Raw genomic sequence first — 288,358 nt, 5'->3', positions numbered from 1 at the left:
GAAATTTGAGCATTTGTTTAGTTCATGGTCGTGTATGGGAGATAACTTACGACGACAGTTTGGGAATGTTGTTTAACTTTACACAAATTGTTTGGAATTGTGAATTCAAGGAGGTAATTAGTCCGGCTATTTCAACCTTTTCGACGCAGAACGTTATTCTAGGCAAAAAGTTCTTCAAGAGTATCATACTCTGAGTATGTCTCTGAAATATGTAGATTTGTTATGAAGCTAATTTTGTTATCATAATTTTCTTTTTAACATGTTTGCTAGGGCTTTTTCCTATGCTTTTCATGCTAACGGAGTTTAGGTTCCATTTTACCAACTTTCGTTTCTCTTATTAATTTGAGCTCTTAGAACCGACTGCGGAGTTAGTTAGTTACACATTTAATAAAAGAAAGAATATGAGCGAATGGCATTCGAATGCAAATGGTGGAACATGATGTTCCGTTGTTGTTTCCCCTCGACCAATTAACAATTATATTTCTTGACTAACTCACAGTATTTTCATTCATCAGAGTGCCTTGAAATTTATTTTTTAATTCATTGGTTGATCCACTGATTCACCCAAACTTCAAATTCTGAAACGCACTTACGTTCATCAGAATCTCAACGTCATCAGTTGATCAATGCAAAAAATCATTATGAAGGAATGATCAAGTGTGTTTTGGTTTGTCCGAAATGGATCTTCTTGATTGAACGTTTGTCTTTTCAAATCCGAACGTTTGCTCCCTCTTTTAAGTTACAAAGTTCTTTTATACAGAAACTTTCTTTTTGTTAAGTCCTTCTTGACGGAAATAGTAAGGTGTGTAGTATTTCAGGTCAGGTATTTTCAGAAAACAAACGTGACCTGACCTGAACCTGGTTTCTTTCAAACGTGTCAGGTTTCAGGTAACCTGAATTCATCATATAAAATTTCAGGTCAACCTCTCAGGTTCCAGGTCAGGTGTTCACTGGATCACTATATTCAGGTTTCAAGGTAAATTCAGGTTGGTTCAAAATTGATTTAATCAGGTTCTGATGAAGAAAGGTATTTTCTGGTTAGGTTCATAAAAACCTGACCTGTTTCGAAACTTAATAACTCATGGTGTTGGTGTTAAACGGTGTTGGTATTAAATGGTTTTGTTTTACGCATCTGTTAGAGACACTATCAAAAATAATTGACAAGCTGTGACAAGATAACTCTTATGTAGCAAATCGAATGTTTAAAAAAAATGAAGTAAAAGATTTTCGCATCGATGTTTTAAATGTTGTTAAATCATGAAAAGTAATAGATGCGATAATATTAGTGCTACTATTCAAGCCGTGGATTCTACGAAATAACACATGTTAACATGTTTGATTAGAACCAGGGACTATTTTTGGTAAAACTATTTCCAATATTTTTCTAAATTATCCATATTTTCCCGAATTTTTGTTTGTTTTTTTTTTCGTTTTATTTTTCTATGTAATTGATTGATTTATAATGGATTTAATTCTAGTTGATTGAAAGTAGCATTTAAATGATTTAAAAGTAAACATGTACAGGCTCTGAGCCTTCAATGTTTTTGAATGGAGAATAATAATAATAATAATAATTTTCTAAAATATTTTTTGAGGAAATTAAAAGAAATATGAGAAAATGTTTACCCCATAAATTATCCCTGATCAAATCTGAAAATTTTTACCTGACATGAATTTACCTGAAATCTGAATATCGGTAAATGTTCTGGTAAATCATGTCAAAAAAATCGTAGATATACCGGAAATCTGGAATGATTTAGCTGAACGTTTACTGATTTTCAGATTTCAAGTAAATTCGGGTCAGTTCAGATTTGAATATTCTCAGGTCGGTCTGAAATTCAGGTCGGTCTGACCTGTTCCGAGTTGTATGTGTCTGTTTCGCTTTGCGACTTCCATACGACCCTCTTGTTGAAGCACTCTTTCAACACAAGTGAAATAGTGTATATGGAAACACAATCAAAACTCACCTTGCTTTGGCAGGAGACTTCATTCTTGTTGAAATTCAATATGATTGTGACAGGATAACATTGCTCTGGTTGAAAATTATCTATTTTCTTTCACGGCTAGCGAAGGCTGACACCAGTGCCTATATTCGTGAAAATATTTTCACGAATTTTCTCCAATTTTCACGATTTTCTCAAATTTTCGTGAATTTTCCCAAAAGTTTTTTTTTTTAATTTAAGAAAATGGCGAAAATTTGAGAAAATTCGTAAAAATATTCTCGCGAATATAAGCACTGGTTGACGCAATTCTACTTGGTTTGCGGACCAGGGCCTATTATGTAGAATTAATTTGCAAAATTTGCAAAAATTCACAGAAATTCACAAAAATTTGCACAAATTTACACTTCATTTTCAGCACATTTTGCAAGTCTTTGCGTTCTTTTGTCTGTTTTAGTACAATTTAAAGTGAATAAAGCAATTAATTTGACTTTGAAGGTGTGTAGAAGTTATTTTTTGAAAAATTTTGCAAATTTGTGGAGAATTTTGTGTGAATTTTTGCAAATTTAATTATACATAATAGGCCCTGTTGCGGACTGGCATCCCTTAATGGGATTTATCAATTTTTCGAGTCTTTTGCTTTATTTTCGGCATGCATCGTCTGTTGGGCCTTTTGGTAGCCAGTGTGGCCCTGTCCTGGACTTAAGTTCCAGAAATCCGTAGCAAATGAATCACTTTCTGTGCGGGACGAATGTATATAATTCAGACCAAAACGAGTGTTTAACTTTGGACTCAGCATTTATTTTGTTCGATTTTTGCTTGTAATTTTTGTCGTACATAATAATAATTAAATGTTTTTTTTTGTAATTTATTTTTTATTTAGATTTTCTTAGGGGTTGGGTATTATTATAAACATAGTGTGTGTGTTTCTTGTGATGTTTCGAGTGAATATTATGTTTTAAATTGTGAATTTAAGTACATGCGCCGTTCAATTCTTATTTAAAAAAAAATGTTATTTGCCTTCACTGGTGACTATGAAATACATTCTTAAAATTTTGTTTTTTGGTTTTTCTTTTGCTTCGTTTAAAGGTTTTGTTTTAAGATTGAAGTGTAATTGCGTGGAAAGAAAATATTTTGTTTAATGAATTTGAAGTATAACAGATGCGTTGTTCTTAATATTGCTAACAATTGAAATTGATTAGTTATGTTCTTCATTCCCTTTAGCTTCCGTTCGTCTTCCACTACACCAGTGGTAGTGAAAAATATTTCCCATCACTTTGCCTCTTTCTTTAACAATTTTCAAGATAGTTATTTCGTTTTATTCTTTGAATTGAATATTGAGCTAGAATAAGTATAAGAATTTTAAATGATTTCTTTTCTTTTCTTTATTTTATTCAAGTGGTTAATTCATCAATTATATGCTAAAAATCTTATCGATTACAAATACTGTACAACTGGTTGCGTATCCATTTGTTAACCCATTAGGGAAAAACAAATCCACTTTGCAATTTCTCTTACTTTTTATCATTTTTGTTTCATTGTTTTTTTTTAAATATAATTTTTACATAAAATAGTTTACTTCTTCCACTTATGATTCTAAAAAAAATTTTCCTATGAAATTTTCAATTTTCTTTTTTTTTTAACTTAGAAAAAAACATCCCTTTGGTTTGAAGCCATCAGATAATTCATTTTTTGTTTATCACCGGAAAAAAAACTATTTAAATTTACACAAATTTGCTTAAAACGAAAAATAAAAATTATTTTAACAAATTTCGATATATATAGATGACGAAAGAAAAAAATTCATAAATTAAAAAACCAAAACAAAATTCCTAAAATTAAAACAAAAGGTAAAATATAACACTGGACTCAAAATGACAAAAAATATAATTTTCGATTTCGTAGTGAATTGCATTGAAGACCAACCTGTTACACGATAACAATGTGTGTGGTGTTAACTCGTTTGTCACGTTTCAATTTGTGCACTGAAATGAATTGCTACACTCTACAAAGAAAGATTATTTTTTTTCGTCTCGAATTCATTCTACGCATTTAATTGCCTGTTTTAGGGTTTTTCATTTCTTTCGCTGTTTCACAGTTTGTTGTCAGTGAAAGTCTCACTTCGTTTTCTTATTGCGGTGTTCTTTCACCAACTTTAACTCAGTACTTGTTTACAGCACCGAACTTATGCAAAAGCAGTAGAAAATTGAGTGGCTGGGTTCACTTTTAGCCGTGAATTGTACTGCGGAAATGTTAATGTGAAGATGTTAATGCAGAGATTGCAAAAGTGAAATTCTATAGTGAAAATACAACTCAGTGCTGCACTAATAAACTCCGCAGTACAAAATTAAGTGGCTGCGTTCACTTTTAGTCGTGAATGGAGATCGCAAAATTAAAATGACAATAACAAAAATATTTCATTGATCGAAAAGTTGTAAGGCCCTTTAAATACTACGCTCAACGTAGCCTTTTTAGGAATTATTTTCTTAAAAAATTCATAAAATTCTTACAGAAATAAATGTTTTGAATAAATGTACTGAATTTGGAACAAATTAGTTCCTAAAATATTTATTTTCTTTCACTATTTATTGAGGATTTGGCCTACAGAAATTTACCGAAATTTTGATATTTTTTGGGTAAATTTCGATAATTTTCAGTAATTTCGATAAACCAAATTTCTAACTTTGGACCAACTCCATCCTCAATGCAGACATTCCTCTCGAATCCTCTACTGCATACAATATTTTCGAAATTTATCTATCTTTTCACTTCTTAAGATATCAGATACTTAGCACCTTTCCTACATTTGAAAACATTTTCACGAATTTTCATGAATTTTCGCGACTTTTTAGATTAACTAAAATTGTGAAAATTCACGAAAATATTTTCAAAGTTTACAGTAAAGGTCTTAAACGTTTTCACGATTACATTCCCTGCTCTACAGTTGTTAAAGAAACGGTGATAGAGGTGAGAGGTGATAAAACATCAAATAATTGTAAACCTTTCTCGGCCAAAATGTATGGCAAATTTTACACTGTGCCAGTGAGGACCTACTTTGATTTGGGCATAAGCCCAGCCTTTTACAGATGCTTTCCTTTCTATATACTTTGTCATTTTCCCCTTCCGATTTTTCAAGAACTCTTCTACGAATGATGAATATACACACGTGCAGCTTCACAATCATCTGTTATCGACGACGACGTTGACAAAAATGAGCGACGAGCCGTCGTTTATGAGGTATTTCATAGCAAATGTCAAAACTAATGAAGTAAAAGATTTTGCTTGAACACGTCCATCAAAGGAACAGATTCATTAACTATACCGGTCTGCTGTCTGTAAATAGTTAGACACACGTTAAATCCTCATAAAAAATGGTCCCAATTCAACAACGGAAGAGGTGCATTTATTCAGTTAGTGTGAGTGGCGAACATGGCAAACGTTAAAAAAAAAGATTGGCTTCAAGCTTCATTACAACACAAAATAATATTTTACATTCGTGAATTGGGGGTGGGGGAACTTATTTTCTAGTATTTTCAATTGGAATCTTCATTTTTAAAGTAGTTCTCAAGATCTTCTACTTCTCCCCGACTTCATCTTCCACGACGATTTTTTGGTTACACACTCCTCACCTTCGATTGTTTTACGTGGCAACTTCGATGGTTTCATTGTTGTTCAACGGCTCTTTATCAATAATTATCTCATTATCCACATCACTGCCATCTTCTGTTTCACCTTCAACCGTTGCAATGCTGTTCGCTGTGTACAAGCCTTCCGAATACGTCACCTTACCGAAAAATGATCGAAATTCGTCGTAGTAACTGTCTTCCCGATCGGCCTCATTTGACGACGGCGAATCGCCCACACCAATACCCAAACCGGAAGCGTCCGCTTCATGTTTCTTCAAATGGCGATCCAAATTGGTCTGTTGACCGAAACAACGTTCGCACAAATTGCATTTGAATGGTCGCTCTTTGTTGTGGATGTTTCGCACGTGTCGCTGTAAATTGCTCGATATGCTAAACGATCGTTCGCAGTATTTACATTTGTACGGTTGTTCGCCGGTATGCGTCCGTAAGTGACGCGTTAGATTCGCCGATCGTGGGAACACTTTACCGCAAAATTTGCAGGCGTATCTGTCCTTTAGTTTACCATTTCCTAAGCCGGAATTAAGGCCGCCGGCTGCCATCAATGCCTCATGAAATGGTTTCGACGGAAATTGTCCATTTCGATTAAGCATGTCGAAGCCCGGACGGCCCATATGGCCTAAAAAAGGAAATGGCCGTTGAAATGCTCCCAGATTCGTAGGACGATAGATGGCTTCCAATAACATTGGATGAATTGGTCGTGGGTAAGCCATCGGTGGACCTGGAGGTGATGGTGATGTTGGAACCGGTGACACGGATGGTGTACGACTTTCAAAAAATGAATTGGGTTCCGATTTGATTGGTTCCGGTTCTGGGTCGGGACTATGATGATACTTCTTTGGAATGTCAACCTCCATGGGCGAGCAACTTCGCTGTTTTGTAACTTTTTTATTTACAGTCAAATCCAGAGGCTGTTCCCCATTGTTATGTGATGTTCCATTGGTATCAGTAGGTGTCTGTGAAAATGAACTTTTGTTAGAAACATTGGACTTCCGCATGACATCAGCCAATAAAATTTACCTTTCTTTCCCTTCGCTCTTCGCTTCTCTTCAACTCATTGGGAATTTTCGGTTCAGGATTGGGCACCGGCTCTACGTGTCGATGTTCCACTTCCTTCTTCTTTCTGAGCGAAAAGTCCTCTATGCTCAAAAACGATGACTTCGAGTCATTGTATTTCCGTTTCTTCATGTCGCCGCTGCGTGGCAAGGCATTATTATTGTTGATACTTTGCTGGTGCAAACTGATAGGAATTGGTCGTGCAGGTGATGGTCTCAAATGGCTGGATGCTTCTTCAGCGGCCGATGGTGATATTTTAATACTTTGCTGTGATGTCATATGTCGTGGCGGAGTATTCCGATCATTATTCATATCCAGATTGGGTTGTGGAAATAACAATGGAAATGCAGGCGCTTGAGCCGGACTGGATGGAAACATTCCCTGTAGTCCATGGAAAGCTCCATAACTGGGTGGGAAAAATGGCGGAGGTCCACGGAACATCAGAAATGGATTCGGCGGTGTCGTCATTGCTTGCGGTATCTGTGCACCACTTGAAATCGACGATTGTGAATGATGTGGCGTACAATTGGTTGAATCGCAGAAGCGCTTATGCTTGGACAACGACGTTACCGTACTAAAGCTTTGACCACACTTTGTGCACTTAATTTGCATGCGACAACCTTCATGCATACGCTTGTGCCGGCACAGATTCGAGAATTGCGTGTATGCCTTAAAGCACACTTCACATTGAAATGGTTTCACCGATGAATGGATGTGAGTGTGTTGTTTCAGGCCAGACGATGTCGCAAACGTCTTACCGCATTCGGGACAAGCGTGACTACGCGCACCAACGTGATGGGTTCGAATATGTCGCTGGAGATTTGATGGATCGGTAAATACCTGAAAAGAGAGTAGCAAACATTTAAGTAAAATGTTTACGGTTTCGTTCGTACATTATTATGGCTTTGTGTGTTACGAACGGTTACTAAATAATAAAAATTAAAAGCAACAGACAGACACACAACATACGAACGAGAAAAAAAAACAAACTCTAATTGCACGTTCATTGTTCAATGGTGTGTATAATTTAATCAAGATCATCTCTTGTTGGTGGGTATATTAGCCGAAAAGAAAAATAATAATCAGATTCTGTATGTGAGTAAGAGTCAAACTCAAACAATATAAGCAATTTAAAAAAAATCAATAGGCTAGGTATGGAGTGAAGAGAATATATCTGAGCCGAAAAAAAAGCTCAGATTTAGTTTTATGATTAACGTTTTGACATAAATGATTTCATTTTTTAAAATAATTGCGTGCGCGGTCGTTTCAGACTTATGTAACGCAAAATGTGTATCGAAAGTGTAATAACGCATATTTCTTTTTTTTAGAGACTATGACATAATAAATAATTAATTTCTGGTAATGAAGGCAGACAAACGATGTGTATGCACAACTGAAGAGCTCGAAGGTAATTTAATTTCGGTTTTATTGAGTGAAAACCGTTTTTTTGACGATTTTTCTAAGGAATTTCCAAGAGAAACTCAATTTTTCACACCTGTCCTTTCATCCTTTTTTGCAAGGGGCCATACTGTATACCAAAGTTCGTACCACCTTTAGTTACTAATCTGATCTGATCCAGTTAAATTTCCCTTTTATTTAAATCAGGGCCGAACTAGATACTAAAATGCGTTTATGTGAAACGTATGAAAAATTTGCTGAAGGAGATTTGCTCAAATTTTCTCAAATTTTAACAAAATTTCAAAAATCTGGATGAAACGGCGCTTGAAAAGCTTGACCGAAAAGCGTCAATATAGAAAATAGATTTGAATCACAAAAACGCACTGGTGACTTTCCATGTTACCATATCTTGTTCGGGCCTGTACATAATAATACTTAGATGACAAAACCGATGTGTACTGTCATTTACTGATCATGTAATTGACTCTGTGAAGTGGAACGTTTTTTGTGGTTCTCATTAAAGGTAAGACATATGTCCAAAGTTAGCCAATTCAAAAGAGAAATAGAAAACTAGACCATAGAATATGACAGAGTCAGGTAAATACAATTTGTGTGCTGAAAATCGAAACGTTTATGGTGGTCATTAGGCGCTCAAATTAATTTTGACAAATTCTTCTGATCCATATACAACACACAAATCAATTAAACTTTTAAAACCGCAGAGAGATGTAGCGCGATCTAATCACTTAATCTGTTACTTCTTTTGTTGAAAGTATCGCTTAATGTTTGAAACAAAATCTTTTACTTCGTTAGTGTTGACATACATTTTGCAGTATAAGACCGCAATTACAGAAGGACATTGCTAATCATTGTCTTTTCTGTCGATAACAAATGATCGCTTCAAAAAGGTTGGTGAGTCCTCTATGTATCCTTTTGGTATCATTAAAAATTTCAAATTTAAGACACCCGAATACCTTTTACTATAGAATAAGATAGGATAAGCAAATGGGCCTGTTGTATACATTATAGTCAACAGTAATGATATCACTTTCATCAGCAGCCTAACTATTTCTTTTGTTGTTTGAAAAAATTTATGAAAAGTATTTCTTTCGGATTGGACTCGTTTTTGTAAATAATTTTTGGGATATTGTAAACAAATAGGAAATGGGATGCTGATAAAAGTGATACATACCCTGGTTTGTAAGTGCTCTAAGTTCAGATGATCACATTCACGTTCATCCTTAAATAAATAGAAAATATTTTTTTTGTAAATTCAGCATGTAATAACGAAAATTTTATGAAGGGTGTTGGATGAAACTCGAAATGGGACATATCAACGACCTATCGTAGTCTTGCATTATTTAAATTTTGATAAATTGAAGCACAAGGAACATGAGAGTAAGAAAACCTAATCATTGGAATACGAGCGTTGCATTTATAAATTAAATGCCCTCCCACCTCTCTTAAACCCTGAGAACTTAATGGATTATTAACTTGAGTTTCCGGAACTATGTTGGAGTAATAGTATTAAAATTGCGCTGCTTTCTTCTTTACTACGTTACAAATCCTTCTTTAAATAGAGTTTTGGAAGGTTTCTTCTAGAGAAGGAAAGCCCCAGATCGGAGATCCATTTTTCACTACATCTTGACCTTAATTCCTCCAGGTTTAGTTACTAGTCTCTTCTGCAGTCCTGCACGTTTTTCACACTTAAACATTGCCACTTTTGTATCTCATCTGTTCTTACTGTTATTCTACGTGCAACTGGATTCGCTCGTTTCGCATTTAGAAGAAATCAGAGCAACGGACGAAAGTGGAACTTAACGTGTGCCATATAGTATTTGATCTAAATCAACAAGAACCTGGAAACTACACAGAGAGGGGTGGATGTGTGCGCATCCAAATTGTATTGGTCATGTATTAGAGTGCTCACCTGTTAACATTTTTCAATGAAGCAGATGTGTTACGAAGCTTTTCTCACTCCATAGCTTACAACAAATCTTAGTTGTCCGCTATTGAAGCCTAACGGTTAAGGGTGCGAAATATTTTCGGAAATTTAGAAAATGCGCAGACGGCTGACCATAAAACGACCGAAAAGATGAAGCAAGAAAATGTTCGGAACATCGAACAAATGAAGTTCCGGCCCATTAAAATTTGTCTTTATGAATACGGCAGACATAAACTCTAAGATCTGAGTCTTTCAGATCTGAGTCTTTCAGCACAGTGTTTTGCGGAATCAGAATTCATTTGCTCCGTAGGTACACTAACAATTGACAAATCCTATATCATTTGTTCAGGTCCAATACATTTCCATTTCGCTAATTTATCTGACCACGATCGTAATTGTCTATTTTGTATAACTTTTTGTCTGCAGAAATGTCTCAATTAAAAGGAAACAAAAAACATTCAGCCCATTTAACAACTTCAACATCAAATAAATTCATTAAAAAATTGATATCGCGCAATTGTAACAAAATTTAAAGAAAGAAACGAAGAAAAAAAAACTTTGAGCGAATAAAGCACATTAACAGAAAGCGAACAAAAAAATCAAAACAAAAATGATATTCAGTGGTATGAATGCTGTGTTAAAGATTCGTACACATGCAATCTGGCATAAGGCAATTTTGCAGTCAATTCAAAAGTGTATAAACGGTAGAAAAATTAATATCTCATGCTGTGAAATAACCTCAGAGCGTTACATAATTTACATAATACCACTGTGCTGACAATTTTGACAACAGGATCAAAGGTTTTGAGTTACTACCAAACCAATATACCATAAAAATTTCTGCCTTCTTATAACCGATCTCTCGGCGCATACATAATCACACAATATAATGGGCATTATGAATGACAGTTTTGTTTAGATTATTATTTCTTCATATCCCAAACATGAAATGTAACGATGGCATTTTGGTATAATAAATATTGGAATGGTCATTATTATTACTCTGATTTAATTATGTGGAATTTTAATCATTTCTTGTTGCGCCCAGATGAATGGTATATAATGTATGCGTTGGTTTTTTGTGTATGCGCGCGATTTATCAAATCAAACAGCAACAACAATTTAATCAATCAAATTATTGTTTGTTCGGTTTGTGTACGGATCATATGGTTCAATTGGTTTGGGTTAGAAGCCAAAACCATCACATTTTTATTGAGTGTATTGGCGCAAGTCAATGGTACGAACAATGTTTTTATTGAATCTTTGTCTGGTATTTTGGTAAAGAAGCTTGTAGAAATACGAAAACACCGTGTAATCGATTCGGTAATAGCTAGTCATCTCTTGTCGACAATTGCTCCACAAATAAGCAATGACTAGTGGCTAGTCGCTAGTGGTATCGTAACGGAGTAAAATACATAATAAAGTAATAGATTCCATATCAAACCCTATGCAATAAAACAAAAGAAGTAACTGATTTAGGATTTTTTTCACTCCGACACCAAGCATACGATCAGCAAATATTTATCGTAGCTCTCACTCATGATTCGTATAAGAAAAGTTGTAGGAGTGAAATTTTGGAATTTTGGAGCGGAAAAGTGAAATCCGACATATTTTCTGATTTGGGAGATGCTGTTCTTTACAATTGTTTTCCGACATAAATTTCGTTTAACAAATGAACCTCTAGATTTCTTTTTTCGAACGTTTTGCTAGATACGTGTATTCGACTTGCAAAGAAACACAGTAGATAATGGGTCCTGCCACTTTTTCGATCTGTGAGAGAAGTATTAAACACGTCTTTCGACGGTTTGCATTAATTAGCATTTCAAAAGTACCCCTTTCTCATCACGCCATGGTGAAACTGGCAAAGGGATGGACCAATTTGTACGACGTATGTCATACATTTTTGCATGAACATATCTAGCGAATCATAAATAAAATGAAATAAAAGAAATACTAAAACACTGATTCTACATCTTCATTTGTTATCAATTTATGTGGGGAAACAATTGCAAACACAAACACTCTTAAATCATCAAATTTGTCAGATTACAAATTAGGAGAAGGTGGACGTGGTCCTTCGTGAAAATAATCAAAACGTAAATAGAAAATCACTAACAATTTCTGAATATCCTTTGAAATTACGGCAAAAACTGATAAGAAAATCATCTTATTACTGAAATTGTTTGAGAAAATTGTTGAAAATTTATCGGAGGATTTTTTGTTGTTTCGTCAACTTTTACAAATATCTTCACTGAAAACCTTTTTTCGTACCACGTACCAATTTTACCGTTGATTTGGAATGAATTCTTGTTAATTGCTTATTTTGTAAAAGCCGCTAATCTGAAGTCAAAATCTTAAATCGATTGCGTTTCGCTAGTTCCACCATAATGCACCACATCGATAAAGTGAGATACCTAGGTGGAAGCAAGTTGGAAGGAACATGTTGCAAAGGTCAGACTAAATCACCAAAATTGAAATTTCGATAAGAATCAATGCCTACGAGAATATAACTGATCAGATTAATAAAGACTTCCTACTAAGAGTTTTTTTTCTTCTTCTCTGAACTAATTTTTGGTCATACTATCCTTCATCTAAAACAATTCGGATTTCGTTTTTTTAAGGTTAACAGAATTACTTAAGATTTAACTACTTTTATCAATTAAATGTTGAACTGGCATATAAACGAAGACAGAAACCAAACAGAGAAAAACAATTGTGTAACAAAGTCGTAAGAATGCGTCACAACTTGATCGATCTTCGTGCTACGATCTGTTGTAAACCAGGATCAATCACACATAACATTTTGGAAGAAAAAAAAATCCAAACTTTGGACAATTAATTAATCATTCGGACGTTAACTTTAAGACAATCAAACTTAAAGATCAGAAAACGATTTTTTTTTCTCGGCTACTGTTATGTAAATATAAGAAATAAATAGATTTGTAGGCGTTGCTTTACACAACAAAATAATCGTTGAATAACGCCAGTTAACACATCATGAAAATCAAGTTCGTTTGCGGACATTACTGTTGACAATAAACTTATTCTGATTACGGATTTACATTTAGAATTGTTGTCGTCATTAAGTTTAAAAAAAGACAAGCATTAGAATGCCGATTCCAGTCATGACGTTTTTTCCAGCGCGTTATCCTCCTTCAAGAGTCTGTTCGTGTTGTTTGGTTTCAAGTAGATTTTTTGCTTCTTCTTCATCTCGAAAATATTTTGATTCTTTTTTCTTTTGTAAGGTAATTTGAGTGTACATGAGTTCATAATACAAAAATAATTATATTTATGCTCAGCATGAGACCAGCTCACCGTGTTTTTATGTGTATGGATTGGCAGCATGTCTTCGCATTTCATGTACCATAATATATGAAAATATGCATATCCCCCCATCAGGCTATTAAGCATAATTTTCATACATAATAATAACGCACTAAATGACCGCATATAATTCGTTTGACTTTCAATTATATGATAATCGTCTGCGTTCGGTTAATTAAATTTTTTAAATTTTAATTTGTACGTACACAACAACAGCAACAACAAAAGAATGGTACACATATCTGATAAGAGCAGCGGTGATGTGTTTTCTGCTGCAAGTAAAAATTACTTCACATACGGAAAGATGTGAAATGCGCTACTTTTCTGGTACGTGACTGTTGGTACTTCAGTATTTTACCTTCCAGGAGGTATTTAAATTCATGTATTGATATGCGGATGTGAGGTGTTTGGATGCCAATAGGTTAACTCGGTCGGAATGGGTGACGAATTTGAAATATTGATGCACATAGACATGCGCCTATCACATCTTCTCATCACGTTGAAGCTATGAATGAGCATTTTTGTTGATGAGAAAGCCAGAGATAGGTTCAGATAGTAAGAAGTGGTTATAGTGTTTCGAATGCAAAATTGTTGAATCGTCAGCTTAACGGTGATACACAGACAGTGGCAGCATTGACATTATCGAGGATCGTGATGATTTTATTGAATGCGCTGGGCGTACGAGCCCACAATCATCAAATCTATTACTTGGATTGTTTAAAGTAACTAAACAAAATCTATTACTTCATTAATTTTAACATAAAGATTTTTTGCCTGGGACAGGTAAATATGTTACCTGTTGCGGGTAACTTTAACATGCAAAATAAATCTTTGGCCAGTGCAAGATTTGTAGTCGATAGCAGAAAATGACTATCAACAGGGTTGCAGGAAGCAGGAATAATGCGCATTACGTTTTTGTACACTAAATGAAAGATGACCAAGCATCGAACTGATCAGCATTATATAACTTATTGTGTACAACTTATATTTTGACTGAACTATCAAATTATTTAGATCAGGAAGCCGGCATCTTTTTATTGCAGTTTTTTTTGCATAAATTAAACTTAGTCCCCTTGAAGTCATGAGCACAAGTAATTTGGATTATTAAAATTCAAAACAAACTTTCCATATACCAGCAACTTCTGTCGGATCTTTTAACATTCAATGAGTGACGAAACATCAATGACAAAGCGATCATACCATAAATTCAAACTTGGATCTGCTCTATTTTCCAAGACGAAAAATTCACAGCCAAATTATCAATTGGATCACATCCCACCACAAATTTTAATTCGCATTATAATGCGACGACATGTCAATATTCAAGTTTAGGAGTTTAGCGGCATTTTAGTATGCACAGAGGAAAAAAAAGAGACCAACTAGCAACAACAAATATTTAACATCAACAACAATAATAATTGATTTCTGAAACTCGTAGCCTTTTTCTTGTAATATCCATCAAGACTACCTTGAAAGACCTTCCACATGATTGAAAGTTATATTAGATATTTATAGATTATACTCGGTTGGTTTATGATCAAATTTTTTCAATAATGTTGAGTAAGAACTGGAACTCTTCTCGTTTTAATAAACCCATCTACCTACTGCTATAATTCGAAATGATTCAACACATGAATGGTTATTTAATCGATGTGTTGGATTTTTTTCTGCTCCAAATTCATTACATTGAAACCAGTTTTTAAAATTGAAAATTCATAAAATTTCATCTTTTTTGATTTATGAACTTATAAACGCAAAACGAAACGATTTCATTCAGTTATGTGACAAATATTGAATAAAAAATGTCGCCACACAACCAACGGTTTTACTAATTGAATTAAATTAAAAAAACTCTTTTTTTTCTATCGACTCTGAAAGCACACACAGATTTTTAAATTATAATTTATTTTTACCTTTGTACAATTTTCGCACGGATATTTTCTCAGTTCGCCATGGATAAGTGCTCGATGACGCAATAATGATGGTCGATAGCAGTAACTTTTCGGACAAATATCACACCGAAATGCATCCTTCGGATAATGATGTGTTGATACTAAATGGTCGTCAAGTCTGCAAAAAGAAGAGGAAGACAAAGTGTTAAAGAATGGTTACAGCTTCACTTTTTTAAGCTTCCACAGCTAATATGACTCAACATGCGGTTTCTTCTACAAATACTTGTTCATCAACCATGCATATTGGGGTAATGTTTCACTATAACATTTCATAGATACAGATGATACACCTGTTTAGTTATCGAATCTATTACGTCTTATGAACTAAACGTTTCGAACTAATTAACAGAAAATCTTTTACTTCATTAAGTTTAACATACATTTTGGTTATACAACAAAAATTAGAAAGGGCTTATCACTTGGTAACTTAAACAACGACAAGTTGTCAACAGAAGATTAGATATAAAAGTAATTTGTCTGAGTTCAATCTGTGGTACATTGTTTTGTAAATCTTCAACATCCGGTCAGAGGGTGAGCTTATCTTCAGAAAACATTTTTTGTGCTGTATTCGCACTGTACACACTTTGCTAAATTGACCAATTTGACTAAATCAGAATCCCCAGGTACGCTTACTGCTATGTAAGAAATGACAACAATCAAAATACTTCTGTTGATAGAATTTTAAAATCTCGAATCAAAGTGGAGTTTATGGTCCGTGATGAATCGAGAAAGCATGTTACAATGTTTCATGTAGCATAAATAGATGTATGTACCGATTGTCAAAAAATCGTCGAACAATACAGTCAGGCACATTTTACACAAAATGACACATAAACGCTTTTCAAACGATTTTTCCTAATCGTTTTACCTTGCGGTGAATTTTGTTGTCGTCGATTTACCCAAGCAAATAGGACATAATATGTTGACAAATGACCAAACAGCAAACATATTCGACCCATCCCCTACACCATCATCATCATAATACCATACCAAATAACTTCATTGATGATATACAATTAAATCGGTCATTTAATATTAATCATCTTTATCTTTAAATCGAAAAAAAGGGAATCGCAGCAAAACTAGTAAATTAAAAACAAAAACCACCAGCAAGGCTTTTATCGTTATTAATAACGTTAGTCTTCCAAAAATACGCGTTAATGTCCTCCTCTCGTGTCAAAGCCGTAAATTGAGCACGCAGTTTTCATGTCAACAGGCCATCAAGTAGATTCAACTATTGTTTTTACCCGGTACATAAATTTATCATTATTACAATGGCATGTGATAATTTCAATCAATTTCTGTATGTTTACTCCACGAAGAGCATTTTCCAAATCAAGATGAACACAACCACTTAAACAAAACACTTTATTTAAAGTGGCTATTTCGGACAAGGTGATTACGAAGATATGTTAATATAAACGTTATATAGACGGCAAACATATTACTAACGCAGTTTTCGAGTCTGTTACTTCCTTTACTTATAGAAACCAACTAATGCAAAATCTTTTACTTCATTTGTTTTAGCACACATTTTGCTTTATTAGGACAAGCAAATTACAGCACATTGCTTATGGTATTAGCGATGTCGATAGCAGATGACATATATCAGTGACGTATGAACGAGCATTGTGAACCACTCGTTCGATACACTAATTTGAAAAATTTTAATTTTGATAATTATAATGCGGTGGTGTCCTACCATAGTGCAATGCTTCGCATTTTGCATTCCAAAGGAAAATGCATACCTAAGGAAATGCTCAGATTCGTTAAAAATCCCTAAAACTGCTGTGGAAATGCTTGAAAATCAGTTCAAAATGTCAACTAAAATCCGTGAAAATAAAAAAAAATCCTTGAAAATCGAAGGAAATTCTTTTACAGATTTTCTTTGTGATCATCCATAAATGACGTCCACTTTTTTCAGTGCTGTCAGCAGTTTTCATTCATTAATAACTCCATGAAGATTCATTTTGTTGAGTCAAATGTGTGTTCTACCCTCCAATTAGGGTTTATATTTTGCAGGCAGAAAAAAATGTTCACGAAAAGGAATATTTATCAAGTTATTAGCTGGCAGCACTGGAAAAAGTAGACGTCGTTTATCAATCCCATTATTAAAAAAGGTGCACCCGAAATATATGGACATTGCTAAGACTCGGTTACACTGTGCTCCATTTATTCATAAAGGTTCCGTGCAAGGAGTAAGTTTCACCCTGTGACCAATTCCCGATGATGATACTTCTGTATAAACAAATACTAATCTCCATTGCTATGGAAAAAAATCAAAATTCCGTTCATATTAAATGAGGACACAACATAAAATATAATCCACGTGTAATGTGTATGCAACACGCAAGTTGCAAGCGGTTAATGTTATGTTTTTGAAGATGAACGTCACACGATTTCATTAAATATTTAAACGACGGAACACTTGCTGTCATTAAAATCATTTCAAATCATCTCCCTTCCATCCATGCATTTAAAATGCGAACTCGATGTGTGTGTTTTTTTATAATTTCAGAGTGGAAATGAAAGAGATGGAGAAATTAATTTTTTTTTAAATAATTAGTTGTATTCGATTAAATACAACAATCATGGTAAAAAAGACATTGTTCGTATCACACACACACATAGGTGATATTGATTGATTTAATTATAAAAGTAAATAATTAGTTGGTCGAATACTATTTCAGTTTAAATGTACGTACAGTGTAAGATAGTAATCACTCATACCTTTATGCAATCGGGAAAAAAAAACATAATTAATGGTTTTCTCTCTCACTTTTACGCGTTTTAATAGTTGTTTCAGTGGCAGAGGCTAAAAAAAATTGGTTAAATTGTCTATCGATAAAAATGGGAAGGAAATTGAATCTATAAATGAAAATAACGCAAGTTAGAGGTCGAACAAATGTACAAACAGTTTTTATTGATGAAAAATTAAATTAGAATTTGTTTTTTTTCACTCCACCGAACCACTCTACCACGGATGGCCAGTGAATAAAAGACGGAAAAAAAATAACAAAAACAACACCTATGAGAATTAGACATATGGGCTGTGTATAGCGGCTGTATACATTATAAAACAAATATTTTTTTTATGTGACACCTAAGTCGATTTATTGACGATATGACATGATGAATTATCAATCATTTTTATTTTAATAAATATATTTAGTCAGACGATACACAGAACCATTCACATAACAAATTTTAATGAATTGATGATACCAAAAATGTTTCAACGATATGTGTGAGTTGTGTGGTTGTTGGTTTTTGTTTAATTAAATTTGCGACAATCTCACAATAGATATACGAGAGGAGTATTTTATAACTAATCGTTTCAATCAGCATTGAGTTCATCTTGTTGATGTGTGGGAAGTTATTGATGAAGATCTTGAGTAAGCGGAAAAAAAATTGACTCAAAAGAGTGACAGAACTGATTTAATGAATTGAAATTACAATTCGATAATTATTTAGTGAACACAATGTAAATGCGAATGTAATGACTCTGGATGAATTGTCTTTATGAGCTGATTCAGTGAAAACGTAGATCTATTGGTCCTACGATCGGGGTGACAGTGATACTAAGGAAATGTTGGGACGCATTACTTTCTTGTTCAAGAAGCGTCGGCGTCGAAATGTACCAAATAGAATAGTTCTTCTTCTAACTCAATGCACAGACATAAGTAGATATAAATTAGGTAAGTGGCAGAGGAAAAAAAGATTTAGAATAGCTTAGTCATCTGTTCTTGCCAACGACAACAAAAATAATCACCTAGCTCTGACTGCATGTTCTCTTCTATAGCAAAGTGTATGTTAAAACAAATGAAGTAAAAGATTGTTTATGTCAAGTGATACCTTTAACAAAAGAAGTATTAGATTCAATTAAAAGATTGAAATATGTCAAGGCATTTCTAAATTTTACTCTGACTCCAAAATTTAGGAGCAAATAATATTCCTCACTACTTGCTAAGAGCTAGAAAATTAAATTCAGTCAACGGGAATCGTCAACATTTCTGGAACAAAATTACATCTCGTTCGTTTGAGAAGTGGAATTGTTACGACAGACGGTTAATCAACAACCTTAGTATTGTATGTAGCAAAAAAAGGAACAAAATGTTCGTGACTTTGTCCACTCCTAGAAATCTTTTAATTTTTTTAACGAACATGGAATACCAGGAAAAACTTTCGCTTCCATTAATTTAATTCGGTTCATCATTCCTGAATGACTATCACAAATATTTGTTGTGTTATGAATATAGGAAGTGGGAAATTAATCCACTTAATATTTGACCTAATCAATACGAAACTATAATTTTCCATCGATGAAATGACACCCAACGGTATAAATAAACAACAAATAAATAAAAAAAAAAATTCTATGCCTGATAATACAACAAAACGCACTGGAAATGAATTAACCACACGTTTCATCGTTTTTATCATCGTTCAATTTACGATATCATTTATTAAAGATTCAAATAACTACCAACCCTTCGGTTGGAGAGAGGAAAAAAAAGCCCAGTAATTATCATTATTTGTACAAAGTGTATAGTTTCCGAATAAGTAAGCTTGTTTTCATCGACAATTATGGACAAACGATTATCTTCGAAATTATGATGGGTAGTCGCGTCATGAACACGTTTACTTTATAAATATAAACGTTAATATCCTTGGGTATATAATTTGGGTCTTCGATAGACAAATTATCGCCGTTCCAAATATGTCGTTTTAGTTTCCGAAAATATTACAGCAATTAATTAACTCGGACATTTTCAATTCGACTTTGTTGTAAACGATTTTCTCTTGTACGGTTTCTACGTTCATTGAAGTTATATTCCACGCGGTTTTATGGTAGAAATTGGGTGGTTCATTTTAAAAATGATGAATCCTTAGCTTGAGGATTTTTTGTGTGCTAAAACAGCAGGTAGGATGAAGAATCGTCTATGGTTTGTAAACTTCATATTCACAGAATTATACAAATTCATGCAGAATTTTATGAGACAGCCAAAGCAATTCTGTTCAAAATTCAAGATTCTGAGTATTGAAGTGTCAAAAAGACTTGACTGGAAGATCAGGGTAGAAGAAAGTTCAATTTTACACAATGAAAACTAAATTGAGCATTCATTGTTACTGTCCAATGAAATGAAAATGGCCTAAACTGTTGTTTTTTCTCAGTGTAAAATAGAACTACGAACTCAGGTTACTCTAAGATTAATGCTAAGTCAACTATGAAAACAATAACGAAATCATAAAATAAACAAAGGTTCAATACAGTACTCACTGGTCTATATCTTGGCATTGACGATCACATACGACGCATTTGCACTCTAGTCCTTCTTCGTCTTCGGTGTCTTGTTCTTTATCGGTGTGTTCCTGCTTACTATTTTCTAGATCATTCGATGTAAAATCCTCCTCGTTGGTGCCACTATGTTGAGACCCTGAAATAATGGTTGTGTGGAATTAATAACAGTTTACTTCAATTTCAATTAGCGAAAGGAAATGTATGTGGTGCGAGAACCTTAATGTATTGTGCTGAAATTGCGGATATGCAGAATAGTTTGGAGAATTTTGAACTGTCCTTAGGGCAGTTTTGGTATATATTTAATGGATTGAACAAGTCTGTACTGGATGCAACCAAAAACGAATAACCTTATCGTTAAGCTGTAAACATTCAATAACTAGGACAATTTAGTCACTAACAGGACTGAGTATGTTGTACACTGTATAATAATGTAGTCTTCTGACTCTGGTTTCTTTTTTAAATGTAGAAGTGGAGAAACTACTAGTAGTAGTCTAGAAATTAACGACCAACGTTTACAACTTAATTTTTTACTTTACTCATTCGTAAACTTATTGTACAATGTGCTATAAGGGGAGCTTTATTCCTTATTGACTAACAACTAAAGCTCCCCTTAAAGCGCGTTGAACAATTAGTTTGTGAATGAGAAAAATCAAAAACGAAGTTGTAAACGTTGGTCGTTAACTTCTACACTATAGTCATCTGTTATCTACAACGATGTCAAAAATAAGCGATGAGCTCTGGCTAGTTTCTTCTTATATCGACGAATGTTTGTTTCAACTATTCAACTGCAGTAGCAGGTTTAGTATCAAGCACTTGGAAATACTTTAAACAAATGAAGTACCAGATTCAATCATTATATGAAAAACGCTTGCCATTTATAAAACGATTATGCTTTGGTTCTAGTATCGTACATCAGTGTACCGGTGATATTTCATATTAGAATTAGAAAGTGTTTTAAATTACCAACGGAAATGACCAAGGTTCTCCTGGCATATTTTGCAAGTATATCCAATACCGAAGGTATAGTTAGTCTTTACATATCAGAACATGAAAATGAAACCAGTATAATTTCTCATCAATTGAATTGAATTCGCCAATAAAACGACCGTTGATTACATTTTATGATTCTATTTTGATTAGCCGTTAGCCAGAAGGTAAATGAATGAGTGTATATCGTTGCTATGAAAGTCGGTTCTATATATCAATCCGAAAAATATAATAAAAATCCAATTGCGATCACTGGTGGGCATTACAAAATCATTTCGTTATTCATTAAAGGTGATCGCGCGAAAAATAATTAGAGGTGGTGTGCGGTGTAGTATATGTAATGTGTATTGTATTGCATTGGTAAGAATTTATATATATACATCGACTCGACATTTCGTGATAAGCATTCTCAATATAATATGAAAATTATTATGTTCCGATATTCGACAATAACATTAGCCAATCTACAATATATATAAACGAAATTAAAGTAATCAAAAGTTGAAATGAAAATAATATAATCAATTATTTATTGATAATAAAGTGGATAATTTAATTTTTCAATCGTTACCGGGGTTTTTATTCATATATTGGCACAAGGTTGATTATATTTCAATTTCGATATTTTTTTTCTGACTCTGAAATGAATATCATTACTTCTCTCTTTGCATTGGTTATTATGTGCCTAAAGAATTATTTGTTTATTTAGATTAAAAGGTGATAGCGCTGAATACTTTTGTTGCCACTTAAATTCTTTGGCAACTTAAAAACTCGCTGAGCCCAGTTGGGTTTAATGGTTTTAATGATAATTTGCTCATTTGTTTGGAAACAACTTTTAATTTTTACTTTTTGATAAATCGGTATCAATTTACTATAATGTTAAGTGATTAAAATTCACACTTACATTTTGAAAGGAAAGTGCTTTATAGGATATGACCGTAAAAAAGTGGTCGTGATTGTTGACAATTTAATAATTTTGTCCCCTCAAGCAATTGAAATCAATTTTGATAAAAAACCAATTAATTTCGCACATTAAGTCGTCAAATTAAACCATAAAATTGGCCATAATTACCAAGCAAAACCAATAAAAACAACACTTCTCCATACGTCTGGCTATGTTTAAATATTTAAATTGTTTTGACGTCAGCGCCAACGCAACAAGGATATTTGACGGGGGTCAAGATTCAATTGAGGTATAGGAAATGAGACTAAATCGTTACGATCACATTAAGAACTGTAGATGTGGACACAAAATTTGTTGTGATTTTCCTGGCAAATGTTTCTATTCTACTAAGCAATTACTATCATGACCATAGTGAAAGCATTATGAAAACTACTATAATAGCCCTTCATCTGTTAACGACAGCAACGACAAAAATAAGCGATGACATACGGTTATGTGGTATTTTATAGCAACATAAATGTTAAAACAAATGAAGTAAAAGATTTTGTATAAAACGCTAGACGACGAGTCTAACAACAGAAGTAGTAGATTCAATGAATATGAATGTATTGGTAAACGTTACATCAACGTGACTCATTGCATTAGTTCACACGAAGTCAACTTGTTATTTCCACCCTCTTTCATTTCAAAGAATTGATTTTTATTCCCTGAGTTTATATAAAATGAACACAAATTTGGTCTGCCTTCACTCTGAGGTTTGAGTTCATAGCATTTTTGATAATGTTGCGAGGACAGATGACACTGATCTATAAAAGTCCTTTGCTCTCTAGAAGACTCTAGAAACATAATATACATTTTTTTAATCACATTTTTATCAGACTATAAAGAAAGCATCGTCGGATCCAATATAGATCAAGTTCATGGGACAATTAACAACGAGAAAAACTAAAAACAAAAATAATCTCAAGAGAAAAGCTAACTCTTAATACCTTTTATTGGCAAAATATCAAATTGTAGGCGTTTAAAAAACAATTAGCCGCGACCGAAAATGATTAATTATAGTCGGTAGGTGTGTTCCTGATCGGTTTGATCTAATTTGAATAAAATATTAACTCAAAAATCATGTACAAAGAATACTGTAACGTAGTTTTGTAAGTTGTAATACGATTTTTTTTGTCTCCTTCTCTTCTCATTCACTTAAAATAATTTTTCTTTTAAGTTCAACGAGTGGTATTAATAACAACGAAAAATTGTAATTTCGTTTTTGTTGAGCATTAATAGCTGTCCACGACGTTTGCAAGGTTCATATAATTGAAAAAGGTGGCTTATTGATGATGATAAATAGACATAGCCCGACACCAAAACGTTTATGAAATATCAATTTACTGTTCGTTAAGGAAAAAAAAAATCGATTTCAGATTGAAAAAAAGTTTAGAGGAGAAAAAACGAATGCAAAAAAAATACTTTGATTCCGCTGATTGATATCGACGTCGGATTGAGTACATTTTTATAATAAAAATTAGTAACAAGGATATTTGCAGCAAATTAAATGACACGACGTACAACAGAGATTTTAAAACGATAGTTCGATTGCACAATTTAATTTTTTTGAATGAACGCCCGAGGTTATTTTAATTACAAGAGAAAAAAATTATTGTCACAATGATTAATTGAATGAATCGGATGAAAAATGTTGAATTAAAAGTCGTGTTTAGAAACTCGAATTACCTCAATATTACACTTGACACAAGACAAAAAAAAAACTTTGAAAAACAATTTTCTATACTCAAAACTGAACAAACAAACAAGGATCTTCTTTACGGAACATCCGTACCCTTCTTCTACTATCAAACTATTGCCGGTATTCTCGTCAACTATCATCGCATTAAGGTAAATTCGGATTCATATTCAAATAAATAATTACAATTTACTACTACCCCACCACCACCACCACATCACCACCTTCTACATACGGACAATATGTGTGGACTTTTTTTTCAAATATATTTAAATAAAACGTCTCCCATACACACCAATCGCCACACATAATAATATTGCACCAGTTATAATGAGGGTGAAAGAGCATTTATATGAAACCTCCAGGTAATACGGTTGTCGTGGTCAATGATTTTGAATATAAAAAAATGAATTCAAAAACAAAACCATCAACGTGGATTGTTGTTCGAGTCATATAGCACCTTAGTGGTAATTTTACAGGTGTATGCAGTCATTTCTTTTTGAGGGAATCGAGGGTTGTTTTACATATTTTATTGTGTGCTATCCTCATATGTTATGGTCAATTCGTATGATGCATTGCTTGCATATAGTAAATATTTTGTAGATTTCGTGCAAACTCGTTTTGGACTGACTATTCAGTAGTATTAATCGACTACTTAAAATGGCACAGTATCAATCTAGGCTCAGTAGTGGAGTTCCAATATTATTAACCTTTTTCACAAGGCAAGCGTATTACTATGTAATCATTAAGTTTACGTCTGCTTTTGTTTAACGTAACCACAAATAGTGCTAAATACGAAAATCTTTTACTTAAACGACATAAGCTTACATATTGCGATATAAGAAACGACTGGCATGTGGTATGATCTCATCGTTTAAATTTGTCGTTGTTGTCGATAGAAGATGATTAGCCGGTCCTAAAAGAATCTGTCGATACTTATACGACTGTTACATTCTGAGTAAATATTAAAGACGAAAAAGAAGAAGAAGATAAAAAAACATGCAACAGTTCACTGCATTCGATAATCCAACCCTTAGCCGTTTTCTTCTTCAAGCATAACATTTCCCACGCATAATACCATATCGCACAATGTCTCTACCATTTCGTGAAAAAAAAAAATTGAAAGGAAACCATCCTTGACTTATTTAAATAAATTGAATAAATTTCTAACGGACTATCCATATGTCGTCAATTTTTGCGCGAGTTTATGTCTTATGTGAATAAAATATTGTGGGAAATATTTCCTTTTGGAACAGTTGTTCAGGTGATGTATGGATTTGGACAGTTTTTTTTAAATGTTAATTTTGATTGTTCTTGTTCAATTTTCTTCGTTACATCAGTAAATGTCCATTTGTAAAGTTGCTTGTTTGTATTTACAACCAATTTCCATAAGTTACTCGACTGAGACTTCTTATTTAGGATATTCGAGAACGGCATTTTCACACGGGAACACATCAAACTGAATATTTGAATTTTGTAAGTAAGAAGATGGTGTAGTCATACATATTTTGCAAGGCTAAGTACTATGAAATGAACGCATAGCTGAAACTCTTCCTAAACACATGAAAATCTTAAAATTAAACAAAATTCTCCTCTTAAAACACCTTTCGAATCTCTCAAAATAGCATGTGTGATCGTTCTAAAAAATTTACATTTTGATTTAATGACTTTTGGACGTTATGTGCCAAACTGAATGTGTTACGATTCAAAGTAAAACCAGTTTTCTTCACAAAGCTAATACTGAGTAGACTGTAGGCAGACATCTGTGGTCGACACCTCCGACAAAAGTAAGCAGTGATCTCTACGTATTATCTTCTTATATAGCAAAATTGATGCTACAACAAACGAAGTAAAAGATTTTGTAACAAACAACACAGGTTGGTTTAATCAAAAGAAGTAAAAGATTAAGTGATAAAATGGATGCTGTTTCAGAAGAAAGTAACTACGACATTATCTTTTCGGATGTATTGATCGAATCACGTTAGAAAATCAGGATCGAACACAAGTCTTCTCTCATCAACGTTTCTTTGTGTTCAGGATCGCTAGTCCACCCTAATGAGTTAACAATAGACATTTTTCTATGTAAAGCTTTAACCTATTGCACAGCTCTTTAATAACTATTTTTTCCAACGTCAAATTCTTGATTTAGTTAATGAGATGAGATCGGCCGAGGACTTGACATTTCTACCGTGTGATTATCGTCCAAAAAATTGATAATGTCCGGGCAATTAAATAGCCTAGAATGTGATATTATCTCTTTCTGGGCGATATTATCGTGTTCTAGGCGACAATGATCGCTTTTTCGATCTAAGTGATAATATTGCCCAAAACTAGACATTTCTGTTTTCTGGGTAGAAATGTCCCATCACCGGTGAACCATCTGAGCCATTTCTTTCTTTATTTCTTCTTTTAAGTTAATTTTTCTGAAAATTTCATTGTGTCATTGTGAATTCACAATGACATTATCTGAAAAAAATGACAGTGAGGCATTTGAAACGACGTTGCAGACCAGGGCCTACTTTTTAGAAACTTTTAGAGAAAATCGAGAAGATAAAGAAACTTTGAGAAATTCAAATATTTCTTGAATTTCTCAAAGTTTCTTGATTTTCTCGAATTAGAGAAATTTTAAGAAATTCCAGAAAATTCAAGAAATTCGAGAAACTTCGAGAAATTCAAGAAATTTCAAGAAACTAATTTCTCGAAGTTTCTCGAATTTCTCGAATTCGAGAAATTTTAAGAAATTCGAGAAATTTCGAGAAATTCAAGAAATTATTTTCCAAAAAGTAGGCCCTGTTGCAGACTGTAAGGAACAATTAGTAATTAGTCATATGTTATAGACAGCGGTGACACAAATAAACGATAAGTTCTGGTTCATGAAGTTTTAAATAGCAAAATTTATGTTTAACTAACGAAGTAAAAGATGTGTTATCAAACGTAGGGCAATTTTTCACAAAATTACAGGACTTTTTTTTGTCCCATACGTTCTTTAAGTAATGGTTCGATATTATGACAACCTGTGATAAATTGTAGAATTCGAACATCCGTAGTTCTTTGATAAAATTATAGTCCACAAACCGTCGAAATGATCGTTAAAGATACGAAATAAAAACTGAGAGACTTTCACTACACCACCCAAAGCTATAGTAGTATACTACAAATTAACCGCATCGCCAGTTAATTCACAACAAAAACTAATTAGGCAAAATTTAGCGAACATTTTAACAACAATGTTGTTACATATTATGCCAGATCGATGAGTTTAGTCGAGAGTCAACTAACAAACGGGCAAAATTGCCGCATACAACAACTTTATCTTTTTAATCCGATTAACTCATTTCACCGCATACCAACCATACTAAACATTTTTATTTTTTAAAAGGCTGTGTGCTCAAGTACGTATATGGAGAACGTTTTATGCATTTTTCAGCTCACCGTAATCTGATACGATTTTTTATTTGTAAAAAAATTAATTGAGTAGAAAGATTAATCCCCAATTCAAATGAGAAAGGGTGATGTGATTAAAATTGCTTAATGTTGGCACAAGTAACGAATAAAATGAATTTAAAAAAAAAACATATTTCGATAAATAAAAACGATGTCAGCATGTGTACGAAGTCATACAATACATAACTTGATTGTGCACCGATTATGCACAAGTCCTGTTTATTGAAATCATGCGACCATTTGACTTTCGAACCGGAAACAAAATTCATTTATATGGACATGTAAACTACCCTCTCTATGGCTCTCCTGTGTGCAACCGTATACTCTACTACACATCCGGCGGTTAGATAATTTTTTCAAACAATATTTAACCTGCCATTGATTCGGGTTGTGTACCGGTCATTTGTTGAAATCATGATAAACAAAAGAACGATTTATTTGCGCCACATATGTGTGGATATAATTTCCGATTTCGGAACGCTATTTATATACACAACCGACCAACATTGATAAATTCCGTTTTTAATTTTGTGGTTTTCGGAAAGGTCACCCTCACCAACATTCAATGAGATTTTTCCTTCATACACCTGTTTACTGTTGGATATGATTAGCATTAATTTCAATTTTAACGTCCACTTTATTATGTTTGTTAACGTGTCGGCACAGCAGGATATCGGTGAAGATAAAATAATTTGAATTTTACTTCTGTTGAACATGACAAGCACATTCGAATGACAATTTTATTGAGGCAAGGGATTCAGTTTGAACATTTTTTTTCTTCACAAAATTTATTTCGTGCTCCTAGTTAAAAGCTGCATCAGCACATCGCGTACATTTAGCGTGACTAATGAATCGAAAAACCCCGAAAAAAACCTTTGATTTCTTTAACACGCCATCCCATTACAAAAAAAAACAGCAACCCCGATCCATCGTCAGACCAATAAAACACGTATTAAGTAGCAACATTTTCATTGATGTCTCTATTAAACAATAAACAATGTGCGATGCTGATGCATCCCTTATTCAATTCTGCTCAATTTATCACACATTTCACAGTATCAACCCTGGAAAAATACGCACGCATCGAAAAGCGTTATGTCATTGCTGTGTGTTATGCAATCAATGTCGCATACATGAAGGTACATTACATACAGCGACCAATGCACAATCACCCCTATTATTCCGAATAATATCTCGTCATACAATGGTGATAAAATTGAAAGTGTAGCACAGAGAAGGGTACAAAGTTTAGATTTAAATTAATGGCATATGCGCACAGGATCATGTCAATTTAGGATCATTTTAATCCTTTTATATGCAAACAAAAGTGTGGCCAATTCATTTATTATTTGCTTTTTTTTGGATGTTACTGAGGATGAACCAACCCTTATTCTGACTACGGTTTTTATTTATGATCTGATAATAGCAAACGAATAAAATGGAAATAAATCAAACTTTTCAACGAATTGTGTTGGTTCATCAAATTTATTAACTGACGACAAGCATACGTAGTAGAATTGTTGCAAAATCTTTTACTTCATTAGTTTGGGCGACCATAAAAAAGACATTAGACAGAGCTCATCGCTTAGTTTTGTAGCCGTTGTCGATAACAGACGGCATAGCAGGTTATAAGGTTATTTTTCAATAGCATGTTGTGGAGACTAGGTTTGAGGTGTACATGATGTTGTTGAGCTTTAAGCCACAGGCATTTAGATATTGAATATTGCTAACATATTTTCAGGTTTTCTTTGATCGGATCAGTACAAAATAAAAAGTTATAGCTCGAATAAAGCACGGCTGGTACACTTTCTATTACGCGTATGACTAATACTCAAAAAACAATATATTCTAAAACGATCCCTTCGCGATGCCATTCACACCCCCCCTGAACAAAAATAAAGTTTTACCGAAAATGTTAGTTGTATGGGTGTGGGGAAGCATCTGGTCCAGCTTAACGGACCATCGTTTTGAACTCCTCTAGGGTCCCTCTATTGAGAACAGCAATCAATTTTTGGGTGCATTTTCGGTAAAACTTTATTTTTGTTCAGGGGGGGTGTGCATTATTCAGAAAGAAGGACATTAAAATTTGTCGTTTCGCATAACTTTTGACGTTTCGTTTTCACTGTTTTCGTACATTTTTAACGTAACCCTGCGAAGATATTCCAAGAACGTTCAACTTTGTAGATATTCAGAGCCGGAATGACTCTGACCTTTTGGGAGTTGCATGACGAAAATCGGTGAAAAGCTTTTATTGCACAGGACAATTTGCTCTTTATTCATACAAAAAATTAAAAAGCCCTCCGAGCACTGCCCGGACATAGGGCCAGTCCAAGCCGGGTCTGAAGATGCTGTTTTTTTTGCGCCACCAAACAAATCGGCTATAAAGAACCGAATTTTTAAAACGGTCGCAGACGGTCAAACAAACTCGTTGTTCTAATTGTAGCTAAATTTCTCTTGAGTTCAATATTCTAGATCAACAACGGTCGCTCTAACATCATAAAAGTTACGCCATAAAACGGTAGTTGATGTCTGTTAGCCGAAGGTCGTTTCGTACAGACCTTGACTGACAATTTTCGAGCATTATGCACACAGTCGTATAACAATGACAATCCAAACATAACAATAAATCAACAATTCCACGTTTCTACATTTTAAAAACTTTATTAAATAATCTTTTTTCCCAACACAAAAGGGTAAATTACCCTCATACATATTTCGCCTATCATCATTCAACCGAACAAGAAAACTGAAACATCGAAATCATTACGAAACGTTGTATTCTCAGTGACACAATATAATAATCCCTCATACATCCAATATCACACATATCACACCATATCAGATACAGAAATTAATACGAGAGAAAAAAAAATGTTTTTTTTTTCAATCTATCCTCCACACTTCGACATCATAAAAATAATATCTCTGTTCGCATGTCAGACACGATATGGTGGGTTAACATTATAAAAATCAACAGAAGATTATTATTCGCTTCCATCCGAATCGAAGAGTCCTATATTTTTGCTGGCTTTCGAAAGGAGAGAACCAACAGCAAAACTAACAAACAAAACAGCAAAAAAAATTGTTTTCGTGGACGTGTTAAACACTGCATGTTTGGGTGTTGGACAGATGCTTCGATAGAGATATCTTGCACAATCAGAATTTATAAGCATTGTTGTTTTGTGGCTATGGTACATAATCCCACGTTTGATTTTATATTTCACGACGAGTGTACACATTACAGTCTCTCTCCGGCTGGATCAGCAAAATGTGGACTACATGTAGTTTGGATTATTTATTGCATTACATTTGGTAATGTCTATTGACAATGGCTAGATGATAATTTACATTATCGCAATGTTAAGTTCAAACACAGAGAGCAGAAAGTTAAATAAAGCAGAAGAAAAAACTCGCAGAAAAGATTGTACGAATGTTTGCCTCATCACATTGCTTGAACGATATGAGTCTACGAAAATGATTTCTGTCTTGGCGAGTAGAATGTTATACCTACAATTTATACAACCAATCCACTTCTTTACACATTTTTTTTGCATTCGTCTTGCTTCGTTGACTTTATACCCTTTATACAGTCGCATTTAAAACAAAATTTAATTTCGTCCTTACCTGTTTCTCTATCACTTCTGTCGTCCTGCGGACCATTACTAAATATATCTCTAAGTTGTAAAGGAACTTTAGGAGCTGCTACCAATTCAGTACCAGCTGGTATGTCTCTGGTTACTTCATACCATATCTAAAACAATTATAATTCCAATTAACAAATGAATCAAACCAATCTATTGGCACTAGGAACATACATAACCAGCAACAATGAAACTGTAAATATTAGCTTCAATATTTGAATAAACTGTACGGATGTGCTTTAACCACATCGCTGACTCAGGTATCGGTTCCAGCCATCCTCGTATCGTTGAACCAGCAACCACCTGCGAATGTAAATATGGGTTAAGTTAAATGAATAGAAAGTAATTTCATACGCGCCATCTATGCGCAATGTTTGCAAACCCAGTAAATTGGTTTGAGTATCGGATAAAATGTTAACGTTTTGGTGAATTCAGTAAACGATGAAACGATAATGGTGTGTGTCGCGGATGCAGAAACGTACGAATCAATAAAGTAGTTGAGTTATAACAAAGTAGATACCGTCGAATGTTCACATCGTTATCCATTTACGATCGAAGATAATCTAAGGTTAATTAGTGTTGGATAAAAAACAGAGGATGGACAAAGATTTCGTCTTGTTCTACAGTGAATCTAACAAACATGAGCGAGACATTTCACTTTAAAAATATTGAATTCATTCCGATTGATTGCAGATACATCTTGTCTGTAATCAAACGGTAATCGTTCAACCCACATCTTTTCCCAACATCCGAAATCATATGTACAAAGTGGTACTCCCTCCAAACAACCGACTTCCCTAAAACAACACATCGTTGAGGGTGTGTATATGATATGTATTTACAAGTTTCGGTTTCCTTTAGCCGAGAGCACACAACTTGCCAACCAACATTTTCAATTATTAGTTGTAACGACTTAACAGTAAGGAGGATAACATAACAATGTAAAACGTTCTTCGTGAATTGTTTTTTGGGGGGACCGATCTAACATCAAACTTATGTTTTGTTATGGCACATATAACATCACTTACTGCTGTGTATTAGATTTTTGTGTCATAAATTTCAAGTTGATTTCATGAGGGATGCATTTTATATACAGAGCATAATACAAATCTAATAGAATGCCGATGTTCGGGTAATACGCTTCAATAATCATAAAATTTACGAAGGGTCAAGTAGAAGTGTGTGAATCCGTCTGATTTTGACTAAATTGATGATTTATGGCTTTATTATCAGTGGTTTATTACACAATTTACGGTAATGACTTTGAATATTCCTATGAACGGTCCTGATGACTGACTGATCTAGACATTCGAGATTTCCAATTATAATTCTTTATCAAGATTGAGCAAATGTTGAAACTCATTAAGAATATGTTTCAATCGCAATTAATGCTTGGGACATGAACATGAACATGAACACTGTTAGCAAAGGTGAAAGTAATGTCTCGTCGATATCAATTTATTCTTGAAAGTTGAATCAACTCATCGACCGGACGTACGATTTTCAAGATGAATATTAACTAATGACAAAACCTGCTGTTGATCGCCTGATACCTATAATCAGAAAGTCAGTGGAGAACATTGGTGTTATAATATTGCGTGCTGACCTTCAATAACTGTATATTGGTTTAATCAATTTTCTCAACAAAAACAATCTTTTCATTTTGTCGTGCTGCTCGTAACGATACCATGGCATTTAAGTTTGTAGCTTTTTGCGCCTTACAAATTTTAGTAACCTTAGAAATCATGGAATGGGTGTGTAGTGTATGTACGGAGGTGCTTCAATGACATTATTGGGAAACAAGCAAGAGCTAAGGCTACTTCCAGCAGGTGCACCACTCGGTGCACCACCACATCAAAGTGTGTCCAATAATGACGTTAATATATTTGTTAGTACACTCAAGGTAAATAATTTCAAACTTTGGTTGACATGACCTGTGTCAATTGTACCGGAATGATGTTATTATTGCACGACCCATGTAAAATCTGTTACTACAACTGCTTAAAGTTTAGTCTTGTTTTAGGTAAAGATCTAGTACTTCATTCGTTTTACTATCCATTTTGCTCGACGAATAGTCAAGTTCAGAAACAGGATGTGTGAAACTGAAATGGATAACAATAACGTTTCATTTTCCTTATAATTCGCTAATATGACACGTCCCATTTATGTACTTAACTATTCGCAACATTTGATAGAGCACTTCACTCAATTTTGTCGTCGTTGTCGAAAACATACGGCTTAGCCTTACGAATCGTATTATATCAGACCGCACAGATTGATCAAACAGCTTGCAATATTTCATTCCCGTAAAAGGCTTTGCTATCAATAATGTTCCCTTTTCATCGTAATAGATAAGAATTGGCAAAACATGTTGTTACGAACGCATTACACATTGACACAAAACGGAGAGGAATTAAGCCATCTTTTGTCTCGTCACGTACAGGTATCTTACCAAAAAAGTATCAAACAAAACAAGATTGTTACATAAAAACCAAATTTTCGTTCCAACAAACTTTTTTTTTGTCGAACGTGCTAAACTACATTTTGTACGCATAGATTTGTGTTAATACCGTTTTGCTGCACCAAACAAATAACATTTCGTTCCAATAGCATAAAGGACTTCATAGATGATCTTATTGTTAAATTTAAATCGCCTGTATGTCCTCCTATATCCTGGCTCTACGATAATAATAGTAATATGTGATCTACAAAAATATCGTCTGAGCTCGTCTCTGTTGTCAATGTTTGAAAAAAAAGAGACAATTCATCGAGGTTTTTTTTCTTCGTCTTCATTCTATTTCTGTATAACATGCGGCGGTTTAATAGGGATAAGGGATCTGTGAATGTGTAAAGTGTGAAAATGCAATCTTTTCAATTTTCTAGTGAAAGCAAAACATATTTTACTTAAGTTCTTAGTTTGGTTGAGCGTGTAAATTTATTTGACTAACACAAAAATGTAGATTAAAAATTTGATTTTTTTTGATTGTCAATTTTTTTTGGGTCGAAATGAATGAAATTGTTGTAAACTGGTGACAATGGCCGAAGTGATTGTGAGATGAGAACGATGGATTTATGACAGCAATTTGATGTGTGTTTGACGAGAAGATAGATTTTGTGTGTTATAAAAGTGGACTTGGGACGATAGGACATCCCAATCAGCGTAATTTTGTTTGAATAGACATAATTGCCTTCAACAAAAAAGTCGGGTAGTTTCTGTAATAATTGGCAGTAACAGTCTATTGTTCTGACCGTTAATTGGTTTTCTTCAAAAAGTAACTTTGGCAAACGTTACAAGTGTTTCTATATGAAAAGTTTAAAATGCAGAAAGAGTACGTGTCATATTAGCGAATTATAAGAAAAATGAAATTACTTCTATTGACATCGCAAAACTCATCAAAATCAACTTAAACAAACGAAATTTAATTTTTCATATAATTCGCTAATACGACATGTCCCTTTTCTGCATTTAACTACGCACAAAGCTCTTCAACACAAGTTTCCTTATCGATTCATTCACAATTAAAGATACCGAACGATGAAAACATTCACACTTAGTCGGCTTCTACTTTTCCATTATTTTCATCAACGCTTTACCGTTCACCAACAACGTGCCAACTTTTATTTTCCAATGTAAACTCACTCCTCAACCCACTATATCATTCAATTAGATACAATTAGATCATCCTTTGTTATTCTAAGTCATCATCGAACGTAAGTCCGTGGATAATTATATTCAATTAAAGATACACCCTTGTAGCATATAAATTATGCAGACCACTTAAATGGGGTAGATAGTTGAGTTGGAACTCCCTGTGTAGTGTAATCTAACAGCGAACGTATTCGTATATTGTATAGAATAGGGGACCGAGTGTGTGTTTGTTACATATACAATAAATGTAAATATTAAAAATTTGACAATGTGAGATAGAGAGTGTTGTGCGTGTTCTCTATATTATTGTTAAGAGTTGTCGGGAGTCAATTTTGAACGATTTTCATTAAACCATGAAGATGTCATATCATTCATGAATGGAGGAAAAATTTATTTATTTTTATGAAATTCTAAAATCATGAACACCGTCCCCCTTTTCTATCTGTCCCAGTGAAAATGGAGTATTACTAAAAGCTCACAAGTGTCTGTCACATTTTCAATGTATTTTGCAATTTTTCCTGCTAAAGTGATTACACACAAAAACACTATAAAAGCAGCGTGAAACAACTTAAGGCAATTTTCATGTAATATTCAACGATGCTGGCCTTTTTCGGATGAGAAAAAAATAATAAATAAAAAGAGGAGGGTCGATTGGGATGATGATGATGATTATGTTGTTATGTTATGTTTGCACCACATAAGCGGAGGTGCTATTGGAAAAACAAATCCATCGAATCATAAAAGCACCGAAGATGTCCTTGATTGTATCAATCAATAGATTGGGATCACTTTCATCAAGAAGATGACTCTTTATGTCTATGATAAAAAGTCTCAAAGGCTTCTAAGCCTCTACGCTAGTCATACTTTCCCGTACCGAATAGAATTGAAACTCGATCTGTTAGAAACTACCGATTATCTGTTACCGACAACAAATACAAAAATAAACGGTGGGCTGCGGCTTGTCTACTCTTATATATACGTTTGAACAAATGAAGTAAACGTTTTTGCATCGAACAGTCTGCGACACTTTAAACAAAAGAAGTAACAGATTTGATGATTATGTGTGGGATTGGGGAATATAGGTCTGTCGTTTGTAAATAAAAATAGTGAAAACAGGAGCACAAATCTATCTCACTACAAATAAGTTACCGATAACCCTTTAAATCTAAAATTGCAAAAATATGCTGATTCCTATAATAGCCTGCCTTTATGAATACTAAATGTACCAAATGTAGACCTTGAAGTGGCTCTTGCGAAAATGTTTATGAGGTACTCATCCTCATCAACTTATTCATGTGGAAAAACGACTTTTAAATTAGATGAAAAAGTATATTTTAAGAAGTCAAGAGTATCACCCTTTGTATCTTTGTTTGGTAAATTACCAATGGATTACCAACATTTTTATTGAATTTAAAATCTCGAGTTTTTTTTCCTATTCGTTAAATTAGGATGCTTCTCTCAGTTGGTATTAGAGAGGGTTGAATAAATTTTCTCCTTTTTTCGTATCTTAAGTGTATAAATTTATACGAATGATTGAATTAATCCAATATGTTGCTTATGTTCGACAATGAGTTTATTTGTTGGAGAAGGACCGTTTAAAATATCAGCCAAGTGAGAGTAAATACAATCTTAGAACGTCAGGTCGAATGGTTGAGGGAAGTAAAGTTTTTGTTGATTTGATAAATAATCGAACGAAAAGTCAAATTGTTGCTTCAACCGAATTAACATCCTGTAAACTAATCCAATTGTCAGATAGAATTTTAGAATTCATTTTTGATTTGTTTGACATCCGTGAATCGTGTGTAAATTCAATTTACTAAATTGACTTCAGCTTCGGCTAGGATCAACGAAACTCACACTAAAACTGATCTTTTCACCATTTCACAGTACTTTTTCTATTGATAAAACCACTACAAACAAAATGGAAAATCAACTATTCGTTCACTACTGTTTTGGGCAGGGACTGACTATTTTTGGGAAATCGTTTTGCCATATTTTCCTACATTTTCTCGAATTTTCCTAAATTTTCTCAAATTTTCACAAAAATGTTTTTTAAGGAAAATTAAGGAAAATATAGGAAAATTCACGAAAATGTTTTCCCTCCGTGGCTTCAAATATTTTCGCATGTTCTACCCGTTATTTCTCATTTGACTGTTTTCCTCACTAATGCAGAAAAATGTAATCTTTTTCCTACAAAATGTCTATCAAAATCTTTTGCATTGTCATTGTAAATTGCATAAACTCATTACACTCCCACTCTCCTGTATTCATTGTCGGTTGTATCGAAAAACGGGAAAGGTTTACGAGGAAAATCATGCATTCAAAATAGCAAAGTTCTGCCATTATTATCATTTTCAATTAAATAATAATTTATTTTCTGCAGCCATTCAATGTTCAATCAATTCTAATTTGATAAACAAGTACAAGGTTAGAGTTTTTGTGAAAGTTTTTCGCAAATTAAGCATAAACAAAACTACCCACCCACGTGTGTTCGACGTCACTATAAATATTTAGCATTCAATTTTAGACAGCTAAAAATACACACAAAAGAACGTAAATTATTATCGTCCTGACCGAAAGCGTAACACTTGCTTTCCGTTTAGTTGCAAAAATTAATAGATTGTGGGAGTAACATCGCTGCCATATAAATGAGTTGAAATTAATCTCGAACACGGGTGGTCATTTTCGGAATATTGTCCACGAGGATTCACATCATCATCACATGTACCATCCGACATATAACAGGTTTAAAATGTTATGAAAGGCTTGGTGATTTCCATAACAAATTAGCGGCGATTAATTTGAACATTTTAGAGAAGCGTATTGAACAAAACAGATTAGATAATGGACTGGGGATATTCATCATTGTTGTAGATATGGGTTGAGAGTAATGAGTCCAAGCACCAAGTTGTAGCGTTTGTTATACCGTTCGTATTAACACATTATGCAAATGGTTGCATATATATAATGAAAGGCGTGTGTACCCCACATGGCTGAGTGCTTAGGAAAAATCATTAAAAGTAAAATATTAAAAAAAAATTGAATAAATTTATAAACCAGCGCGCACTCATGCAAATGTAAACGAAGCATTTTCATAAACTGCGTTTTCATTTCAGGATTTTAATTGTAAATAAAAATTTTATTTATTCATATTTTCCACACGTATAAAATGTTTATGATACCTCCGAGCCAAGTTGCTATACGTTTAGTTTTCCCAGAGTTTTCCAGAAAGACTTATGCACAGCACATAAATTCAGTTTACCATAGTCAGCTATCGTAATACATATATTATACAACGAACTGATATTAATAATTAAATTCAAATATCCTTATAAGCAAATGTGTGCATAATAATGTGCTCATTGCATAAATTCATTAAATTCTGATGGGATACAAAGAATATGCATGTAAAATACAATGTTTGGGAAGGTCAAAGGGAATTATTATTTTTTTCTTTCTTTCATTGCTCACACGCTCCGCCACTATAATGACATATGGTTCATAAAACTACAAGGTAGGCAAAAAAAAACAAGAACGACGTCGAGTTACAAACGCGAAAGAAATTATAATTTGACTTTCATATAAACATAGATTTGGTTAGTTGAATCTACAACCATTCATTATATAATCATTGAATCTTGTACTTCCTTTGTTTAAAGTATATCCCACTCGATAGCGAGCAAATCTTTTACTTCATTAGTTTAATTATGTGTTTTCCTGTATATACTAGAAGCAAGAGTCACATCGAAGTTCTATTGCCGTTGTCGATAACAGATGATTTGTTCCTATAGGTGCATACACGAGTGGAATTGAGACCCAACCAAAATTGGCGGAGCCATCTCGTCGTCTAACCGAGAAAAAATTGCCGGCGAGGAAAATAATTTCTCATTCAAAAGTTTTTTTTGAATCGAGGAAATTACTATCAGAGGCAGCAAAATTTAAGCATGAATTTGCCTCAGCTGTTTTTCAGCTGATCCACACAAACAATGAAAACTGTTTGGTATAAGTTATCCCAGCAATATCTCCTGCATAACAGCGTGACACTGTGTCAGGGGCGGATCCAGCTTTTGTTCTGACTCGGGCGGTTAGAAGACAATAAATTTTTGCCCGGGCGATTTTCGTTTTGAAAAAAAAAATTACATAAAAAAATCATCTTCTGACCCCCGGCTACCGCCTCGACCGCACATAGGTGGATCCGCGCCTGCACTGTGTATGATGAAAGCCCTCAAGGTCTTGATCTGGAACATTATATTACCCAATACGAGACACAATGTCACTCGAAGAATGGAAATTGAAAATAAAATCTTTTACTTCCTGTTGTAACCTGACAATTGAAAAGTCGAAAATTTATGTGGTCAACGAGCATGTGGCCCATAAAAATTTAATTTCATTCCTCGCGTGACACTGTCTCATATCAATTTGGTTTCTTTATGATGTAAGCTGCTGAGAGATACAGTGGAAAGGAAATTACGCTTATAACTTCGTAAGTGTCAACCTAGCCCCCAAAACTAAAAGCGTCCATTGCGGTATGAGCGACTGATAAACATACTTGATCTAATGCTCAATGGCACACGTGATACTGGTTAAAGGAAGTTATATCCGAAGCTGATCAATAGTTTATCGATCTTGTTATGCTTTATTGACCATCTCTGCCTTAATTTGCATAAGAAACTGAGGGAAAATTTAAACAAAAGAATTCTTTTGTTCAAGTTTGTCGCTAAGATTCTTCTGCAAATTACGGCAGATCTTTCTTTCTACTCTAAAGGTCCTTATTTGCTCGCGTGAGAGGTTGCTACCCCAAAAGTCTACAATTTGAATAAATGTAAAAACCTCAAATTGATGGTAAAGAAATCATTATTCGGCATAACGGAAATATTTTAGCATACCCAGCAGTAACCACAGCCGATTATCAAAATATTGAATTTATTCCCAAATTGTCACATATCGATGAATGCATCGAGAAAAAAAAGCTCAAACTGATTATCTACGAGATTAATTCGAACCTATTCAATTACGGTCTATTGTCCTTCAATCTTCCGAGTAAAAAATATCATTGATCGCAACAGCAGCAACAACAACAACAACAAAAAAAGAATTTCATGTCCGTCCACTCTTCAAAACTGGGATGAAGAAAAAATTGACAACAAACAAAAATGTTGTGTGCATTGAATGGAAAACCGTATACCCAGCATAGATACAGTAGTTGTGAACATAAGTACATAAAACTATTGTCATTTTAAACGAGATGGACCTTCCTCCTTTTTTTTTCAAGCAAAATTTTTGCACACAATATAATCTATTCAAATTCAAACTGCATATGCAAACCATTGGCTTGACACACATGTGTGAATTGAATGTTCGATAAAATTTACAACCGAAGATGTACATACCCTTGTAGCATGTAATAAAAACATCGAGATTCCGATTTAGATTATGATGTGATGCTTGGATGAGGATGAAGTTTGCATGCACGCATAATACAAAACAGAAAAACTTAAAATTCCCTTTACATTGACCCTCTAAACTACAGTCAACACGAACTTTATTTATTACACTTTTTGGAATGCAGATGAGTATTTACGGCACATAAATCATTATCAAAAATTGTGTTTTGATTTCCTTAACGTTTATTTTGATTAAGAGATGATGAACGGGCAGTCGTTCATATATAATATTGTCAGTGTAAGGTCAGTTGGGTAGGAATAGATTTTAAAATTCAAGTAGTTTAAGGTTTAAGGAAGTAACATTCGTTAGAGTACTACAGTTGTTGTGGTAAGTTTTTATGGACGATAAAATCTGACGTTCCCTAAAATGTGACGTTCACCAGGCAGCCAGTCATTCAGGCGTTTCCCGAAGAGGATTTTTGCATGAAAATTGTTATTTTTGGGGCCTTATACAAATTAGTTGTGTGTACCTCCGAAAGACGTTTTCAAGCCAGTCCGACTCTGACGTTCACTATTAAAACAGTTCGGACGATGTTAATGACTAATGCACTGCATAATCTGCTACTTCTTTTGTGGTTATTTTGTTCTAATACTTCATTAGTTTAAGACATGTATTCTAGTATATAAGAAAGAACTGGTCATTGGTCACGGTTTATTTTTGTTATCGTTATCGACAACAGATGATTATACGTATACGCTATGTCCTGTACATGTTAACTATGTATTGGAATTGTACTTTGTCCCGCGACCTACGTAAGTTTTTAGTTTTCTTCAAAATACGTAAATGTGAAGAAACTTAATGATAATGTAAAGTGTAAGCCCAAATCATGTAAACTATTTCATCAAAAGTTATAGAAAAATTAGCAGCTATGATTTTTGGAACCAGTTGAATGTCCTCTGAATTCCTCCGGACAATTTACATCTGTTACACACCTTCCCTTAAAAAAAAAAACAGAATCATCGCGAAAACGACCCAAAGTCCGTAAAAAACAATTATCATGGTTAGGGTCGAACGGTCAAAGAATCCATCACAGCTTTATCTATCCGAACGGATGCTCGATGACAGTTTCATTAAGATACAAATCAGAAGACATCATTTGTATTTTCACAAAATATCGAAACGAAATGAGGCGTAATTCCCATGGGAGTAAAGAAAGGAAAACCATGATCATACGAGAGAAAAAAAAAACCAATTCTCGTTCTCCGAAATTTTCTGCATCAAGACAACACATACAGTGTCGATGAAGTCATTCACACTCGAGTCAGACAGTTTTAATAACCATATAATTTGACGCATTATCCATAACGTCCTCACATAATCATTAACACATTCTGACATTACGCTCACACTGTAAAATACACAGAGGAAAGCAATCGAATTCCACCAAAGTAATTAAAAATATTTTAACAACTTTCGGGTCCACATAGAAGCGGAGAATTTAAGTGTTTCCAGTAGTAAAATAAAAAATTTTAATTTAAAATTTTGTCATGCTCTTGTCCTGTAGTTGTCACTGTCTCTTGTTCCTTTATTCATCTTTATTTCCATTTTTTTCTTCTCTACAATCATGAAAATATGCCGCATTCGCTTTGTTAACTTGTTAAGGTTTGTGTGTTACTTTTTTTGCCTTGATTTATTTGACTGTGTACAGAAGATAAAAGGACCAATATTTGATATTTTTCTTAGAAAATTTTATCTACCGCTCTATTCAGTGTGGTGATAAAGATGTTGACGTGATCATACAAAACAATCATCTTCTTTCCGAGGTTTTTTTTTTCTATTTAATAAATTTTTGGCAGACATCCTCTCTCTGTGTTTGTCAGGCTGTTAATAAAAAAGATAAATCGACCGATTGTTTTGATGAGACATCAACCGCAAAAATTAAGCCATTTACCTCATTCGAACATACATATATTTCTCTCGGGTAAGTGCAACAATCTGTAACATTAATTATTAATCTGAACTATCCGGGAATGAACCGAAATGAAATCATAATATCTGCGTTTATGACAGCTTCAGGAATCAATTTGTCTAAATTTCACAGAACGTTAGATACAACATACGAAGCCATAAGGCATGATCATAAAGCAATTTAATAATAACCAAGAGAATGTGTGTACCGAACATACATAAAAAAATAACTCGGCACAACGGTTCTTAGATATAATATTTTATGAAAAACTCAATTCACCACCCAATGCTATATACGTAGAGTGTACCGAGTATTAAAAGTGGTATTATGTATACACAAAGCGATAGAAATTATAATGGTTTTCGTTGTGCATCAACCCACTATTACATAATATTTTTACCATTGCTGTTTGGTAAAACGAAAATATTGTTAAATGGAACATAGAGAAAAGATTGAAACATCTGTTTGTAAGTAGCCGTATCATAAAAATCTGAACACAGAATTTTTAGAACTGAAAATAATATGAAAAATTGTTTTACACATCATTTGACGCATACATATCTACCACGAGTGTTTGAAATAGAATGTGGGAAATTGTTTCCTTTTTCGCTGTTATCATTGGTTTATCATTAATGACTGGGTTAATGAAACAATAAATTAGAAGAGAAATTGAAAATCGTTAAAAAGGTTTTGGGACAAATGGTGAGAGCATTTAACAGACAGATCAGTAATCTTGGATGCTGTCACTTTACGCTGTCTGTAGTGAAATCAGAATGTTTCAAACTGATATGAAGTTTAGTTTTGTGGAATTTTAATTATTAAAGCAGAAAATACATTCATGAAGCAGATATTAAGGGATTTCTAATGTGCACTAGCTCTCTGTCTCTTAATACATTTTCTCCCGAGAATATTCTCTTGTTAGACTATAAGATTCACAATATACAGAATACAAAAGAAAGAGGACAATAGAAAACTTACGCCGAGTCCAGAAAAATGTTTTTGGTTCGATGGGTTGCTATCGGACAGAGTTGCGCAAAAATTGTTGACATCCAAGAGAAATTCTGAGGAAATCCCATTAACATGAAGCTTACGTCACATCTTATTAGAGAAAAACCTGAGGTCATTTTCATCATTAGTTTTGGCTGATTTACTTGGTTGATCTATATGAGCTTTCTAACGAGTGGAATGTACTTCGAAAAACATTTCGACTTTTAGTTCTTTGACTTACGCGTAAATAAAATCGAAATTATAATGAGGATGACTTCGTGGCCTTTTTAACCTGTCACAGACGGCAAGCATATTAATAGTTTTACTATCTGATCTATTACTTCATTTCACCGAAGATTTTCAGAGATTGATTTCAGAAATCTTTTACTTTATTTGTTTTGAACATCCTTTTTGCTATATAAGACCTCACTAATCAGAGCTTTTCGTTTATTCTTACTGTTGTTGTCGATAACATATGACAGCCGTCTGTAACAGGTTAATTTTTGAATCGATAGTAATATTTCGGTTGATAAAAAATATAAAAAAGGAGATATAAGTGGAGATAAAAAAGTGTGATGTGGAGATATGAAACTCCAAAATGGAGATAAATCCCATAGAAAATTGGAGATAATAAAATCTAATTTCGGAGATAATAAAATCAGTTTTGGAGATAATATAACTAGAAATGGAGATAAGAAATGTATGGAATGGAGATAAAATAAATTAAAAAGTGAAGATAATAATTTCAGAAAAGGAGATAACATCAGAGATAAAAAATTTAAAAACGGAGATACCAAGTGGAGATAAAAAAAACTAAAAACAGAGATAACAAATTTAAAAAAGGAGATACTATAACTCCGTTTTCAATCAAATTATCTCCAGTTGTTAATTTTTTATCTCCGTTCCTTGTTATTTAATCTCAAGTTTTAGTTAATTTATCGGCATTTTTCGATTGTTTATCTCCATTTTTCGATTGTTTATCTCCACTTTTACTATTTTTTATCTCCGTTTTTCAATTTTTTATCTGCCGTTTATTACGATCCATTTTTGAATGACTATACTTCCTGTTCCTATAAAACCCCATTAGGAGAAAATGAGAAATTTCGAGCAAATCTGTTTTAGAACCCGACAATATTCTAATCGCGTCGGTAAAATTGAAAATTTAGAAAATTTTTGCTCACCTTCAAGGAGCTTAAATTCAGGTTGGAATTTGACATATGACTGACTTCAGTTGTTCAACCAATCTGTTTGCAATTCGATGCAATAATTATTTGTTCACCGAGGGGGAAAATGAGAAATTCCAATTCGCTCGACCTAAAATGTCCTATTTCTACCAGAAATGAAAATGAACACAACGTTTTTTATGTCTTCATGGTGTGTCCACGACAGTAAAATCTATTGCTTCGTTTTTTAACAAACATTTTACAATATAGTACCACAATATCCAGCAGCAACCGCTTCTTCTCAATCTTGACGATAGCAGATCGATTCTAAAAGGACAGGTCAGATTTTAAATTTGCCTAAATTTTATAGATTTTTTATTAAATCTTATGAAAACGATTTTTTTCAAATTGTCATTCTGTCTCTGCCACCAAGGAATACGGAAGTTCGTTAAAACGAAATATTGATGTGACACATTCACAATCAAATAACAATCGAATATTAATCATAGCCGATCGAACACCGGCACAATTTTCCTTCGAATATTGCCCTGAAATTATGCTTCCTCTAACCGCATCTGTCAATCAAATGCCACGTAAATTTATTTATTTTTTATGTGTTGTACAAATTCATCAATAATATAAATCGAGTAATAATTTGCATATTAAAAAAAATAATTTCAAGTGTTCCTTCATTTGTAGAAAATGATTGCTAAACAATAAAAATGGTATACGGTTTTCATTTCGGTATACAATAATCGAAGTGAGTTTTTCCATTTGAACTTTGTATCGATTGGAAAATTGTGGGATTTTTCGATGAGAATTTTATTTTCATTTTTTTTTATTTGTAGCCTCCGTTTATTTGCCAGGGAATATAACTCGAGGATAATTTACATAGGCCATCGAAACCGTTTGGTGAATGGTGATTGAACTTATATGTTTATTCGGTTTGAAATTCGAGAGTTTGTTTTTAATTGATATTTAAATAATATTAAAAAAAAAGTTTTGTACCAAGTGTACAATGAGGCTCGATGCACAATGAAGGGGGTTTTCCATTCATAATCGAAAATCATTTCAACCGCGCAATGATCATTGAAGTTATATAAGTGGTAAGTGAAACTTTATATGCAAATTTATAGAAACTTATACACATCTTATGATTTGTTGAATCATATCTCACAGGGATGGGAAACGAAATGCGATATATTTTCTATGTGCGGTCAGTTTGATCGATGGTTTGTGTGTGGATTTAACGGTCAAGCTATGTGAATGTGATTCGACTATTTCTCCAAGGAAAAAAATCGCCGGCGATTGTTGCACTTTAAAGTTATTTATACCTTCAAACGGTTGTACGAAGGTAGCAAAGAAAGTTTATGGAAATGATTTTTATTTTATCATTGACCGGTCAGTGCAGACAATGCCCAGTTGAACGAAAGGTTGTGAGGCGACAGATGTTACGTTTGAAAATTTATAGCTGATTTTTTATAAAGCCATCGATTTACAAGGATGTCTCAAATCTTTGTCAATTTTCAGCAGTTTTTTGGTAACTAAACGGACAGAAAATTGCATTTAAAGTTGGGATAGGAAGTAGACCTCCCTGTCTCAAATTGAGACTCTCAATCAGTAGACGATAGCTCTGTTTAATAATTATGTGACGCTCCAAGTCGGTAGGAGGGAAACTGACATGGCATGGTAATCCATACATTTTCTTAACATTTTCTATGAACGATACGAGTCCTTGAAAATTTTGATAATTGATAAAAGCTGGGCTCTTATAACCTTCTCGAAACAGATAGCGTATCGCAAAAATCAATAAATCTGTTACTTCATTAGTGTAAAGTATCTCCGGGTGTTTTGATGCAAAATCTATTACTTCAATATTTTTATCATAATTTTCGTAATAGAAGAGAACAGTAGCCATAGTTCATCGCTTATTCTTTACATCGATGTCGATAGCAGATGACTAGTTGTTTCTATCAGGACGTATTTAAAAAAATTCAAAGAGGTTCGGTACTCAAGTTCCCTTAGTAATCAGATATGACGAGCAGATTTTAAAGGATTAAGTTTTTTCTTGCAATTTCTTTTTATTCAACGAAATATTCATGCCCTACACAAACTACTGCCGGTTTTTTTTAAGGCAACAACCGTAACCATATTGCCATTGAAAGATTAATTTAAACGACACCGTTAAAATTGACAACTTTCACACAATGTGTCACTTTCAGTTGGATTTCCAAAAATTTGATTAAAAAACATGAAAAAAGTTCGTATGGGTACCCTCAACAAAATATCAGTACAAAATCAGTAGCCGAAATCCACAAATGTGTACACAAATGAGGCTTAAACCGAAACCCAGAATATAAATTGGATAAGTACAAATTACCCCTATGAATATAAATAGAAATATCGGAAGATATTAAGCTGCGTACATTTATGTAGTATACGCAATGCCATCAAATCCGAGGCAGTATAATGTAATGTCTCTCCCCTAGATTAGTCATATACCATGGTCGCATTTTTTTTCATATTGTTATTATTTGCCTTCTCCAGAGGTATTGAATCCTGTAGATAACGTGTTACAAATAACAATCTCTTTTTTCCATTCGTTATAACATCTCAATTTCTATGTTTAAATACAAATATATCTATTGCAGGTAATAAAATATTTATTTTCAACAAAAATATTAGAAAAAAATTTTTTGCCATCATCATAGATGCTATTGACCAGGTGTAAATGTATGTATTTTTGATTGACATCACAAAGGGTTCCGATGTGTGACTGACGAATGTATACATTTTACTTTTCGAGCGCTACACTCAATTTCTTTGGCGCAATTTGTAAGAATTTTACCTGTGTGTTTTGGCACCTATAGAGACATCTTCCTTGATAAATTGCTAACCGATTTATGCGATTATTAATGATAGTTGTTTACATTGTTCAATTTCAAGCGATGAATAGGGCATTGGGAATTGAAATTCCCTCCAGCCAGTAGGGGTAGTGGTAAAACGAGGATGACATTGTCACTCTCAGAACATTTTCTGTGTGCCTTTGTTGTTTTGGAAATACAGTGGGCCTAGGCATGGTTGTCGTTTTTGGTATAAACTTTTTTAGAAGACAACTGACCAATGCATACATTGTTGATGACACAGCAAAAAAATTAATTTTTTGTTTGCGAAGTTACAGCGAGTATTTCGCAGAAATTGAACCATGTAAATTAGTACTCTAACGAATAGGTATTATAATGATGACATTTTTAACATTACAAAAAAATCAAACGTATCGACATGACCATAGCATTTTAACATTTCACATTCCTTGTTATCTTCCAATCTACTACTTCTTTTGCTTAACGTATTGACTCATATTTAATGCAAAATCTTGTACTTCATTAATTTTAACATTTACTTTGCTATATAAGAGACCATTAGCTAGAGCTAGTAATTTTCTCTAGCGCCATTGTCGATAGCAAATGCATAGAATTGAAGTTGAACGCAAAATGTAGCTTTGGCTCAGTGCGTGAATGTCTTAATTACTAGTACAAAAATCACGAGTTTGAGTTGTCATAATCTTCTGTGTGAGCTGTCCTAAAAATGTTTTCTTATTCTAACCAAATACCCGCCGGAAAGCCCTAATTATTTTCAAAAAAGAAACTCCTCACCAGACAACCCCTAAATGATCCGACCAAGTGCAAATAATGGTAACGATTATTGCGAATACTGAAATGAACAACAATTTGCATGGTAACGAGCTGATCTGAAATGCAAACACGATGCGCTGTGTAACTTTAATGCAAGTTCATTATTTCTGTCGGAAACAAATCTCATGATCAAATACAAGAGATTAGGTTTGGTTAATCTCGCTAAGTAAATATAATGTGGTTTTCGGTTGTAATGGAAATTTCGGTGTCAATCTATTCATTTGTGCTACATATCAATTGCAGAATAACAGTTGGTTAAGTCATTTAGCTATTCCGGACGCTATTAGGATTATTTGCACCTATTTGCGCAACGATGATAAATGATAAGGGTGACGTTACATATGTGCAAACTGGGATAACACTTCGTTTGTTTATTTTAACCTTTCACAGCCGGCATGCCTATATCACCAGTGCAATTATATAGTCCATTACCTTCGGTTACAGTATTTTTAACAGATTTGTACAAAATCTTTTACTTCATTAGTTAAAGCATACAATGTTGTCATATCATATATACCAAGCAAGTTAAAGTTCATCGTCTCTGTCTACAACATATATTGTATCATATTGTCGTGTATGTGATTCAAATGAATCTTTGAGGATGTCTTGTTTCAATTGTTGCACTGTACCATTGAATTGTAGTAAAAGAACAAGAATCGTAACAAAGACTAGGTTCGCCAAGGCATTCAATTTAATTTCTAAAAAATGTCTGTTTCTATTCAAACCTGTAAGTGCCACCAAAGAAAATGTGCACTCGACGCACATTTAACCAAGCGAACGGAATCGTGATCCCTTATAACAGAAAATAAGTGAACAAATGCCTTTGAGATGAAATTCACTGTATTGCTTGCTCCAATTAAGCACCGCAACAATCTTTTAAACGTCACAAATAAAACCTATCTTCACCACATCCGAAGAAACAATTACACATGGCATAAACGGCGACAGTCCTCTTCCGAATGTATAGTGTACATGAATTCTAACTTTATTTTTCCGTGTGAGTTTTTTTTCCTTCTTCTGCAAAGCTTTGATCTTTTTCCGTGTCGTGCCGTACAGAATGACATAATGATGGATGTTTATCAAAGCGTAAATATTGTTTAATGACGATATGATATGATGTTTAAAGGGAAAATGGGAAAGTCTAATTGTTCAGTTTTCATATAATTTTATGGGTTAAGTGGATGATAATATTTTAATGGTGTGTACGAGTGTGTGTACGGAACACACACAAAATTGACTTACCTCCCATGCGAATTGTCTATCTACCGGTTGATCTGTGTATTTAACTGTATATGGACCGTATTTCGTTCCACGATGTAAAAATTTATGTGTGAACACAGAGCCATCCTTGACTTCCAGCTCTGGCGGAGGTCCTTGCATTTTTGCTATTTCCGATAGAAGTTGTTCGGTGGAACGAACCTGCAAAAAGAAATTACAATTTTTGATTAGAAGTTTCGGTGAGTTTCACTACGGTGAGTGTGTCTCAAGTGAAATTATCGAATCTGTTACTTCTGTTGATCGAAGTACCCAAAACCTTTTACTTCTTCACTTTTAACAACTTGCTATATAAGCTCACATTGTAGAGCTCATCGTTTAGTTTAGTCGTCGCTGTCGACAACAAATGACACAGCCGTCCGTAGAAGCATTAAAAGTGTTGGACCATATTTGTGATAATTCTGTTGCAATAATTTATAACATAAATTGCTACTGACCTTTATTCGATCCAAATAATGATCCTGCATATTTAGTGGGATTACTTCTAGTCCATTCGGAACTTCGGCGCTATTTTGAAGTTCCTGCGTTGAATCCATTTCATCGCCACTACTACCTAAAAAAAATTAAATTGAATTCGATTACCAAACATTATTCAAGTCTAATCAATTTCACGGGATAATTCAAAACGATCAAAGGTTTTTCTTAGGGTAGAACAACACTTTCGACTTCTGTCTAGGCTTCATAGGAGACATTTTGAACCTTTAACACTGATCTCTTCCATTGTATTTTTGTTGAAAATATAATCAAAGGAACTCATTCAATCATTCAAACCGAATCTAGGCAGTCGTTTGAGCTGCATTAATTGAAAAATTAACTTCAGCTGTGAAAGACGTCTTGAACATTATCAGTAACATAGTCTTCTATCCAAGCTCCACGTATAATTTTTAATACAAAAACAACATGAGCAAACAAGAGACAAATAAGATCCCGACTCCAGATGAAAGCACAACCTCGGACAGTGAGAGTGATAGTGAAAGCAGTGACTTGGCTGAAGACACAAGTGATACTGACCGTGAAGTGGACGCCAATGAACCGTTCCGTTTTATATTGGGCGATGAGGCACAAGCACGGTCGTTGGATTGCATTGCGTACGGTATCGATAAGACGGGACACTATTTTTTGATTTGTAAGGATGGCGACAAAGTTAGTGGATTGATGGTTCATGCTTTAATTGAACGTAATGTCAAAGATGGAATTTTGTTGCCGATAAGTATACCAGGGAAGAAAGCCACTGCAGATTCGAAGGATGTGTAGTAATAATTATGAAATTTGCATTGTTTAAGGCAAATGATTTTTTCTGCAATAAAAATGTGATCTCAGAAGATGTGATGTGTCACCCAAATTTTTTTTTTATCCCGTGTTCCGCAAATAGAACTTTAAATTAAACTTTTACGACAACAGGTTCTTACAAGAACAAAATCAGAAAATATCTGCAATTTGTGGTTTGAATTTCCTCGAAAGAGTTTAAATGATAATTATTGTGCTGAAAATGACTAAATCTTTAGCCACAAAACAATTGCAGAATTTTTATCAATCTGAATTGTTTTGTGGTTTTTAAAACAACTGTAAATAGCCCCGACCACTAAAAGTAAGTACCGCACAAAAAATAGAATCCAAAGACTATTAATCACTGTTGTTATCATATTTGAAATAAATTGTACCAACAAAATCTGCAACAGAAATGAGAATCGCGTATGTAGTGACTATCCACAAAATTACAAAACTATCGAGTGATGACGATTAGCAAAGTAATCTAAAATTAATTGTGCATTTAGAAGCTAGAAACAGTTATCTTTTCCCATAATTCTTTAGAGACCACTTCATCCTCTGAATCACATATCACTCATATAGTCATTATAGTCAGTGAACAGAACTGATAACTTCCTGATTGAACCATAGCGACGAGTCACAAGAGATATGTAAATGACTCCAGTGACACTTTTATCTAGACCAGAAGCGAGTCCGATTACAATTAATGTTAAATTTTATAATTCAATTTGATAAAATAATTAATCGTTTGACTGTGAACATAAGTGAGAACAGGAGTAGAAAATCTATAATTTATTTTCCGGCAAGAAAAATGTTCAGAACTTATAACTACCAAAGAAAAATGTTATACAGCTAAAAATACCGTATGGAGACATCATGAGCAGTATCAATATGGGAAATAATGGTTATACTAATCTAGTTTTTTCAAACAGATTGATGCAAAATCTTTTGCTTCAGTTGTTTTAACATAAATGTTTCTTTATAAGATCGCATCAGGCAGATCACATCTCTTATTTTTTACGTCTGCGTTGATAACAGATGACATATCCGATGAACTCGCTGCTATGATAGTAAAAATTACGCTATTTTCGAAGAGAGGTATCTTTTTGATGAAATGACCGATATAGTTAGTTAATGATAATTCTAGGTGAGGTCATGGCGTCCTTTCGAATGTGAAAAACAGCAGTGAAAATGTTTCTAATTACACTAGGCAACACAGGTCATGTACAGGGACAGTGACATAGTGCGTTGGATAGGTCTTGGTGCCCTGAATATGGAACACACCTCCATTCGTCCCAGTCACGTCTGTGTGAAGAGGTGACCCACTCGAATATATGAAAAAGAAAGTGCACCGATCCGGTCGGCGGTTGGTGTGGTAAGGCATTCGGACCTTCTGAGTTCAAATAACAACTTCATTGGTCTCGATCGCCTATCTGTAGTACAGACCAGAAAAAATTTCACTCACACAGTCAAAAAAATTATCTGGTCTGAACCACAGGTAGGCAGGGAGTATTTTTGAGAAATTCTTTGAGAAATCTTTGAGAAATTTTTGAGAAATTTTTTATATTTTTGAGAAATTTGAGAAATTTGAGAAATTCTTGAGAAATTCTTTGAGAAATAATTGAGAAATAATTGAGAAATTTTGAGAAATTCGATTTCTCAAAATAGTCCCTGCAGGTAGGTGATTGAGACCAATGGAGTTGTTATTTGAACTTAGGAGGTCTGAATACCTTATCGCACCAACCACCGACCGGATCGGTGCCCTTTCTTTTTCATATATTCGAGTGGGTCACCTCTTTACACAGACGTGACTGGGACGAACGGAGGTGTGTTCCATATTCAGGGCACCAAGACCTATCCAACGCACTATATCACTATCCCTGTACATGACCTGTGTTGCCTAGTGTTATGTCAATCAATCGATTTATCGATTTGGTTGAGTATTTAAATCTCTTTACTTTTCCATTCAAAATCTCTATTATGTGAAATTTTCATCCCTAATTATGTTAATGACTATAACGATGACTGCTTCAAAGACGAAAGTGGTTTTCACGGTTGCGATTTTTTACTTGTTGAAATGTAAATTAAAGTTAAGTCTAAAAGTCTAAAAAATGTTAAGGGCACCTCCCTTAAAAGGGACATATTTTCGATGCAAAACTTTTACTTATCTCAAGTAAAGGCGATTAGAAATTTCCTAATTTTACCAATCAAAACAATTTCTTTCCGAAATTGAAAGGTAATTTTTTCCGAATGAAAGTCAAACTTTTTCTTGTTTACGTATCACCTCACCACAATATTTCAATAATAATTTATGCTAAATTGTTCCCATTCTTTAGATTGACAACATTAAGATTGATTCGCATTGTACCAGAGCATTATTTTATGCTCCTATGCTGTACAGTACATAATAATATTAAATTACACGCGTGTCCCAAACAATAAATAACTCGACGACTAACAATACCTAAAACACTCTTCATGTCATTGTGTAAACATTGTAATTGTAGCACTAAAAAATTTAGAAATAAAAACTAAACAAAGAATTTGTTTGTTTAGACTTTGATTGTGAATGTGCATTATTTTGTTGTAAATTTATAGTAAATGAATTTATTTATTGTATATACATTATGTTCAAGTATATACTATGAGAAACATGAGCGTATGACAACATATCTTGTAAACAAAAATAATTTTTGTGAAATTTATTACAATTCGAAATGTAAAGTTAAAGATATTTGTGCCTTCTTTAAGTAATTTCATTCTAACCATCATTATTCACGCTAAAAGAAATTATCTGCTGAATTGGGATGCTGATCGTTTCGTAACTGTTTGAGACGTTAGCAAGGAAATTTAGAAATTTTAAATGCTCACAAAGTCAACTGGATTTTTTCTATGTTCTTTCAAGAAAGGACATGTGGTTCCCCTACTTTACTACCATTTGTCAATTTTCCGGACGAGCATGGAAGGAATAATGTATCAACACTCTGGATACCCTGGCTGGATTTTAACTCATAATTCAGTTTTCCAAAAATGTGTTTTTAAATGTCGATGATACGCACGTCTATTAAATCTAAATTACTTTAAAGTCCAGTCTATTGAGGTCGACGTATTATTTACAAGATGTGTTGTTGACATCGATGATAAAAATAAGCAATGTGCTCTGACCAATGTCTTCCTATATATATATCAAAATGTATGTTCTTATAAACTTATAAAGTTCCCAAGACCTTACGATATATAACTCTAAGCAAAAGAAGTAACAGATTTACTGAAAAAGATTTTTCGTACTGAATCGTTCCATTTTCTATATATTTTAATGCTGACTCAAGTCTATGGCTCTCTATAGAGATTTAAGGTGATCTAAAATGATCCTGTCAACAGATGAAACTGAGTTTATTACAGGTCAGATCAGAAAACTATCTTGAATCAAATAATGTGAGACTGAATCACTGAATTAGGGACAGGTCTGTCAAATTAAAGTGATGTTTACTAAACACAACCGTTTGTCACTTTTGAAACCATCTGAACGTTACGGTCAACAAGTACTAAAGAATACACATCGATGGACCACAACATCTTAAATGTTTAATATGAATTGTCTTTGCATACAAATTTCTGAAAAGACAATTTTCCCCAGAATATCCAAACTCATCACAACAAAATAAATAAAATGCAAACCGAAATTACTATTGTCATACCTTGCATTTCATAAGATGACAACCTCATCAAATCAAATATGCCACTATCCATACACCAATTGAAAATTACACAATATGATGTTCGTTATCTGTTCACAATGGTAGAAAAGCTAACATTCATTTTCATATCATCGCATAGCGATCTTCTGTATTTTCCTTATTTTTCTTTCTGTTTACGATATCTTCTCAATCACTGCACTGTTCGTGGTTCGATTTTATATTGCTTCTCTATTTTCAATTAGAACCAACACGAAACATAAACAATATCATCCTTCGTCGAGAAGAAAAGATTCTTTTTTTTTCGAATTTCTTGCAATCCACTTAAAATAAAACACAATTCACGTAATCTATACACACAATATATTATATACCGACACGTCGAATTGCATCCACAATAAATTAATATCAAAAATCTCGAAACAAATTCCGCGAATGTACGTAACACCAAAAAACCACCAACATCAACATCCAAATACCAAAAATATCTTTCGATTCAACTAAAATGCAATGATACCGTTTTGTTGTAATAATTGTCTGTCTACTGGATGCTAAAGCTAAGGGTAGACTGAAAATTGTTTTGATTTAATTGTCAAATGCCAAGGGGCAGATATAACCCCCTACCCAAAAACACAGATATTATATTGAATGGATATTTAAAAGGGAGGAGCAATATGGGCGGGATTTAAGGGATGGTTATAGCATCGTTGTTGCATCTTCGTTTGTGTACCACAAAAATTCTCATATATATACACACACCAAAAATAGCACACGGATGAGAGAGAACATTGAATGATATTTAAAAAAAAATCTTTTTTTGGATTATATTTTCTATATATGTGCGGTTGTTGTTGGTGATGCTGTTGTGGATTTTAATGTGACTATATGCACAGATTTAAAGGCGTGGGCACAGAATGAATATCATCGGTAGATAAACAAGAAGAGAGTAGAATTGATATTATAGAAATTCTCATTGCTGTATTGTCCTGATGCTGCGTTCGAGTGTATTAGTGTCGGTTGAAGTATATATATATATATATATACATGTCGTCGAATCGATACAATATGAGTGTTTCATTGAGGTGAAAAAATTGCGGTTTATCACGAACGCGTATGTGTAAGTGTTACGGTTGCTTTAAAATAGCAAACCACTAGACAACTCTCAAAATCTTCTATGATTGTCTAATCATCTGTTAGCGACAGCAACCGACCAGAATAAAAGATGACCATGTTGTCTTACATTATATAGTAAGATGTTTGTTAAAACTATTGAAGTAAAAGATTTTAAATCGAACATTGGTCGATAGTTTAAACAAATGAAGTAGCAAAATTAATAATTGTGGAGATTATAGGCATATTTCTGACAGGCTAGTCATTTATGAGAAGAAGTGACTCGACTTGGAGACTACATGGGAATGAAGAATTTAAAGTTTGAAGAATAAAGTGATTCTAAATCAATTAATTTCAAAATTTGTAGACTCTCGTACACCTTGATTGAGCCATTGTGGTATCCGTATTGTTCGCGTCAACAGACTATATTTTTAAATTTAATTCCAATTGAAATCATCTAAAATCAGTCTCTTTCTATCTAACCTCCATAAATCCCTTCGCCCAATAATTTCTCAAACCCCTTTAACAAATTCAACAAAAACATTTAAAACTCAATTCAGGAAATAAATTTTTTGCCTGAAAATTAAAATAAACCAAAAAAAAAACGAAGAAAAATAAATAAATCGAACTTTTTGGCATAGACATTTTCTTACGGTTTTTTGTTTTGTATAAAAATACAATTTCCGCGCTTGTGTAAATTTTTATCGGAAATAAAAAGGGGTTACTGTAAGATCCAGGACCATTATTATACATTCCTTACCAGATAATTGAATAAAAGAGTTGAATTTGTGGTTCTTTTTATTGTTGTTGCTTTATTAACCTTTTACTGGGATGTCTAAACTGTAGGTAGAATGGTGTCTAATAAATAACGAATTAATCTGATGGAAAATTCTCACGATTTCACAGAAATATATCTTGTTAGTCTTCAAAATCCTTTTAAAAAATGTAAAATTAAGAGCTATTCAGTTCAGTTCTTTTGATTGGTTCATCCTAATTTTGGTGAGCGTTATTCTTCTTTCTAATCGAAAGGATAAAAAATATCTTTGAGGCAATCTTCACCTGAGAACAAAACGACGATCAATTAGGTTAGGGTGACTTTGCCATTACTTATTGCATTGAACTATTGACTACCTATTGTATTGATTGGCCGAAATTTAATTGAAAATTTTCAACCGATGCGATGGGTTTGCAATGAAACGCTTCACATAGTAAGTAAAATTTGAAATTTAAATTGTCAATTAAATCGCGGTCAATTATTTGATGTAGTTTTATGAGAAATCGTGATTTTGTTGAGTTCTTTTTTCAAACCTCTGATCACAATTAGATATTCATATATTGTTATAAGGTACTTAACCGGTACCAGAAGCGGAACCTTTCGAAGAAGACAATTCATTTGTTATCGAAAACAGAGGTGCCAACCCCGCCCACCCCGGCGTAACCGTACACTCTTTAAGAGCGCTCATCCCTTGGCAATTTTCTAGCCTACATTTGTGCGCAAAAATATTCGTTTTTTGATAATTTCTCTGAACAAAAATCTTTTTTTGAAAAAGTAAAACCATTAAAGCATAAAAATATGTTACTTTTAAGGGAAAAATTGGTTTGTGGTAGATAACTTAACCCACTTGGAGAAACCTTTGCAAAACACTTAAATTTACACATTTGCAAAGGTTTCTCCAAGTGCAATAAGTTGTCATCCTCAAACCAATTTTTCCCTTAAAAGTAACATATTTTTGCATGATTTAATGGTTTTACTTTTTCAAAATAGATTTTGGTTACAGTGAACAACATCTCAAATGTCTCACTGTCATTTTTTTCAGAGAATGTCATTGTGAATTTGCAATGACACAATAAAATTCTCAGAAAAATTTGACAGTGAGACATTTGAGATGTCATTCGCTGTAAGAGAAAACATCAAAAAACGAATATTTTTGCACACAAATGTAGGCTACTAGAAAATTGCCAAGGGGTGAGCGCTCTTAATAAGGCCACAGTCTGAAACCTATACGTCAAAATGTTACATTTTCCGATACGAAAACATTTTTTCTTCGACTTTTATTTACTAGCCCTAGGATTCTAAATTGGGGTCCAAATGAATGTATTGGAGCCAAATGAAGAATGCAACTGTAAAATAAAATCTTAGTTGGTGGGACGTGACTGACAAGTCAAATTTTCGAGTTTTCAACTTGTCTGGTCCCATACCTGCACTTTGATCCCCACTTGAATTTTCAACGATACGTAGTTGCTGAGATACACATTAGCGCTTCCTCATTTTATACATGAGAATACATGAAAGACGAAATTTTATCTGTGGCAACGCAGTACAAGCATGAGTGGTACTCTACATATAGTACTGACAGTGGACAGTGTATCGAACAAATTTTGACACTGCAAAGAATTGGGAACGTTTCTTCATATCAAATAGCTCTCGCTTGCAGTTGTCCGTGCCTATAATATTTCCTTGACAAATTAAACAAACAGGGGGTATCGAACAACGATCGGAATAATTTTCTCCAGCTCTTCCAACTAGCTGGACTTTCACTGCCTGACACAGACTATTGATGATGAATCTACGTCTACGTATGAGACCATAAATAAACAATGAACGTGTCACGCATTACATGCAAAAATGTAATGTCATTTCACGCAAATTTCTCGACAACAATTATTTGTTTTGTTCCCTCCAAAACTACTTCATAAAAATGATAATCGTTAAAAATGAATGTTTCCTTAAGGGATATGCAATGGAATACCCCTAAACATTCACACATTATAAGGATACACGTATGTGTATAGTCTAGTCAAATATAAATAACTGCAGTATAATACCCAAATCATATAACCTCAGTCGGTGATAAAGTTATTCGCACAATATCTGACTTGGCAGAGAGAGAGACACGGCGTGATGATTGTCATATCTGCAGGGGGTCCATTGTTCTGTCCCTACGAAACATGCGTGCACGTATTAGATTATGTGTACTTTCGTAGTGTTTTGTGTTTGAAAATACATATGCCTTTTAATAAACATAATATTTGGTGGAAAATATACTTATATGAAAAATTATGGTTTAAGATTGGATTTACAATGTGTGTACTATGGGCACCGTGTATACCCCTGACCCCCCATACAGACATTGGAATCAATGATATTTATATTATTCAATCAAATTGATTTTTAAAAGAAAACTACCCGAGTGGCAGCATTTTAACTTTTGCTTCACATAACTACCGGAAGATAATGTTTTTAAAATCAGAAGTGAGAAGTAAAATTTTTTTTTTTTTAAATCTGAAATTTTATTCTCACAATAAATTATTTATTCCAAATATTTGTTGTCAAACGATTCGCAATTTCAATATCATTGCAATGCCAATCGTTGTATTTATATCGTTGTATAACCTAGCATGACATTATTTTCGTCCGTATTTAATGGTTAATGTTTATGAAATATGCGTTTTTCGAGGGATGGCACACATTTAAATACATAAAATAATATTCATAATCAACCGTGACCCCCTTGTATAATATTTATGTATTTGTTATTCATATTCAGTTCTTTTGAAGACATGTGTGTCTATTTTACACCTTTCGTATTTTTATAATTTATAATTTAGAGTAATAGGAGGGTAAATGGTTGTGTTTTTAAAATGCAGAAATATTGAAAACATTGCTGGATATGTGGAATTAGTGTAACGCATGATTGTGTTTTTGTGGACAGAGATTTCACAGTTTTAATTAAAACAAATGTTCAAATTTGAATCTTCCGGGTAATGGAGGAAGTAACGGATAGTAATGCACATTTGAAAATGTTGAAAAATAAGGACAAATTTGGAGGGATGGATTTTTTAACGAAAGAGATTTGTAACAGAATGTTAAAAATGAAGTAGTTAGTGGTGAGGTCCTACCGTCCTACACCCACAAAAAGGTTCTTGTCTCTATGAAACACCAGAACTTTTCCGATACCAAAATATTTAAGATTATTTCCATCAGTTCTATTCTGTTAATATTATGATTTGGTAGACAGGGATAATATCAGTTCCCATCCAATATGCGAAATCTTTGATAACATAAGCAAGAATATATTTATTGTTTTCATAAAATAGAGAAATACTATCCTCTCCTTGAAGGTCATCAAAAAGCTTTTGGACGACTGAAAATTGAGTTTTTTATGATTTGCTAAAGAATGTTGAATAGTTTAAAACTATCTTCCCATTGCAATGTATTGGCCTGTTATATCTGTTATACATTTTATTACTTGCCCCATTTGAAAGCTGACCATTTTATAGCAGTTTTCCCCTGCGAAAATGATCAATTACATGAAGAATATAATTGGTTCATTTTACGTGAACTCATTTGTGATAATTTGGAGCACGGAGCAGACAATAAGCTAGAATTCGTTGTATGCTGCTACGTAATTCATTGATTCGGAAAAAACCATTAGATAAAACTCGCTCGTGTGTTTTTCAGGAACTTGTTTCTACAACTACTTATCGACAAGTGTATCTTTAGCCTTCTTTATACAAACTCTACACTCGTAGAAACGATAAGTACTGAAGTTTGTTGCGCGTTTGTTTTCATCACATTACCTCGGGTAATGAATTACTTTATCTCCTGCAAGTCTTACATTACGCGTTTCTGCATATAAACACAAACACATACATAACCACAGCCTATACGATTGGATAATTCACACATAATTCACCTAGGGTAAATTTACTTTCCATCTACATATTTGAAACCAAACATGCTGACCACTACGCCAACAAATCACATAACGCGATGCAATTGGTGTCGGTAGTGGTTCGTTAGTCACTTCTACATCGATCAAATAATCAGAGTAGTCGGAATGATGTGATTTGAACGAAATGTTGAAGTAAATAAAGGATTCTCTGTATGACGTTTTTTTTGTTGTGAATGCGTTTTAAAACAACATGCTTAATTAATTAATTTTAAATCCAAATTTTTGTGGTTATTTCGCTAATGTATGAAATATCAGCTTGCAGGAGATAAAACATTGTTCTACCTTGGTGTATATTTCTCGAATCACTTCTTATGTACAATTGTATATAACGAGCGCCAGCGAAGTTATTCTCGAAATATACACCAAGGTAGAAAATGTACTATTATCAGCATCTAATATAATCCAGCATTCGAAGTGTTAGATAAAGACGACGAAAATAAACGGTTACCTCTAGTTAGTGGTTTTTCTTTTAGCAAAACTGATATTAAAACTTATGAAGTACAAGATTTCGCTTCAAAACTAGAACAAACTACAAACAAAAGAAGTAACAGTGACGAAAACGTTACGTACTTTCAATACAAAGTTACGGTTCCAGTGTGTAATTACAATTTTGTGATGTGTCCAGACTCATGGCCAAAGGATGTCCGAGTTCGTAATTTCGTACATAAGCGTAAGGCTAACTGTGGTGTGCAGATGCAGCATTTTATGCGGAAAACGAATGAGCGCATCATGGTCGATTCGTTTTCCTAACGGCTGTCGTATTTCGTTGATTTTTTTTACGTTTGTAACTCATATTCTACATTGACTTGTGATTCTTCTTTTTGCTGTAAAAATCAGGATTTTACTCTTTTGCTTTGTTAGTTAGGAATAGCAGTAATAACTTTGCGCCTTTGCCGATTTTGTTCGAATTCAGTTGCACTCTTTGTCTACATGAAATTTGTAAATGCTTTTGTCGCGAGCTTCATGTTTTAAGTGGAAAGAACTTTTTCAGTTGAACTTTTTATAAGTCTTGTTTTATTAATTTTCGCTTCTAGCTTATGTGTTTGATTAGATTTATTGTTCAATGTAATTGATGAAAATGTTAAGGTAGCAAATTGTTCTTGGATTCGCCAGTAGGGTTCTACCCGTTGGTGTAAATGAATAAATAAATGAATAAACAGATTCAAATCCTTTAAATTTAAATCTACGAGACCATTCTACGAGAAATCAAGCTTCATTGATATATTTTCTAACTAATTGCAAAGGTCAAGTTTAAGCTGAATCAGTTTTATATTGAAGTCGTATAAAGGCCGGAACTTCCATGAACGCTTAATTTCAACAAAACAATAGCTTTGGTCGACCAACTTTTTTTTTGTATCGCTTCGTCTCCTCTATCACAGACGTATTATATAAGCAATACATACAACAGCGCGAATAAAAAATAATTTTGATTCCATTAAACGAGAACCGTATTCGGTTGTGATTGTCATGTAAACAAATTTAAATGTCAATAAAAAAGCACCCATAAATAAATCCTTTTCCACAAAAGAATTGCTGCTAATAGGTTACACGGATGGTAATGTTAGATGCAAAAGGAGGATATTTAAAAAAAATGAAATTTATATATGTGCGATGATGGGATGTTCATTTTATATTTATTGTTGGATGATATGATATTTATTGTTATATTAAATATGTATGACATTGTAACCATTCTATCAATTTTTTCTTCTTCTGTTGTCGCTGCATAATTTGCATAATCTCTTTTCTCATAAATATAAATAAAAAAAAGAGTATCACGATGCGACCATTCAAATGAAGTGACGCAGAAGAAGTTATCACTGTAACATATTTATTATATGTATAGGATGTATAGGCAATGAATTAAATTCGGAATTATGATAGAAGAGTACACGAAAGAACAACTTTCCGATTTTTCTACCTGGTTTCAATCAGTTTTTTTATGCATCGCATTTTTGGTTGTCTTTTAACTTGGGAATTAAAAGTTATTAAAATGAAGCAAAAATGTTTTTGAGACGACTGATGGTAGAAGTTTTCTCAAATAATCTTGAAACGAATGTGAAGGAAAACTAGTTGAATGATCTGATACTTGTTTTGTTTCTAATATTGCTTACGAGTCAATTTGCCAAAACTTCGAACAAGTTATATGAAACAGAAGAACAAGCCATCGGAGATTTTTGGAGAGTATACAGTAATTGAATCAAGGATCCTGAATCATTTGCAACAAATCATATTTTCACGTAAGTTCAACACCTCTACCAATGACCATAATTTCAGAGAAATGCGTTACGTATTGTGGATGATATGCAACAAAAACTATTTTGGTTACACTAGTGCAGACCATTTTTTCATGATTTCTGGCGTGAAAACATAATTACTTCGAGGATTTTTTTTGTTGCAAATGACTCAGGAGGGTCCCATGTTTCAATTACTGTATACCCTCCAAAAATCGCGAATGGCTTGTTTTTAAGTTGTTCGAAGTTTTGGCATATTGACTCGTAATGTTAGATATCAAATCTTTTACTTCAATAGTTAGAGTAGTCGGAAACGTTTTAAAGGTTCTGCCATTTATAAAATGGAACAATTAACAAATACCATCAGGTTTCCGACTACTCATACATGCCCAGAGACTGGTATCATCGATTGGCTATGTATCAGATTGCGTTGAAACGGCACTCTGAGTATCTTCTTAGTAATCTTCAACTGCAAGGCCATCTTCAAGGCCATCTGGTCAGATGTTGGTGTTGTTGAGAATTTTTATGTTATCCTCTGTTAGGTAGGTTTTCTTACGTTCAGTCTTGTTTTTCTTTTCCAGTGGAAGGGAAATTAAATTTAGTCTTTAATTTTTGTTTTTTCAAGGCATTGACAAAATCAATAGGTTGATAGCCTACCGATATCAGGAACTGAAACAGATTTTTGTCTTTAGAATATGTAGAACATTAAGAACTTGAATTTTGAAACCTCTGACGATGCTTTCAACATAATATTTACAAGCACATGCACAATGCTATCTATCTTGCAATGCGCAATACAGTAAATACACCTGTTATCGACAACAATTACAAAAGCAAGAGTTGTAACCTCGTTAATGTTATCTTTTATATTAAAATACACTTCTAAACTAAATAAGTAACAGATTTTCATCAAAATAACTACCAGATTCAGAATCTGGATTACGCTTGTTGTTTCTAAATTTTAGTAAAGGGTTCGTTTTGTCAGTCTTCTCGACAAACTATAATAATAACAACCTTCTCAAATTAAAGAAAAACTCTCAAGTAAGTTTTTCATGTTAATTTCAGCTATTTTCTTGTCAGTTTCAAATAATGGTCGGACATTTGTTTTGATTATGGAATTGATTTAAAATTGCAATGAAAAATAAACTACCAGACATGGTCTAATGCAATGAAAGTGTAAAACAGGTATGGTCTATTGTCCGCCCCGGAGGACATAAAAATTTGATTTTCGTACTTAAACGCACTCATTTTCATATTATTTTGACATAAAATGTGAGTGCGTTTAAGACGAATTCGGCGATCGACCATACCTGTTCTATACTTTCATTGGTCTAATGCATCGCGATGGACATAACGATTTTAAAAACGGATTCAAACGCACTCACTTTCATATTATTTTGGCATGGAAAATGAATGCGTTCAAGACAAATCGATCGATTTTGAAGAATAGACCGTACCTGGTACGTACATTCATTGTGAAATTAAGCCACCAATAATTGATATAATACCATCACAGGACGAAACATCAAAGATCACAGGAATCAAACGACCTCGTTCTCAATTTTTCCTGAATTATTAACGAAATTCCAATTTTCCTCATTTCCATTCATGCACCAGCATATTCTCCAACCAATCGACTACATTATAATACGTTCACTCAATTATAATTGAACAAATATTTGATGATAATATCCAACAATGTTTGTTGAAATAGTTAGCATCTAATTAAAATGTTATACTTTTATCGTGCCACATAATATTAATATTTCTACCCTGCGCGCGTAGAAAGGGATGCGGTTCATAAAAAATGCATGCAATTTCAACCGCGTATGTGGTAGCATATTTGTTTAAATTCAATGCTTCTGGGAACATTTGGAAATTATTGCAGTTTCTCGTATAAAAATAAATAAATTCTGTCGGGCTGACTATCTTGCTAACGACACAATATAATTACGAAAAAGAAAACATTTAAATTAAAAACAGATTGTAGCGTAAACAATGATGTGATTATTTGTTGAGTAACTTTACAAACTTAAAACCAAGTTACATCATCTCATTATCCCACTTCATAACCTTTAGCATTTCGATGTTCAGCAAGTCATAATGTGATTATAGTGATGTGTATTAGTTGTACATTATATACACACACCTCTCTCCGTATCCTGCCTGTGTATAATATGAACTACTACGGATAACTTTGTTTAAACCATCCATCGCTGGCAACAGCACCGTGCCACATTAATGAATTTTGGGTGCCTGGAGGTTGTTGAACGGATAAAATGAACAATCAAAATGACTATTGCCACAGAAATTGAGATTTGAGACTGAACGCTGTATGTATACAACATACAACATGTATACATGAATGTTACGAACATAAGTTTCGAGGAAATGTTTACACAACTTTTGGTTTGGGGTTATAATGTCAGTTGGGCGGATTGTTTGATCTATTCATCGTGAAAAACCACCAGACAATATGGTCTTGTGTCAAAATTATGATCAACAATAATGTTTGTTGGGAAAATTGAAATTTTGCATAATTAATCATCTATGGGGGTGAATCTGTTTCGGCCATATAGATTCGTTCATGGATGGAGGGAGGTTGAATTTGTTTTTTTTTTAATATAAAATCTTTTTTGTGGAATGTCTGATTAGCTTAGCTAATGTATTTCTGCGAGGCTAGTCGCTGATAAATTTAAGATAATTAAATTTTAGAAGTGGGCCACTCATCTACATGATCTTTTTTTAAAGTATTTTCTGACGCTTTGTCGAAAATCTTGTACTTCTTTAATTCGAACAGAGGTGATCGCTTGCCTAGAGTGTTGTATAAGTAGGTATTGACTATACCAATCCAGGGATTTTTTTTAGGAACGGATCAGTGGATCGTGAGTTAGTGTCATCCTATAAAGAAGATTGCTCGGCTCTAATTGGTTTTTCACAAAAATTGAGCAGAAACGGCTAATCATCTGTTGTCGATAGTAGTGATAAAAATGAGCGAAAACCTCCGCAAAATGTGGCTTTATATAGCAAAATGAATGTTAAAACAAATGAAGTAAAAGATTTTTGTATCTAACGTTAGGTGGTAGCATTAACAAAAGAAGTAGCAGATTTAATGATTTTATCGCGATGCGTCTGCCGGTTCTAAAATGTTAAAGGAAACGGATAAGGAGAGAAGATGTGCAAGTTATTAGATTGAGGAAAGAGACGATGACGAATGAAGAAGCCTGGACCTAAACTTACTTCTGGTTTCTTTCTATCTATCAAAATTTCATATAAAACCAAGAGTTTAGTTGCTTCATAAGTTTAACGTGGAAATTTCTGCTTTCTTTCTTCTAAAAGTGCAGTTGGTGCACCCTCTTAGTGAATCCATAGAATTCATCATAAACCCCAATTCAGTCCTCACGATTTTATGCTATATTTGCACCGAATAAGATACACAATGAGAGAGTATAATTTCCCGTAACAATAATTATCGAATGAGTCTAGTAATTTGTTAGACATCGCACCCTCGTGAATCAATTCAGCCTTGTTCATTCTTAGATTGAGATGTTGTCAAGGTTGTCGTGCTCAAACAACGAACCCGACCAAAAACATTCCATGATTTGCTTTTGTTCTTCCATGTTCTTTCAAATGCAACTCTTAGAAACGGAAAATGTTTTCATTGTAAGACATTACAAATTGATATGAACTGTTAATACCAAGCCAAAAATCACACTCTTCACTTTCCGTATGAGATACACGGTAAATATTTCCCACCTTGACGTGGAGTATATCACATTAAAATTCAATTCAATATCAAAAGTAATACAAAAGCAAAATGATGTCAGGCCCTGTAGGGACAATTTTCAATATTTTCTAACATCTAATGACTGTTATTAACTCAGTTGGACTCCAATGGCATTTTCTTTCACATTGTACCAGCCAGTGATGGAATTAAAAAATTTTTAAACGATTTCTTTTGAATCGAAATGTTCTTCCTGATGTTATGACACAAATAATAGAGACTCATTTCAAGGACGAATTGCAGACGTGAATTCACATGGATATATTCCGGACTCGAGAGAAAAGTCAAACAAATTTATAACGAACTTTCAATTGTATTCTGTAATATAATGAACTTCGCTCGCATAATGTACTTCTCCGTAGTGATTGACTATATGACCTATTGAATTGTTTCTTCAAAATGTGTATTCAATGCGAGATTCGACGCTCCCTAATATATCCACTCCACATATTATACACACACGGTTATGAAAAATAAACATATCTTCAACCATCATTTATACATGTACATAAAACATGCAGCTGATTCTCATTGAATTCACGAACGTTTTCTGCATTGAACAATCTGATTTTCGATTCCTGACCTTAAAGAAAGATTGTCTTCAGCATTGCAATTACACGTTTTATATTAAGGTAAAAAGAATGGGAATAATAGCGAAGTACCGTAATCTAATATCATACCGCTGCATCTTAAAAACTGACATATAAAAATGTATAAAAGTTCGATGTGTTGTACATTCGTTAAATGTGTACTTTTAATATATTGCTGGGCGTATTAACACACAGCCCTTGCGAAAAGGTGAACGGAAGTCTATTGGAATTTCTTAACAATTGTTTGAATAGCAAACTACTCACCGGAAGCTAACTGGCGTGCGCCATGTCATTTCGTTCTTTTTTTGTTCGATATAGAAATGCAGAGATATGTTCAAGTTCTGTACTTAATAAGACATTAACAATCGGAGTGTGTTTTGTTAACACAATCATCGTTTCTATCGTCATCATCATACACGCTCATAATGCAATAATTCATATGCATTTGCGGATTTGATGGAAATGTGTTTGGTGGGCCATATGCACATGTCTTTGAGGCTATAAGACGCTATACTTATATGATACCTTGGATTCCCCCTTCGGTTAAATCGTCGCTGTCGTTATGTGATTATCATGAAATCTAATATTAAAAAGGAAGACGACCAGAAACAAGACATGAACATTCGGTATTTAGCTGATGGCATGACTCACGTCGCATGAGTAACATGTTTTGTTGTGTTACACCTTTACAGTGAAAGTTGACTTGACAGCGAGAAAGGATTAGGTCAATATGAGCTCATTAATCTGCGGGAATCCGGGTGCGCAAACGTCGTTTGCCAAACGAGTAAATTCGTATTGCCACATATGAGTAGAATGGTATTTACAAAGACCTTTCGAAAGATAGACCACGACTTTGCCCCATAGGGTAAATGTTTTAAAAAACAAATATCTAAAGTGACCACAATATCTAGCCAGTCAGCCGAAACCATTTTATGTCGAGATGGGGGATGATAGTAGAATTCACCATATTAGTCGGTTTAGGAACTTATAATACAGGTGGTACCTGGCAAAAATTTTAATCTGCTGGAAATGTGGAGACTGAAAATATTCTCTATGACTCAAGAAAGGGTAACGACGAATAAATAAATAAGGGCAACGGCTAAGGTGAATTCTGTTATAGAGAATCCAGTGGAAGTAGTGATAAATGCCGAAGAAGAAATTTCTATAACTCTAAGTCTTAAGAGCCAAGTACATGCGAAGTAAACTCCAGGCAAGAGTTTAGAGAAAATACCAGTGTGTATTGCATGGTCCATTTTTAGGAAGTCATTTTCCTAAACTGACCCATTTTTCCCAAATTTTCCCGCATTTTCTTTTGGAAAATATGGCAAAATTAAGAGAAATATTGGAAAATATTGTCCCAAAAATAGTCACCGGTAGTTTTATCACCCTCAATTAGTGACTTAAAAATGTCTTCTCAGGCTAGTATTCCATAGATAGATATCCATCGGTTCTAACAAAGTGAAGAGGTTGAAAATACAGTATGATCTAGTACAATAGTCACAAAGAACACTTCGTCGTGTAAGAGTATGTCATCAAGCCTATTCAAACATTCTGGAATTCTATTGAATTCGTTATTGACGAGGCCGTTATTGAAGCAAACCATTCCAACTACTGTTCTCTTTCCGTAAAACTCAACAATGCTAACTCTTTCTGTGATTGCAATTTAAATTCAATTCAGCATCTAGCCAAACACCCAATAACAAACAAAGAAACCCATCATCCACCTATATGTATAAGACATCAAAACCATATCTGATTCAAATTTCCATTGTTATGTCGAACGTTACCATTTCTCATTCTCGGACAACACAAAAGTTCGAAATGGCTTCGATCTATTGAAAAACGTCCGTATTTTTATTTATTTTTAGTGTCGAAGAATCGTTTCAATTTAAAATTTTCCAACTATTCTCTTATCAAATGCAGTAAATCCGATATCAATTGGAAATCCCAATCACGTACACTCGTATAGCCGCCATATAATCGCTAAAGTATTGGATGGTGGAAACATTTTTTTTTTCTCTTCCAGCGTAGTATATAACATACAATTTCGGTTCGTGTGCTTTTTCGTTTATACATGTAACTGTAATGTACATTATACACAGAGCTATATTCAGCTTAATGTACTGTAGAATCCATCGTTGGGAGAATGTTATCGATTGAGCCGTTGCGCTTTTATCCCATTTTTTACATTCAATACATTTTCTATAAATAAAGTGGAAAATCAAGTACATCCGTTCGCTTCGTTTGAATGGATTTTCATAAAATGCGGACAACAGAAAGTCTGCAAATTGATAAGATTGAATGTGTTTGTATAAAATAGAGTTCTTCATTTCGAACTTTCGGTATAGAATGAACGAACATGAAGAAATACTTAGATTTATTGACTTCAGCTGGATATTGAACGGAATGGTTCATATGAGTGTAATAAAACGGGGTACCAAAGAAGGAGTCTGCGATCCCCATGGAATTTTCAAATGAGTGAAATTATCACCTATACCAAAATAATTTAACATTTTACAAACGGTAAGTGTATCGACATACAATCATTACATGTGTCACTTCTTGTTTACTTTTATCTTCCTGTTTGTTTTATGCATAATCTTGTACTTTAATAGTTTTAACATACATTCTGCTATATAAGAAGCCACAGCTGAGAATAATTGCTCATTTATATCGTCGTTGTCGATAACAGATATCATCGTAGATGTCTTGCCTATTATGTGGTTTTTTTGAAGTTCGTTTTGAGCACATGTTGACTCAAGCAAGAATAAACTTTTGAAGACAAACAGTCTACATCTACGATACAAACGGTAAGCATATCGTCATTATAATCTGTCATTTCTTTTGTTTACTGTTTGCAAGTGTTTGTTTGATGCATAATCTTGTACTTCATTAGTATGAACATGGATTTTGTTGTTATATAAGAGGCCTACAGTCAGGTAAGATCACTCATTTATTTCGTCGTTGTCGATAACAGATGTCCAGTTATTTGGTTGTTTGGTTGAAACTTCTTGTTCTTGTCCGTACAATGACTCAAGCAAGAATGAACTTTTATTTTATATCAATATGAATGACAACATGTACGAAAGGTGCCATAAGACGTGGTAACGATATATAATTTAAAATCTGACGGTTCGCGGAGTTGTTCCCAGTTGTTACGTTGAGGCATAGAAAGTAGTGGCCCTTGACCGTACACCATTTTGACTTCAATAGTTGTAATTTAGCGACAGTTATTGGTAGAATGTGTACTGAACGTTTGAGATTGTGTGTAGTCGGCATACATTTTTATCACACGAAATCATTTTTGATAATAGCTTCTAATCCTTTCTGATGTAAGCCAATCCCTGCCAACAAAAGGCAATTTAAAGAACACATTGAAATCGAAACTCATGAATATACCAGACATAGCTTCTGGTAATGCTTAACTATTTGTTCGAAGTATGCAAATCAAAGAGGTTCATTGAAAGAACTGTACATGGAATACAACTGGAGAAACCAATAACTTCGTGTGTTTTCCTTTCAAAATAACAAATTCATTGCGCTCCATTTCGATTATTAAACATTATACGAAAAAAAAGGTGCGCGCACAGATTTGCATTGAAAATAAGATTCCCTATTACTATGCACACGAACAAGAAAGAAGTTCCTTTAATTATATACTTTCATGTACAAAAATATATTATGTAAAATCTCTACATGATCATAAAATCGATTCATTCATCCTATTGAATGGAGAAATCGAATTGAGGATAATACAAAGATTACAATTTTTTTTATTATTCTTACTTAACGTCAATTTTGAAGTCACAGACTATATTATGCATATTTATTAGAGGTTACGACTGGGTACACTCAGCGAAAATATTGTATTCAATACGAAAAATAGTCTTCTTACCGAGTCTAACAGTCAACAATTTTTACGAATGAACAAAAGAATTTTAAAATTCAATGGAAAAATTGAAGAATATTTCGTACAATGCAGGCAATATTTTATGAGATGAACTCTCGAGAACGGATTCTTTAGAATGAATATATATACCTCCTTGTGCATATACTTTATATTCAAGTAAATTGAATGTATGGAACGGTTATAGGAATATAACAAAAATAATTATAATAACGGCTTCAGGGAGTGAACATCAGTTTTAATTTAAAACAAAAAAAAACTTTTTTTTTTCATGTTATACAGCAAGTATACTTGAAAGCTTTTACACTCACAAAGTTGAGAAATAGTTAGTCCCATAGTAGTAATGACGACATACTAAGTTTGTAAATTTAAAAATTATAATCCTTTAATCAATATATTGAAGTAAAATTCTATGAAATTTACGTCATTACCATCTACTAGATCTACTACTTCGCATGTTTAAACTAATTTGTAGCGCTCACTACAAAATCTTCTACATCATTAGTCTTAACAATGATTTTGCAATATAAAAGGATACTAGCGTGAGTTCATCGAACAGTTTTGTCACCGTTGTCGATAACGGATGAATTTAAAATAGCTACAGAGGTTATTAGAATTCGCTTTGCATACTAACAGTGCAAGTTGCCAGTGTTACTTTAAAACGAGTTTGACGCCCAGTAAGCATCGTGTTGTTTGATCAGATTTGAGAGTGAATTCGTAACCACAATCACTTGATAAACTGGCATTTGACCAATGAAAAGACTCAGAGAAATGTCATATTGTGCCTGATATGCCATTATTTTTATCAGACTGTCATGGACTATTTTCAGGATTTATTTTTCGAGAATTTTTAAGAATATCACGATTGAGAAATTCTCTCGGAAATTCTTAAATTTTAAAATTTCAAGCAAGATTTAAATTCTTGAAAAGTAATTTCAAAGATTTTCAAAAATAAATTTTGCAAGAAATAGCGCGTAAATTCAAGAAAAAATTTCCTCAAAATAATGAGATGTCAAACTCATATCATCATATGCTTCTTACAACGACGTTTAAGACAAATTGTTGTAAATTTAGAATGCATTAAATTTATGAAACGCATCTGGCCAATTCCACAAACCCTCTATGACATGGACGCATAATAACAACGAATGCTACTAAAAAATTATAAACCTAATTTCCCGAAAAACACCAATTGGGTGCTAGGCGCCAATTTTGACTTAAAAATATTGATAATCCAAAAAAAAATTCAAAGGAAAATTCAATTTCACTCAACAATACACCCACTGTGACACTTTCAAATTATGACAATGAATGGACATATCAAAATGCCGTATATTCCTTTGATATAATGTTGCACATTAGCTGTGATATTTATGTGTCGCACCTCGTATGTCGAAACCACGTTAAAGGAAAACTGAGATTCGAAAAATGAATTCAATTTATTGAATTGAAAAAAAAAAAGTTACTTTGAAGTTGAAAATCGGTACAATGCTCTTGACAGCAATTCGATTATCAAATGACCAGTTGGTGACCGAAACGAAGATTTGCTATGAAACGGGCGACAGTATGGAAATTATGTTACATCAAAAGCGCCAGAAAAATTGATAAAATGTTCAAATCACCACAAACGACAAATTGTAAGGAAATATTTCGTGTAACAATGCGACTGTTATCATTAGAATTACACCCTCGCCTATTCAACATCTCCACAGTTTCTAACAATACCGAACATAAAGTAAGTCTGTTCGTAGTACCAACCACTTATAAAATACAGAAATTATGACAAATAAAATGTAAAATGTAATCACATTCTCGTCTAATAGAAAATGGCTTTTGTTGTAAAAAGACGGTGAATATACCTCGCCAGTCTGACGAGAAAACCTGCTAAAGGAAAATTCAATTAGTGATGAACAATGTTGTTATATTCAAACGACGGAAACTGAGAGGTTTCCCTATGAATAAACGTTGTTCGTCGTAACAACAGTGTCAACGGTACATGGTTTATTGTTCATAAAATTCGAAGTGATAAACACATTTTCATTTCTGCGGTTTCTTCAATGGAAAATTGCCATTTTTTGTCCTAGTGAACGATAAACGATAAAAACACATATTTCGGAAACGATCTACTAACCTACATATACCTGTAATATGTAAAAAAAAAGTGCTGGTAGATACCAGAGCGAACGGATGAAAATGAAAATTCATTCATTCGTTTGTGAAAACCGCCGTCAACCTTAAATGTAACATGGAAATTTCTCAAGCCAGAGCTAATTAATTTTCGCTACAGGTGGTCAATTCTTCCTTACACGTATACAACAACACCAAAAAAATTGGTACGAAACATTTTGCACACAAGTGAGAGATTGTGTGTCATCCACAATCAAAAGCAGACTTCACATGAAATTCTCTTGACTTCTGAACACATAACTATGTGAAATGTGTTCAACCCCTTGTTTTATTAAATACACTTTTTAGTGGAGATATCGGCAGACACCCTCTCTACAGTTGTAATACACAAATTCTTGTCTGGCACCTTCCACACACCGTCGCATGTTAAAATATTAATTTTCAATTTTAGAGATGTTTCTATCCATTTTCGGGAAAAGATTTCCATCATGCTCTTTGAATGTGGATGTACGAATCACATCATCATCGTACGTACATTTTCCCGAAAAATACGAACTCATGTATTCCAACATAACTAATAACATCAGACACACAAAGTCATAATGTTAAACGACATGTTGTTTCCTGGTATTTTGTGTAACACTTGCCAGAAAGTGTTGTCAAATGTCAGCAACACACTTCCCAGAAGAGGAAAATTTTTCGCATAATATATTTTTGAAAGATCAGATAGATTGTAATCTAATGTAAAGTCAATGGGGTTGATGCTTTTCGCTTTTGTTAAAGACGAGATTAACAGCGATAAAGGATGAGTTTATTGTCGAGTCGATGAAAAATGTTTTTTAATATAAAATTGCGATGTGACAATGGAAGGGTGTGAGATGGAGAGAGCGAGAGTTCTTTTTTAGTTCGAACAGGGAACGGAAACGAGACCGGTTTTTTTTACGTAAACGGATGGGTGAAAATTGAAAAATTCGTGGAAGATTGCGATTTGATTAATTGAAAAAGAGGATTTATTGTTTTTGGTTATTGAAAGCTAATTGCTTCTTTTTGGGATGCTGTGCATAAAACAAGAATATAATTTAAATATTGGCCATAAAAAGGTGGAGAATTTTAAAAACGGCTCATCACCGACAACAATGACAATAGTAAAGGACTGGTTAACCTCCACTGGACAAAGGAGGTTTTGTATTAAAATACTCCAAGTAAGTGAAGTAGTAGATTTCACACGCTTTCCGTTTCTAATATTTTTGTTTTTAAGGACAAGTCATTATGAGTAATTCTATATCGACGTAGTGCGGTCGAAATAGGCAACGTATCAGGTTACATAATCTTCCTTTATATTTTCTCGAACGACACTAGCTCTTAGTATCACACAACTAAATTGAAAAAGTGAAGCATTTGACTGCAAATATAGCAGCATTCGTGCTATTGCACAATCTTGATGTTGCTTCAAGTGACGAACCTAGATTTGCCTCAAATAAAGAGATAGGCAATAGATAAAAACCTTATAGTAACCTAGTCATCTGTTATCGATAACGACAGCAAGAACAAGCGAATAACTCTGGCTAGGGTTCACACAAATATTTAAGTGATAGATCTCGTACTTTACCCAAATCAAGTAATAGATTTAATGATTTTTATGATATGATTGGTATTTGTAGAATGTTAACATATTACAAATGGAAAGCATGTGCAACCAGCAAAATCTGTTAGTTCGATTGTTTAAATTATGAATTGGTGTTTTATGTGAAATCTTTACGTTATTAGTCTAAACATACATTTTGCTTTATAGAACGAGGCTCAGTTTTTTTTTGTATTTGGCGATGTCGATACCAGCAGATTATATAGCGTTTTTATAGCGGTTTAAAATATGATTGCAAGCTAATTCTTATTGTTGTAAGTTTTCGTTAAAATGTATATTGTAATAAAACACAGAGACTGACATCTTATCGCAACTACTTTCTATTTAGTTGATCTAAAGTTCATTCATTTCCACAATTTCACGATGCCCTGTAACATTTAAAATACTAAACCATTTTACCACTGCAACAAAAAAAAAACAACAACAACCGCAACCATTAACGTAAAACAACATAAATAACTTAATTTGTTACTGGTCATATTTACAATTTCCTAGCATCAATGAGGCATCTAATATCTGTACGGAAAGAATGATTTCATAAAGATTCTCTCTAACAACACAACATTTTATCGACTATATACGAGCTACGAAGAAAATGTAACAAGAGATGAGTGCACTTCATTTTAAAAACGAAAACATTTTCCACTTGCTATTCGAAAATGTTTGAATGAAAACATTAATTTAAATATGATATGGATTTCAATAATGACCGAGACGTGACTTAAAAACAATTAAGACAGTTTCTAAACACTATTCGATATAGAGATACCCAACTTTTAATGGGTTCATGTGTTAGCGAATGACTGTTGTGATGTTTTGTGTGATGTAAATTATTTGTTTTGTTAAGATAGAGTTTCGTTCAGATAATTGCGTCTCAACTATAACGCAAAAATAAATTAGTTTTTTTTTTCTTCCATTCATTCGTGTGAGTATGGTAAGGTCTGTCCTGTTGTATTTATCCAACAAACGTTTTTTTTTTTAACTTACGATTTGTTTATGTGTGACGTTGTGCGTTGTATGGAAAAATAACTCAATTTAAGCAGAGTCATCAGAATAGTGTTTATGAATGATAATTGCTGTCCCTAAATCATATAATTAATTATGTTTAGTTACAACTTACCACATAAATTAAACGTAACAAAGTCGACCATCAAATTCGTTCATGCGAAACTTTTTCCAATTTAAACACTTAGCATCGAGAACGAAAAAACTGACTAACTTCACAATAACCTTATTTAGGAGGTAACTGAGCTATAGGTCGCTGTACTTATGAAAGGAAAAAAATGACTGACGTCTCGTTTAGCTACAGTGAAAGAGAGATGCCCTAAAATTGAGACGGTAGTTTATGCCTGTGCGTCACAAATAATTAAATTTATCTCAAACAGAGTTGCAATTGATTTTTCATAAGACAGAAGCAATAACGTCTCAACAAATGAAGTAGTAGATTTTAAACTTAAGAAAGATTTGTCTGCAATTTATTTTCGTCTACAAAAGCATACTTTGCGAATTAAATTAGACGTAGCTTCTTATCATTTTGAAGTATCATATTTAGAATAATTGAAATGAGTCGTTAAGTCTCAATTTTTTTTAACTGTTTTGGTGCATCACACGCTTCCATCAGCGTTATAAGTGCATCATCTGATGCGACGTGACTTTTCGAATTTTCAACGTCAAACATTATTGGTCACCAATTTAGCTTTTTTGGATCATAGTCTGTTAAGGCATACAATCAACAGGCAGCTGGAAAATATATGCTACAGACAAAGGTCGGTTTTCGAAAAAAGAGTCCACTTTATTTGAAGCTTAGCGGATTAGTACGATTTGTCTGAGGTTTGCCATACTAAATTTGCTTTACTTAACGAAAGTGTTACCCCAACATTCAGTTTGGTGGGAAACCATTTCACTTTAGTCCAATGAAGTACTTTTTATACGAACGAATTGAATGGATTCAATATTAGTTCTGAAATGCTTGTACTCCAATGCTTCTGCGTTTCGTGTCATTCATCGTCACACAAAATCTGAATAAAACTTCGCCAATGAAATTGATAAAATTCGCAGAAAATTCATAGCTTTTGTCGTAAATAAATTCTAACGGAAATTTTATCGATTTTTAATTACAAGTACAATAGTGAAGTGATTCAGCGAATATACCGAAGTATAGGGGTAATATTTTACCACCATTGTGTGTAGTTTAAATACTTAGAGAATAACTGTATATGACAAAACGTACTTTTAATTAAGCATTTCGCATATTATTAATAATCTATAGTTTTTAATCGCTACAAAGTGGATCATTGTTTATAAAAAAAAGCGTTCGAAACAACTTCAATATGCGGCAGAAATGATGGATTGTATTTTTTTCTACATACACGTTTATAATCAGAATAACATACGAATCCATTCAAGTTTGTATGGAATATATTCGAAGTGCCTCTTCAAATTAGTAATACCACAATTTTCATGTCGACGAGTTATATTCATACACATCTGATATTAATCGATTCAACGGTTCTTGTCCATACATAAAATTGCATACAAATAGCAATACAAGATTTTCCAGATTATAGCTAACGCCATCACACCAATTACTAAGAGTTTAAATAATTATTCAACGAAACGATTAAAACGACGTTGTATTGTCTGTTGCACTAGAAAATTCCTGTAAAGCGTCATTGAGTATTGTAGTCCTAGTGAGACGTGTAATGTGTTCTTGGTAAATGGATTTCGAATTTTATTTTGCAAAAACATATTTTAACACCAGGAAATAGGTAGGTATCAATGTCAAAAGACGACAGACCTTGTGACAATAGTGACCTGGTCGACCTGGTAAAGATGAATGTGAGAAAAGTTTTCGTAAAATCAAAAATTATCAACATTTTCATTTCACTTAGGTTCAAAAATTCATCAATTTGTCCAAATCTGCCGCTACTAATGTGATCATCGAACTGTTAGAAATGACATGCCATTGAAAACGCAGACATCTGTGAATGTACAGCTTACACAATATATCGATATCCTGACATCCAGCTTGAATTCGACTTTTCTCATTAACCTAAAACATAATTCTGGTTGCATGATTTGTACCAATCTCCATAGGTTGTAAAACAGGCCAATAAAGTCAAAGAGAGTCATCACTCTATCCTAATTCAGTGCACTAATCATACCTATTCCAAACTGAACTAATAATTATTATTTAAGTACGTCGTCGTAGTAGGAGTGAATGTTATCGGCAACGAAGATAAAAATAAGCGATGATCTTTGACTAGTCTTGTTTTATATAGCAGAATGTATGTCAAAACGAATGAAGTGAAAGATTTTCTATCAAACACTTGGAGATACGTTAAACAATGGAATAACAGATATGACAAAACAATTTTTCGTAAACGTTGTCGAAAATACGCGACGAAGTATATTTGAACACTAGTTAGGAAAAAACATTTTCATATAAGGTTGGTGTGGTTAAAGTAGTACGTAAATGGGTTTTTATTATGTTTCTGCAACAGCACTCGGCTTCGCCTCGTTTAGTAAACTCATATCGAAAACAAATACTGCGTAAAAATGATGTTTGTAAATAGGAGAATTTCTTATGCGTAAAGTCTTATGGCGTCCAAAGAAGTACATGAGTTACGAAAAGTACGGTTTCCCACGCACGTATTATGTAATAGTATTTCACATGACTAGGGATAAAAAGATGAAAAGTAGAGTTTTCGTGTGAATGTTGTTGATCCGAGGCGAAGCCAAGGTCAATAAACACACGAAAACGAGACTTGTCACTTTTATTACGAGTTATGTAATGAATTTTACTTTACTAGTGAGGTAAAGTGGCTATTCCCTCACTAGTGAAAACCTTTTCCCTCGCTCGTAAAGTAAAACGTTATACTTTACACGTGAAATAATTTGATATCTCGTATCACGATGAGTAAAAGTACCTCGGGCTGAAGCCCTCGGATACTTTCACTCATCTGGATACGAGATATCAAATTACTTCACTGGTATAGTAATGTACTATTATCACACACGCGCGGTGTTCGGATGTCAAAATTACTTAACTAGAAGAATAATTCAAAAATTACACTTCAGGTCTATGTTGTTGTCTCGTTTTCGCTTATGTAATAAAATAGAGTACACACTTGTCACTATCAGTCTCGGCAAGCCCCGACTTCTTCGTGACAAGTGTGTAATATATATTACATGCTGAGGGCGTTGAAAGAAGTGCATGTAAAAGTTATTGCTTGGCTACGCTGATGGAAAAATCCATTTTCCCGCGAGCAAAATAATCATAAAACTTTTAATCGCAGGTGTTTTCCACCAACGCTTGGCGAAATCGAGAAATGTTCGAACCTATGGGACTTGTAAGTTTTGTTTGGCAATTTTCAAAAAGATAAAATCACCACAATCTCATAATAAAGTTGTCCGACGACCAAATCAAGATATATATTTCCAACAATTTTCGCACGGGCCTAAAAGCGCGTCAATTTTATGTTTCCTTGAACATTGAATCGTCAATGAAATGTATCTCTGCACCGAATCGATATAATTAAAAGTAAAATAAAATCGGACAATCAAATGTACAAATCAAAATCTTACCGACATTAAAAATTATTGTAGCTCATATTTGCAGCAAAGACAAGAACATTATTATTATCACTTTTTAATTGAAAATTAATGTTTCCAATTTTTTATTTTTAAATATTAAACGAATTTACCGATTTATCATGATTTCTTTTTATATTGCATTATCTTGTACGTAGAAAAAAACGCGTTCACAGTGATAGGATAATAATTGATGATACGTGAAAGATGACACTTATAAGTAATTTTGATAACGGTTAAAGTGTCGATAAGAATTCCACAGTTAAGTGTGTTACTAATATAAATCAATCGGATATGAAACAAAGAGCTATTCCATTAAGTGGATTTTAAAACGAAAAAAATTTACGGTAATAATCGTTTGGATTCTCATGACCATAGTCAAGCATTTTGCAAAAAAAATTTCGCATTATCTGAGGCTAGTGTATTACGCCAGTTATTGACGGAAGTCATTGATAATTAGTTTTGTCATAAAATTACACTCGAAAGATGGCATTATGGCGCTGCCATTTTTAAACATGTCTAGGTGCCCATGTAATTTTTGGGTGCCGATTAGCATCAGCATATCATCAGTGCCGCCTGTTCCATATGAAAAATTTGGACAAGTGCCGGTGGCGCCTAAACGAATTGGCGGCTGGGTCTACAAAAAAAACGTTACTAGGGAGGAAAAATGGACTTTCCATCCCTAGGGAAAAGTCTTTCCCTACTTCGTAAAGGAAAACGTCATTTCACACTCGGAAAATAAGTCGATATTTCGTATCACCATGAGTAAAAGTACCTCGGGCTAAAGCCCTCGGATTTCGACTATTTTTGAGTTGACTAAGACATGAACATTTGATTCTAAAAGATAAAAATGTGTCCGGCGCCACTACATGTAATCTCGCGAGTATAACTATGTGAGTTTTGTGCTTCGACTAGATCATTCTGTCAGCACAGTGGGCCCAAGCAGAGGCCCACGTGCGTGTTTTACCACAGTAGAACGGCTAGTTTAAAAAGAAAGATCATTCTGAGTAAAAACAAGTACTTTACAGTATAATAGACTGCTTCTGTGTGCAATATCATTCAGGATAATTAGTAAAGTGAAAATTTGTGACTTCAATACACAAATTCAACTTGCATTTCAGGTTGCGATCAGGTCATATGTTAGCCATCGCGACGACAAAAGTAAGCAACGAATTTCAGTTATTATGGTGTTATATAGTAAAAGTTAATGTTCAAACAAATGATATAATAGATTTTGTGTCGATCTGCTGACGACCTAAGGGGAAGTAGTAGACTTGGAGGCTTATTATATCAGAAAATGAGACGAAAACATGCAGAGAAAATCTATGTGAATCAGCACTCTTCGCACTGATGTCTCGTACAATTACTATTATGCTGTTACAGTATCTATTCCACAGTGTTAAATCGAAAAAAAATCCTCAGAAGATTTTCCGTTGATTTTCAAGGATTTTTTATGATTTTAAAAATTTTGTTTTGATTTTTAAATATTTTTCGTGAAACACAAAGGATTTTTTTTAGAATTTTCAACGAATTTGAGGAATTTTTTTAGTTCAAAAGGATCTAATTTTTGCATATTTTCTTTTCTTCAGCTACTTGCTACATTGCAAACATGGATTTACACTGTGCAGTATTTCATTTCTCTGTGATGGTTTCCGCCTGTGAAATAATTGGGAAATTGAGTGAAGATTTCAATTTTACAAATTCGTTAGGTTTACAAAATTCAGGAAGTCTAATTAAAATTCAAGAAAGTTAAATAAGAAAATGGTGTTTGATTGAATGAATCTGACCACAATTAAGATAAGAGCTTCGAATTTCACAATTTCCTCCATTCACTTCATTCAATCAGATAATGTTCTTCCCTTGCCCTTGCAGCTGTCGCGATATCGTCACTTTTTCATCTGGTTCACTGTAAACTGCGGTTAACCTATTTCCGTAAATTTTCCCCAACGGTCAATGACTAATAATGATGCATCACAACATCATTGTATGCTATGTAAGGAAAAAACGTTGTTGAAGATTCACATAACATATTCAGAAAATGATAAAACGAAAACTTTGAGAAGATAATTGAGTGACACTGGTTGGTTTGTTTGTATACTATACACAGAACGATAAAAAACCATAGTTTGAATTTAAACAGACGGAAAGACAGTGTTAACGTTACTTTCACGCAATAAGCAAACATACAAATACGATTGAAGGAAATTATAAAATTAATATAAACAACGAACCTCTGTACCGGTATTATCCTCGCTACGAATAAACAAACTCTGTTCCACTAATTATCTATTAATTGCACTTCAATCGAAAAATACCATCAGTGTCACGTTTCACTTAACTTTCTTTATCGCAAACACACAATTAAGACACATTTATAATGATTAATTAACTAAAATCCTATCATCTATCATCATTATCAATAGAAGACAATTTTTTTTCCATTCCGAAAAAAGAAACGTTACAATGATATCGAACAGCACTTAAAGGTTAACTCGTGTTCCACTGTATCGGGAATGTTTCGAAAATCAACAAAGTATTTTGTTTAAAGCTCGAATTTTCACAATAATTCTATTTTACACATTCAATCATTCACTTTTAGAGTCTCACTGGTACGTGCCTTTCAGTAAAACTTTACTCGATCAACAGCAACACGCACTGTCAATAACGCAACTACAACTGATAAGTCTCGCGAACTTCAAATATATCACAGCTGAGTGTTGGAACAGAAATCTTTACAGTCACATCCGTTTTGAGATTATGCGGTTTGGATTGTTTAACTATGTTTGGTGATTTTTTGTATATTTTATTTGGATGTAAACATGTCCAAAATATTTGATAGAATGTGTAGGTGTGCATGGTATACATGTCACCGAAATAACGTTCAAAGATAATGTAAAGTAAAATTCGTTTCGCATAAGCGCGGAGCAAAAGGAATTAACAAAAGTTGGGAAAGAACCTGGAAAAGCTCTGTGATATTAAGCTTTGGTGTAGGAATTATCTATTTGGTGACCTTTCTGGCAGCTATTACATTTTTAGAAAATCTCTTATGTCTGATAACGTCTTAACGAATCAGCTGGGATCGATGCTTCCTTCATATGTCAAGAATCTACTATTACATAGCTAGGGAGGAAAACTGAAAAGTCAAGGTTTCGTGTGAAATTTGACTCCCGAGTTGTCCAAAGCCGATGGAATTTAATGTAAAGAACGATTTTCTATCCGCACGCATGTAAACATTATTTATTGCGTAAGTAAGATGTAGGTCGTAAGTGCTATACGCTTATCCCTTGTGCTATAAATGAAAACGACAATGTAGACATAAACCGAACAGACCATTCATAAATTTTAGTTATTAATGGGAAGCTAAAATGTTCTTTCGGGTTGTGCTGTTGTTGATAACGTATGTACACACAACAACATTTCACTAGCTTTTCGATAAGATTTTTGGCGAATAGTTGTTGGTGAATAAATTCGTCAAAATGTAGAGATAAATTTTGTAGCGGAACTGGACACAAGAAACAATATTACGAAATAAAAATAAATCTTTCTCAGGAAGGGCTTTTTACATTAGTTTGATGAATTTTAGCTTTTTTTGAAGTTTGATTTCGAAATCACACCGATATCAAAAAGGAAGCCGTTTTCGCACTAGTGCGTTACAGAGTTTTTCTGAAAAATAAATTGATTGGCTTTGATGATTTCAAGTTTAAGAAACCTTCTTCAAACATGTTTCGAAAGGAGCAGATTTGAAATTTTGTGAACGACAAGCGTACGTCTATATAACCATAAGGTCTGTTATTTCCTTCGTTAACACGCTCCTGGTTATTGTGACTTCTCAACTTTAGGCACGCCGGAAAGTGCTAAGGGGGTCAAGGAATACGTCCAAATAAATTTCTAAAAATCGAAAGTCAAATTTTTGGCACAAAAGTGCCTGCTCGAGCATTATCCCCTACGTGTTGTTGGATACGAAATCTTGTACTTCTTTAGTTTTACCTTACGTTCTTCTATATACGAAAACAGTAGTTTGACCTCATCGATTATCTTTGTCGTCTTTATCGACATCAGATGAATAGATAAAATGTGTCAAGTAGCACTAATGACGAGAATACATTCCAAACATTGAAGGTTTTCAAAAGTTTCGATTCTATCCTATTTACCAATATGTCACGGGCAGATTTTTCGTTTTTTTTTTTAAAGACGTTTAGTCTTCGTTTACTTGATTTTGTTCTCTCCCTGGATAATTGTTTATCTTGCTCTTTGCTGTCACAGACGAGTGTGCGTTCTTCCACATAAAATTCACGGGAATTTTATTGAAGTGAACTAGTGAGTTTTGAGATCAACGTGAAGAAACGGTTTCTATAGGTGATCTAGGGTAAGCTAAGCCTTGACAGTTATTGGAAAAATTAAAAAATTCTAGGATTGCGCTTGTTTTCGGCTTGGCCTGAATATTTTTTACAGAATTAGATTGAAGTGTAAAAGTGTTAAAAGTCCCTCTTCTGGTGGTGAAGATTAGCGTCAAACTAGGTTTAAATGACGTTGTTACAAGCACCTGGAAGAAATACTCTAAAATACCCTAAAATCTCATGTCTAATGTTGAGCTGCAAATAGATTTTTGATGTGAATCCGATGAATTCGATCGAATTCGATAGTCAAATTCCGTCAACCAGCCAATAATACCGATCAAATAATATTCAGCAAAATTATGCAAGAAATTGAATTTATCAAAATTGCAACAATGTTCAAGAAACGGGAAGTTACCTTAAGATGAAGAGAAGTTACTCATCATATTTTCATTGAAAATGTTGAATGCATTTTATTTTTAGCGAAATGTGAAATATCCGTTGAGATACTTATATCCAGAAAACATACCTACGCATATGTACATGACTGTTTTATACTCTAAATTTCCCCCAAATGTTTTTATTTTCAATTGAAAGACAAACGGCGCGCACCATGCATACATGCTGAAGAGAGAACGTAATGCACGTTTTAACGAATTAAGAAAATATTATGATACGCTTAATCGGCTAGCACTTCCCGAAATGATGTTAGTAATAAAATTCGTTAGAATTACGTTGATCATAATTTTTATATGTGATCATGAGCGGATCTTTAGCGCGAATCAGATCAAATTTACAGTTACTTTATTATTAACACCGTTCGCTAAATGAATTAATATTAAGAAGAAAGGAGAAAGCAGACACAATGCTTACAACGTTATTCGTGCAGGGATTATTTTGTTTTAACAAACAAAGTGCTAGATTCACTCTCTCTGGATTTTTGTTGGATACAAGTGACTATAGTGGCTTAATGCAAAAACAGTAAAATCTAGTTCTTCATCTGTTAATCGAATTATGTAATCCATAACTAACCCACAAAGTTAAGAATTGTAGCTGCTTATTTGTTTCTAAGAGTGTATGTCGCGTTAACAAACCCATGAAATGAATCGTTCAGAAACGGCAAGTTATCCGCCTTCGACTTTGACAACAAAAATAGGCAATGAGCTCTGATTAGCGTTGTTTTATGTATAACAATGTATGTTAAAGCTAATGAAGTAAAAGGTCTTACATCTCTTCAACTTAAAAAACACGAAGTAACAGATTAAATGATAACATTGCCACAGTGCCACACGCTTGACTAATTATTATGAACCGTAAACATAAAATTTAGAAAGTCGGAAAAGTATTAAACAAAAACTTTTACAATAAACTGGAATAATATCGGAACGGAAATTGGGTTATCAATTTGGTTTTTAATAGAAATGAAATTTTAAACGCCCCGTTTATATACACTTTGAATTGCATAAATTTTGATCATTTATACACCTGAATCGGAACACTTTCTTGCCAAATATTAATTGAAAACGAACGATTTTTACTATATGATTTGTACGGTGAGGTTACGTTCATTGTTCATTAAAAGTTCTGCATAAAGTTTGAATTTTAATTAACATCTGTAGCCGAATGTTAAAACGTAAATGAACAACAACATGTTACGTATTTTAGATTTACCTTCACACCCACTCACATTAGTTTATTGTATTTGTGTTGGGTAGCAAAGATTCCTTTTTTCTCATTCTGAAGTTATTAACAAATGTATCGTTGTGTCAGGGACAGTTGATTTTAGAGAAGTTACCTCAAATTGCCAATCATTCGGCATCAGCCTCTTGCAATTGTTTACATCAAACGAACACCAATAAATATCGCGTGGCGTATTAACCAGGGACTATTTTTGGGAAAACAGTTTCCCAAATTTTCCGAATTTCTTTATAATTTACCCAAAACAAAGTTCGTTGAAAAGTTTGAGGAAGGTTGAGAAAATTTGTCAAAATAGGGGAAAATGACTTTCCAAAAATAGTAATTAATTTCCAAATAGACTGGAAATTTTTACAACAGCGAAATACTTACAAGAATCTAAACAGTACAGATTGGCTTTGCGGTATAAACGTCCTATGTACATAAGACCGTTCTATTGTATTCAATGTACTTGTATTCAAGTAATCCAAAAAAAGAATCGGTGAAATATCTTCTTGACAATATACTGGTAAGCTGGTAATATGCTTGCAGTCTGGGTCTGTGAAAAATTATATTTCAGATTGGGTTTGTAAAGTCGACAAACTTGAGAACTATTCTAAATCAATGTCCTGGGAACCCTAGACTAGGGTAGTTTGGAAAATTTTCGATTTAAAACAATATTCAGGAAAAGCAATGAACTGAACAAGGCCTGTCCTGTGTAATGATTCTAAAATCTAAAACCCCATACCAGTCCATTACTCAGTGTTCCCATTGAAGGGTTGATGGGTTAACTTTCAATGACTTATTAATTTCGACGCGGAATTTGAAATCTCTTTTTTGTTCATTTCCTTCTCTGTTGAATGGGACATTTAAACACTTAGTTAAATCTGCGCACAGTTCCATAATTTACATAGCCAATATAATTGTAGCACAAAATTCCCATCCTCATTGCAGAAATTATTTTACGTCGTTCCATTTTATCAATCCGACTGTTCATCACAAAAGTTTCAAATGTACGAAAATTTTATGGAATCAAATCCAAGACTCTGAGCCATTTTATAATGAAATCAACTCCCGCTTTTCACGTATATCAGTCAATAAACAAAACAAGGGTAAATTAATTGCATATCTCGTACTAAAACACTACGTTACTTTGCAACAATAATTTCATGCTAACAAATATAATCGCAAAAATTATTAAATGAAAATGTGTAAATTTATAGACATTTTGAAACTCCTTTGCTCATACTAATTGAGTGACAGATGCACCGAACGACCTCAAAACGTTCTAATTGTAAATCTTCATAATTAAAATGATAATTGCTTCTGTTAGAGTTGATATGAAGGAATATGACGGAACGTGTATAACATCCGAAAGAATCGACGAGAAAAATAATAATCTGGGTTGATTTACGATGGCTTCTTGATTCTTGTTAAATATATGCTAATGGAGTTGAACGAAAAGGACATCAATTTAGATATTATATTCGATGAATCAATGGAATTAATTGTTTTTATTGCATTGATGGTGAGATTTTCGAGAGAGTTTTGTTAATTGTTCCTTGTGAGATTTGTTGGTAAAGAAAGGGACTGTAGTGGAAGTTTCGATGGAAGCTTTTTCGTTTTATCATTATCACTTTATGGAGCCTAATATACATATCATCCGATGTAGCATATCTGTACATTATTCGCTTAATATACAACCTCCTTGGTACGTGTTGTTTTCGTGTTTGATAAAAAATGTCTTACTAGTGTAAACATAGGCTTGGGTGTGTAAGAGATCTGTAAGAATAGCTCGTGGGTAAACGTGTTTGAAATAATACACACATCGCAGCGAGGAGGTGCAGATAAACATAGAAAATACTTTTGAACTCATCAGAAAATTTTTTACTAAGAAAATCTTAAAATTCGTTGAAAATCCTTTAAATCCTTTAAATTTAAAGAAAATCGAAAGAGCATCCTTGCGAATCATAAAAAATCCTTAAAATTGTTGAAAATTAAAGAAAAATCATGTGAAAATGCTGGAAATTAAACAAATAAAAGAAAATCCTCACAAAATCGTTTAAGAAAGTCCATTTGCACTCAATATATTAACTTCCTCTCGCATCGCAACAAAATTATTAAATCTATTACTTCATCAGTGTAAAGACAAATTAAAAGATATCACATGAAATGGCTTGATTCTTTGTCGCTCTGTGTGAGACTTTTTGAATTTAGTCAATGTCACATTCGAAGCGATAGATTGGCACATTAGTCGAATAGATTATTTTCAATTTATGCAGAAGATACGCTAAGCAGCCTTGACGTTCATGCGTTATTTGACGCATGATTTTCTTTTTACTGTTTGCGTCGTGTGGATGCATTTAGTAAATGGAGAAAAAAAATTAACGCGTGGAAATTTTCGACGCGTGATATTACTTTTTGGCTAAAGTTTACTTTTGACCCGTGAAGAGTTTTTTGTGAAAATTAAGTTTTGCAACTATTTTCTTCTCGATTTTTTTAGGAACAAAATATTTTGAAATTATAGTAATCCCGAGTGAGCCGAGGATACTGCCACCAGTCTACACTATTTTATACATGCCAATGCCAAGCGTATCGCGACATAATCATTAGATCTGATTAAGTCTATTACTCAGTTTGTTTAAAGTTTTGGATGGGAGTCTTTTACTTCGATGGTTGATGTATAGATTTGGCTATATATTATAGAAAGTCAAAAATCGTCGCCCATTTTTTGTCGTCACTGTGGATAACACATGACTAGCATTTTCAAAAATATCATACTTGTCCTTTAATGCTGCTACTGTAATCTAGACAGCAGGGAACAACGAACCAAGTTACTTTTAGTAAGTCAATAGTATTGTGTTAGAAAATGTACTTAATTTATGTCAGTACCATACTCTAAACTCTCCAAAAAGCAGAAGAAAATCTAAAACAGAATTCAACTAAACGAATGAAATGAAACGAACGAAGATAATTTTTAATTAGTTCAAAACACTCATCTAACCCATATTCTATTATTTTATCATTGTCGTACTATATATTCTTTATAAACATTACATTATGCCATTAAGATATCTAGGCTAAAAAAGTTTCACTTTATAGTGTGTGTCCTCCAAATATACATTGAGATAAACACAAGTTGGAAATTCATTATACTTGTAATAACACTACACACATCCACATTTGAAAGAAAAAAAATATATTAAAAGATAAATCTAAATTGTGTGGGAATGCAACAGATAAATTTGAATTTTAATATCACAAGTGAACAGTCTTGTAATTGTGTTCATTTGTTTATCATCATAATTCTTATTAGTAACAACACTTAGAATCATAATTATAATTTCAATAAATTTTCTAGAATCTTGGCGCCGCATCTTTTCCATTTAACCCGTCAACACAATTAGTATGATGATATTGTGAGATCTCCCCTACAAAGGAAAGACAAAGTTTAGGATCATCAGAAACATTAGGCATAATGCGAAAAAATACAGCCCATTCCGAGGTTGATTCTATAAAATTTAGTGAATTATTTAATAATGTACAGCACTATGTGTTAGCAATCTTTTTCATTGCCAACAGCTTTGTTTGACTTCCTTAACTTTGAGAGATTAATTTTTTTTATGATTCCTGTTCTGTTCTGACCAGTTATGCAAATATTTATGTTAACGAGTACCAAAATAAAGTATTACGCAAGATAAACATTTCTCTTTTGGTAAATAAACGCAGTGTGGAAATGCAGTTTGGATGTGACGACGATGAGAGAATAACATTTGTATTTGAATGATTTAAAGAAAGGAAATATGTCTCAGCAATGGTTATTGATTTTTCTCTAGCATAATTGTCGGGAGGATTTTTTAAAAGGAATCCTCAATCGATTTTCGGGGATTTTCTGTTATTTTAAAGGATTTCTTTTGTCCATTTCAAAGGGTTTTCTAGAATTTCTACATTTGTCTTACTGTGGGATGCAACCTGTGGTTACACAGTTGCAAAATCATACGTAAAGCAGACTTCCAAAGATGTTGGTTGGGTTGCCTGAACAGCAGAACAAGATAAGATATCTCTTTATTCATCCTTACTTAGTCAATATCATTTTGTTCCGCTAGGTTTTGAAACCTTTGGACCATGGGGACCACACTGTAAGAAATTTGTTTCCGATTTGGGCAAAAGAATTTCAGAACTTACACATGAAAAAAGGGCCACATTATACCTCAAACAAAGGCTAAGCATTGACGTTCAACGAGGAAACGCGGTATCAGTTCTCAAGACATTGCCATCAACGAGTTCTCTGGAAGAAGTTTTTTATTTGATTTCGAAAAAAAAGACAAATTTTTTGTAATATTTCCTTTTGAAAAGATCGTTTTTTTACTGACTGCGCCTTAGTGAGCAGTCTTTTTTTCGCAATTTATAATAAAAATAAAAAAAATTAAAAATTTGTCTTTCATTTTTACCAGGATTTTCATGTAGATGTTTGGTTATAGGATTTCTTTGAGGATTTTCAACGAATTTGAGGCTTTTGTACGAAAGGATTTTCTATCTTTTCTATCTATCTTTCTGTCTCTTTATAGTGGTCTAGCATGTCAGCCATCAAAAGGCGTGGGGTAATTTGGCACACCTTACAAATTGATGGTGTGCCAGATTCACCTCTAACGAGCGAATCTGGCACAGCCATGACTTTTCGTGGCATGTAGTAAAAGGACGCACACTATGATCGCGTGTGCCAGATTCCCCGATACCAGAAAAAAAAGAATGTTGGAAAATTATCTGGACAAATTTGAGACATTGTGGCCTCAATAAATCACAACTCACCATGAGTTACATATTTTCATGCAAGGGGCAATTCACAAATTGTGGACGAATTTCCAACTACTATCTGCTGAGTGATCTAAAATCTATTGTGAGCAACATCACTATATCTCCGATATCTAAGGAACTACTGAACCGATTTTGATAAACTTTTTTCCCCCGAAAGGTATTTACAAATATAAATTTTGGGCTCGACATAAAATTAATCGGCCATATGGTTCGGAAGATGTTGTCGAAAAACAGAAACGTTTATCAAAATCGGTTTACAAATTCCTCAGTTCCTATGATATGGCGGGAAATTTCGTAAATGTGTAGAACGTCCGATTTTGTCAAACATACCCACCCTCCTGAAGTTTGTCAGTAGTTTGTGAATGGCTCTCAAGGTGAAAAGGTGAATATTCCCTGTTGGATTTAATAACTTTAAAGCTAATTTCCAGACTTTTTGTGACTTCACTATTCCGGAATAATTTTCTGTAATATTTAGGGATAGGGATCTCAGCATAATGTATTATTTGCAAACCTGGTAGCGAAGAGAGTAAAATAGCCAACACAATTTACTTGGTACTTTCTGTAAACGACAGGAAAAATCATAAGTGATTCCAAATCTTTTACTTCTGAAGTGTTAACATTCTTCTTGCTAAACATGAGAACAATATTATTGAGTAGTCGGTCGCCGTTATCGATAACAGATGACTAGCCGTTTCTGTAACGATTCATATCAAAGATTTGTTTGAAACATTACCATTACGGTTATTTATATAGAATCGACCAACATTGTACGTACCATAATGAAGAATCGATCGTTTATAGTCGAGAGTATAAATGATGATAATGTTGCTAATAAAGTAAAGTACAGCGCCGTAATATCGGCTATCGGCAGATATATGAAATAGAATTATGAATTTATACTTTGTTGACATGGTGAGCCGGATTCAATAAATTCTATAATATCAATGAAAAGTGTACATAATATGTCGACACACGCCAGCATAATTGTGACAACGAAACGACATTATTTTAAATTAAATTTAATAGCCTTGCAAAATGTAATATCGCCGAATATACCCCAAAATGAAAATATTAACCGGCATAAATCAAATTTGTATTTAATGATATAAAAATTGCACACACATATTAAATGACATCAACACAAGCAACACCCCCCATTTATATTTTTCGGTATATCGCATTCGCATGTAGTACAATACTGAGAGATTCAGTCGTATAAAACAACAAATCGGTTTATCATTTAAATCGCACATTCATTTTTGCAATGCAATCAACATCCCCTTTAACATTTCAATTGAATGTTTGATGACATTTTACATTATGAGCTAAACGTATGCTTTAGTCAAATGAAAACGTTTGATTGCAGTGCGAACGGTTTTCATTTTTAACCTAATTGAGGTTAGAAAAATATGTTTTGGAATCAGTGAGAAGGGGTGACATTTTCTGACAATAATTGACTAGGTTGCAGATATTGTTAGGAATAGAGAGGAAGGACTCAATAAAATAGGTTGGCTGTGGAAGAAGTGTTTGTCATCCGTATTGATACTGTATATTACGTTACCTTTCACAGAAACTTAAGTTAAACTTCTCTTGAAAAGTAGTGCAACGTTAGGAACTGACCTGTTCTCACCTCAAAGAAGCTATAAATCGAGCTGGGAATGAAGAAAAATAGACGGAAGTGATATGGTTACATGAATACTAGGATGTGGTGGTAGGATGAGCACTGAAAAGTAGTGCAACGTTAGGAACTGACCTATTCTCACCTCAAAGAAGCTATCAATCCAGTTGGGAATGAAGAAAAATAGACGGAAGTGATGTGGGTGCATGAATTCTAGGATGTGGAGGGAGGATGAACACTGAAAAGTAGTGCAACGTTAGGAACTGACCTATTCTCACCTCAAAGAAGCTATAAATACAGTTGAAAATGAAGAAAAATTGAGAAAAGTCCTTAAAATCATCAATTTCTAGTGTTGGGAGCGTTATGGATCTCTCAAGATTACAGGAAACTCAAGCCACTACGTAGGAAATCTTTAAGAATAACTTGTTAGTCGTTTTGAGTATAAAATAGGGAAAACTAAGCCACGGCACTTCATAAAATCAATAATATTGGTACGAAAAAAATGCGGTTGTAGCTATGCCCGGTTCCCAGGCCCATATCTACACTTCCTATAGTACGTGTATGCTCGGCCAGCTAGATCTGAAAGAGTTAGTCTCCAGCTTTCCAAAACACCTCTGATCATTAAAATCAGTTAGGATTTACAGGCCGCAGTGATTGTCAAAGTTAGCGGTTTTTTAGTGTCACATTTTAGGACATCCCAGATAGCTCGGCCAGCTTTAAGATACCAAAAAAAAGTTATTCCACGAAATGTCAAATAAAATTGACCGCATAAAAAAATATAGATTTTTAACGGAGATATTGATGTTTTTAGTTTTACACTAAAACCGGCTTTTTACCGATTCGACCGGTTCGGGAACCCCAAAAAAAATTTTTTTTGGTAACTTGGACCCCCTCTACAATATCCTGTGGTCAAAATTTTGTTAGAATCTCCAGCGCGCGGAATTACATAAGAACCCGGACTACAAGGTGTTTGGACAGTACGAACGTATCTTCTTAAATTGTGAAATTTTTCAATCGCTTTATTCATCCATAATGCGATTCTGGCTTAGATTATTCTTAGAGGATGAGAAGCTAAAAAAATTGCGGTACTCATAATCCTTGCTGGTAGCCATAAATTTCCAATCTCATAGATTTTATCCTTGCTGATCAAAAGAAAAGGGGAAAATACAAATTCCAGCCACTACAGTTAATCGGACCTAGTTATAACTGAAGATATTTTGATTTCATGTTCTTATGCATGAAAATTAATAGAAACTTATGAAAAATTAGTTTAAAAAGCATTAATTCTTATAAGAATTCTTCTTTCAACAATAATCTCTGTACTAATGTTACCAAATTTCAACTCAAGTGTGTACAAAATACTAAGAGCCGAGATACTTGATGAAGCATCAACTCAAATTACAGCAAAAATAGGTTTTTAGGCTGGTTTTTGGGTGAAATAGACAGAGGACCTTTGCATTGCACAATATTTACTATGTTAAAGCCTCATGCATATCGGATATAGTTAAATAGGAGGGTAGATTAACCGTCGATACCAGGGACTAAAGTAAGGAACAAGTGTGTGGGCAATTGGCGACAATGCCCCTAAAAGTGGCGACATTGCCATCGACATTTGCCACCACAGAAATTTCACTGTATCATTGGCGAAACGGTTTTTCTAACTGATGAGAGCATATTTACAGCATTTGACTTCCCCCTATGGCTCCAATCACAATGCAATTAATGCTTCGACTGGACTCAACAAATTTAACTAACAAATTACCAACAATATTTGCGTCACAAATGGTAATTGTTGAGGAAACCACACCATTTTCAAGAAAATTTTAAAAACCGAATCATTGGTAAAATTTGTTGAGTTCAGACGCAGAATGCGACCCCTAGCGGTCATGAGTTCGAAAGTTTGAATTACCACGTCAAAATTCTAACTTCAAGTTTGCAGACATAATACACCTATCTATCTAGATATTTCCCGGTCAGTTCTTCCCGCTGAGCTGATAGAAATTTCTTCACCAGAAAGTTTCAAACCAATGAATTATTACTACTTTTGGTCAGAAGATTCCCTGTAAGCTGCATAAACCTAGGAATTCAAATATTTTGCCTGCGGCGGCGCATTATTCCTTTAAATGTTTTTAAATACTAGGGTGTACCGGTTTTTACAAAATTTCTTAGTTCTTTTAAAGCTCAGCCGGAAATCCACTCAGCTGGTCTGATCATTTTATGGAAGATTTTTTTTCTTTCAAACTATGATTTTGTGCTGCTGTAAGATCGATTTTTGAAAATTTCGTCGTTGTCGGTCTTCGTCAGATTTATCGATTTTCAACGGTCAAGTGCAGTGGACATAAAAAGTTGAGTTCATATGTTAATCTAATCTCTACACTTCACAGATTATTTTACAAAAAAAATAAAGCCTAAAATAGTACATCTCATACCTAGGACTTAAAAGTCTTTTTTAGCGTGTGACCGTTAAAAATCGATATATGTGACGAAGACCGAAAACGACGAAATTTTCAAAAATCGAACTGACGGCATCACAGTGTTACAAAACGTTACTGCCACATTCATAAATCTATTTTTGACATCAATACGTCACTTTGCGACCCCTTTTTGTACCGAATTACCCTACAGTAACAGTAGACTTTCGAAAAACCAAGAAAAAATTTTGTTGGTTTTTTGGGTTTTGGAGCCCATTTTCCCCGTGAGGGGTTTGTAAATTTTCCTTGTTAAATATAAAAATCTTAAGGACGTTGCAACTTGCATTGAGACACCTCAAGCACACTTCTTATGGTATTTTCTATGTTCCTCTGCCTCTCGCCTTCACTTACTACTGCAGAAATGTTAAAGACAACGATTTTATTTCATGAGGCTTTTTTGAATTTTTTTGGTTATTGATGAAAATGTGGAATAAGAGATCTGTTTTACAGCGAGTGGTGAGCAGGTAGGTTCGGGAACATAGAAAATACAATAAGGAGTATGCTTGAGGTGTCTCAATGCAAGTTGCAACGTCCTTAGGATTTTTATATTTAACATGGAAAATTTACATACCCCTCACGGGGAAAATGGGCTCCAAAACCCAAAAAACCAACAAAATTTTTTCTTGGTTTTTCGAAAGTCTACTGTTACTGTAGGGTAATTCCGGACATAAAGGGGTCGCAAAGTGACGTACTGATGTCAAAAATAGATTTATGAATGTGACAGTAACGTTTTGTAACACTGCGCGCGGCAGCACAAAATCAAAGTTTGAATTTTTTGTTCGTCTATGAAATGATCAGACGGACCAGATGAGTGGATTTCCGGCTGAGCCTTAAAAGAATTAAGACATTCTGTAAAAACCGCTATACGCAATTAAATAATTAAATAATTATTTACTTGAATCAGAGATTTATTTATACTTTAAGGGTTGGGCAGTTTTCTATTTTTGCATCATCAAAAGTCACTTTAAAAAAAATATCAATTGCTCCTCTCTCAAATTCAGAAACTGAGAACCAGTTAAGGAACATGATTAAAATAAAGTCTGTGACTACAAGTTTATTCACCCAAGTTTTGTTTTACATATTAGATTTGGCCCCTTCAGAGCGAAAACATGGGCCCTGACAAGATGTGGCTACACCGAAAAAAATCCCTATTTTAGTCCCTGGTCGATACCGCGTAATATTGTAATATTGCGCGGTATCGACGGTTAATGTAAATTCAAATGTACATATGTGTTATTCTGATTTCGATGAGGCCTTCGCCTTCGACTCGGATATGCATCACACTCTAACCTTGTCAAAATGACCGTTTCCTTGAAACCTTAAAACCATACTTGTGAGTTCGGCTCGTATCACAAAATTGATGCCTCATGTAATGAACTACCTCCGCAGCATCCAATGTAATCTTCTATTAAACCCCCGTGCGCGAAAATACATAGGAAGAAAACCTGAACAATTGAATTTATTACGGCTTTTGTTTCAAGTATACTCAGTCAGTGATATCAGCTCTATTACTTCTTTTGTTCAACTCTGGTCAAAAAAAATTGATTGGGTTTTCCATCGTTGTTGAAAAGAGATTATTCGTCACGAATTTTAAATCATTGATTTAATGCAATACATTAGGACGTTCTCGCATTATACAATCCCAAAAGAACAAATTAAAGAAACCATCCTAATCGAAATGTTTATGGTGCTGCGATAACTTTACTTTCAAAAACCACTTTAACAACCATATTTTGCTTGTATGACAAGTTTTAAGCCATGGTCATCTGTATGTTATTTTAATAAAAAAAATGTTTTCCAAATACCCAAATCAAATATACGATTTAGTGATAGGTATTATAAGTCCTCAGAACGTTTAAAGACCACCATCGCTTTATTAACTTGTCCATGGCCACTCTGACTATTTATTATTCTATCTATCTGTAACACAACACAATGACATCAGAATATGAAATGATGTTGCTAATTAATTCCAAAAGAAAAACCCATAAACCTTTTCAAACCAAAACATCAGTTCAGCTATATGCGAAAATATTCAAAACAACTGAGCCAGGATAATGATTAAGACAACTGCAATAAAATGTGTAATTCACGATTTGTTTAGACTCTGAAGTTGCACAAATTTGGCGCCATATAGCACTGAAAGCCAATAAACTTCGTAAATAATTTCGGTGTCAGTTTTTCGCTTAGACGTTTCGTTCACAAAAATATCGGAGATAAACAAGTGGAAATGCTGACGAAAATATCGTCCCAAAAGACTGTTCAACGTTCATTTATCCAGCTCAATCAATGAATTCATATCACATCCAATTTACATAGTGTGCTTAATAAATCCTCAAGAAAATTCAGTCATGCACGCAATTACCACAACATGCAATAAAGGGATGATTAGTTGGGTATTGTATTGTGTGTAAATTTAGCGTGTTCTGTTAATTCCATTGAATCCCCCCACCGTTCTTTTACAAGCAATCATGTATACCTATATGTATGTAACGATAGGACTTCTGTTGACCGATACTTAACTTTATGTCATAAAGATAAATTGGCCACGATAACACTGATTCAAATCATTTTCATATAAAAATGTAAATTAATAACGCGACATTCACACAAAATTTCATTCACCGTACATTGTTTTCACTTATAACAAAAAGGAAAACCGCGGTCTCCCTTTCCCATACCTCCCCATTACGTATATGTATCTGCGGTATAACTTGAAATTGTACGATTTGTTGTAACGAAATATGAACATTACTTTAGATGTGACCGCTTCGAACCTATCTGACATATTTATAGCTCACTCAACTGAACTCATGTCACCAGGTGCTTCAGCACGGTGGAAAAGAGATACGTATCTGTTGAATTGACCAACGTTCTGTAATGGTGACTTTGGTGGTTTATGAGAAGCACGCGACTAATGTATGATAAATTATGTGAAACGACTGTTTTTTTGGGGAAGAAAGTCATATAACTGAACCATAAATTTGTGCTTCTAATACAAATACACATGACCTAATAATAATTTACAAATGGATATTACGTATCGCGGTATGATCATAAAATCTGTTCCTTCTTTTGTTCAAAGTGTCATTGAGATGTTGATACAAAATCTTGTACTTCATTAATAACAACATATAATTTGATATATAACAGAACAACAGTCAGAGTTAATCGCTCTTTGTTGTCGACTTTATGGATAACAAACGAATCTCTGACATGAAGGTCCTTATGTAGAGGATTCTTCTGGGGTCGAATACCTTTCCAAGTACATTTAAAAAAGTCCACTGGAAAATGCGTCCGATTTTGGTAGGCTGTTTTTCAAAAGACCTCGAGGTTACTTTATCATACTGTTATTGTTGCATAAGTTGCAAATTGGAGGTAGTAGTGCTGAGATTGTGAGGAAAATTCAGTAACATCTAACTCCTGAATGCATCTGAATACAACTCCTAACTGAAGACATCAAAAATGGAAAATTTAAGGTCCCTCAATCCGGTTGAAAATGCGATCAGAAGTATTGCGTCATCATTTGCTCAATTTACAAAAACAATAGTTTTCGTTGCATTTTATGAAACGGGTAAAATAGTTTCACGTACACCACGTATAAAGTCGTATGAGCAGTTTTGTTTGTATGACTACACCAGCTGAAAAATAGCTTGAACAAATAGATCTCTAAATTTCACTGACATCGACTGTAAATTCTTTTTGTCGATTTTTTTTTTTGAAAGAACAATCAACGCTGCACGCTACAGTATAACACGACTGTAGAATATAGATTTGTGGAAAATTTTCCGCAGAAAACCATATTGAATGTGACTCTTTTGAGCTATAATTCTTGAAACATTTATTTATTGCAATAATGCACTACCATTTCAATGTTACCACAATGTGGATACGTCTAACAATGGATGGTAAAATCGATCATAAAACGTTTCTTCGCTACGCACATCTATATACCACAACTTCTATTGTTTACTATGAAGCCAACATTCAATTAATATTCCTTTCAATCCACGTCGAAGAGTATAATTTCCATTTACTTTAATTCAATAGACTCAATAAGACATCCTATATGTGTTTATTGTCTCTGCGACGGCAGAGGGAAATGAAAGGTAATTTAACACGACATAATGAATGTAATATTTAGAAGATACGCTCACCAGATATAGCGCCCCAAAAAGCTAAATAGAAAAACAGATGGAAATCCTACAACAATTTAGTGGTTTAATTGAAACATTTTTCCTTAACGAAAAAAAAAAACAGATTCGAATAGAAAAAATAGGGTTTAGTGGTGGCGTAAAGTGTCTGTTGATGTTTAGTGAAATTACTAGCACGCAATGTTAAAAATTCATTGGATTTAACGGTCTTGTTAAGGCGTTAAGTTCGGAAATTATTGGAATACTTTCTGTATCATGAGAAATTTATTAGCAGAGAACATCGGAATAGGTTTTTTTGTATTCTAAATAAAGAAACGTAGTGCAGACTTTATTAGAAACCTGGAAATAGATGTCGGGGTAGCGATGTCAGACAAATTCGATTTGAAATTATCCGACCGAAAAAAGAATTAGAAATTCTGGTTCTAACGACTTATAAACAGCTTGCATCTGCTACCAACAACGACGACGAAAAATATTGATAGCCTCTAGCTAGCCACTTATATATTATCCAACAACAAACGAAGTGGAAAATGTGTACGAAAGATTTGACAATGATTTAAACAAAAGAAGTAGCAGATTTAACCATTTGTAAAACAAAACAAAGATATGTCCAAGTAAGGTTTCGCTTAGTAAGCTATGAAAAACATGTCTGACCCAATTTCTATACCGTCAGGATTCATACCCACAGACCTAGGCTCAACTTAAAGGTAGTTTAGCGTTTCAACCACATAAAAATACAAATTTTGGTTTCCCTATAATGTTAGCTAAAATGCCCATTGTATGTTGAGCTACACTCGCTTAGGTGCTAATACTACAGTTCGAAAAGTATAGTGGTAGGTAGCAGGGCCTAATATTTGTCAAAAGTTTTTCTAACATTTGTCAAAATTTGTGAAACTTTTGACAAATATTAGGACCTGGTAGGTAGTGTAGCAATACATCAGTCAAAAAAAAAACCTTTAAAGGGTTACGGGTTACTGACTGAAGTCATTGTGACTTTACCATTTGAAAGAGTTTTTGAGAGATATCAGTATTTTTGGACGTATGGTGAGACTAATTCAAATAGTTAGGCTGTGTTTCGTATAACGAAAAATCTAGGAAACACCATAGGAGACTGGTATGTCGAAAATAACCCAAATTCATCGAAAAACTTTATAGAATCAAAAAGTAATGTGGTAGGTAGTGTAATAAGTATCATTACGTAAAGGAAGAGTATCCATTCTGTGTCTGACTGTATCCATCACCTTCGAGTCCTTCGGTTGCCGTCTCCAAAAATCTTATCAAAAATAAATGCAACTTCGTTAGAGTTCTAATTTAAGCTCAGCTGGCTCAGCTAGATCGAGAAGACGAAAACCAATAAAATTGGCAATTTAAAATTTAATGGCGAACATGAATACTGTCTAAGGTGCATTAAGCACACTATACGAATGATGCAATATAAATATTTAACGACTCACAAAATTTATTGTTTGTCAAATGTAATATTGTGCAATGTTATTTGAGTTATGGTCAATAATGAATATTAAGCGCACACAAATTCAATTTCTATATTGCAAAAATTAATTTCTGCGCTCTAATTCACCATCAAATTAAAAAAAAAACGCCAAGGAAAAAAAACCATTTGAGAAACACAAAAGATATATTTCAGAGAGGTACTCTCCTTATCGCTTCGGAAAATTAATTTTTCTTTGGATTTGTTTTGTTTTTTATTTTCATTTTTTTCAATAATGAAACATCAAGCAATGCTTGTATGTACAACACGGATACATTATATGCATACCCCGTGCGTTCTATAAACATAAAAATAATTTGAATTATCTGTGAAAGAATTTTTTTTCACTTTAACAAGTTACATTGATTACGTTCTCTCAGCGGAACAATGTCAAACATATAAGTTTTTAAAACATATAACTACACCACAATACGCAAATTAGATATGGTGAGACGATAACGAATTGGCTTGAATGTGACTGGTGTTATCACAAAACGGCCATTCTGAATGTGTAATTATAAAGTGAACACTTTTTTTTAACTGCATCAACTGAAGCAAAATCGATTTGAATTTCAAATCATTTCTGCTTTTATGATTTGCAATAAAAATTGGAAATAAAAAACTTCTTCTTCAGTCTAGTTGAGTTGCAGTTTGACAAAATGTTTAACGCCTTCTTTCCGAATGAGAATTTATTGTTCCCACACAGTGACTGGTACGGTACTAGACTTGAGCCATTAAGCAAACTTTATCATTAAAAACTAGCTGACTAATGAAATAATGACTTGAATTGAATTTCATTTGAAGAATAAGAACACGTTTCTGAAGGTGCACCGTGCTGGCTTCTTAGCCAATAAAAATGTTTAACTACTTGGTAACTTGGTACTTGCTGTACGCTCAAGGAGAACATCTCGATATACCTTAGTTTATATAATAGTTGCAGGACGAAAAATCTCGTTAAAAATGTTTTGTTAGAGACATATCTTAGAACAAGTTTTTGATTAGAATCATGCCTTGGGGACATTCATTTAGGACTACATCAATTCAGTGATGCCAGACAGAGTTGTAACTGGACACATCTTTGAAAGTTAAATTTAAGTTCTAATCTTTGTGTTTTATGTTTTAGGGGTTGCATTTAACAGAATTGGTCATGCATCTGACACCTCAGAAATTCGTATTTTTGGAGATATTAAAGACTTAAGACCTGTATGGCAATAACTGAATTGCGAACGTCCTTGAAGGATGTCCCCTCGCGTCGATAAAAATTAATTGTCTGGATCAGATATGTGCACTGGTTGACGCCGAGAGAAACTTCAGTTAAATACCAATACCTTTTTTCACCGATTTCACGCCGAGATGCCGAATAAAAATTGATTCGCACACATATCCGATCTGGATGCCCTAACCTAATTATATAATACAAATGATTAAATTGCACTAAAAAGACGGAGTACGTGTCTCATACCCAAGAAACTCAAACATTAAAATTTTCGATTTCAACCTTGTTTCGCCAAACCGATGATAAATCAAAAGAAAAAAGAAGAAAAAGAAGTAATAAGACTTCCAGACCACAATCAAAATGCTCATCTACAACTTGCCCTTGTGCGATCACATCAGACACCGGTAGATGCATTCTGATTTGGAACATCCTGTTTCGAAAAAGAAGATTCATTCAACATACGGGAAGAGCATTTTTTCCATTCAATTCACTTGAATGGATGACTATTCTTACATCTTTATTCGAAAGTTTTATCAATTGTTTCTTCCGACTGTGTATATTATTGTCTTTGATGTTATACATCAAGATAGACGGCGCGTATAATATGTATAACCATTGAATTACCTGATCTTATTCTTTGTACATCAGAAGATGGCTCATATATGGGCTATTGTTTGAAAGGAAGAGATATAAGCTCATGTGTGCGTTATGAAGAAAATAAAAAAAAATTGAGGAACAACAGGATGCAGTTATACATGGCAATATTTTCAGCATAAAATAAACGAGTCGAATTTATTGAGTAGAATAACATAGAAACCACGCTCAAATACCACTTTTAATTCGCAATAATAAAGTTTTATCACTTCATATAAGTAATATCTAACAGAGCACTCAACCCCTGCGAAACAATAGATTTATATGATAAACCACTTTACTTCAACAACAATAACCATATCAAACATTTTACAGCGACCCCATTCTTCGCAAATGTAACGAACATGTAATGACAAAAAAAAATCTGATATCACTTTATGTATTGATAATTAAGGATAGAGTGACGCAACGTAATATTTGACTCGAGACTCGAGTTGGGGGGTAAATTATAGGGCACGCAAGTCATTCCGTGTATAGTTTCAGCACCCGCTGCGGTCAAGAGGCAAATTAATAAACAGAGGGAAATTATTTTTATTGGAAGAGGCATTTTTGTGTAATTTTCAGCTTTTGTGGGATAGAGACAACAGTGGCTATAGGTTTCGTAAAATGTGTGCGAATACAAGAAAGTAACTGACCATATCTAAACGTACTGAAGTAGTTGGATAACATTAGGCAACACAATGGTGACAGAGTGCGTTGGATAGGTCTTGGTGCCCTGAATATGGAATATATCTCCGTTCGTCCCAGTGACGTCTGGACTACCTCTCCACACAGACGTCACTGGGACGAACGGAGGTGTGTTCCATATTAAGGGCACCAAGACCTGATTGGTGAGCTCTGGTTAATTTGGTCTAAAAAAGCAAAAATATAATTTAAAACAAAAGAAGTCAAAGATTTTGTACCAAGTTAAAATTCCTACATCCATTGTTGTAATAGATTAGTAATAGATTTGATAACTGGTGAAATATCTAAAGTCTGTGAAAGATTAGCAGCAAAGAACCACTAAATTAATGGAATAAAATTACAGGATTTCTCGCATAATTTTTATATTCACTTAAACCGGAATAATGACCAGTCAACAACAGTTAAAGGCATGTTTTTGGAATTAAATTATAAAAGATTCCATAAAATTCCTGAAACAAAATTTTGAATTTTATACTGTTTTGTGCCCATAAAAAATCTTACTTTCGTAACTAAGCTGTTCTTCTGTTTGTCTGATTTCTCTTATTTGTCATACGAAATGAGAGAAAGAAGAGAAACGGAAAGGAGAAGGAGCTTAGATACGAAATTGGAATTTTTTACGTGGTCACCGCTGTGAGATTTTTATTCCAAAAATTGGCCCTGTTCAAAGCGAAACCTTTTTAAATTCAGAGACATTTAGAACGTTGTTTTCTTCAGAATTCAGAGCACTGAGCACATCGAACTGCAAATTTATATTAAAGTCAGAAGAATCAAATTCCTCTAATGTAACAAATCAAGCCCAAATTACATTCGCTTTGCAAAAATAACTTTAAAAGTACTTGAACCACCGAAATAAATTTATCATTTACGGATTCATGTAAACTTCGACTTTAGTTTCGTGTTAAATTGTATCCTTCCTTCCAAATATATCCCTTTTCATCCCTTCAAAGTTTCCCTCGTTTTAATGTTTATGTCTTCCATAGACACGAAGATGGATGATGTACACGTGTCCGCATTGTCAATACATTTCCCATTGAAAATGTTTACCCCTTCATGTTACATTTTCTCAACTAATCTACACACATATTCACAGTATAACACCGTCGTCGTCGTCGTGACGCTCACCTCTATATATTACATTTGCACAGATTAATTAAAATCAATCAGTTTATTTCGATTGTTCTGGTAGAAGTATATATTCGGTGGCAAGTTCGATATTGAATCATACAACAGTACAGATGCTATAACACATACAGAATATTGGAGGAATCAAACTGAAAATTACAATAAACAGTGCAAAGAAGTACAGTGATTGTTTGGAGCACCTAGTATTATTTCCGGTTCATGGTAATGCAATACGCAGATGGCAGCATAATTTCCGGTAAATCAAACAGAATATCCAATTCATGCCAAAACTATCTGAACGTTTGTGAATATCGCATATCTGACGTTGTTGTTATATTGGGAAAATTTTAGTTTTCATTTCGATGCAATTTACTTTTCGGTGCAAGTAATACGTTTTGGATATTGTGATATAAGCAACTACAAATCGTTTGACCGACTTTGGAAGTCCAGGGTTGAACTATACAATTTGTCACCTAACAACGATGACCAAAACTAAGTGATTAGCTGTTTCTTACAATATCTTATATAGTTAAATGCGTCTTTAACAAAGGAAGTACCAGATTTGTGTCGATAAATCTAATAAAATTCTATTTAAAGAAAAATTTGGGGGATAACTACAGCGACTAACATTGTAAATCGAAGCACTGTGCGGAAATTCAATTTTTCAAAGTTTGAAATGTGTTTTTTTAGTTGAGTCTTACGCATGTGACAAGAACATCCGTAATAGATTTTAACGTTTTTAACGCCGGTTAAGGTCAAAATTATCTGGAAAACTAAAATTTCTCAGTAAGTTGATTTTAGTATGTAAGTCGCGGTATACAATTTAATGATCAAAAGTCCAGGGTAATATGATAACATTTGGGAACTCATAGAACTGACAGCTCGAGCTCATTAGTTCATTTCAATGTAGGAAATTTTTGGTCGCGCAATGGCTGCAAAACAACTTGCACAACTGTGGACGGCCTACCAAGGCGTCCAAGGCGTTCCTCAATTTGAAATTTCTTTGACGACTATTACAGGAATGAAAGTCGTCACGTCAAAATGCTTTACATTTTGGCCTCGTAACCCGACATTATATTGCAGAACACTTTCTTATATTTACACAATATTCTATTTAATGGATAAATTTTATGCTTAGCATATAATATGTATCTATCTGCATAAAATGTTAAAATACTTCATATGTACACATGCAGTCGAAACGGCATAATAGAATAACAATTTATATTGTGACTGCATGAAATTACGAAAGTTATTTTTAAACCCAACTAATAATTGCATTAGAAATATAACTTATTTTTAAGCGATATTCGAAGAAACATGATCATAAAAACGTTGTGTCTGTACGCGAAGGCTACTTAAAATTGTGCATTGCAAAAAAAAGTGCACCAAATAATTTGTTTTTTCTTTTTCTGCAACTGCACAATATAATGTGGACTGTGACATTGCATAAATGCATATAATGAATCCGAGTCCGTTTTATTGTCAATGTGAATTGCTTGTCTACGTTTACAAAAAAAAGGGAAAATGATTCGATTTTAATGGGTTTTTCGGAACATTACGAAAACAATGACAAAATGCAAGGCATACGGTTGCATAATTTGTTGGTGCGTACTTTAAATAAATTGAAACAAGTAAATTTACACAGAGGTAGAATAGAGAGGCTATGTCACCTCTCATCGACAACAATGCTGTTGTGTTCTCGAAAAAATGGGCGTTAAAACTATTGAAGTAAAAGATTTTGCATCTTTTACCACCCCGACTACAACTATTTCACTATATCGAGCGAACGACTATGCCTTCTAGATTACACTGCCGGTGTACTCAGCTGGTATACAGTACGACTAACTATATACGAATTGGTTGTTGGTAATATTCCGACCATTTATCGTATGTACTATAAAACTTTGACGCTTTAAATTTGGAATAATTTTTAAATTTCTTTAAGGAAACGAATTAATGAGATTTCATACGTTTGTAGATCTTAATGTAGATTTGCCTGCTGTCTTGTGAAGTTAGTTGAGAAGTGGAATCAACTGAAAAAGGTATCAACGCGCCAGATAAAGGATTCTAGCTTAACGTCTACTCTGTGATAATTTTAGCTTAAAATTTGGTAAGCATTTTCAGATACATGTACAACTAAACGAACGGAATGGAAGCCAAAAGGAGTTTTTGAAACCCACAAAAAATCTTCTATTCGAAAATGTTGAGTGAATTGTAATGGTTTTAGGAAATCTCACATCTGTTCACATCTCCCAACCACTAGTTTTCTAGGGAAATGAAACATGTTCGATTGTTTTCCTACTAATTATCCTCAAATTGATAATGAATCAATTGAATCTTTTGATCAAGCAACCACAACATGAACTTTAAAGGATAAAGTTCTGTAGTACCAATACTCTTTTAAAATACCAACCGCACCAATACATTCTGTGTCCCGTGCGCGAATTTATAAAATTGTATTTTTAGGTTACAAAATCGGCTATGTGTTATTGTTATTGTCAAAAATAAATTATTGAAATCAATTAAGTCAACAGACATGCCCAATCACCTCATTACTCACCCATTGAGAAACATAGCTAACGCCGAGCCGTACGAAACACCTATTCGTATCAAAAGCCTTTAATGTGAAACTCTTCATTTCTCTTACTTCATTTTCTTCTCTGCTGAAAAACTATTCTCCCTTTAAAATCACTTACATTATCCACTCTTTGCCTTGTTATCATATACAACTAAATTGCCGGAGGCAATATAGACAGCCCCGTACGAAGACAAATTTCATAAATTCCTATTTAAACAGCTGTATACCGCTATATTTACCTATATTTCACTATAAGTAAACATTTCACAGATAAATATATGCTATTATATAGCTCTATATGCCTGTATATAGCTCAATATAGCTGTATATAGGTATATATAGATGTCCGTATATGGAATCCCTGAAACCCCTCACACTTAACAAATTATTTCCATGTTAACAGAAACTCTCTAAGTATCATTTTTCCCAAGATATTTCTATTTTACTAAAATCCAATATGGCCGCCGGCAGCCATTTTGTTAGGAGACCGGAAATAGTACCGACGCTTTACATTCGTTAATACCTTTCAAACAAAAAAAAATCATGAAATTCGGTCAAAATTTACTCGAGATATTGTCAAAATACACCACGTTCACTGTACTTCCGAGTAGCCAGATAAGAGCTCACTCCAAGAGACCTAGCTCACGCTCCGGAGAACATAATTTCATAAACTTTTTTTTCCCTGATTGGTACGGTCAATACCTATCTAATAAAGCTAAAACAGACGAAAAATGTTCAAATGTGGCCGACCTACAAGCAAAAACTGCTTGCCGCCCTGTGCCTGTTCCACACCAAGGGGTCTAACTCACGAGTCGGTCATCCGATTTCCATAAACTTTTTTTTTGTCGATCGGTATTGTAAATACCTTTTATTTGACGTATCACTTACAAGTTTAACGTTTAAATGTCCGGAGATATCTTCGAAAAACCGTAAAGCACTTATTGGGCCACAGCTCGGGAGGGGTCGATCCAAAATCACTCATCTTCGAACTTAGCCTGTCTTTTGACATTACCAAACGGGAAAAAAAAGAATTTTCAAAATCGGATGCGTTTTACTCAAGTTATCGTGCAGACAGACAGACGGACAGACGGACATTTTTTTTTCCGCGGATTTGGCATCTCTAGACAACCACAATAGGTTTCCCCTTACTCAGGGAGTCCAATTCGACGTGTTACAAACGTATGCGTAAACCTATAAGACCCCAGTACTTCGTACGGGTCTAATCATTTACTTAAACTATGTCTGGAAAAAATACTCCGAAAGCTTTAGGAGTGGCAATTGTTGCGTAGATATCAGATCTGTTACTTCTTTTGTTTCAAAAGTGGTTTAACTCCTACGCAAGATCTTTTACTTCGTTTACTTTAACATACAATTTATTATATTAGATGCCGTTAGTTGGAACTTACCGCTTACTTTTATGGTTGTTATCGGTAGCAAATGACTCAAAATTCATCTTCTTTCTCTACAGAGGTGTCCACTACCTAATATTTCAGATTCTCAAATTGTGAATGAATTTTGGCAACAAATTATCCAAAGGTCAAATTTGAAAAAGAGAACAACAATAGACTCCACACTCCAATCTATCTTATGCACTAAAGTGTAGTCACTACAGATTGGAGTCTATGTCTTTGATCTCAACAAACAATTCTCGAAATAAACAAATTTAATTGCACAAAGTTCTCTGATTTACACTTAAATTCGGCAAAATCTCATAGTTTTTGGTCCTTCTCAACATTTTGCAAAGATAACATAAGCCACCCCATCATACATAAAACCTTTAAAATCCTCTTTCTACTACTGTGTCTAATTCGTATTTATAAGATTCGATAGCATTTTCGAACATTAGAAATTAGTATGTTTTTGATCCAATAAGTTGAGATTCAAAGATTTCGGTAATAACCACTGCCAATGTCCACAATTGACGACATATCCAACTAAATAACTGGGCAACCCCAAAAACGATGATAAAATTTCATACACAAAATATTCCACAAAACCGACGGCTAAACATTTCCCATTTAACGATGACCACAATGACAAAAAACCAACTTTATATATAGGTAACACTTTCCGTTCGCCAAATCGATATCACGACAAACTTCGAATACATATAACCTTAGAAACACTTACCTTGCGCGAATCTTCTAGCCACAGATTTCGACCGCATAATACAGGCAACGAGAATGTTTGATATTGAATGGTCCTTTGTCAAGCATTTACAAATCTCGTCGTCATACTTTCATCGCACGTGGATTATTGAAGTGATCACACATTTGTGATTCAGAAACTGTTTGTTTATTATTATTTTTTGTAACACGATAAGAGAAACTCGATTCAATGAAAAATGAAGTTATTATATCCATGCACAAGTGTTGAACGAACGCAATGAAATCACTCACGACTCAACACAATTCTGATAAACTCACAACTCATCGCAAAAGTTCAATTACATCGAAAAAAAAAGATCTCCACGCAAACCAAAACAATTTTCGTATTAATCCAAGTTTATCCGTTTTGAGAACACAACACAAACTGAACACAATAGTGTGCATAACAAACTAATTTTTTTTTAAATATTCAAACCCATTAACTAGGTGGATCGCTTATATTTTCTCCATCCATCACTATCTACATCAAAAGTGATTTTCTTTTCTTCACTAAAATAAAATGTCCCCACTACTTTCGATCCAAATGTTTACCAGCTATTTCCACTAGCGGACTGTCTTGTAGTTTTGCTGTCCGTATGCTTTGATGGTGTGTAATTTTTGTGTTGTTTTGTTGTATAGACTTATTCTTACAGGTAAAATTTTCTGTTGTTTATATACGTTGGTGTATCATACGGAGTGTGTTCTCTGTTCTACTGGCTGGTCTACTACACACATGCACATAATGTAAATGGGAAAATAGAATGTTATGTTTTTCCATCGCGGTGCTTTTAGATACCACGTATAAGGTTGGGCATTAGTTGTTTGACGTAAAGAAACACTTTACGTATGGATTTTATACGAATTAGTCTCGTTATAATGTTGAAATGATCGTTGAATGAACTTGTTACACTATAGCACCGACGAGACTGAAATTTGTCAATAAATTTCTATAAATTAAGATGTTCCCATCACTTGAAACTTCATCGCAATCAACTGTCTACTAAGTTAAATGTTTTTTTTTTTAGATTAAATTTAATGTTGATGAATCCAAGGTTCTGAAAGAACAGGTTAAGACACCCACGAGGGCGGCTGACACACAAATTTTGACAAATAGATGCTATTTATTGAACATACTCATTACAGATTGTTTGAAATGTCAACTTGATAAAACCCATTTTTTTTTCTTCAAGTTGACACTTCAAACAATCTGTTATGAGTATGTTCAATAAATAGCATCTATTTGTCAAAATTTGTGTGTCACCGCCTTCGTGATCAACTCATGTGTGTCTTAACCTGTTCTTTCAGAACCTTGGATGAATCGCGGTAAATATTTCAGCTACCGTCAACCCCAACAAAATTTGTGACATAATTTTCTGCATGTATTTAGTTTTCAGCTGGTCACTCATACAACCTCACTGTTCTATACCAATACGTGTTTATACGGTTTACCACCATCACGCGAGCAATGCTAGTATAAACACGTATAGGGCTAGGGCAGTTAAGTTGCCTGAGTGGAACAGCTGAATCAAATCAATGAACGTCAACACAAGGTATGGTCGGGTGTCAAACTTTGTATGGAGCGGAGGACATATCGAATTCATATGCGATGTCCTCCGGTTTGTAGGAACAGACCACACCTGGTTTGTACATTCATTGAATCAAATTACGTCACAAATTCAGTTGTGGTTAACTGTATAGTCGACTTCGCAGCTGATGAAGAAAGGCGGTCTAAGGCTCATAGCATCAGAGACGAGACAACGATACGATTACTTTTAGGATGGCTTGCCGTTATGCCAAACGACAGAATATCACTGCGCTAATCGCGTAGCACGCGATTTTGCTAACATTTTTCAAATTCAACGAAACTTATTTGCCTTCTCTCCGCACCTATCTCGATTGTCTCCTTGGAATAATGACTAAACTAAAAAAAAAAAAATTTGGCTTAACTTTACATTAAGCTTTATAAATTAATATACCGAAGTTTCCAACTCTTAGTAGATTTTGTGGGTTGGCAATATGTGGTATCTAAATAAAGGGAAGCAGAATTTTTAAGCTAACTTCGGTTATTGTAGACCGAAATATTGATTTCTCCATCGTCTAAGGATAATTTTAAAGAAGTAGCCAAAGAATACCTAAAATCTTTTTTGAATGTTCAATTAACACCTCGCGTAGAGCTTGAATCATCTTAATTGGTCGACGAATTGAAATTACATACAATTACAAAGGGAATTTACGTTACCTGGCTTTTTATCGTCAACTTACAACGTTTGTGATTTACTGTATAAACTGCTACCTGAACTTTGCCGACAGACTGATCTTGGTAAATTGCAATTTAGAAGAAAGTCGAGACGTAAGGTGAATAACTGTGCAACAAAGTTTAGGAAATATCCAAAACGTTTGCGACTCGAAATAGATGTAAAAATCAATACACTCGCTAAATTTCACTGAAGTGCAGAATTTGCAACAGCTGGTATTTTATCAGGTGGTATGTGTTCATGCTTCATGTTTACATCAGTAGCTGTTTGTTACAATCATATACTGACTAGCGAGTGTTTGAACAAATACACTACCTTCATATACAATATAACACCAGCTGTTGCAAATTCTGCACTATATTTATAATTTTCCCAAGTGTACTACACGAGGTACTTAATGGGCCGACGACGTCTTACTTATTACCATAGAGGTAGACTACCTAGAGGAATTATGACCAAAATTCATTGAAAAATTATATCACACACACCACTAACACGAAAACGTCAACTTTGCTTTGCTTTTGACATTATGAGTCCCTTTACTTTTGACATTAAGAGTCCCGTGTACTGTCTGTACACGGAGCTGTCACACACACATTCAAATATATGATTTTTCATTTTAATTTGTCAGTTTGTTCTATTGAGAGGGCCCTTGCTTATTACAACATATTTTTATGTCGCGGCCGCTATAAAGAGATGCAATTCTGTTTCAACCACAACAATCAAATAATTTGTTTGAAGTTTTTAGGCTCGTACGAAGTACAAAGGGGCTTATAGGATTATGGTCATTACGATGCCGTGTGTAATTGATGGAATTCGAAGCAGATGACAAGGGCAAAGTGTTTGCTTATGTTCACAGATGACGATTTCGAAATAAAAATCTTGTCTGTGTGTCTGTCACGTCGACACCTTGAGTAAATCAAATGCGATTTCAAAAAAAAAAAAAAAATCCCTGAAATATTGAGGCTAAGTTCGAAGATGGGAATATTCGTGTCGGTCCTCCGTGAGTTAGGGCCGCCTAAGTGTTTTAAGGTCTTTTGGGGATATCTACGCCAAAATAAACTATGTAAATGTAAGTAAATGATACGGCAAAGGATAGGTATTGTCGATACTAGGAAACGCAGCAAACGCTCCGATTGTTCTGATGGCTCGTTTATACAAAAAATAGTTAATTGTAAGGAAAAAAAATCCGAATTTTCGTAGAAACGCCGCTAGCACAATATTGCGTATTTTACAAATGTCAATTAGGGCAACATCTCCCACTCCAGTATCCTGGGGTACAAATATCGAGTGTTCCTCTTTGGACGGGAAAACTACTTCCGTGCTCCTTGCACATGTTAATCTCAAGTACCGAATAGCAAGCTGTTTGCACACAATTTGGATCTGCATTTCAAATTAAATTTCAAAAAAATCACAAACGAACGAATTTGCAAAAGAACTTACATTGACGTTGACACTTTGCTATCAATCCTAGCAGAATGAAGCCACATTCAATTGCTGCATCAGGAATGCTTTCATACTCAGCACCAAAAATTCTATTGCAAACCATATAGGTATTCGGGCGATACTCAATACAATCGGCGTATTTTATCTCACCATTATAATCTGTATGAATAAAAATGCAGAAAATAAACGCAAATTAACAAATCTGGTATTTTACGTCAACGTGGGCCTATTTAATCAAATTTTTCTCAACTCAATGTCGAAAAGTGAAACTTTCATTGGCTTTTTTTTTAGAACAGCGTTGTTGCGTACAACGTTTTATGCCACATAAGAGTGGCATGTTTAGCAAACCAAAAAAGCGAACTTGACTTGAAAGTTCGGTTTCGTGTGTTTTTATGGTTTTGCAATTACCTTCAATTGTTTATTTAGTTTGATCTCCCCAAAGTTTAACCTTTCAATACCATATATAACAGAATTGACTAACCTGGATATGTTATCTGGTTCAAACGAAGGTAATTTTGAACATTTTTACGCGGAGCCATTGGTGGATAGTTGTTTTCAACGTCCATAAGAGTGTCGACCTGAATTGGAGAATATCTAGCGTTGTCTTCAACCGATTCTAATGTTAGATTGACATAGGCAATAGTTTCAGGCGATTTCATCGTTGTAACCGATGATTGAACAGTATAATCCTTTAGTGAACCCGAAAGAATGGTACGGCTAACTTCAGTGAATGTTGGAACTATATTTCCATTAGGGCGCATACCAGAGATGTTTCTTTGCTGGCTTTGTTCATTTTTCTGGTTGCATCTGCTATAATCTCTGCTCTTGACTACATCGATAAATTGTTCTTGACTTTGTAATCTGGGCAATGGTACCAAATCGCGGCTTGATTGAGCCAAATATTCTGACAATGGAGAAATTTCATAGACCGTTTCACAGTATCCCATCATAGTCAGCTCGTTCACATTGTAAGCAGCATTGTCTCCGTCCATTCGGTTTTGGGCATTTTCGTCAATTTGAAGTTGATTCATGACCGCCTTCACGACGAACTTCAATTGGTTAACATGATTTTCATTCAATTTACGATTAACCAGCAACGCTCTGACAACCCCATTTCTCAATACAATGTTGAATGGCTGATCCATCGGAAGATCGTTGTAATTTAGGTTGTTCAAGTCCGAATCTGCACGCCTTCTCGACGTTTGAACTTGAGCGTACTGTGGTCGACTCAATTTTCCAAACAACACTCCATCCGGTTCTGGACGAAGGGTCAAACGAGCTTGGAATACTATACCATTCCATGTATCGTCCTTGGAAGCGGCTAGGGTCTTCGTAAAAACGTTGTAATTGTACTCCTGGTTTAGCTTCCACTGACCTTCTGCGGCTACCAGACCAACTTAATACAAAAAAAAAACTTATTTAACACACAACTTGAGCGACTGCAGATCGCCTTCATACTCACTCAAACCAATAATCAACAATGATATGACCCGCTGCATGATGATAGAACCTAAAATGCTCAACTTTAACTGATCGTTCAAACTCTCATTGCAACGCGTTTATATAGACGAAAGAAGCTAACACGAGATTATAAATTGACACACATTTATCGCTGACATGAATCGTAAGTTGCAAATAGTTTCCTTATCAACAGATTTGGCACTTTCTTGCATTTAAAAAGCGTGTTGTTGACTCAGCTGAATTAATGGACATATTTTAATCAACATTTGATTAAGTGGTAATGCAGTAGATGACATAAATATCAATGAAATATTTTCGGCACGAACTAATTCAGGGAGGAACAAAGGTTATCAGTTTCGAATAGATGATCTAAAATTAAAAGTCTCATTTGCTACTCCGAAACTTTGTTATAGCGCCAGCCATAGCTAGAGTGCATTTTCGGGGTGCAGTCGAGTTCTTCAATTCCCCTTTAGAGAGATTCTTCTGAAAGGTATTAAGTTGTAAAAGCCAAAGCTACCGTAAAAAAATTCTGTGACACTTGTGTGCGAGGCACACTGTGCCTAGCTAAACAGTCGTGTGGGGGGGGCGTTGTAAGCTAGTTGCAAGTACTTTCGGGACAGGTATGAGCAGTTGAAAATAGGCGCAAAAATTTGGCTACTTCGTCGAATCTGTAACGACTCCTCTGTAACCGAAAAACAGAAGAAACACCAACAATAGTTAATAGTTATTTACGTAACGATTGAGTAGGCCGAAAGAGTTACACATTCAGTTTTATATGCTGCCTACTGAGGACAAAAGTTGAAAAACTGTGAACGTTGACTAAGCCTTGGGTCGCTGTTTCGTACGCAGTTGATCAAAATTTTTTTCGTATGCTTCAAGTCAAGACCTTCAAAAAAAATACCATACTTACCATATAGGCTACCCTCCAGTCGGAATGTTTTGATTTTTACACTGAACTGCTCTTTTCTAACACTTTGAAGCGAAAACCAAATAATTCACTCATTCAATCTGCTCTTTGTTTGTAGTGCAGCGTCATTTTGCATGCTTTAGTAGTTAAATCCATGGATCATAGTTCATAGCTTCATTAGAAAATGTGAAAATTTTATACGAAAATCATCCTTCGTCACTTCGAGATACACCGAGATGAAACAAATTGTTGGAAGCGTGACAGTAAATTATACAGCTGAAAGATCCATCGCTCTAGTGACAGATTATTGGGACAAGTTAACAAAAAACAAGATCGAAAATTTATGATTTCAAGTAAATTCTTTAGTTTTCATTCAAGGGTGTAGACAATGTGCAAAATCATCTGTTATTGACACTACGACAGCAGTAATCAACTTTTAGTAATATTGTCTTATAGATAACTTTATGGTTGTGCTAACAATGCATAACAAAAGAAGTAAAAGAATTGATAGAATTGATTACATACTTTCGATATGGATCCCGAAAAAGCTTAACTGGTGATGAGAAGTTGTCTGTGCCTCGGATGCGTTTCAATAAAGAATAATTTGGACGTCTGGTGAGTTGCCTCAACAAAATTTAGCAAATATGCAAAATGTTTGAGACTCCAACGAAATAGACGTGAAAATTATTTCGATTAAGAAATAATTACACTCGCGAAATTTTACTGAAGTACAGAGTTTGCAACAGTTGGTCATTTACCAACTGGTATTCGTATGCTATTGTTTACATCAGTAGTGTATTAGGCGTTTATTTACTCATTCACATGACCGAGTCATATTCATTTAGCATGAACACCAGCTGATAAAAGACCAGCTTTTACAAATTCTGCCGTCCAGTTAAATTTATCGAGTGTACTACATAGTCCATGGGGCCGACAACAATAAAGAGAGGCTGTTGCTACTTCGTGTGACAACAAAAACAATCAAGAAAGTGGTGTGAAGTAGTTTTATATATAAAAAATTGTTGTAATCAATGAAAGTAAATCTAAATTTCCATAGAAACGTCGTTATCTTCAAGAGTCTTATTATCTAAAATGCAATTGGCACGATCAACGTTGGGTGTTATATTTCCAATGTTAATTCGGGCAACATCTCGCACTTACGAATCCTGGGCTACAAATTTCCATTGTGCCTCTTTGGACAGGTAGCTCACTGCCGTACTCCTTGCACATATCAGTTTGAAGTAACGGATAACACGCTGATCGCATACAATATGGATCTGCAATTTAAATTAAATTAAAAAAAATCGAATGATCATTTTGCAAAAATACATACATCTACGTTGACACAATGCCTTCTTTCCAAGAAAGTAACCACATGGTATAGCTCCTTCAGGAACACTTTCAAACTCAGCACCAAAAAGTCTATTGCAAATTATGTAAGTATTTGGGTTGTACTCAATACAATAAGATGTCTCATAATAGCCGTTCAAATCTGTGAATAAATTTCAGAAAATAAACGAATTTTGTATTTTATCAACGCACTTCAAGCAAAAGTGGTACTTTAAATGGGGTACTGAAACTTGACAGTGCTCCATACAAAATTTTACACTGTAAAAAGAGTGGGGATAAAATTTCATACAAAATAGTACTCTATTTGACAGCTGTCATTAATAGCACTTTTGCTTGAAGTGCGTTGATTTTATACGAGTAAATTTAAATATTGACATAGCATCTATAACCGAGCAGTAGAACAGATTTTCAAAGAAGGTGCCTGTGTATACAACCCTGTACTATGTTGTCATTATAAAAGATGAGAGTTCTCAGTGTACTATATTTTGGACACACATGGCAAATTCAGAATTGTACAAAATTAGTTTGAATTTTTTCGAATAACAAAAGAATTCTGATGAAATTCTCTTGAATTTTGTAAAAAATGTCCCAATGTCCGTCCCACCTGTGCATCCATTTTTCATTTCAAACTACATGTCCACTAGCACACTCAACTCACTCCAAGAACAGACAAAAGAACAGGCACAATACAAGAATTTGTCTTAAAAAAATCTATTCTTGTGCCTGTTCTTACTTGGAGTGCGTTGGCACACAACATACCATAACACAATTGGAGACAACATTCATGCAACATCAGAATAGGAAACTGTGAAATATTGAATTGACTAACCTGGATACGGTACATCCATCAGGCGAAGATCATGTTCAACATTTTTACGCGAAGAACTTGGTGAATAGTTGTTTTCAACATCCATAAGAGTGTCGACCTGAATCGGAGAATATCTTGCGTTGTCATCAACTGATTCCAGTGTTATATTAACATAGGCAATAGTTTCGAGCGGCCCATTTAAACGTTCAAGCGATTTTATTGTTGTAACTGACGATTGAACAGTGTAATCACTTAGTGAACCCGAAAGTATGATACGGCTAACTTCAGTGAGTGTGAGTGGTGGAACTGTATTTGCATTAGGGTTCGGATTAGACTTTCTTCTCTGGTTTCGCTGGTTGCACCTGCTATAATCTCTGCTCTTAACTACATCAATAAATTGTTCTTGTCGTTGTAATCTGGGCAATGGAACTAAATCGCTGGATCGAGACAAATATTGTGGCAATGGAGAAATTTCATAGACCGTTTCACAGTTTCCCATCATAGTTAGCTCGTTCACATTGTAAGCAGCATTGTCTCCGTCCATTCGGTTTTGGGCATTTCCGTCAATTTGGAGTTGATTCATGACTGCCTTCACGACGAACTTCAATTGGTTTACTTGATTTTCATTCAATTTGCGATTAATCAGCAACGCTCTGACAACTCCATTTCTCAATACAATGTTGAATGGCTGATCCATTGGAAGATCGTTGTAATTCATGTTGTGCATGTCCAAATCTGCGTGACTTCTCGATGTTTGAAATTGAGCATACCGTGGTCGACTTAACATTCCGAACCACACTCCATCCGGTTCTGGACGAAGGGTCAACCGAGCTTGGAATACTTCACCATTCCATGTATCGTCCTTTGAAGCAGCTAGTGTCTTCGTAAAAACGTTGTAATTGTACTCCTGGTTTAGCTTCCACTGACCTTTTACGGCTACCAGGCCCACTTAATACAAAAAAAACTTATTTAACACACAACTTGATCGACTGCACATCGACTTCACACTCACTCAAACCAATAATCAACAATGATATGACCCGCTGCATGATGATAGAACCTAAAATGCTCAACTTTAACTGATCGTTCAAACTCTCATTGCAACGCGTTTATATAGACGAAAGAAGCTAACACGAGATTATAAATTGACACACATTTATCGCTGACGTGAAATGTAAGTTGCAAATAGTTTCCTTATCAACAGATTTGGCACTTTCTTGCATTTAAAAAGCGTGTTGTTGACTCAGCTGAATTAATGGGCATATTTTAATCAACATTTGATTAAGTGGTAATGCAGTAGATGACATAAATATCAATGAAATATTTTCGGCACGAACTAATTTACGGATGAACAGAGGTTATCAGTTTCGAATAGATGATCTAAAATTAAAAGTCTCATTTGCTACTCCGAAACTTTGTTATAGCGCCAGCTCAGGGCCATAGCTAGAATGCCTTTTCAGGATTTTTTTTTGGACATGTACTAAGTTCGGAGAAATAAGATTTCGAAAAAAGAATGTATTATTAGGACTTCTCAGATTTCGGGGATTTTCGAACGATTATGCTTTGCTTATCCTAGCTACTCATGTGTTTTGCACCATCTGGTGGACAAGCACTTGTTGCTATTTCTTCTCAAAAATAATTATTTTTTTACCGAAGGTAGAAAATAGATAATTCTAAGAATAGCGATGTTTGCGACCAAAGCGAAGCGAGGGCCACAATTTCGTTCGAGGTGAACTCAACACGTTTCATATGTAAGAGGTTCCATTTACCGTTTTTCTCCACGAAACGAAAACTCGCTATACCATTTTTGAAAACATAAACAAAGTGACAGTTCGAGAGAGAAAAACATATTTTCTCCCCACGGGACAGAATTTTCTTAACTTTTCTCATTAAAAATGTCATCCGGCCGATCGTCAGTAAGACGTCATTTTTTCATGGCTTTTTGAGTGGATTTATGTATCTGTAGGGGACGGTACATTGTAGGCTATTTCGCAAGTTTTAGCCCGAACGAATTGAGGTGACAAGTCTAAAATGAACCACAACAGATGCGTAAACAACTTTTTATGCTAAGGGTCTAAATTGCGAGAAAAATTCTGAAATTTAGGCCAATTTAAGAACGTAAAATGTACAAAATCTACAACAACAACTGATCGTTCAAACTATCATTCCAACGCGCTTATATAGACGAAAGAAGCTATTTAACGTGATATTAAGAAATGGCTCACATTTTTCGCTGTGGTGAATGAATATAAGTTGCAAACAATTTTCTTATCAACGAATTCGATACTTCCTTGCATTTAAAAAGCGTGTTGACAACTCAGCCGAATTAATGACCATAATGTCAACATTTGATTAAGTAGTAATGCAGCAGATGACTTCACTTGTAATGTAATGAAAAAGTTCCAACATGTAACGACCGCTTTCCGCGGGTGGGAAATGTACGTGTAACAACAATATTCCGGGTGGATAGGCAATAATAGTACATTACTATACCAGTGAAGTAATTTGATATCTCGTATCCAGATGAGTAAAAGTATCCGAGAGCTTCAGCCCGAGGTACTTTTACTCATCGTGATACGAGATATCAAATTATTTCACGTGTAAAGTATGGCGTTTTACTTTACGAGCGAGGGAAAGGGTCTTCACTAGTGAGGGAAAGGCCACATTACCTCACTAGTAAGGATCGGAACAGGTCAGGTCACGACCTGATATTGACCTGAACCTGCTTGTGAGATTCAGATCAAGACCTGAATTGACCTGAACCTGATTATGAGATTCAGGTCAAGACCTGAATTGACCTGAAACCTGAAAAATGGAATCAGGTTGACCCGAAACCTGAACTGAAACCCACAGGTTTGTCAATTGTATATAATTTATTTTAACATGCACATCTCTTGCTAATGAAGAATTCCATTAAGTAAATAAGATTTTGATTTCAATGAATGGAGAAGTCGATGACAAGTTATTTAAATGTTAGCGATGCTTTGAAGTTTTTCATTTCATACAGTGTCGTTATGAGTTGAGGCTTTTGATTGTTTGTAATAATATTTATCATCTTTTGATTCATAGAAAATTTTATTTAGTAGACATAGTAGCGATGAAATGTTTGATTCTATGTCTTTTCAAAGCCTTTTCGCTTATATCACAAAAACTGATGCTACTATTCATCACTTTTGAAGTATTGGGCCATAACGGCATTTCCTGAATCGTTGATTCAACTAGAATATGAACAATGGAATTTTGCTTCTTCTTTGTAGCCAAAAATTACATGTGAACCGAAATGTTCCTATCTCGTCAGTTCTAAATATTTTCAGTACACTAGTAGAAATTGTGCTCTTGATATTTGCATCTTGTTTAATGGCGAAAGAAGGAATGACTCGGAAACGGAAAAATACATTGACCAAGCACTATCGACACCGGGAACCGACATACTGGTCTTTTGGAAAACATGCCCATACAATCTAGCTCTGTGGTCATTGAACAAGATTTTTCGAATAGCGAATTCAACGGAGTTCTACAAAACAATAAAAGAACTTAGATAAAATTCTTGTGACTTTTATTAAATTCCCAGGAGTAACGTGGATAATAAAACTCTAAATTGTGTATTTCAAATATTTCAGGTCAATCAGGTCAGGTTCAGGACGGTTCGGGCTTGAACTGAATTTTTCAGGTCACGTTCAGGTCGGTTCGGATTCGACCCGATTTTTTCAGGTCAGGTTCAGGTCAGTGAAAAACCAACCTGAACCTGAACTGAAAAAATCAGGTCAATGAGTTTCAGGTTCAGGTTCGACCCAAAACGACCCATTCCGAACCTTACTCACTAGTAAAGTAAAATACTATATGATCACGGCAGAGTAAAAGTAACCCAGGCAGGAGCGCTTGTTTGACTAGGGACCTGAATAATCTAGTAGCCCTATATTTTTGGCGAATTAAATTTTTCAACTTATGTCAGTGTTCATTTGAGTTCATTTTCATACAGTGCATTAGGTCCCTCATTTGACGTTTCAATAATGAGCCGCTCCTGCCAGGTTTACTTTTACTCTGCCGTGATATGATTATTATACATGTGACGTGATGTAGTACTAGGGAAGTCGTCACTCAAATTTATTTATTACCTGACGGTGTATGCAGGCAGAGTTCAGTTTATTGCAGTAAAAGTTCTACATAATGACGTTTTCTATTGTAATTGCTCGTCAAACAAATTTGTTTTTAACGATAAATTATAACAGAACACAGGTTACGGGCTACACGGACCCGCCCGTGATCGTTTCGAATGTCTCTTCTTTCTTCACCACGTATTTTATTCAGCCGGCGATATAGGAATTTTAATCAAAAATGAAAGGCACAGTCGGGCTGGCCCGATTTAACCATAGGGCCATTGAGGCCCTGATCGATCATCATATAAGTAAATGATTTAACTTGATATTTTCAAGAGCAATTAATATAGTACACTGAGTGTACTACACTCAAATTACAGTCACATTTTGTCCATTGAGAAAGTTGAACACAGTTTATGCAAAGATAACTTACTGACAAATTTTTGGCCGAGAAATTCTTTTTTATCATGAAGCGTTGATGGCTTAATTTTGCGAAAACATAGAAAAATGTAGAAGGCAACATGATCTTCACTTTTTGTATATTTGCTCAAAAATTAGCCGTCATGGCATTCAATTTATATGAATGGAAGGACGATAGGTGTCCAACTTCTCATACACATCCGAAGTTTGATTGAAGCAGAAGGCGAGAAGCAAACAAATCCGGACTGGCGATAAATGTCGACTTGGAAAATCACATCTGCGTCTTAAGTAATTTTACTGAACCTTTTGTCGCCTTTTCTTCACTTACGCCTTCTCATAGATTTCACAGGAGTGCCGTTTGGAATCAAAACAATGCAGAAAATCACTTTATTCGTACAATTTCCATCTTTCAATTTATTCGATATTTTTGAAGTAAGGTTGGTAGGAGGGGATGGAAAAGTTTTAGTAAATATTTGTAGTAAATATCTATTGCTCTGTCTTATAACAATAATTTTAGCCCATTTTTTTGTTGAAGGATAAGCGGTTAAAAATCAATGATCCTAACGCACTTCTAGCATGAGTGTTACTCCAAATAGAGTACTGAAACGGGAAAGTGTATCAAACAGATTTTGGCGCTGTAAAAAAATCTGGAAACTTTTTTCATACAAAACAGTACTCTATTTGGCAGCTGTCGCTCAAAGCTTGAAGTGTGTTGATGATCCTCATCGTCTAACTAAATATTCTAAATTGAATATCCAAGTATTACCAGGCGCATAGCTTGAATCATCTTAATCGGTAGGGGAAGAAATCAGACATTCACTAGGAAATGGATTTCCGTGTTTTTTGTCATCAATTTACATCGTGTCTGATTTACTGGTTACACTGTTAGCTGACCCTAACCGGCTTTTACAATGTGTACGAATGTAGAAACTTGGTGAATTACAACAAGAGAATTGTAATATCTAAAGCGTTTGAAATATAATTCATTACTCCTTTGGCCAACAGCTTTAAAGAGATGCAACGCTGCTTCAATTTTGTGTGAAAACCAAAACAATCAAATAATTTATGAGATGTTTTTTGTATAATTTTTTATTTAATCGACTTTGAGAAATATAAGAAAAATAAATCTAAGCGTCGCTGTCTTCAAGCAGCTTATTATCTTAAAATGAGCACGATCAGCATTGCATATATTTCAATGTTAATTAGGACAACATCTTGCACTTACGAAACCTGGGGTACAAATTTCCATTGTTCCTCTCTGGACGGGAAAATCGTTACCGAATACCTTGCACATATCAGTTTGAAGTAACGGTTGACAGACTGATCTCATACAATATGGATCTACATTTCAAAATAATATTTTTTAGTCACAAAGAAACGGTGAATTTGCTAAAGAACTTACATTGACGTTGACACTTTGCTTTCCTTCCAAGACGAAGGTAGCCACATTCTATAGCTCCATCAGGAATACTTTCATACTCACCACCAAACACTCTATTACAAACTATGAAAGTATTGGGGAGATACTCAAAACAACCGGAGTACTCTATTTCACCATTGTAATCTGTGAATAAGTTTCAGATAATGAACGAAAATTAAGGAATCTCCTATTTTATGTCAACGTGTATAAGTCAAAACAATACTCTCTCTAGCAAACAGACTAAGGTGGTGAAAGTGACAAGTAGTGTTTATAATGTTCATGTAAATTACAGCGTAGTCAGTGAAAATGTAGAGTATTGGTCAAAATCAAATTCAAACGCTCAGTAAGGTCCATTAAAATGATTTTTTTTTGTGATGGGAACGACTTGAGAGTCTGACGCAGATAGAGAAAATAAATAATCTATAGATAAAGTGATAGATTTCGTTTTGCGGTCGCTGCAAACGAGTTTCGCTTTCTATTCCGGCATTGAAGACAGAATTTTCTATAAAGTTTTGGCGCATTTATTATCTTTTGATTAATGCACTTCTTTGATGTATGCGACAACAATCTATTAACCTGTTACAGACGGCTGTCATCTGTTATCGACAACGACACATCAATAATAAACGACAAGGTCTGACTATGGGGTCCGATATAACAAAAAACATGTTCAACACAAATGAAGTAAAAGATTTTTTAAATAAATATCTGAAAATCCTCGATCAAATGAACTAATATTAAAACTGTAAATATGCGACAGGTTAATCTATTCGTCCATGTAACAAAATAAGAAATTAAGAAAGATTGAATTGACTAACCTGGATAGTTTATCTGCATCAAAAGAAGATTATTTTCAACATTTTTACGGGAAGCCCTTGGTGGATAGTTGTTTTCAACGTCCATAAGAGTGTCGACCTGAATTGGAGCATATCTGGCGTTATCATCAACTGATTCCAGTGTTATATTAACATAGGCAATAGTTTCGAGTGGCTCATTTAAACGTTGAAGCGATTTCATTGTTGTAACTGACGATTGAACAGTGTAATCACTTAGTGAACCCGAAAGAATGATACGGCTAACTTCAGTGAATTTTGGAACTATATTTGCATAAGAGCTCGGACGAGAGTTTCTTTGCTGGTTTTGTTGGTTCTGCTGGTTGCATCGGCTATAATCTCTGCTCTTGACTACATCGATAAATTGTTCTTGCCTCTGTAATCTGGGCATTGGTACCAAATCGCGGCTTGATTGAGCCAAATATTGTGGCAATGGAGAAATTTCATAGACCGTTTCACAGTTTCCCATCATAGTTAGCTCGTTCACATTGTAAGCAGCATTGTCTCCGTCCATTCGGTTTTGTGCATTTCCGTCTATTTGAAGTTGATTCATGACCGCCTTCACGACGAACTTTAATTGGTTAACTTGATTTTCATTCAATTTGCGATTAACCAGCAACGCTCTGACAACCCCATTTCTCAATACAATGTTGAATGGCTGATCCATCGGAAGATCGTTGTAATTTAGGTTGTTCAAGTCCGAATCTGCACGCCTTCTCGACGTTTGAACTTGAGCGTACTGTGGTCGACTTAACTTTCCAAACCACACTCCATCCGGTTCTGGACGAAGAGTCAAACGAGCTTGGAATACTTCACCATTCCACGTATCGTCCTTTGAAGCGGCTAGGGTCTTCGTAAAAACTTTGTAATTGTACTCTTGGTTTAGCTTCCACTGACATTCTACGGCTACCAGGCCACCTAAAAGATAGGTTTTCTTTACAAAAATTGCAACACAGTTTGGATCAACTGCACACCGACTTCACAGTGTGAAGTTCACACTCACTTAAAACAATAATCAATGCTAATCTGACCCGCTGCATGATTGAACGGAAAATGTACAACTCGAAATGATCGTTCAAACTATCATTGCAACGCGTTTATATAGACGATAGAAGCTGTTTAATGCGAGATTAGAAATTGACACACATTTTTCGCTGACGTGAGTGAACGCAAGCTGCAAATAGTTTTCTTATCAACAGATTTGACACTTTCTTGCATTTAAAAAGCGAATTAATGACCACATTATATCAACATTTGATTAAGTAATAATACAGCAAATATAAATGAAATATTTTTGGCACGAAGTCAATCAGAAAGGAACAGAGGTTATCATTTTTAAATCGAGTATCTAAAATTGAATGTCTCATTTCCTACTCCGAAACTTTGTTATAGAACCAGCTCAGGAGCGTAGTTAGAATGAATTTTCTGGGGGCAATTTAGTTCTTCAATTCGCCTTCATGCATTTATTTCTAAATTAACTCTTAAATGTTGAGAGAGCTGAAGTTAGGAAAAACTTTTAAAGTTTCATTACCAATAACAGTTAAAGCGAAAATGTTTTATGATTATTCACGTGAAGTGATGTATTATAGGGAAGTCGAAACTAAAATTTAGATATTTTAACTGTCGATGTATGCAGGGTACAAGTTTACTGCAGTAAAAGTTCTACGTAATATCGTTTGCTGTTTTAATTTTTCGTTAAAAAAAATATTTTTAATGAAAGACTATAACAGAACACAGGCTACACGGACCTGTCCGAGATCGATTCGAAATTCTTTCTTCACAACGTCTTCTCTGCATCTCCTCTTTTCTTTGTCTCTCTCCTTCATCTAATCTATTTTACATTCCCTTTCATCTATTTTCTTTAATTAAAAGTTTCTCCCTAAAATCCCTCAAAATTGCAAATAAATTGATCGAACTGTGCAAAGTACAGGGTCAGACTTTAACATCTGCAGATATTCCGGTCCTCTCACCTTATATTTCTCCAGCACTTAGGTCCGAGTAACCTCCTTCCTAGTTCCTCAACTCATGATCCATGGATCGGAATTTAAAAACGTTTTTGTAGTAGATTGGTAGCAACCTATCATTTGCTCATTACATTTACTCTTACAAAATATAGTGTTCCGTAGATATACTCGAAAAACCTTAAAACACCTAGATTGCAAGACTTATCCGAAAAAAGGCAGGCGCCAATATTGGAAAGTTAATCAAAACAAAGAGTGAAAGGCGCAATCTGTCTTGCCTGACCATATGGTCCGGTCCTGTAAGTGAAGGATTTCACTTAATCTTTTTCAGAGTAATCAATAGTATGAATAGTACTACGCTCAAATTACAGCCTAGGTCCATTTGTTTGAGAAAGTTGAACACAGTTTATGCAAAGACCCACAGAACTTGGTGACATCTTAAGAAATGTTGTTTTTGCTAGGTGAATATGCTATTGGAATTAACACTGTTAAAGAAAAAAGCTAATTTTCATTCGACGGTGACATCTTTTTGGCCGAAACATTCTTTAAATCATTTTTACTATATAAAGCGGTGATGGCTCATTTTTATGCTAAAAAATGAGCCGGGAGCAGCAGGAAAAGATGGGTTTGTTAAATAATTTCCGTCATATTGGTAAAATTAAAAAGTCAAATTTTATTCCACATACAACTTGCTTAATGAAGTCTTTCTGTAAAGGCACCTAAAATGTTTTTGGAAATTTGCGTGATCATCACGTCATCTCTCTTTGTCAAATTTCATTCTATTTTCTAGGGATGTTCTACTAAGTTGCATGAGTCCTTCTGTAAATTACTCACTTTTACTGGTCAAACTGACACAGACAATGAAATACCTACAAATGTAGAATACAATTGCTGTATTGGATTATTGGGTGTGCGGTTGACAATAGATGTTTTTTGTCATATGTTACCCACGACACCGACAAACATCAGCGAAGACTTACGACTCAGAATACTAGAAACATTGATTAAATAATTCCCTTTGTAGTTAATCAAAAAGCAATATGTTCAGAAGAACAGATGCCAATTACACATTAAACTTCTACTTTTCAACACGATGGTAACGTTTTATCTAAATCTATACTTAAAACTAATGAAGTAAAAGATTCTGTAGCATTATGTTGTATTCAAGAAAAGAAGTAATAGGTAGATTTGATGATTTAATTGATTACATGGTTGCCGTCTGCGAACTGTTAATTAGTTTTGCCTCGCAATTTACAGAGATATAAATGGCACCAACAGTAAATGACATCATTTCAATTTCATTCAATAAATTCAAAATCGTACGAAATTAGAGTAAAGTAGAGTTTTCGTGTGAATTTCGTTGACCCGAGGCGTACAATGTCAATAAGCACTCAAAAACGAGGTTTTTCATTTTATTTAGAGTTATGTAATGGATTTTACACACTGAGAGTGTCGAAAGTATTGCTTGAAACATGTAACATGTAGCATGTAATAGTCTTTTACGTGCTACATGCGTCGAAAACTGTACTTTCCATGTAAGAAGCACAATTTTCGACACCATGTAAAATATAACATATAAATAGGGAGGAAAAGTAGAGGTTGGTGTGTTAATCGACCTCGGCTACGCCTCGTATCATACTAATTCCACATAAAGCTAGTAATGTAAAAGACTATTCCATATTCCCTGTGAGCATGTGATAATTTGACGTACTTGAGCCAGTTAATACTACTTGCACGACTTTCAATATTTTTCTGAGTGTACATTCTCACTCATACACCCGCACATTTTCCTCGTTTCCCCCATTTTCTGTGACAATTTTCTCTTAATGCTGTGTAGAAAATTGTAAATTGTGGTAAGATGGAAAAATGTAATACCATTCCGAGCATGTACTTCAAAATAAACGACGTTCGTCGTACATATCTATATATAACACAAGTTAAGTATAAATAATGTACGAGCGGTTACGAGCATTACGCATTTAGACAAGTAACGGCGAATTTAATGGAAAATGTGATTAATTATACATGAAAGCAATACAATATTCCGACGAGCAATTTCCACACAACAACAAACGACGAAAAAAGAAAAACAAATCGGGAAGAAAAGATATATCTACCGACTCAGATTTTCTATCCTTTGTCATCCACTATCTCCGAATGATATAAACCATTGACAAAGAATGAGACATCAAACAGTTCTATTTTCAAAATCCAATGAGAGCCACTGATTTAATTTTTCATTCATTCCGTGAATTGTGGTCGAATGGTATGCGGTTTTCCACGTGAAATTGCTGTGCACATCGTCGAGCTTTACCGACAGTGCTTTGGTATATTGTGCTGTTGGATGAAACTGACATGCGCCGATTCAACGTAGAACCGCCTATATATTGGACGGTGTGGAGTGGGTGAAATGAAAATCCGAAGGGGAAATTGTGTATTGAAGATGATGTAAAGGTGTTGTCTACATGAGTTTATCAATGTGTGATGAATGCTTTCTGTTGAATGTCGTCGGATTTTGTGTAGAGTGGTTCGAAATGGATTTTGGTTTAGCACTGAACGAATCGTATCGCCATTTAATCTGTAACCTGTTTTGTGTGAGTTTGATCTTTAAATTTATTAGTTTAAACCTTCGTTTTACTATAGAGAGAATACTATGGTCAAAGTTCATTATTTAGCTTATATTTTGGCATCATACCGCGTACCTTTTCCATCAATGAATCAATTAATGTTCGTGAATCACCCCTCAGTTTCCTTTCCTTTTTTTTTTCTTCTTACGAATATCATCAATTAATTTCAAATGAAAACCACACAAATGTCTAACACTTAAAACGAAGCGGCTATTGAAATGAGCATTTTACATTTTCAATACACACCACAGCGACTCAATTAAAATTCACCCTCACATTGTGTAACTTGTTTAACATATTAACCAAAAAACGCATGTATAAAATGAAAAAACCAATCGCTTATTATACACTTATACCCAGGTCTCACTCTCCGTTTTTCATGTTATGTGCATTTTGAATAATATTTCACGTTCCTCGGTAATGGATCAAGGTTATATTCCATTTTAAAAGGTTGTTTATATCGAGGGATGTAATTCTTCTCGCAGTGGATGTGTGTTGGGGCTGTAGGGTTGTAGGGTCAGTCACAGTCACAGAGAACGGACGTGTTTATGCGTTGCTCTCTAAAAGTGTTTCTTTTGTGTGGCTGTGTGTGAATTCATTTTCGATTTTGTCTAATTTCTGTGCCAACTTTTACGGCTTTGGTGTTTTTATTTTGCTGTAATGGTTAAATGGTGAAATTATTTTAAAGGTTTTATTAACGAAATCAAAGTGTTGTTCTCGTAGGTCATTTTCTCTTTGATCAATAAAGTTGTTCTCGCCTCATTGTGCGATATCAACAATTGTGTTATTTCCTTTGTTATTTAACATGTGCTTCGTGGCGTCGGTGTACGGATTAACAATCGACTCTACCAGAAGCTAATGCTAAATTACGTGCTCGATTAATGTACGAAAATGACACATTGCCGTATGGCATCTGGCAGTCAATTTTAGTGCAGGTAAGGTACAAACGCCTCGGGTTCTCATTTGACACCCCAAAACCACATAGCAAATTTTTACAAATTTGCTGTGGTACAATCCCAAGATACAGAAACTATCTTGTACTCCAAAATGACCGCGAGGTTTAACAGATCTTTTGATTGATACGTTGTATGGATGTCAAGGGATATGACGAAATACGAATCATTCAAACGCTACAACCTGCAACGCCAGAACGAGTTCAGTCACATGGTGGCATGGCGATTTATACGAAGAGGCAACTCATGGCCTATGGTGATTAGACACTTGCTATTACCTAAAACTAATAGCCGTAACCGTAACAAAGTCGGAAATATCAAAAAACCCAACATTCGCTTTCTCCATAAAAGAAACCATATCGACATAACGTCAATAGTAGAAAGAGCTACAACATGACAATGTTGATAGCGCCATCTTTGGGAAAATGTACAGGTCAATTAGTGATGGTTGTGGTATTCGCATACCACCCACGGCTTGGAGAATTCACAACGTATGGGACGTTAACACACGGTCGATTTGTGAACAATCTAAGTCGGGAGAGATATGATGTAAAATCACAGTCCATATGATCAAGAGACTTGTACAATAGCACAACAGGCCCATCTGAGGCTTAGGTGCTGGGCTTACACCCTCCCATCTAATCTAATCTAATCTAATCTAGGGTTGTAGGGAGAAAAAAAATCGTTTTTTCTTTCCTTTCACTTTCAACGGTCGCAAAATAATGCTTTCGAATATAATTATGCATTTATACTAGTGTAAATTAGCGGTATAGTGGCGGTGCCATCATCGCCCGTAGAAGGATCATTTGGCAATACGTTTACGTGTAGGTTAGATGAACGCATAAATTGCTATAATTGCACACAAAAACTGCTACTTGCTACGACTATCCTTTTTTGTTAGTTATTCATTAACAAAAGTTATTAGTTTCTTGGTGTTTGTTCAGTCTTTTTCGTCTACTCAAACTCAGTAGATTTTTTGAATATTTTTTGTATTCACTTTTCCCAATTTCAGCTTTAAAAAGTACCTCAAATTGGCTTTAATTTCCATTACAGACAGAGGCATTGAAATTGCAGCATGAATTTGCTTCAGTTGTTTCTCAACCGATCCACACAAACATACGTCTTTATAAGTACATGATGGAATAATGATACTTCTTGTGTGAAATTTGCCATCGAGGCGTAGCCGAACGCATGCGTGTACCAGTTTCAACCGTATAAACAGTTTTGATTGTGTGAGTGGTACGGTAAAAAACAGCTGGAGCAAATTCATGCTGAAATTTCAATCCCTCTGACTGTATTATATCCGATTTAAATTCATCTCATTCCACTTTAGGCATGTAATTTTTTTATAGCATTGAAGCCGGTTTAAATTTGGGTAAAGTACAACTAGAATTACGGTCAAACCGACCCTTTTTCTTACCGACGATTATGATCCTTCACAAGAGGCAAGCCTATCATCAGTGTAATTATCGAGTATTTTGTTTTCCTTAGCAATATAGGTTACCTTTCACCCTGTCACAGACGGCAAGCATATTAACAGTTTTACTATCTGATCTATTACTTCATTCGATTGAAGATGTTCAGAGATTGATTCCAGAAATCTTTTACTTCATTTGTTTTGAATATGCTTTTTGCTGTATAAGACCTTATTAGTCAAAACTTGTCGTTTATTATTACTGTCGTAAAAGGTTTGGCAGATTAAACGGATTTTTTCTAAGGTCAAAATTTGTATGATGATCTGTCCAGTTTCAGTGCTCTATTTAGAGTACCACTTATGCTTGAAGTGCGTCTGTGTTAATCTAGGTTTAGTTTCTACTGATCTATGGCTACAAAATTTTTCAATTGTAGTTTCTGTATTCTTACAAACCCAAGTATTTGCCAATTATGTCAGTAACCGAAAATCGGGTGAAAATTTCACCGACGAAACGTATATCATTTGCCTTGCGAGAAATCAAATAAATAACGAAATAAAATCAAATGTGTCATATGTTCAATATGGTACACATATTAACAAGCAACTGAGGCTTGGGCAACCAATAAACTTTTCAAAATATTTATATAAATGTGATATATATACATATACAGCACACCATACCTTGCCTGTCCAGTTTTTATGTTTTCGCAAAAAGAATTTCATTTTTGGTCTCGAAGATGTGTACAATGTGCTGGGTTATAATGTATCGTTATTCGCTTTTATGGTGTGTACATGTGAGGTTAATATTTGTAATCCAAATTTATGTGCCCAAGTCAAAGTTTCGTTGGCTTATGGTAACATACACAGCTACGTGATACGAAAAACCAAAAGTGTCGGAAAAAGAATCACAACAAATTGCAATTATTAGGATTTCTCTAAACGATAAAATATTGTTGTATGAGATGCTATTTTATGTATTATGTATGGCTCTGTCGGACGTATACAACAAAAAGTTATATTTTTGCGAATTTTATGTGCGGAATAAAAAGCATCCGTTTCAATTATGTCCTGGAATCTTTCCATAAATCATTAAACAAAATTGCCCAGTTCGGCAAAAACAATTTCGTTGCTAGGTATCAAAAGCGGTGACTGTAAATATTGTCTTTGAACCAGTAAATATTGAACAAGAATTTGTTTTTCACAACGCAGGTGAAAAAATAGTCATTTTCTCAGCTTAGCTGAAACTTTGGGAGTTGTTGTGAAAACGTTTTGTTGACCTTGGGGAATAAGAGGAAAATTCATTTTGTTGTGTGGCAAAATCCTCGAAATGAAATTTCCAACTTTTTCCCCCTTGGTGAACAAATAACTATTGGTGTGACTGGTCTCATTTTCTAGATTCAAAAGGCTACGAGAAAAAGGACGTTTTGTTGACTCTTTGTCTGATGACAGCTCGAGACAGAAAATGTCTATTTTCTCCCCATTTGTTTGACAGAAGTTTTCTACCCCCAACTGTCACCTTTGTTTTTGTTATTAAAAAAATGGTTCAACAAATCGTGAAGTAAAATGGTTAATCACACATTTGATAAACATTGTAATCACTTCTGGAACAAGAAAATAGGAAATTCAAACTAGAGCGATTCGCGGCTCTCGCTCCGCTCTAACCGCGAAACTTCGCTCTAGTTGAAATTTTTTATTTCCTTCTTCAGTTAGCAAATAAAAAACTAAAACCAAATGTCAAATGTAAACTAAAGTGTTGGCTGAATTGAAACAGAGGGATTCTTTTGAATTTCGACTGACCGAAATCGGCGCCATTTTTTCCGGGACTTTTTTATATATGCCTAGTTAGGCCTTGGTGCCTAGGCCCCAAAACCAGTCTCAGATATTTTTGATCTTCCGTACCTGGCTGGTTGTAAGTGGCCAAAAGTCGAAAAATGAGGTTTCGTAGTTCGGATTTCATTTCAGTAAGGTGGCGAGGACACGGGCGTGTATGGGTTCGTTGGAAAGCTGAGGTCAAGTACTCCTGGGGCAAATATTAACTTCATAAAATTTGCTGATAATCGGCCGAAAATATGACTTCTGGAAAATTTCTCAGAATCGATGGAACCTCCGTGAACTTTGATGAGAGCTGTGACCTCACTAATGCAATTATTTGATTAAATTATTACTTATTATGAATGTGGAAGGCCTCAGCTTTACAGCGATACGCATATTTACTAGTTTGGCGGAGTAAAACACACAGTTTTCATCTGTTACGTAGTCACGTACCAAACTACTAAATATGGATATCGGTGTAAAGCTGAGGTCCTCCACATTCATAATAAGTAATAATTTAATCAAATAATTGCATTAGTCAGGTCACAGCTCTCATCAAAGTTCACGGAGGTTCCATCGATTCTGAGAAATTTTCCAGAAGTCGTATTTTCGGCCGATTATCAGCAAATTTTATGAAGTTAATATTTGCCCCAGGAGTACTTGACCTCAGCTTTCCAACGAACCCATACACGCCCGTGTCCTCGCCACCTTACTGAAATGAAATCCGAACTACGAAACCTCATTTTTCGACTTTTGGCCACTTACAAGGCCTAACTAGGCATACATAAAAAAGTCCCGGAAAAAATAGCGCCGATTTCGGTCAGTCGAAATTCAAAAGAATCCCTCAAACTTTTTGTCTTCCCTCTATTTATATTTTCTTTTCTTTATGGCTTTTTGTTGCAAACAACAAAGGTCAAGCGAATCATGGTTTAACAATTGAATCTGTTACTTCTGAAGTTTAATCTATTTTTAAAGCTTAATGTCAAATCATTTACTTCGTTCGTTTTAGCATAAATTTTCCTATATAACAGACACTACCTAATTTTCTGCGCATATTTTCATCTTCTTTGCTGATAGCAGATGTCTATAGTCGCTTGAAAAACCACCGAACAGAGTACGTTTATACTAATCGGATGAGACAAAAACCAACTTATTTCCAATAATTTTGTGGGTGGGTAGGATGATTGGATACCACAATTTCATATATACAAGCATCGTATACCCTACCACTCATGTACAAAGTATTTAGATGTATAAAATCATCCGATATATGTATAACATACCTCACCCACATACACAACGACAGCTCCTATCTCTATATAATACACAACGTTTGATGTTTGTATACATTCTGTATCTCTTCTCTTTTTATCATTGCAATGAGAAGGCGGAGCTTTTTATGTGAGATGATATTCCTCTCATCTTTGTATGAAGATATGACAGCAACCAGAGACGTTTACACAATTTCTAGGTTTAAAGTTACAAGTAGTCGACCAATCCAATGATAGCAACGGAGATATATATGACGCTATTATTTCCATTTAGATGCATCTCGTGTTCTGTGTGGGATGCCAATGTGGCTTTTCTATCTATTTAAAAAAAAAGGGCAGCACATAATGTACAGTGATTTTATGTATATCTACATATAATGTGGAATACAACTTTTGCGTATATATACGAGAAGGTAGAGATTCATTGCGCTGATGAAATATTGAAATTAATTTTCGTAGGTGCACTGTGTACAGCGTTTTCCCCCCACTTTCCGACGATCTACTTTTACCCGCTAAGTGGCCATTAGCTATTTATAATGAGTGTATGCAATATGCACTAAAGTATCCAGTCGTTTAGTTCGTTTTACAACTTTGTTGAAACTTTACGCTTTTTGTTACTCAATTTTTCACGTTGAGTTTTTCGCATCTACAAAGTTCATGGCAGTTTCAAATGCGCACCATATTCATTAGTAAAATTGATAAAAATAATAATCGAAGCGTGTAATTGCAGTTTTATTTTCATAACAAGAAGATTATTTATGGACCATGAACTGCATGAAAATAATTTTCTACTTGAAACATTTAACTGAAGCACAACAAAAAAATGTTAACTGTGTGGTTTTAAAGGAAATTTAATTTTCCTTTGAAATTTTTCTTCAACTTTTCTCTTTATTTCGGAGAATTTTTTTATTCAAAAGATTTTAGGTCAGATGCCGTTTTAGATGTCTTTTGCGTGTGTACATACATTGTGTATGCCTTACTTGTACGTACCCGAGTTATTATGTTACGGACGCTATATTAATCATCTGTTATCGATGATGACTTCAGTATTAAGAGTATAATGCGGTAGAATATAACAAAAAACATGTTCAAGAGAAATGAAGTAAAAGATTTGAAATCAATCTTATTAAAATACTCAGACCAAATGAAGTAATAGATCCGAAAGATCTACTGGTCTCTGAAATTATGGCTTTGCATTTTAAATACTCATGTTCATCTTAAGAGGTTCCGAGCCTACGCTGAAATTGTAGCCTACATTTCTGAGTTTCGAAATTTTTGATCGCTGATATCTTTTTACGAGAGCCCCTTTTAAAAAATGTACGACCACATTTTCGAGTAAAAATATGTCAGCTTTGAATAAAAAATAAAATTGTCTGTGAAAGTTCCATGTGCTTTGAGAAAAGTGTACCTTTGATGCAAATTTGGGGCATCGGTACAGTTTTCTCAAAGCACATGAAACTTTCACAGACAATTTTATTTTTTATTCAAAGCTGACATATTTTTACTCGAAAATGTGGTCGTACATTTTTCAAAAAGGGCTATCGTAAAAAGATATCAGCGATCAAAAATTTCGAAACGCACAAATGTATGCTACAATTTCAGCGTACGCTCGGAACCTCTTAATGAATTGGTATTTTTCGAATAGTATTCCAATTTCAAATGTTAAATGTTGCGCTACCAATCTTTCTTCGCCACAATGGGCTCAAACAGAGTCCTCGTGTCTTCAGCTGTACCGTCAAAGAAGGTATTGCGTTCGGCAGAGCTTCAATATATTGTTCGCATAATCATTAGAATAAATTTATAGAATCTGTCGAGTTCTAACATGCAATTTTACTCGGAACTTTGGTGAAGTGGTAAAAAAGTAGTTAAAATAGAATTGTTAGACAATCGGTGCAGGGACACCTCCTGGACCAACGGCACTTTCGGCAGTTTGTAGATTTTTCAATGCTCTACATTATTCTACTAGAAGATCTGTTTAAAAAATACTCTCAACTTTCCAAGGTATCACCGCGATACCTCTGGAGTCCAGAGTCTGGACCTGTCCAAATATCTGGACAAAGTTTTGGAAGATCTATACTTCCGCACACAGGATCTCGTCTTGGACCTTACTAGTCTCAAAATTCGATCCATCCGAATCAACTTTACTTTAATTTTTGGAATAAAGTCCTTTCCTTGTCATCCTTGTGTTTAGTAAAAATTTTGGTTGTCTGCAATCACAAAACGCCTCCCAATCTCCTTTCTCACTCAGCGATTCTAATTCAATCTGTTACTATTGTGATGGTAATCACGTCAACGGAGTGTTCTAAAATATTGATCAATGGTGGAATAAAACAGTTTCGAACGCGCTAATTCATTTTTTTTCACATAAACCTTTATTTACAAGTCCGTTAGCAATTACATAGTTGAAAATTTGGCGTCTTAAAATTAATTTATCGGTGAGTACTGCTAGCTAGATTATTTATTTTTTAAAGGAAGGCTTACAGGCGACGTCAGTAAAATTTCGACATAAACTGCATCAGCTGATCCACTCGTGCAAAAAAAATACTTGTTTATGGATGAGTGCGGAAAAACAGCTGCAGCTTTACGACTTAATTTGAATGACGTTTCCTGTACAGATCGAAATCAATTAATGATTTCCAAATATTGAATGATTATCATTTATTAAAAATCATTTCCTAGGGGACTAAATGAGTAAAATAATTAACGTAATTGTTCTGAACTTTGTATGTTACCTTGTGAGAATGCAGCACTTGCCTTCACGCTCAACAAAATAAAAATTTCGTAACTAGGACATAATCTACTACTCCCAATCGTTTCAAATGTTACGTTTCCCTTCAACAAATCGATTCTTGCCATTTTTACGAGTTAATATTGCATTTGAAAATGACCAACCATCAAGCGAACGTTTCAAGAGCTCTGTGACGTCGGTGCTGTCTAATGGCCATGTACAATACTTGAAATATTTCAATGAATGAAACATTTTAACAGCCTTAACAATATCATCAGCAATCTTCTTAAAAAAAATTTCCTCCAGTAATGGAAATGCTTCCGAAATCTGTAAGCAATCATCGTTAGTCATGGTTAAACCATTGTATTCAATCTCGATTTTTTTAACAGTCGGATGTTTATTCAATAAACTGGAAAACTGTTTAAGTTTACTCTTATCTGCATAGAGTGTCAACGACTCTAGCGTATCGCAGGTGAACGGAAACATCCAATCAGTAACATCGTCCCTGACGTTGTAATCTTTAAATTTAATATTAAGCTCCTTGAGGTTTTTCAATTGTAAGTCTTGAGCGACTGGTTTCTTGAGAATCTCAATCAACTGTGGCTTCAGGTCGAGACTCACCTCAAGATGAAGTCTTTCCAGATTTTGGAAATGTTCGTTTGAATTCCATAAATTAAAATTGTTTTGATCAAACAATACTTCGAACCATACATTGCCCTGTAAAGTTTTTATCTGAGGACTCAAAAGCAAAGCGATCGCAAAATTTTCGTTGCTACATTCGTATTTAGACTCTAAGTCAATCTTCAAATGTTCCAGGTAAGAAAAACGGTTTGCCATGAATTCATTGTTTAAGAACAAGTTTTCATGTGACTTAGACCAAGGGACCTTTAAGTTGTTTAATTCTAGTTCGCGTAGATTTGGGAACAGTTCATGAAGTTTATTTTGAGCTGGAAAAAGTATGTCGCTTTCGAACTTTTCAACATTAACAAACGATTTTGTCAGTTTGTTCAATTCAGAACTCAGATAATTATACAAATTTCCGTTAAATTTGATTTTTCTCAACGACTCAGTACAATATTCATTGAGATATTCGACAAGTAGATGCTCCCATTCATCAGCTTTATCATATTGACCCATAATTTCCTTGCGAAAATATTTACATCTCTTCGGTTCATAAAAAGGATCATTTTCATAATGTCTTTTGTAACAAAATATCAACTCAATTTCAGAAACTTCCTCACCAAAACAACGCAAAAATCGTAAGCCAAATTTCAATTGATAGATTCCTATCATTTTGTCAGTCAAACGAAAGCGACCATTATATAGCCGGTGGCAGCATCTAGAGCATCCACCTCGAAATTTTAATACCTGACTCAAACGAACCAACTTTTGTCCATAGATCTGTTTGTATAAGTATCTGGCTGCATGCCTTAGCTCCTTATTCGAATCGGCCACGTTCAAAAGTTCCTCAAAGCTCAGGTGCTTCAAACAGATCAAAAGGCAATCAAAACCCAGATCCGTAATTTTTAGGCTGCTTTTATTCGCCGAAATTGCCATTGTTCTGCAATATGAAATATTTCTAATTTCTAATAAACCAATTTTTCAATGTTATGTAGCCGGTCTAAATAATCACTTACATCACAGTTACACAGTAATAATAGTACAGCACGAATATGATAGGTATCTTCACAATAAAAGTGAGTGATGTGATGTTTCAATATCTCCTCTCACAAATTTTAGCTTGTTTCTACTTCGACTCTCGACTTATAACTGATGGTAATTTAAACATTTTGAAATTCTTCTTTGACGATAACAATGTTTGAAGATACACACATTTATGTCGCTAATATACAAATTACCTGGCTAAAGTGTTAGGGTATCTCTTTATGTCCAATTTTGTTGTTACCTGCTATTCTTTTCGATCATATTGTTCGCATGCACTGCTTCAACATCGTTACTGTACAATTCAACCTCACATATTTAAGAAACCATTAACCACTGGTGCTAGTATATTTTATGGCTGAGGTGTTTACTTCTTCATACAAAATTTTGGTAGTGTATCATGGTATGACGCATCACTATTAATATTTATCTCCACATCTACAGGTATAAATTAGACAAAGCAGATCTACTGCAATGTCAAAATATTCATAATAAGTTACCGGTTTTTGATATTACCGTAACGAATCGCAAAAAAAAATCGCCTAGAAAAATCGGCAAACTGTGGAGACAACCGAGAGGCACAAAGAATGGAAACTTTGTATTTGTGACGTTTCTTTATGCCAAATTAAAGAAAAAACGTTTGTGCATCCGACAACTGAAATACGACCTATTTGGCCATGATTTTTCATTAGGAAATGTCAGTTTTTCCCGAACTATACATCGTGCGGGAAAAAACTTCATTTCTTTACGATTTATAGTGCGGGAAAAGAATTACATGAATTTTTCTATGACTATACGATTGATTAAATTTAATATGGTGAATGTGAAGTGTGTATGTTTTCAAGTAAATTGATGTGTTTTGTCCGATGCACAAAACGTTGTTCGTACCTCGACAGGAAATGACGATTTTTTCAGCACACGTCCTAATTTTCCTTACTTGGTACGAAAAATACTATTTCGCAACAAGTGACGAAAAGTAGGACTTTCCTTTCCTTCTAGGATTGCGAAAAACCTTATATATATAACTCGATGTTAAATGCAGCCAAAAATCTTATAAAACGTCTATGGGATTGACATACATTTCGTAAAAAGATAAATTCCCTTGGATCGAACAAGACGCATTGATATTACCTTTAACTTTCAGAAAAGGATAGTTTGAGTTTCCTTAGAACAAGACGCCTTTCCTTCACCTTTCGTAAAAGGATAAATTCCCTACGTTACCTTTCGTAATAGGAAAATCTCTCTAATCTCACAAAATCATAATCATGAAACATCGTCTGAATGCACTTTAGCGATTTCTCTTGACAAGTCATAATTTTTTGCTGATTTGCTAAATCACCAAGAAAAATCACCAGAATGTGAAGAAACGCCAAGAAAAATCACCAGAATGTGAAGTAACGCATTAACGCAAGATACATAAATAATTGAAAATTTGTCTTTTAAGTAAATTAATTACAACCGAGGTCAACACACTCCAAGAACAGGAAAAACAACGCAGTAGTCTAAAATTCTTATCTAAATTCTGATGTTTATGTTTATACAAAATAAGAGGCCAAATGACAGGTATAATAAAATATGTTTCATTTGCCTGTTCTTGGAGTGCGTTACCAAGGTGCGATTTCTCCGACAAATTAAATTAAAATTGGATTATTTGCATATTAATGCAAGACGTCGAAAGACATATTTAAATTTTCTCTCAGATCGAAACAGTGGTCGAATGTCTTATGTTAAATTTAAATTAATTTTGTGCATGGCACAACTGAAATACGACATACTGGCGGGAAACAATGTCATTTCTTTACGATTTATCGTGTGAGAACGGTTTTGGATGATTTTTTTTTTTCGATTGAACAAATTCAATATGATATATGTGTGTATGTTTTCAAGTAAATTTTCTTTTGTCTATTTGAGTTTTCCGGTGCACAAAACGTTGTTCGTACCTCGACATGAAATGGATTTTTTCAGCGCACGTCCTAATTTTCCTTACTTGGTACGAAAAATACTATTTCGCAACAAGTGACGAAAAGTAGGACTTTCCTTTCCTTCTAGGATTGCGAAAAACCTTATATATATAACTCGATGTTAAATGCAGCCAAAAATCTTATAAAACGTCTATGGGATTGACATACATTTCGTAAAAAGATAAATTCCCTTGGATCGAACAAGACGCATTGATATTACCTTTAACTTTCAGAAAAGGATAGTTTGAGTTTCCTTAGAACAAGACGCCTTTCCTTCACCTTTCGTAAAAGGATAAATTCCCTACGTTACCTTTCGTAATAGGAAAATCTCTCTAATCTCACAAAATCATAATCATGAAACATCGTCTGAATGCACTTTAGCGATTTCTCTTGACAAGTCATAATTTTTTGCTGATTTTGCTGAAACGCCAAGAAAAATCACCAGAATGTGAAGTAACGCATTAACGCAAGATACATAAATAATTAAAAATTTGTCTTTTAAGTAAATTAATTACAACCGAGGTCAACACACTCCAAGAACAGGAAAAACAACGCAGTAGTCTAAAATTCTTATCTAAATTCTGATGTTTATGTTTATACAAAATAAGAGGCCAAATGACAGGTATAATAAAATATGTTTCATTTGCCTGTTCTTGGAGTGCGTTACCAAGGTGCGATTTCTCCGACAAATTAAATTAAAATTGGATTATTTGCATATTAATGCAAGACGTCGAAAGACATATTTAAATTTTCTCTCAGATCGAAACAGTGGTCGAATGTCTTATGTTAAATTTAAATTAATTTTGTGCATGGCACAACTGAAATACGACATACTGGCGGGAAACAATGTCATTTCTTTACGATTTATCGTGTGAGAACGGTTTTGGATGATTTTTTTTTTCGATTGAACAAATTCAATATGATATATGTGTGTATGTTTTCAAGTAAATTTTCTTTTGTCTATTTGAGTTTTCCGGTGCACAAAACGTTGTTCGTACCTCGACATGAAATGGATTTTTTTCAGCGCACGTCCTAATTTTCCTTAAAGGAAAACTTAGGACTGATGCTGAAAAAATCGTCGTTTCCTGTCCTGGTACGAAAAATACTATTTTTTCTAAAATTAACTATTTTCTCGTAATAGTTTTTCACACTCAAATTCCTGATTAATTTTCATTATTTATCCTTAGACTAAAAAGCAATAGACTGGCCATTAAACATACGTAATACATCGGTTTACTTTAGCTTCAGTTTTAGGTCTACATATTGCCTGTCTATACCTATTTAGTCTAAGGTTTTATCCTCTATAAAAAGAAAGATGCCATGCGAGACATCAAATGGGATGAGAAATGGTTGATCATCTGCTATAAAAAGCATCGACGAAAATAATTACAATTAAGCTGACAAGTTCTCTTTTATAAGTAAAATTGATGTTGAAATTGAATGAAGTAATAGATTTTGCGTCAGAGACTGTAGGGCTATATTTTAAACAAACGAGGCAATAGGTTGATTACAATGTAAATACCGCCTTTCGTTTCTGGAAAGTTAAAAAAAAAAATCTTAGTCAACCGTATGCGTCTTGAGTAAAACATTTCAATTGGCTTCAAGATATGAACAAGTGAACTCTATACATGGAAATTATGAAGGAAGTGCATCACATGCATAAACGTAAAACATTTCATTATGTAGACTAAACGATTTTTTGATAGAATTTTCATATCAATCCAACATATAATACGTTTAACATAATACAAAAATATAAATCATTTTGCATCGTGTTCGCTCATATTTTCTTCATATATGGAACCCTTTCATTAAAAATTGTTTTTTTTTTCTTTAGCGTAATTTTCTAATTTTTTTTTCTTCATTTTTATTTTTCCATATTTACATAAACATTAGACGTGCGACCAGCGACCTCGATTAGGAACTGCAGATAAAAATGTATAATATTCCTTGATTTCATTTATTCATAATATGTTACCCACCCCGATAACCGGTGTACTTCTATAACGTAAAAATGTGGTCAAAATAGGTAAATGTATGAACGAATTGGATTATAATCTTTTTAAAAGCACAACTTGCTCGTTTATATGCCATCTATATAAGGTTGTTAGTCAAGTTTTATCTCCCCTTTCGTGACCACATTGTCGTCTAACGGTTTAGTCCATGATATATACCGAATGTAACTCCTTTTTCTTTTTAATATTCCACGATGGTATGGGCGAGGTATGGGTGGTGGATGGGGAGTCCAAGAGAGAGAATGTGTATGGTTTATGTTTTCAGTTTGATGGCACAGTCACAAACTGACCAAAGTGTGTTATAGTTACATCAAAGAGGAGGTATAAGCATTCATAAAAGGGGTGGCGGACACGATATGGAAGAGAACACGCGATGATCATTTGGACGAAGCATATTAAAGAATAAAATTAAAATAAAGATTAGGTATATTCTGTTGTTATAATATGATGTGGACTGTGTGTACGGTGGCGTTGAATATAATTATAAGAAAATGGATTGTATCACCACATATATAAAAATGGAAGGTAATGTTATTCATCATTTTATGATTGCACTAAAAAAAGCTCTCATACGTTGTCCTGAAACACAAACGAACATTTATCCGATTTCATTTCCAATTCACGAAAATTGGTCATTTCTTTTTAAGCCCTGCATATTGTAGTAGTAGTAGACCCTTACAGACCTGTTTTTAGATTTGTAGATTTTATCTTACCTAAGAAATTAAATTTTTTTTAGAGTCAACTCAAAATAGTTTGCAATCTTTGGTTGTTTTTCTTAATTTCCACTTCTTACAAGAGTTGGTTAACTCTATAGTATAGAGTCTATACGTGTTAGCAGTAAATTCGAGTATGAAGGTATAATCATACTAACATATGAAACATGTGGGGCTACTAAGAACAGAGAGTCCCATGAATTTTGTTATTGTTAAGTATTTTGAGGTGAGTGACATTCACTGAGTGTACCTAAATGACAAATATTGAAAAATAGAAAAATATTTTAAAAAAATGGGATACTAGTTACCAGAAGCATCGTTTAGAACGGTCTCGGCATGTATGTGTGATGGATCAGTTAATAAGGAGCTGACTTCTAAATGACTTAATTTATGTGTGCGTCTTAGAATTTAAGAATGTCCGATTGAGAATTATTTTTATAATTTAAGCAAATGCAATGCACATCGTTGACTGTTAAAATCGCTCGATATGTTGATATATACAATATTCCCTTTTTACCAAGCACTCTAGCTAGATAATTAATTATGTATCAGTCTATATACCTTCCTTGGAGACAAGATCTCAACTATTCTATGAACATTGAACAAGGATATTTTTCTATATAAATAGGTAGATGCGAAAACCGGACATATAATCTTAGCGAATTATAAGAAATTGAAGTTTCATTCATTTAGGTCCATTTCAAAAAGGCGAAGTTTTTTTTAAACTTAAATTATAAAAAAAGCTTTTATTGGTATCCTCAGCCTATTTGAAACGAATGAATGAAATTTCATTTTTCTTATAAGTCGCTAAAGTGGCATGTCCCGTTTATGCACTTAACGGGATGGGATGGCTCAGTGGTTACGTACTAGCCTTCCACCAAAATGATCCGGGTTCGATTCCCGTGACAGACAAATTCCGCATGGAATTTTTCTAGCGATTATATCGCATCAGTAACGTCCTAAGTTCACTCAAGCTTCATAATTTGGGTAGTTGCGGTGTGTTTGGTGGCTGCAACGATGTACACACTGAATGAATCGTATGACGTAACCCAAATACGATGAATTTGTGTACGTATGTCTAGCCTACATTAAGGCGAGCTATCAATTTCGCACCTAACTTTCCTCAGAGAGTAATTACATACTTCGAGGCGTGGTTCGGAAGTCACGTAAAGCCGGTGGTCCAGACTGAACTTGTAATTGGCTGTAAAAGGCTGTTAGAACGGTCTCAAAACCAACAAATAAATAAATAAATAAACTATTCATATAAATGTTTATCACTTGTGTCACTGAAGAATTTTAGTTATGGACAGCGAAGCCAAAAATAAAGGATGACCTATGTCCAATGCCTTATATAGCAAAATGCATGTTAAATTAAATGAAGTAAAAGATTTTACACTATATGTATTGAAAATTGATTCATCAAAAAACTACTGAAAACTACACAATTACCGAAAAACCACTTAAGGAGTTTGTGAATGACAAATTGTCACCGTCACACGGAGGATTTTAGTTTAGTCCAAATGTAGTAGAGGATCATATAGTAAAGATTGTAACCAAAGTCTTAGAACTATTTTTTTAAGTGAGTATAAAAACCAATGATGCTACCTAGTCACTAACCTTAGTTGGCAAAAATTAATCCATACAGGTATTTAGAAAACAAATATATACAAAACAAAACTCGTCGACAATCGCAAGTTTCATTGGAATAATATTTGGTATAAAATTACCGTAAATAAATACAAAGTCATAGCATCGGTCATAGCTAATTTTAATATTTCCCTGTCCCCACAAATTCATTACTTACCCTTTTTCCATATTCCTTAATTATGGATTATCTTCAATACGGCACCGTTAATGTCTCATGTCACTAAGCCATATTTTCTTGAATACAAAGACACGCACTTCCTGGTGATTCAATATTTTCACTGTCCATTATTATTATTTTGTGGTTAAGAAAGTGGACGACAACATGGAACTTGCTCATTTTTTTCTCTTAATTTATTTTTATGTTTTGTTATCTAGATCGGACGACATTTGCTTAGATTCAATTTTGACCCAGAATATTTTTTGGGTTTCTTCAAAAGAATTATGATTTTACTTGTTATACAATTTTGTACCTACTACATCATACATTGTATATTTACTTGTAAATGGGGAAAATAGAAAGATTGATGGTTGAATTATTCAAATGTGTTAGGTGCCGTCTATTTTGGGATAATTTAAATCATTTTCTGTGCGCAGCTATGTAGAATCATAATGTTCCTCGCTTTAGTGAAGCTGTTTGCAATGATGAAATAGTTGATTATCTCACATTTGTTAAATAGTTGACCAGGAGCGTGACAGTTCTTCGGTAAATCGTCGAGAACATTCTTTGAAGAACTCTTGACCTGAAGTTAGATGATAGCGATGATAGTCATAAAAGTAAAACTGTAAGTCATAGTCTAGGTTTACTTCTCTGATTTTCTCTCTTGATGTTCACTACATAGAGTTATACATCAAAATCAAAAATTTCACATGACTAGAGAAATGATAAGTTGCTACGCCTGTGACTACTTATCATTTCTCTGCACATTACTTGTCATGTATGACAGTTTGACATAGAAGTCAGGGTTACTAATAATGTTGCAAGAATAGGGTTGTCCATGTGTAAGCCACAAGGGTAGATGATAAAACGACAAAAAGTCGTCTAGTGCCACAAAGCAGCCGTAATTGAGAAAACAGATATCTTTTTTAATAAATATTTATCTTTAAAAACATTAAATTAGTTTATTGTTGTGGAAAGGAAAGAAAACGTTTCTCCTTGTCATTTCCCGCGCCATTTAAGCAGCACCATTAACATTGATACGTCCATGTCCAACGTGGTGGTTTGGTCGGCTTCCTTCTGGTACTCCGGCACAAGTTCTGCCTCCGGATACGTGAGCCAAAGCTGAGCTCTGAATACGGTTTTGAATAGCAACAACACCAGCACCAGGAGTAGATTGTCTGGCAACAGCATAAGCTCCAGCAACATGGGGGCAAGCCATACTGGTTCCGGACAAAGTTCGAAGTCCAGTATCGGCTAAATGGGAAGCAGATGCAACGCTTGTACCTGGGGCAGCAACATTGGGCTTTATTGCGCCAGCTGGGCCCGGACCAACACTGGAGAATGTTGAAAGTGTATTTGTGCTTGTGATTGATCCAACGCCGAAAGCAAGTGGTTGATCTGCTGGTGATCCGGCAGTGTTGCACGCTGTTCCAGAGTTACCCTGAGCAAAGATACCAGCTATACCAGCGTTTCTCCATGCAGTCAGGATTGGATTGTACCATGTTTGACCGCCACCACCACCCCAACTGTTGCTTACGAGATGTGGAGCTCTAGCACATTGAGCAGCACCGCCAGCAGTGTTTGTCGGACAAGCCATGAAATTACCGCAACCGTTAAGATCGAAAGTGGAGCAAGCAGCAGTTGCGCATCCACGACAAGCTGTGAAAAGGGATCCTGGTGCAACACCAATGCCTCCAGTACCAGAGTGAGTTCCAATGCAGTGAGTTCCGTGTCCGTTGGTATCTGAGGGAACTGCAGCGCTACCAGTTGGTGCACGCCAGTTGTAATCGTGATTTTCTCCGGGTTGATTACCACGATATCTCGAGGCCAATAATACGTGAGTGGCACGTACTCCAGTGTCGATGTTTCCAATGACCTGACCTGCTCCATTAAATCCTCTAGCCCATGCAGCTGGAGCTTGAACATTCACGATTCCCCACTCGTTTTGAATCGTATTGTTGTAGTCTCTTAAGTCAAAGCTTTCGCCTTCTTCGGTCTCTTCCAATTGAATGAATTGTTCAGCAACCAAGGACTCAACATCTGGGTGGTTTCTCAATAGTTCAACGGTTTCTCTGTCGACATCGCGAACAATCAATTCGGTTGTGATCCAGAGTTGCTCGAGATAGTGTCTCTTGCCAGCAAGTGCAGTTTTCTCCAACAATGCGGTAACATCGGCTTGGACTACGTCAGCGTGATCCTTAAGGATGGCATGTTGAGTTTCCAAAATAGCTTCACGGGTAGTTAGTCTCAACGAGTAGAAACGGTCCCATGCAGCCTTGGTTTCAGCTCTGCGGAACGTAACCATAACGTTGATGAGTTCTGATTGTTCAAGATCTTGGTAGATTTTTTCCTCTACTCTTGCGATTGGGTTGGCAAGCGCAAGGCAAGCAAGTCCGAAGACAGCCAAAGCGGTTTGGTACTTCATGCTCGTACAACTTTCGTTTGTATTATGATTGAAACTTTGGAATACGCGCTTTTAAATACAATTTTACGTTCATTCATTTTTCTATATAAAAAAACCGTTTTAAGTGCCTCAACAAATCAATGAAACTGATCTGTGATTACTTACAAAGAATGGGTGACGGAAAATCCAAAAGATAACTTTTTTTTAAATATTTTAAATTTCGTAGTGTATTCTCTTCCAATCAATTGCATGTAACGGTACAAAATCCATGTTATCTATAAAAAAAATTGACAATAGAATCTCGTATCACATCATATCAGAGTAAGGCATTTTTCTTACTAGAAATAACCAGTTTAGTCTTTTTCTAAATAACGCAATAGATTAAGGAATTTGTTTATGTATTGTCTATTGTCCATTGACGCAAATTTATGGGTAGCATTTTGTTTACTTTTTTTAGATTAAGTTTTGAGCAGAATGCGTCACTTAAAACGATATCAATTGTTTTGTAAGTAGTCTTTCCCTGTAAGGGTTTTGTAAGGAAACTAAATGAACAAGCTTGCGTCACCTTTCTCTTAATAATATAGTAGCCATGGAACATCGTGTGTCCAAACATATGTCCGGAGCATCTGGAAGCGGTTTTCGGTAGAGTTCGACTCCCATGTGAAGAATAGTTCGGGTGCCAGGCTGAAAGATGGCCGCTCCCATCTCAAAATCTGTGTTTTTTTTATACATTTTCAGTTATATAGAGAGAATCGGGAAAGATAGAAAAAAACTTTCTTCTACAAAGTTATAGAGTAGACAATTGAATTCTGAACAAAAATGTCCAAAGTAGATATTGTGTAGAAAATACAGGGTGGTCGGAAAAATTGTGCAAAGCTGAAAATTTGTGTTTGTTCGAAAAGTGCTTGTTTCTCATCAAGTTTCAAGTTTATTTCTTATATTCTTCAATTTAGCCGTCTTTCCTGTCAAAAGGATCAATTTTATCCTTAATTTAATTATTAACAGTGCCGAAATTCGAAATTGAAGAAAAGTAGTTGAGAAGAACGGACAAAACGAGCTGAATCATCGCTCTACTTGTAGTATTTTTTTACAATTTCAGGCCGATAATTGAACTCTGCCACATTATTTTTGTTACTGATGATGATAGGATGACTTCTAGCCTCGTTCTGGACTAATACAGGACGGAACATAATCATAGATGAAAATAATTTTCTTGCTAGAGTAATTCAAACTATAAAATTTTAATGATTATAGTTTAATTCTATGTATCCGCAACATCCAATATATTTGTTACATTTTAGTTGGGCTCTGTCTTCAACACAGGGTGAATCATAGTCCAAATAATTTTAAAAAAATTACTAATTTACGATCAATTTCATTCCAATAGGATTACCCTTTAATTCATACTTTTGTTTCATTATGGGTTATTGTGATGATTTTATACACAGTTTACACGTATAATTGAATGACAAAAACCGAACGCACTGGTTTATAAAAGAAACGACCAAACAAATAAATCACACATTCAAAGCCGTCGCAATTAGGAAATTTATAACACTTCTTAGTTTATAAAAAAAGTACTCAGCCGCTGTAAAGAATCTAGCGCTGGCGTGATTGACAGTGACACTCAAAATGACTCAGTGAATCACGCAGTCTCGAGATCCCTTATTTTCCTTTTACTGTAGGTTAAATTACACTATTGTTACATAGTCTGTGATGAAATAGAAGCGCCATTCATAAATAAAATAAGAATTTTATCTTGATTATGCAATCTTAAGCCCACTTCAAGCATGAGGGACACTCTAAATAGGACACTGTAACTATATTGGTATATCGTATTAATAATCCGATGGAAGGTCAGTCAGTCAGTCATCCGAAAAATCTGGATCAATTGCAGATAATGCTGAAAGATTCAAGCATTTTCATTACGTTTAAAAGAAATTATTTATTTACACCCATTGCTTTTGAATCACTAGGTTGCATGGGTCCCGAAACAAGTACATTTATTAAGAAATTGGGTTCATTAATGCGAAAAGCTTCCCGCGAATTCACGCCGTAAGTGCGGTCGAAATTCAAAATGGAAAGTGCGTAATAACGCAGCGTCATTTTCATACAAGAAAGCGTTGAAATTTACTTTTTGGTTCACTTTTTCATCGAATCGTTCACTTGAAATTCAAATTTTAGGCACACTTACGGCGTGAATTAGAGGTTTCTATTGCAATTCAACGGAGAAACGCTAGTTGCATTTTGGGGAGTTGATGATTTTTATTTATTGTAAATATTTGTTTTTGAAAAGATCGTTTTTTACTGGTTGCGCCTTGCAGCCTTTTTTCGATTTTAAATAAACAATATTCGAATATTTTGAAATAAAAAAAAATGTAACAAAAGATTGCATTTAAGTTTAAGCACTTTTCGAACGAACACAAATTTTCAGCTTTGCACAATTTTTCCGACCACCCTGTATTTTCTACACAATATCTACTTTGGACATTTTTGTTCAGAGTTCAATTCTCTATAGAAGAAAGTTTTTTTCTATCTTTCCCGATTCTCTCTATATAACTGAAAATGTATGAAAAAACACGGATTTTGAGATGGGAGCGGCCATTTCTTAAAATTGACCCATCTTTCAGCCTGACACCCGAACTATTCTTCATCTGGAAGTCGAACTCTACCGAAGACCGCTTTCAGATGCTCCGGACATACTATAAGGATTTTTGGGGGATTGCGTTATTTAGAAAAAGACGAAACTAGTTATTTCTAGTAAGAAAATTGCCTTTTTCTGATATGATGTGATACGAAATTCTATTGTCAATTTACAAGCAATTGATTGGAAGAGAATACACTACGAAATTTAAAATATTTAAAAAAAGTTATCTTTTGGATTTTCCGTCACCCATTCTTTGTAAGTAATCACAGATCTGTTTCATTGATTTGTTGAGGCACTTAAAACGGTTTTTTTTATATAGAAAAATGAATGAACGTAAAATTGTATTTAAAAGTGCGTATTCCAAAGTTTTAATCATAATACAAACGAAAGTTGTACGAGCATGAAGTACCAAACCGCTTTGGCTGTCTTCGGACTTGCTTGCCTTGCGCTTGCCAACCCAATCGCAAGAGTAGAGGAAAAAATCTACCAAGATCTTGAACAATCAGAACTCATCAACGTTATGGTTACGTTCCGCAGAGCTGAAACCAAGGCTGCATGGGACCGTTTCTACTCGTTGAGACTAACTACCCGTGAAGCTATTTTGGAAACTCAACATGCCATCCTTAAGGATCACGCTGACGTAGTCCAAGCCGATGTTACCGCATTGTTGGAGAAAACTGCACTTGCTGGCAAGAGACACTATCTCGAGCAACTCTGGATTACAACCGAATTGATTGTTCGCGATGTCGACAGAGAAACCGTTGAACTATTGAGAAACCACCCAGATGTTGAGTCCTTGGTTGCTGAACAATTCATTCAATTGGAAGAGACCGAAGAAGGCGAAAGCTTTGACTTAAGAGACTACAACAACACGATTCAAAACGAGTGGGGAATCGTGAATGTTCAAGCTCCAGCTGCATGGGCTAGAGGATTTAATGGAGCAGGTCAGGTCATTGGAAACATCGACACTGGAGTACGTGCCACTCACGTATTATTGGCCTCGAGATATCGTGGTAATCAACCCGGAGAAAATCACGATTACAACTGGCGTGCACCAACTGGTAGCGCTGCAGTTCCCTCAGATACCAACGGACACGGAACTCACTGCATTGGAACTCACTCTGGTACTGGAGGCATTGGTGTTGCACCAGGATCACTTTTCACAGCTTGTCGCGGTTGCGCAACTGCTGCTTGTTCCACTTTCGATCTTAACGGTTGCGGTAATTTCATGGCTTGTCCGACAAACACTGCTGGCGGTGCTGCTCAATGTGCTAGAGCTCCACATCTCGTAAGCAACAGTTGGGGTGGTGGTGGCGGTCAAACATGGTACAATCCAATCCTGACTGCATGGAGAAACGCTGGTATAGCTGGTATCTTTGCTCAGGGTAACTCTGGAACAGCGTGCAACACTGCCGGATCACCAGCAGATCAACCACTTGCTTTCGGCGTTGGATCAATCACAAGCACAAATACACTTTCAACATTCTCCAGTGTAGGTCCGGGCCCAGCTGGCGCAATAAAGCCCAATGTTGCTGCCCCAGGTACAAGCGTTGCATCTGCTTCCCATTTAGCCGATACTGGACTTCGAACTTTGTCCGGAACCAGTATGGCTTGCCCCCATGTTGCTGGAGCTTATGCTGTTGCCAGACAATCTACTCCTGGTGCTGGTGTTGTTGCTATTCAAAACCGTATTCAGAGCTCAGCTCTGGCTCACGTATCCGGAGGCAGAACTTGCGCTGGAGTACCAGAAGGAAGCCGACCAAACCACCACGTTGGACATGGACGTATCAATGTTAATGGTGCTGCTTAAATGGCGCGGGAAATGACAACGAGAAACGTTTTCTTTCCTCAACAATAAACTAATTTAATGTTTTTTTAAATAAATATTTATTAAAAAAAATATCTGTTTTCTCAATTACGGCTGCTTTGTGGCAAGACGACGCGAACGAATAACATTTGCGAGTAAACGCTAAAAAAATTGCGTTAATTTGGAGTACTTTGTTAACAATCAGCGTCAAAGATTTACACTAGATAGTTGGCAAGATGGCTTTTTGTCGTTCTATATTCTACCATTGTGGCTTACACATGGACAGCTCTATTCCATAGTTAAGTCTAGAAACTGAAAGTAACCAAATTTTTTCAGTTTTCACACAAACTGCCTTAATCTACTCAATTATTTTCAATAGATTAATCCAGAATCTTTTACTTCATTTGTTGCGACCTCAATGTTGCTATATTGTGCCACTTCAGCAAAAATTTGACGCATTTATACTTGAACATACTATATTTTGTGGCAGATCATATTAGATGTCCGTTAAAAAAATCTATTTGGTCCATTGCTTTGACTGTGAATCTGTTTCTTCATCCAATTATTTTTCACAAACTAAACTCAGTATATTTTGTTTGTTTCATTCGTTCCACATGTATTCCGTCCCATAAGAGTTGCGCTTTCTTATGAATAGAATATAAATTACATGGGCATCATCCCTACACAGAACTGTTACAAATAGGGTTTGGACTAATAATCACTCTTTTAATGTAAAACGATTTGAGTCAATGTTCTGAACAACCCTGTATTACTATCTGAAACATTTTTAGAGAAACTGTAAACATTTTTTCTTGAATTTGCCGTCATTTATGGATCACCCTATGCCATCAAAAAATATGAATAGAATTCCGAGATATAGGAAATTTAATTCCTTATGGATTCCGTAAATAATATTTTTATAGATTTTGTTTAATTGACGCAAAAGGCCAAAACCAGAAGAACTGAACTCCAAACTTCCTCCCTCTTTCCTTGAAAACTGATAAGATTTCAGCGAAGCACCCGACCGATTCCTAATTTCGATATAAAAAGCTTTTCAAAAATACTCACCCAAGACATACTCTGCCTCTCAAATGTTTCCACTTTTGAAAGTTAAGTGTCACTATGGCTATGCGCATCTTTTACCAGACAATCTGTTACTTTTTAGGTTGCCTGTGTAAACAACTATATTTTTAGTATTGGGTGGACACTTTCGCCATCTCATCTTTCAGAATGAAAGTGATTAAATAATTAATAGTAAATTAATTCACCCAGGTGGCGCGATGTTGGAATGTGTCTCGGATAAATATATCTTCTTTGTTTTAGAAATTTGTATTCGAACGAGTGTATTGTAGCTTTGTTACTCAAGAAAAATATAATTTAAAAATATATAAATTCACGGTTGTCTTTCTAAATACTGCGAGTGGATATTTATGCAAGCTCGGATTGCATTTTACATTCTAACAAGATTGTAATAACAGAACATATTTGAAATTTGCAATTGTCGCTATCCACGTACAGATGGCTAAATATCGAAATCAAATTTATTTTCGAATGAGATTCGAAGTTAGATGTGTGTGTTTGCAGACGTTAAGGTTTCCATGCATTTGTGCTTACAATTGTGTCACTCTGTGGTATTACTGGGTCGAAAGTTGTAACGATTAAATTGTCGGATTAACTTACCAAATCTCGACTGAAATTATTTATTGACCGGAAAGTCAGATATTATACGATAAACTCTGACTACGACTAGTTTTATGTTAATTACAGAATTTATGTTGAAACAAATGAAGTAAAATTGAATTGAAAATGTTTACATAAATATAGCCGACTACACAATAGAGTAAGGAATTTGTTATAACATTAAAGAGAAAACGGAGATAAATGGAGTGCTTTTTTCGTAAGACGAAATCAAGCCTTATTCGTTCTTCAATCGAGTCATGTCATGTCGTAGGTGGGTTTTTATTTTTTATTTTTACAAACTGGCACAAATACATTGGTACATTGTACCCCCTGAAGGCTCTAGGATTTATTAACACCGGACAAAATAACTCCGGACAAAATAACCCGGACAAAATATCCCTGGTCAAAATAACCCCAGTGTGCTATGTAATTGTGCTATGTAAGCTTCCTTGCAAAATGTAATTGATTCTATGTGAGTGTAATGTCAAGCAAATCAAGATTATTTTCAGATTAGAAAATCAGACTAGGGGAAAACATTTAACATCAAACTAAAATCAAACAGTCGTTCGAGTCGACATAGTTGATCAAGTAAAACAAACATTGTGGTCGTTGTTCTGTTTTAATTTTAATGCGCAATCGCAAACGCCAACTGTCGGGCTATTCATTCTTTCTCTGTCATTCATTCATTCAATTAAAAACATTCGAACCAAGTGTTGTGTTATTTTTTGTGCACGCAATCGCATTATGGTACTGCAAGTCTTTTGGCTACGATAAAAAACTCAAAAATTTACCTACATTTTCAAATAAACTCTAAATCTTGAATTCCATTTTGTATTCCGTGTGGTTTGTTTTTTTTTTACCCGTACATCGAGTCCGTCAATGTGTTCATATGATTTCGTTGATAATTAATGAATTAATGACAGTGATCGCTATTAAATCTCTTCTCTTTAATTTCGTTTAAAATTTAATTGAAATTGTGCATGAGAAACTAGGCGGCAAGAGATCATCTCTAACATAAGAAAAAAAGAATTCTCAATGAAAATGTGTTGGTGGACTGTGCGTTCTTTTTATTTATTTATTTGGTAACGCGAACAAGAACCTTTCGGTGTACACTCTCTTGTGTGTTTTGTGCCTTGTTTATTTCTTGTTTTTTTTATTTTATGCAAACGGGGCTTTGGTAAAGTGGAAATATTGAGAAAAATAATCCGAAGTGTATTGAGAGTGGTGGTTCGGAGTATAAACAATTTGTCAATAGTTTCGTTTCGTGGATAAATTTGGATAATTTTCTCTACGACAGGATTTTCTCAAGGTAAGGACGAACATAAAAATATCTAAAAAAAAATGTTTTGGCTGTGGTGCTGAACTATATACACACAGTATTTTTCGCGTTGACGCAAACCTAACAAAAACGCACAATTCAAAAATGGAGTCACACTGGCAATATTAAATGTTCTATTTTCGAATAGGGGTAGCAAGGTCGTTTCTAGTCATTCCGTTTTTATTCAACGAACATTTTATGGTTTCAATTAATTGATTTGTGAATTACACACAACCATTGCATTTGTCGCTGGGCTACCGCTGATACCCGAGCTAACTTATAACGAGTCTCCGCACATTCAAGATTGATTTAAAATTCATATAAATTACCCTTACGACCATTTCGATGATTTGGCAATGTTAAGATACAAGGATGACTGATGCACATATCAAAAGGATATGTCGAGCATTTGTCTGTTACAATAATCGTTTCTCGTTCATATTATACCTCAAAATGACAGTTGTTTATACCGACACTGCTGAAGACTTAGACTACTATACTATACAAACATCCAGCAAGTTCAATGTACTCCAATCAGCATCAGCTGCCTATATATTTTTTTTGTGCTAATTGAAATCAGCGTTGTTTGTCTGTGTAGATCAAAATGCATGATATTCGTTCGACTATACTTCGAACGAAGTTATTTCGTTGCGTTACTTTCTGTACGAGAAAACCATTTAAGGAACAGTGATAACATGTCTATAAAGAGGAAATCTTCAACCGTTTCTCATATCATTGTTAAGGTACTCGTAGAACTCCTTTACGCTTTGCGACTACAAGAATTTTTTTTAAATAGAAACAAAAGCAAGATTTTCACGCAGTTCTAAGTGGTCGAGTTGTTTATTTTTTCAAGGTTCCACGCATTCGAGCGGTTTTTTTTAGACACATGCGACTGGTTCAAGTTCTTCTTTTGTTTGTCATCGCAATTCATTGATATTCACCATATTCACTTGGGTGATGTTCCTGTTTTGAACATCAAACAGAAAAACGTCCAATTAAATCGAAATATAAGCTCGAAATAGCAGTCTTAACACGTTTCTATCTAGTCTGGTGCAAATCACCGTAAAACAACAACATTGCCTAATGTCGGCAAATATTTTTCCGTTTGTACAAACTCGTTGTTGGAGATGTTAACAGTTTTTTTTTCTCTCTCTTTCAATTTTGATGTTACAAGTTTTGAACAAGTTTCTTGTTCAAATATCAAATGAACGTTTATTCCACCAAACAATCCATATTTCACATTTCGTTCTAAATTTATTGTTTTACAATTTGTATGTGACTTCTGTTGAGAAAATTAAACGGCATCACAGTAGTGAAGTGCTCATTAATTGTGTACTTACACAATGTGCAGTCGACGTGTCTCTACTGTTAACCTGAACAGCTTCGATCTGGAATTAGGATTCACACCTGCAACGATCACAGTATTTTATACTTTCGAACCAACCTTTGGTCTTTCGAAAGTTTCGTCTCGGTAGACTATGTCAATTTGTCGTTTGCATCAATGACCAACGAATGACCCATGCGTCTTAGCTGGTATTATGGAAACTGCATACTGTCCGTTGTGCTCCAATGTTCGATGCCCGAAGGGCCTTTTTATGTTTTTTGTATTATACGCCTTTGGGTAGCCAGTCCAGCTCTGGTTTTTCGAGCTCATGCGTACAGCTATATGTAATCTTAGAATCTATTACTTCTTTTGATTGAATTGTCACATAGTATTTTGCTGCAAAATCTTCTACTTCAGTTGTTTAAACGTACATTTTGCTATAAGGTTAAGGTTAGTCAGAGATAGTTGCTTTTTTGTTACTGTTGTTGTCGGTAGCAGATGATAAGCAATTGTTTAAAACTGTGCCAATTTTCATTATAATACTGAGGTATTGACATACATGATTGCCGTTTGCATATTACGGCATCACATGTTCTAAAGATTCAACTCATCCTTTTGAAAACGACAATCGTATGGCTTTTTTATGATCATTAAATCTGTTACTTCTTTTGTTCAATATGTTGCATTTTTACTATCGAAATCTTTTATACCTTCAAATTGCAATGCAAAGTTTACTGTATAAGACTGTGTTAGCCAAAAATATATTGAACATCCTCATTGTCGACAATGTATTCCTGATTGCTAAGCAGTTTCTAAAGTGTTGTAAAGTTACCAAGTCTTAAAACCGAGAAGGAAAAGCAACACAGCAAGAGCAACACGTTGATCAGCTCATATCGTCTATTGTGACACCTAAACAACAAAAGCAAGCAACGATCTCTGGTTAACGTTGTCTTATATGTCTGTTATAACGAATGAAGTATAATAGATTCTACAGCAAGCACTACACCCAGAAAAAGAAAATTCAGACAATACTCCGGGTATGTGTAAAATTTCTCGGAGAGGTGTAATATACTTCCCTGACGTATATGATACATGGACACTGTTTTCTATACGTGAGACATATTGAAAACGTAGTTACGTATTTCGGTTGTCACATTTGAATATTCATGTGTTACGTATTGTGGTGGTGTACGTGGAATGTGAATAACTTACTAGTGGGACGGAAGTTAAACCCTCACCACGTATGTTAAACGTATACAGTGGATGTTTGTCCTAAATGAATTTGCATCATATTGATATTGCGTAACCCGAAGAAGATAAACGACAAAAAAAATATTTTTGTAAATTAAAAAAAAATCTCAACAAAATCCTTTTAATTTTTATGAAGTACCTAGTTTCATTTCGTAATCATCTCACAAAGTTGTTTAAGTTGAAATTATCTATAATTGATCCAAGTCCACAACTATCTTACCACCAACTTATACGCCACACACGTTTATGGCTTTCAAAGTACGCTTCAACAATAAGAAATGTCAACTAACACTACTGCACTGCAACATTAGAAAGATTGTTGGCTCATGATCCAGAGGTCCCCGGTTCAATTCCCGAAGCAGTTAATTTTTAATTTGAAATATTTGTTACCAATAACTTCTGAAATGTATAATAATTACTGTTAATATGGTGTCTACCGTAGATGAATTCAATAAAATTTATATTTTTAAATCTTTGTGGAAGAGAAATACGTCTCGCACGTATTATATTCGAGTCCGCTGTATAACTACCTTACCACACTTTTTAACAGGGAGCACGAATGATATACGCATAGCACGTAGGAAATTTTGCTCAGTGTAGACGATGGTTTGAACAAAGAAGTAGCAGATTTATTGATATAGAGAAAGAGTATGCACGTTCACCATACAGGAATTGAGTTATAGGATGCATCAAATTACAATCCGAATAATTCTATTCATTCCACATGCGTTACCACATAACGAAACTTACGTACATCGAAACATCGCATGTGGAATCAAAAGGATTGGACTGAAATCGTTGAATCTACTAATTCCACTTGAATGGTCGAATTTGATTGTAACCATTTTCTGAACAATTAGAAGGCAGATTATTTTTCAACTTGAAAACCTGTTGAATCAGTTAGAAATCAAAGCCGCAGCTAATTATTCATTTTTTTTTTAATTATTCGTTCAATCGTAATTTCAATATTACAATGAAATAAATTGTAATTTTTCATAAAAAAATGGCTATGTTTACTTTGAAGTGTTTTTTTTGCATAGATGTGTATACATCGATAAAATGATGACCTTTTTTGCCAGCTAATCAAACAACAAAATCAATAAAATCAGTTCAGATGTGAAGCACATAATTACTTATTAGGGTGGATCGATTTAAATTTATTTATTTAAATCCAAGAATCGCATAGTGTTCCATGACCATCAGAGCCCCCTGATCATTTTATAGAAGAACTTTTTTTTTTAATTTAATTTTTTGAGAGTACCGGCCGAGCATTTTTTGAGTAGAGCAATATTTACGTGTAAACATTTATAGTATGGAAACATTTTCCGATGGGTACAATGAGATTAGCCACAAATTTTCGGGAAAGGTACAAAGTTTATTTTGCTATTATTCGAATTTAAAGAAAATTTACATTTTGTAAACATTCCCAAGTAAAAATCCTTTGTATTGTGAGACGTCTCTTTTCGAACCTTCGAGACTTTTATTTTTACTCGGGTTCGGCCCTCCGAAGTAGAAAATTTGGTTTCCAGCGAAATGTTGCTCAACTTTGAAGTGAAACCTCACACAGATGGCGCATCATGACCTAGTTGGCCTAGCGTTATTAAGCGTTATTTAACTCACAATTTCATAAGTAATTTACAAAAAAAGAGTTTTTGAAAATTGGATGGAAAATGTCAAGGGATTTGCATTTTATTGTTAGTGAATTATACTCAAAAATTGTTCGGGCGGTAGTTTTAAAACATAAAATTAAAAATTCTAGAAAATGATCAGGACCACTGCCAATCTTGGATCATTATTTGATTGGAGGAAAAAAAAACATTTTAAATCGATCCAACCTATTACTTATACCTCTAGATTCTTAGATAATATAGCAAATCGTTAAACGTGTTTAAAATAGATGGATAAGCGACGTTTGAATTTTGTATACATAAAATAGATATCTAACATGAATCGGCGAACAGAAAAAAAATTGTTGTAAAGGAAATACATTAGAGTTCCAGTATTAAACCAAAGAACAAACTCAACTAGTTTGAAACGAGATTTCTTGTAAAATGTGTATTGAGCTTTAAATAATTATAGTTACTTCTTGATTGTTAAATATAGACTCGATGAATTTTTAAAATCGTTATTTATATGAATAACCGATCGACAATAAATAAAAAAAAAATTCAATAGAATTTTATTCAAATGGTATTTATAATAACTCATTGACCACACACTTATAATTTTAATTAAATGACTTCTATGAACGATGATTGACGGTGTGCATGGAAGGTGAACAAAACAACAACCACTGAAAACAAATGAAAATTCATCGATTAAATTCTAATTTTATTTTTGCGTTGGTTTGCAACTATTTTTACGCTAGTTTTTATTGGAAAAAAGGCCACATCGGCCACATTGAACGATTGAAGGTTTCACTTTTCTTTTCTTTTAACTACTTTTCTACTTCGATTTAAATGCAGCAATGTTCTAAAATTAAATATTTAAACAATTTCACAATGTAAGCGTATTGAAATCAGGTTCATTGTAGCAGAGTGTGTCACATTTTTTTAAATCGTTGATTCATTCAATTTAAATTTACCGAAAAGACTACGGCAGGTTGTTCCTTGAATTCTAGGAAGACATTTTCGGCTAATTTGTTTTAATACCTCTACTTCAACGAACCTTTCCTACCTTTAAGGATTATTTTAATTTTAATGATGAAGCACTTGAAACAAGAAAAACAGAATCACATTAAAAGATCACCTCTAAAACAGGACATCACAGCTGAGGATACGTACTTATAATTTATGCAACCTAAACACTTCAACTTCCCAACCTCTCAACCTTTCTAATACCTCTGGCGATGTCCTTCATAAACGGATATCGATAACAGCAATGACGAAAATGAGCGGTGACCTCCGGTCACTTTATGTATTCTTATTTAACAACAACACATACGTCAAAACATGCGAAGTGAAAGATTTCAAGCATCACGTAACACTTTAAGTAACAGATTCAATAGTATGTACAAGTAAGGAAATGTTTGTCGGTTGCGAAGCATTTTGTACGAAAATTGTTTATCAGAGCGAAGCGAGGGCCGAAATTTCGCTCGAGTTGGAATTTCCCATTTCTCCGAGAGGTGAACACAACGTTTTTTATGCGTGTATGTTGTGTTTCGCCGTTTTTTTCCACGAAACGAAAACATCGATTCGCCAATGGCGAATCGTCATGCTGTTTTCGAAAACATTACCAAAGTGACAGTTCAAATGAGATAAGTTCTATTTTCTCCCCACCACGGGAGAGAAAGTCTTACACTTTTCTCACAAGAAATGTCATCCGACCAGTCGTCAAAAACGAAATTTTCTAATGGCCTATTGAGAAACTGATTTAAAGGCAAACTTTTTCTGAAAGCTGCTATGAAGTTAACAAAGTTCTCGTCGTGGTAGGAATGAGGTAGAAGTCTTCGTAAAGGTCAACGATACTTTTTGTGCATAAATTGGTAAAAGGTCAAACAAATGACACGATTTACTACAAGAAATTTTAGTGGTTGGCCCGAAAAATACACCACGCAATTAATGTTGTTTCGGTTATACAATATTTTCGTATGACTAAATTCCATTCGGTTGAATGATATTTTTTCATTCATGTGTTCTACTTTCGAACAAAGTTCCAGGCAGAAAAGTTTTTTTTTTAATGAAAACAATAGAACGTTGTTGTCTTTTTGTTTCAATTACAAAAAAGCCATAGAAAAATATATAGAAGAAAAAACACACACAACAAACAAATGGGTATACATCATCGTAAAGTATACGGGTTTTCTGCAACATATAGCATCACAAACAATGCAACACAAGAGAACCGGTTATCAAAGAAGAGAAGAGAAAAAAAAACCGTTGTTGTTGAACTTATGTTCAGGAAATCGAAAAGTAATCTATTCACACGGACTATACGTAGTTTTTACATATAAGTATGTACACAAAGTATGTTGGAGCATGCTGAAAACTGTGGATATAATTTGTATAATGTACAATATGAATTAAATGCGATACAGCCCGGGGGGAGTTTAAGGTAAAACGAGAACATATGTTTACTTAAATTGCTTAAGTGTGCGAAAATGTTGGTTTTAGTTTTGTGCAAAAATTATTGTCGCTGAGGCTCTGCATGAACGCGAAAATATTTTGAAGGTTGAAATTTATCTGGTTTTTTATTACGTCAGTTTCGTAAATATTGTACAAAAAAATTACCAGATTTTTGAATGGTTTTATTATTAGCAAACGAATCATACCGGTCTCCTAAAATCAATACGATAATGTCGACTCGATAATCCAAAACAGTGTTCTAGGAATAGTTTTCTGGTTTTCAGATGTAATCAAGATTTAGTTCAAAAGCTGAAGGCCATTTGCTTCTAGTACAGTTAAGTGCTCGAAACGATAGTACATTGCGTAACTTACCAATAGTGGCAAATGATGGAAACGGTACTCCTTGTGTGAAATTTATCGATCGAGGCGTAGCTGAGGTCGGACAACACACAATAAGTACCATTTCCATAATTTGCCAAGTAAGGTATTTTATTGAAAAACTTGAGGTAAAGTTTTGGGTTCTGTGAAGTAAAGTTAACTTTACCTCACGTTTTTGAATAATAATCTTTTACGTGTTACGGCATGTTTCATTTACATTCCCTAATCACGTAAAGCATTGTACTTACGAGGTTCCAAGTTGTTATTTGTGGGGAATATACTATTACTTCATTTGTTTTAAATTACATTGTACTGTAATAGGACCAGATTAGTGTGTGTCTAATAGTATTGCGTTTTTCAACATGTTTTCTTTTTTGGGACTTCTTTTGGTTTGTAAATGATTCCACATAAAATTTGTTTAACAAGTGAAAACCTAGATTTTGTATTTTAGTGTTTCATTCATAAACCACAACCACTCCCAAAACAGAAAGCATGTTGAATTTCCCTGTACGTCTGTAAAAAATACTCTCCAAAAATACCGGAAACTCTTTTTTAACTGTAATGATCGCCAATGATTACTTGTACGACTCCTTCGTATGTCTCGAATTACAGAACTTAGGGGCCGTTCATAAATTACGTAACGCTAGAGGGGGGAGGGGGGGGGTATGAGGCAAGCGTTACGGTTCTAACAAAATTGGGTCAAACTTGACCCTTTTAGCGTTACAGACCCGGGGGGGGGTCTGAAAAATGTTGAACGGCCCCTTAACTAAATCTTCTACGAATGAGATAAATCATTTCACTTAATAAGCTTTTGTTAAGACTGTCGTGCCCTTGAAATATCGTGATTCCATTCAGATTAATAAAGGCAGAACTTTTCATTTCAACTCTGTAACTGTATTCATCGATTGGTAGAAATTGTGGGTATTGTAACCGGCAGTTCATCACCATAATTTGAGCGAAAATTTCGTCCTTGGAAAGGAGAAAACATAAATTAAAATTGTAAATGAACAAATGAGACGCTATTCGATTGCTAGCTATATAAATTATTCAGTTTTGTTTAGGTTCGGATACACATATAGCTAAGCGAAATAAATTTGTTGAAAGTGGAGTTGAAGGTAAATTTATTTTCCAATCGAGAGAAAATTCAAATATTGTTGTGCCGCCCTCAACAATCGAATTGTCTTGAATTTAAGTAAACTTTTAAAGATTACAAAAGTTTAAGCAGACCTATGGCACCATTAAAAGATTAAGTTTTTTCTTGTGAAGAGGACGAACCTTTTATTTTTTTAACATTATCGATCGTGGACTGGAAAAGGATGCACTGATTTGTCTGATATTGACACAAAATTTTGAAACTATGACAAAATGTTTCAATGAGTCATTTAAGGGCTCTGTAAACATTACTCGCACACAATGACTGTTTTTGGGAAAATATTTTAAAGAATTTTTCTAAATTTTCTCGCACCATTTCGAATTTCAAATTGGAAAAATTAAATGAAATTTAGGAAAATGTGAAAAAATGCAAGAATTTATGGGAAAATGTTTTCCCAAAAAGAATCCCTACCGGGTATATTTCGGGGAAAATTTTTATGAAAATTTTAGGTCACTGTCACCGTGACAGTGTCACGAGATGATCCTTTAAACAAAAGAAATATCATAATTAATGAGTAAATGTAGGCAAGTGCTCTAGCCCTGTATAAAAGGTTTAAGTTTTTTTTTTGTTGTGTTCTATCACAGCAACAACAATAACAAAAACCTCGAATTTAAACACAGACTCGAATTCGGACTTCACAGGCGCAAGGTGAAACCAAATATTATTTACATTTTAAAAGTAAAGTGCATTTTGAGACGATTTACCGGCATATAGTTGCCTGGTTTAAATTTCACCACTTCGAAGTTCTGCAACAATCTCAGTTCAATCAAGATTGAAGGTAAAAACGAATTCAGAGGACAGAGCCTCAGACGGTGATTTGGATTTTATTTTCTAAGTCTCTTTTATTGCAAGAAAAACGTCATCAATTCTCTACGTCACTTTTTATCGCCAATTTTATTGTCTTTCAGTGCCAGACACTATGACTCAACTAACTACGTTTTAGGTAGCTGTCCCACTCATAAACATACACAATTTTTAACGTTTTGGTTGTTTTGCAATTTAAATAAAAAAAATAATTTTTGCTGAAACTGGAGGTATGAATACGATAACGATAGGTAGACTAGCACAGGCAAATAAAAACAAAGATATAGTAAGTAATAAAATGTGGTGAGTAATGGAAAAATACTTTGCAGATGTTTGTTTCGCTTAAGACCGATGCATTAAACGTTTATTTCATACGCTTGGCATACCCTGTCCATTAAGTTTTCGTAAAAGGATGGCCAGCATTTCGAAACATTTTTAATGAGCACAATGCATGCTAGCAGAAAGCAAGCACTTTCTCGTTGTGTAGGTACTTCTCAACAATAAAAATAAAATTCTCAAGAAATATTTGAGATGGATGGGCTGTGAAAATTGAATAGATCTGAAAATGTTTATTTGGAATGTTTTTTTCAAGACATTCAAAGCCATCCACAATTGTGTATCGGGCATAATGATTCCGACCGTCGATGGGTATTATTTATGAATCTTTCAATTCTTCTTAGGTGTTTTTTTATCGTCGACAAAAAGGTTTTTATTATGAAAGTGCTTAACCACTTCGTCTTTTTAAATGATGGATGGATTTTTATGAAAAATCTCGTCAAACATTTATTTCATACTCTGACCATCAATTTTACAGTTTTGAGGTTCACTTTAGCGTACATCTTCTTCTTCTTTGTCTCACACCTTTCATAACCACTGCTCGACTTCATTCACTTTTGCGATAAGGTTCCTGTAACTTGTTTAATGCCATTAGTTCATCATTCATGGCACTAATTGTCCGTCGCAAGCGTCGTCCATAGTGGTATTTTAAAGACAAGGAATTTAGGTATTACTCGAGTCGCCACAGGTCAACAGGAGGTTTTGACTTTTTAATCTTATTAAGTTGGCACACGTGAAGTCGTACATTCCACTTACAGTATATAAACACTGAAGGTAATGCAAATCCACAGTTACACACGGATCCAAACTTTCAGGTGAGTTTAAGCTCTGTCATGTTGCACACGTATTGAATTCGTTTGCGTCAAGTTGCATCTAGTGGTAAATTTGGAACGATTTAGCGGCGTTATGTTGCACACATATAAAATTTGTTTGCGTCAAGTTGTATTTAGTGGTGAATTGGGAAGATTTAAGGCCGTCATGTTGCACAAGTCTAAGTTAGACAACATACGAAAATGAATTCACCTGAAAGTTTGGATCCGTAATTTCTCTGATCCGCTGAGGGTCTGCATTACCTTCAGTGTTTATATACTTTGCATTCCACCTACGTACTAAAAGAGCAAATCTTAATCTATTTGTTTCACACAGAGAGATGCTAATATGAGCACTGGGTCGTTTTGGCGGACAGAGGGAATATGTCGAATGACAGCTGGTTTTTTGAGAGAGAATTGAACACATTTTCTCTCGACCAAATACAAAATCATTCGACATGTTCTCTCTATCCGTCGAAACGACCCAGTCGTCATTTTAGCATCTCTCTGATTTCATGACTCTTGGCTGTTCACAAATTCATTGGTTTGTCATTCGATTTTCGAATGATAGTATAAAATCTGATAGTAGAGCAAAGCTGCTTGTTTTCTGATGATTTTGTCACAGAATCCCTTCCCAACTAAACTGCTATTCATCTTGCTTTTTAATATTACTGCTTTGCCAACGGAAAAATCCCACTTTTATATCTTAGCTGTTACTTATATTCCTCTCCATTTCTTTGATTTCGTGTTCGTATGCTATTTCAAATAGCAAATGGGGTAGTGCAATTATAACGTCTAAATTTTTCAGTGCTGCCAGTAGATTTAAATCATCAATAAATCGACCACCTAATCCCCCTAATTAGAGCACAAATTTGACTTCACAAAATAAATCTTCTGGCAGCACTGAAAAATGTGGACGTCATGATTACATGACACCAATGAGAGAAACCAAGCTTAGATACGAAAGTGGCATTTTTTACGTGTGCAAAACAGTACCCGAAGCTTTCAAAGTCTAACTTTTCGTCTGATCTCAGCCATTTGATTCAACACACACCATAAAGTAAGAAAATTATTTTCTTTGTTTAATCACTTTCCGAAACCCGACACTCAAACATGCCTCCGAGTTGGTGCAATTCAGAACTAAAATTGCATTCATTAGAGTGGCCGTTTATTTGCATAGAAACTTGTTTCTACCATAAATCGACATTTAAAATCATTGGCACGTATTAACTATAAGTCTTTGGTTGCGTAATTAATTATATAATAAATTTAAATTGTTCTAGTTACCATTAGCACACATAGAACTCAGCAAAATGAAAAGTGTATTCGTAACAAATGGTGTCTTAAATATCATTTGCAATATATATCCGTAAATGCGCTTATTGCTACAAGTTCATATGCATTGACAATTTAATTGTCGTCGCTCACACATATTGCATATTAATGCGAAGCCAACAAAGATTGGCTGGAAGAACGATGAGAATCGTTGTAGAAATCGGTCATAAACATTATTTAAGAGCTGTGTTGCACAAAAAGTCACATGGTACGCAAACAACAATTGCGTTTGATAAAACGTGCCGTACGAGGAGTGTTTCACCAAATGTTGCTAAACTCAAAAACGAAAACAATCGAAACATTCATGGAGAAACACACCGAAATCGATTGATTGTTTATGTTTATTGCTTGTCATACAAAAATGTCAGAAACCACATTTTTTTTGTGCGTAAAATGAGCACATAGGCAAACAAACGTGACATATATTCGTTATCTGACCGAAAGCTGTTTGCACAAAACTGTAAACATTGGAGAAGTTAACATTGACTTCTTTTACATTTGCAGATACTAAGTACTGAGTGAAAAGTTGTCTGTTTATCATGTCATATTAATTGCACGACCGAGGACTGTGTCTCATTTACAAATTAATGCAACCGTAACGATTTTCTGCATACAAATTAAAAAATTCACTGAAATTCCTTCACCAAATGAATACAATGTCTGGATGGTGGTTTTTTGTTTGTTTCTACAGCCGCAAGCTTTTGTGGCATAATTCACCATGGCATAGCTTGCCCGCATGGTAAAGCGGGTAACTTGGGAGATTTTGAATTTCTGATTCAGATAACTGAAATTAACTCTTCCGGGCATAAACCGACTCATTTGCCACAGAATTTATTTTTGCTTTTATGCAGGAAACGTTTTCATAAAATTAAATTCTATTCCAATAACCTCAACAAACAAACAAGAGTAATGAGGATAAATATTATGTGTTGCATCTGATTTCGAATGTTATCGTTGGATGTTATGCAATGCAATTCGAGGAAAATTCTATTTAAGTTCACAGAGAGAGAGGCACATTCTCGGTATCGACATGACCAAATATTTACTTACCTGAATATTAATAAAAATGAATGTACGCAGCACCATAGTTAAACAAACCGCTGTGTTCGTTGAATTGCAGTGATCGCTATTTCGAGAATTTGGTATGTTAATCTCAATTTTATAATTGCAAATTTGCAGAATTCGTTACAAGTGACGCGAGAGTGGGAATCCGATACTGTTGTGGCTCTTTGTTTTGTTTAATTTTAATTATTTTCTAATTCATTGCATCAGAATGCATGGACGAATGGTATCTGTATTTGAAATTGACAATTCAAACCATTTGTAATTGTAAAACGTTTTCGGAATAGAAGTGAGTGCTTTACTTTAGCTGACCACAGTTGGTTTGAGAAATTATTCATAATTGAAATTTCGAAATTGAATTCTTCGGTAGTTCGGTTACGTCGACTTTGTTTTTTTTTTGCCGAGGGAGAGTCTCCCTCAGGGAGACTGGTATCTACCACAAAAACAATACCGTTGCTTTGAATCAAGTCTGTTTTGTAGTTACCAAGTTGGGTGGGCTGGGCGGACATTTATCAGTAGTTGGACATAAAAAAGAGCAAGAGGCCTCCGGCTACTGGTACATGTCCGGAGGCAGTTGGCACTATACCCTATAAATATTCATTCTACAATTTATTCGAAAATCTCATTTACGGTCTGACGTCAAATTGCATGCTTGACTAGCAACAAAAAAAAATACATTTTTTCAGATTTATCTAATATTTATGCCATGTCGTTACATAAAACTGGTTCTGAATATTTTAAAATAATTTTACTATTTTTAAACAATGAAACAACACGATAAGAAATAACAGAACAGACATACAACAGTCTTAAAGGCACCGAGTCATCGTTCGATTCCTTATCAATATGAAGCTGGGATTCTATCCAAAAATTGAGTAGAATTTCGATGTATTCTTCGGCTGGGAATTCCTTTGTTTTTTGAAAGTCATGAAAGACTTGGCAGTGATTCAACAAATTTTACGTTCAGTTATCAGATTGTTGTCTATCTCAGCCCTCTATTAAGAATGTAGAGAAGTTTTATTGTGTTGCTTGATCCATTCAGATTTCTTTAATAGTCTTCTGAAAAACGATGTTTGACTTTAACCTTAGATTAGAAACAAGCCTCATTCAAAAATTAGGAAAGGCAACCGTATTGCAACAAAATCTATTACTTCAATATATTTGTCATGCATTCCGCTATATGTAAGAGAAGACTAGCCAGAGCTAATCGCTTATCCATGGTCGCGGTCGATAGCAGATGACTACCTGTCTTCGTTTAGTCTCGTCTAATAGGACTAGACCTCTCTCTAAAGTTTTTGAAGCGTTTCAATCTTATCCACCTTTGTGTGGACTCTAGAGTCTCACCAGTTATTTCTTGTTTACCTAGGATAGCACAACTAATGCTCTAATTGTTGTTTTACTAAATCTAACATCCGTAAATGAAATTATCATCACCTGTCGCATTTACTATATCGCTACCAATTATACCAAAGTGTGTAAATAATGATTTGTGTCGATAACGCAACTATCTCACAAAAAACAACGATAAGGGCAGATCACTCATTACATGACCATTACGATTCAATTGCAAAGTAAATGCGTACCATATGACATCGTTTCGCTTAGATTCTTTTTTTATTCACTCAAATCTAAACCATTGTACCGTATATACGTGACTAGATAACTCAATGAATTTAGTGCTCGATTACCTCGTAATAAAAAGCGTCGTGTGAACAAAGCCTAGCCAAACTGGCAGAGTTATCTAAGACGCACAATGTTCGATTCTAATACGAATTAAAAAAAAATGTAGTAATGCCCGGCAACGACAACATAAGCTGCGTTCTAGTCAACGATGACTTTGTTTATGAGAGATCAAGTGAATTCTACTTGATACATATCGTACATGAATTAGAAACATCATCACATGAACCGAACAAGATGCTGAACATTTTTTTGTATATTTGTAGTGTGTTACTATGTCAAGGTTGTTATACATATTAAACACACCGTATTATCATTCACATTCGTGAGAGTAAACCACACTCACAATTCGTTTGGTATAAATAATCGCATACAGAACAAAACCAGTAAAATATACATCAGACTGCTGCATGTGATAAGTGTAATTTCATTAAATAATATTTTTTTAGTGAGGCAGGTAATTCGACTTGCGTTTGCTATTAACAACATTGATTCGATTTTATAATGCATTAAATGGTATGTAATGCATGCATGGCCTAAAAATAAACAACTTGCAACTGTTTTTGTAATTTGTAGTTTGTGTGCTTTATTCGGTTGTCTCCATCCATAATTATTAACCTTACTTAATCGAGTTTACGTTAAAGCATTGATTAGATGAGGTGAATGGTTTTTTTTATCGGCGTAGAGTAGGTCCCTTCCAAATGGCGCCAGTCAACACCAGTGAAATTTAGGCAAGAATTGGCATCAGCTGTTTTTCAGCTGGTCCACTCATACAAACAAAAATGCTCCCTTTATTTGGGTGAAGTAGGTTCACGCACGCGTGTGGTAGTGGTAAAACCGTATGCAGATGATGCATTTTTTTCTCTCAAAATTTCACTACCGTTTAGGTTTACTGTGTGCAGGTAATAGTTATTTGTTTACCAAGGAAAGAAAATAGGAATATTCAACAAGAGCAAAGTTTTGCGGCCGAAGCGGTGTGGCTATTTCGTATTTTCTTCCAAACGTGCGAGTATGATTAACCGTTTATCTCCCGAAACAAAAACATCAATTTGTTACACAATTTTTGCAATACAAAAGCGACAGTTCTGTGGAGAAAATTAATTTTTAACAACGCATGCGAAAAAATAGTAGTTTTCTCACCTCAGCTGAAGCTAAAACTCATTACGCTCTGGTCACAATCAACACACTCAGAATGAAATTTCTAACTTTTCCCCCCTCGGTGAACTACAACTATTACACCTCCGAACTGTCATCGAAGCGTCAAGAAACGTCATAGACTTTTGAGTCGAGAAAATAAGGTTAATCACACCTCACATATGAAATAAAATTTTATTCTGAATTCCATTTTATGCTCCGGCAAATCGGAATGCGAAACTGTACGTGATGTGACCGTCTAAACTTGTTTAATTATTTGGTGAGGTAATCTTTTTGTAAGAAAAGAATGAAAACAAAAACAAAGCGTAAAAAGGAAAGCGTTTATCATCTGAAAGTATATATTATCAACTCAATTTTTTTGTTTACACACAGCTAAGATTAGAAACGACGATTACGATAGAGAAGTCGGTTATCAATTGACAATTGTTGACAGTGGAGAAAAGCTACAAAAATAATTAACTTCTCAATCACACCTATACAGCATTATCGTTCCTAATTTCATATCTCTTTGTACTATTTTTTTTGCTTTGTATTGAGTTAATTCATCTAAGTGCGCATACAAAGATGTTCTTTTTTTTCATTGAATAAAATAAAATTGTTGGAATGTTGTCACACATGATATTACATTAGATTCGATCGCTTAAAGTGTTAAATTCAAATTCGATTAATGAAACGGTTCATCACTTGATTTCATGCTCGTTCGGCGGGAGTGTTCAGTTTTTCACAAACCATGTTAAGCGTTCGTCGCGTTGCGGATTGTTGCGAATAAATTCAATTTTGGATAAGAACTTTTTAGAAACATTAAATCTATTACTTCGTTTGTTTAAAGCATCATCTGATTCATAATACAAAATCTTTTACTTCATTTGTTTAACATTTTATTTTATTTTATTTTATAAAACAGCATAAGTCATAACACCTGATCAACTCGGAAATTATCCTGCTCTTAATTCTCATTATGATTATAGGAAATTATGAGCAAATTCTGTCCCCGTCTTGGTTCCATTTCATGACTAGTGAACATGAAATATTTCTATATCTATTTCAAGCAATGGCGAATACATGTCTGAGTATTTGCGCTGATTGTTTTGCTCTAAGAATGTTACCATTAATTGGATCTTCTTATTATCTGTCTGTTCGCGTTATTTTCATTGAAAGTTGACTGGGACTTGCTTCTCAATTTTCACGGAACGCTCTCGTAACATGAAGACGATGCCAGATCAGATGTAAACAACACATCTAATTGTCAACTTATTCGGGTACACGTTTAATTCCACAGAGTCGTGTCAAATGAACGTTCTCTTTCTTACTGAAAACCGAAAATAATTACTCAACAGAGTCTCAGTCAATTTTTACACGATTTCGAACCAAATACACGTATAGATTATGGTACACAATATTTCAATATTCATGTACCTTAACAATAACGTCTTGTGCACACAATCTGAATAATTGAAATGATTAGGAAATGAAAAGTAATTTTTTTTCTCTCTGTTTATAATTTGGTTCAAACTCGATTTTGTATGGGCAAACATGAGCAAGTTACTGATTAATTTATTGTTGAATCTACTGGATTGGAATAGTTAATTCACGCGTTAAAACTGAAAGTTTACAAATTATTAATTCAGACAGAAGAAAATTTGGCAATTCCGTGGCATCCGTTGAAGTGAATGTTGTGTTCGACCAATTTAATGAGATTAATATGACTAATTGAATAGACTAATTGGAGAACCAATGCGGAAACTATTGGTCGACTAAGAAGTGTAAAGGAAACTGAATAACACGAACGTTTATGTTTTCAGTTTTCATTAGAATCATTTGTTTAAATTTAACATTTTATAGGTAACAACTGGTTTAGGAATGAAAATATTTTTTTTTGTTTATTTATGCATTTATCTGCTGAGTCGTCTCACATAATGATTGAAAAAGTTCTGAATTTCAAGTTTTTTTTAACTAGTCATTTCTGAAAAATGTATTTAATGCGAAATATACAGGCTCGACAACTTGTGTAATTGGCAATAAGGTTGATAAACAAGCCGTAACAGGAAGTTTTTGGTTTGTGAAATAAGTATTCTCTGTTTAACCTTTTGGAAACCGTAACGTGACGTGACGTGATTGATATAGTCTATAATTCTGTAACTTCTATTATTAAAAGTTATCAAGTGGTTCATGGAAAATCTTTTACTTCATTTGTTTTAACAATTTTTTATAAGTTACCGCTAGTCAGAGCTAGCTGCCTATTTCTGTAGTCGTTGCCAATAGCAGATGACTATGTGTTTCAAACAATACTGCTATGTTTTCTGAGATCCAGAGAGTAGGTACTTTTAGCATCGGTTAACAGTTGATGAAATACGTAACTTTCTTCCAATTATTTGTGGCTATCCTTACTTGTGACGTTGGGTACACCACTTTCGACTAGGACTGAAAACAGAAAACACAGAAAACTAACTATGTCATGCCATGTGCGTCAAAAAGATAGATAAAACAATAGTCATCATGCGTAAGGAAGATATAGAAATAACAGGTTGTCATTCGTAACACAATTTATGAACTACTTCAGAAACATTATGGTGTAACTTAACGACTGTAAACCGATACTCAGTGTACATAGCATGTGTTCGCACTTAAGACTTTAAAATACTGCTCAATTTCAGTAATTTGCACAAATATGAGATTAAATCGATGCACGTTCTTTCAACCCATACGAGATGTACGTACGCACTACGCGCAGATGCACATTTTAACGTCGATATCACTTGTGGAATTGTGTAATGAATGGAATGAACTGTGGCGTAAATCCAAATGATATGTTATTATGGAATAGTAGATTACGTACCAATGGGAGGAATGAAGGACATGGTACGTTTTGTTTGAAATGTACCGAGGCTGAGCCGAGTGAGATATTTACTCAAAAACTTGAGGTAAAGTCTCGTGTTCCTTGAAGTAAACCTGACCTCAGGTTTTTCAGTAGACTTAAGTTGTCCTATCTAAATTTCATTTTATACTTGAGAAAGTGATAATAAAGTCACATTATCCTGATTGAATGAAATTATTCTGTAAAATTCAATTGAGCTACATCAGCTGTACTTTAATTGAAACATTTTTTCAATTCATTATGAACTTGATGATGTTTTTAGCGTCTGTTCATTTTCATAATTGCTTTTATCATCAATTTACGCAATTTTATTCATTATTCGAATTGTGCCAAAACCAATTCTTCTCTGTCATCATCTTCTGTAATTTTCTGGCATTTTTTTGCTTCATTTTCAACTGTGATTCAGTTTCAACTTATTTTTAAATTGTATATGTTGCGCAGTTGCATCATGTTACATCTATAAACAGCTGCGATGATAAACTGCATTTGTATCAGTGAAACACTTTTTCAAATATTTTTTTTTTTTTTCGAAAGTCTTCTTTTATCATGTAAAAAAACCTAAATACTCAAATATCTCCAATTCTTTTTTCTATTTCCAGTAAATCGGTGTAACTTCTACATTTTTTGAAATACACCGAATAACGAAATGGAACGTTATCTTTTGCTGTGTTCCATTTCTATTACAGATATATAAAATCAAAAATTGGGCACAGTGCAACTATACTCAAAACAAAAGCGTATAGACCGAGAGCATGTCTGGGTTCTCCCCGATAATAAAAAGAAAAATATAGTTTTAGTGAGGGTACACGCACCTTTAATTTTTAAGGGATACAGTTATAATAAAAAGTACTTCATTTGTTGTGCTCTATTTTCTGTGTCAATAACTTCACTCTGGTAAATATGAATAAAATGTCATAGCAGTGAAGTTGTTGTACTAAAATGTATGAAATGTGCTAAAAATGTAATAGAATTTAACAAAACTATTAAATTTGAGTTTCCAAACAGCAAATGTAATGTCAGCTAGATGTATCAGACAAGTATTACATTTCATTTGTCATTTAGTACAAACACTTTCATTTTAACATCAATATCAATATGGATTGTCTAGTCTCCAGCCTTATTATGATCCTCCTATCCAATGAATGTACAAACCAGGTATGGTCTATCCATACAAGCCGAAGGAGATAGCGATTTCATATAAACAAACTCACCTCTCAATGATTTTCATTGAAAGGTGAGTTTGTTTATATGAAATCGCTATTTCCTCCGCTCCATACAAATTTTGACATTAGACCATACCTTGCGTATACATTCATTGCTCCTATCGGTTTCTGACTGGCCCTATGGACATATGGGCAATGCCCGAAGTTGCCGAAGGGTACTTTGATTTTTTGTATAAACGAAGTGCATTTTCCAATTTTTAGTCACTCAGTGCCCGAAGGGCTTTATCTGGACCACTCTGGCACTGCCTTCTAGCACACAAAAATAAAAATCGTCAAATAAAGGTGATTTGTATCGGTTAGGCTGATAATATCGTATGAGTTTCAATCAGGAGCTGACATGAACATCGGCTCTCTGTCTATAATTGTTCGTTTTAGAAGGTTTCTTTTTGAAAACGTTTTGTTTATACAAAATATTGTTTGTTGGTAGAACTCTTTCCGGCATTTGTTATTGAAATAAAAATTTTCGTTTTATTAATTTAAAATTTTTCTTTTATTTTTCAGATCGAGCATTTAGTGTATCAATGCCAAAAGTAAGTACAAAATTTTGCATAAATTGATTAATAAATTGAAAAATGAATTAGCTAAATAAATCTTTAATCGGGCGAGTTTGATCTTTTTATTATTTTTTTTTAAATAATTAACTTGTTTTACAATTGACATTGACTCCATATAAACCGTTTTTTTATGAATGAAACAAAATTTGCAACACGGGCAGGCAAATGACTGAAATGAATATTCTCAAACTAAATTAGTCTAAATAATCAAAATAAATGAATAATTCATGGAGCACAATTAAAACTGGTAGTTGTATTGTTTTCTCATAATGCACATTAAAGCAATAGAAAAATTAATGCAAAAAATTAGCGATACATTGAAATGAAATAACGAGATAATCTTGTGCTGTGCAAGAATATATTACGCACTCATTTACGTGTAGCTATGACTAATCTCTTGAATTTCTGACGTAATAACTCTGAGTGTTTAAGTGTTAGGTTTCTCATGCTCAAGTACTAAATATGCAAGACCCCGTTAGCCTATTAAGTAGCTACTTTAGCGAAACGATGTATATCTTTCTCTGCACAGTCATGATAACAGTTTTGATAGATATAATTTTGATTGCTACCATTTTAACAACAACAATTTTCATCGAGAGACACGACCAGTCGAGAGTAAAATCTACCCAAGACTTGTGATTACATCTCCTCAAAGGCTTGAAGACTTAAAGTCTTCTAACGTAACTCCTGGATTGTTAAGAGCCTTCAAGCGTAACAGATTCGTCAAATTCCAAAGTTTGTGTAAAGTCTCCTCACACATTACACCATGGACTGTTTTTGGGAAAACGTTTTTCTTGAATTCTTCCACATTTTCCTTAATTTTCCCAAAAAAGATTTTCTGAAAAATCTGGGAAAATTTCGAAAAATTCGGGAAAATGTGAGAAAATTTAGGGAAATATGGAAAAATGTTTTTTTTGTTCAAAAATACTCCTTGGATTACACCCAGCATTGGTATCGAATCTATAACATCTTTTGATCTAACAAAGTTCAGGTAACTGATGCGAAATCTTTTACTTCATTTATTTTAACAAGCTGCTATTCGTTTGTTATTGCTCGTCACAGTCTGGCCAAGCCAGAACCAATTATAAATACTCATGTTATCACCATATTAGCTGTAATATATGGTTGTAAAAACACTACGTCTCATCTTTATCTGTATGTCAAATATTATTCATTTGAAGCTGACAATGTTTCGCAAATATGAAATACATTTCACTATCTCTGCTCGTCAGGATATAATGAAGTTTGCATCTGTTCTAGCCTAATTGATAACAGTCGTTATAAAAGCAACACATTTTGTCGTACGTTTGATTCCTTTACTCATTTACTTTTTTTTTGGTTGATCGATACGTTGTTGGCAAAGTCTGTAAATATTTGATATTGACAATAAAATTGTAAATTGTAGATTGACCTTATTATCTTCGTTATTCCGAAATCACCATAAGTCTCAATTTGAACGTGTACACACACCGAACACATTTTTATTGCAAACATATCGATACACGTAATAAGTTTTAAAATACACACCAGCCAGCATTGGTTACAACAACATTCTAAATTGTAAGTATAATTTTTTCTTCTCTACAGGTTGGTGAAGCCAACAGATTATTTTTTCTCGGCTCATTTATAAATTCTAAACTTGTTTGCCATGGGAGTTGATAACGAAATAACGGTTTTGGCTTTGATCAGTTCAGTTAGCTGGATCATTTACAAAGTTGTTTTTACCTACTTACAAATTCAGTAAAACGTCTGATCTTAACGTTTTGCGATCAGTAAATGATTTTTCTGATATTTTTACACGTCGTTTCTGTAAAATGCCATTTACTTTATGCTGGCCCAGATTTATGTTTTGCAATTTAACGCATGTGTTGCGGTGTGTTCGTAAAAATACATAATTTAATTGTAAAGCCTAATGCGGTTAATTTAATATTTACATTTGAAATTACGAAATATAATTAACCGAAAGTAATCTGAGTTAATTTGCCAATGATTTGTGTGTGATTATGGTGATTTTTCGCGAAAAATTTTGCGAAATTCGCCCTAGAATAGAAACTGGATAGGTTGAACAGAAAAGGTTGCAAATGGTCTAATTAGATATATCATAACTAACTCGCAGTAACAGTTTCCGTTTCTAATGTAAACTTTTTCATTCGTTTAGCTGGAGAGGAATTACGGCGTCAGTTCTCTTTTCTCTATTCAATCAAAACTCTACTGATAGAGAACGATTCACTCTTTCACTGAAAGATGTCGCTGTAACAAAACCATTGTCAACAGAAAAATAATTATTTTTTTACTCGACGGACTTCAGTCAAATAAAATGCCATCGTATAGCACATGATCTCAGGACTCTGGAACAGCAATTAGTTTTCCAATCGACTATATATCGGCTTGGCGATAAGAGTTTTAAAAAAGAATTTGATGAAATGACAGAAAACGCTTTTTCAAATCCTTATCGCCAAGCCCATATAGGGTCGATTGAAAAACTGATTATTGTTCCGGAGTCCTGAGATCATGGGCTATACGATGGCATTTTATTTGACTGAAATCCGTCGAGTAAGAAATCAATTATTTTTTTTGTTGACAATGGTTTTGTTGCAGCGACATCTTTCAGTGAAAGAGTGAATCGTTCTCTATCAGTAGAGTTTTGATTGAATAGGGAAAAGAGAACTGACGCCGTAATTCCTCTCCTGTGCTTAAGGGAGTCTTTGTGATCACTGAACAAAAAGCTGTCTATTCCAATGAGTGATAATATATATTATGTACCTGTTGCCAAGATTGGTATTTTGACGTGTAGGACATTATTGCCCTAGCCGAAGGCGTGGGCCATAATACCTATACGTCAAAATAACAGTCTGGCAATAGGTGCATATCATATTTTATCTGTCGAGAAGAGATATATCGAGATAAACAAAAACTCCCTAGAGGGATAAGCTCGAGATTATCGTTCTAGACAGATAAATGCTATTATTGCTTCCGTATGCGAAAGTTGACCATTACATTGCAGTTTGTCCCCAATGAAATATATTTAGACGTGCAGGCCGAGTGTGAAAAAGCGTGCGCACTCATAGAGTTGCATACAACGTTTTTATAAAGAAAAAATGAAAGAGGAAGAAGATAAAACAAAAAAGGGCGAGGGTTTGCGCCAGAGCGGAGCGAGGGCCGAGAATTAATCTAGTATCGAGAATCTAGATCTAGAATTTTCGTATTTTCTTCGTTTTTCATAATTCGAGGTTTATTTACGCAGCTGAACGCAGCAAAAATACCAATTTGTTACGAAAAGGTGACAGTTCGGGTAATTTTTTTTTCCACTGTCAAAACAAGAGGGGAGAAATAGACATTTTCTTGTCCGATCTGGCATCAGACAAAACGTCAACAAAACGTCATTTTCTCATGACCTTTCGAGTGGAGAAAATAAGGTTTATCACACCGCACACATGGAAAGATACTTTCAGTAGACCCAAATAATCCATTAGGTTTCCAAATACATATATTCGTTTGCGTGCGTTGCCAGAGTGTCAGAGTCAATTCTTCAGAAAATATTTTTTTTGACAAATTTTTTACAATTTTTTCTTATTAATTTTTACTCGATCAATATTACGCTCGACGCACTCGGCTTCGTTAAATCGAGCAAATAATGGAAATGGTGATTCTAGTGTGAAATTCATTGATTTAAGTCGGAAACGAGACCAATTATATTACACTTGTTTCATTATTTGTCCCACATAGAAAAGCTCCAAAGAGCTTCACCTTGCATTGTGGGTAAAAAAAGAGCTTCTTCTAATAATCGGGTTTGTTAATATTTTTGTCAATTGTTGCCTTGACATTGCAGAGAACAATTAAAATAAAATTCAAGTTACAAGTGGTTTAAAAAAAACTGTGACTCTCAAGCTCTATTAAAAGAACGTCCTTAACCTTACATTCATTTGAAAAAAATGTTCTGACCAAAAGTATGCTTCCTTGAAGAAATTACATTCATAGAACAGACATTTTTTTCTGCTGATAAAATCTAACTTTGAAAACAATCATAATTTATTGCTGTTGAGGTATGTACATTGTACAGCGTATACATTATGCTAAAAAAAACAATTACTCAGTGAGCTACTGTTTTATCATTGTAACGACACTATAACGACTAGTAATATTAATATTTGGTCGATGAAAAACAAGTGAATTTTTGTAAATAATTATTTACATGACCAAGAAAAGAAGCGTTCGTTTTTTTCATATATCGATAAGTAAGTGGTTCAAGTTAAGGTTGAATCATTCATTGAATTATAGTTGTTACTTGACATGCTATTCACTCCTTTCTCGGTTCAATTCAATTTATAAACGGCAAGCAAACATTTATACATAATGCTGTACACGATAAAGTTATATATGCAAACTCGTGCGTAACATGCTAAACAGTTCAACGATTCGCAACTTTTATTTAAAATGATTTTCGTGATATTTTTTCGGTTTGATGGCCAATTTACTTTCAAAATGTGATAATTCGATTGACGACACTACTACTTAAGAAAATGCACATTAAAATGACGATAAAAATTATTATTCGCAAAATTGTATGGTCAGTGAGCTACATCATTTTTGTAAACAAAGGAAGGATAAATTGAGGACGGTTCGAATATAAAACATTTTAATTTTTAAGTTCGATAAATTTTATGGATTCGAAGAGTTGGTGTATTAACGTTTACTCAGTCGACCTGAATCTGACCTGAACTTTGAATTTTTAACTTCAGACTCGAACTGAAACTTGTCAACCTGAACCCGATTTGAATTTTCAGGTTAGATCAGGCCGGGTAACGCTATATTTCTGGACGGGTTCGGGTTGACCCCAAAATTGAAAATTTAAGTTCAAAACCGATTCGGGCCGAACCATTTCACTTTCAAGTCAAAGCCGAAATTGAAATAACCAAATAACAGGTCAAGAACATGTCAAATCGAACCCGTTCCGAACCTTATGCCCCTAAAATTGTGCTGAGCTGAGCTTCAGCAAGTACAAAATTGAATTCAATAAAAAATGATCGACCAAACCAACAAAACTTTAGTTACGTGCCAATGTAACAGGTGTGCCAATGAGACTACCGATTTTCTGCATTTCTGATCACTCATTTTTAAACCCTTCCTTATTATACTCTTTTTTCGTCACGTACATCTTCAACCGAATTTCCTGGTCTTTATAAGTTGCATTGCGAGTTAAAAATCAACGTCTCGTCGAATAATATTAAAAACACTTCCAACTGGTTAAGTCTTAATGGTCTTGATATTGAACTTTAAAGTCAAATACGAAAAAAAGTCTCTTACATGCAATGTAAATTCCGCAGTCCACAGGCTTGCAAATTGTTTTGACGGTCGTTCACCCACTTAAAAAAACCATATTTTTAATCGATTTCTTGATACCTCTCGTATCGACTGGAACATTCTTTTGTTACAAAAAAAAATACTTTGTTCATTTTATTCACCCACCCAGTCAGTCAGTGGTGTGTGTACACGTCATCGCAGACATTATATACTAAATGTTGTTTTTATTTCATATCTCATTCATCAAACAGATACACAGTGTCCATATATTGATGTTCAATTCTATTATGCAAATTTTTTGACTGAATTATTTGATATTTTAAATTGCGGTTAAATAGACGGTCAAGGCTTATTATAGCTATGATAATTGTTTATTCAGTTTTGTCTATAATAATTTTGGAATAATTCCATTTCAATGCCGAAAAAATTCAGATTCTTTTCACTCGTCTTGTGTGAGACTACAGTGCATTTTCTTCATTAGAAATTTATTCCAAAATTTTCTATTATTGCCACTATATTAGGCACTTACGTAACGAACAAGTTTGGATACTTGTAACACCTGTAATCGGTTAATGTTAAAGTTTTTGGATGGTTGCATGTGTACGGAATGTTTCTATTTATTTGATTTTCTATCGAAGGTCAGAATGTTCGGCAGTCTATTTTCCATTTTCTCATTACAAGGAAATCGATCCAAGACAGCACATAAATCGGGCAATATGATGGCTGGATTTACTCGTAAAAGAGCGTGTTGCACGTAACCTCTTTTCCTGAATTAAAGGGAAATGTCTTTATGTTCTCGAGTGAAAAGAATTCGCCTTTGAAGACACAAATCTATATTGTGACCTGAATCCTTTTCCTAGTTCGATCGAAATATTTCAATGATGAGCTAAGCAATTCTCCATGAAAGTTGTTTATTGTTGTTTACTAGTTACATTGTTGCTAATCTATTTATTATAAATAAATTTTCCTTTGTAAATATTGTGTTCTTGAACGAGTCTGTTTTCGTTTCACATCAAAGCTTAGAATGGTATCGAATGGTATACGTTGGCGTGATTCATTGTTTGTGTTTTCCCAAAATCCATTTCTAATATCCCTCACCACTGAGCTTTTCAAATTTTGTGATGTAAAAATACAGAAATCCAGTCGCTTGGAAACGTTTACCTTTGAGGTGAATCGTTCTGTTTGATAAAATTCGTTTTGGATACCGGAGAACGGAAGTAGTTATTTTCGCTCTTGAAATGAGGGAAATTGAACTTTTTCATACCTTGAAAATTCAGACTTTAATTTGTATATCGTAGACGGTATATTTTACATGCGATGGGACTGTAATGAGGGAATTTTCGGTTTTTCGTCCTTTTGCATTTAGAACTGGCAATTTTTGTTGTGGCCTAAACAGAGTGAGCAAAACAGAATCGTAAACAATTGTTTGGATGAGTATGGTACTTACGACAGCACTTCACACTTAACAAAAGAAATCACTTATCAAGAGCTCACGTGGCATAGTAGTTACTCATATGTCCACGGGTTGACATCAATGCTTTGCAAGAAAAATGTTTATGCTCAGAGCCAAGAGGCCTATCGAAGGAATTAGCTATTAGTGAGATTAAGTCCTAACGAAAACTAAGTGATTTAAAAAAAAAGACGTTTTGCCATTGGCAGCGTGCCAAATGAACAATAAAATGTAAAACACAATTGACCTTAAAGGCATGAAAGCCCCTTACACATCAATCTACTTTCAACTTTTATATTTCATGTGGCAGTGGCACCCATACCTTAATTTTTACAGCTTTGGTTCCTCTCCTGAGGTGTACATTACTGGTCAAATATGAAACTTAAGAACGAACATTTAGGGATCAATTTAGTGTGACAGTATGGCATAGACTCTAAACCATAGTCTTTTTATTGACTATATGCAAAACCCGTCTATTGGAAGATCAGTCGTAAGGGATATGGCATTATGGGGGACGAGTGTTCAAAAAAATGTGTCGGTTCTGACAAATGTCGGTCAATTTTGACACTTTTTTGGGTGATGAGGTGGTCCAACATTTCTTAAAGTAGCGTGACGTCATTTGTGAATATCCCCTTATGTCAGACCTATTTACGGCTAGTGACACGTTTGACACTTTTGCTCTCCGTGTATACAGTCAGGCTATGAACCAACAAGACTGAGAAGTCGGAAGGCAACCTTTGAAACGTCCTTTCGAACTCGTGTTGTTTGAGTCGTATATCTTGTCAGCTCCACCACCAAAAATTTATTGGAGTGTTTAGTGTAACAAAATAAATGAAAAAAACGTCGGCAAACGTCTGTACCAATTTTAATTAACACATTTTCCGTAAAACAACCTGAACAAACGTAACAACACCTACGCGTCACGTTTTAAGCGACAGCTTAGCTATTATTATTTTTCTTATTATTTTGAGAGTGAAACAATAATACAAACTTCTCGAAAATATAATTTTTTTTCTTCTTTTCATCAAACTAACGAAGACAATGATGCGATACATTTATTTATAATGACGATAATCAAAAAACAGATGAAAAAACACAAGCTAATTCGATAAGTCACCTTCAATGCTTTTCAATACATCTACACCGGAACATACCTTTAAAGAAAGGTCAACAAACTAAGTGTTTTACTGTTATTTTAGAGAAACAAAAAAAAAACGGTCTGAGAACTATTGATACAACAAAAGACCGCAATAAAACGAATTCCTTGCAGAAAACTCCGACCAATGGTTAGCATCGAAAAATTAAATTCAGAAGTCGATTCATGACCAATCATACAAAAATATAATGAACGCAGTAATTCAATGCCATATTTTCGGCTTATAACAAAACCATAAAAATAAATTGGTTTTTCGTACGGAATGAGCGATGGTAAAAAAAATATTCGAAAATCATGCCAATCAAGTAGTTATTTTCCGGTATACCCAACCCACCAATCGCGGGGACCCGAACCAAATTTTGAGGCGAGTTTATCGTTTGCAGTAAATAGCTTTGATGTTAACAGATACACATTTCACTGCCAATTGCATCCGAGTTGAGTGTTTACTGGGTAAAATAAAACCGGTGGAAAAATGGGATCGATGTACCGCAAAACCATCATTTCTTTTATATGTCGATTTATTGGAGGACTCGTGAATTAGACACTGTAATAACTTCAAACGAATAATCATAAAAAGAACGCTACGCTTCAGAGAATAATCTCCGAGCTTTAGGTCGTTCAAATTATTTCCATATTTCATTCAATAGTCCAAGCCTAAAATTTTTTACCACAATGGAAATCTCATGATGAAGCAGCAATTATCAGCAGTTATTACCTTGAGTTGAGTGGGAGTTTTATGGCTTCACATAAAGTCAGAGACTATTTTTGTGAATTTTTTTCCCCCAAAATTTCTTGCATTTTTCCAAATGTTTCTTTTCTCAATTTTCCCAAAACCATAGTTTTGTGAAAATTTGGACAGTTCGAGAAAAAGAGGGAAAATTGATGAAAAGTTTTCCGAAAAATGGTCCATGCATAAAATGCAAAACAGCCAAAAACGCCAACATTTCATTTCTTTTCATACTTCCAAAGCTATAAAAAAGAAAAGTGGATCCATATTAAAAACCAGACGTGTCTAATACGAAATTGATATATCAGACAATGACACCGTAACACTGTTACTGAGTGCTTCTTGGAATAAATAATTCATTGCATTTATGCGACGGTATCGAATCCTCCCAGTCAAGAATTTATCAGGACGAAATTATGCATTGCAGAAATGATTCGACAAATGTAAACTTTTGAAACGTTAGCGTATTCAATAGAAAAAAAAGAAAAAAATTCATATGCATCAAAGATCAATGAAGGAAGTCTGATGGTAGTGTAAACCTCAAGTCGACAGAGACAAATTATTTCGCTTGTAATTACATTACCCAAAAAGAAGAATAATTTTTAAATGAATTAAGCTATCCAAGGTTTTCGGTAGTCGAAGTTTTATTGAAGTTTTATTGCATCTCTTGATTATGCTTTTCAGCTTAGAAATGGGATAATGCGATTTATTATACAAGATTTTCCTTTTGAAAGATTAATTTGATGATACCCAGCTGCTTATAAGTGTTCGTATGTTCGAAAACCTTTCCTTAAATTGTCAAATTAAAGGGATGATCTGATAGAAAGCACTTTGGAACGTAGACCATAAAATAAGTTCTATTACGACAACGCTTAAACACATATCGCTTACCGGTGCATTAGCACCGTTTGCATCCAGCTTTCACGGATACTTTTCCTATTATGAGCTTTAACAATTTCCTGCTATTTGACATAGTTACCGCCTCAAGAGAAATGTGTTTTTCCGTGTCTTAGGTATTCTTAAGAGTTGCGAGGAACGTCTTTTGCCAATTCGATTAAAAATTATTGTTTTACCCAGTTGTTATAATAAGATTTCATATCAAAAGTGTCAATAAAATTGACTTGCTGTTTCTTTGCTACTCGTGACTATTATGAAACAATCCATGACCTTTCCCCTCGGTTACGAAAATTTAATAGCTCGAAATCTATCAGATTTTTCTGTGGATTTGCCTGAATTCGGTACTCTATTTCGAAAAGTTCTAAAGATTTCGGTCTATTTTAAAACGGAATTTCCTGCATCATGGGACACGGGGAAGTTCATGGAACTCGCCATTAAGAATCACGTCTAATGATTTTTGTGAAAACATTTTTCCGGAACTTTTCCTGCATTTCCCCAAATTTTCCGATTTCTTTTTTTAGCTAAGGAAAATCTAAATATGACGAAATCCAGTAACATGTTGGAAAATTCATGAAAATTTCAGAAAATGTTATCCCAAAAATAGTCTGTGCTCCTAACTGCAATATATTATATTTCGATGCCATACAGCAATTGATGAATCTACTACTTCTTTTGATCGAAGTGGTTTCATCTGAATTCATTAGTTTTAACCTGTATAACTAACCGTTTCTGAAAGAATCTTGCAAATAAAACAACATTTAACATGGATAATATACCTGATGCACTAAAGTCGGTCAAGAACGTTTTGGCTCACGTTAAGTCGATGTTATATCAAGGTGCAATGTGCTACAATTCAAAAAATAGGTTTCATGCAGGGAATTGTTTGCCATACATTTGGTTTGCTTTCAAGACAACTGATGCAAACAACAAATTTATTTTCATATACCAATATGCAAAGAGCATTTACAGACTTAGTACTCACTCATAGTACACAGTACTTATACTCGCAACAGTGTGGTATACACACATCCAATACAAAAGTTGCAATTCACGGTTCATAAAAGTTAAATGCCATTAAGTAAAAAAAGAAACGAAATTTTTTGGCAGATGAAATCTTTCCACCAAAAACAATCACGTGTCGCAAATTGAATTTAATCAAATTAGCATTAAAAATCGATGTAGAATTAAGTCGTTTATTTATTGCCATTGATATGGAACGGTTAATACCCAGTGTGTGTAATTATTGCCTTACTCACATCACGAGGTTCGGTTTGACACGTCAATTTCTTTTCAATTCATAAATCAAATGAGTTAAATTTAATTCAGTCGGTATGTCACTTTAGCTGATCTAAAAAATCGATAAAGTACTTTGATTTAATGGCTCATCAACGAAATTAAATTATTGATTCGGAAAGAGTAATTACACTTATGGCCATATAACATCGTTCATTATTACGATTTAGTCAATTTCGGATTACGAATTACTGTCGATTTATACATCACATTCTGTATTGTAATTGCTAAGTGCTAACAAGAGCCAACACTATACCATACGTGACACTATTCCCGTTTGAAGAGACTGACTCAGAAATTGTGTTTTGAATATCTTATCAGAATTCCGTTTTTTATCGAAAAACGAGAGTAAATTTGTTTACATCCAGACGAGGTTAAAGTGTAACATAAATACAAATTCTTCTACGTAACATTAGGAATGAAAAAGAACTGCCGCTCTTTAGAATTGCATATGAGCTGAGCACAGTAAATGTCATAACATTTTAATACTTTTAGAATGAATGTAGACCAATGTTTCATTGTATAGACTGTAGTTAATAATTCGCACACATCACGGAATGAGATAAGTTGATAAAAGTGACAATTTCAATTACACTTTCAATTTCTATTTTAGCCTTTAACCTAGCTGTAGCGAAAATAGAATTATTTGAAGTAAATAGAAGCAAGACTTAAGTTAATATTGACGGTATGAATATGAATATTTGATATACCTGAGCGAGTGTGTGTATATACCAGCTACGCTTTTTAAGAGTTATTTTTATGAACATGTAGAGTAGCGAAGGATTAATATCATAATGTATTATGGATGATTTTTTAATTGAAATGAATACGTTATTAGCGTTCATGTAATTTAAAAAAAAAGCTAAATTGTAGATTGACAGGGCAGTATCGACTTCTCTCATACATTTGAGTGTTTGTTGTGTTGGTCGAATTAAAGTAAAGTGACAGTAGTGCAGTAAAGATCAAGCTAATAGCTATTAGATTTGTAGGATTTGTTAGGTTGTGATGGCATGACATGAAACACAGATCTGGCAATCCTTCACTTCTGTTCCCATTCATCATGCAAACCACTTACACTCTTCTCGGCTATCAACCAATGCATTGTAGTAGGTCTTAGCGTGGATACATCAGATGGTACATTGCAACACTTCTCGGAGAAGAAGAGCTAAATAGTTTTGTGTGTTTCTTGATCCGATGGAGTCCGACTTCTCGAATGAATGACGTCCTGAACTGGTAGAGTCCTTAGAGCTTAAAAAAATCCAGGTTGGTGGTAGGATTGTTTGGAGGCTCATTTATATTCCCAACAATCTGTGTGACTTTCAGCACAAAAGAATTTTTGCAAGATCCGATGGATCCAAGGGTCCTTTGTAAAAATCTTATTTAGATATACGCCTAACAACTTTCAACCTCTTATCTTGGCCTCTAATTTCGGATCACTTTAATCAAGCAGTTTGCCAATTAACAAAGATAGAGATTACACAGAACACCCGTCCGTTGGTTAATCTATCTTCTTCCTCTTTCTCGTTTGTAAAATTAAAAAAGTAAACATTTTCGAGAGCAAAGTAAACAGATGGTATCTGAACGAAAATAGTATAGCGTACCAATCAAAGGCGATGAAGTTTGTTTACGAAAAGTATATCTACCTTGGCAGGGTACTCCGACTGCATATAGATAGCTTACCCAAATGACTTTTCGTACTTGCTATATGTAAAAGTGTTATTACTTTCTTCCTTCAACACTGATTCTGCTTTGACTAATGGCATTGTAACCCTTACCTGGTCTACGTATTCGCATTGGAAGTATCAGTTGAGTTCTCTGAAGTGACGAAAAACTTCACAGGCGATTAGGTATTAACAGAAATAGATAGTCCAACCAATACTCTATGAAATATCCTGTCCGCTCGGGACATGTCGTTCATTCATATTAAATCACTGTCATCGATTTACCTCGAGTAAAAATTGCAGTCTCAAAACTTCAAAGACAGCTCTAGTCTATAGCGTATTTAAGTCATTACTTCGAGCGGCCTATTTCCGGTCGTCATATCTCTGTTCTAGTTTTAAAACTTTTGTAAATAGTTTAATGAAACTCCATTCTCGACTTCATTTCAGTACTCTTTATTTAACCAATTCACGCTTCGTCACTACCACCACAATGACCTTCGTTTAATTTTCGCAATCTGTTTTCGCGTATCAAATTTCTAATTCTCGCTTCCTGCTCCGCTTTTGTCAGATTCGTCCGACCACTCAAATGACGAATCGCCACTTCCGTACCATCTCCTGGATAATATATCCAACAACCAAATGTCAACCATTTCAGCACACTTTCTTCGTTCGACGGTGCAGATACGATTGTGGATAGATATTGACAGCCCAGAGTGTCTTCGATAAAACCCCCTTGTCGGACTACGTTTAATGAGAATATTTTCCGATAAAGTGAGACGGTACAAAGGTGTGGACGGTCGAAGAAATGTAGACAGGCTAATAGTTCGTTAGGATGCGGCCGATTGGAACGGAGTTGTAGACTCGCTTCAAATACTGCTGTCTGACGATTATGATATTTCCCTGTCGACTTCTTATAACCGACAGTTAGCCGAGCTATGAACGTAATGTAGTTCACTTCGTCCTCTGTTATCATTATGTTCAGAAGATCGTGAAGTGGTGGTGTCGGTGTGACGAATTTCCAATCATGTTGCATCACCAGTACATGAGGTGTCCTACAATAATCTAGGGCTACTTTAACGCTAAATCCGAAACCCTGACGATATTTGTGTCTTATAAATGTAATGTGCCCTTCATGTAGACCGGACGCATTATGAGCTTCTGAGATGAAGGCATTCGTTGAATCATCAAAACGTTCTGGCGTCACAACGGTATTGAAAAGTGATTTGACATTTTCTATGTACGGTGGATACGTTTCTGCCATGGACTGTGGTATTTGACCTTTTTTCAGTCTTCCGCGACTGTCACTCGAAATGGTGAAACCATCAAAACTGATGATTAGGTTTAATTTATGCAATGATGACGGTAAAGAGTCAATCACTGACGATACAAGTTCTGTTGATGGTGCCGAAGGTGTCGGAGAAGTTGTTATGATAATGGTGAGCAGACCGGTTTCAATATCAGGTTCCGACATTTTGCTTTGTTGAGATTCGGCGGCGGGTTCCGCCGAGCTGACGTTACCTGTGGAATATAAGAAATTTGTTCCAATATTAGTGTTGGTATAACAAACAATTTATGGCTAACGTGCATTTTATAGAGACAGTTGTAATCGGATGATGGGGTGGGATGAATTCGGGCATGGTAAACTAGTTAGTACGTGAATTAGTAGTGTCTATTTTCGTGAAATTGATTCTTGAAAATTCGCGAAACTCATGAACATTCTCGAGTTAAATTAAAAATGTTTTCATCTTAAAATTAAGTTTCAATCTTCCGCAGACGACCAGCATGCCATTAGTATTGAAGTTATCGAATCTATTACTTGATTTGATTTAAGTAGATTTAAGAAAATCTTCTACTTCATTTGTTTTGACATAAATTATTCTACATATACGGTGACGTCATCTAAAAAGCCTTTTTTGTCCTTGTTGTCGATAACAGATTAACAGATTTAAGCTGTTGGTTTGTCGTGCTCATTTGAAGTGAAGCAAGATCATTAGCCAAATAATCTATAGATTTTACATCGGCTCACCTCTCATTTCAAACCAACACCGGGTATGATGGAAACTTTTTTTCGAATAAATTAAATCCCAACACAGTAAACACAACCATTTGAACTATTCTAAACTATGTCGCTATTTCTCACAAATTAAAGAAATCCATTGACTGAACTTGAAGCAACCATTTCAGGCATAAATTCCACAAAACTTGGTTAAAACTACTAAAAAATGTTAAATTTATGTCTCACTGTGTATGGTGTTTACAATCATCTGTCCGCCACACATCTGTCTGCTTAAAATGTCATTTACTGCTTTTCCAACGACATCTATGAATTAATGTTTGACTACGAATATTTTCGCGGTTATTTTGAAATTGTAGCTTTGGACGAAAAAAAAAAGGTTTCTTACTTAGAGATTCCCTTTGCCTCAAAAACCCATAAAACAAGCCATTGATGATGTTTCAATTATTCAACAATTAATAATCCATTGAGTGTCTGAAAGAAATTAAAAAATCTTTCACAAAAATCGTAAAACTCTTCAAGACGGTATGCTGCAATTTGTTTCTGTTATATAATTTCACCGACCGTAATCTTATCGTCGTTCAATGTTATTTTACATTTTCAAAATCTTTCCCTTGATGTCACGCTTACTAAATTTGTACTTTCAAAGTTTTCGAACTGCAAATTTATGTGACTTCGCAGTTTATTTATTTACGCAATTAAGTGTTTATCCGAACTGTGTGTAACTATATCTCTTGTGACGGGTTGCATTCATTTTTTTTTATGCAAAGAAAGGAAAAGAATGTCGTAGACTGATCACAACGGTCGGACGATAAAAACGATAAGCAAAAATGTATCAAGGTCATTTTTTTTTGAATTTGCAATTCAACATTATTATTTATTCAGACTTTTTTTTTAAGAAAAACAAATTCATAATAATTGCCGTGTGTAGTGACGTCAAACCGACAATTACTTAAACTGTATTCCAGTTTTTATATACCTACGTCAGAGCCCAAAGTTATAACACAGAATATATCATTGCAAAAAGTACTCTCACTTTCAATTTGATCAATTAAAATCATATGAAATCGAACAGGTGGTATAATTACTTAAAAAAAAATTGCTTGAATGTATAAACGCCACACTGCTGACTCATACAACGTCTTACGTAAATATGGTCAATTGTTTGTTGTGTTTACAGATGTTCTCAGTTAGAAGATTTTATTTCTACTAGAGCAATTAAATGTCTTGGATGTTGAGGCTTTTACATATGGTTTTTTGAATCAAGAAATTTGTTCTGTCATGTTGTCTAAGGTCGTCATTGAAATTACTTACATTTTCGTTTGACCAGTTTTAAGAGAAAAAATTGGACTTTTCATCTTGCGTGGATAACAATTGTTTGGATCTGGTTTCATTCGCTATTTCACTAATTTATCAAATATTAATTTAGCGTTGGCGTAAGCTAAGTTATGAAACGAATAACGTTTCGTCCTCTAACCACCTTGAAAATCTTCCATCACATTTATTTTACAAGCTTTGCAACTATTCTCTGTTTGCAGTGCTAAAATGGCATATATTTAACGCTCATTAAATAGCAACTAATTGCTATAAAATTCAAAAAAAAAATCTGTAAATTTCTGTAGATTTAGGAGTAAACATTTGTGAAATTATAAGAACCATAAGTTCCCGTTACTCATTCCACATGTGATGTTGACGTTACCATACATGCTAACGTACCGTAATGTTTGTACTAGATTGGATTTTAGATCTTATATAATTACACGCACGGAATTCTGAAAACTGACATATTTTCTGATCTGTGTTTTACCTGACTCTTGGATTTCTCCATATAAAAATGCGTGCAAAGTTCACAAAAAAAAGACAGTAAACCACAAAACAGAAAATGTGACGGTTTTCAAAATTCCGTGCATGAGAAATCGTGAAAATTGTAGCGATTCTCCTGAAAGCTCTATAAAACTGTACAAAATTTTGACATTTCATAAATGACAAGTAGACCACGCTCGTCTCTAAATGGCAACTGAATCTACTACTTCTTTTGTTGAGAGCTTTTGCTCTTATTTTATGGTCTTTAACGATCAGGACATACTTTCGTTAAATTGATCCTTGAAAATTTTCGAAATTCGTGAAAAATCTCGAAGTTCGTGTAAATTCTTATCGATGTGAAATTCAATAATTTTCAAATAATTTCAGAAGCTAAAAATTCCCGAAATTTTTTTAAATTCCTGAAACTCTTAAAAATTATTGTAATTTTCAGAAAAAATCCTGAAAATAGGCCCTGTGTCGATAACAGCTAACAAGCCAACTGAGAATGCTTAGCTTCGCCACATGTTTCTATGTTTTCGGATGTTTCATTTTCTTTTCAAAATAAGCCCTGCATACAAGGATTGATTTATTTATATAGCTTTGTGACCTAGCAGCGTTAAATCATCTAAATATTTATTCAAAGTATTTGGTTTGATAACGCTCATATAATCAACTTTGTTAGCCATTAGTAAACACGATTCTAGGTCAAAAAATTAACCTTGTGATTTGTGAATTTGCAAATTGCAGCCAGTTGAACCGAAACGACTCATGTCATCACTAAGTTCGTTTTAACACCAATCAAACCATTCCCAAACTTATCCTGATGTTCCCAAACAAATACCATAGCCCCATACGAACGGGTGCAATTAAAAACTGATAAATTGAATTATACTCGTGTATTAAATGGTATCGTTGTTATCATGGAAAGCGATAAGGAAATATTTTTAATATTAATAATGGAAAAAATATGTTTTGATGAAACGTGAGCGCAAGCGAGTCGTCTTCGAAATATTTTATCGAATTTTTAATCCGAGGAAAAGTATGACTATACAAAAAAAAGGGGACAACATTTTTGTTACCTCTTCCATCAGAGATTAGATAAATTAGTAAACATTCTACTGATATAAACATCTTAAGAACTTAATTGAAAACAAAGGAAATTAATGCCTTGGCAAGCGTCTACTTTGTAATTATAAATGGATTCAAATTATCGGTCGGTTTATATTTATTTTCATTCACGCAATTAAAAACAAATTCCAATTAATCCACGCTTCGTATGAAACAGCCAAATCCATTCAAAAAGTTGTGATTTTTATATAAACAAACATTAAAATCAACTTTATTGGTGTGTTAACGTAACATATACACACATTCTGTACCATCCATCGGAGCATTAACCTTGATGTTTATAGCAAACTACAATTATAAATAACTGGACGATTATGGCATTGTGAGCTTTTTCATTCATAAAACAGTTTCGTGCTGAAGCTTACGAATATATAATATGTGAATGGTGTGAGCAAAACTTTGGCTAAACATTGTCAGATGTCGCTGATGTGTTCAACAATGCACTATGAGAACATGCAAGTAAGGGAAATATTTAGGATGTGGATAATGTGCAGAGAATATTTTCGGGAAATTGATTCCTAAAAATTCAAGAAATTCTTGAAAATTGTCAAAATTCTCGAAATTCTTGGAAAGGCTCACAGTTCTACGATTCAAGTATTTTCAAAAAATTTAAATTGTTGAAAATTCTTGTAATTCTCTGACCTGCTTGTATGTGTTCAAAATTATAAAATTCAGAAATTTTCAAGAAATTCAGGAAGTTCTTAAAATGCTTGTTTTTGAAATTTATGAAAATTGTGGAATTCTTGAAATGCTCGAAAGTGCTCCCAATTCTAAAATTCAAGACTTTTCAAGAAATTTAAATTTCCTGACAATTGTCAAAATTCATTATAGTTCACGAAATGTTCGAAATAATTCCTGAAAATCGGTCCAGATGATATGCCCCTTCGAACAAACATAATTTATACTATCAAACCATTGAACCACTAATGCCGGTTCGTAAAACTTTATAACAATTTTAGTGACACCAAAATCTCGGCCAAAATATTGTCTAATTATACTTTATTAGAATAATGATAGTGATGGTTCCCGAGCATAATCTCGAGCGTAATGAATTTGTTGAAGCTTTAAAGAGTTCGCAGAGCTATTGTATCATCAGCTACACGGTAAAAGATGGCGCTGTCGTTTGAAAATATACACCGAGAAAAATTCGCTTCAGCTTGTAAGTTCTCATTCCGTTCATAATATTGACTTATGTGTAAATCATTGGCTGGATAAAAATAGGATTTATATTTTGATGTTATAATTAAACTTTTTGTAAATTGATTTTTTTTTTGTTCTTCAAATATGAACTTGCTCTTGCTAGCTGTGGTGCTCTTAGTAATCCATCCATCTGTACATATGTACGATTGTGTATACATCGGAGATATGTAGGTATCAAATGGTGTGTTACGTAGCATACACAAAAATATTAAACAAGAACAACAAAAACCATATGGCCGTTTGTGAGTAAGGTCGTTTTCAGAGTTTATGTATAGAAGCACTTTTTTGTATAATTTTTTTTTTACCATGACATTAGATTTTGATTTTGTGTTGTTGTTGTTAAGTCTACGTTTCTTTTTCGATTTTTTTTCTGTTGATTCCTTTGTTGCTAACCAAGCAGGTTTTCGTAATATTAGTAGAGGTTTTTTTTTTCGTTAGCTTCGACATAACAAAAAGTTTTTATCTTTTAGTTGGGTTCTTAGCACAACAAAAGGTATTTTTGTTTGAAGGCACACATTGTAATGCTTCGAACTTGTAACTTTTATGAATATTTTTCGGCATTTATATGCGAATGAATCATGTCATACACGAATGTTTCGTTGTAAATGCTACAAACGAAAATAAACGTATAATCAAAGCCACTTTGTATACTCATTTCCCTGTTCGCAAAACTGTTCATCTATCAATCAATAAATTTATAGTTTACACACTCCGATGCTTGTAGTTCGTGTTAAATGGAAAATGTGAGTGAGCTCCGTATAATTACAATATTATTCAATGCAATTAACTAACTGATTTAAGACGTAGATTACAGTACGTATTAAGTGTCGTACCCACATTCCATACATTTTGTGGTTAGTCCTTCAATCTATTATTGAAATTCAATAAAATATTTCTGTCAATTTTGAAATAGGGTTCGCCGTAAAGACATACAAACGCTTCAACATATATCGGAATAACGATTTTATTAACAGAGAAAATTGTACAGTCCAGACTCCGGGCAGAATTTATTGTTATATCGTTTTGAACCCTTCGTTCAACATGCTACATTATATATCTGGAATATTAACACAAACCGAAAATTTTAAAATTTACTTAAAGGTCAATATCCAAATTAAATCTAATCTCAAACAATAGGATAGTGAAACAATGGAATTTTTCCGATGCTAATCTGTGCACGTTATATTACCCTGTTTATTTATCATTAATGACTACCATCGCTCTGAGCAACAGCAACAAAAAAAGCCGCCGACCAGACGTTTTTGATGTATTTTTTATTACAAATTCAAAACCTCGCAAAAACCTTATACAGCCAGCCAGTAAACAATCTAATACTTAAAATAAGGTCACCTTATCCATTTATCTAACGAATGTGTTTGGCTTGGATTCTGCGAAATTAGTTTGTTTTAGAGATTCTTGGGATTCAGCTAATTTGGTGAAATAAAACGGAAATTTGTCTGAGACGAATAGACAGGAAACTGTTTGGAGGATAAAAATTATCCATTTATTGTGACTTGATGTGGTCTCCGACAGTGGTCGCTTAAAAATTTAACTTTTATTTCATCGCAATGGGTGAACTTCATCAGAAGAATATTTAGTCTTGTGAAGTTGATGTAAAGGACGTTTTCTGTTTGATGGGCAAACGTCCAAACGGATTTTCCACAGTTTTTACATGATTTTCAAATCTTGTTGCAATCAAAAGAAAATCCTTAAATCCGTTGAAAATCCCTCAAAAAATCCTTGAAAATCCACACAAAATTTTAGAAAATCAAGGAAAATTCATGAAAAATCATAAGGAAATTCTATTTAATTTTCTTCGATTTTCAAGTATTTTTAAGAACTTTCATGGAAGTTTCTTTTGATTTTCCATGAATGTCGCTGATTTTCCACTTATCTGCCACTTGTTAAAGGGGTGTTAATGTGTACAATAGTGAGCGAATACATCCAACATCCTCAGAAACACTTTGAAAAGAACATTCATCTCATATATAGTATTCCTCTCGATTCTATTAATATCTCGTCAGACTCAGAAGTCACCTTTACTTACAAACCAAGTCGCGTAAGAAATAGTTATTTATGTGGTGGACGGTATATTTTAGGCAATTTCGCAAGTTGAAAATTCGATTAAAATACTCACAACAAGACTCACAATGATGCGAACGATATGTCGTACTAACGTCATAGGAAAATTATTCTTGTAATTTTCCTCAAAAAATTGCTTCCATTGAAGCTATGTTGCAATGAAGCTCTCGAGTATCATTGTTATGGAAAATTGAGGGTATTTCAATTGGCTAGTTAACTTCACCCTTTGTATCCCATGACACTCACAATACAATGGCTCTTGTTAACAACTTTTATACTTTTAAAAGGATAGACTCTTACGTAATTGAATTGCATTTTCAAAATATATTTTTTCCAAATATATGTGTCGCATACCCGACCCGCAGCACATAAAAAAAAATCCGAATTGATTTAGTCCGCATAAATCCAATGTTATGTGTAATAAATAATGAACGAGATGTTCAATGCCTTAATTCCGATTTATTCTCCAAATTATTTTTTTTTATTTCGGGGGAATGATGCAAAAATCAAATTAAATCATCGCTCGTATTTCGTCAACTTCCACATATCCACCGCAAAACTTATGATGACATTTTATGTAAAATGATGGGAAAGACATTATGTATTACTTATGCAAGCATTATGACCACAATTTACATATATTAATATCGCTGGAGGTACGATGCTCTAATGAAATATGGTTTTAGTGACACTGAAAATTTTTTAGTTTTTTTTTCTTTCGTATAAATTTTTTCTCCATTTGTATTCACTATTGTCCTTGACACACATTTTCTCTCGCTCTCTATACTGAAGAAGATATTGGAGATTCTTAAATAACATTAAAAAAATATATATTTCATAAAAAATCATTTAAATAAGTTTGTGTGTTGTGCGTTATTTACATTTGTATAACACAACATTGTATACTCGCAACAACAACAACAACAAAAAATGAAATTTCTTGGCGGAAAATTGTGATCCGAAATATTGCAGAAAAAAAAACGTTTTGTATTTTATAAAACCGAAACCTATGTATAATGTCTGATGAGTTGCAGCAGAGTCTCTGAGACTATCAAGGGCAAAAAAATTAAAGCAAAAAAAATAATGCTCAGCGAACGAAATATATGCATGGCGTTTTTATTAATAAAATAAAATTCAAAAAAAAACTTTGTTGGTTCGACGAAATTTCACAACGAAAGCACCTCGACACGGACTGTTTATGTATGTTGTTTTAATATTTATTTGAATCTTGACTTTGAGAAAGATTGATTGTTTGATATTTTTTGATGGAATTCTGATTCAATGATATGTTAGTATTTGCCGTTCAGTAATGAGCAAATATTTACACTTTTCATTTATTGGTTTAATGCATCTCTGGATAATAATGTTGTTACATTTCGACATTGTAGCATACAACAAATCTTTTAGGTGTGTGTTGTTTAGTCGGTCGATGGTTATCGGATTTCATGTACTGCGATTGTTATGTTTCAATCGATGAAGTAATGATTGCGATGGCTTTAATGCTTGAAATTTTGCAAGAGTCTCGAGGTTCAGCTTCCTTACGATAATATCGTCAACGTCTTCTGATTCGTAACAATACTTGTACCAACAAGCGGCTGATTTTCGTCCATTTTGAGTGCAGAAGAATTTTTTAAACTAAATCCTCAAAGCATTGTCGAGGATTCGGAAGGATTTTTTTTTGTCAATTTCAGAGGAATATCAAGCATTTTTACAAGATTTTGCAGGATTCTCCTGTATTTTTTAAGGATTTTCTTTTAATCGTCAAGGATTTTCTTTGATTTTCAAGGATTTTCTTAAAATTTTAAAGATTTTCTTTTGAGTCTAAAAGGATTTTCTATGCCCGTCATGCTATTATGCGAAGATTATTATATGTAACGAGTTAAGGTTGATTGAAATGTAACCCTACAAGGATACCAGTGACTATTATAAACAAAACTAACATTAAGACTAATACAGTTAATGACAATGAAATTTGTGTCGAAGTTTGCTTCAGCTGTTTCAACAACTGGTCCAATTTTGCAATTATACTACCTATGCGTGCTAATACAGTTGTCCCATGGTAGTCAAACATTCATTTGCGTAAAGGCGTGTAAGCAGTAGGTCCGGTAGGGTGAGTGGAGTAGCTGGATCAAACTTGGACATAAATTTGAGTTACATTACCTATAAATTATAAAAAAAAAAAATATTAAATTCCTGTGAGGACTAAATCTAACACCTACCCTTCTGTTGTTGGAAACAATAGCAAAGCTGGAAAATGGAAAAATAATAATTTTAAGATTAGGATCTCGAATAAGTTCAAGAGAGCCTTCCACTTACCCAATTTAATTATAATCAAAATGAATGAAACCACAGCTAGTTTCATTTTCAAATTCGACCACCATTGAAACTGCATTTCTGTTTTCCTCAATCTCAATGCTTCAGTTCGATGATCAATTTGAGATAAATTTTCACCACGACGAACCAGTTTTTGAACATTTTGTTGCATTAAATCAACCACTTCATCGACTTGTTCCTTTCCTAGCTCTAAACTCTTCTGATTCTTCTTCTCATTTTCTTCCGTTGAACTAAAGGAGGAGAAGGTGATTATATTGAAGGAGACTGGTCTGAAAATGATTACCTGTTTCCAACAAATGACGAAGATGTATTAGGTGGATCCATTGTGCCAAACCGTTATTAAATGAAGGATATTACTTACAATATGTAATTTCGTATAAAATAGTTGCGACCTAGACCCATCTGTTTAACATGTATAATGAAATGATAAAAAAAATCAGTGGAGCAAGTGATAAGACATTGTCAATACACTCTTAAAATGTGTAGACACCACAGAAAGCTTACGGGAACCGGAATAGCTGGTATAATCTGGAGAAAAACTTTTAATTTGGGCATTACGGTCATCAGAAATAAAGTTTTAAATTGTTCACGAAGTACAGCATCGTTATTCCTGTGTCGTCATCAATTATCACGTCTCTGTCAATGACCGAAAGTGTCAAAATTTTAGTATTTGTGGTGTCACGCAAGCTTTCTGTGGTGTCTACACATTTTAAGAGTGTATTGTCAATATTGAATCCTTATCGTTAGCTTAAAGCTTTATCATTTGATTATTCAAACTAAACAAATGGGGTTTGGGTACGACAGGTCATAAACTCGACAATTAATATATTTATCGCAATATTGTAGTTTCAATTTTAGTATAGTACAGAGTGAATACTGCTGCTTAAAAGAGCATAAAACTTTAATCATAAATCGCAAACAAATTCCTTCATTCACATAATACTTTCTTGTCATTTGGTGAAAACAGGTCATCATTTTCATAATAGTCTCCTTCATATAATCTTCTCCTTCTCGGGGAGAGTTTATGAAGTATTAGGAGTTAGCCAAAAACCAATCAGATGAAGTAGTTGCCGTTGACATACTGCGAAAAAGTGTTCTAAGAGTGGTAAAAAAGAGTGGTAATCGTGGTAAAAATTTTGCTAAAATTTATGGTCGAACTGAAGCGTTGAGAACATTGATGAACGCGTTTAATTCAAATTGTACAGTCAAAGGCATTGAAATTTCAGCATGAATTTGCTTCAGCTGTTTTCAGCTGATCCACACATACAATCAAAATATTTTATACGTGTTTATACGTGTGGATCAGCTGTAAAACAGGTAAAGTAAATTCATTCTGAAATTTCACTGCCTTTAACTGTAGAAAACAAATTTTGTTTGCCATAGAATTTTAGTAGTGCATTCAGGCAGCAATGCGTTTCGTGGCCCTGTATTTGCGTGAAGATTTTGATTATTTGGTGTCTCTTTTGAGGACACAAATTTCTAATTACCGAATGATCGACGTCACTCCCTACCCCTACCCTGTAGTTTAATTCATTCGTCAAACATTCATTTGTGCTCGTAAAGCAAATCAATCTACTCAAGTCGATTTGAATTTGGAAATTATTTTATGTTCCTGCAATTTACTATTTCTGCAACATAATATTTGAATAATTTGTATCAGTCATGTCTTTGAATCATCTCGATTAGTTCAAAATAGTTGTGAGCAAACAAAACTATAACAAAATGCTTTTGGCGTTGAGAACTTGAACCACACATTCTGAAATATAGAAATTAAATACTTAGATGCACTGATGCATCCTTTCCGTATCAATATTATCGCTAACAAATAGTGGTTTTTGTATGTCACCGCACAGTTCAGAAACATGCATTCAAATTCACATATTAGTTTAACCGCATAACTAAAGCCTTTCGACAACTAAATCAATAGTTCAATGGCGAAAATGAAGCGATGGTTTGTGTCGCCATATTCACCACAATTTATGTAAGAACCGAAATGTGGTAAATACAAATTGGGGCAAATTTATAACGGATTCGTACGTGAAATGTACGAACACGTACTCTGTTAAGCATAATGGAAATGCAAAATTACCAGAGGAATAAATAGATGACTCTGATTGACAAAGAGTTAACTTATCACAAGGGCATTGACCTTTCAGAAATGACAGAAATATCGACGTAGAATCATTGAATCTACTACTTCTTCTGTTCAAATCTCTTACGTCATTCGTTTGAACTTTCAATTCACTATATAACATCACATTGACATTGGGGCCATCGCTTATTTTAGTAGCTGCAGTCGATAACAGATGCTTTCCGGAATGATTTTTTCTGAAGCATTCGTAACTTCTGAAAGGGGACCTCCAAATACTAAAACACTCTGAGTTGCACAGATTTCAGTTTTACATGACCATGGTTGATTTTTCATTTTTCAACAGTGTAGATAGCCTTTGAAGATACTGTCACTATGTCACTAACCGAACCGGTCTGGAGAGCTGACCCTTTTCAGCTGTAAAATTTTACGATTCTCAATACAGATTCATATCCTGAGTGCTACAACCCTTGAGAAATTCGATAAAAGGAAATTTGCTTCTTCAAACAATTCCAGATTGCTGCTGCACGACATGAAATAAACATTTAGCTCATCTGTGGTTTCGTTCGTATAGCAACATTTCATCGATCAAAATTGAATTGAACAAGACAAAATCTTTGTTTGATTTCACAGACGATTCTTCTCGTCTTCTTTTTTTTTGGTATTGTATATTTCGGGGCATTTGCCGAACCGAATACAACAGCAACCAAAAAAAAAAAGTTCGAAACGGAGAGAACGAAATAAAAAGAATTTATCTAAAAACGTGCAACAACACAAAGAACTTATTTTCATCACTTTAATTTCTATAGCAAAAAAATATTGATTTTGTACCCCAAACAGAATCCATTTTGGATCATACGCATGTTGCCTTTGTGGAAAAAGTAAAATGTGTTTAACCCTCCTAGAAATATCTTCGAAATATCACCCTAAAGCCGTGCACACAGAGAGTGAGTGAGTATACATTAAAACGGTAATACATAATGTGAATAGAAACAACAATTTATGTTCTATGTTAGACAGATATTGAAGAGTGTGTACTGTGTATACTCACCGTACACACAGTTTGTTATACGTTTTATACAATGGCAAATAATATAAAATTGTGGTATACGTGTAAACATATATAAAAGCAGCCAACCATCATATATACGGTAATTTTCACTATGGGGTAGTAAATGGGAAAATGCACTTCCCTTTACATTCAGGGCGTTAACCCCGTCATTTTATGATACGCTGTGTGTATACACTTTCAAATGGAATTAAACTCGCAGTTGTAGACGTGGTCTTATAAATACGAGTTTATGTTTTCAGTTATACGCAATATTTTCAACGAAATTTTATGGCAACAGGAAAATGGAAAAGCATGAACGAACCGTTTTTCTTATTTTTTCCACCGACATTAAATTATACTTACGATCCTGATAGAGGTTCAGTACGGTGGAAAGGTATATTGCAGAGATAAATTGTTATAAAGCGGGACTGAACAATTAACCATTTTATTAGTCTTTCGGATGTATGAAATCAATAAAACGTTTTATCTGCAAATAGCGAACAGAAGCTCGAAGACGATCCAAGTTTTTAGTTCCATTTACGACCATTATTTAATATGCGATCGCTAAACACTGTTGTGTACAGAAATTGGTGATGATTACTGGATGCGCCGGACGCCTTGAGTTCTAGGCTCATAGCGTTTTCCCTAATTATCGTTCTAGCACTCAGTAATTTAAGTACTTATCACTTCACTGATCAAATAAATGGCAAGTAGGGGATCCTCAATTAACATTTCTGATACAGCAAGCATTTCACCGGTATAATTTTCGAATCTATCGCTTCTTTCTATTGCTTAATCTTTTACTTCACTAGTTTTGACATTAAATTTGCTAGATAACAGCACATCGGCCAAACATCTTTATTTCTACCGAGTCGTAATCGATAACAGATGAACAGTGGCAAGTTTTCCAATATTCAGAAACAATCTAGGTTTTCCTTCGAAATTTCCAAGACATTGATTCAATGGATCGATTTACTTACGTCGGAACAATTAAACATCTTTTTTTGATCAGCATCTCCCAGAACTTTTTGAAGGATCTCTCAGATTAGAAAACGTTATCATAATGCACCTAGAAGGATGGATGTTTAAAAATCCACATCCTCAGAGCATAATATTCCAGCTATGACTCCAACATTTGTCTCGGTCACATTCAATGTATTCTGCGCTGACACAAGTTTGCAATGAATTGTACTGAAATTGAGTTGCTCTGCGAAACGAACACTCTAGTCAAACTCCATTTGCAAGAGTGGTATTTACTACATAGAGGATCCACACTTGTCGAACAGTTTTCCGCTTTGCCATAAACATAATCAATCAATGCTAATGCATCACGGATAATCATTTTTCCATCAATATTGTTGCGGAATTTCAAAATACGCTACAATGTGGAGATATAAAAGAATGGCATAGACAACGACCGGTGAACACCAGTATGTGATAAAAGCTTTTGAACTTTTTTCAGTTTCATTTTGTATGATAGATTGAGGGTTGTTCAAACGCCTAAATAAAATGTTTGCTGAAGTAAGCACATCAACAGCACTCATGAGTTCAATTTTAAAAATTGAATAAAACGCATCATTGGATGGATACTCTTTCCATGTCTGATTGTGAATTCAATTAGCTGGTATCCGAGTTAATTGAAACTTTAAATTGAGTCAGTAACACGCAGTGTAGAACTCAGAAATTTCTAGTCACTCAATTCAATTGAAGAATTTCGATATTAGACGAGACGAGGCAAGATGAACATCAACTAATTAATTCCTTCTGCAGTGAGCTCTAGTCACTAGGGTGATGTTTACACTGCACACACTTACCAATTAATAACCAAGGAAAGATGTTGTTGTTTCATTTTAAAGTTGTCTGTGGGTCTTTTGAGAGCTGAACATTTTACAAATAATTTTTTACTTAAAAGTACTTAAGGTAACCCTTTCATGAATATGTAGGAAAACCTTCAGAGCTTGTGAATTGTCATGAATAATTTCCAAAATGAAAAAATACTTCGATTACCTGTAAAAGGTATTTTTCAGAGCTATAAACATCCTTTAAGGCTGCCGAATGAGTGTCAACAGTTTTTTCTAAAAATTTCACTAAAAATATTATCTGTGCGAACATCTATCTACCTGCCGGTAATCATACTACTTACGACTTTATCTTTAGTGCGCCACTGCTGCTAATGAATTCCATTGAATATTTGACTAAAATTCGAGAAGAAATGCATGAATTTTGAAGAATGTGGTGGCATAGGTGCTGGTGAAACGACGGTTTTAATATCGATAATTCCAATATCACTTCTCTTTCATTTTGCTCCACAAGACCACATAGAGAGTCGAATCTGAATATTGAACCTTGAGTCGAACCTTTTATAAACGACAGTCGTTTGAATAGTTCCAGGCATAACTTAGACACGTTAGCGAACGATAATAAAAATGAAATTTCATTGATATAGTTCCGTTTTAAACAGTATGACGATGTCAACAAATGAGAGTTTGAATCAAAATACGTCGAAAATACGTCTATTCGATACGGAACGTTGAAATTTCATTTTTCTTAAAATTCACTAAAGTAACATGTCCTATTTCTGCATTTAGTGATTCATACAACAACGGAATCTACTATTTCTTTTCACAACGCAGGCGAGAAAATAGGCATTTTTTTACCTCAACCGTTGTGAAAAACGTTGTGTTGACATCGGGGAAAAAGTTGGAAATTTAATTTTCGTTGGAACTTCGAAAGCCTTTGTTGTGTTGTGTTTATCTCGGGGAAATAGTTGTAAATTGCATTTTCTCGGGTGACTTGTGGCCAGAGCGTAGCGGTGAACAAATAAATTTGTTCCAAGTACCGCTTAGATATCAAATCTTTTACTTCATTTGTTTTGCTGTGTGATCTGCTATTCTAGAAGAAAACAGCTTGTCGCTCATTTTTGCCATCATTGCCGATAACAAATAACTAGCATTTTTGCACTTTCCTAGGTCGTGATCCAGTGTAACGAAAGAACCTTGAGCTAATCTAAATTAGTTCTGTTAAAGTATGATTTCATTCAATGTAACGAGTAGCTCTATTCATTCGAGTGTCATCGACTTCGTTCATTGAGCCATACTCGCATTACACACATACAGTAAGTGGCAAGTGGCAAATAAAACGTCATCCAGATAGTTCGTACGTTTAACGAATTTTATGTTACTGTAAACAGTTTCGAATGGACTTCTATTATTTCATTCTTAATAATAGACAAACATAATTTTGATGTAAGAAAAACTTCTCACGTTTAATGAATATATGTATAATACGTCTGGGTGTGGTCTATAAATGCGGTTCGTATTTTTCTATTAAAAAGCTCTCACGTTACTTCTAATGAATTAATTTTTTTTTTAAATAAACACAATCGTAACAATGTCTTCCTATATTAAATAATGGTGGAGTGTGTCTCATACATAGATTATCAAATGGTTTTCTCGTTCCTTGTTGATTTTCTTACTAACAAAAAATCATATTGAATTCAAGGCTGTTTGTTTTACACATCAATGTCCTTCTAAAGCACTTAAGTGCACAGACAGATTAATATTTGAAAAAAAAAGTTTTCTAAGAATTTCTATTGCTGATTCGGTATTCCGTTGATATTTTTCGACATTAGCGCTGGTTCCATAGAAATTTACTTTGTGTGTACTTTCGACGCGAATCACATATTATTCCCAGTCATGCATTATAAAATTGGTTAGAACATTTTGTGTTGATTTACATTATTACAAGTTGAAAATTATGCTTTCTGTGCTCATTGTTATGGGTCCCCTTTTTTCGTTCGTAAATAATTGGTTCTGCGTGGCCAAACAAAAACTAAAGTTAATTTCACTTATATGTATGTAAAGTACGCACATACACTGCAGTATACTACACACGAAACTTGTACGTTTTATATTCCATTGAGCGCCAGATGCAATGTTCATATTATTGGTATTAAAAATGAGTTTATGCAAAGAACAGCTGTTTTCGCGCACATTCAGTTTTTTTTATTCGGTTAATAATTCAAAATGAATAAATTGGCTGTGTCGGAGCTGAACTGTGTTGTATAATTGAGTTTTTCCATTCGGGCTCGTGTTTTTAAAAAATTATTGTGTTTTCGTATGACATAATTGGTAATGACAACGCCTACATGAATGAATTGAACGAAAAGTACTTTTCGCTAGACAAGGTGACTGACATGTATATCGCCAAATGTATTTTTGAATGGGTAGCTGATGATTTCTGCCACTGGTCTCGATCTGTGAGAAGTATTAAGAACATCTTTCGTCGTTTTAATATTCAAAAATACCACTTTCTCATCAGGTCATGGTGACTGCACCGAAGAAACGACAGACTGATGTCTCTTGATAAATTCGTTGCAGCCTTGCAATCGGAAATAAGGGGCTGTGCGGTCGATCGTATGATAAAGATACCAGAACAAGTACCAGAGCACCAAATAGTTTATATCTGCACCGATAGTCACTCAGCGATCAAAGCTTTAGGAGGATATAAATTCACCTCTTCAATGGTCGTAGAGTACAGGGACCTAATCCAATCACTTTCCACTCGGCGAGAAGTCACATTAGTATGGAAATCCGCTTGGACTTCTCCCTTTATCGTTCCAGAATCAGTTTTAACTTCATCACCATTGTACATTGTTTAGAGCCTCAACTCAATAGAAAGCTGTAAAAACTGCATTCGCTTACAAAAGAACGCCTTTGAGGAGATGATAAAAGGATCAGGATCACTGAGATAATGGCACTGCTCTCTGAACAAAGTCTTGTTCGGAAGCAATTCTGCGCCGATGCGGCGACATTAAAGCAGTTGAATACCTTATCTGTCACTATTCAGCCTACATAACAGCAAAAACATTCGGATGAAAACGGTTTCTGTAAGAAATTACTCTCCCAAAACGATATTTTTCATGAACCGAATTTAAAGAATAATCCTTGAACCTACGTGGATATGCGCAAAAAGCTTATTGATGTCTTTGGTGCATGAACTACGTCTTCATAGCTCTTCCCACTTTATCTTATCCTAGCCTCTAGAATCTAGTAGTTATACCTTTTTACATGTGCACCTCTAGCGAATCATAAACAAAATGTAGGTCCGGTATACCTTCACTGCAACTGCTCAGCCTATATAACAGTCCGAGCAAGAGCTTTAGGAGGAAAACAGTTTCTGCCACTGTGAGATGATAAAATAACATCTTAAGATGCTCTGCATGTTCAAAAATTCCATATATTTTCAAGCTTTGGAGATAGTGAAGTGGTTTATACCCTTTTGCATGTAGAAGTCTAGCGAATCACAAATGAAATGAAAGTAAACTTTCATAAAATTTCATCACCAGATTTGCTACATGGAAGCACACCACACACTATCAAAGGTAACTCTGTAAGAAATTACGATATTTTACTTGAACCGAATTTAAAGAATGATCCTCGAACCTACGTGGGTATGCACAACAAGCTTATTGATGGCTTAGATGCATGAACTACGCTGTCATAGTTCGCCACACTTTATCTTATCGCAGCCTCTAGGAGATTTAGACATACCGTTTTACATATACACTAGGGGGGTCCAGAATCGTATGGGAAAATAAAAGTTTCGAGAAAGTTGGCGGACCCCGGGGAAAACGAACCTATATGACCCACTGATAAAAAATATATATGGGGCCGACTCGATCCGAATCGATTTAGGGGTCGCTCAATGACGAAGTATGTGAAAAACCACGAAAATGAGGGTTAATGAAAAATTGAACGTAACTAACAGATGCTGAGGTCACTTCTTAAGGTGAGTTGGATTATTTCACTTCAGAATAATCCAAAGAGACCGATTTAATGATTTGTAAGTGCATTCGCAGCTCCCAAGTCAGTCATAGATTCGTAATCTGTTCACTCAGTCTTTGGGTTCTTCCAAAACATTTATGGGATGTGCATCGGATATATTCATGTCTAACGAGAGCTTACGGCATAAGCTTTCATTGCAAAAAGAAATTTTTTCGAAAACAATTTTTTGAAGCTATATAGAAATCGATTTTGGTGCAAAAATGTCAGGGTCGTGAACTCAGGCAATTTTCAAATGACTGTTACGTCAAGACACCAACTTGAAACTTATTGTGTGTGGGCTCGTTAGAAAGCCACTGTCATTACCTTTACAACGACACCTAACACTTAATTTAAATAGTGACCTCGCCTGACTTTGTATTACTTGGAAATTATATGTCGATTTTTGTCTATATCGATATTGTTAGGTGTGCCCAGACGATATAAAAATTCCAAAAAGTGGAACCAACGCATTTTTGTTGCTTTTGCATCTAATCTAAGTTGTCTGGACCAAAAAAGTTTGATATTGTCGTTAAAAAAAAATTCTCATACAAAGTAATGGAAAAAATGTATGGAAAATTTCAGTGTTTTTTCACACATTTCGTCCTTGAGCGACCCATAAACCAACTCGGATCGCATCGGCCCCATATACAATTTTTATCAGGAGGCCATAAAGGTTTATTTTCCCAGGGGTCCGCCAACTTCCTCGACACTTTTATTTTTTGGACCCCCCTAATATACACCTCTAGCGAATCATAAACAAATTGTAGGTCCGGTCAGAATATGATTTTTTATATTCTGCATTGTAATACTACAATGTGTAGTTAGCACAAAATATACGACAGAAATACGGCACATGCTCAAGAAGCCAACCATGAACGTATATAGTAAACAAAGATGCATATATTACCTTGAGGAAATGCACAAATATGAAAAGTAACTTATTTTTTCTCCATCCAACGTAATAAAGTTCTCATGAAACCTTGAATATTAAAAATATGTTTTCCCACATTACAAACATCTCTTCACACTTCTTTTATGATAATATACGATAACGATATGTACGGAATATTGTTGTACATTGTAAAATTCAACTTAAAAAGCGTGACAAATATTAAACATATTGCAATATATTTAAATGAATCCATTCAATTATTTCGTTTTGTTTTCTGTGTGTGTGCAATTTCGTTCCGATCGCAGCCAGCAAAACAGCACACATTTTATGTAACCGATTTTTATTCATAAAACCTCTCATTGACGTTACAGTATATGTGTAACATTAAATTCGAATTATTCGATTGATTTATTACACATAAGGTATCGGTTATTCATTTGTATAACGTAAAAGATTGAATTTAGCAAATTTCTGTGCCAAATAAACTTTTACATTCCGAATGCTTGGGCATTACGTATAATGGATATCCTTTGCAATTTCCAAGCATTTGGTTTGTTAGATGGAAATTATATCCAATTCATCAACCTTTAATCGCACACACATACGTTCAAACATACTTAATTAAAGGGACAATGAAACGGTCGGATGGAATTTGATAAGTATAAGGAAATGTCGGCTCCGCATCTAATTGCTTTTACCTTTTCATTAATGTTTGAATAGGCTTCGGCAGAAATTATCAGACGCATCAACAACACTGCTGGGTATACAAAGATTTCTTGATAGAAATGTATGATTACACACGCTTATTATACTCGAAGATAAATAATAATCACACCCGGTCATTATACATAGATGTGTTCCCAACCAGGAAGCTTGTACATCATACATGGTGAATCTTTTGAATCGAATTGAATGTAAGAAATAGGAGATTTCTCAGTTAAACATCATTTGCTGGAAAAGATCGACATGATTAATCGAAAGGCGTCGTTTGTTAACTGGTATGATATTTAGATGTGAGCGGGTATTCGGAGAAGAACAGTGCAAACTTGTTGAAAATTTTATCAGGAAGTCGTACCGCCGATCTGATAAAATAGATCTGAAATAGGTGGATGGGACCAATCTTTTTTGTAACGTACGGAAAAGGTCATGTTGCCGTTCGTTGATTGTTGATAGTAAACTAATTCCGGTTTGCACAGCCCAGAAATGAAAATTGTAATTCATTGAAACTCTGGAACCTCTTGAGACAGGTTCACCGAAAGTAGCCCTTTAACACATAAGCGTATCACCATCACCATAACGGTTGAATCTGTTACTTTTTTTGTTTAAAGTGTCATGTCACCAGTCACCACATCAGTAAGTGCTTGATTCAGGGAACAGAATCTTCTACTTCATTTTCTTATCTTCCTCCCTCTACTGCTATTGAATCTGTTACTTATTTTGTTTAAAATGTAACCACATCAAAAAGTGTTTGATTCAGAAAACATAATCTTTTCCTTCATATTCTTATTTTTTCCCCTACTCAATACATAAAAGAACACTGGCCGGAATTCATCGCTTATATTTGTCGTCGTTGTCAATAACAGATGTTGTCAATTTTCCATCAATTTTTAGAGCAGCTACTGTTACATAAACTACACTACTCTAAATAATAACAATTTTTTGCGGCTTATGCTGGTGTCATAACTCTTTGCTTCTTTTGTCGCAATTTTCGATAATTCCAATCGGCTGTCTCTACATCTACATTGGATGGCGATGGGTGTCATAACTCCTCGTTTCTTTTGTCGCAATTTTCGATAATTCCAGCGTCTGCGTCTCAACGAAACCATCAATAATTAATCAACCGTCTGGCTTTTAAGTCTTACAAGATGTAGTCGACTGTGACATTAAATTTATTCGCAACGCAATCAAAAATTATTGATTTATATTTCCACGTTTTTCTTTTTTGTCGAAGTCATGCATCTCGATGTACAGCCACCAACGACGACCGACCATATTTCACAACATAATATAAATCGATTGGGCGAAGATCAATTAATTTTGTAGCAAAGCTTAAACTACAATTTATTGTGCATTTCCTTTCCGACAGGTCAGTGTCTGTTCCGTGTAGCCATAAGCTATTTACTGGATTTAATATTGGTTGGTATGTATGTTGTTTTTGCGTCGTTAGACGACATTCCCAGATTGAGACGAAACAATTTTGTTACACGTAAATTGATTAATTGAATAGATCGCTGAAGCATATTCATTCGAATTTGTATACGTACGAAAGTCTTCAAAGTTCTGACTGGGGAAAGAGTGTATTCTACCGAGAGTAGTACCCTTACATGACACTCCACAGATTGAAATTCTTGTACATATATCTACTTGATTATATCGCACTGCGTTTTCTTTCACAACAATTTTCGATATGATTATACACATTGAACAATCAAGATTTCTTTATGTACGTCGGACTGTGTATATACAATTACGTTTATGTATTCCCGGTGTATGTACCCAAGAGTTTATAGACATTTGGCATTTTAAATAAATTTAAACAAGAAGGCATCGGCTTGTCTTATACTGTGTAATATACCAAAAAGAACGATGGTACGATGTAAAATATATATGTATATGATGATGATGATTATACTACGTTCTTGCCTGGCTTTACAACACATACAACACACCAGAAAAATACAATTTTTTATATATTAACTCTTTGACTCTTTGATTCTTTTTTTTATTATTATTCTTTCTTCATTCGTATGGAATCCATGCACCATGAAGAAGTTAAATAGCCGAAAAGACCTTGACAGCGGTCAACGCTTTACCATTCACCATTTTCAGAAGACGCAGCGTTCAGAATATTATATTATAACAACAAGAAAGTCTATGTTATACTCGGTGTACATTCAAATTTTCTATGTTTTTATTTTGCTTTTCGACATCATATCCACTGTAGATCATGAACGTAGCGTTAGCGGAATTCTTGACGCAATTCCTACTTTCAAAAAAGAAAGAAGCGACCAGCGTAGTTGGGCAGTTTAAAAAAAAGATAAAAATGTCGTTTTCTGGGACTCTAGATTTGTGAGTAGAGCGACTTCGATTGAAAGGCTGAATCATCAACAGTACTTGTTGTGGATGGCAAACTTGGTATCGTTGTAAAGCTTGCTCTCAGGCTATAATATTAGCGACAAATTATTTTCAAATAAGGCTAAGTACAGAAGTATCCAAATTTCACCGAGGGCAGCGGAAAAAGCAACTTTTCTAAAAATTTCACTTTCAAAAAAAAAAATTGTCTCCATTCGAAAGAGCTCATTAACCGCGTTTAGGATCAATGTCAACTGGCTAGCTCTGGTCACTTTGTCAAGGATATATCACTCGTCGAAACTGTGGAAATTTTGACTTTCAGCTGGTTTTGCTCCGATAGTAGATGACCGAAAGCAATAATTTTTACATAGAATTGTTCCCTCTACTGATGCCCATTGATATATGTGCTCAGGCTGTCCTGGACTGCCAGCGGCAGTCGCATCCACTGGTTCTCAGAAACAGCTAATATGAACAAAAATTATTGGTGGTCGACGGTCCCCATTTAATCTCGTTTCAAACCAACCGTGTACTGTCAACTCACATATAAGATATAGTGCCATCGAGGAACGTAAAGTCATAACAAAAGATCTAAAAAGTTGGTTGTTTGAATCAATTTCCGGTCAAAGAATACGAAAATAAGCACTAGTTGTAGCAACTAGCAAGTATTGTGAATGAATAACCAAAGTTGCCTATGAAGTACTTTTGTTGTTCAGTAAATTCTCTTATATTTGTGAATTTATGTGTCCAGATAAAAATGTTTAGAATCCATTCATGGCCTCGCTTTCCTCATCCGGCGATAAAGTCAAGCCAAGTGTATCCATCATATCGATATATTCATCAAAGTTTTCACGAATACCGACAGAAACGTAGACGTCCAACAAAAAGCTTTTCATGTCTGTTTCATAACGTTGCAAATAAAGTTTATATTTGAGTTTTACAAAGTGAATCCATTGATTTTCTAACGACTCTGGCACATCTGGATTATTTTGAAAGGCGATAACTCTTCTGTACGTTTTCAATTCAATTTCATATTTCCTTAACTCTTCCATAATCTCTTTCCTCAATTCGGCTGGATTAGTGTTTAAATCGCGTCTCCTCCGTACGATGTGGTACCACCAGTCAAAAAGACATTCACCGAGCTTTTCTTTTAAGTTCGGCACAGCGTTCGGCCTGTACATACTGGTCACTAATTCTGCCTTAAATTCGGGTGTGAACAATTCGCATTCAGAATAAGCATCTGTCACAGGAGCTACGTCCGCCCGTAGTCCCACAGTGTGAATTGTTGGTCTGAGGCTCATAACGAATTTTTTTTTACAAAGTAATTTACTTGAATTTAGGCAACCGACTCCTATATTGAATATTTTCTAATGAAATCGTATTCTATACCGAATTCCTAAGCCTCCTTGCATTGGATAATAAACAAAATTAGAGTTTTGATGGCAAAATAAATATCTTAGCCTAGCAATCAAAATTCTCTCTACGTGATAGATTGTGGAAGGTGCAGATTGTGCAGATAAATTTTCTTAGAAGTGTGTTCATCAACAGCTGGCACTCAATGCAGATTTTTTTGGTAAAATGTTTGTTGTAAAGTTTTTCAGTAAAAATTTTCTTAATCAAAATTTTTTGCGTACACTCGCAGAATGCGTCAACAGCGATATCACATGTTTTGGAAGTTAGAAAAGATCGAAACTGCGTCATTTATTCCTCTGTAGAGTTTTTTGTGGGATACATGTATATGAGATACGTTCTTCTCTGTGGCATTAAGGTAGAGATGTAGAGACGAGAGGAAAAAAACACGACCGGCGTTTAATATCGTAAAATATTCAAATTATTTTTTTTCGGGCTGTGAAAGAGCACATCGAACTTAGAACTTTTTCTCAACTTTTTACGTGTACAGTAACAAAACGATTAACCATTTAGCTAAATGCGAAATACAAAAAGTTATGTTCATGAACCTCCCGCAGCGTTTAGATTACCTCATTGAAACTTGGAGCGCTTTACATTCTTTAAATATAAATAAATCATTCTAGCCCCAATTGGTTTACCCGGTTCGCCACTGATTCATTTCAATTGAGCCAGCTGCTGGACCAAACCGAGTCTTCATTTGACCGAAAAAACCAACATACACCGAAAGTCATCGTGAACGACTTTCGCACAGATGTTCCGAATTTGTCAATCAACAGCCATTCACATCCTGATCGCGGATTTTTTCTTTCCATTTTCAGATGAACATTAGAACGATCCATTCGGTCGATACTGAATATTCGGCTGATTCAGTTGAATGGTGTCCAACAGAGAATTGTCGGCAGTATTTTGTTTGTGGGACGTATCAGCTCGAGGATAATCAGAGTCAGGAATTGGTGCTACCAACCAGACGTAAAGGTCGCATTTATCTGTTTAAGTATGATGGTAACACGGAAGAGCTTTCAAAATTGGATTCAGTTGAAACTGCGGCGATATTAGATCAGAAATGGACTGAAGTCGATGGGAAGCCTGTAGTAGCAGCCGCAAATGCTTTGGGTGAAATTATGTTGTATGGATTGGTTGATGAGAAACTGTCGCTAGTTTCCTCCGTGCATTTGAATCCAGACATCGACAATCTGCTAACCTTGTCTATTGACTGGAATACGAACGAAACGAATCGCCAAATGTTGTCCAGTGACTCGAAGGGAAACATCTCGTTGCTTCAATTGAATGAATCAGATTTGAGCGTTGTGACACGATGGAATGCTCATTCGTTTGAAGCGTGGACATGCTGCTTCGATAAGTGGAACAACCATATCGTCTATTCGGGTGGAGATGATACCAGTCTACATGTCTATGATACCCGTATCAGTACGAAGACAATGACCAATAAAACTCACATGGCAGGAGTGACGTCGCTATTGAGCTTCGAGAACAGGGAACACATCTTGGCTACCGGTAGCTATGATGAAAACTTGAGGATCTTCGATCTGAGAACATTCAAAAATCCGCTGTCGAGCATTGATCTAAAGGGAGGAATTTGGCGCATCAAACCAGATCCAGTTGTGAAGAATTTACTACTCTGTGCTTGTATGTACCACAATTTCAGTTTCGTCAGCATTGATGATACCAACGAAAAGACTGAACTGGTCGGTGAATATTTCGAACATAAAAGCATTTGTTATGGATCGGATTGGTGCCGTGAAGTCTTCAACAACGAAATGATTATGGCAACATGTTCATTTTACGACCAGAAACTTTGTATTTGTAGCGTTAAGCATTGATGAATTTACTGTCAATAAAGGCTTGACACAAAAGAAGTAAAAAAATAATTCTGTCTCTGACTGGTCGCCTGGTGTTTATGTACCGAAACGAGTATCATACATACCATAACCATAAAGCCACAAAAAGTTTTTCATTCCACTAATGCGTGTAGGTGTCACCGAAATTTGATGTCTGTCTAGCCGGAATTCTGAACACTTGAACGACATCATTTGTTTTGAGATAGTCTGCTGATATTGGCTGCAAAGACATGATTTATCGATTGATACACTCGAGGAGTCTCAGACAGCACGTTGCGTATTTTACTTGGGTATCGTGCTGGGACTATTTATGGGAAAGCAAGATTTTCCTGGATTTTCATCTGGGGTATCAACATTTTCATTGAGAAAATATGTTTGGGAAAATTTGGGAGAAATGTCGGAAAATATAGGAAAATGTGGAAAAATATTTTCCCAAAAATTGTCACTGGTATCGTGCAATAAAGATGTTCACAATTATCGGTGGTAAGTATAGCTTTACTAATGAGGCAGAACGTGTTGTAGGAAAAGGGGGGAAGGATTCCAAAACAATATGCGGTCGTCGTTAATGCACGAACCCTTGGAAATATTCATAGAGTAATCGATAACAATCAGGCAACGATGAATTATGTAAGCGACTCTGTCCGGTTCTATTGCTTTTCGTAAAATATCGCACAATAACTCAGCCTAATATAATGGAACGTTTACTTAGCATTCAGATTTCCGCCTAGTGTTTGAATTAATAAAAGATTTAGCAGCCACAAGAAACAATATATCACCGAAAAAAAACTACTTTTTGAATTGCTTTTTTATTTAGAATTGTTGTTGTTTATGTGTTTTAACAACCGCATTTTTTTCTCCTTACAGAAAACGGCTTTAATCGATAAAATAACAGGTGAGTCATCCGATAAATGTTGCTATAAATACATCTAAAATGCCAAAATGTGTTTAAATAATCAAGGTGAGCTTATTATTTCTTTTCCAACCGTTCTCGGTATAGACATAACCGAATATAACAAGCCTTAACGACATGAATCAAAATGTTTATTCTTGATCGTATACCTAATAAACCCGGCATAACTTACAGACAATAATAATCTCTCTCTCTGGCGGGTGATCGACCGATTTCGGAAATACCGTCGATGGTGTGTGACGTGTGAAACCATTTTTATGAAACTGTTCGATACACGGGTGAATCAAGCGATGATTCGCATTCGTAATACCACCATCAGAAAACCATTCCCAATTCTCGCGTGTATTGAGAACCTTTACTTCTTGGTGTGACCCTCAGGCCAATTATTTCTGAGGAAGTTTTTTTTTGTTAAACATCATCAATGTTTCAGCAGCGAACGAACTGGAGGAAAAAAAATGTTTTACGCATAATTTATACCGTATGTATACAAAGCCTTATGTAGTATAATTAGCAAGGTATAGCGCGAACACATGCCATTTTATTTACTTAATTAATTAAATGAGAAAATTAACGAAGATATGCTATTTAATGCAAAATTGTATATGCCAAAATGTGTGTACGTCCGTAATATACGTACACACAGAACTATCGGCAGCCAAATTAATGACCTGATGAATTCGATATTTTTTGTTTGCATTCGGTCAATATAGACCTAAGATGTTTTTCGTACTATTTGTTCAGAAATGAGAATAGCAAAGAAGAACCTTGCCATGAATCGGTTAATTGTTATAATATCCAGGATTTCCTTTTGTATTTTTCGTGAATTGTATTTGCTGATATCAAATATGCAAACAAATTAAAATTTAAAAAAAATATTTTTTTTTGAAGTGATTTCCGAGTCACACAATGGACAAATTACTAATCAAGGTGTACGACGGTTGATTCAAACTTTTGTGTACATAATTTCATAGACTTTGAATCCAACTCAAGGGAAATTCACAGAAAAATTAGACAAACAAAGAATTGCCTGTAATATGGGAATAGCTTCTGATGCTATTGTACCGGGGCCGGTTATATTTTACAACACAGTGTGGAACGCTTTTCCGCACAAAGCGAAACTACATTAACATCTTGTTCGTATAATAATTACCTAACCGGTACCCGTGAAACGAACTTGTTATGTTAAATTGTTTCACACCGAAAACCTGCGGAATTAATCTCGCAAGTCTGTGCGAGTGGTTAATGAACTCCATTTTCCTAATTTTCATTGTTCGTGCTTTTGCGAAGAAGAAGCATAAAAAAGCTTTCAAATAATCTACACTCCGGTTCTAATATGCTTCATTAACTCATTAAGCGTAATACCCAGCAAACGACATTATAATATTTCCATGAATCAAAAAATCAGAGTCCATCGCAGGGTCACATATAAAGTCTAATGAAGTGTTTCGACGAAGGAAAAAAAAACCCGAAGTTAAAATGTGATAAAAGCTATTTTCGGGGGCGCCATGTTCAACGATTTTTTTTTGTTCATATTAGAAATTTTTGTTTTAAATGTACAACGAACTCTTCAAAGCATGTATACACATTGTACATTGATAAATTGGGATATAGAATTCGTACATAGACCCATCTTTCAGTCTAGCGTGTAACGAAGTGCTCGGCGAACACTATACCTAGCTATGTGTACACAAATGTTCAAAATAGTAAACAATATGCAGACGAAAATGTGTATAATGAGATTGACCGAAGTTCGTAAAAGTCTGGGGTACAATTCATTGATATTCGCACATGTGCAGTTGGTGTCAATCCGCCCTTGATGTATACAGACCGTACAATTCGTATCAAGTTATAAAATACATAACAATTTTCACCGTACATTGTCGGGTCTGAGTGTATGTGCGATGGATATGCATGCGCCCCCAACCCCCATTGCGCTAAGCCATTTTCTTGTTTTCGTTTTATGGTTTTATGTGTGGAACGTTTTTTTTTTTATTATTTTCGTGAATAGATACTCTTTAAGATATGGTGACTTTGGCGTTCGCAAACCAACACTGAATTCTTGTTGTTTTCACATCGTCACCAGCATGAGTTATCGGGTCGCTCCTGCACCGACTAGACAAAAGAGGCCTTTCTGGCCGACTCGTGCGTTTGGCAATAATTTCGATACGTTCGTTCAGCCAAACAGTGTTTTAGCACAGCAAATTGTGCATTTAAACAGTTTATATCCATTGTACAATGTCAAAGAGTCAATTGGCACCGTAGCACCGGTTGTTTTGTTCAAAATTGTGCATTTTAATAATTATCCCAATCAATCGGTCCATCGGGGTGTTAGAGATATTTTCGCGTATCGACAGCTGACGCCGATACTATTTATGTATCCGAATCAACCGATAGTGTCACCATCCGTTAACGTTGACATGGGATATCGATACAGGTATTTTATGTTATTTTTTAATTAAATTGTGTATTTTTGATGCGATTGGCATTGGGCATATTATAATATATATACGGACGTTACACATTGTAACGCTAGTGTTCTGTGCATATAACGTTTTAACGATGGCAGTTAAACCATTTTTTATTTTACTCTCTTTACTGCAGTTTTCAATTCAAAATGCGAATAATTTTTTTTATTTTTTTTTCTGTATTTCGTCGCTGGTTCAATTAATTAAATATTTAAATTAATGCTAAGATCCATAACTATGCTTGGGTTGGTTTCTGACGTTTCGTTTAAATTGTGTATAACATGTTGTTTGTTATAATGCCTTTTTTATATAACATCGAGAAGTGGTTCTACTCGTAATTCAGTAGGATGGATTTGTTCGTTCGACTGAACAGCAGTCGCATGACGGTTGCGGTAATTAAATATTTTCTGACGCAGAAATTTTATTTTATTTTCAACAACAATAGGTTTTGTGTTTTATATAGAGAAAAAATTGTATTTGGTTCTGTACATGAAGGTTTTGCATTTTGGTGTACATTGCCGGTATGAACGCAATTGAACCCAAGAATGGACATTTAGAATTTCACATAGAATAAACCTTCTTCCAAATGGGTAAATTTAAGGCCTACGTACACATTGTATCTCTATCAACTTGACATCAAGTATTTCTTGATTTCTTGTTTACAATGCGTCCGACCATGTTAGAATTCGTTTCCCATCTCGTATAAAGAGGAAATTAGCCTGGCATGACAAATAAACATTCTTGCAGCACAGACTTTCCATATAGGGTGCTTTTGTTTGCCACTAACGGTAACATATGATTTGACTATATATAAAACGAAAACGTCTCGAATTGTGGCAATTGGCATTGAAAGATGGTCATAAAATCAGTATTCAAGCTGCTTTATATTCGGGTGGGATTTGGGTCTGGAGCAATATTACTAAAAATTTATTTATTTTGTTGGATATGTTTGGAGAAAGATTGCGGCATGGATGTGGTGATATTAAAGGCCAGTACGAGAAATTCTTTTTTTTTAGATTATTGACATAAAATGAGCTTTTTCGAAATGTGCAAGGGAACATATTGATTTTTCAATCATATTATTCATAGCGTTTGGGAAGCTAGGTTGATCCTCGCTCTAGTTGTCGGACTACCTCACTTTTTAAAACGTTGTCTTCGGAGAAAATTGTTATAAGTACAGGTCTGAACCAATTTCACCACCTGTGAAAACCTTGACGAATTTTCTGTGAATGGTATCGAATTTTGGTTCAGAAACCTTTCAAGCTGTATCGTTTCAACCAACTCATGGGGAATTTACTCAATTTACTAAAATTGAAAATACGAAAATTGCCTATGAGCGGAGGACTGAAATTGAACGGTCGTCGACAACAGACGGTTTTTTTTTCGTAACGATGCAGATTGAAAGGTGTCAGAACAATTCCGTTTTGAGGTTTTCACATTTGGAAACTCAAAACACAGCCGCGAAAAAGCATTGGAAACTTTAAGTTCTACTTTTTCAAAAGAAAGGCATGTCATAATCTATTACATCGTTTGTTTAGTGTATCGCGCAGTTTTCTATGAGAAATCTTTTACTTCATTAGTTTTAGCTTAGGCTCTCGCTTTAAGCAAAGACCACTAGTCACAATTTATTGTTCATTTCCGTAGTCGTTGTCGATAACATATGGATCATTTCTATCCTTTTCATAATCTGTTTATGCTTTATGCTCGTATCTAAATTCAACAAAGAGGAAAAAACATACTTTCTTGTCAAAAAAAAAAACAATGAAATAACTACGACTGCCCCTGCCCAAGTCATTCGCTTCGAATTATCAACTTCAACCCATCTCCATTTTTAAAAGAAAAAGTTAAGCAAAAATGTTAATTATAAACTGAATACTTGAACCGAACAATTAACATTCTTTGTCTCAACAAAATCTCATCTTCTCGGATCACAAAAAAAAAACTGTGACTTTACTGTCTGTTGTTCCGTTATTCCGTTGAATAAGATAACGTGAAAACTTTGCAAAACTTTTTCCACCAACGATCCATTTAATATAAATGTGACATTGGGGGTTCTGAAAGTTTGGTATGTAATTTTGATAGAATGCACATATATAAGGCGAAAGCAGCGCAATCTACCACATATTACACTTTGGGTAGCATTAGGGATGTCATGTAAGAAATAAATCCCGTGTTCTTTAAATGGTTTTGGTATCCGAGAGATAAATTTCGAGACGACATAGGTTTTTAGATGCGAAGAGAAATTAATTGGAATGAATAATGGCTCGTTTTCCCCCATGACCAATGGTAACCTTTTAGAAAATTTGTTCAAAGTTATCGCATAGTTTAACAAAATCTTTTACTTCATTTGTTTAACCATTCATTTCACTGTATAAGATCTCATTCACCCGATATCATTAGTAATTTTTGTCAATGTTATCGATAACAGATGATTATCCGTTCCTGAAAAGATTACACAGTTGTCCTTGTTGAGAATACTTGGACCCTTTCCTTCTCATCAAAACCATGCAAATAAGCAACCTGAAGTTGTGCAATGACTACAAAATAATTAAAACTACATCAAGGAAGCTATTATCTTGGAAAACTTAATGTTTCGACAATAATTATCGAATGTATCTCATAAACATTGCATGATTCCCTGCTGCCACTGAAGGATTTGAACACATTTGTCGGTGTGGTACGGTGGATCATTCTTGAACTAAAACGTTTATTGCACACGGTTGCATATATACACTTCGGATGTGGATGTATCACTGCACAGTCCCCAAAAAAGTTTCATTAAATGTTACATCGTCATATATCACGATGTTGAATGTTATGCTTAGTATCAATAATGCGGTGTGCAATAATGCAATAATGGAGGAATATAACTGTCGGGGTGTGTACATATGTTGGTCGTGTGCTGTACTATTTTAGTAGACGATAATACAAAATTGTTTGAACAAAGGTGCACGTCTGGTTTTCACGTATTATATCTTTCGAATCCAATTTTGATATTTTCATGGTATTTCATATCTATTCGTATGCATCGCCATGAAGCACGTACTATTGCACTATAGCAATTTTGGTGCATTACAGTACTGCACATCTTGTAATTGTTCGTGAAAATAACGAAGAAAAAAAAAACGCCGCACATTTTAACTGCAATCAGTTATTATGGTTATGCTTATGAAAAGAAAAACTTTAAGGTGTCGACTTAACATAAAAATGAAAAATAAAAATAATAAAAACTTATTACAATATTCAAAACAGACTGGTGTAACAATGTTGCAAAGCAAAGGCCAATTCTTACAGTTTGTTTTCGTAAAATGCATTTCTCATAGTATACAATACCAACGACGATGGGTTTTAGGTGCATGCAGCATAAAATGAAATTTACAAAAAACATAAAAGAAACAACATGCGAATGCAAACACTATAAACTGCAGTCGAGAGAATCGATGAAATAAGAATAAGAAGAGAGAAGAACGAAGCAAAAAAAACGACAAAAAATAATGGAAAAGGCAGGTGGTTGAGGTGCTGAATGGTAAGAGCTAGAGATTCAGGTAAAACGACGATGTTGTGTGTTATCGCAAAACCTCTGACGAATTTGTGTTAAAAGCATCCAACTTAATGTAAAAATGTTTGAACTTTACATGGCCAAAAGGGGATTGGATTATAACATAGTAGTTTTTACAGACTATAGAACCATTGCCGTACATAAACTATGTATACAAGGCAGGTTAGCACTGAAAATTTACTTACAAAAATTCTTTTCCACTTTGTCAGAGTAAATTTTTTTTCCGTTCCATTTTTACTGCAGGTCTATATCAGGTATGATGCACAACAGTCTTTTTCGCTTAAACATTAAGAATTCATTTTGTGTTAACGTAGTCAGAGTGCATTTTCATGCAACGAGCAAATTTTCAGTGACTTTAATATCCTCGAGAAGCGGAGAATGCCGTGTTATCCTTTTAGTACTAAATGCAGCTGAGCACGTTAATTGAAGATTAGTTTGATGTTTGGTTGGATGAAGTACATGAATTATTTTACTAATGTAATTTGACATGGGTGTGGTGGTGTTAATTTCCTTGACACATTAAATTATTATTTCAGTCAGGGCCGCATTGGTCTCTATGTACTTATTTACTGTGGACGGAAAAGACATTTTCTAAAATGATAAATAAGGGACTTTGGAAGTGAAAAAGTTATGAAGAAAAAACAACCGCTTAACTGTTATAAGAAGATCGTTTTCAGAAAATACCTTTTTGACCATGAATACATCACTCTGCATATAAGTCGGTTCATAACGATCAATATCTTCTGGCTGCGGCCCTGATTTCAGTCGTCGATTGTACCTGTAAGTTTAGCATTCTTCAGGGCCGTAGCTAGAGCATATTGACCACTACTGGCTACCGACTTATTCAAAATGCTTGTAAAAATTCTTAAATAAGAAGTGGTTGGTATTTTAAGTTTAGAAAGTTATTAAGCAAAAGCACCCACTCAACTGTTATAAACTGTAATTGCGTCTTTGAATTTTTTTTCCAAATAGTTTTTCCGAACAGTTGATAGAGAGTTTTAGCTTAATACATATCCGAACTTCTTAGACCCCCATCCCACTTTCTATTTCATAAAATATCCTTTTAGACAAAAATACATAATTGTACAAATCAGTGCCCACCCAGTAGTGAATATCCTCTAGGTGCGGCCCTGATATTGTTCTTGAAACACTCAATCCTCAGTTGACCTTAATTCCTAACATTTCTCTAAACTTTCTACGAATTTTCATATGGTTTCTCCTGTAACTTTCTTAATTTTTTTTTTTGTTGATAGAATAGGATGGGAAAGTAGCAAGAATTTAACCACAATGTGTGAATATACGAACCGTTACCAGTGGAGATGTTTTTGCCGAAAGCCGTGCGGTTTAAAAGTTTTGTTAGGTCTCTCAAATACCCTATCGTTGTGTGACCCTTTTCATACCACTTTTCCACTGGCCGTCATGTCTCCTCATGTCTATCTAATATTGTTTAATAGACAGGACAGTAGAAAATGTCTTCGAATAAAATGGTTTATGAACGGGTTGACATTGTTATTTGCTTATGCAACGAATTGTTATGATCTTCCAATCCAATCAATTTGTGTGTTTATGACATTTTATGTACTTACGACCTGGCTGACGACATTTTAATGTTTGATATAACAACGAAAATCTTCAATCAGACTCTAAGCACTGTGTGTGAGGATTTTTTTCCGTTTAACTGCAACGATAAAATTTGATTTAAAAACATAAAAAGAGAATCACTAAAAATGTTATTAAAAACAATAATACCGTTACGTTAAGGAACCATTCCCAACAATGGAATATGTCTTTAGTATCTATACGGACCATAAAATTTGGGGTTTTATGGCCAAAAACTCATACAATACAATTTTTTTACACTATAAATTCTTGTTAACGTCGAAAACTCAGCCAGAATAGCAAGTAACCACACCCATTCTAATGTGTAAAATATATCTTCTTCCTTATTGCATTTTTTTTTTCTACGGTGTGCTACACTTTCTTCCATGGGAAAACCACCATTTTACGTATGCGGAATGTGAAGACGAAAAACTATGAACGTTTTCTTTAACTGCTTTCTTTCTGCTTCTATTTTTTGTAGCTAGCTAATTTAGTATAGAATCTTTAATGTTCCTTTGTGTACATTAAGTTCACAATGTGTGTTCGTATTCCGTTGATGGATGGAACTTTCTACAATCTTTTCTTTTTTTTATTATCTTTCTGTTTCAGCTGGTAATAATTACCAAGGATCACTGCGGTGGTATACGTTCTTCACGGTATCAAAGTTATTAATTTCATGAACGAAAGTTATGAGTGTTAAAATATACGAACGTTCGACCATATTTACTTGAAACGTGCTTCATTAACAGCATTACGTAAAATGCAGTGATGATGTAGGGCTTTTGAAACCACAGTAAAGCGTGATAGTTCGGCAGTTCATTTCAGCTTTGTGGAAATAGAAACTTGCAAATTGGTTGATTCTGAAAAATATTTCCGATTTGGTTCTGATGAAACCGCACATTTACTAGGTTGGCTAAACATTTTTAAGGCCCAAAAACTGATCATTGAACTCAAGTTGATTGTTGACTAAAATTACTGATAATTGCCGAAATTTACCTAAATTTCCCAAAAAACGAGTCAAATTTTGTAAATTCAGTAAATCCAAGGTCAAAAAACCTACTTTCGTATCTAAGCTGTCGGTGCTTGTTTCTCATTTCGATATTTCAAATGACAAATGAGAGAAATCAGAGAGAGAACAACAGCTTAGATACGAAAGTGAGATATTTTACGTGCTCAAAACTGTAAATTTCGGCAACTTTCAATAATAAATTTAATAACATGCCGTGTTTGAACTATGAACCATTACAAGAGAGAACGGACGTGCTGAAGTAATGTACAGAACAGGTATGACCAATTCATCTGAAACGTATTCAAATTTTGTTATGTCAAAGTAATATTGAAATGAGTGCGTTTGAGTGCGCAAATCAAATTTTTAAGTCCTCCGGGCGAAAGATAGACTATATACCTGTTTCGTTGTATCAGGGAACCTTAAATTTTTCAATGGGGAAAAAGTGGAAAAACACTGACACAAAAGTTGTGGATCAAACTGATCTGTTTAACAAATGTGGGACTAGATCACTCTACTTTATTTTGGTTTGAGTTTCGTTTTGCAAAACGATTAATGTGAAATATTAAACCAATCCACTAGAACATGTAGGCCACAAATAAATCACAACTAACATGCAATGTAAGGAGTTGTGTCCGTTAGCATATTTCTAAGAATTGTGCAGTACGAAAAATAAAGGGTGAGATATTCGTACAGCTGCCTCATTCAGGTATCTAAAGGCCAAATTTCTGTACAAATAATGAAAATATTAGGTCCAGCAAAACAATTTCAGTCGAACGATTCGTTTCACATCTTTGTTGTCCCTAAACTATGACAATAAGGGCAATTTACTCGCAAACAAAGAAAATGATTGAACTTGTTTCGTAACAAAGCAGATGACATCTAGCACTACAATTAATATGGAAATTGAGACCTTCAAGTAGGTCTATAAACCTGTAATGTGAGCTATGTCGTTCACTAAACATTTCTGTTTATCTATTCGTTTAGAAAACGATCGAAATCTATTTCTTTTCTTCACTGATGTTTTTCGGGCAAATCCATTGGATTACATTGAGTTTTTATTCTTTTCTGTTTGTTCGTTATTTTTTACATTCAGAATTGTATCTGCAACATACTTAAAGTCTCACAATTTATTTTTGCTGTTTTTGAAAAAATTTTGGCAAAAAATTTGTGATGAAATCATACAAAAGTATTTCCGTTTACATTATTTACTTCGTTTGTACATGTATGCGAAATGAATGAGTACGAAAATAATATATTAAAGAAATACAAATCCTACGTTCAAATTTTCTTTCGCACAAAATTCGCACATGAGACCGCGTTCTTGATGTGTATTAATATCTGACTATAGTCATATTACGTTCGCACCTGAGAGTGATACATACGAGCAAAAAAAAAACTGTTTTTGTTGTTGCTTGAAAGACTTTTTGTGCTGTGATTTTAACTTGCTTCAGCAACAATATAAATAATATTTTATGCTCAACGGAGATATTTGATATTCACCATATGTATTTGCCGATCACGTATTATATTCGACTCTCTAACACAGTATTCATATGCTTCCTGTAAAATCAGCAAAATTTGAATTTTGAAATTCAATTTTAAAAATTTTTCCACTTTTTTTATATTCAAATATATCTTGTCTCTGACTCAAGTTAGTCTCTTAGAAAAACGATAAAAATTTGTTTTTAGTATTTTAATGCAGCCACTTTAACTATTAAAAAAAAAAAACTTTGTTTTGAGACATATGTTGCCTATCTCCACCATCTTTCGATAGAGTAGTGAAGTTCCCTGTAGTGTAAACAAATGCTTGTCGAAATGGCTTTACTTTATCTTATTTGGAATAATAAGAAACCTAATCTCATATTTAATGGTGAAGTTCTTTTTACAAAGTTTTGCTCATCATCTTTAGTTAAAGCGGTGAAACACTAGACGGAGCAAACTATATTCTTAACTTTCCCAAGTGTCGTGTTCGTAATGTTGATTATAATCTTATCGATTCTCCTGGAGAGAATTCGTTGTGCTTAGGGTGGGAACAGAAAGAAAATTAGAAAGAAATATCATTTTGCTAGATCCGAGAGGTACGAAATACATTAACAATAGAAATAATTTTCGTAATTTTAGAAGGTCATTTAGGGTATTTAGGGTCATTCGCAACTAAAAAAGGACTCATTTCCCTTTCGCTTTTACTTTCGTTGAATTCTTCAGTCATTGAGAATATTTGGTAAACGCTTAGATGGCAAAAGGCGTCTTCTGTGAATACTTTAAGTTAAATGAAAATATAAGATCATAATCCTGAACCGTTTACGGACACAGCGTGTCAAAAATTGAAAAAGGCCTCGAGTAAATATTAAGAACGAATAATTCGATTTTCACAAAAAGTATGGTTCACCATAACCTGCCCAGCGTCTTTTTTTGCTGAATATTATCCATAGTTTTGAAAGAGAATTGAATCGTATCTTGTTTAATATCAATCGAACGTTGTTTAGAGTACAGTTTTTAAAATTCAAAAGTATCGACATATTATGCATTTCTTATTTCTTCAACTTCTCTCATTTCTCCATAACGAGTATATGGAGAAATGAGAGAAGTAAGCAAAATAAGAAATGTATAATATGCCCATACTTTTGAATGTTAAAAACTGTAGCTTCAAAACATGCCAGGGTTTGAACCGAAAATCCGATAAAAATAGAAGATCCCTTCGCACTCAAAAGAAAAGTTCAAAAAAATCCTTGAAAATCATGTGAAAAGTCTACAAAATGCTAGAAAATCCATTGAAAAAAATTCTTTTTAATCCTAGAAATCTTTAAGGATTTTCTGTCAGAAAATTATTTTGGCCATAAAATACACGAATAAAGCGTTGACAAAAATATGTGATGAGCTGTGGACAAAGGCGATCTTTTATTGCTAAACTGTATGGCAGAAAAGAAGTACTAGATTCGATAATAACAATTATGTTGATAATACTTCCTCACCGTCCGTGAAATGATAGACATTTGTTTGCATACTTACTATTGAGAGTGACGCATGCATCAGACGAATTTTTTTTAATGAATCAGTCAGAACAGCCACTATATATTCACATTGATGATGATAAACATTGGCGGAAAACCTTCTGTGCGTAATTCGATGTTTCGTCATTTTTATTGGAATTCTTACAAGTTTTCTGAGAATTATTGTGCGCAATCATCCGTGCATCAAGTGATAACATAAAACGACAATATCCCCTGTTTGAATATTTTTCCAGGGAAGACTTTAATCGTTTTATATGTTGAATGTTTAAAAGACTGCAAAGGTGGTTCTCATACCTTTCTTTTTTTAAACTTTTTTTTAAACTTTTTTTGTTCCTATAATTTTTGAGTTATATAGCCCTGTTACCAGCTGTTCGACGCATTGCTTTGTACGAATGCATCCTTCGTTTTTTTTTTAATTCTCTCTCAAATCAAAGAATAATTTTTATCGTGAAAAAAACACCTAAAACTTTTAGAGCCCTCTAATGTTGCTTCACAACAAATCAAATACCATTTCGAATGTGAATTCAACATTTTCGTTTGTACGGTTTTTTGTGTTTGTGCCACCTTTGTTTTGTGTCTGTCGCAGACCGGTTTTTGGTTAGAAAATAAATATTATAAAAAACAAAATCTGATTTTATTTGTAACTTACGAAAAAAAAAAACTTTTTACGGGTTAATGGATTTTGATCGTGAGATTGATTATTTATTAACTTCATCTTTGTGTGAGATGTGTAAGATGTTTAGAGGTCAAGATTCATACGACTTTTTTTTTTAAATATTAAATGACTTTTCGTCTGAGCAAGACTTGTAGACAATTTTAAGATAAACAAACTTCAATAAAAATGTTGATGAATGCACTGTATACTTCGTATATGTCGAGGTTTCTCGATACGTATAGTGTGTAGAATAGAAATGAAAGACAAAGAAACGTGCAATGTTTAGGACCTTAACCTTTTGCAAAAGTCAATAGTATCAAATCTGCTTCATCCACGGGCTGGACACTCTGTAAATAGCAGCATTTAAAAAATGAAGAATAGCATGAATAGTGTCAGGGGGGCTTCATCCTTTGTTTCAACTAACGCTAAATATTTTGTTGCAAAATCTTTTACTTCATTTGTTTTATCATACCATTTACTATATAGAATAGTGCAAGCCATAGCGCATCGTCTATTTTTGCCATCGCTGGCGATAACAGATGGTTGACAGTTTCTGAAAAGGCAATTATGTATGTGTTAATTCGGTTTCTTCTTCTTTAATTGCTCAGCGACCTAGTCAAATTCAAACGCAAATTCAATATTACCAATAATAGGCCCTAAGCTTTGGGATTCGATTGCAATGATAATTCTTAATGTGAACCTTGAATTTGACTACATAAGACACAACTGTATTTGAGACAACAGCTTGTAATCTATAAAAGAACAGATATTGAAATTCCTCGCATGTCTAAGGTAAATGTTCAACAGAAATTTGAACATTCAACGAATGTTTAGGCAGCAGGAAGAAGCCAATTCATCCGAAAAGTGAAAGTATTTTTTATGGTGTTGGGTAAGTCGTTCATATTTACCTAGTAATTAACTTATTTAAGCAAGGACAAAATATCGGATGACAGGTGAATAAATTCGAAGTATGAAAATGTTGAAGACATTTCCAATTATCTCGTTTTTTCAATTTTTTAAGTAGTAGAAACGTCGAATACCAGATCATTTGTCTGATGTACCGTGGCATATATATGAAGAAAAAAAAAACAATTTTACAGTGTAGTATATTCTATGTTTGGCTTATTAAAATTAAATCCTTTTACACTGACAAAAAATAGTTGAGAATCTTACCTGTTGCAGGTAATTTTTGTAAAGACGGATACAAAATCTTTTCCTACATTAGTTTCAACATTTAATTTTCATACCTAGCCTAGGACCCTAAAAGTGCGACTTCGTCGCACATTTTTTCAGTCCAATATGAAAAATACTATCCGTACCACGGACTAAAAGTCTAAACTTCTCACACGCTAAACAAGACTTTAAGTCCTAGGTACGAAATGCAAGATCGTATCACCCAGCGCCCATCACTTATTTCTGTTATTTCTGACTGTAAGGTCAGGATAAGGTAAGGATAAGGTTATAGATTAGAATATGCGTATTGTCCTACAGTGCAAAAATCTTTATGTAATGCAATGTACACGTTGAAAACGGCTAATCATCTCACAGTAGTAACAAAAATAAATGATGATTGCGAGTTAATGTGGTATAGTAAGTATTACATTACGTACTAGTTTGGACGTTTTGATGAGTGTGATACGACCACACAAGTTAATCAAAGGAACAGTCTACAAACCATTAGTAAGTTTATTAGTTGGAAACGATTTTAACACAACCATCCTAGTTTCCATGTGTGAAGCGAATTTATATTTAAAAAAATGAAGTAATAGATTTTGTCTTAAACACTAGAAGATACTTTGAACAAAACACGTAACAGATGTAAATATTGCTTGCAGTTTCTATAATGTTGACAAAAAAGTCTAACGCACAACCAATCCATTCACAATTTTCTGTCATGATTGATGATACATATTTAAGGGTTCTGATGCATAAATTACCATTTCGAGCATAAAGGTTTTTGTTACAACAAATTTCTTTTTTTTTCTCTGTATGTTCAGTTACTTGCATTGAATCTAGTCAGACCTAAAATTTGAATACCCCATGCACCGAATCATCGTGTTAATGGGAGGGAAATTTAGTAGTTGAGGCAATAACCTCTAACCGAAAATAATGTAAGGAAACCGGAAAGCAGTATCAGTGTCGAGTAAAAAGGGGCCACGCATTGTTTAACTCTGATACAATTAAATTGGCTGGATCAATTTATCCGGACTGAAAATGCATTAAACATATTATATATCGCACATTCATTCCGTATATAAATAATAAATATTGTAAATAGTGAAATGCATATTTCATTCGCCTTTAAAATGACATAAACAATGAATGAATTCTTGCTGAGTCGATGCATTGCCTGTGTATGTATACAACAAAATTGCAATCTTTTCTCATAACAAAAAACATAATGCAATTTTTTCCACCTTGAACGTATAAACAGCGAAACGGTTGTACACACTGTTCTGTGGGTCTTCGACAAAATAATAACAAAAACATACTACCAACCACACTTATTAGTTTTCATGAAGGAAAAATATTTATTCAAATTGGATAAATAATACAAAAAAAACACCGAACCATCAATCCTACAATATTCCTCGTCTCACACATCACCATCCGACGAAAAATATTTTATTATTTTTTAAGGTAGGTAAATATCTATACTTTGTGTGGCAGAGCAGAGTAACACTTGAGATAGCCTTTTCGGAGCGTCTTTGTACGGCCAATATAGACAGACTTATACCGTATGTACCCGTCCACTTATACATATATATATATTCGTAGTACGTATCGGCAACATCGCGTCTGGTATTGAAAAGGATCCGAAAATTTGACAACATTGGATTTTGTCTGGCGCTGGTGCGCAAACCATTTTCGTTGAATTAAATTTATCAAGCGAACACATGAAACTGAAACACCACTGCGCGACTCTGAATGGTGGTACAAAAAAAAATTTCGTATCGTTTTCGTTCACAAAATTTTCTGTTTTATTTGGGATACATGCATTTTGTGTATACAGTTCATATCATAGTGGTACATTGTACACATAAATAACGATTTATAGTAGAAAATGCACCGCATAAAACTCATAAGAGATCATGGCTCATATCTATACCTATATGTGCGGTGCATATATATGTATACACACGACATTGTACCAACTTAGTGTTATATTTTCGTACAATGCTGGAAATTTCATTTCTATATTTATATGGAATTTATGTATGAAATGAAAATTCAACCATATGGTACAGCGTTTTTAGTTGGAATTTCAGTCTCTAATGTTATGCTTCACAATTTTACATACAAATATATGAACGAACGTAGTAAAACGCTCACAGCTTTAAAAATATGTTAAATTTCCTGTTTAAGTAAAACCCGATCATATTGGCTGCATATAATATTTTCATCGCTCCCAGCAAAAATCAATAATTTAAAGTGTAAAATTCGTTTAATTGGAATAGCGTTTGACTCTTCAAATGATTCTGTGAAATTGAAACATTATTTCCTGTTATTCAAAATTGACAGATTCATTGAGCTAGTTAAATCTAATCCAGGGAGATGACATGGCGACTAGGCAAACCCTATTTAAATCTGTCATCACTGGCAATAATTTTCCATAATTTGATGTTCAAACTCGGTGGCAAATTGTTTAGAGAACAATAGAAGACAAAAATAATCTTTTGCTATTGCATGACCATAGGAGGTAATTGAACTCTACTGTATCATCTCTCTGAATAAATGTTTTAGAATGTTTCTGAACATTCAGACAATAGTACATTACTATGCAAGGGAAGTAAAGTGATATCTCGTATCCAGATGAGAAAAAGTATTCGAGGGCGGCAGCCCGAGGTACTTTTACTCATCGTGATACGAGATATCACTTTATTTTCCGTGTGTAGTACGACGTTTTACTATGCGAGTGATGTAAAGGTTATTGCCTATACATGTAATAGCCTTATTACATGCACCAGCATAGTAAAACACAGTGTCAGAGGAATCGTACAGTGAATCATATTTTATAAGGGATTATCAGTTGATTGGAAGTCTGCAGTGTTTCGTCAGAAATCGATTTCGACAAATCTATTCATAATTCACACCTACCCGAGGAAATGAATAGTTTTTGTGTAAGTTTTTGACTCTCGCTGCGATGACTTAATTCAACACACTTCCAGCATGAGTGGTACTTTAAATAGGGTGCTAGGCCTGTTCTGACTCCGGGGAATGTGGGATATTGGGCTTGAATATATACTGTAACTTGACAGTGTGTCATACAACTGAAAAGCACTGTAAAAAGCCATTTCGTACAAAATATTACTCTATTTGGCACCTGTCGACTATGATCACTTTTGATTGAAGTGCGTTGCATAATTATTCTTCAAGCCTTCCTTGAGAGAAAACGTCTACTGCAATTTTTTTCATTTGAAAATACAAAAGGAAAATACATAAAGTAACTGTCAATTAGCTGTCAGGTCTGCTCAACTCAGTGACGACACTTTTCGTTGCTTTTCTTGATAACAGTTATTCTTGCCACTGAGTGAGAAATGATTTCTTAGGCACTAGATGTGTCGATTACCACTCGAGACCGAGTGTGACAATTGTGTGCCAAAAAAAAAAACATTTATCACCGACTTACAAAGTTTTTTCTCAATAAAAGCCAGCGAAAGCTTTTCGTCACTGAGTTAAGAAAAATTCATTTATGACGTTCTATACATACTTATCATACTTAACATACTTATCAAGGATTGGAAACGAAAGAATAAAGCGAATCAATGAAAGTACAGAACAGGTATGGCCGATCGGCAAATTCACATCAAACACATTCATAAATTATGTCAAAATAATATGAAAATGAGTGCGTTTGAGTGCGTAAATCAAATTTTTATGTCCTCCATCGCTACGGTTAACCTTCCATGAGGCGACAACCGACTTATCAAAAAATCTGTCACTTCTGATGTTTAATGTAGAATCTATTACTTTGTTAGTTTAAACACAAATTTTGATCGCATCTGTCCAATAATCAAATAGAAACCAAATAAGAAAGGAAAGCAGAGCTATCAACGCTTGGTAGGCTTGTCTGTCGTGGTCGAGAGCAGGTCATTAGTCATTTCTAAAAAAAATGTAATTATGCCAGTTGTGACTTGTGAATGTGCATGTCAGGAATGGCCGATTCTTCAAAATCAGTCGATTTATTTTGAAAGTATTCATGTCAAAACATTGTAAAAATGAGTGCGTTTTAATCCTTTTTTTTAAATCGATATGGCCCCTGCGGTGACATTAGATCATACGTGGTAGTTTATATTCATTGCAGATAAGAACGCTGTAACCTAGAAGAGCCGAGCTCCTACGCAAGAAGCCTGTTTACACCTCAGAAAATGAAATCCAATTTATTTTTGATTGAGAAATTAACACCAGCCTTGAAACGAAAACGAATACAAATCGAAACAGTTCATAACACCCTATCTCCTCACTCTCTCGAACATCATTTCAACATTTTGTCTGGATAGGTAGGTGGCTTTACATGAAGAAGGATTGACTCAACTAACTCATTTCTACAACCAAATTACATTCAAAGAATATTAGATTTCAATCAAGACGATTTGTCTGATGTTTTCTTCAAAACACAGAATTAGAAAAGTGAACATCGAAAACGAAAATTTTACTTTGTCGACAGATCAATGAACTATGATTATTATTGTGTGGTGGAGTAGGCATGGTGTGATTAATTACCCCACAAAGAAACACTCACATTTCATTTTGATATCACAGCTGTCTGTATGCTGTTTTGTCAGTTATGCCTTCGGTTCCAAGAAGAAGCAAATTTCATGGCCTTTCGTTTATCTCGTACACTGAATATTCATATTTTCGCAGCAGTCAATTTATCCCAGTTGATTCAACTTATACTCAAGCCTTTAAGTTCATTAAAAAAAAATTATAAGCCGTGTGCAAGAAGGTATGTGTTTTCGCATTTAATTCGCATTGCAACTGAGTTAAGCTTGCGTTTTAATTTCAGACAACATTCACTTGAAGTTCATAAAAAATAAAAATACAAAAAAAAGTGTGTAGAGCATAAGCGAGAGTTTATTTATAGACTCAGTTTCAACGCAATGTATGAAACGTGCTCACACGAATACTGTTCCGTCATTTACGTTTTACAATTGGTAAGCAATAATAAGACGAAATACGAACCACCTTGTTTACAATCTATGCAACTATATTGGTTCTTAAAAGCGAAATAAAAAAGTTCATACACAGCATAAACACAGAGAACAATACTTCGAAGAATCGAGCAACATTGTTTTTTATCCAGCGTTTTTTTTTTAAACCGTTTTTGTTTTCCTTTTTGCTGTTTTAACCGGCCCTGAACTTATTCATAATTGCACTTATCAATTCTATATGGTTTAAGTATCAAGAGACAAAGAAGATGAAAGATCGTTAAACCTCCATAATATAGCAGCATGGGTTCTCTTGTTGCTTTGGATCTTTATAAATATTGTGTTTCTGTGAGTTCAACTTATTTCTTTTTTGCTTCTTCTTTATTTTTATTTTTATTTTTTGTAAAAAGGCTTTGCCATTCTTGTACGTTATGCTTTGAAAATGCTCAACATAAATTGCTGGGTAAATTGGATATTGTGTGTATGTCTCCATATAATTTGAATTCGAAAATTTGAATAATTCCATTAATTGATTACGATACATTGAACCCCGTAAGTATTATGTCGAGCTTGTTCTGAAAGAACTTTTCTTGAAATGCAAATTTTACGTTCGTTTTCTGTCCGATTTCATTTCAAAGCCATTTTTTCTGGTCGAAACCAAGCGTATGAAGGAAAGGAAAAAAACACGAACGATTTGCATGTAGACTGGTAAATAACATGACTGGCATTTATCGCAACTCGCAACCATTTAACTTCTTTCAGCAGTAAATACCTGATTGGGGAACCACCAATTGAGTCCTTTTCATTGTGAATCAAAAAAAAAACTCAACCATGCAATTAGTCCCAAAAATTTTGGTCATTTTTCCTAGAGGGCACTGCGCGGAACTGTAAACTTCTTTGAAAATTTAAATTGACGAAAATTTTGTTTTTTTGTGAAGTTAGATTTTTCAAAAAAAAATCCCAGGTGTAGGAATTGTCTAATCTGTTTTTGTATAAACCATGTCAAATATCACACACGATAAACTAGAAAATCCTCTGGGAACCAAAAAATCTTGAGAAAATTCTCAAAATCGAAGAAATCGTCAGAAAACTACACAGGAAATCCAAATCTCAAGACTCGTAAAGAAAATACAGTCAAAGGCAGTCAATTTTCAGCATAAATTTGCTTCAGCTGTTTTTCAGCTGATCCACACATACAATCAAAACTGGTTTTCCTTGTTCATACGGTTGAAGCTGCTACACGCACACGCATGATAGTGGTAAAACCGTATAAAGACGTATAAACGGTTGTGATGAATGATCCATACAAACAATCAGCTAAAAAACAGCTGAAGCTAATTTATGCTGAAAATTGACTGCCTTTCACTGTACTGAAAAATCGTTCAAAATCCTTGACAATCCAGCAAAAACGGAAATTCATTGAAAATCCTCAGAAAATCTTTGAAAATCTTCTTTTTCTCTAAAAATCTTTTGACAGAACAAATATCTGCCCGTCGATGGTGGACAATTTCGTCTATTGAATACATCCTCACATCTTCCGCTAGATTTCAGATGGACTTCTCACTCATTTGTTTCTAATTTCTTTGTATCAAACTACAAAATCAGCGGTACATTTTGAAGCCATGCTGATTTATTGCCTCGAACATTCTTTTCAACTGATTAAAGGTACCTAATTGATGGCAGAGTTAGATGATTTAAATAAATTAATGGAGCAACAATTTAAAATGTACACCAACACTGAATTATTGATCTCAGAGTAAATCTATTTCTCAGTCTATCGTCTCTCGTTGATTGCCATTGAATACACATTGCGTGGGCCCGTGGGCCAAAAATGTATTAACAGAAAGGAGCTCTTGCTTCTTGTATCCGTTCCATTATGTTCATTTTCTTCGTTCTAGTTCTGACACATCCATTACTGCAATCACTCCACTCTGTCCAAACTTATCTCTTAAAAATTGGTGAGCAAATCTTCTGCTTATGGTTGTGTTATTTGACTTTTAGACTGCTTTTATTAAACTCATGTCGACTTGCACTATCGGCCAGTGTGATATTTTATGGAGCAAATAAAATCATCGATCGAATTTCTTCGCGGAAAATGATTAATTTGCGCATCATCATTACTTTGTTTAAACGAGTGCAACGTTATCCGAAAACACTTCTCAACTTACGAGTGTGGGTTCAAATATCTAATTCCTATTCATTTCAATCGTTATAGTAGTTTATCGTACGATATGGCTAGCCATTACCCATTTTCAATCTGCAAAAATTCTACTTCAATTGTTTCAACTATTTTTAAAGATTGCCACAGAATCTCAGACTTCATTAGTTTAAACAGATAATTTACTATAAATATGGAGCATCTGTTAGACGTCGTCGCTTATTTTAATCATCGCTGCCGATAACAGATGATTGGCTCTTCAAGTTCTACGACACTATTTCCTACTGTTTACGCCAGGGCCGGACTAACTAGCAAAAGGCTCTCAAAGTACGAAGGTTATAATAATTTTTCGTTGAAAAGGTGCAAAAGGCTCAAATTCGCGCGAACGGCTCCTAATTTGAAAGAGTGCACTAGTGATTTGCCAAGATTTGCCATATATGACCAGTGCGGGCCTGCCCTGTACCACAAAGACGGACACGTTCAACTAAGAAATTAGTTAGCAAGAATTTCTTTGTCAGCGAAAATCTATCTATTGGGGCAGACTGTTTTTAGGAAAGTGGTATGGCATAGTTGAAATCAAGACAAATATGTGGAAGTCAGTGCACATTTTACAGGTCACATCCAGAACTAGAAACCCTTGTGTTTGAACTTCAACAGTTCAACAAACCCTGAAGGGGTAATGTTGAAAAATTGTATCTAATGGATGTCCGCAATCTCAAAACCAACAATTTACCTACACCTAAGGGTGGACATGTTATATTGGATGTACTTTTATGTACCCAAAGGTCGAAAAAGAAACATAAATCGGTAGACAGCATTTGATCCTCTAGACAACCATCAAGTTTTATCAACCACAAAGGGTAAAATGGAAACCCCAATGTTAGAACAAAGCCAAAAGTTTTGGGACATTTTATTCGTTTTAGCATTATACCAATTGTACAGGTACAAGTGTCATGCCATCAACATGAAAAAGTAGCTGATAAAACAATGAATGAAACATCTTTCAAGTTCATTGTCTTGCTATTCATTTTATTTGAACATTCTCACGATATCTATCATGGTCTTTGACCTTTTTGTTTCATTTTAATTTTTTTTTTCTTGGTAAAAGAACTTCTATACCTAAGTCGTGTAAATGACATTGCTAAATAGCTAGTCGAATCCAACTAGCCTGAATCTACATTCCGACATAGCAGCTTCGACCATATTATTATATCGTTTCGTCGAGAGGCGTTTTCCTTATGGGTATCCAGAGAATGATTCGGTTTTGTGTGCCGTGTAAACTGAAAAATAAATGCCATTCCTTCAGCCAGATAATAATTTATTATTTACGAATCGATTTTGCAGACAAGCAAAAGAGAGCAAAAGTGCTTTATATACAAAAGTTTGAATATTATCCCCGTCCATGTACATATATTATGTTGTTCATATAATATATACAACCCGACCCGTGTGTGCTGCCATATATACATAAGGTAATCTTAATGCAAAGTGTCACGATTCTGAATCCGAATCGCGAGTACCTACATATATATAATAAAGGAACTGAATAGCAAAAGAAAAACACGCGAAAAATACATTTTTCTTATGTACAATCGCATTGTGTATATATTTCTCCATTATCCACCAGCATTGTCTAAATAATCCATGAGAGTATACACAACCCGACAGTGTGTAATGTACTTATTCCAGTGGAAAAAGAAAATCGATAATCAAAATATCTTTGTTCTCTTGAAAATCCCACTACGATACGATACACCGGAGGAGTACATTATATCCAAAGAGATGAGAAGAAGCAAAAAAAAAAAACTTTAATTCGGTCTGACGTGTGGGTTTCATGTTATATGTGTATCATCGGGTATCATCATACACCAAAATATAAAACGAATCTTTCGTCTATCATTTCCCGTCCCTGTGTGAGTCGAAAACATCATTGTATGGGTAATCTTCGCATCGTCACATCCGATCCACTCTACCTCGGTGTGTAAGTGCTATGGGGCTCTTTATGCTTGCGCCTGCAGTATGCGTCATTTCAAAAGCTTTTTGGTTTTTCGTTAAATCAAAGAATTTTTTGTTGTTGTTGTTGTTGTTGTTGTTCCGACGGGTATGACTTTGCGATGGTGTGCATGTCACACCAACACAACCCAGCCCTGAATTGAATGGCTGTGTCGTTTGTTTAAACAGCATACAACATCCATATATCTATATACACGCGAAAAGACACTGTGTGGCATATACACCAACAAAGCAATATTCTTTGTGTTGATGCCTTATATTTGTCCATACACCGATTCTCGAAATAACACACATACTGACGAAGAACCAGCAAAAAAAAACAATATTTTGTTACCGTCACTAATGCCGAACAGCGCCCGATTGTGCGACGAATTCAAAACGAACGGCTTTTGATAAAGGTTCGTTCGAATTTAATAGGCGCGATTCGTTTAGTTGCGTCGCATCCATAGACGAGTGTTTTTGTTTTTCCTGGCGGTGGTTCGTTCATGTCGGTTCGGGGTATGAGTGGCTGTCTTATTTTGGATTGAGGAATCGAGGCATTTTTGTACTGGTGTGTTGCATGATTACAAGAAAGAAAAAATTTAATTTTTTTGTTTGTTGAAAGAGAAAGAAAATTGATAAGTTGGAAAAACGAAGAAACTCAATAAACGGAAAATTCGTATTATGTTCACATAAAGCATTAACAATACAAAAAAAATCAACTGTTCCGAGAAATCGTTTGGCAGGCGTTTTTCTTTTTGCATTAAAAAAAAATAAATAAAGAGAGAAAATGATGTTCACCACAAGGAATATGATTTGTTCTAAATGATCATTTGAATCGTTAAATTTGTTCGTTTAATTTTATTTTTGTACAAAGAATAGAAGAAAAAACAAACGGAAAGTGTGTTGTGTATTGTTTCCGATTAAAAAAGAATTTTTTGTACAACAAAACAACAAAAAATCATAAATCAAACAAAAGGAAAATATTCAAGTGAATAATTGTGTGATTGACGAATTTTGTTAATCTTTTTTTTTTGATTGGTGCAGTGCAAAACGTATCGGATTCATTTTTTATAATATTCATTCAACATAACTACGAAAACACAAACAAACATAAAAATTGGATTAATTCACTGCTTCAATACTGGCTAATCGGATTTCTAAATTATAAAATTATAAATGGAAGCACGAAAAAGGTAAATTTGAGTTTTTTTTCAACTTCGCTAAAAACGGTGTACCGTATTGGTAACATGCCCTTGATATATTTTCACAATCTCGTTTTTTTTTCATCATGAAAATATATCCATTTTATTCAGAGGTTTTTTTATCTATGGAAATAGAGAATGGCAAACGTATTACAATTTACCGACCAGATATTTTTCTTTCGTCATTAATTCAAATATATATAAAATACTATGCGAGATCGCTCATATATTACTATGAGTTCAAGGGCATCCGTTGTACATACCCACAACCACGTTACTTTTTTTTATTTTTTCTTCTTCTTCTTCGTTCTCTCTCTCTCTCTCTCTCTCTTCCATCGTGTTTTAAAACATTTTCGCTAAATCATCCAACTCATAGACTCAGAGTGTTATACACAAATTAATCTCGGTTTTAATCATCATTAACCGACCAGTAATTATTCTTATCTGGAACACACTGGTGATGGCAATTCCTTTTTTTCTGCATCACAATGTCATTATCGCATCGCATCTGTCTTTATGTTCCATAATACATAAATGAAAAGATTCCAAACCATCATTTTAATGTGCATATCTGAACTGAACTGCATACATACACGTAATCGCCCGGCCTAAAGGATGTTTAACATAATAAAACAAATAATAAAAATGAACAAAAAACCCAACAAAATCGGTTCATCATTATGAAGACACAAGAGAGAGGTGTGCTGTGTAGAGTTTATAAGCTCGGTTCGGCTTTGAAAGGCGTCATTTCGAACAGAATAAAAAAACGAAAAAAATCAAACGAAAAAAAGTTCTTTGTTCTGTTCTGATTTGATACTGCGTTTCATTTAGACGTGCACTGGATTTCAATATGCAGTTCATATAACCGTATCCATTGGGTGTAGGAATTATAAATAATTTTTTTTTTCGAGATACATACAACTCAAACCGAGTGTGTGGTGTGAGGCTTGCAATGTTATTTCATTTCGAAAATGTTTTCCATGAATTATGAGAGGAGATGTAAAATTTGTTTATTGTAACGATGTAATGAGTGGCTCTCCTCTCCACATGGACTACAGCGGTTTTATGTTTGTTCGTTCTTGTTTTTCCTGAATTCCATTTCCCGGTTTTATTGCATTAGCAGCCACTTTATTCGTTTACACAGTCCAGGATTAGATAATCACGGAATTAAAAATTTAAATGCGAAAATGTTAGGCAAATATGTATATTACAAACGAAGCACTCTACAAAATGAGAAAAAATGTTTCCCGTCTACAATACCAGTCGGAAAATTTCATTTCATAGTTTGGAATGTAGCCCAGAATTTTGCATTTTATTTCTTTGCTGCTATAATGTTAGAGTCGACTCTCAGGTATGCTCGAAAGTATTTTCCATAATTTTCATGGCTGCTAAATCAAATGAACGACACATTTTCGGTCTGACTGTACTTTTAACAAAATTTTGAACTTAATTCGATTCGATTTTTTTGCCTCTTCCATTTATTTTTCTTTGCTACATGGAATTTATATACCTCATACCACTGACAACCGGAGTGAGCAAAAAATACCCCAGTCTTAGCTCATTTCAACAAAAGAATTTGTCGGGAAAAAATACTTTAAAGGAATTGAAATTCGGAAAATAACTTTGTGTGTTCCCCATCGATTTTTATATGAAAAAAACTGCACAGCTAGGCATTTTTTGCGAACAGAATTTATAATTCACGTAGCTGATGGAAGAAGAAAAAAGTCTGCTGCCTGTTATAACCCAGCAAGACTAACAAAAAGATTAATGATTTATTCGAACCTCAAAGTGTTTCCTTCCCAAAATATTGGTTGAAAGGGACGACTCAGTGCTATATGATGGTTTGATATACATCGACATAAAATTTTCATAATAAATTTTGTACATAAAACCCTGCGGTGACAACATTATCCAATAACGAAGCTCTGTACTTTCATTGTCTTTGTATACCGTTCATAATCTCTGTTAGATTAGATTTTCGGTCTTAAGTAATTTCCTTTGTCTTTGCAATTTCGATAAGAATTTCCGGTTGAAAGTTGCATACTGTTTCTTGAAAGTGATGTGAAGAGTACGGAAAGAACATCTGATAGTTTGAATGGATAATGCAGGAGCCTAGGCACATAGGCCTCTATTAGAATGATAAGTGAAAATAGTGAAAAACTGTTGTAATGAGTGGCGTAACACAACCCTCTATCGGGGCTGTTGATCATGGAACATCTGTTAGTAAACAGATGTTGTAATATCTGGATTTTCCCGGGGTCTCGAAGAAACAAATAGAAATTCAAACACCGAAGTACTTAGTGGGAGATCCTATTCGTATCCCAAGACTTGAGTCTTACTACAAAACAAAACGTTACAGCCAAGCAGAGCTTATTGTTTGGAATTTTAATTCTGAAATTTCGGAAAAATTCTGAAAATGTTCCGAAAAATTCAGAATTTTTTCGGAGTTCTGTCAGAATTATTCGGAATTGTTCCAAATTTTCAGAATTGATTTTTTGTGCATAAAGATTGCAAGACACTTAAAAACAAATTGAAATTTCAGATCTACCGATAATGAACCCTGTAGTCAACTGATTAGTCTCTGAAACCGATAAGCCGATTTAATGTGACTATTACAAATTCGGAACTTTTTGAAGTGTCCGCACTAAGGACTTTATGATCTTATTTAACATTTTATTGCTTTATTTCCTTGAATGTTTTTCAGTTTTACACAAGTTTCTGTTGAGAATGGAAATGAATGTTTTCGAATTTCATTTCTGTCCATTCTCAAAAATTACAAAAATTACATTTCATTTGTAATGTCCGTGACTTACATTTTTGTTTTGTTTACACTCGTAAACGTTCCCCTCTAGATTGGGTAATCCGTCGAGCCAGTTCCTTTATTTTTAATTTTCTTTTTTTTTATTTATAATTCCGAATTCAGACATTTATTTCAGAAAGTAGTTCATTACCGGTTTCCAGTCTTTACAACAACAACAACAATTAAAATCAGAAAATTTACCATTAGTGTTTATACCTGCATGCAACTATGAACCTTATAAATAAACTAACCGCTTTTCGATACACACCTCTGATTCACAGACGAAAAAAAAAAGGTTTTTGGGTTCCACATTTTACAATCTACGGGTCCCGAGGGGCAGAAATGTAATAAGTTGTTGGTCTATTGTTACAACAATTTCACAAAGATTCGTTGAAGTTTTTAGTAACGGATATCCTTTTGACAAAAAGTTAGCATCGTTCAAGTTTATCGGCAAGTGTCTTATTTCAGTGTGAACGTGTCGAAACACTAAGGATCGTAATGAAGTTCTCTTGAAGGTATACGAAGCAATTACAATAACAAACGTTACGTTCATAATCATATCATGTGCAGGCAGAGAAGCCAAATAAATGTTCTCATGCCCTATACGAAATGAATATCAATTGTGCGGCTTGTTTAATGTGGTTGCTAAGTGGCAAGGAGATTATAACGAACAGAGAATGTCTCATCATAGTCTTCACTTTCCACAGAAAAAGTTTTCTGAAACTTAAATTACTAACCAAGCGAATTGTTTTTATCAAACGAATTAACAAAAAAAAAACTTTGAATAATTTCTGCTCCGCTGCTCGTAATCTCCGTAAGGGTTCATTCTGATAAGTTTACGATTTTTCTTATCGTCATTTGAAAGCGAAATACTTTTTTAGTTCGTAAGCATTTGCAATCAACGGAAATAAGAAAGTTTTTAACATGAAAACGACGTCATAACATTACGCTTTCCAGTACTACAACATTGTTCTTTTTTATGCTTTTTCAGGAAGTGGGCTAATAAAAATGCCAATGGCGGTCGAATCGATGATCATCACACATCCGAAGTGGTAGCTGTTCCTTATTTTAAGTAAGTTTCACATACGTGCTTTGTGTTATCATTACTGTTGTACCATGTTTACTCACTCTATAATCGGCTTGTGTACAAGAACTTGAAGAATTTCTAATTATTTGTTTCGTGAACCGATCAGGTGAATGTAATTTTTAGTGGGTTCTCAACTGGAATGAAATAATTTTAATTCGAACTGTGTGCAAATCAGCGGTTGCCAAGGTTTTAATGAAGTAAACGGAACCGTTTTCGATTTGAGTCATTTTCATCATTGGTGAATCATTCAAACTCATCCAAACATTCACTGTGATTAGTACCGCCTATCTTGTGTTTCGCCTACATCACATCCCATTCCCATACACCACGCATTTAATTACTTCTGTATAACCCTTTCATTAAATCCTCCTCATCAATTCATATCCAATAAATTTTCACCGACAGCACAGTATTCGGTATCAGCCAGCTGGTAATTAGAGATAAGAGACTCTATGCATACTGACATTCTCAAAATATCCTTATATATTTCATATAAACACTGTCTGGGTGCACGGTACATAGATTTTCTCGGTACTGTGTGGCAGCGCGCACAACGATATTAGGTTGCGTGAGAGCTGTGCTGATAAAGAAAATGCATCGAAACTCGTGTGGTGCATTATAAATATGTACAATGAGTGGCACCCAGTGATGTTGTGCTGTGTGCGGATATATTTATAATTCCTTCGAATAAAACACTGTGCCCTCACACGACTCTTCATACAGTTCGTTGAGAATGTCAGCAATATTTTATCGTTAAATGTGCGATAATTAGATTTACCGACCGTTAATAAAACATTGGACAGAGTGTGATGGGCATGGGAATATATTGATGATGATTATGATGGAACATAATGTCTTTGTTTAATCATTTTTCGATGTTAGGGGTCGTCCAGACTTTTGGTAGGCTGACCACGATTTGTCTTTGATTTTAATATGGCTTGTCACACCTGTCACAGGTCCCTTCAAAGTGGACGTCATTCACCGACGATTTGTTACGTGATTCACTTGAAAAATCTATTTTTAACCGACGAAAAAACGTTGGTTGGGAAATTTGATTTTTATTTATTTTCAAAACCAAACAATTCATTGAAAACAATGTGATTGCCATATATAGTAATTAACATTCAAATCGCACACACATTTCAAGGCAAAGCCCCGTACATATGACATAATCATATGTCTTTATCACCGTATTCATTAAGTGAATTGACTTTGTTGCTGACAATTTTTTTCGGTCATTCGGAAAAAAACCGATCGGACGGTTGAATTTATTTCCCATTTCCATAACTTGTTCGCAACGGGTTTTTTTTTCGACGGCTGTGGATTGTTATTTTGCCGTTATAAACGTTTGAAAATTGAATTTTTTTAAATCAGGAAAACAAAAGCTCTCGATAAAGGGGTAGATCAGAAGGTAGATTTCTTGCGGAGAGCTTTCAGTATCAGTGCGAAAATCATAAGACAGAAAATGAAAGAAAGAAAAACGATCGAACCACTTTTCAAGGTTACCTCATCCATTGTACATATAAATATTTTATCATTTTTATTACATACTGTTTCAAATGATGAAAAAGCCATTCCAATCAAAATATAAAAACTTTTTAACAAACACATTTGCAGTTCAACACTCAGCATGTTAAAGCCAAGGTTAGCAACTGGCAAGAACGACCACTCAGATTTTTACTTTCAATATTCATTTTGTATTTTGTTTGTGTTTATTATTTTTCGTACATATATTCCGAGTATTTAAAGTATATAATACGACTCATGCCTCCTCTATGAATATGCCTATATATATATAAATACCTCGTCAAGTCACTGTATATATACACCGAAAAAGTTTTGTTGAACATATATATAAATACGAATTCACTTACAGGTAATTTAACGTGTTTTTTATTATTATTTCTATAATGGTAAATGAACAGGTAACGCGCGGAAATTACACACAATTTTTATGCGTTATGTTGTTGAGTTTTTCAATATGAAATAAATTTTTGTGTTCGGTCGTATATAGCCAAGCGAATTGAACAGAACAGAGAAGCAAAAAAAAAAAGAATTTTATAATAAACGAAGTATTATATGGAGCCTAAGCGATTTTGCGTTCATTGTCCTCGTCACGACACAATTATATATGTATAATACATATCGCTATACATCATCATGCACATATTGTACATAAATTCATGTAATATTACCCTTTTTCATATCCTGACGAACGGGTTTTTTTTGAATTTTTGTAAAAAATAAAAATAAAAATAATTTTTTTTAATGTATTTACTGAGGTTTTCAGTTTAAAAATATAACTTTGCACAACACACTGCGGCTAGGATTTTTTTTTGTTCGTATCCGCCATAACAATCAATAAATAAAGTTAATGGTATTACGTACATCATACATTATTGCATACACTACAGTACACATATAATGTAAACACATAAAACAAGACCAGTTTTCATAATCTTTTTTTCGTTGTTGTTTAAAAAAAATAAACTTTTTTTTTGTAATCAACATCCAGTAACGAGTGGCAAACATAATTAATAAAAATGTGTTTGCCTCTTGCAAAAATTATGTGATGATTGATTTTTCATTAAATTCTTTTTTAATTTTTAATCGGATTTTCACATTCGACCAATGAAAAGTTTGGCAACTTTTTTTTGTTGTTTTTATATTTTTAATCGATAGAGAGAAGTGATAACTTCCACCGAAATAATTCAATTTACCCGAAGCAAAATTGAAATTGATTTGTGATTATTTATGCAACATAATCTCTCTGGGGATGGGAACGATGAGAGGCAGTACTTCGTTGTTGTTGGTTTCAATTGGCAGTAATTTTATTTCAAACCATTGCAAAATGACAAACTCTAATTGAAATTGAAACGTGAATTGCATTAACTTGTTCAATAATAGAAGACGACAAAAAGAAACTTTTTTTGCAGATAGATAATGTACTGACTGAGGTAAATACACCGAAAAAAGTTTGTGCTAAAGTTATCTATTATCGGGTAGACTTCGGGTAACATTCAGCAGTTGATCGTGATACTAACTACAAGTAAATTGTCTGCGAAATACCTAAAATTTACGTAAGCCATACATATCACGTGGACAATCACGTAGAAACTGAACATTTAGCATTAGTGAATTTTAAGAAAAATGAAATTTAATTAATTTAGTTTCTTTTCGAAGAGACTCACGATGCTTTTGTTTAATTTATCGAAAAAATTACATTTTTCTTATAATTCGCTAACACGTCACATCCCGTTTTCTTATTTGACTATTCATATATACATATAGTGTGTACCATTATACTTGCTGCACATTACACTCAAACAAACCCGAAGCATACCCAAAAAAAACACTTTGGTACATGCCCGATGTCAACCCTTTTTTCGGTGTAGAATGTACATCGAGATAACATACATGGTTAGCATTTCTCTATTCCCATGCCAATTGGAATTTTTATTTTCTGCTCAACGCTGTCCAAATCTTTACACGTCTACTATGGTTTTGGTTTGAAGTTAATTCCAATGGGATTGCAGCTAGGCTGGCGCAACAGCAAAACTCAATAAGTGCTACTGTATGCTGTATGCTTCAACACCTGTACTTTTCATAATAAAAATCTTTCTTTCGATGTCCTCGGCATATAAAATTAGTTTCGTCTCGAATCACATGATAGCTCAGACATTTTAACTATTTATCGCTTCTTGTGCTGATGTCTATCAACAGAAATGTTTTCTTGTTCGTATATGCTCTGTCAACCTCTCAATTATTCAGATTCCGAATATAATGCCATTAAGCGAATGTGTTGGAAGTCTAATGAATTATTTCAATAAAATTAAATGTGTTGGAAGTTCAAAACATATATGTTATTCAAATGCCAAACCGCAGCGCTAAATAAAGCCTTCAGCGTTTCTTAGTAATAATGTTAATTAATTAATCTCTGGTTGGCATTTTATCCTCACTTCTTGTTTATTTTAATTTCATTCCTTTTCCACTCAACTCGAATCATTTACAACAGATTTGTTCGGTTGAGACAGAGACAAAAATAGATTCCCGGAAAAATTACAATAAAATTTGTGATATCAATTTGTATTTTGTACACTTGACCTTATAAAAGCAATGTGCAATATCGCACGGAAGTCTGTAATTATATAAACTATTCACAACTCTAATGCCATATTGTACGGTGCTGTGTACAAATATGTCGAGTGTTTTTGTTTGACTTTTAAATGTAAATACAGCAATGGAACGATCAACACATTTTTTTGTGTTAAAATTAATTATTTTTTTCGGCTTTAATAATTTACATCAAATTTGTAATTAAAACATTGGGGGCCATTCACAAAGTAAGTGCGAGATAATGACGAAGGTTAGACCCACTTATCCTACGGTCGATGTATGGAGGTAATATCGTAAAATATATGAAACCTCTTGCCTTCCCTAAAGAGATTAACGTAATTTATGAATGGCCCCGATATATAACTGTTATGAGTCTTACGTCCGAAAATAAAAAGAAATTCGAATATAATTATACCCTCCGGGTGAAGTTAAATGTAAACAATGAATTTGAATGTCCGCAACCGAGAAAAAAAAAGTTAAATTGAATTAAAAGCCCACAAAAACGCCGTTTGTGCACCCAAAATGTTATTTTTCATGGAAAATTTTTACATTTTAATTTTTATAAAAAAAAATTGTACAAAAAATGCGAAACATAATAATTATGTTCCATGTGTAGAAGTAGGTACAATGAACATTGTACTTCGTTTAATTAATTATGAATTAGCTTAATTACACAAAAGAATACTGTCTGTCACGACGGAACCTTCTCAGAATTTTATATTATAATTTTGCGAGTTTTTTAAGTTATACTTAAGAATGTTATAAAACCGCACATGCGGAGACCGCATAAATATACTCACTTTTCGTAGATAATGTAATACAGGCTGTAGAAGTACGCGTACCTAATAAATGTGTGTCCAATACAATTTTTTTTGATTCAATGTTGCTGTTGTATATACAATGACTGCAGAAATTTATTAGCCTTGACTCGAAATTTGCTGTGTTGAGCATAATTCCGCTCACATGTTTTGTAACACTCAATTCAATTGGATGTCTTAAAATTTGAGTTTTCGTTTTATAATTTTCTGCTCAAACTTGAGATACATTACTCGTATTGGATACGCTATAAGTACTCGACTTTGCTCATTTATTAACAAGAAAAAAAAACGTTTTTTTTTTCTGTAAAGCTCAGACAGTAGAGTTCATTCATTTGGTAAAATAAACTGCCTCAATAATAATGACTGATAACGAATTTTGCCAAGGTTATTTTCGCTATATAATATTTTTGTTGAACAACAAAAAAATAACCGAATCAGTATTCCAAGTCATAATAAGGAAGAACTTGCTTGGCTGCGTGAGAATAATTTTTTTTTATATTTATTTAACGTTGATTGATTTGATGAAGTCATCACGTTGACTTATAATATTGTTATTGATTGAAAATGGAATGATATCATTGACGAAAACGTGTTTTAATACTAATCGTTGTGCCAGGGAGCGCGTTTCATATTACTGTCCGTTGTTATGAATAATGTGTATTCAATTTTGTGTTTTCCGTATTGGATTATTTAATGAACCATGTGGTCGTCGTTCGTTTTGTATATTTTAAGCACACAATTCAAACTTCCCTTGAAACCGAAAACCGCTATATCATTAGGCGGTCGGTCAATTAGAAAACACGTTTTATGTTTTTTTCTCTCTATCTTTCTCTCTGTCTGTGTGCTCTCTAAATGTCGCGCCATTTATACATTCATGATTACGTTAACTTTCGAAAATAGACTATCGTATCAAAAAGCGTGTTAACATTTTGATAATATTCATAGACTGAACGTAATGCCAGCCAAGTAATACCGTATAACGTTGAAATATCATGCACAACTCAATAAATCACCGTTCTATTATAATTATTGCCATGACTTTATTCAATAAAATAAATAGCAGAAAAAAAGTGACTCAAAAATTGAATGTACATTAAAATAGAGACAAAAAAAAGACTGGAAACAATGTCGAGCAACAAAATACTAAGATTCACAGTACGGCACGTTTTGTTTTTAAATGAAATTAATTTACAAAAACAAAACGAAAAAAAAAGAATTGAAAATGGAAAAATAAATACGAAATATAAATTTATAATAACTTTGCAATTTGAAATGCATTTTATAAATAATGTTTGAAAGCTTTTTTGTTTCTCTCTCTCTCTCTCTCACACACAATAACACTCAGACTGAAAACCTGCCCGCTCGCGCTTTTAAGAAATGAAAGGAGTTATTGCGTTAGCTAAGGTGATTTAGGTGTTTACTCAATTAAATTGGTTAACGCAATTTTAATCTTGTAATGTATGAAGTAAACAAAATCGTATATTTTTACCCAATGGGTTTCTCGATTTCTTCAAGTCGATCTTTCGTATTTATAATTTCGGTTACTCTTTCAGCCGTTTTATGGGCTGATTTTTCGACTAAATTAAGAAATGGTTCGTCATTGAACTTGATTTTCAATCAGTGGATACACAAATTGGACAGACTGGTTTTGTGTACCATTGATAAGAGTCTCATTCAGAGAAACTGTTTTACGAACTTTCCAGTACAGGTCTTCAAGGGCAAGACTAAGAGAACTTCACGATAAAGTCCCCACGCACGATTGGAATGTCACACATTCGAAACAATCGTAAGACTTATTTTTGGCCAAGACATTCTTTAAATCGATTTTTCATCGCGACACATTTTTGGTCAAATGAAGAAAAAATTGGATCATGTCGTTTGCTACATTTTTCCTTGTTTCGATTCTTTCGGATGTTTTTATCTTCGAATTATAAAAATATCGGAAAAATATCGTGGGTTTTTTTGAAGCAAACGTTTTGGAGCAGAAGCGACGACCTGTATCTAGGAACAGTAAGGTCCACACAAATTAGTCGAATCTAAGATTGTTTTTTAACGTTTTCAAAATGGCAAGCGTATCGCAACAAAACTGTTAAATCTATTACTTCATCTGTGCAAAGGATGTTCAAGTGTTTGATATGAAAGCCATTACTTCAATTATCATACATTTTGCTATATAAGAAAATGTTAGCCACAGTTCCTCGCTTATTCTTGCGCTCGTTGTCGATAGCAAATTACTTCTTTTTTTAAGTAAATGCAACCAAAAAACGTAGACACTGCTTATCGTCGGGATCCTTGATATATAATAAACCAATCGTACGGTTTGTTTGACAAAATATTTCCTTTTATCGAAAGTTTGTGAAAGGAATTTTCACTTTATCAAATAAAATTACCAACACAAAAACGAATCATTTCAAGAAAGGAAAAACATTTCAGAGCACCGTACGCCCATTTCAGTTAAACTGGAAAATATTTCGCCAACAGAAAAACCTTTTTTTTGCGTTCGTATCCTCTCACTCCTTTTAGTGGCATTCCTTCGAGAGAAAAAAAACATTTTTCCAGCTTTAATCGTTTATTATCAACTTTACGTAGGACTCTTAAATATTTGATGTTGAATTTTAAACAATTTTTTCTTTCTTCTCATCTTCCACCAACCTGAATGTTCATCTCGTTGCTTTTGACACTGCTTTTAGTACATTTCACCAACCCTTCAATCCTTGTTGAAGCCCTCATCATATATATATATATATATATATATATATATATATATATATATATATATATATATATCCATCGTATACACTATATCTACACTACATTCGTACTCATTTTATCAAAAACCGCGTTTCTATATTCTATATAGATTCACCATTATACGATTAAATGTCCTGGGGGTTATATACTTTAGGGTGTGAACCTGATACTATAAAATGAGTGTAGATATACGCTATACAATCACAAGCACATTATATACTTGTACGTAGAGCTATTCTCACTGTACATTATGTACTTAATGCAGCCAGTATTGATCTCGTTTTGGTAAATAAGGATATACGGTTTGTGTATATATATACCTATGTGGATATATAAGAGATATAAATACACAAGATGAAACATAAAATATGTATATATGGGCCCGATGTGCTTATGGACCTTTCATTTCGGATGGAATCAAATTCGGCATGAACTGTACACAATAAAATTTATGTATACAACAAGCAAGCGAAATATTATACATCGCCCTAAAACGAGAGGCTTTGTTAAACACTGAGCTGAATGCTGTGTATGAGTTTTTTTTGTATTCTTGTTAAATCAAATTTACAACAGGCCTAAAAAAAATTACCATAGAAAGACCTTATATATATCGAGGCGAAACGTGTATATACAAACGGAATAGGTTAATACATTTTGCAATACAAAAAACATTTTTACAATCAATTATTTAATTTCAATTTCCAAATGGTAATACGTCTGTGTTTTATTGGAAAATGTAAGTCTACATTTTTGAAATGTGAAGACATAAAAAAAAGTTTCGTACGCGCTACGCACTTCGCGACTGCTATAAGTATTGTTTGATATATTTATTTTTCACACACATTGGTTAGTGTATACCATTTTTTTCCCCGATGTTTATTTATATATTTAAAGCATTTTCATGTACATTTACACGAAAAAACAGTCCATACATCCACCAGTCGCACATTTCATATTGAAAAGGTTATATTCAAGAAAAATTTTGCAATTCGACGTCTTTTTAGCAACAGACCTTGTCGCGCCGATACCTTACGTAAATTAACACAATTTCAATGTATTTAAAATGTTTTATTTAAAAAGAAAAAACATTAACAAATACAAAATATTGTAAATAAATTGTTTGATTTTATAATTAAATTTTCAGTTCAAGAAAATTGTGTTTTTCAAAAAAAAACTTTATAAAATTAACAATTTTGAAAGTATTTAAAGGTTGTTCGAAATGGATTTGTGTGTTTGTGTGTGTGGCTGTGCGCAAATGGGAAAAAAAATATTATAAATGAGAAACTTAAAATGTTAATAAATACACTTTTCCAGGTCAAAGAGCCAATAAAAAATTGAATTTGTTTTTTCTTCACCGTAAAATTGTTTTCAAATGCATCCAAGTTTAATTTGATTGCTCAATTTCATGACGAAAATGTTGGAAATCGCCTTGGTAGGAAAATTGGACGATTGTAGACACTGTCTACAAGACAGAGTCTTTTAAGGGAACCCGAAGGAGACCTAATTGAATTTGAATTTGAATCACGTTGCATTGTGCAGCTAGAGTAATATCTTTCTCGATATTTTCCTTTAATTTTCCAAAATTTTATTTGGAAAACGTTTTCCCGAACAAGGATTGTCGTGGAAGTGGTTTCCGTTACCCGTTACAGACAGCTGTCATCTGTTATCGACAACGACAGCAATAATAAACGACAAGGTCTGACTAATGAGATCCTATATAGCAAAAAGCATGTTCAAAACAAATGAAGTAAAAGATTTCTGAATTAAATAAATCTATGAAAATCTTCGATCAAATGAAGTAATATAGTTTGAATTGTAAAACTGTTAACATGCTTGCCGTCTGTGACAGTATAAAGTAGCTACAGTTACTTATTCAACTAAATTTCAGAGTTTAGTTCTCTTAATCTTAATCCAAAACCTTACAATTTTAAAAAGCTTTGAATTGAATAGTAGTACTTCCAATGTCTCTCTAAAAACCACAAAACAGGCATTGGTTTCAGCATGGTCTTAAGTGACTAAATTAGACATAATTAGGCCACAGTGTTTACTATGTGTGGCTAGAGTTACCTTCTAGTGGTAGGATCTCTGACGACTTCCTTCGATACTAACAAATGCTCGAAGAATCTGAATAAATTTATGCGAAAACTATGACTCAAAACTAGAGTTACGAATGCATGAGGTATTGCCTGACACTTTGATTACAATTAAATGTAAAATCGAACTTGCAAATAAATTCCATGTTATCGCTACTATTTCACACCATTACAATGACGACAGTCATACCAATGCCAGATGTCTAGTTGGCCATTCCAACCATTCACACATGCACATATTCGGTAACTCGGTTCTGATTCATTTTGATAAAGTACTCAAGATAATGAATTTTTTTCATGCAGAATATGGTATAGCAGTCAATCAATGCTGCCATTGAAATCTGTTCAATAGCCGCCGCGTAAGTTTCATTTTTTTTACGCCAGAAAAAAACCCACTTTGTATTCCGAATTCATCGTCATTTATATCTGCACATCAAAGCTCTTTTTTTCGTTTGGAAGCAGACATAGTCTGATCAATATATTGATTTAGTGTAAGAACGTTTTTTGCAGCTAAAAAAATTTATTTCTCGTATTATTTCTGCTGTGTAAATATCGAAATATACATATTTTTGGGGTGGTGAACGCGTGCGTTTTACCCGAATAAAAAACCTCACATACTAATACCCTGACATGTTTGGACGTTAAAGTGTCGATTATATAACCGTTCCAAGCTCTCTCACTCTCCATTGAATGTGTGTACGTACGTAACAAAACCATAAATTCGCTTTATACATTACAGCAACGAATTTGTGCTTCATGTGTAAAATATCGAGCCTCTATTCAAGTTATAGTTTCAAAGAATTAAATGTTGAAAACCGACATCGCTCGCATGAAATTTCACATCGAATTTTTCGTTCTTTTGGCAAGGGTTGTTTTGCTATACAGTTGGGGTATATATTAGTATCTACAATTGTATAGAGCGAATGTGTTCGGGGTATAACGTTACACAGTCGGCTTGTTTTTTAAACGGCTTAATCCCGAAAAAGGGTCAATTCTGGTTTTCTCCACACTTACATGTGTCCGTGTACATTTTATGTACGTTTGTGTCGTTCCCTTTTCGTGTATCTTTAATTTCTGGAATGTGTACATAATGTATAGATGGATGAAATGTTATAACGGATGTTTTTTTTTAAATGTAGGCAAATGACTCTAGGACATTTTCTCCGGCTGTAAATTATTAAAAAGGGGAATGAAAATGGCATTTAAATGATCAAAATGTACCGTCTATTTACTTGAATTTGGGTTAAATGAGACCGGTTTTTTTCCTTCTGTCACTATCTCTGTATTGGTGTTGTAGCTTTGGGGTTGGCATTGTATGCGGTGCTCTTTCCCTGAGAACATTTTTTTTCGGATAGACTCTTTAAAGCATTTAAATTCAATATGTTCCTATCACTTAGGATGCTTTAAGGAAATTAAGTTGACAAGGTGTCCGGTTGTCCCTTCTGACATTATTGATTGCTTGGCGTCCAGTCCGGGTGTAAAGGGAAACTAGATAGACCGCACAATTAGATTCAAAGGATTCTATAAATTGTAATAATGAAATTGGGTAACGGTGTTTCCCATAATCTCTGATGTGATAGAAGTGACCCTTACCGAAAACTCTTTGTTTTCCTATTTTGTGGGTAAAACTCAGTCAGAATGACCATTGGTATTTCGGGGCTGTTGTATACAGACATTTTTATTCCATCAATTCATGAGCCTCGGTCACCGTTTAAATCCATCACACAAACTGATTCTTTTTGTTCAAAAGGTTAATGCAAAACCGCTCACCTCAAAGACCTCATAAGTCTTTTAATTCTCAGAATGTGAGATATGTAGGGAGAGAGAAAAATAGTAATATGTTTATTGAAGTAAGATAATCGAAAATTTCAACAAAAGCGAAATTTCGCGGTCTGAGCGGAGCGAGAGCTGGGATTTCCTCGACGAGGTAAACAAAACGTTTTTCATATGTGCGAGAAGTGATTAACCGTTTTTCTCCACGAAACACGGAATTCTATTTTCTCTCCTGTCAAACAAGAGGGGAGAAAACAGACATTTTCTTCCACCAACTGTCATCAGACAAAGTATCAAAAAAAAAGGTCATTCTGTCATCATGAGTGAAGAAAATTAGGTTAATCACACCGTACATATGATAAATATGTCAAATGTGCGGCTTTAAAGAAATAGATTTATTCGAATAAAAAAAAGTTGCGTAATTTTGCGTTGACATTCAACACGTTAAAAAATGTGAAATTATAGAAATAATATTCTTAACCTTTAAAAAGCCAGCGAAAATTTTAATCCAAAATCCCTGATATTTTTCGTTTTTTAAAAGTGTTTGATGTCAATGAAACCTCAAAACAAAACATTTTAATCAATTTCGCGTTATAATCATTCAACAAAGTCTGAAAATAATATTTAAAAAAAAAATTGTTGACACTGAAATTTGACTGCGAGACTACTCTAACAGCTCCATTATACTCATAATAATATGGCAATAAAAAACTAACAATTACTTTCTAGGTTAAAATATAATCGTGTGTAAGCTGCTGCTGCATGCATAGCTAAATTGTTGAAAAAGTTTAGAGCTTAAGTTGGTTGTTGTGGATTTTTTGTTGTTGTCTTTCCTCTAAATGTATTGTTGATTGTTCTCCGACTTGAAACAATACAAAAATGTGAACAAACGATAAAAATGAACAGATTTTTTTGAGTTGAAAACATTTTTTTTTAATTAGCCAATTCATAAAGTCCTATTTTCAGAGGCGCTTTTATGTAACTCTTTTTTTTGCATAATAAAATAATTGCACATAGCAAACTTGACATGAAAACCTTTTCATTGAATATGTATATTGCAAATAAATAAATTTCATATTATCGTCATCCCATCAACGGTTTTTTTTTATTATTTATTCATTCTCTCTGTGTGTATGAATTTTATTAAAGTTTTACTTATGAATTGTTAATTAATTTTCGCGTTTTTCAATTTATTATTTTTCGAACGTGAATTATGGATACAACGTCACTTTTTTACTCAACCAAAAAAAAACTTTTTTTTCATTAATAAAATCAGTCTACCATCAATTTTATTGTTGTTGCTTGTTACACTCTTCGAACATAAAAAATATTTTTCGTTTCATCCCTGCACAAGACGTATGTGCGGTAATGCGATTATAGTATAGCTTGATGACGGATATTAATAACCCAGAAACAGAAAAACAGAAAAAGAGATAAGAAGGGATCCGTACGAATATTGTACGCAATACAGCTGCTGGTCCATAAAAGTCATGTGTCACTGTCTGTCTGAAACATACCCAAGACTCAACGCCAATCGCTTCTATGTTGACAGAAACTCTCTAAGCATCATTTTCACAAAAAGTTGACTGTCACTATAATCCAATATGGCGGCTGCTGACCATTTTACTAGGGGACAGAAAACAGTTTACGGCCTTCATTACCTTTCAAATATAAAATAATCATGAAAAGTACTACGTTCACTGTACGGCCGAAAAGTCCAACTGACACTCCCATCCCGTGATCCCATGATCTGACTTTGACAATTTTTTACCCTGGTACGGTCATCTCGGGACAACAGATTTCCCTTTACTCCAGGAGTCGAACTCGACGTATGACAAACGTAGGCGTAAACGTATAAGTCCCCAGCACTTCGTACGGGTCTAAAAATGCCATCAGATTATCCCAATTTTTCGTCAAATCAATCTTCATTAATTTTAAATTTGGAAAACTTTTTATCTTTTTCCTTTTATTTATGAATCATTTTAATGTTTAAAAAAAAGGCGATAAGACCGATGGAACAAAAAATGTTATGCAATCAATCTAATTATTCCGATATATATATTTGGAGCTATAGGGAAAAGAGACCACCACCCACAACAAGTTAAATGAACTGCTTGCAAGGGTTTTTTTGGCAGGAAAAACAGACAAAAAAAGCGCGTGACAATAATTTACATTTTCTGTTCGCAAAAAAAGATAGCACCCGACTTGACCCAGATTTCAGTACACGACGAAGAAAAAAAAAACTTTTGATTTATTTAGGATTTGGATTTCCTTTCCATAATCTATCCAGTTACGTGTCATTGTCATGTTGAGAATTGATAACTATGGATGGACTCGGTAATCCGAAATGAAGAAGGGAAATAAATGACTGTCAATTTCCATTCAAAGATATAAATTCAAACCGTAGTTTGAGGATAAAGCGCTGTTAACAGACAGTTGACATTTTGCACCTATTTCGTATGTGCATATTGGTTTAAATACCTGATCGGAATCTGTGATTCCCTTGTTTGAAATGTTTAGTGTGTAGATGACTGGAATCAGATGTCCAGAAGCTAAAGTCTGATATTTAGCTGGCTTGACATTCACATCAACATATTCAGCACTTTATTTTTCAAATGGGTTGGGCTTTGTTCAAACGGAAAATTGGTCGTGAGGTCAAGACTCAAGACATTATGTATACCTATGAATGCACGATGTTCAGAATAATTTATGTTATAGAATCAACCGACTTTTGTGGTTAACAGGAAAGTTAATTCGCTGTCTTTGTTATCACTAATTTTACCGAAATGAATTTCCACTAGATATATGTCCATAGGTAAACTTGACAAATTAATTAAAGAACTGTTAAATTGATGTAGCACAGGAGGCTCGTCAAGGCTAAATTTTTTTCGAAGAAACAAATAGATTCTAATGTAAATACAACCAGCAACAAACATAAGCTCAACTGTAATACGCGGAAAGATGCTTTAAGAATTGACATTCAAGGCCGGTATAGAATCGAAGTTAAGCTAGAAATGGTTTTGTGTCTATCAAGAGTGTCTACACGGTCTACACATACACTGTAATAGATTAAGGAAATAGTTTCATATATGAGTCGTATTCAGTAAACGTAATTTAAGCTTGAATACGTTCCTTATCGAGGATATTTGTAAAATTCGTTGCCAAAGAATATTCAATAGTTTTGAAGATTTTCTTGGATTTCCAAGGAATTTTGTTAAATTTTGTCTTCTGAGGATCTTTTACTGTAGCACCAAAGGAAAGCCACTGATCAGAGTACAAACCGTACCACTTGTGATCTATCTCTGAATTGTTCACGAGGCTATTGAATAAATAGAATAGAAGCTAAAACCTGTTGTCAATTGTTTCCATTTAGGACATTTTCATGCGTTGCTATCGATTGGTTAGAGTATTTTTACAAGCACTACCAGATTTACAATATAAGTCTTCTCAGATTCTCCGTAGGATCGCGATTCTGACAACCCTACTTTTAATGTCTAACGATACTCACTGCATTTTCTATTGTTTAACCAAGTTAGTAAACAAAATCCAATGACGTCAACGTTGCAAAATTGACAGCAAAGTTCTCCTTGTAGAGTGTTTCAATAGTTATAACTCATTACACACAAATTGAAAGATGGTGATGACGATTAGAGAAAAATATATAAAAATAAACTTAAGAAATTTGTCATGATGAAAAATGCATTTGAGACTATTATAATAATCATGACAATGGCACGAAAATATCAAAACAATTCCATTCGATTTCAATCGGTTGACACACATCTGTATGTGAATAAATAAAAAGTTATTTTTCAATGAAATATTGACATTAAATAAAAAAAAAGTTGAAATTAAAATTATGAATTTCCTATTTAAAAATCTATTATATAACCAACCATGGTGTGTGTGTGTGTATATGAATTGCGATCGCCAATTAAACAACTAGGTAACATTTATAATAACAAACACACTGTGTGTGATCATTTTATTATTATTATAAAAATCACGACACACTCATTACCTACTAAATAGATAGTGGAAGTGGGTATGGATATATGTAGATATTTATCCATATTGTCCGCAAAACACACTGAACACATGTGCTCATTCAGAAAAGACAAAAGTTTCAAATTACAATAATTCGTAGCGTACATTACCATATTTGTCATTTTAATAGCATAAATTGTACTCAAAATGATTTTTTCCATATTTTTGTAATAATAGCAGGGAGTGAGAGAGAGAGTGAGAGTGAGGGAATGAGGCGAAATCTTATAAAATCACACAAAAAGTGTTAGCATATATATTGCAGGGCCTGTTTTTGGTTCAATATTAATTTTTCAGGAATTTAAAATTTTGTGAATTTTCGAGACTTTTCAAGAATTTCCGGAATTTTTAAGTGAAATTCAACAATTTCAGGAATTTTAAAAAATTTCTTAAATTTTTGAATTTTGAATATTTTTAATAATTTCGAGAATTTTCAAGAATTTCGGAAATTGTCAAGATTTTAAATTCTTGAAAATTCTAATACAGTCGGAGAAAAATAGATTTCGTGATTTTAAGAGACATCATCGTTTTCATCGTTTTCATCGTTTTTCTGTATTCTCTCATTTTGCATGTTTTTTCAAATGGCAATTGAGAGAATTAGAGAAATGATGATATCTCTAAAAAAAACTCGAAATCTATATTTCTCCTACTGTAAGTTCTTGATGTCTGGAATCATTTTCAAGAATTTCGAGAATAGCCAAGGAAACTTCCAAAATTTGCAAGAATTTCAAGAATTGTGAAGAATCTTCAAATTCTTGAATTTTACAATTTCGAACATTTTCAAGAATTTGGGACATTTTCGAGAATTCTCAAGATATTAAATTCTTGAAAATTCATGGTTCTTGAAGTCTGCACTAATTTTCAAGAATTTTCCAGAAATCCAAGAGTTTTAAAAAAATTTTGCTGGAACTTCCAAGAACTTCGGCAAGTTTCAAGATATCCTAAATTCTAAATTTAAATGTAATTCTTGAATTATAGAATTGCGAGCACTTTCAACAATTTCCAGGTTTTTACAGAACTTAGAGAATTTTCATGAATCAATTTCACGAAAATAGGCACTGATAGATTGCGCTACAGAAAAATTGTGAGTAATACAACCAAATGTACACCACAATCGGTTGCCTTACGTTTATGAATAAAACTGTTTTATAGAAAAACGACTATGAGAAAAAAAACCAACACTAAATGGAATAAATGAATGATTGCGCGTGTCTCATTAATTTCATGTTAATGTGACCTTGGCACTATGTAGATAGATATATACCATGTACACATTATAATTTTAATATTTTTTTATGTGTACAGAGAGGAGGAAAAAAAGTGTCTTATGTACTCAGAAATCGTATATTGAATTTACAAAATTAATATTGACTTAAAAGCTCTCCGGAACACACAGCAAAACTATCGGCGTTTGTATAGTTGTAACACAGCGTGAACATGAATTGAACCTTATGTTGACTCCGAAAAAAAAACGTTATCTCAGTGATTGCATATATTACGAAGTATGTTTATGTTTCGTCATCGTCAACGCGAGACCATTTGGAGGTTTTTTTTTGTCGTTTTGCTGTTAATTTTTTCTTCTTCGGAATTATGATGTCATATAAAACATACGAAATTTAGAGACTTCTCGTCAATTTACATGCGGGATTTTGTTTTTCGTTGACTGACGGATCGCATTTTTCATCGGAATACGTCCAATTTATAATAAATTTCGTTTCATTGCCAGAAAAACGAATGACTTCAACATCAATTTAAACATGTCAGTTGGTTTGATATTAAAAATTCTTGTGCCGAATTCGTTACAAGAGTTTGTTTCATTCAATTTCGTTTTTCAAAATTTTTCTTTTGATGATACAAAAACGAATCTCTTAAACTATACTCTTCTGCCTTAAGCAGCAGCAGTAAAAGCAGCATGTGTTCAGATGTTCAGATATTCAACTTATACGCGTGCCTTATGCCTTAATGTATGTTTACATTACATCGAGCGTTAGATTATTTCTGGTAAATTTATTTTCGTAATACGTTGGGGTTTCGTCGGTAAATTTGTGAATTTCTGCAACATTTAACACCTTCTCTAAGCTTACGAAAATGTTACAAGAAAATTCATTGTCATTGTTTAATGAAATAGCCGAGCTGAGGTCATATATATCTCAGTTTCTTCACTATCTATTGTAATAGATCAGTGATCTGTTGTTCTTTTGAAAATTCATATCATAGATAACCGGCCCCTACCACATAAAACTAATTTTCCCTTTTTTTCTTTCCATTGCAGATACAAAAGTGGAAGAGGACCAGTACTGCGATCGAGCGATCGTCGTCGTGCACAAAGTCTCTCCTCTTCCCCACAGCTAATACCACGCGTCGTACTGTCACGACTGGAACAGCGTGACTTTGACCGTTTACGCTTATCATACAAAGTTACAATATTGGACCAGAGACGCACACGCAGCAGCCGTGGCATGAACATGGGACAAAAAATATCGGGCAGTGTCAAATCAGTTAGCCGGGAATCACCGGCTCCATTTAAACCAATTATTCCAAGAGAACTGGCCGCCGATTTTACACGGCCAGCACGCTTAGATATACTATTAGATATGCCGCCAGCGGCACGTGATACACAAATAAAATACTCATGGAATGCAGAAGATAGATCGTTAAATATATTTGTGAAAGAAGACGACAAATTAACGTTTCATCGGCATCCTGTCGCACAGAGTACAGACTGTATTCGAGGTAAAGTTGGCTTCACCAAGGGCCTTCACGTGTGGGAAGTTTTCTGGTCGACGCGACAACGTGGCACCCATGCCGTTGTTGGCGTTGCAACTGCCGATGCACCATTACATTCTGTAGGTTATCAAAGTTTAGTCGGTTCGACGGATCAGAGCTGGGGCTGGGACTTGGGCCGAAATAAACTGTATCACGATTCCAAAAATTGTGCTGGCATCACGTATCCTGCGATATTGAAACCAGACGAAGCATTTTTAGTGCCCGACAAATTTTTGGTCGCATTAGACATGGACGAGGGAACGCTTAGTTTTATCGTGGATGGCCAGTACCTGGGTGTTGCGTTTCGCGGCTTGAAGGGAAAGAAATTGTATCCAATTGTCTCAGCAGTTTGGGGCCACTGTGAAATTACAATGAAATACATTGGAGGTTTGGACCGTAAGTGTCAAGAGAATTTTTGTTTTTTTTTTGTTTTTTGTAGGGTGGATGCACCAGCCTCGGGACATATAGCTGTTGTCGGACACCAATTGTTCTTTTATTGATCAAAGTTTGAATGAATGAAAGAACAATAGGTGTCGGACTTTAGGTATATGTCCGGAAACTGGTGTGTCCACTCTATTTCCTTTGATATGGCATGAAATTTCAAAACGAAAACTGTTGAGAAAATCATCTAACAATTTTGCAATTTCTCTTTCAGCTGAACCTCTACCATTGATGGATCTCTGTAGACGTGTCATACGCCAAAAAATTGGTCGACATCGATTAGACGACAGCATACAACAGCTTCAATTGCCCGAATCGATGAAAACATATTTATTGTATAGGGATCGTAGGTAATAATAATCTCGTAGAATTTAAAATGAGCATCAGAAGAAGAAGAAGGAGATGAAGATAAAACCACAACCACAACAAGAGCAACAACAACAAGATGAAAAAAATCAATATTTGACTAATTTACTTATTTATGTGGAATGGGAAAAGAAGCACACAATGGAGCATAAATGTAAGGGGGGAAAAATTAAGAAAATCAGAAAATTAATTATTTTTTCTTCAAAAAAAATGTTCCACTTTTGGGATTTTGGTCAGTACAGCTGAGCAGGAGATGAATTTCCATTCGAATCATTGTTTTTCTCTCTATCTGAATTTAATGCAAAAAGAAGTTTGTTACAAAGAAGAACAATATATTTTCAGTTAAAATAAAAATTGGTAAAATTTCATTGACGACATTCAGTAAAAGACATTCTTGTTTCGTGTTTTAATCCACAAACCAAAATGAAGAAGAAGAAGAAGACAAACTTCGGGTCATCGAAAAGAAGCAATTTATTCCTCCGAAACTCCCTTTCACACACCCCCCGAGTCACCAATTCTTTTCTCATAAAATGATCGATTCATCTGCTGATTCTCGGTTGCTCCGAAATAATAAAAAAATGGAAGAAAAACGAAACAATGGAAAATCTGTGTGATGTTCAGTGATTAATTATTTTTCTAATTGACGAGCGAAAGAGAGTGGTGAAGAAGAATGGAAAAGAAAATTGGAAGAGAAAACTAACGAAAGTTTGGTTTTTTGTTTCGCATTTTTTTTTTAAGTCTTCAGGGTTGTTTTGCGTACGAATTGTGTGACCGAGATGCATAAATAAAGCAAGAAAAAAAATATTTGAGGAAAATTTACATTTAAAAAGATGAAGAATTCGTAGAGACATTTAAGCTTTAAATGTAAAATAAAAAGAAAAAAATTTAAATTTAAATTACAAAATGAAAACATTTAAAAAAAACCAAGACTAAAAATGTATTATTTAAAACAAAAAAAAGTTTTTTTTTAGTTTAATAAAAATAAAAAATATCTTAAAAATAATACAACGGAAAAAGTCTTCTCATTAATTAAACAAAAAGAGTAAAGAAAATACATTGAGTAATTTAGCATCATAAAACAAGAGATAAGAAATTTAAAAAAAAAAGAAAAGAAAAAATATTCAATAAATTTACTAAAAAAAAAAATTGAAGAAAAAAAATTGTAAAAGGAAAGCAGAAGTTATCGCAAGATCGTTTATAAGTTTAAGTATAATGTAAAATATGAAAATTTTCAGCAATATAAGAAATGCAACTGACAAATTGTATAAGTATAATGTAAAAAAAACAGAAAGAAATTAATTAAAACAAAAAAAATTAAAAAAAATTTAAATTTAACACGAAAAGCCTAACAGAATGAGTAAAGAAAGAAAAAGAAAAAGTTTAAAAAAGAACCCAATGAATCTACGGAGACAAAATGAATTGTAAATAAATAATTTGAAGTCTAAATAAACTATGAATTACGGTTAAAATATTATCTCAGTTTTTATATTTTCTTTTGTTTAATTCTATTTTTTTGACGGATTTTTTTGTTTATTATTATTTTTCTCGTATTTTATTTTATTATTTTATTTTTTATTATTTTTCGATTCCTATTTTGGAATCAGACCCGTACGAAGTACGCCTAAAATACGTAAATTTTACCTTCCACCAATACTACAACAACAAACCAAAATTTATTCGTTCACCAAGCTCACTACCATTCCGATATTATGCTCATTTACCGACAACAGATTCTGATATCAAAATCAGGTCCAAATTTCATAGTTTTGATTTTAATGAACTATCGGGATCAGATGTCAAATATCACGAATTCTAGCATCTATCCATTAATAAAAAGCATGGCCTTCAAATACCCTAATTACCTCTACATCCCCTTTCAATATATTGAGAGAAAACTGAGCCCCACAGTACAACACTTTTAATTTAAAGCACAAAATAGCACCGCCACGCCTTGTGATCCTAAAACTATTTTTAAGCCCCTACAAAACGACTACTTTCCATTTTAAAGTAAATACTGAAGCGCAGTGATTTGAATTGAGAAAAGAAGTCGAAGGCGTTTCATATACTTCGAATGCAATCCAGATCTTTATTATACTACCCCGAACCGCAGTAAAATTTCTGGAAAATCGACTTTTAATATTCGGCCTTATCAGAGTGATAATCGCAGGTTTAACAGGGCTGTTCCAATAAATTGAACCATTTTGTGTGTGTGTGTGTGTGTGTCAAATAATTCGGCCTTAGCAGTGATGATGGCAGGTTTCGCAGGGCTCTTCCAATAAATTGAACCAATTGGTGTCACACAAAGAATTGAGGCTTCTTTGAAAGAAAATGTAATACCTATGGGTCTCCCAATGGTTCGAAGAAAACTGATCAGGTGGCCTAATTGTGACATAATGATATTGTGACTTTGCTGCAGTAAAGTGTAATGAATTCTACAATGAGTTAGTGAATGTCTCGACTGACCACGTATAAAATAGTGGATGATAAAAATGTCTTCACAAAAAATTAATGAGTGTCCTTCGGCCTTCCAGTCAACATGACAGTTTTTATTAGAAATTGATGACAAGTCGAGACGTACGGGTCTATCCATGATTGACAAAGACACCATTTTATTCCTTGCTGGTTTACCTTTTTGATTTTATTAAAAAGTTTTTTGTTTTTGTTTTTATTTAGAAAATGAATGGATGAGAAATGAGAAAACCGTATTAGAGCGTCTACGTATTCGTCTACAAAAAAAAAATAATTCACAAAACATTTTTGATTTTGGCTTATTCGTTTTATCTTTTTTTTTTTTTTTTATTTTGAGGAACGTCGTACTACGATTCCACAGAAATGGCATATAGATTTATTGTGGACAATTTTTTTTATATTAAAAATAGAAATTTAGTTTCATTTTCCTTTTTTTTAAATAGAATAATTATTTTTTTTGATAGCCTAATTTCCTTTTTTTGTATAAAAATCTAAATTGATGATAAAAGAAAAATTGAAGCAAAAAAACAAATTGAATGGAAAAAGATATTTGAAGGAGAGCGAACTGCAAAACGAGAAACGAATGGAAGATATAAAATTACTATGTAAAAATTTGATTTTTTTTGTGTATGTCATATTGCACACAATTTAAATATTAATTGAGTGAATTAAATATTGTGAAAGAAAATCTCTCGCATTTTTCATTTCATTGTTAGATCAAATCTAATGCCCAATCCACTCACTAATAGCCTTTTACGGCGAATAACAAGTTCAGTCTGAACCGCCGGCTTAACGTGACCTCCGAACCACGCTTCAAAGTATGCAGATACTCTTTAAGGGAAGTTAGGCGCACAACTGATATGTGGCCTAAATATATGTTAGACAAATATACACAAATTCATCGTGTTTGGATTACGTAATACGAGTCATTCTGTGTTTTCATCGTTGCAGCCGGCAAACACGCTGCAGATACTCAAAATATTATGCTCAAGCGAAATTTAGGACGCTACTGATGCGATATACTCGCAAGTACAATTCTATGTGGAATTTTGCTGAGACAGGAATCAAACTCGGTTACTTCTGGTGGACGGCCAGTCCCGTCAATACATCTCGTCCACACATGTGATCAAGGTGCTCAAGATTGCAACTACTTTGTATGCAGATTGAAGTGGTTACATTGGTAAGTCAATAGGAGTGATGAGGTCTTATAAGCGCAGATGCGTTCTGCACACACTGCGTTTGGTTGTTTGATACTAAAATAGAAATATATGAGCGTGATTATGCAATAGATCCAAAAGCATTAGGATGGTCCACTTTGTTTCTAGCGAAAGATTATGTTTATTCGCTAAAACATGCATAATGAAGTCTCACAACTTATGGAAAGCGAAACTCAACGACATTTTTTTCATTTGAAATGTTACTGCTATTCCTCTCATTTCGTAAACTTTTTCAATCAGAGAAACCAAGAACAGGAGTGTACATGTTATATTTTACGTGTGCAAAACAGTAGTAATAGTACTTTATTTCATATGTAGTGGGATCCTCAAGCGAGATCGAGAATACCACTCCATATGAAATACAATGCTTTATTGCATGAGAGAAAACAAGACAACAACATGTAGCGTGAATGACAGCTAACGAGTAATTTCTGATTTAGAACAGGTTTGTTCCAAATAGCTGTAAACACGAACTTTGACAACCCGAACTACGATGATTTGGTCCATAGCAACATCGCCTACGTGATGTTTCATACAAATATGGCAACGTCGCCTACGAGATTTACACAAAAATATTTTTGAGGTTATGGTTCTATGGATCAAATTTGACAATTTATACAGCCTTGGAACAAACCTACTCTAGGGAAGTAATTTTCTGTCACAACATCAGTCGAATGCAATAAAACTTTTGATAAGAGCAACATAAGAGGATTGTTATAAAAAAAGTCGTTATTCTGGGATGTTATCCCGTGAACTTGCTTTTATTGAATGCGAATTTTATCCATAATTTTTCTTCTTTTTTCCCGAGCTGCTCTGATCATTTCTTATAATTTTCTCTTTTCTATATCTCATCTCAATGCTAAGTTGTTTCACTGTTTTTTTAAGTGTTTAGTGTTCTCATTCAACTGATTCTCATGTAACAAGGATAAATACGGATATGCGATGGACAGTATGTCAAGTGTGGTATCATCAGCTATTGTGATACAGAATGTGAGACAAGTCGACAGCAATTACTTTTGTATTTGTACAGAACTATCGATCAACGCGTGTTCAACGTTCCTGGACGTAGTACATGTTTAAAAACAATCTATTTCCCATATTTTCTTGTAAGTTTTAATCGAAAAGTACTTCTTTTCATACAACTATTTCCTTTGAAGTATCAACACTCAAAAGTTTGGCGTCGACAATTGTCCTCTTGATATTTATTGAATTCTTTGCTAGCCCATTTTCGTACTGATTTAATGAAATCTGTTTTGGTGGTTGGGTGAAACAAATTTTCATACAAATTTAGACCATTTTAAAGTTAAAGTTTGTATGTACAATGTACAATGAATGATCCTATTTATCTATTTCAAATGGATTTTCAATTTCATTTTTAACTCCTAGCTCACTTTCCATAACCAAAACCATTTTTCGATATCTAGTGCGGGAAACGCACAGCATGGTCGCATATTTTCGACACTCGCACGAGAAAATATTTTTTTTATTTATTAAGTCAACGGCTTTTCAAGCTAACATTCCAAACGATATTAAACCAAACATTGATCCTATCTTGCACTAAAAGACCTTTGTTTATCTAGTGTCGAAATATCGCGAATTCGTCGCTCATTTCCGACACACTATAAACAAAACGTTGTTCCTAACTTAATGCTAAGAGTTTTTTTTAGCAAAATCGATTCCAGAACTCGCCTCCGCCTTGTGCTGAAAACCTCTCGTTCGCTAAAAAAAAGCCTCTTAACATGCGTTAGGAAAAATGCTATTCTTTAGTGAATGTGGGGTTTCTAGCACGAGTTCTAATTAACGTACTAATTTCTCGTCTCAGATCGAGATAAAATATAGATTTCATCTGCAGTACATTTGAACATAGTTTGTACCCTATTTTCTTTTGAAGTGCGTTTGTTCAACACTACCATGAAATTACATTATTGTATGAAATCTGGTGATTTAAGTTGTTTCAAGTGTTCGTTTAGTGTTTGGTTCAAAATCTATTACTTCAGTTGTCTCATCACACATTCTGCTACTTAAGAGATAACTTCAGCCGGAGCTTATTTTTGTCGTCTAGGTCGATCACAGATGCATTTTTCGTCACATCCGAACCATATGGCTGATTGCCGATGATCGAGATCGGAGATAATTGCACCTGTGTCCAAATGAGTTGGTGATTGTGATCCTAAGCCGAAGACGCGGATCATAAGCCCAAACTCCCTCTCCGATATGATGCATAATGTTAGACATACTTCACATAGGCATATAAAGGCTGCTTCCATCTCAATCGATCGAATGCCACTTCTTGTCAATTCGTGTGTGCTGTGGTCTCCAATTCATGATGGCTTTGGTCCACCATCCGTGCTATGTCTCCTGCCCAATTACATATTTCAGAGATGCTCTCCTTTCCATTACATCAACGACTTTCATTTGTTGACGAATCCACTGATTTGTTATTTTATCTCTGAGCGAAATCCTAAGCATAATCCGTTCCATTGCTCGCTGTCACGACAGAATAAAGTGAACGAGTCAGGAGCAGACGACGAAAATGCTTTCAATGAAGGGACCTAAATCCCGTTATAATCGTTCACGTATTCGATTCATGCATTCGTATTAGAAAGCGTTTTGCACCAAAATCAAAGTCCGACTTATGAATGTAGGTCCCTCGTCGACTGCTCTTGTCTGGGTTACTTTACTCTGCCGTGTCGTTGTGCTACTTTCAGTTTACTATCGGACGCTTTCGTTAATTTTAACGTATACTTTCCGTTTCAGGCTGTCGTTCATGTTGCTTTTGAATATCAGATAATCAAGTCCTCCAGTACAATAGTAATTCTGTTGTAGCGTCAAGTTCCTCCCGATAATCACTTAAATCAGCCCGACTCTCACTGAAAGAGTGTAATATAAAAACAACGAAAGAAACGACTAGACAACTAAGAAAAGTTGAGTGTCATTGAAACAACAACGCCTGCCAGAAGGATCCTTAATAACCTTACGGTATCACCAATGTAAACTCTAATCATAATTGTTCGGGAACAACATAATTAGATGGCGAGATAAACGTAGAGCTCGTTAAATAACATTTTGACTCCGATAGTATCGATCGATAGGTCATAATTTCATACCAGCAGCAGCAAAGTGATGGCTATATTGTACGTAGTCCATGGCATATAACGCTATGTGAATGCTAGGAGAAAATACACTTCTTTCAAAATAAATTGCAAATTGTGTTAAAATACACAGCCAGCCGTTAAGATACCATAACATAAAGCCAATAATATTATTTGAAAATATGCAAAAGCAGCCCCATCGAATTTCTACTATTTAACACAACGAAAGCAATTTTAACAGGGGCTTATGATGATGGCTTATATATATGAATGGAAAATACGAACATTTTCTATATGGGGGGTGTTCTAAATATGTATCATACATACATGACAACCCTGATAAAAATGCGAGCGTGTGTGTTCCAGTGTTTCTCTCTCTCTATGTGTGTGTGTGCGTTTGTATGAAGGGTGGAAAACTTCGCACAAGCAAGTTGTTATGGATGTGTTTTTCTGTATGCCCTATTACGTATTTGCATTATACACCGAAATGCCACCCGAAAGCGTCTGCGTCAATTCTTCGATCGATCTTCGGGATTCTCTGTTTCTCGAAAAACAAGCTCGCGAACTGTATTCGGATAGCTAAACAATAAAAGACTTCACCCTCTTTATCGTCATTTTTACTTCGGTCGAAATTGAATAAGAAATTTTCCAACATAAAAGACCATTGATGGAAAACTGAATAATAAAAATGGATCCGCTGTGCCGTCTGTGATATTGTCGATTTGATATCGTAGACATTGGAGAATTCGAACGACGGACAAAGTTTAGTGATAAAATTCGCAGTTTTTGCTGTATCCACCCGAGTAAGCAAATGAAAAATATTTGGTGTGACCAAACGATTGTATGGAATTGTGGTGCGGATGAAGCATTAACTAGGTGAAGTCTGTGAAGTATTTGTGTTGTTTTATTTTTTTGGTGTCAGTGTCATTCGTAATAGTTCAATTGTTTAGTGCGAAAAGTTAAATTTAATTTAAAGATAAAAGTGGAACACGAAACGAAACATCGGAAATAATTTAGCACAAGTATGGGTACCGTACTGTCTTTCAGTCCAAGAGAACGTCGTCCAGTCTATTCGACACACCATCATAGCAGCGGTCTGAGCACATCGAGCTCGGCCGATTATCCGTTAAATAATTTCTCCTACGAACAGCTAAACAATGTGAAAAATCGCGAAAATAACAAATCTTTATGTCCTGTGCCTAATAACAACGCGAATCTAGTTTTGATGGGTCAGACACACAACAACCACATCAACAACAATGGGAACAACATCAATCCGACTGCATCGGAACGTAATATGGACAGTGCGAGAATTTTGTCGGAAAAGAATGCGTTGGAGAAGAATCTGAAAAAGCATTCGCTGTTCATAAACGCTCTGTCCTGGAAACGATTGGCTGCATCGCATGGGAAAAAGAAATTGGACAACAATAAAAACAAGGCAGCAAATCTACCAACGGCAACATTTCGGCAGCCATTGGTGGACGCCATTCATCCGTTAGTTGTTGACAAAAACAAAAATATCCAACACAATCAGCAGCAAGTGTATTTTACGCCTGGTGCACCGAAAGCATTGTTGGCATTAGATCTTGTACGGGCTAATAATACCAATAATGCACAGCAAACCGATAAATTGGCACCAAAATTACCTTTATCGCTGCCATTGCCAATGCAAACGGCTATTACGCATCCTCAACATAGTCATGGACCCAGAAAGACTGTAATACAGGTACTATACTATACTATAATTACATGGGGGGAGAATATGGTGTCTGTGTTGAGGATATTGAGAGTTGGTATCATTTGTGAATTAGTACAGAGGTCTTTTGGTACATTCAGTTCAGATGGTTCAGATATATCGTCAGTTGTATAAAAAAGCATCCATCCATACTTGGCGATATTGCGCATATTCAAAACATGGAAGTGTTATGAATATGTCGCGTAGTATCTGACAAATTTAATGCCAGGCAGAGGAAAAAAATGAAAATAAAAAAGTTCACAGAGACTGCCACAACTGGAAAGGATCTCTGTGATTATATATAGGTACACCATGATGTACTGTACGTCTGGCTTTTGTGGCACTTTTTTTTCGTTTTTTTATTTCGAAAAGTACCTAATTCAATTTTACGGTTTAATGGCACTGACGATTCATTCAACCATGTAACTACTTTTATTTGATGCGATCAACGGAGATTTCTATCCGTTTCAGTCTGCGAAAAATTTCGTTCAGCAAAAATTTGGCAAAGTCAAAATCCAATTAAATTTTCGCCTTTGTTTGCCTGAACTACCACAATAATCTGGTCATTAAGAGTACCCGATCTCATTTTCTTTGATGAAATTCCACTTCGCATTCAAAATTAAGGAGTTTCAGTCTCATATGAAGCTCATAGTTAAAATTTAGACTCGACAACAAGTTTTGAAACTACTGCAATGGAATCGAATCATCGTCTGCAAAAGTTACAAATGGTTGAATGGATGTGCTTTGTACCGTAAACACTATCGAACCGAAGAGATAACTTTGTGAAAAGCTAGATTCTCTCCATTTTGCAATCTCAATAATGAGAAATCATAAATTAGACAACATTCAATGTTGAACATTGTGAACTCTGAGGAGACAATCAAAGGTTGAAAATCATAAACATGACTAACTACAACGCACTGCAAGCAAAAGTGATCATAGTCGACAGCTGCCAAATAGAGTACTATTTTGTATGAAATGGTTTTTTAACAGTGTATTACAGCTGTATGACACACTGTCAAGTCCCTATTTAGAGTAACGCTCATGCTTGAAGTGCGTTGCTAACTAATATGTCATCCATTACTATGTCATCTGTTATCGACGGAGACGAGAAAAATAAGCGATGGACTCTGGCTTGTTTCCTCTTATACGGTAAGCCATCTGTTCAAACTAACGAAGTAAAAGATTTTCAAATAATTTGGTCAAAATTCTGAGACAGAACGAAGCTTTGACAGTCTGAAAATGGTACACGTGCAGTGAAAGTCATTTTTATGTCTTTGTGTGGGAAAAAAAACTTTTTCTTTTAAAATGACATAAGAAATCCCTCAATGCCCCCAGTGGTGGTGTATTCGGCATGGCAGATATTTTAATCAAAAACTCGTAAACATCAGATCAGATGGTGAAGCATATAGTCTCCAAATGATGACTAAAAACTCTGATTTAGCCAGTATGACTCTTTTGCATAAATAAATAGTTATTTATCTACCAAGGTAGGTATGAAGGTATTTTTTCGCACTAGATGTCGATTGTCGATCCGAGGCGAAGCCGAGGTCGACAAGACGTCGTGTGCGAAAAAATACCTTCATACCTACCGTGGTAGATACAACGTTTTTCGCAATTTCGGGCCATAATCACCTTTCCAATGCAAAATATTAACAAAATTTCTACCAAACATTCACATGCAAACATGAATTCATTTGAACGATCAAGCAACCTGCACTATATACACATTGCAATGTGATGTACAGAGACGCGCTAAATAAAATCAAGTAGTCAATGCTTAGTATGTACGCTTCAACAATACGTTCTGTATAATTGTGTGGCTCTGTTGCCGAATGGCTATGGTCGTTGCTTGGTGTTTGGAAGAATTTTGGTGTTGGATGTTCAAATCCTGGTCTGTGCAAAGTTTTTATTTAGTCTTTCTTAAAGGTACTAAGCTATGTAGCGTGCGAAAAAAATGTGAAAAAGCCCAAGTGCGAAAAAAATAATCAAAAACGCACTGTGAAATAAATACCTTCAAAACGACATTAAATGGATGCATGGAAAGGTGATGATTATGGACCGGAATTGCGAAAAATTCATTTACATTCCGTTCTATTCGAACTTGAATATCGTAATATGACACATCAGCTCAGAGGTAAAATTCAAACTCGACAAAAATTGTTGGAACTACTGCAATGGAATCCATGTTTATCTCAGTGCACCATCGTCTTCAAACGATACAGATGGTTGAATGGATGTGCTGCATACACCTTAAATCTGTGTTCACGTTAGTAATAGAGTTTATCTCCTGCAAGCTGATATTTCATACATTACGCGTTTCTGCATATAAACACAAACACATACATAACCACAGCCTATACGATTGGATAATTCACACATAACCCACCTAGGGTAAATTTACTTTCCATCTACATATTTGCAAAAAAAAAAAAATCGCCGAACGGCGGAAGCGAACACGGGTCCAGCAGCATATCAACCAAACATGCTGACCACTACGCCAACAAATCACATAACGCGATGCAATTGGTGTCGGTAGTGGTTCGTTAATCACTTCTACATCGATCAAATAATCAGAGTAGTCGGAATGATGTGATTTGAACGAAATGTTGAGGTGGATAGTATATATGTGTGAGTAAGTAAATAAAGGATTCTCTGTATGATGTTTTTTTTTTGTTGTGAATGCGTTTTAAAACAACATGCTTAATTCAAAGACATATTAGTGGGATAGACAGGAATTACGTAGACGAAATCGTGAAGCAAAAGCAAACTGAGTATACTATACATTTTTTACTCACACACTCAAAAATTTCAATTTCGTTTGACAGGTTCTTAAACTGTTGTTGACTTGTACGAAATTATTGTTTTCGTTGCTTTACTTAAGTCTTTCTTAAGGTATTCATAATTATATCCATTCAAAATCAAATATAATAAAAAATGCGGCATTGTATCGTTCATGGTTGCAACTCCAAGTTGAACCTTCATGAGGAAACTGAGAAAATTTCACTTTTTAAGTAAAACAACATTCATAACCTCAATTTATAGATTCGTCAAATTTACGATTTGTTTGTAAAGGTTTCCCGTAAATCAAAATGCGAGAGAAGCTTGGATTAATGCGTTGCAGCATTCAAATAATCAATCGTTGGCTAGCGAATTGAATGACAATTGCCGGATCTGCGAAAAACATTTTAAGCCGGAAGACATTAATCAAAACAAATGCCGATCATCTTTGTCGAAAATGGCTGTACCAACAATATTTCCGAATTCAGATGGCATAGATACTGAATATTTATTGTTGGAAGAGTCGGAAAATGCTAATGTCTTGAATGTCTTGCAATTAAAGCAAAAAGAAAATCTGGAGCCGTAAGTTTTTCATTTGTATGAATGTTGTTCTATGTATGACTGTTCTGAATGCGTAGATCAAAATCACTGAATGATGAGCAAGATAGAATCGCTGGTGACGAAGTTGCTGGAAATTTCTTTTTCTGCGAGAATTGTGGACACGCTAATTCGATAAAAAAAGAAGCTCGGTCTGATGTAGATATGTTTACTGCAGTTAATCGTCAAGAAAATGGAAGAAAAAGAAGAATGAATGATCAGCCCCTTTCAACACCGACGACGCCTAAAAAGTTCTTTCCATTTACTGAATGTAAGCTACGAATTTCGATTGACAACTTTCAAAAATAATTCTGTTCTCCCTTCAGACAAAGTCCAAAACTCCGTCGATATGTCACATCCGAATGGTAAAGAACAAATTGAGAATATTCAAAATCAAAATCAATCTCCAAGTAGTCAAAACCAGATCTGTTCCAAATTTCGACCCAAACGACTTCATTTTCCTGGAGATGTTCCAAGCGACGTTGAATTGACACCAAAGTCTTCTAAAAAATTTATTTCGTCATTGAAAAAAATCGTCATAACACAAAGACGAAGAATCAAAGTCTCTGCTCAAAAAGTCCGACGTCAACAAAAGAAGATTCTGTCGTTGAGAGGCTTACTAGAAGACTTGAAGAAGAAAAATATGGTTTCCGAGAACGCAGTCGAACTACTTGAGGTATATTTCTGTGGACACACAGTGTTCTCTTGACATGGTCTTCGTCCAACGTATCATTTGTGTAGTCGTAGTCACTGTCGTGTTTCTTGTCTGGTATTAATTTGTCTTGTCTACTTTGTGCTCTTGATCTTGAACTCACAGTACAATTCTAATAATTTACAGTGTGGAGATGAATCAATAATGAAAACAATCGAAAAAGGACGACTGAACAATGAATACCCGCCAGAAGTTCGTAGATTTGCTCTTACATTACACTTCTATTCGCCGCGAGCATATCGATACGTTAGAACCAAATTCAAAAATAAACTGCCTGCACCAAGAACCATTCGAAAATGGTGTGAGTCAGTAAACGGGGATCCCGGAATTACAAAAGAAGCACTAAACGTTCTTAATGTGAAGATTAAAGACTTTCAAGACAAGGGGCAGCAGCTCAGATTCTGCATGGCAATCGATGAGATGAGTATAAGAAAACAAATTGAATTCAACTTTGCAAAGAAGAAATATTTTGGCTATGTCGACTTCGGCGGAAACGACATTAAACGTGACCACACTATTGCTGCAACGAAAGCCTGGGTAATCCTACTAACGGCTTTGAATGCCAATTTCAAAATTCCAGTGGCATACTACCTAACGAATGGATTGAATGCTAAAGAACAAGCTGGAATTGTGAACGGAATATTAAGAATTCTTCATGAAAATAATGTTTTGGTTGTGGCTTTAATATTCGATGGTGCTGCAACAAATGTGTCCATGGTAAAAAATTTGAATCGCAAAATGAAAAACCCCACGCACTTTTACCATCCTGTTACTAATGATCGAATTGAAATAATTTGGGATGTTTGTCATATGCTGAAGCTGGTTAGAAACACTCTTGCCAGCAAAAAAATTTTGCACGATGCTCAGGGTCGTCCTATTGAATGGCGATACATTAGGATGCTGCATGAGCTACAAGAAAAACATCGAATACGATTGGGAAACAGACTCACTAAACAACACGTGCAGTTCAGTTGCAAAAAAATGAATGTCAGACTTGCGGCGCAGACTCTCAGTGGAAGTGTTGCAGATGCTTTAGAAGTTTTGCAAGAAAAGAATCCAGACTTTAAAAATTGTGGCCCTACCATTACATTTATTCGTACATTCAACCGATTGTTCGATATGTGTAATTCAAAATCAAAATTCGGTAAATATGACAAGCGTCCAATCGATTCCAGTTCCGCTAAGGAAACATTTGAATTTTTCGATACGGCAGCGAAGTACATTCTTAGACTAAAGCTTCACAAACGAAAAATAATCAATACCAAGAGCTACACTGGATTCTTCGGTTTTCTTCAAAGCATGAGCGCAATTCACAATCTGTACAACGATCACGTTAAAAATGGGTCAATGGAATATCTGCTTACGTTCAAACTTAGCCAAGATCACCTCGAAACATTCTTTGCGTCAATTCGAAGTCGTCATGGATTCAACAACAACCCCAATGCGATTCAATTCCGGTCTGCGTACAAACAGCTCATTATACACAATGAGATTTCATCACCATCGTCAGCAAATTGCATTCCGGTGGATAATACGAGTGTTTTGACTGTTTCATCCACTTCGAAGATTATTGCGGCTATACCTGATGATAAGGAACTATATGACCCATCGATTCTGTCTAAGGACTTTAAAAATGCGATAGCTAGTCATGGATTACATGATGTTGTTTCGGACGCTGTTGTCTATATCGCAGGATTCGTCGAAAGATCAATTCGACGTAAACTGATTTGTCAATCGTGCATTGCGGCATTAGACGAAAATCCAATGATAGGAGGAGGAGTATTGATCGACAAAAAGAATTTCGGTAAACATGGTGGACTATGCACTCCAAGACAAGCTGTAGTTGTTTTGTGTAGATTGGCCGAAAAAAATATACAATTGGCCGACGAAAAGAAACAATTTTCGCAGAGCCAAATGTATATATCAATATTAAACAAGTGTTTCCGTGATGTACCACCAAAGCTGTTAAATAATATGGAAGAGCATGTAAAGGAATGTGATCCATTAGAAAATCACCGATATTTATTGATTCGCAGTATTCTGGAAGAATACTTGAAAGTCAAATTGAATTATATAGGTAAATTGCAAACAATGGAAATGCATTCCAATTTTATTCGATCCAAAACCACTAAGTTAGTCCAATTCCATGGACAATAAATGGATAAATATGGATTTCAGTTGAATAAATATGTTATTTGATGAAAAAAAGTTCTTTCCAATAGCAAGGCAAAAGTGCACAATTTTTCTCCCGCCCACATTCGAAAATAAGTTCAAAAATACGTAAGTACCATAAATTTAAGGTACTCACGCACACTATCAAATATTTCGTATTTGTTTTTGCTTCAACTATAGAACAAAATATTGACATAGAAGGCCTGTCTATCCCACTATAATGTCATTGGCTTAATTAATTAGTTTTAAATCCAAATTTTTGTGGTTATTTCGCTAATGTATGAAATATCAGCTTGCAGGAGATAAAACATTGTTCTACCTTGGTGTATATTTCTCGAATCACTTCTTATGTACAATTGTATATACACTCGCTGGCGCTCGTTATATACAATTGTACATACGAAGTTATTCTCGAAATATACACCAAGGTAGAAAATGTACTATATACGAACCGAAGAGATAACTTTGTTAAAAGCTCGATTCTCCTAATATAATTTCAAAACATTTTGCAATCTTAATAATGAGAAATTATAAATCATATGAGAGGTTTAATAGTAGATTACAGCAGAGCCTATGTAAATGAGTAATACATGTGTGCGATGTTTGTGGCGTGTGAGCCGAAGGCGAACCGCCTAATTTCGCACACATGTATTACACATTCACATAGGCTCTTCTGTACTGTTCTTTAGTAGGCATCCTGTGCGTTGTATTTACATTGTCTAAGATGAAAACTACGAAACAATTTTGCATAAAACAGCATTTCGGAACCTTTCCACTTCTAACAATTTTGAACTAAAATTTTATTTTCATTTAGTAGTCATCGGTTGTGGACGCCATTTCGGCTATATTTAATTGACTTCTTTGTTGTTGTCATTCTCAGTTTCAGTGCAAAATTTTTGATTTTGTTGTTTTAAACTATAAATTATGTTATCGATGGCAGGTGTACCAAAAAATAGTTCTGCCTGTGTAGATTCTAATTTATGTCGTGGTTTGTGTGAAGTGAAAACATAAACAAAATCATCGAAAAATTTCCGACCAGCGCATGTAAATGATCGCGCATAGCATGTAAATCATCGAAAAACCTAACATGTAAGTTTCATTTACATTCTCATCGCAGACAATGTAAATACAACGTACATGATGCCTCACGGTGAGCTTGAAAAAACTTTTAGTCGAAAGTTTTTTTATGATTTATTCAATATAGCGAAAAAAAGGCTGCTAGGCGCAACCAGCAAAAAAACGATCTTTTCAAAAAACAAGTTTACAATAAATAAAAATCATCAATTCTATTCGTTCCTAATGTTCCCAAAATGCAGCTAGCGTTCCTTCGTTGAATGGCAATAGAAACCTTCTGTAATAGGTAATCCATAGAACGCGATTCACCGGAAGCCCGTCGCATCAATGATCCTAATTTCTTTATAAATATTCTAGTTTCTGGACCCATGCTACCTAGTGATTCAAATGCAATAGGAGTGAAAAAGTAATTTTCTTTTAAAAGTTGGTAATGATTATGCTTATGTCTTTCCGCATTATCTGCTATTGCACCAGCCTTCTTTGAAGATTCATTTACATAAGAAGGGGCTAGAGTATCTCTAACGGTAACATCCCAAAGTATCGGTCTACCATGACTCCATGGAATTAGAGTCACACCATCCGGTCTTTTACCGTCATCTCTAGAGATCCCAGGAGGCTGTATTATATTTGGAAAACCTGCTGAAGAAAATGCATGAGAAAAGATTTTATTTATTTCATCATGTCCTGGTATCCATCCTCCGCTTTTTTTACAAGATAAGCCATGTAATCCATCCTTCTTAACCATCTTACTGCAGAGGCATTTATGTTCTTCGCACAATTGAGAGCCTAAACGAAGACCAACGGAAATTCTAGCTGTATTGTTATCTAATAGTAAGCCCAATTGACTCGATGGGACCACCTGCAGCCACTTTGAAGATTCTTTAGTAGATGACGCAAGTAATCTTGCACGAGTAACGGGCTCACTAGATTCCAACATACAACCAAACTTATCCATGATCCTCGGAATATCCCAATTCTTTTGTACCTTTTTATTTTCATCACTCTGTGGAACAAAATCTCGAGGAATTACCTCAATTAACCCTAGAATAGCGTCATCAATTATTTTAAAATCAAATTTCTCCAATAATTGGTTTGACAATTCTGATGAAGAATACACCGACGACAAATAGGCTGGGGATGCCAGGTCCTCAACCTTCCGGATCCCTAAACCTCCAAAGGACAAAGGGAGAGATGCCTGACTCCATTGAAAATCGCCCATCTTAACATTCGTGATGGCTTCAAGCGTTGAACGGAAGATCTCGTCAACTTCCTTCAAGCGATCGACTAACAGAAACGCCTTAGAAGAGCGCAACAAATAATTGAACCTACAACTGCCTAGCGAAACACAAAGAGCCGGATGGACGTCCATCAATTTCAAACGATCGCACATTAATTTGATCGCTTCAATTTTAGACGAAAACATCCTCTCTAACCCTGACTCAAAGATTGGTGAGCCTAATATTTCAAGCGTAGACTCATCAACTTTCTTAATACCTGGCAATAATGCAGAAATTTCAGCATACATGCGGGTCTCATCGTCCCCAGAAGCATTAATGAAGAAAACCTCACACTTATTCGTGTTCAAAGGCAAACCAGACAATTCACAAAAAGCCAGAACCTTCCTAATATCACTTAGTACTACTGATAGTACATCACCAACACAACCATCATCAAGATACCACCCATTTAACCTAGAGCTAAGAGAATGAGTCATTCTCATAATACCAATACAAAAACCTGGAGGGCCTAAAGGGTCACCCTGCTGGAATCCTCTTTTCGAGAACAATGGTTCATCAAGAAAATAAAGATTCGAAATGAGCCTATACGACTGCTGAAGCAAAGGAAGCAACTCTGGGCAAATATCCTTCACCTCACCTAACATAAACTTTCTAAACATATTATTAAAGGCATTACCAAAATCAAACTTAACTAAAGCAATCGGCTCACCATGATCAGCTGTACAAAATTGACGTACCGCATGAACCAAAGCCTCCGCTCCTCCTTTAACCCCAAAACCTAACTGAAAGGGTTTGAGCTTTTGAACTAAGTTATCTCTAACATTATAACAGGCAATCTTACCTGTTAAACGTCTCCAAACAATACCTACTGCTATCGGCCTTACATCGTCTTCACCTTTCATAAGTGCAGTCAAAGAGGCTCCAAAAAAGATCCTACACACATCATGTTGAACCTTTCCATACTTAACTATATCCACCAAGGAAGCTATTGCCCTCAACAAACGATTCGCGGACTCACCACATGTAAAAGATATTAGATCTTTTAAATGCCTAGGTCGCAAACCACCTATTCCTCCTGACGAGAAAACCATCAAAATTCTAGTGTTTTCTCGGTTAAATTGTTAATTTTATTATCTTAAAACTTACACAAGTAACGAGCCCTAAAATAAAATTGAATGAAATGATTGTTTTACCTGAAAAGAATGTTATAAAGTGTTTAAAAAGGTACAAAAATCATAAAATATCTCTCAGCACAACAATTGTATATCGAAAATTATGACCACAATGGCTGTATTTTATCATGTGCCGGAATTTTGTTTAAAACACCAGAGAGCTCTAGGCTTTTATTCTGAACAAGCTATGGAGTCCGTACATTATGAGTTTAAAGTTGTGTGGAGTAAATATAAAGTACATGAAAGTCACTCAGATTACCCTAAAAAATTATTACAGTATATTTGTGAATTCAATTCTTTACACATCTGAACCAGTGAACTGTTATACTTTGATTTTTGTTTTGTAGTTAAGAAATATGATTTTTTATATTTTGTTTTTCGTTACTTTCTGGAAAATATATTACCCTGGTTGAAATTGAATTGTTAGTTTGCATTGCATATCCAATAAATTTTCATTTAAAAATTGAGTTCGTCCCCTGATATAATCATATTTCAACTATAGTCTCTCAAAACCAATCATAGAGCACATAATCAACCTAAACCATTAACAATTTAACCGAGAAAACACTAGAATTTTGATGGTTTTCTCGTACTTTCGAGTAGGGCGTATTCAACACATTTAAAGAGGTATCAGATCAACCTTTTCCACTCGGTATGTGTCGTACATGGTATGGTTGGAGAGCTCTGGCCTCGGACTAACTAAAAATGATTGATTGTATCGAAAAACATTTAATTCACAGGCGGCAAAAGTCGCCAAAGTTCGCCGGGGTACATTTTCATCAGAAAAATAGCACTTCATCAAAAAAGATACAGTTCGGCGATTTTAATTTCCACATAAATAGAATGCTGGGACCTCGATAGACTCATTTCAGGAAAAAAATCCCATGTGTAAATACTTTCGACTAAAAGTTTTTTCAAGCTCACCGTGGCCTACACATTAAAACATTTTACGAATGGCTATGTCATCTGTTATCGATAGCTAAGGGAAAAATAGGCGATGGTCACTGAATAGTGTTCTGCTATACATATTAACACATTTGTTCAAACCAATGAAGTAAAAGATTTTCAAATAATTTGGTGCAAATACTTAGACAGAAGTATCAGATTAGATAGTCTGTAAATAATAAACGTGCCGTGAAAGTCATTTTTATGTCTTGTGTAGGATGTAACAGAAAGCATTTTTATTAAAAGAAAAAACTTTTTCTTTTAAAATAACATGAGAAAAACCACCTACGCCCCCAGTGGTGGTGTATTTGTCATGGCACATATTTTCATCAAAAACTCGTAAACATCGTTTCGATCAGATGGTGAAGCATATAGTCTCCAACTGATGATTTACAACGCTGATTTAACCAGTATGACTCTTTCGCATAAATAAAAATTTTCCTTTTCATTTCCGTTCCGTTCTACTCGAACTTGAATCTCGTAACATGACACCAAGTGTGTTTGACAGGATATCGAAAACATTTTCCTCTCACATAACCACATCCACATGGATTTTCATCTTCTTTTTTTTGTTTGTTTGTTCGTGTTTTATCTACATACTACCACACCACCAAACCGCAACATAGGAAAATATCAAATTCCATTTTCAGAACAAACGAAAAAGAATCCCATAAAATGGGTTACAACGTCGAATTATAAATCCTTTTCGTTGTGGCTGGTTTATTTTCGAATTTGCAACATAATTGTATTTACGTTGCAGAGAAATATCAGTAAAATACCGCACAATGTGACAAAACACATAATTCAATTATCAAACTGGAATTAGTTTTCATTCATTGTTAAAATCTGTGTTAAGTAAATTGTAGAAACGAATCGAAAATTTCTAAATTCAATTATGTTTAACCTAAATCGCTCTTTGCACTGCTTTACTACGACTGATTGAAATTATTCGCAAATTGTATGCTAGGCTCTCGCACCTGAGACGGGCCTTTATATACACTGACAGTCTTAAGATCACGATCATCTGTTATCGACAGCGTAAACAGTAATGAGCAGTTATCTCTATATTCTTATATAGCCAAATTTACGTTATGTTAAAACAAATGAAGTAAAAGATGTTATTTCAATACGTTAAAAATATTTAGATCAAATGAAGTAATAGATTCGACGACTATTTTAGATATGTTTGTCAGTGGCAGATTAACAATATCAATAGCCAATAGGTGGTGGAACTTGTAACAAATTCGGCCAAAAACAATACCCTAACCAAACAGTATTCAACTCTTAAACTCAGCATTACTTGTTCAAAAAAATTCATTTTGTCACTTAAATGACACGCTAAAAATTTCTTCGTTGTGGTTGCCGGGAGGACATAAAATTTCCAAAAATCATGAACGGATGAGTCGGAAAAATTAAGACCAAAATGGATCATTCAATTTAAAGGGGACATTGCGATTCCTCGGAGAAATAACTTGAGCTTATGCTGAATCAGGGAATATTTTTGGGAAAACTTTTTCCTTATTTTCCCGAAAATTATTTCTGGATAAAAATGGGAAAATGTTGGAAACGTTAAAAATTTCGGAAAAATTGGGAAAATTGTTATCCTAAAAATAGTCCCTGTGCTGAATACAATTTATGAGATTGAAGTTTGTGTACGAAATAGCAGTAAATTTTTGGGTAAAAAATCTGCATTATTCGAAAAATGAATCTGGACAACTGTGCTAATTCACTGGGAAGACCTGCTGAAAATTCTCGAAATTCTTTAAAATGTTTGAAATTCTAAAATTCACGACCTCTGAGAATTTTCAAAATTTCGATAATTTTCAAGAATCAATTTCACGAAAATAGGCCCTGACTCTAAACGGAAAATGCTTGTATTATAATTTCAATTTTTCTTAACACAACAGGCCTCAACATCCGAGTTGCTTAAGTGCCTGGGAATGTTTCTACATGATAGATGCAGAAAATTACGAGATTTTCAAGCCGGAGATGCCGTTATGTGGTTAAGAGCAGTCGATCGAAGCCTATTGTTACAAGGATGGCAGGTAATTACAAAATTATTATCAAGAGAAAATCAATTTGCATTTACCGTCGACGCGTCGCATTCTATGTCTATTATTATAAATCCTCTCCAAGTCACAAATCATTTAGAGCATAATGTGACGTGTGAGGCAAATTATACTGCAATCATTCAAAAACTAACTCTGCCACTTGATGTTCTAACAATGTGTCTATTTACCATAATGGATTGGCTTGAGAAAACATGACAATGGTGACGTAGACGAACGATTTTCATATTTTCATATTTTTTTCTTATTACAACAACGATTTGTGTCTATTATTAAACGACTCGCGTATCAATGGAATGGAAAATCGATAGGGAAATGTTGTTTTGCTGTTTATTTATGTTGGTTGGTACTTCAATTTAACTTACGTTTGACGTGACTTTTGTTGGAAAGAGAGACTTCGTACCTTGATCTTCGATGAGGTCGATTGAATTAATGACACCTTTAATGGTGTGCACTTAATGTGGAGTGCATTGAAGTTAGGGCATTAGTTGTTTTTGCTTAATTGAATCCAGATAGGGAAGTTAGAAAACTCATGCTCTTATGAGATATAAATACATGATAATGATTCCATCAGGGAGGCAGAAGTGCTTTTCAACTGAAGGTGGCTTGGTGGCTTGAAGGTAACTTTGACATTTTTGGACAGTAGTCATCAGTTCGGAGTCCTGGAATTTTTTTGATTTCGATTTTTGAGACTGCGAGGAGAGTGATGAAGAACTGATAAAGTTGTAATCGGTAGGGGATGGAATGCTAATGGTAAAGACACAAAAAATTGATCCCATGGGTGCAAGGGAAGCTGGTGGAGACTCGTCGAAGTTGAAAAGTTGAGATTTTCGAAAGGTTATACAATGGTTCATTTTCGAGAGACAGAGCCGTAAATAGTTGTAGAAGTAGAGTATGAAGCATTCAAAAAATTACTTTAAAACAAAATTTGTTTTAATATAAGTGAGGAATGCCCATCTAAAGGCTCTAGAGAAATTTTAGACATTTCCAAAAATAGGCCCTGCTCTTTATCACGCTTAAGCGTTGCGGACAAGTATAATCGAAAAACTAAATCGAAAATTTCCAATTTCTCGTTTCATTTTCAGGATGTCGCTTTTATAAATCCAGCAAACGTTGTATTCGTCTATATGTTAGTGCGTGAATTGGTCGACGGTGAAGAGACCAAAGAGTCAGAACTGCAAGCATCTGTTTTAACATGCCTTTATTTGTCATACTCGTACATGGGAAATGAAATCAGTTATCCGTTGAAACCGTTTTTGGTCGAAGATTCCAAAGATAAATTCTGGGATAGGTAAATATCGAGTCATTCGATGAAGAGACGAAGCCTTTCAGTATGGTTATTCAATTTCCCGTTATTTCAGATGTCTTCTAATTGTGAATCGACTTAGTGGCAAAATGCTTCGAATAAACGCTGAACCGGGCTTTTTTACCGAAATATTTACCGAACTTAAAGCATGCGGAATCAGCACAAATAATAATCCAATCACTGGCATGCCGTGTGGGGCTGCTTGACGCGGTAGACATGGTAGAGACGTTGTAGTCAGACTATCCATTGCCGGTCAGCAACAGAAATATCAGCATCAAACATCGCTGCAAGAATTGACCAGTGTGGTCTAGGTAAATATCGAGACTAAATTAATTCAGCAAACTAACAAAAAATGGAAATTTGAGAAATTCAAGAATATAAATGAGGGAAGGGAAAAAGTGTTCAACATTTTTTTGTTCGTTTTTGTTTTTCGTTTTAACTTATTACGGTGATCATTATATACCATTTTACTAATTATATATATATGGAAAACATTGTTAATCAATCACAGAAAAACACAATTCAATTCAAACTATAAAATAGTATGTAAGTCCTATTAAATTACAGAGATCAAATCATTCAAGTCACTTCAACATTAATTAAAAATCAAAATAGAAAAATGTTCTAACCAAAGTTCAAATCAACATCGATGTAATGTTTTGGATATGAAGCTGACGCATCGCCTAAAAATTAAATCCGAAATATCGCTCCATTTCTTCCATCTAAAATTGAAAATTTCATATTTAGGTTAATGCACGGCTAGTACTAAAAATTCTGATCAGTCATCTGCTATCGAAAGCGACGTCAGAAATAAGCTCTGGTCAGTGTTCTCTTCCATATAATGAATGTATGACAGAACTATTAAGGTAATAGATTTCGTCTCAAACACTAGGAGATACTTTAAACAAATGAAGTAAAAGATTCAATGATTTGGTTGGATACGCTTGCTGTTTCTAATAGGCATTTTCTAAACGAAAGTTTGGAATGGATATCGATCGATTGAAGACTCAGTTCATTACAAATAAATAGTCATACGTGCACTTATATTGCTAACACCCGTGAATCCATTCTCAGTGCAGATTGGCAACGGTATTAGGAAACAACAAGTCGAAAGTAAAGAGCAAATCCTTAAAAATGCTGTCCGTGCAATAAATAAAACCTTCGTGTTTTCCTTGTACGGATGAATCGTCAATCAATTGATTTGCCAATTCACACCTTAACGTTCCCAAAAGAAATCGTATGCTTAGCACGTATAGCAGGGTAGTGTTAAAAGTTGGAATGGTTTTACCTTGAAGTGTTCTAGCTCCATTTCAACATTGAATCAGATTCAGAATTAGAACTCAAGGAAGAAACTGGTGATAACCCAGTACTGTTAGTTTAAATATTCTCTTCGGTCTGCATGACAAGAAAAGGTTTGTGAACTATTTGGTGTCCTGATTTTCAAGGCTAGATAAAACAATATTTCACTACTATCTTTTGTTGAGCTTAGTGATTGAGATTCCATTATCGTGTGTCATGACTTCTATGGTACCGCTACGGTCATGACCCAAAAAATTATTTCACTGCAAGGATCCTTGAGTCTCATTTCCAATTCTTCGTTTGTTTTTCTTTTGCGTCAATTGAGTTGTCGTTGTGAAGGAACTGATATTTTGGATTTTGAATATGGAATGGCATTCGGAAACATTACACTCTATCATGAAACGATCGTTAACGTATCGAATAATAAATCGACCCAGAAATTGAACCAAAATTTATTAAAAAGCTCAAGCTAAAATAGTTCAAAAATTGATTTTAAAATGGTCGAACAAATAAAAAGATAAATTTAATAAAAAAGACGAAGAAAACTTAGCAAAAAGATAAACTCGTAGCCCGTTTAGACAAAACTATAAAAAAAGGTCAAAAGTAAAATAGAAACTTACGTTTTCGGAAGAAGTGAAAATGATTGATTCGAGGGGGGAAATGTGCATGATTTAGAAACGGAATGTAACTTATATTAGAATTGTATTGTTTAATTTAAGAACTTACAGTATAAGGTTTTAATGTGATTCGAGAAAGGGGAGTTGACTAGATGGCGATGATGAAGAAGTAAGTTAAGTAAATTAAGGAAGTAGGTACATTAAACAAGTCATTCTTATGCGCTCTAGAAGAGTTACTTTTTTGTCTTGATAAAAACCTAGAAAATTGCAATTTAAATGTAACGAGTGTATAGACATTTTGTATAAAAAGAAATTTGTGTTTTTAGCGGCTGTCACTAGCCATTACGCCGGTTGACAAAATAATTATCGCAGCGCAAACATTCATGGCCCGAAAGTGACGATAGAATTTAAATAGACATAAGCATGAGAAGGGATAAATAGTTGAAAAGTCCAGTTTTCGTGTGAATTTTATTGAAAGTTATTTGTTCTGGAACAATCAACCTAAACTCTCAATTGACAGACAGAATTCCAGATTCGGGGAACCTAATTATAAGACCAGTGACCGATATTCGTTGCAAATAGTTTCAGTCATAGTGCCACTCGTTAGTCAAGAGAAATACATTGTCAATATCCATTTCAATGTACTTTCGAACGTAACTTCACTTTAGTTTTGTTAAGTAAGAGCTTTACTAGTCAAGTGGACGATCGTTGTATTTTGAAACACGCAAATGTGTCCTATATTTACTATTCACGAAGAGATTATTTCGATTATAATGTGAAAGTTGCTCTACCATCCAATCTAGTTCTTTTTTATCTACAGTTTTTAACATTCAAAAGTATGGGCATATTATACATTTCTTATTTTGCTTACTTCTCCCATTTCTCCATATACTCGTTATGGAGAAATGAGAGAAGTTGGAAAAATATGAAATGTATAATATGTCGATACTTTTGAATGTTAAAAACTGCAAGCAATTTCAGGCAAAATCTTTTACTTCATTTGTGTTGACATAGATTTTGCTAAAAAGCAACACATTAGCGTTTAATGTTTATTATTGTCATCGCTATCGATAACAGATGATCTCAAAGTTTCCAATTGGGTTTCCATATGTGTTTCTTAATGATGTGCAGAATGCTAAGCGTTAGTTAGACTTGTGAATGTCTCAGCTGTACCACATCGATTAAAATTTCTCTCAAATTTATGGCCTGGTATACGCAGTAATATGAAGGATAAAATTTTTAAAATAATGGTTGAAAAGTTTGTGCCAGACAGTTGGTAACTTCGAACTTTTGATTACAGGACGCAAGTCGAAATAGAAATGTTTTTCGTATCCGGTACAATGAACTAATATCGGCACTCTTTTTAGTAACCTTTTTGAAATGGCAAGCTTATTACGGTATAATTATCAAATTTATTACTTCAGTGACTTTAGTGTTTAACACAAAATCATTTACTTCATTTGATTTGAACAATTCATGTTACTGTTATATAAGACCTTATTAATTGTAGGCCATTGCTTAGTGCTTGCTAAAAGGTTAAAACGAGAGAACCTGTCTATTGTTCAGTTTTGAAAGTAAATCATTACCGCGTACGACATGTCGCAAGAAGAGCCGAATGCGATCTGAATTTGAAGAGTGAATTGTTTTTAATTTGAATTTAATTTGAAAAGAAATTCGTCCCAAGGAACATAAATCGACTAATTTGCAATTCTGGGCAAGAACTTGTGTCTATTAAAATAGGAAACATATAAATCGTATAAATGAAACTATACTCTCGTCCCACATGCTAGTGCAATATAGTATAAAAACAAATTCAACCGACTTTGCAAATTGATGAACGAAACGTTTCATAAATTGATAAATTTGATGTTAATTTAGTTTTTAATTTTAACTTATCATTCATCAGACATCTCAAAACCCATTATTATCGTAGAAAGTTTATTATTAAAATTTAATTGCATTAAAAATCCATCCATTTCATTGAATAAATAAGATTTAAATGTTAAAATAAAGAAGAAAGAAAAGAACATTTCTTCGATGGAAAAGTCATTGTTCTTAAATGGAAGACGACTCATTTTTCTACATTTAATTAAATTTAAAAAAAACGCGAAATTTTTTCATTTATTACACAAATCCTGGTCTACCATTTTTATCTTTAATAAACATCATTTTGTAAATAAAACTTAAATGAGCAGATGTAACTTAGAGACAAAATAATTTAAATAAAAAAATCTTTTGATAAAATTCAACTGATAAGACAGAAGAAAAAACATTTTAAAGAAATCAGAAAATAAAATATTTAAAGTTGTGGTCGGTGAATGTGCAATAAAAATAAAAAATACATAATAAAACATAACCACAAAATACACGTCAGAAAGAAGCATATTAAGATTTAAAATTATCATTTTTCAATTAATTGTCAGCGAAAGATTGAAAGGGAACAATAATATCCTCTTGTAAAGATCGTGCAAATTCGAAGAGCATTTTTTGATTATAAATTTAAAGATACAGGGACATAATTGCAATTATAATTTATAAAAAAAGAAAATATCGACGAAAAACTTGAAGAATTGGTTTCAATTTATAATCGAAGAAAATTCGCTAACACTCACACAAAGCACACACATTCTCATTGCAATGTTTCAATTGGAACTTCCCAAAATGTTTGATCAAATTGTTTCTTTGCTGTAATTGATCGTAAATAAATATGACAAAAAGTCAATTCAAACTTTTAAAAATAAAAATAAAAATAACCAACTAACGGGAATAGTGTAAATTGCCTATCCCACACACTTAATGAAATATGCTCCACCATTTACCTTCCATTCAGTATTCATAGGGCAACATAATTACTTGAGCTTTTACTGAAATCCCGCTAAAACCTCTCACATTCGGTGAATCAATTGTATATCACGAATTATACTTCCAAGTATTGAATAGTGGACCCAAACATTAACAAATTTGTATGAAATTTACCGTTACCGATAAATTTCACTCCCGAAGGTGCTGCGACACCAACCGGTGCCTATACTCC

At 34.3% G+C, this 288,358-nt stretch overlaps 10 protein-coding genes across 16 annotated transcripts; 4 read left to right on the top strand and 6 right to left on the bottom strand.

The window, feature by feature from the left end:
* Positions 1–3,481: 3,481 nt before the first annotated feature.
* Positions 3,482–108,878, bottom strand: LOC119078851 (transcription factor hamlet-like). 4 transcript variants are annotated; one of them, XM_037186561.1, is made up of 10 exons: positions 108,028–108,878; positions 49,836–49,951; positions 49,366–49,542; positions 31,450–31,578; positions 31,259–31,385; positions 20,541–20,697; positions 15,221–15,377; positions 9,231–9,278; positions 6,605–7,480; positions 3,482–6,540 (listed from the first exon to the last, which is right to left on the bottom strand). In XM_037186561.1, the coding sequence occupies exons 1-10, from the start codon at positions 108,062–108,064 to the stop codon at positions 5,581–5,583; spliced, it is 2,784 nt and encodes a 927-aa protein (XP_037042456.1). In that variant the 5' UTR covers positions 108,065–108,878; the 3' UTR covers positions 3,482–5,580. The 4 variants fall into 4 exon arrangements, with proteins under 4 accessions (XP_037042456.1, XP_037042458.1, XP_037042455.1 ...); XM_037186563.1 differs by lacking the exon at positions 108,028–108,878 and adding an exon at positions 81,317–81,888; XM_037186560.1 differs by lacking the exon at positions 108,028–108,878 and adding an exon at positions 54,366–54,898.
* Positions 108,879–111,307: 2,429 nt separating this feature from the next.
* On the bottom strand, positions 111,308–113,292 carry LOC119078850 (vitellogenin-like). The gene is made up of 4 exons (XM_037186559.1): positions 113,208–113,292; positions 112,227–113,141; positions 111,743–111,904; positions 111,308–111,682 (listed from the first exon to the last, which is right to left on the bottom strand). Exons 1-4 carry the CDS (start codon positions 113,242–113,244, stop codon positions 111,540–111,542), a joined length of 1,257 nt encoding a protein of 418 aa, XP_037042454.1. The 5' UTR covers positions 113,245–113,292; the 3' UTR covers positions 111,308–111,539.
* Positions 113,293–115,109: 1,817 nt separating this feature from the next.
* LOC119078849 (vitellogenin-like) lies at positions 115,110–117,403 on the bottom strand. The gene is made up of 4 exons (XM_037186558.1): positions 117,284–117,403; positions 116,293–117,219; positions 115,447–115,605; positions 115,110–115,390 (listed from the first exon to the last, which is right to left on the bottom strand). Exons 1-4 carry the CDS (start codon positions 117,318–117,320, stop codon positions 115,248–115,250), a joined length of 1,266 nt encoding a protein of 421 aa, XP_037042453.1. The 5' UTR covers positions 117,321–117,403; the 3' UTR covers positions 115,110–115,247.
* A 4,455-nt stretch (positions 117,404–121,858) lies between these two features.
* On the bottom strand, positions 121,859–124,102 carry LOC119078848 (vitellogenin-like). Its single transcript, XM_037186557.1, has 4 exons — positions 124,045–124,102; positions 123,027–123,959; positions 122,191–122,352; positions 121,859–122,129 (listed from the first exon to the last, which is right to left on the bottom strand). Exons 1-4 carry the CDS (start codon positions 124,079–124,081, stop codon positions 121,987–121,989), a joined length of 1,275 nt encoding a protein of 424 aa, XP_037042452.1. The 5' UTR covers positions 124,082–124,102; the 3' UTR covers positions 121,859–121,986.
* A 20,875-nt stretch (positions 124,103–144,977) lies between these two features.
* Positions 144,978–146,387, bottom strand: LOC119078612 (bacillopeptidase F-like). The gene has a single exon (XM_037186207.1). It carries the CDS (start codon positions 146,385–146,387, stop codon positions 144,978–144,980), a length of 1,410 nt encoding a protein of 469 aa, XP_037042102.1.
* Positions 146,388–149,343: 2,956 nt separating this feature from the next.
* LOC119078845 (bacillopeptidase F-like) lies at positions 149,344–176,478 on the top strand. Its single transcript, XM_037186552.1, has 3 exons — positions 149,344–150,826; positions 161,163–161,172; positions 176,464–176,478. Exon 1 carries the CDS (start codon positions 149,414–149,416, stop codon positions 150,821–150,823), a length of 1,410 nt encoding a protein of 469 aa, XP_037042447.1. The 5' UTR covers positions 149,344–149,413; the 3' UTR covers positions 150,824–150,826; positions 161,163–161,172; positions 176,464–176,478.
* Positions 153,163–213,097, top strand: LOC119078847 (diphthine methyltransferase). The gene is made up of 3 exons (XM_037186556.1): positions 153,163–153,809; positions 173,769–173,797; positions 212,022–213,097. Exons 2-3 carry the CDS (start codon positions 173,789–173,791, stop codon positions 213,042–213,044), a joined length of 1,032 nt encoding a protein of 343 aa, XP_037042451.1. The 5' UTR covers positions 153,163–153,809; positions 173,769–173,788; the 3' UTR covers positions 213,045–213,097.
* On the bottom strand, positions 186,724–188,672 carry LOC119078846. Of its 2 annotated transcripts, XM_037186553.1 has the most exons (3): positions 188,447–188,672; positions 188,333–188,373; positions 186,724–187,824 (listed from the first exon to the last, which is right to left on the bottom strand). In XM_037186553.1, the coding sequence occupies exons 1-3, from the start codon at positions 188,461–188,463 to the stop codon at positions 186,773–186,775; spliced, it is 1,110 nt and encodes a 369-aa protein (XP_037042448.1). In that variant the 5' UTR covers positions 188,464–188,672; the 3' UTR covers positions 186,724–186,772. The 2 variants fall into 2 exon arrangements, with proteins under 2 accessions (XP_037042448.1, XP_037042450.1); XM_037186555.1 differs by having other exon boundaries at positions 188,333–188,672.
* A 3,287-nt stretch (positions 213,098–216,384) lies between the features above and the next one.
* LOC119078844 (protein gustavus) lies at positions 216,385–263,986 on the top strand. Of its 3 annotated transcripts, XM_037186551.1 has the most exons (5): positions 236,965–237,140; positions 237,617–237,765; positions 241,566–241,646; positions 259,529–260,418; positions 260,678–263,986. In XM_037186551.1, the coding sequence occupies exons 2-5, from the start codon at positions 237,749–237,751 to the stop codon at positions 260,815–260,817; spliced, it is 1,128 nt and encodes a 375-aa protein (XP_037042446.1). In that variant the 5' UTR covers positions 236,965–237,140; positions 237,617–237,748; the 3' UTR covers positions 260,818–263,986. The 3 variants fall into 3 exon arrangements, with proteins under 3 accessions (XP_037042444.1, XP_037042445.1, XP_037042446.1); XM_037186549.1 differs by lacking the exons at positions 236,965–237,140; positions 237,617–237,765 and adding an exon at positions 216,385–216,406; XM_037186550.1 differs by having other exon boundaries at positions 236,950–237,765.
* Positions 263,987–268,172: 4,186 nt separating this feature from the next.
* On the top strand, positions 268,173–285,231 carry LOC119078840 (cyclin-dependent kinase 5 activator 1). Its single transcript, XM_037186545.1, has 4 exons — positions 268,173–269,333; positions 281,941–282,078; positions 283,188–283,393; positions 283,464–285,231. The coding sequence occupies exons 1-4, from the start codon at positions 268,632–268,634 to the stop codon at positions 283,612–283,614; spliced, it is 1,197 nt and encodes a 398-aa protein (XP_037042440.1). The 5' UTR covers positions 268,173–268,631; the 3' UTR covers positions 283,615–285,231.
* The last annotated feature ends 3,127 nt before the right edge of the window (positions 285,232–288,358 follow it).

This window comes from Bradysia coprophila, unplaced genomic scaffold, assembly GCF_014529535.1.
Source record: "Bradysia coprophila strain Holo2 unplaced genomic scaffold, BU_Bcop_v1 contig_297, whole genome shotgun sequence".
Taxonomy (NCBI): Eukaryota; Metazoa; Arthropoda; class Insecta; order Diptera; family Sciaridae; genus Bradysia; species Bradysia coprophila.
The sequence above is the reverse complement of the archived record's forward strand: the minus strand, read 5'-3'. Positions and strand labels throughout refer to the sequence as shown.

Bases quoted from the DNA above. Each gene is read 5' to 3' on its own strand.
- LOC119078851 (XM_037186560.1), bottom strand. From the start codon at position 54,417: ATGGATAGTGGCATATTTGATTTGATGAGGTTGTCATCTTATGAAATG. The intron at 31,579-49,365 runs GTAAGTCAATTT...TTACATTCGCAG, and splicing joins ATAGACAATTCGCATGGGAG to GTGGTTGCTGGTTCAACGAT. The intron at 9,279-15,220 runs GTAAAAATAAAT...TATTTATTTAAG, and splicing joins CGTGCGAAAATTGTACAAAG to GATGAACGTGAATGTGATCA.
- LOC119078850 (XM_037186559.1), bottom strand. From the start codon at position 113,244: ATGCAGCGGGTCATATCATTGTTGATTATTGGTTTGA. The intron at 113,142-113,207 runs GTGAGTATGAAG...TTTTGTATTAAG, and splicing joins ATTGTTGATTATTGGTTTGA to TTGGTCTGGTAGCCGCAGAA. The intron at 111,905-112,226 runs GTTAGTCAATTC...TTATTCATACAG, and splicing joins GAACCAGATAACATATCCAG to ATTATAATGGTGAGATAAAA.
- LOC119078849 (XM_037186558.1), bottom strand. From the start codon at position 117,320: ATGCAGCGGGTCATATCATTGTTGATTATTGGTTTGA. The intron at 117,220-117,283 runs GTGAGTGTGAAG...TTTTGTATTAAG, and splicing joins ATTGTTGATTATTGGTTTGA to TGGGCCTGGTAGCCGTAAAA. The intron at 115,606-116,292 runs GTTAGTCAATTC...ATTTATTCACAG, and splicing joins GATGGATGTACCGTATCCAG to ATTTGAACGGCTATTATGAG.
- LOC119078848 (XM_037186557.1), bottom strand. From the start codon at position 124,081: ATGCAGCGGGTCAGATTAGCATTGATTATTGTTTTAA. The intron at 122,353-123,026 runs GTTAGTCAATTC...ACTTATTCACAG, and splicing joins GATGCAGATAAACTATCCAG to ATTACAATGGTGAAATAGAG. The intron at 122,130-122,190 runs GTAAGTTCTTTA...TTTGAAATGTAG, and splicing joins AGCAAAGTGTCAACGTCAAT to ATCCATATTGTATGAGATCA.
- LOC119078612 (XM_037186207.1), bottom strand. From the start codon at position 146,387: ATGAAGTACCAAACCGCTTTGGCTGTCTTCGGACTTGCTTGCCTTGCG.
- LOC119078845 (XM_037186552.1), top strand. From the start codon at position 149,414: ATGAAGTACCAAACCGCTTTGGCTGTCTTCGGACTTGCTTGCCTTGCG.
- LOC119078846 (XM_037186553.1), bottom strand. The intron at 187,825-188,332 runs GTGAGCCGATGT...TATATTCCACAG, and splicing joins GTGTTGGTTTGAAATGAGAG to GTAACGTCAGCTCGGCGGAA.
- LOC119078844 (XM_037186549.1), top strand. The intron at 241,647-259,528 runs GTAAGTTTCACA...TTTCCATTGCAG, and splicing joins GTAGCTGTTCCTTATTTTAA to ATACAAAAGTGGAAGAGGAC. The intron at 260,419-260,677 runs GTAAGTGTCAAG...TTTCTCTTTCAG, and splicing joins ATACATTGGAGGTTTGGACC to CTGAACCTCTACCATTGATG.
- LOC119078840 (XM_037186545.1), top strand. From the start codon at position 268,632: ATGGGTACCGTACTGTCTTTCAGTCCAAGAGAACGTCGTCCAGTCTAT. The intron at 269,334-281,940 runs GTACTATACTAT...TTAACACAACAG, and splicing joins CCAGAAAGACTGTAATACAG to GCCTCAACATCCGAGTTGCT. The intron at 282,079-283,187 runs GTAATTACAAAA...TTTCATTTTCAG, and splicing joins TATTGTTACAAGGATGGCAG to GATGTCGCTTTTATAAATCC.